At 39.0% G+C, this 284,927-nt stretch overlaps 25 protein-coding genes and 3 non-coding genes across 37 annotated transcripts in view; 16 read left to right on the top strand and 12 right to left on the bottom strand.

Annotated features, from left to right (window-relative positions):
• Window positions 1-830: 830 nt before the first annotated feature.
• On the bottom strand, window positions 831-4,987 carry nelfe (negative elongation factor complex member E). Of its 3 annotated transcripts, none has more exons than XM_038725109.1 (11): window positions 4,920-4,987; window positions 4,551-4,663; window positions 4,303-4,372; window positions 3,719-3,864; window positions 3,524-3,598; window positions 3,084-3,121; window positions 2,660-2,919; window positions 2,316-2,460; window positions 2,127-2,181; window positions 1,248-1,350; window positions 831-1,146 (listed from the first exon to the last, which is right to left on the bottom strand). In XM_038725109.1, exons 2-11 carry the CDS (start codon window positions 4,623-4,625, stop codon window positions 1,073-1,075), a joined length of 1,041 nt encoding a protein of 346 aa, XP_038581037.1. In that variant the 5' UTR covers window positions 4,626-4,663; window positions 4,920-4,987; the 3' UTR covers window positions 831-1,072. The 3 variants fall into 3 exon arrangements, with proteins under 3 accessions (XP_038581037.1, XP_038581038.1, XP_038581039.1); XM_038725110.1 differs by having other exon boundaries at window positions 4,551-4,636; window positions 4,920-4,959; XM_038725111.1 differs by lacking the exon at window positions 4,920-4,987 and adding an exon at window positions 4,731-4,873 and having other exon boundaries at window positions 4,551-4,636.
• A 109-nt stretch (window positions 4,988-5,096) lies between these two features.
• skiv2l (SKI2 homolog, superkiller viralicidic activity 2-like) lies at window positions 5,097-23,962 on the top strand. Its single transcript, XM_038725103.1, has 29 exons — window positions 5,097-5,252; window positions 5,633-5,751; window positions 6,489-6,610; window positions 7,044-7,161; window positions 7,516-7,630; window positions 7,739-7,813; window positions 7,915-7,968; window positions 8,060-8,223; window positions 8,982-9,137; window positions 9,711-9,856; window positions 12,087-12,233; window positions 12,331-12,415; window positions 12,519-12,625; window positions 12,749-12,895; window positions 13,011-13,104; window positions 13,192-13,404; window positions 14,832-14,942; window positions 15,100-15,211; window positions 15,360-15,478; window positions 16,562-16,693; window positions 17,036-17,173; window positions 17,258-17,362; window positions 18,618-18,753; window positions 18,953-19,079; window positions 19,749-19,959; window positions 20,877-20,987; window positions 21,883-22,101; window positions 22,704-22,844; window positions 23,469-23,962. Exons 1-29 carry the CDS (start codon window positions 5,240-5,242, stop codon window positions 23,667-23,669), a joined length of 3,738 nt encoding a protein of 1,245 aa, XP_038581031.1. The 5' UTR covers window positions 5,097-5,239; the 3' UTR covers window positions 23,670-23,962.
• A 123-nt stretch (window positions 23,963-24,085) lies between these two features.
• prrt1 (proline-rich transmembrane protein 1) lies at window positions 24,086-35,707 on the top strand. Its single transcript, XM_038725112.1, has 4 exons — window positions 24,086-24,561; window positions 28,893-29,230; window positions 30,782-30,973; window positions 32,778-35,707. The coding sequence occupies exons 1-4, from the start codon at window positions 24,543-24,545 to the stop codon at window positions 32,952-32,954; spliced, it is 726 nt and encodes a 241-aa protein (XP_038581040.1). The 5' UTR covers window positions 24,086-24,542; the 3' UTR covers window positions 32,955-35,707.
• Window positions 35,708-36,173: 466 nt separating this feature from the next.
• On the bottom strand, window positions 36,174-49,728 carry LOC119907371 (transmembrane protein 268). Of its 2 annotated transcripts, none has more exons than XM_038725106.1 (9): window positions 49,611-49,728; window positions 43,653-43,788; window positions 42,049-42,143; window positions 41,847-41,954; window positions 40,758-40,910; window positions 40,532-40,642; window positions 39,482-39,571; window positions 39,014-39,232; window positions 36,174-38,000 (listed from the first exon to the last, which is right to left on the bottom strand). In XM_038725106.1, the coding sequence occupies exons 1-9, from the start codon at window positions 49,650-49,652 to the stop codon at window positions 37,833-37,835; spliced, it is 1,122 nt and encodes a 373-aa protein (XP_038581034.1). In that variant the 5' UTR covers window positions 49,653-49,728; the 3' UTR covers window positions 36,174-37,832. The 2 variants fall into 2 exon arrangements, with proteins under 2 accessions (XP_038581034.1, XP_038581035.1); XM_038725107.1 differs by lacking the exon at window positions 49,611-49,728 and adding an exon at window positions 45,933-46,125.
• Window positions 49,729-52,378: 2,650 nt separating this feature from the next.
• Window positions 52,379-62,681, top strand: neu1 (neuraminidase 1). Its single transcript, XM_038724996.1, has 7 exons — window positions 52,379-52,643; window positions 54,432-54,621; window positions 55,866-56,128; window positions 58,707-58,889; window positions 59,819-60,038; window positions 61,095-61,331; window positions 61,436-62,681. The coding sequence occupies exons 1-6, from the start codon at window positions 52,557-52,559 to the stop codon at window positions 61,313-61,315; spliced, it is 1,164 nt and encodes a 387-aa protein (XP_038580924.1). The 5' UTR covers window positions 52,379-52,556; the 3' UTR covers window positions 61,316-61,331; window positions 61,436-62,681.
• Window positions 62,682-64,905: 2,224 nt separating this feature from the next.
• prrc2a (proline-rich coiled-coil 2A) lies at window positions 64,906-85,858 on the top strand. 4 transcript variants are annotated; one of them, XM_038724013.1, is made up of 18 exons: window positions 65,007-65,025; window positions 65,118-65,225; window positions 70,006-70,157; window positions 73,255-73,432; window positions 73,593-73,689; window positions 73,815-73,896; window positions 74,762-74,905; window positions 75,587-75,828; window positions 76,041-76,129; window positions 76,330-76,481; window positions 76,868-76,970; window positions 77,102-77,291; window positions 77,489-77,581; window positions 77,807-78,350; window positions 78,519-78,775; window positions 79,002-79,311; window positions 79,593-79,815; window positions 80,065-83,080. In XM_038724013.1, exons 3-18 carry the CDS (start codon window positions 70,043-70,045, stop codon window positions 83,078-83,080), a joined length of 5,835 nt encoding a protein of 1,944 aa, XP_038579941.1. In that variant the 5' UTR covers window positions 65,007-65,025; window positions 65,118-65,225; window positions 70,006-70,042. The 4 variants fall into 4 exon arrangements, with proteins under 4 accessions (XP_038579942.1, XP_038579941.1, XP_038579943.1 ...); XM_038724014.1 differs by lacking the exon at window positions 65,118-65,225 and having other exon boundaries at window positions 64,906-65,025; XM_038724015.1 differs by lacking the exon at window positions 65,007-65,025 and having other exon boundaries at window positions 65,038-65,225; window positions 80,065-85,858.
• A 1,363-nt stretch (window positions 85,859-87,221) lies between these two features.
• On the top strand, window positions 87,222-98,026 carry csnk2b (casein kinase 2, beta polypeptide). Of its 2 annotated transcripts, none has more exons than XM_038724537.1 (7): window positions 87,222-87,376; window positions 87,973-88,054; window positions 88,986-89,088; window positions 89,791-89,906; window positions 91,929-92,004; window positions 94,491-94,680; window positions 95,788-98,026. In XM_038724537.1, exons 2-7 carry the CDS (start codon window positions 87,983-87,985, stop codon window positions 95,876-95,878), a joined length of 648 nt encoding a protein of 215 aa, XP_038580465.1. In that variant the 5' UTR covers window positions 87,222-87,376; window positions 87,973-87,982; the 3' UTR covers window positions 95,879-98,026. The 2 variants fall into 2 exon arrangements, with proteins under 2 accessions (XP_038580465.1, XP_038580466.1); XM_038724538.1 differs by having other exon boundaries at window positions 87,252-87,316.
• A 6,808-nt stretch (window positions 98,027-104,834) lies between these two features.
• spaca4l (sperm acrosome associated 4 like) lies at window positions 104,835-115,476 on the top strand. The gene is made up of 3 exons (XM_038724540.1): window positions 104,835-104,979; window positions 113,497-113,607; window positions 113,874-115,476. The coding sequence occupies exons 1-3, from the start codon at window positions 104,928-104,930 to the stop codon at window positions 114,098-114,100; spliced, it is 390 nt and encodes a 129-aa protein (XP_038580468.1). The 5' UTR covers window positions 104,835-104,927; the 3' UTR covers window positions 114,101-115,476.
• Window positions 115,477-116,815: 1,339 nt separating this feature from the next.
• LOC119907439 (sperm acrosome membrane-associated protein 4-like) lies at window positions 116,816-119,080 on the top strand. The gene is made up of 3 exons (XM_038725204.1): window positions 116,816-116,951; window positions 117,683-117,790; window positions 118,421-119,080. Exons 1-3 carry the CDS (start codon window positions 116,900-116,902, stop codon window positions 118,654-118,656), a joined length of 396 nt encoding a protein of 131 aa, XP_038581132.1. The 5' UTR covers window positions 116,816-116,899; the 3' UTR covers window positions 118,657-119,080.
• Window positions 119,081-122,090: 3,010 nt separating this feature from the next.
• Window positions 122,091-127,131, top strand: LOC119907441 (sperm acrosome membrane-associated protein 4-like). Its single transcript, XM_038725205.1, has 3 exons — window positions 122,091-122,112; window positions 125,847-125,954; window positions 126,634-127,131. Exons 1-3 carry the CDS (start codon window positions 122,106-122,108, stop codon window positions 126,867-126,869), a joined length of 351 nt encoding a protein of 116 aa, XP_038581133.1. The 5' UTR covers window positions 122,091-122,105; the 3' UTR covers window positions 126,870-127,131.
• A 5,580-nt stretch (window positions 127,132-132,711) lies between these two features.
• On the top strand, window positions 132,712-143,191 carry LOC119908080 (sperm acrosome membrane-associated protein 4-like). The gene is made up of 3 exons (XM_038725819.1): window positions 132,712-132,864; window positions 140,573-140,680; window positions 142,505-143,191. Exons 1-3 carry the CDS (start codon window positions 132,813-132,815, stop codon window positions 142,738-142,740), a joined length of 396 nt encoding a protein of 131 aa, XP_038581747.1. The 5' UTR covers window positions 132,712-132,812; the 3' UTR covers window positions 142,741-143,191.
• Window positions 143,192-145,855: 2,664 nt separating this feature from the next.
• LOC119908081 (sperm acrosome membrane-associated protein 4-like) lies at window positions 145,856-148,964 on the top strand. Its single transcript, XM_038725820.1, has 3 exons — window positions 145,856-146,001; window positions 147,525-147,632; window positions 148,253-148,964. Exons 1-3 carry the CDS (start codon window positions 145,950-145,952, stop codon window positions 148,486-148,488), a joined length of 396 nt encoding a protein of 131 aa, XP_038581748.1. The 5' UTR covers window positions 145,856-145,949; the 3' UTR covers window positions 148,489-148,964.
• Window positions 148,965-153,954: 4,990 nt separating this feature from the next.
• Window positions 153,955-157,318, top strand: LOC119906681 (sperm acrosome membrane-associated protein 4-like). Its single transcript, XM_038723979.1, has 3 exons — window positions 153,955-154,062; window positions 155,534-155,644; window positions 156,684-157,318. Exons 1-3 carry the CDS (start codon window positions 154,011-154,013, stop codon window positions 156,917-156,919), a joined length of 399 nt encoding a protein of 132 aa, XP_038579907.1. The 5' UTR covers window positions 153,955-154,010; the 3' UTR covers window positions 156,920-157,318.
• Window positions 157,319-169,473: 12,155 nt separating this feature from the next.
• LOC119906807 (protein Bouncer-like) lies at window positions 169,474-172,652 on the top strand. The gene is made up of 3 exons (XM_038724166.1): window positions 169,474-169,616; window positions 170,617-170,727; window positions 171,655-172,652. Exons 1-3 carry the CDS (start codon window positions 169,565-169,567, stop codon window positions 171,867-171,869), a joined length of 378 nt encoding a protein of 125 aa, XP_038580094.1. The 5' UTR covers window positions 169,474-169,564; the 3' UTR covers window positions 171,870-172,652.
• A 2,671-nt stretch (window positions 172,653-175,323) lies between these two features.
• Window positions 175,324-178,998, top strand: lye (lymphocyte antigen-6, epidermis; the record flags this gene model as incomplete). Its single annotated transcript, XM_038725453.1, has 2 exons — window positions 175,324-175,456; window positions 178,595-178,998. Coding segments are annotated over 2 exons (336 nt in total), but the record flags the coding sequence as incomplete, so codon positions are not given.
• Window positions 178,999-189,833: 10,835 nt separating this feature from the next.
• clic1 (chloride intracellular channel 1) lies at window positions 189,834-198,088 on the top strand. Its single transcript, XM_038724758.1, has 7 exons — window positions 189,834-189,991; window positions 190,236-190,300; window positions 192,053-192,162; window positions 192,459-192,584; window positions 192,926-193,032; window positions 194,451-194,632; window positions 194,761-198,088. Exons 2-7 carry the CDS (start codon window positions 190,259-190,261, stop codon window positions 194,920-194,922), a joined length of 729 nt encoding a protein of 242 aa, XP_038580686.1. The 5' UTR covers window positions 189,834-189,991; window positions 190,236-190,258; the 3' UTR covers window positions 194,923-198,088.
• Window positions 198,089-198,105: 17 nt separating this feature from the next.
• Window positions 198,106-203,068, bottom strand: LOC119907138 (prostate stem cell antigen-like). The gene is made up of 3 exons (XM_038724759.1): window positions 202,750-203,068; window positions 201,344-201,463; window positions 198,106-199,304 (listed from the first exon to the last, which is right to left on the bottom strand). Exons 1-3 carry the CDS (start codon window positions 202,799-202,801, stop codon window positions 199,093-199,095), a joined length of 384 nt encoding a protein of 127 aa, XP_038580687.1. The 5' UTR covers window positions 202,802-203,068; the 3' UTR covers window positions 198,106-199,092.
• A 3,967-nt stretch (window positions 203,069-207,035) lies between these two features.
• Window positions 207,036-215,450, top strand: ddah2 (dimethylarginine dimethylaminohydrolase 2). Of its 2 annotated transcripts, none has more exons than XM_038725019.1 (6): window positions 207,036-207,172; window positions 208,113-208,703; window positions 209,676-209,864; window positions 212,169-212,288; window positions 212,732-212,875; window positions 214,476-215,450. In XM_038725019.1, the coding sequence occupies exons 2-6, from the start codon at window positions 208,404-208,406 to the stop codon at window positions 214,593-214,595; spliced, it is 873 nt and encodes a 290-aa protein (XP_038580947.1). In that variant the 5' UTR covers window positions 207,036-207,172; window positions 208,113-208,403; the 3' UTR covers window positions 214,596-215,450. The 2 variants fall into 2 exon arrangements, with proteins under 2 accessions (XP_038580947.1, XP_038580948.1); XM_038725020.1 differs by lacking the exon at window positions 207,036-207,172 and adding an exon at window positions 207,553-207,570.
• A 95-nt stretch (window positions 215,451-215,545) lies between these two features.
• rps5 (ribosomal protein S5) lies at window positions 215,546-219,001 on the bottom strand. Its single transcript, XM_038725021.1, has 6 exons — window positions 218,905-219,001; window positions 217,870-217,973; window positions 217,379-217,588; window positions 216,486-216,614; window positions 215,919-216,017; window positions 215,546-215,661 (listed from the first exon to the last, which is right to left on the bottom strand). Coding segments are annotated over exons 1-6 (612 nt in total). The 5' UTR covers window positions 218,906-219,001; the 3' UTR covers window positions 215,546-215,592.
• Window positions 216,102-216,234, bottom strand: LOC119908202. The gene has a single exon (XR_005445229.1). It is a non-coding gene; the product is annotated as a small nucleolar RNA SNORA3/SNORA45 family (small nucleolar RNA).
• LOC119908201 lies at window positions 217,673-217,806 on the bottom strand. Its single transcript, XR_005445228.1, has one exon. It is a non-coding gene; the product is annotated as a small nucleolar RNA SNORA3/SNORA45 family (small nucleolar RNA).
• Window positions 219,002-220,472: 1,471 nt separating the features above from the next.
• ppt2b (palmitoyl-protein thioesterase 2b) lies at window positions 220,473-228,326 on the bottom strand. Its single transcript, XM_038724286.1, has 8 exons — window positions 227,810-228,326; window positions 226,574-226,727; window positions 225,447-225,542; window positions 225,041-225,148; window positions 224,780-224,863; window positions 224,264-224,348; window positions 223,588-223,642; window positions 220,473-222,737 (listed from the first exon to the last, which is right to left on the bottom strand). Exons 1-8 carry the CDS (start codon window positions 227,993-227,995, stop codon window positions 222,594-222,596), a joined length of 912 nt encoding a protein of 303 aa, XP_038580214.1. The 5' UTR covers window positions 227,996-228,326; the 3' UTR covers window positions 220,473-222,593.
• A 761-nt stretch (window positions 228,327-229,087) lies between these two features.
• On the bottom strand, window positions 229,088-253,785 carry cratb (carnitine O-acetyltransferase b). 2 transcript variants are annotated; one of them, XM_038724285.1, is made up of 15 exons: window positions 253,425-253,785; window positions 252,799-253,023; window positions 251,305-251,423; window positions 248,851-248,904; window positions 245,875-245,980; window positions 243,980-244,001; window positions 241,675-241,765; window positions 240,023-240,110; window positions 239,822-239,922; window positions 238,290-238,409; window positions 236,956-237,078; window positions 231,856-231,991; window positions 231,682-231,744; window positions 231,453-231,590; window positions 229,088-229,919 (listed from the first exon to the last, which is right to left on the bottom strand). In XM_038724285.1, exons 1-15 carry the CDS (start codon window positions 253,473-253,475, stop codon window positions 229,716-229,718), a joined length of 1,641 nt encoding a protein of 546 aa, XP_038580213.1. In that variant the 5' UTR covers window positions 253,476-253,785; the 3' UTR covers window positions 229,088-229,715. The 2 variants fall into 2 exon arrangements, with proteins under 2 accessions (XP_038580213.1, XP_038580211.1); XM_038724283.1 differs by having other exon boundaries at window positions 243,980-244,154; window positions 245,815-245,980.
• A 1,575-nt stretch (window positions 253,786-255,360) lies between these two features.
• On the bottom strand, window positions 255,361-265,502 carry ppp1r18 (protein phosphatase 1, regulatory subunit 18). Its single transcript, XM_038725206.1, has 2 exons — window positions 261,491-265,502; window positions 255,361-258,101 (listed from the first exon to the last, which is right to left on the bottom strand). The coding sequence occupies exons 1-2, from the start codon at window positions 265,466-265,468 to the stop codon at window positions 257,853-257,855; spliced, it is 4,227 nt and encodes a 1,408-aa protein (XP_038581134.1). The 5' UTR covers window positions 265,469-265,502; the 3' UTR covers window positions 255,361-257,852.
• A 1,265-nt stretch (window positions 265,503-266,767) lies between these two features.
• On the bottom strand, window positions 266,768-270,999 carry nrm (nurim). Its single transcript, XM_038725591.1, has 4 exons — window positions 270,816-270,999; window positions 269,070-269,263; window positions 268,658-268,834; window positions 266,768-267,727 (listed from the first exon to the last, which is right to left on the bottom strand). Exons 1-4 carry the CDS (start codon window positions 270,964-270,966, stop codon window positions 267,410-267,412), a joined length of 840 nt encoding a protein of 279 aa, XP_038581519.1. The 5' UTR covers window positions 270,967-270,999; the 3' UTR covers window positions 266,768-267,409.
• trnak-cuu lies at window positions 270,410-270,482 on the bottom strand. Its single transcript has one exon. It is a non-coding gene; the product is annotated as a tRNA-Lys (tRNA).
• Window positions 271,000-272,327: 1,328 nt separating the features above from the next.
• Window positions 272,328-275,316, bottom strand: limd1b (LIM domains containing 1b). Its single transcript, XM_038725503.1, has 7 exons — window positions 275,230-275,316; window positions 274,976-275,077; window positions 273,834-273,901; window positions 273,649-273,711; window positions 272,881-273,011; window positions 272,658-272,709; window positions 272,328-272,553 (listed from the first exon to the last, which is right to left on the bottom strand). The coding sequence occupies exons 1-7, from the start codon at window positions 275,261-275,263 to the stop codon at window positions 272,470-272,472; spliced, it is 534 nt and encodes a 177-aa protein (XP_038581431.1). The 5' UTR covers window positions 275,264-275,316; the 3' UTR covers window positions 272,328-272,469.
• Window positions 275,317-278,296: 2,980 nt separating this feature from the next.
• Window positions 278,297-284,927, top strand: part of cdcp1b (CUB domain containing protein 1b) — a 16,562-nt gene continuing 9,931 nt past the window's right edge. Inside the window, exons 1-5 of the mRNA XM_038724820.1 lie at window positions 278,297-278,513; window positions 281,029-281,241; window positions 281,847-282,188; window positions 283,248-283,463; window positions 284,145-284,495. Coding sequence (XP_038580748.1) covers window positions 278,444-278,513; window positions 281,029-281,241; window positions 281,847-282,188; window positions 283,248-283,463; window positions 284,145-284,495 — 1,192 coding nt within the window. The 5' untranslated portion in view covers window positions 278,297-278,443. The remainder of the gene's footprint in view (window positions 278,514-281,028; window positions 281,242-281,846; window positions 282,189-283,247; window positions 283,464-284,144; window positions 284,496-284,927) is intronic.

A 284,927-nucleotide genomic window follows, 5' to 3' on the forward strand; every position in this document is an offset into this window, starting at 1 on the left:
TTTTACCTGAGTTGATGTGTAATCCCTATCTTAGTCATGCCCTGCCCCTTTTTGGGTGAAAGCAGCCAAAGGTCGCACTCATATGAGGTATTTTTGCTTTTAATATTACTGTAGTCACAGTTCAGATCCTAAAGTTTTAGACTAAAATCATATTTACACATGATTTGCACTTAAGTCTACTTATTTGTTTTTAAATATATGTAGACTTATTGACTCTCCTTAAATGTTTGTATTTTATCTTGTGTGTTTATTCAGTTATTCAGCCATGACCCATAACTATATTAATTATAATTTAAAATTAATACAGGCTCATTTGTCCGTTCCTTGTATTGCCTACTTTTAAATATTATTTTTTAAGTTAGGTTGTTCAAAGATGTTTGGCACATACTCTAAGAGGAATGCTTATTAGGTCTCTTGTGATGAAGTTGTTTTTGAGTTGTAAATTGAGGTCACTGATTGTGGATTGCCACCAGGCAGTGTGTATAAATAAAGGCTATAACTGACACTTCAATGTACCTTAAAAAAACAGAAGTTCACTGGAAGCTTAGAGTGCAGCTTGCAGGGAGAAATAGTTTTTTTGCATCTTTTGAGGTTACAAGCAATTGATATTACAAAAGGGATAGATGTGTATCTGATTTTTTGTTATGCATTAATAAAAGCACTTCATCTGTAGATAAAGTTTACAAGGAACACTTCCACTCAGTGTATAACTATGCTGCCTTTAATCTATCTGGATTATTGAGGTTTTCATACCTATGTACTTTTACGTTTGACACTGACCCAGTTTGACTGTCGTATTGATGCAAGGCTCATGAAACTCTGACTCAAGGTAACAATGTGTGAATACTATTTATTGACCTCCACAAAACCGTATCTCTAGTTTCATGAGCAAAACTGCCACACACAGCATCACATGTCAACCATGTGATTGTAAGCGATCTGATCCAAAAGACAACAGATAATTTTGTCTTTATCCCGCAGGACAGACACTTTAAGCAGCTGTCTAACAGGTCATTAATACAAAAACAGGAAAAGCTACATGCCAAAATAAAAACCATAATAATTGTTTTCGTCACAGGAAATCTTCACTGTACACGACTTGGTTCCTCTTGTCCCTGTAGGAGCCTTTGGTGCTGTTCTGCACAGCTGTGAAAGAAGAGAGACATTGTTGAAGGTTAATCCATGCTGTGCAGACACACGGAGAGTCTGCTCATTGTCTAAACAAACAATAAGAGTGCCGTCTTTACCCAGTGAAGCCCACACAGATTTGCCAGTGGCAGCATCCAGCATGGGCTGCTTCCTGGCGATGCTGACTTTGATGTGAATGTCTCCAACCGTGCTTCCATTCAACTGTGAGAAGAAAAAAAAAAACCCAGCAAGGTGAGTTTGGACGTTGTGGTGGTCCGCTTTATATACAGAGTCTACATGAGCAGGGCAACGCCTTCAGGGTGTCTTCTAGAAAGAATGACTAGATTTCATTAATTTCTTTTATTAAGACTACAAGTTAAAGATAAATGTACTCAAGCACAAATGGTTACTTCTTGACCATGGAAATATAATATTATAAATTTCTCAATTTACTTTAATTTAAGTAAATTATCTCACATGTCACAAACCTTATTTTACATTTTAAACTAACATTTAACTGTTTAACCACCTACAAGGGACACACGATTTTGTTTGTTTTGGAAAACTGGACAACACAATACCAGCTAGAGTTGCAACGATCACTCAGTTTTGTCAAACTAAAGATTTATTATTTGGCATTTGGAATATGATTGGCGGCATTTACAAATTTACTTAGATTGGGATGGACAAATAGAGGTGTAGCCTTCCCTGACAGAACACAACTACTATACTACTTCAGTACATTTTCTTACATTTATTACAATATACATAAAATTAATTTACTCTAAAACCCAAACTTACATTGTACTACACTGCATGCTGTACACACTTTTCATTCATTTCTACTTACTGTTTTCATGGTCAGCTGACTGGCTGCTCTACTCTAAATTACATGTACATTCTATTTGAAATTTGCTTACTGAATCCTGTTTTTTTGCAGTATTTTTTTAACAGAGGAAGAAGATCATTTATTTAAAATTACATAGGGTAATACCAACCTCAGCTACAGCCTGGTCTGCAGACTCCATCTTTTCAAACGTGATAAATGCGCAACTACAAAGAGAAACGCAAATCACCACCATGTTAGAATAAAACAGAAGCAGCAGAAGACAGTGTAGCGTGTCATAAGACAGCAACACATTCATAACAGTAGGCAGTGATGACCACTATGTGTACTTGTTCCATACTTGCGTGGGTTATCCATGGAGAGGTCGATGATGTTTCCATGTTGAGAAAAAGCAGTGCGCAGGCTGTCCTCTGCGAGCCCAGAGCCATAAACATACACCGTATTCCCCTTTCGCACCCCTCTCCGCTCTGGGTATGAATCTGACCCTGAGAATGAAAACATACGGAGATAGAGAAAAATCATGTGCGTGTCGCAGCATGCCATTTGACAACCACTCTGCACTGCATTGTTGTTAACTGATGGTACTATTCCTAGAGATATATGCATCTCTGCCTTCCTTGTGATGGACCTTTCTTTGTATAATTATATAATCTCCTTGTATAACCACAGAAATTGGTTACTCACGTCTGAACGGTCCATCTCTTTCTCTGTCACGTTCCCTGTCGCGCTCTCGATCCCTGTCTCTGCTTCGATCTCTTTCTCTGTCTCGTTCCCGGTCTCTGTCCCTGCCTCGGTCTCTATCCCTTTCCCGGTCCCGGTCTTTTTCTCTGTCCCGCTCTCTATCTGGCTCTCGGTCGCGGTCTCGCTCTCTGTCCATTTCACGGGTTGATGACATGCCGCCTCCGTCATCCTCATCCCGGTAACGGTTGCTTGAAGTGACGAAGCTGCAGGGACACACGGGAAAAATTATGTTACACCCACGTATACTCACTGTCAGTGTCTAAAACAGGTTGTTTTGCTATATATATATATATATATATATATATATATATATATATATATATATATATATATATATATATATATATATCATGATTTTTGACATTACCTCTCATAAAGAGATTTCCTGTGGGATCTCTTCCCAGACTAGAAAAACACAAATATGAGAACATCAGATAAAGCCATACGTTTGGTTTTCTGTCCAACACAGAGTACTACAGCTTTTTCCTCAACCTCTTTGGTCATTTTTGGATATTTAAATTTGTGAAACAGTGTCTTGATCTGAAAATCTGCATAATATGGCATATGGGTCTTTTTTTAACACTACCACTTTAACAGAAATTCTAAATAAGGTATTAAACTCTAAATGCAAAACACTTGCTTGATTGTGTCACAGCACAATTGCAATCAGCCGCAACATTTTTTTCCAGTAATTGAAAATCTGGGAAATTGATGCTACACAAGAAAAGAAAAAATCCTAGAAACATAACATTGGAGGTGCCAACTGCAACAAAGCAGTCATGTTTGCATGTTTAAAATCTACTATACCTCAGGTTGTTCTTCCTCTGTAGAGAAACTCCTTTGGAAAGGTAAGAAAGCAGGAACTGGGCCTTTCTCAGGGTCCTGCAGCAGATAAAAGAGCAACAATAAAAAATTAAATAAAATAATAAATAAACAAAAAAAGCAGCAACAACACAGTTTAACATCAGCCAAAACAACCCTATCTAACTAATGATAGCTCACCTTGAGTTTGATTTCCAGCATTCGAGAGCGTTTAAAGCCAGAGTTCTTGTTCTCCGATTTGATGGCACTGATGGCACCTGACTTGATCAGCATCTTTGCTTGCTCTGTTGCCGTTGCAGTGTCAACAACAGGCTGGTCCGACAAAGCTGTTGTGAAGGAAATTGTAACATGAGTAAAAGTATACCCAGTGTTTTACGTACATTAAGGTAGTTTGATGAGCAATTAACAAAATACATGCTGCTTTTGCAGAAATAAAATTAGGGCCTCTAGAAGCCCAAATAGGACACAAATACGCAGAAAAGTCACATTTGTTTTTTATTTTGTCCAGTTATTTGTGAGTATTTATTGTCAGAATATTTATGTTTCCCTTCATCACTGTGTTTACTCCTGTCACTGTGTTGTATTTGCTTTTTAAATTCATCTGAACATAGACACATAGTCTCAACTATGTGTTACTGTATGAATTAAAGTGAATTGATTAAATTATACATATTTGGGATGCTGCAAGTAAACACAAGATGTATTTTAGTTAGAGTAAAGACAAACGCTGAAGTAATAATTCAAATGGCGTTAAATGCACTTACTCCGTTTCAAACCACTCTGGTTTGTCTGGTTGGTTGAACTCTGCTTCTTCAAGGCAAGCAGCGCCTTTTTCTGAAAAGATAGTGAAAAAAACTTTCATTGTGTCACTCTGAGTTACACGCTCCATAACTTAGGGAATAAATTCATCACTTGCCATTAAAACAATGTGATATTGTTACACATTAACGTGTTTATAAGTCTTATATTTTATACACTGCCATGTTGTTAGAGGATGTGACAGCTTCCTTACCTTTTTCTTAAGTTTCGCATATTTCTTTTGCAGGGCCTCCTCTTCCTCCGTCAGGGAACTTGGAAACACCACCATGACGGCACCAGCTACAATGCAGACCACTGCATTAACAGCTGGAAACAAATACAAGTTTATAACACAAACAAACATATGCATTAACGGATTGGCGTGTTTCCTCACCGCTGCTGGGTAACTTAACAATAAAACCAGAAACCAAAACACGACTTCCTTCCGATATAATACAAATGTAGCTAATTTAGGCCACACAAAAAACAAACTAACAGCATGCCAGAACAATAAAACATGTGTGGCCTCTTAAAAGTACATTACAGTAATGTCTATTTGCGTTTATCGTTTTAATTAATTTACCAAATTCAAACGGTGGTGGACACAGCTCTCAAAAAAACACACCGACGCGTAAATATGACGTGTGGTGGCGTCACGTGGTGCTTTTTTTTTTTTCTTTTGCAACAAAAATGTAAACATTTAGCAAAGCGCACAAAACTTCATCCTTCTTGAATATAAGGATTAATTGTATGTTGCGGACCGTTTGCAGTTAAATTTTTATTTTTCTATTGTAGCTACTAGCTTAGTTAGTAGCTAACGTTACTTCCGCTTGTTAATTTTGGCAACTTCCGAGGCGACAGTTGGAACTAGTTGGTGGCAACTTTTCGCTTGCAAGTGGGGACATGGACAAAATAGGTATGTTGTGGCTTATCAAATGTATAGCCAGCGGAGATATATATCTATCTATAACGTTATGTATAATTAAAACGCGTTTCATCTTGCTAACGTGCCTCACTCGTATAGCTTGTGTGATGATGTAGCCAATAGCTTACTGTCAATCAGTGCTCCATTCAGCAGCTTCACGGCTTTATATATTTAATAATTAGCTAAATAGCCAATCACAGTAATATTGTCTTCAGTTTTTCTTGAACACACACAGACAGTTAAAGAGTTAAGTTAGCATTAGCGTTAACAGGGCATATCTTCCTCGTTGCACCCTCCACTGATGGGGACTAGTCTCATTGTGTTTCTTTAGTCCATTCATGCTCTGTGTTGTTCCTCCCTCCTCTCTGCAGATATGCCCCCTATGGGGCCCATGGACCTGCCGCTGTCCCTGCTGGAGATGGGATGCTCTGGCAGGTTTGAACTAATCACACACCCAATGCCTGGCCAGCCTTTGCCTCCACAGAGCACGGTCAGCATGTTGCAGGATGACTTTGTACATGTATTGAGATACTTTATGCACTTACTATACTCCACTACAGTTCAAGGGAAATATTGTACTTATTACTACATTTTACAGCTGTATTTAATAGTCCAAAGACATATAATTAGCTCATAAAATATGATGTATTATTATAGATTAATCTCTAACACTGTGCAAAGTAGCTAAAACTGCTGCATCATGCAACAACAATGAAAATGCTGCTTACACATAAATGTGTATATGTATTAAATATCCAGTAATATAATACAACATTCACAGAGGTATTTCTGCACATTAGGACTTTTACTTTTGATTCCTTAAATATACTTTGCTGATATACTTCTGTATGGTATTGCTGGACCTGTACTCTTTATGGTGTATTTTTACTTTTTTTTGTTGCTACTTTTACATCTGCAATTAGGGCATTTAGCAGACGCTTTTGTCCAAAGCGACTTACAATAAGTAAAGCATCTGAATGCTATTTCCACCACTGCTGAGATTTCATACTTCTAATTTGTGTCTATAAGTTACACCTATTCACAAATGTGTGTTTTATAAACAAATGTCTTAATTTCATTTGTATTGTATTATTTTTTTGGCATTATGCAGATAGGTAGATGGATATAGTACATTACTATTATAGTAGATATTTGACAGTGATTATCGGAAAAATGTCGGCAATTAATGTGTTGTAAAGGAATCTGATCTTATCTTTCCCTCCACAGCTCCCCCATGGGCTTCCTCCCACCAGCCTCAGCCTGGAGACAGAAGTAAAGAAACAGTTTTTATGGGACCCTGCCTGGCTTCCTATACACGACACAGACTTTGCCTTCCAGAAGTTTCTCAAGTATGTATTCCAGTAAACAGTTTTATTAGTACTTGTTAACACTTTGACTGTGTCAATAATTAATACGAGAATAATTAATATGAGAATATACACCAAAATGTGTTTTAAGAGTATATACAGGTTGCTGTTACTTGGTATTGTAGACAATGTAATGTGCATGCTGTAATTTAAAGTTTACAGTAACTGATTTTGATAAAACCATAAAAAAAATTGGTTTGCTCCTGTATTTGAAGATTTATTAAACAGTAAGTGGAAGTAATTAGATGCAAGACAAACTAAAGAAATAAGAAACAGAATCTGGTGTTAAAACAATAAATAACAGAATTATAACTAATCCTGAACAGATTAAGTGAAGTCTGTCATTACTGAGATTTTTTTAAATTACCACATGTATCTGAAGACGATGTAACTGTTGTGTCGTGGTCTTCACCAGGGTGACTAAGAGAGAGGTTAATGTCGACTCTCTACTCAACTGCACTTCGTCTCCACTTCACTCTGGTCTCTCTGTTGTCAGAGATCCAACCACAGGGATGCTGCTGGACTTCACAGAGGTAGATAATCAAGTTATCATTTTAGTCATTTTTTAATTTTTTATTTAACATCTTTAGGTTTAGGACTGTCTGTCATATCAAAAAAGGAATTTCAATATGTAAAGGTTCCCTTTGGAGAATTGTGATGGGCTATTTTCCTATTATATATTTTATAGACCATACAACTAATTGAATGAATCAAGAATAATCGATAATGACAATAATCGTTAGTTGCAGCCTTAATGTCTATGTTAAAGTTGTTAAGATGTCTCTATTGCATATTTAAGAATCCACCCATGTCAGTTTAATTACCGTATAAAGCATCCATTGGGTTACTTTAAGCAAAGTTTTTCAGCTACTTTTTTTCCCCTTTAGGTGTTACTGGAGAACACGGGCCTGTCAGCAAAGAACTCCCTTTCATTTCAACGCCAACCCGGGCCACCTTCAGAGAGCCTTCGAGGAAGTAACACCAACTACCCCTTCCTCCCCGGTGAAATAGATTCATTCAAAGCTTTTTCAATACAGTAATTAGTTGACATGTTTGCAAGTGAGGTATTTTCGCTTTGTCCTGATTATTTTCAAATATATTTGTACATAGGAGGAATGGAGGAGCTTAGTCTGGACCAAATCCAGAAGAAATCTCAGCTGGAGGAGGACATAGACTTTGAGAATGGTGATTTTTAAATTTCAACATGCATTGTTGTGAAACAATAGGGAGACTTCTGTTGTCATTTCGTATCTTTATGGTTGAATTTGTAATTTCCCCCCCTATAGATTTACTCAAAGTCCCACCTGGACTTAAAGCTGGGATGGACTTCACTGACAAAGGTTAGATAACATACACTCCTCTGCAAAAACTCCTACAGGGGTTAAAATATATTTATATTTTCATTCATTCATTTATTTTTGTCTTCTGAAGATGCCAAGATAGCAAAGGCAGAGGTCAACCTCATGTCCCTCCTGTCAACATTGGATGACATCGCTGATTTGCAACTTGAGGAAGAGGAGAAAGTAGAAGGCAAAGGAAGTGAAGAAGCTCTCAAACTACCCAGAACAAACAGCCTTGAAGACCTGGGCATCAAGGTACTGCAGTTTGATTGTTTACTACTAGAGGTAAAAATGCATTTTGTCCTCTAAAATGAGAACCAAGTCAGTTTTTTTTATTTATTCTTTCAGATATTAAATATATATCACTGTGTTCTTTTGTGTTAAATTGAGCAGTTTTGAAAATAGATCTGGATGCTGGGAGGATTGCTGGTGGTTGAGTTTTGGCTTTTGTGTTAATTAATTGCGTGTTGTCTCAAACTAACTGCATGATCACATTGCAAAGCTAACATTAGAAAAAGAAAGATGAAAATAGAGTCCACAAATACATTTAAGATGAAACACTGTATGTCTTCAACATGCAAATATAGAGTACCGCCTAGAAACTGTGTATATTAATCAAAATGTAAACATGTTTGCAATTTACACTTTGACATATTTGTAGCCCAGAGCTTAAGCGTATATAAGAGCACTGTCTTAAAATAGCATTTTGTTTTAAAATTAACAGTTTTTTCAGAATATGTACAATGTTTATTGCTGGGATAAGATAAGATTTACAAATGCAAAAAAAACAAAAAGTCATGCCAAATTAGGTGTGTGACGTGATTCATGAGAGTCAACCTTTTTTGCCAACTTTTATTATTCTACATGAAGTAAAATGATGCTGTATGGGTAGAATGTGTCTTTCCCAAACTACAACAATACTGTAATAGAAAAAACCTAAACATCCAGCTTTGCTGTTGCCTCTGGCTAAACCTCAACTGTACTGAAATCTGCTTCTCCTCCTCTGTCTTCAGGATGCTGTGTCATCTTCGGCTCCCCCAGCGAAAGGAAGAGATGAGAAATCAAAGCCAAATGAGAACCCAGAGGAAAATAAAAAATGGGCCATCCCTGTCAACATAACTGCACCCTGCGATGATTTCTATAAACGCATCCCCAACCCAGCTTTCAAGGTGGTTATTCTATTAATCATCACAAACATTAGCACTAATCAAACCTTAACTACAGTGGTGTAGGCTAATATCATAAAACGGTTTTATTTGTAAAACAGCTGAATCTCAAATAATAAACTATCTAAGCAGATCATCCAAATCAAATGTAACCTGTAAATATATTATACTAACATTATGCTATTGTTGTAATGTTAATACAATGTTTATAATATTTATTAATACACTAATTTATACCTGTACTCTTCCATGTTGTGAATATATTTTGTTTATCAAATGGTCAGAAATAACAAGAAAATGCATATATTTCGGTCATAAGGTAAGTCAGTACCTTTACTGAACGCGTACCGAACATGGTTACTGTCATGCAAAGTCACCCCCCAAAGGTCCATTCTGAGCCAGGAATAACCCTGTTTGTTTATATGCAGTCTCCAAAATGTTACACTTCCCTCCCTATTTATTTATTGTCTCTGTGTTTCTTTGTATATGTGATGAATGATCACATGAAAATCACTTTGCGTAGTGGCTGAGCATTCTGTGATAACTGATCTGTTTCTCTGCCTTCCTCTTCTCCAGTGGCCGTTTGAACTGGATGTTTTCCAGAAACAGGCTGTGTTGCGGCTGGAGGCTCACGACTCTGTATTTGTAGCCGCGCACACATCAGCTGGCAAAACAGTGGTGGCCGAATACGCCATCGCTCTGTCACAGAAACACATGACAAGGTGTGTATTTGCTGGTGCAAGTCTCATTTATTCAGGCATGCAGCTATGCAGTGAGTTCCCTTCTAGTCAAAGCTGAAGACTGTTTGTCTTTGACGTTGTTACTGGAATTGTGAAACTGAAAACTGTATTGCATAAAACACAATGTCGATGAGAATTGAACATAAGAACAAGACCAAATGTATTGTAAGAAATTAACTAGTAAAGTAACAAGAAAATGGGATTCACAGAAGTATAGATTAGAAGTCAAATTAACTACATTGTCCTTCATGCCAGGAAGGAAGTATGTACAATACAGTAGCCAGGACTCTCAAGCCTCACGCATTCTCCATGAGACACACATTTCAACCAGTTCACACGCTCACATGCCACACCTTGTATTTCTCACATTGAGAAGTAAGTGATAACTCCCACGAAAATGTCCTGCTAAATACAGTTAATGGATGATTGTCATCATCCAGCTGCATGCACGTTCGTTACTAGGCAACATGCATGTGCGCGCGCACACTGAGTGGAAGTTGGAAGAGCAAGCTTGATGAATGCATGTGTTTTTTTAGCATTTTGATTTTATGATTCCTGGAGGAAATCTCTTGCCTGTGATCAAATATAGTGAAAGCTACTGATGTTTGGGAGTACAGCCAAATTCGTGCTAAATTATTACTCATGCAGTCAAAAACTCTCCAACCTCTTTGCAACCAGAAGCTTTGGCTTAGCCAGTGTTGAACAAAGTAGGCCTATTCAGATCCTTTTTTCAAGTAAAAGTACTAATACCTCACTGTAAAAATACTACAAGTAAAAGTAGTGCACTGAAAATGTTAAGTAAAAGTATGTCAGTAGGCTATAAGCAGGAAAATGTAGAAGTAGCCTATTCAAAGCAGAAAGAAAAATGTCCCCCATGTCCCTTAGAATATTATTCCTCATGCATTACTGTAGTTGTTTAAGTGCTTTAAGTGGGAGCTTAAATGATTAGCTTAAATGATTTTAATGCCTTTATGACAGGGGGAGGGGCCCCCTGTCATAAAGGCATTAAAATGTGCAATAGACATTTGAAACACAAAATACCAATCATAAGCTGAAATGTGTAGCCAGTTATAATTTCTATTTGTGCTGGTCAATTATGAACAATAGGTCAAATATAACTGTTAGCAAAAACTTCAGAGAATTGAGTGGGGCCGGCAGGGCTCCTGCTGCAAATATTTGAATGGCTCCTCCTCTAACAGGTGTGATCTCGCTCCAAACTTTTGATAAAACTTGAGAGCCCTGTAGCTAATTAATCTAGTGAAAAGTGAACAGTTAGCCCAGTTGTAATTTAACAGTTACTTATTAGCAACTCGTTAGCCTTAGACAGCTAGTATAATGTTTAGCTTAGCACACTAAACTGAGGAAAACTAAACTAACAAATCACAAATCAGCATTTACAAAACGTTTATGCAAAAAAATAAAATAAAAAGAGTACCTACAGTAAACGCTACAACAAGGGCATAAGGAGAGATCAAAGATGTCGGTCAGTATTTGCTCGGTCACAGGTGTCAGTTAAATGTCAGCTAAACTGCTATGGAACTCTGCCAGCAGGGGTTGCTATGGCAACAGGATGTTCAACTCTTGGTTTCAGAATAAAATGAAGATTCAATTCTTAATCAAATTGAATAAAATTAAAGCCACTATGTGTAGACATTTGTGTGGTTATAGCATCACATAATCCCAGTTATAATTTGTGTAAGCGGTATATTGTTGTGGTTGAGTAGAAAGCTTGTTTCTCTAAAATGTCAGTCACAGTGATGACCATGCATTTTTCTAGCATAATCCAATATGTTTTGAAAGGGGCTTAGGAGATATAGAGCGTGGAGAATTTCCATAACTCACAGAGGAGCAGGTAATCATGATCATGTCCAAAAGCATGAAAACTGACTAGTTAAAGTTAATATGTGAGGTCAATTGTGGAGCGTATCCACTCAAACCTGCTGGGGAGATGTGCTCTGCTGCTCAAGACATTTTAAACTTTGGCAGCAGCATGTTCTGTCAAGCTCTGATTAAAATGCCAAGCTGCATATCTTCTGCTCACTCTGCACGTTGTTATACTTTTTTCCTGCATAAATATCTGAAGAAGTTTTCACCCATAAACACATGAAGTAGGACGCCCAAATATCTTAACCGTATGAACATTTCCCTCCTCTTCTGTATGTGCAGATCATATTCTAACTCTGTCTCTCTCACGAATCTGGTGTTTTAATAGGACCATCTACACCTCTCCTATCAAAGCCCTGTCCAATCAGAAGTTCAGAGACTTTAAGAACACCTTTGGAGACGTTGGACTCCTGACGGGTGATGTCCAGATCAGTCCTGAATCTTCATGTCTCATCATGACTACAGAGATCCTCAGGTTCTCAAGCCGTTAGTTATGAATATTAAATCCATGTTTTAAATAAAATTGTAAGAGCTTTTGAATTTATTTCTTTTTTGCTCTTGCTCTTTATCAGGTCTATGCTTTACAACGGCTCCGAGGTCATCAGAGACTTGGAGTGGGTAATCTTTGACGAGGTTCACTACATCAACGATGCTGAGGTTAGGAAATGCTTTCTGTGTATTTCATTGATCTAATTTATTGTTGAAAGTCAAGAGTAACAGTTCTCCTCTCCTCTTCTACTGTCCCTTTGTTTTTCCTCAGAGAGGGGTTGTGTGGGAGGAGGTTTTGATTATGCTTCCCGATCACGTCAGTATCATTCTCCTTAGCGCCACAGTGCCAAATGCTCTGGAGTTTAGCGAGTGGATCGGGTAGGTGCACCTCATCTGCTGCAACACAGAACATCGGAGAGCCTCTTCTGGTAGCATTTGACAGTTTGTCAAAATAAGCCTCTAAGATTAACTTATTTCCCTCCCTCTCCCATCATTTACTAGTCGTATAAAGAAGAGGCATATTTACGTGATCAGCACAATGAAGAGACCTGTGCCTTTGGAGCATTATCTCTACACTGGAAACAGCACCAAGACTCAGAAAGAGATGTTCCTGCTGGTGGATGCTGTGGGCAACTTCCTCACTAAAGGGTATAGCTTTTTTTTTTTCTTCTCCGCAGCTGTGTGGCATGGCCGTAGATGGTTTTGGTCACAGAGAAAAATGTTAAAGCTGTTTCTCAAAAAGGAAGTTGTGTTTGTTTTTCAGGTACTATGCAGCTGTCGATGCCAAGAAGGAGCGCACCAGCAAACATGCCCAATCATTTGGTTCGAAAAATACTTCTCACACCTCATCGAGTCAGGTAATTTCCTTCCATCAATGCTTTTACATTTTTCCTCGTGCTTCATGTTCTCATCCCGCCTACTGCATTTTTTTCCCCCCCATGCAGGACCGAGCGGTGTGGCTCACACTCTTGCACTTCCTGTCCCAGCGGCAGCAGACGCCTGTGGTTGCGTTCACCTTCTCTCGGACGCGGTGTGACGAGAACGCCCGCTCGCTGGACTCCATGGACCTGACCACCTCCGTAGAGAAGGCCGAGATCCACTCTTTCTTCCAGAAGAGTCTGAGTCGCCTCCGAGGAGGAGACCGACAGCTGCCTCAGGTAAAGATGGCTCGGCTTAGCCCTCCACAGGCTTTTATTATAGGCGGCATCCTGAAGTGACAGTTCATTTCTTTGTAATATTAATACTTAATTGTCATTTTGGAGCAGACAGCTCCCCTAGGTACAATTTATTGATCACAAGGGAAGAATAAGACGAAATATTCTCTATGTATGTACACCACACTGGGCAACTAATATGTTGTTGGATGTAAATAAAAACTTAAAAGTCTTTTTCCAAGTATTTTTTACACATACAGGGATTTGCTTCTGCGACTAGGTGCGTAACAACAGACCTAAACCTATATAAATTTAAAAATATGAAATTGACAAAATATGCTATATATAGATAGAATAATAATAAAGACTATGTGCAGTATGGCAGTTAATTACTTACATGTGCATAAAACATTATATGTGTATGTCAAAAATTTATATTTTATACCAAGAATGTTGCTCATCAGAGTGCAGCTGCGCTAATCAAAATTTTTACATTAACAATGGATTCAATTACTGTGTGTAATGGGAAAGTTGTTTGCTTGTAGTATGAAACAGAATTATCACCCGACTCTGCTCTACAGAGCATTTTAGTTTCATTCAGCTCATTGTTTTGGTTTTCTGGCCCACAAATTTACTGATTTGGTTCAGTCTCGCATTCATCAGTGCTGTTTTTTCAACTAAAGGGCTCTAAAAACCCCACTGTTCACCACCTGCTCAGCACCAAATGTCAGAACACAGGTGGAGCATGTAGCACGAAAACAGAGCATAAAGAATTTTAATATGACAGTTTTAGGTTTGTGTTTTGCAGTCACGTCCTGTACGCAAGGAAGCGTCTATATCTCCCACCAGATTTTAAATTGTCCAAATAAGTAACTGTAATAGTAAAGTTTTTCATTAAGTACAAACCAGCAATCATTTAAACAATGATCAATGTTAAAACATAGGAAGCAGATAACAGAAGTACCACTAAAACTTTATTGATACACATTAATGATTCATAAGACAAGCTTTTAAGAATACAATCCCTTTCGCTTGCCCATTTGAAGTCAGGTCATAATTAAATAGCACTCTCAACTAGGGCTGCAACTAACAATTATTTTCATTATCAAATAATCTGTCGATCATTTTCACAAATAATCAATTAGTTGTTTGGTCTATAAATTGGCAGAAAATAGTGAAAAATGTTCATATGTGTTTCCCAAGGTGACATCGTCAAATGTCTTGTTTTTCCACAACCCAAAGATATTCAGTTTACTTTCATAGAGGAAAGAAACCAGGAAATATTCACACTTGAGAAGGGGAGATCAATTATCAAAATAGTTTGCGATTAATTTAATAGTTGGCAAGTAATCAATAAATGTACTAATCGTTGCAGCTCTGCACCCAACCCCACAATAGGTGATGCTAACACTTACAAATGCCATGTTTAGATCTTGCTCATGAGGGGACTGTTGAAGAGGGGGATAGCAGTCCATCACAGCGGGATCCTGCCGATACTGAAGGAGGTCATTGAGATGCTCTTTTCACGCGGTCTCGTAAAGGTGAGTCAGATGAGAGAAGATATTAAATAACCTTTTTTTCCAAGTGTAGTTTCAGATAGTGTGGTAGCGTCAATTACAAATACAATATATGCCAAAGGATAGCAAACCTATTTATCTGCTACTGCTAATGGTTAAAAATCTTCCCTTCATCTCGCAGGTGCTGTTTGCCACCGAGACATTTGCAATGGGAGTGAACATGCCTGCCAGGACTGTGGTGTTCGACAGTATCAGGAAACACGACGGGACCGGCTTTAGAAATCTGCTGCCAGGTTTGGTGCTCTCCATCTCTTGTCTGTGTTTTCTCTCTTTCATCTGAACCATCATTTATTATGCTCTTTCATCTCTGATGATAAATTGGAGTTGAGGAAAGCGACAGTGTTTTGACATCTCCTTTATATTTTGAACTGTACTTTAAAGGTGAATATATTCAGATGGCGGGCAGAGCGGGCAGGAGAGGTCTGGACGCCACAGGCACCGTCATCATTCTGTGTAAAGCTGGAGTTCACGAGATGGCAGATCTGCATGTCATGATGCTGGTGAGGCCGTCCACGTTTCAACTCTCAGAACAATGTTTTTAGTTGAATATATCATTTGGTGTGGTATTAAATCTCTTTCTGCAGGTACCTGTCTTAAAGCAGAGCTCCGCCGCCTGTTTATTTGGGCCGTGTTTCAGCTCAGCTGCTCATTTATCGTTTAAATAAACAGTTGAGTGGGCTGTTTGAACTCACTTTCCCTCTGAGCCAGTTGGGAGAGGAGCGTTTTGATTGCCAAGTGCTCTTTATCTTCTTGACTAAATGTATAAATGTGTACGTTATCGTATCTGTTTGCTATAATAAACCTCCATAAAGCGCTCTTTCCTTTCCAATAATTTTTCAAGGAATGTTTAAATTGACAACCTTCATAGTGATTTAAAGCTCAGCTATTGCATAAAACCTATTAAAACATATTGTTGCTCTGCGCGACATGTCCTTCATTCCGCAGCTGAAAATAGTTCCTAAAAAATGCAGTATTTATTCCTGTTATTTAGCGTTTGATAATAACTACAGCGTACAGCTGTTTCAGAAAAATTTATATCCTTTTTTTGAAAATAAAACAAAATATTTGTGACTGTCTTTTTTTCTTTTTTTTTTTGTTAAGTTTTATGTTCTCTGTTGGAACAAATAGGTTTGAAAGCCAGACGGTTAGGGAAGACGGAAAGCATTGAGAAGACAGACTGACGCATTGTTTTGTTCTTGGGATTTGTTGACAATAAGAAAACCTACAGAATTATGCTAAGGCTGGCCTTTAACTCCTAGTTGCTTGACTGGAGCTGCTCAGCCATTAGAGCTGAAAAGGCAAAACATTTGAAGACATCACCCTGGACAATGGGAAGTTGTGATGGGCCTTTTTCACTATTCTTTAACATTTCAACTATAAAAATTGCATCAGATTAATTGATAATGAAAATTGTCTTAAGTGACAGAAATACAGAGAAAAGAAAGGTAAACGTGAGCAGTGTTGCCAGAAGACAAAATGGATTCAGATGAATGTTTTCAGGGAATAATGGCTACATATTGGAAAATCTCACTACTTAGTATACAGTGATTGTTCTTTTATTGTCGTCATTTTTAACATGACAGGGTAAACCTACCGTGCTCCAGTCCCAGTTCAGACTGACCTACACTATGATCCTCAACCTGCTGCGAGTCGAAGCCCTCCGTGTGACCGACATGATGAGGAGGAGCTTTTCGGAAAACCACCGGGACACTCAGGTAACGTACACTAAGGATTTTCTGTACATTATGCACATTATGCACATGTATTTTATCCAAAGCGAGGTCGCACGCTAGCAACTAGGGGTGAAGTGTCTTGCTCAGGGACACATTGGTGTCTCACAGTGGATTTGAACCCGGGTCTCTCACACCAAAGGCATGTGTCTTATCCGCTGCTCTATCACCACCCCCAAGCTTCATTTAGCTTTTAAGGAATTCTTCTCTAATCTCTCTTCCTCCTAGCTCTTCTCTCTTGCATCTTCCTTGAGTCGTGACAGCTGGCAAATGTGTTTATAAAAGCACTCTATTTCCTCTCCTCTTCCTCTCTTCCTCCTGCTGTAGGCTAATGAGAAGAGGATAAGCCAGCTGAAGCAGATGTTGTCCTCTCTACCTCCCCTGGACACAGAAGGCCAGCTGTCTGACCTGCTGCCTTACTACCACACAGTGACGGAGCTTCGAACCACCACTGAAGCCCTTCAGGTATAAAACAACACACATTTATACACAACAAATTCATACAGCTTTAATCATACTACGTTTCCTCCCTGCTGTTTCTTCTTTCAGCGTGCTGTCCTAGAGTCTGTCAACGGGCTGAAAGCTCTGTCTGTGGGACGAGTTGTGTTGGTTAACAACAAACAGCATCTCAATGCCCTGGGAGTTATCCTACAGGTGTGTGATGTTATGTTGTATGTTTATGTGTGTGTTTTTTTTATCCTATTATGTGCAGATCTGTCTAAACTGCTTTCTAAAATCCTGCAAAGTAAAAATATGTTGTGGGACAGCCCGCCGTAAACACTAGTACTGATGTTGAGAATTAAAAGTGTCTAGCCATTAGTAATTTATTTATTTTTAATTAATTAAATCTTTATTTAACCAGGTCAATCCCATTGAGTTTGGAGAGCCGGCTAAGACGGCTGCATAAAACGTTGCAGACAAAACAACACAAAAATCAGGAAATCAATAAAACAATTAGAAAATATAACAAGTTAAGTAAGTGAGGTGATGAGGGGAATATACTGTATGTAAATAATATATATTGATCTTCATCATGTCCTCCGACTACCATTTATGTCCATCTGTGTGCGCTGTTGGCTCACATGCCGAAAAGACAATGTATGACAGTAAATATGCTAAGTTATATACCAAATGTATTGTACCCCCTGGGGTATAAGTGCCCTGGTTGAGCCACAAAAAAATGAAAGAAATTAAAAAATCTGAATTTAATTTGGGTTGTTAATTTTATTTTTTTTGGCAAAATTCTAAGGTCATTGCTGTTGTTTCAGCCTAATTTCCCAGAGATCACTTAGCAATCAGACAGTACAGCTAGAAATGTAGATCCTTCATCAGTGTAAACGGGAGCTTACTTTATGGCACCTCTGCCACGCTTGATTAAAGTAGAGCAAATAGATTAGAAACAAATAGCCAATGGGATATGTGTTCAGGAAAGGAAATCATACAGAAGCACCAATATGAAACTTTATGCATGAAAATGTAAATGATGATTAAAAACAATTTAACTCTCTAAATATAAGAAAATTTACAATTCTGTAAAAAACTTTACTAAATTGCGACTGCATTTCGTTTCTTTGTACCAGTGACATGCGGAATGACAATAAAAGCTGAATCTAATCTAATCTAATCTAAACACCCAGTATGCACAGTCATGCAGGTCTGGAGCCTATCACAGCATTGAGTGGGGGAAAAAGGCGATATTCAAGGGACAGGTCACTGGTGTATCACAGGGCTGACATAACCAGACAAAGTCAGTCAGACCTGCAGGTGGTTTAGAGTTTCAATATCACCAGATGTCTTCAGACTCTGGGAAGAAACCGGAGCACCCAATGCCCCAAACATCATATATATGTAAACACTAAATGCCTGTTCCTGATTCCTGGTTCCTACCCCTGTCTTCTCTCCATGAAAGGTGTCCAATGACTCTGTGAATCGCACCTTCACAGCTCTCATCTTGTGTGAGAAGGGAAACGAGGAAGGGGAAGGAAAAGGCAACAACTGCAATGCTTTTGCTCACCTCTACAACACAGCCCTCTTCATACCTGAAGGTTGTTTGACAGACAAGTGGACAAGCAAACTGATACAGACACACATAACTCAGTTTTCTCTCTTTATATTTACCCCAGACCTTGTATACATTCACTAAAACTACCCACACACATTTACGTTTCATTAAGTTTGGTGAGGTTTTCCCAGAGCAGTTTCCCAGAACAACATTTTTCGCCTGCTCCTTTTATTTGTTGCCAGGCCCTTGCAGCCACACGGTGCAGAAGCTGAAGCTTCAGGACATCTCAGCCATCACAGTGAAAACCCTCAAAGTGATTCCAGAGAGGATCATCGACAACTACAACAAGAGGCAACAGCCACGATTCAGGTGTGTGATTGAGCTTATTTAGGAAAATTTGGGAGTCTAATTGTTGCCTCTGTATTACATTGACGTGAAATACATTATGTGGACACATGAAAGAGTAGCTACTGTTGTTACAGTAGATAATGGGGATCTAAATACACAATAAACAGTTAGTGGCGGTAAAGCGCCAAGAAACACAGTATGTGCCAACAAAGGCAGTGAAGAAGACGGCGGCTAGTTGCTGTAAACAATGCAGGATATGATTTTTTATTTTTAAATAGTGAAGAAATGCATGCAACATGTTTGTTAGACCTGTAGGATGCACACTGTTTTGATGAATAACACTGAATGTAAACATAACTCTACAATATAATATCTTATATAATATATCTGATATATCTATAAATATATATATAATATATTCTATCTATCTATCTAGTTTGTGTGGTTTTATTGTATAGCTACTTGGATTGACTGGCTGACAAAAACCTTCTCTGAACGACAAAGTATCTATAAATAATGCTACAAACATAGTAATTTCACACACTGGTACCTTGTGAGGACCATTTTCTAGATATAATTAAGTTTTACAGCAAACTTGTTTATCTGTGTCTCTGTATGAGACCACTTAGCACTGTCAGTTAAAAGAAAGGTTATCTTTCATGCTCTCCTCTTTGTCATTGTCTCGTTCAGGCTTGACCCTCCCGGCCAAGCCATCTCCACGGCGACCCAAGAGCTCCTGCGATTGGCCGAGGCCAGCCCCGGCGGCATTGCAAGCCTCGACCCCGTGAACGACCTCCAGTTGAAGAGTATGGCTGTGGTGGAGGACTCCATGAGGCTCCGTGTGCTGCAGGACAGCCTAAGAGAGTTCAACTGCATCCACTCGCCCACTTTTGCAGAGCAGGTGTGTGTTTGTTGTTTGTTGATGTGTTTCATCATTGAGCCTGTCCTTGAAGAAAGCGCTCTTTTTAAGTTCTTTATGTGAGTTACTTAGGCAAATGTTTTATTTCAATGTTTGGTAATAAAGACATCAAATTATTTTGTGCAGGAATTGCATATTTATGCAGCTAATTAACATCATACCGTTACATAACACACTTAGTTTTCAATTGGCCCCCTTTTGATGCCTCCTCTCATTTCTCTCTTTTCATTCTGGCATCAGCGTGCTTTCATCCTTTCATCATTTCTACTCTAGTTTCACAATAATAACATCAAACTCCGCCACAAGATTTCTGCTTTCATCATTTCTACTCCGGTTTCACAATAATAACATCAAACTCCGCCACAAGATTTCTGCTTTTGTGTTGTGTATCCTGTCTTCCTGGCAGCCTCGTAAGAGGAGATAAGATGCGAGAATCGGAGCCGGCTGTTTCTATAATTACCCATATAGGCCCATAGCTACGGCTCATCACTGTCTCACAGGCACAGCGTGTCATTTGAGGAATCTCACGCACACGCAAGCGCTCTCATTACTTTGCAAGATAACAAGCTCTTACTTGCAGTATCACTGCCTCCTCTCATCACGGTAGATTCACGCTTCCTTGTGTCTTTATGCAGCATTGTGGGTATAATAAAGCGATGGTTAATGCAGTATGCTGTTCAGTGCAAGATGTTAGCATACTGTAATTGGACTCAGTGGGTTTATAAAATATATGCACCAAGAGACACTCCTGTGCTGTCAAAGAGAGTACAGTAGGGAAGGTTTTTCTCTCGGTTACAATGCAGTGTTGCTTTTTTTTTTTTGTTGCACTGATATCAGGTCAAGTGTTGCAGTACTGCTGTTGTATACTCAAGTTAAGTAACTGTGTGTGTGTGTTTCAGTTTGCTCGGGTTAAGGAGAGGATGAGTGTGCAGGAGGAGCTGGACCGGCTGCTGTTCCTGGTGTCAGACCAGTCTCTGTCTCTGCTGCCTGAATACCACCAGAGGATCAAGGTTTGGATCAGACGTTTCACTCGCTGTCCTGACCTATTTCTGTCAGGGCCTTTTTTATTTTTCCAAATAAGGTCATTTTCCATTTTCAATTTTTTAATTTGCATTTAGGCCTGTAGCTTACACTTAATGCACATTACAATGGTAGAAGTCCTAAATCTTCTGTACCCTAGTATTGGTACTCCACAGGAGGTTGTAGCTAGGGTGTTTCATTAATACTGTAAAGTCCCCATCACAAAACTTTATGTGACTTAGTGGTTAAGATGCTGTTAGTAGCAATGTCGCCGGTTTGAATCCATCTGTTTCTACTGTATCTAATGAATCCTCCAAGAATATATATATATATGTAATAATATATAATATAATAATAATATATAATATAATAATAATCAATAAGACAAAAAACTGTCCCAGGATCTAATAGGATCTAATCATTTAAAACAGATGTTTAGATATTTCAACATGCTGATGTTTAGCAGTCATGCCTACCATATTGACTATCATTGAATAGCATGTTAGCATGCCAACATTTGCTTACTTAATAGTAACACAATATACACCAAAGTACCATTGAGGCTGATGGGAATGTCATTAGTTTTGCAGGAAATACAATTATAAACCAAAGTATTTGGCAAAACTGACTGATGATAGCGCTAGTTGAAAAGTTAAGTCACTAAAATGATTAGAATTCACTCTGAGACTAGTCACTTGACCATTTTCATGGGGTTTTTTCTGAGCGAATTTGAGCAAATAGATGTGGCAGAAGAAGACGAGCCTGACCTTAGCCTACAAACTTGTACTTTTTTTTTTCCACGAGGAGCTAGAGGAGTATTTTAATTGAGTGCAGCCCAATTCAGCTTGATTGATCCTGAACTCAGAGGTTTATATCCCCCCTCAGGTGCTGCAGTCGCTCCAGTATATCGACAGCAGCGGGGCAGTGCAGTTGAAAGGCCGTGTAGCCTGTCAGATCAGCAGCCACGAGCTGCTGCTGACCGAGCTGCTGTTCGAGAATGTCCTGAGCCCGCTGGCGCCGGAGGAGAGCGCCGCCCTGCTGTCCTGTCTGGTCTTCACACAGAACACACAGGTGGAGCCGCATATTACCAACACACTGCAGGAGGTAAGGAGGAAGTGTTATTTTTGTTTTAGCAGGTTCATTTTTGCTTGTATCTAATGAAAAGGACAGATATTGAAGTGACAGAGGCCGTGAAGTGTGTGTGCTGACACACTGCACAGACATTGCCTCCTCCAAGGGTGACTCACACTCTCTCACACACACACATAGTCGCTCTCACATTATATTATGTTATACTTGTGCAGATTTCATGCATAAAGCCCTCACCCTGCAGAGAGGACGACGAGGGCGCTTCACCTGACTCACCCTAGTCACTCACTCACTTATTAATTCACTCTCTGTCAAATATGATTTTGCCGTGTCCATGTGTGTTGTTAACTGCCCCTGATACATGAAAGTGCTTTATGAGGGCCTGAATTAGTGATGACCTAAGCTCTTTAGGCCTGCAATAGAAGAGCAGATGCCGCGGTGTGGTTTGTAAAACTGATTTCTTGGACATAAATGACAAGGTCACCCTGTTAACACCAAGAGGAGAGAGAGTGATGCATTTAAGGGCCACTTGTAGAACTAAAATGTCTGTTTACTTACTCTATCCCATCTGTTCCAACACCCCTGTCCCTCTAAATCTGTTTTTCTTTTTCTTTCAGGGTATTGATCGGGTGCTGTCAGTGGCCAAGCGCATCGGAGAGCTGCAGAGGGATTGTGGGATACCACAGACAGCTGAGGAGTTTGTTGGCCAGTTCAAGTTTGGCTTGACAGAGGTGGTGTACTGCTGGGCCAGAGGCATGGTGAGGTTTAACTCTTTGTTGTTGCTCTTGATTTTGACCCGGTTTACACCTGGTATTAACATGCTGTCTGTATCTGGATGAGAAAAAAATGCGTGTTATGGAGGCATCCAACTGATTTTCCATATCAAGGTTAGTTTACTCGTCATGGGGAGAACGACTCAGCTCTTTTTTAAATTCTCTTAAATCACTTGTACCTGCCACTGAAGAACGAATCTGTCCATGCGACTTGTTCTTGCATAAGGCCCATTGTTTTGTGTAGCAGTTTTTAGTGTTTTGTGTTCCCTTTCCTGTTAATCATCCGGAGACCCGTCAGGTTTATCTTGTGGTCCCTCAGAGGGCTCTGGCCAGGTTCCCCAGGTTGGGATCAACTGGATTAGTGTATCTTCCCCACCATACTTAGTGATAGAGTATTTAGTCCTCATTCATCCTAAGAGCTCTCAAAGCTAGAATTTTGGCTACTTTTGTCTGGTTTTGTTGTTTCAAATACCTTCTATACGCATTCACTCAATTTGTATGTCCCTCTGGATGTATGCTACTGAACTTAACATCCTTTATCCTGCTTGTGCTCCTCAACCTCACCACATCCTATCTCACCTTCTCTGGTCTCCTGCTTTCCTGTCATAGCCGTTTGCAGAGATCGCCCAGCTGACAGACGTCCAGGAGGGCACGGTGGTCCGCTGCATCCAGCGCCTTGACGAGGTGCTGAAGGAGGTGCGACAAGCCGCCCGCATCGTGGGAGACTCCGTCCTGGGGAGCAAGATGGAGAGGGCCTCCCTGGCTGTCCGCAGGGACATTGTCTTCACCGCCTCCCTCTACACCCACTGAGAGACGGGCGGGGGGGTGAATGATGCCAAGATGCCTGCAGCCAAGTGTTTCTTTGTGTGAAAGGTGTGAGAAAGAGGGAGATGTATGGGGGAGGTAAAGAGGTTGTGTGATAACCTGTTTCTGCTAACAAGTGCTGTATGTGCCTACACAACACCTTGATGTTTACATGAAAATTCCCAGCTATGAAAAAGGGAATGGTTTTAGCCAACAGACCAAAGTACAGACTGTGGGAATGAGCATGAAATATGGATTGTAATTTATTGTACAGTAATAAAGTCTGTATTCCAAAAACATGATTTTTGTATATCTGTCTACTCAGATATTTGTTGAAATTAAAATATATGGTTGCATGCCAATCATTACTAGTCTATTCTCCGGGCTTTCTGACAGAGAAATCATTTGAGGACATCATGTATGAGGGGGAAAACGGATGCGCTGAAATGTCACGCAAGGAGAGAAATGCGTGGTTTCTTTGTTGGACTAACGGGATGTTCCAGACCAGCACAGAGCTTGTGCATTTCCTCAGTCCGGGCTGTCGCTTTAAGACAACGATATCTTTGTGTCTGATTAATTCAATGTACGGCGACGCGTTAGTAGAGAAACCTTATTAGACGTCCAGCCGCACAGAGAGAAAGAGGAGAAATAGTAGATAGACCTGCGCGCTGGAGGACAACTGGGTTGGCTTCTAAGTTATTATTAACATCAAAGCGTGGGTGCTTTTTTTCTTTAAAGATGAAGACATCTTGAGGATGGGTTGCACACATTTGCAGTAAAAAGTCTGCATCATCGCGCACGAAAGAGATTTTTTTTTTCACCGTCGGCTGGAGTTAAAACACATCCGATCACAAGGAGGAGGACCGAAGATTGGAAGGCATGTCGTCGGAAAAACACGGTGAGATGTTTTAATTGTGTTAAATGTGGCGTATTTTGAAACCTAATTGGTAGTCTAATTGAGCCACTTCTTAACCCCCTCTGAGATGTTGGGGGAAAAGGCTGTTTTTATATGGACATTTGTTTGATCCGTGGATACATATCAAGCTGACGAGATCCTTTTTTCTGTCATCTGCATCTCCAGCGCTTTTTCTATAGGATGATGCACCGCCGAGTGGGTGCAGCCTGAGTGGGGGGGGGGGGACCCACCATAGGGCCTCATGTTATGTCCATGATGCTCAATAGAGAGTTATTAAAAATGACATTATCAGACTTTATATTATTACATTTGTAGCCCATCTTAAGTCAGGATGTTATTCATTTTTTGCTTTACAGTTTAAGGACTTGTATTGTTTGTAGAAGAGGCTACTTTACAATTTATTATGGGGTTATTTTCCCTGTGTGTCTCATTATTATCATCGTTAAGCGCAGACCTACGTACATCTCTCCTGACTATAGACATTGTGGGCGTCCTCTGCGCATGCACGTCTTCACTTGCGCGTGGTCAACAGCCTTAATTAATAATCCTCAACGTCTAGTACACACAAAAACACATTGGTCTCGTCTTTCCGGATTTTTCTTCCATTCTTTTAGGATGTTAACGCGCCAACTACTGACGGAGCTCAAACACCGGGAGAGCCTTTACAGTAAAAAGAAAAAAGGATAAAGGTCCTCGTGAAACGCACAAAGTTGCCACTGATACTGTAAAAGGCAGACTGTACAGTAGTCTGCCGTTTGGGCTGTAGGTACACGTGACATAATCCACGGATTCATTGATACTAATAAAAAAAAACAGTGTGCTATAATGCTATTTATGAGGATGCACACCATTGTTTACCAATTGAAATCATGCAGGGATGTGACGTTCAAATGCAAATATCACATGACTAACACTGGGTCAGGAATGATTTTGGTTCATGTAAACTCAGCAATGCTCAGTATTATGACTGAAATAATCACAATCAGCTTAATAAGGTTGATTATGTGCTTAATGTACTTACACACAGAACAATTTACAGGAATAGAGGCCTACTGTTAAAAACAAGGACAACAAAGTTGAACAAAGATAGGAAAAAACAACTATTTAACACAATATATATATACTAACAATATCTATATAGGCCAACAATGACTAACACCATTTGCCCTCTTTCCTACTTTGTTGGCCTTCTGCAACTGCTGCACAACAATTGCTCTGGATAAATAAACTTCTATCATACAATGTCACACACTGGCCAGTTTATTAGGTACACGTTTTCAACTGCTAATCACTTGGCAGCAACTCAGTGCTTTTCAACATGTAGACATGGTTGAGACGATCTGCTAAAGTTCAAACCGAGCATCAGAATGGGGAAGAAAGGGGATTTAATGACTTGATCACTGCATGGTTGTTGGTGCCAGACAGGCGGATTTGAGTATTTCAGAAGCTGCTGATCTACTGGGGATTTTCACACACGATCATCTCTGGGGTTTCCAGAGAAGGATGAGGAAAAAGAGAAAATATCTAGAGAGCGGCTATTCTCAAGGTGAAAAGGCCTTGGTATGCAGAATACCATCTCTGATGCAAAACACATTGAACCTTGAAGCAGATGGGCTACAGCAGCAGAAGACTATATCGGACAGTACAAGATTTGATTTCAGCTGCAACATTCAGATGATAAAGTCAGAATTTGGCGAAAACAACATGAAAGCATGGATCCATCCTACCTTGTATCAATGGTTCAGGCTGGTGGTGGTGTAATGGTGTGGGGGATATTTTCTTGGCACACACTGGCACACAATATTGTTGCTGACCATGTCCATCCCTTCTTATGGTATGATAACTTGTATGTTGTGCCCAATTTTTAAACTCTTAACTACTCATTCCTACTTTTAGAAACTCCATTCATATATCAAAATGTTCCACATCTTCCAAATATTCTGGCCATTATTCAACTTTTCAAATCCCATTTTGAAATATTCAATTATATATATTAGGAGTCAATGGAAAAAACCTTCAGCCTCACTCATGTTCAACCTCTTCCCACTCATTCATACATTCACATAGAAACTTCATTCAAACCTTAAATCTTCCACAGCCCTTTGGACTTTCTCTCATAATTATTATAATTTTTTTTATAGTTTTCATGCTTTTTACACAGTCACAGATAAAAATGTATGCAATTTTCAGACCTGAGATTTTACATAGACTACAGAGGAGCTGTAAAATCGTACTTATTATTTTATCATTATTAAAAATCTTCTCTTAAACCTACACGATTTCCACTCCACATACATTCATTTATACATAAAAACTTAGGAACATTTGTGCCGGTCACAGACATGGAACGATGGAATCAGCTGAAGTGACAGCAGTGACAGCCAGCTGTCACATAGACTTCCATTTTAACTGAGGCAGGAATTTTCAGTGGCAGAAATGGTGACATTTCTAACCTTCTCTCATTCACGTTTTTTAAACTAGGGCAATAAGCGTTAAAGTCTTTGAGCTTGAACCAGGAGTATGACAGGTGCGCCTCAGCTAAAATCTCTGTAAAACCATGTTAGAGTCACAAAGCAGTTACCATCACCATGGCAACCTTTTGACTGCGGTTGGGATCACAGCTGATTTAGATTAGCTAATTAGTGCAGTTTGAAACACACAGATATGCAGTACTGACTCCTGTATCATTCATACATTATGAGTTTTGTTCAAATCCAATTCATATTAATTAGACCATTTCCAACTTTTCCAAGTCTTCGCATTCATTCAGCTGCTTCTTTATATAATGTTGAGCCAGCAATGCAGTTTAGCTCCCAGATATTTGTCAAGTTCCTAGCTTACATAATGTTTTGCAGCCCATTCCCACTTTCCTAACGGTTCATAGTTCTTCCTTCACTTCACTTCTTTTTATACTCTTATCTACCCATTCATACTTTCAGCGAAAAACTCCATTCAAACTTGGATTCACATCTTTCCTACATGATTCTTATTATTATATAAATTATTATTAAGTTATTTATATTTTTACTTTTTCACTTCCCACAAATTATACACATAAAAATTCAACATTGGGATTATGACAACCACAACTTTGATTAGAAACTACTTATTTAACAATTAACATGTACTAACATTATGACTAGAACTTGATTAATAGTGACTATAAGTCCTCTTCTTACTTGATAGTGAGTAGTGAAAGGTTCATCTCAGTAAAATTAAATTATAAACTTGCTGCTCTTGTCTTAAAAACAAAGTGAAGGGGCAAAAAGCAAATGTTAAATTACCTCTAAAAACACACATTTTTGTCATTTAACTACCGATTAATAAGATCTAATATCTGTTAATAACATTGATCCATGGTCAGCTAAGGCACCACATAACTAGTTTTTTTGTATGTATTTTGCCTATTTCTTCCGTTTACTTGACAAATTTTAGATTCATCTTCCTTCAACTTCAAATAGAGAAACACCAATGTATATTTTTCTCTTCGTCACATCGTAACCTTTTAAAGGTTTCCCTTCCGCCGTGCTCGCTCCTTTCCCCTCTGTCTGTTTCTGGTCCAGTTCCTGCTTGTGACAGAGTTTGGGACTGTTACGTAAAAGCCGGTCCCCGAGCACAAGTCGTCATTCCTCATCACTCACGCTGCTCCTTTACCCCGACTGCCTCCTGCTCTCCTCCTTCTGTCCTATCAAACCCTCACTCCGCCATCCTCACCTCCATCTATCTCCATCCCTCTTCCTCCTCCCTCCTCATGTCCCTGTCAGAATGCATTACCGTACCCTCGGCCACATCCCCACTGTGAAAACACGACACCCCATCAGTCTTTTCCAATGTTAAGCAAACGCAAAGGGAGCAGAGGTGTGAGCGCAAAATGTTCAGATGACCAAAAGCAAATTGATGCTTCAGACAGGCCATGAGAGCACCAAGTTCTCTGTCTTCAAAATGTCACATTTCTAACTACTAATAAACATAATTTTTGAAGGGAGAAGGAGAGAAAAGGGCATTTCTTCTCTTGGAGGTGAAAATGTCAATCACTGTCATCATTAGCACACAGACTGCACGGGTTTCCTTCTGCACTTTGAAGCCGCTGAAGAGCTGTGGTCTGTGTAATTGTTTTCCCCCTCATCAACAGTGAGATAAGACATATCACATTGAACATGCGGACAAATGTGCTGTAACAATGCTTGTGTTAGATAACAAGCCCTCAGTCTTACATCTGTCTCTTTTATTGTTCTTCCTCTGCCTTTTCTATTTGTGATTCCTCTCCTACCTGTTTTTTTCCTCATCTTTTTCTTGCTCTCTTCTCCTCTCAGGTCTCGATGACTCTGGACGTCAGACCATGCAGCCTCCTCCGTACCTCCCTGGCCCGCAAGACCCTAACGTACCCCAACACCCTAACATGCAGCCTGCACCGGGCACCCAACCCAACTACCCTCCTCCGCCTCCTCCTCCGGGCTCAAACGGATACCTACAAGAAACCCAGTTCCACTGCGGTCCGATGGGATCCCAGGGGCCCCCGCAGGGCTACACAGTCCAGACCCAGGGCCCCGGAGGCACCATGGCTCACCCCCCTGTAGGATACCTCCACCCTGGCTACCCGCTTCAGCTACAGCCCTGCACAGCTTATGTACCCATCTACCCTATGGCATCGGTGAGTCAGAGACAAGTGCTGTTTAAAGATTTCACAGGTCTGACATCAGGCTGCTGCATTACACCAGACTGTTCAAAATTGAATAGACTGTACATTTCTTTCCACCTCATATTATGGATAATACATTTACAGATTAGATGGATAAATAAGTATACAGTAGAATATTCATTAAATAGATTAATTCTACACATTCTTGCATTTTAGCTAATTAGCATTACTTGTCCCTAGATTTGCTTTTCTAAAAATTTAATTTACATTGCATTAAATAATATTTTGTGTACGAGCACAAGGCTTTTTGATTAGTTCAAAGGGCACTTCATTGGGTGGTATAAAGGTAACAGGAAAGGCAACATGTATTTGAATGAGAGGTCATTCAAGGTGATTTATTTTATTTTTGCAGCTCTGAGGCTAAAAAACCCCCAAAAACCTTTAAGAGTGGCTGATGAAATGGCATCAATAACTTTTAGTAAAGTTAATGTCCTTGAGATCCAACATGTTTCCAAATGTGTGCTTTTTTACTTGTGAAATACTAGAGAGTTGAGCCTAATAAAATGAGAACATCTGGGGTGTCTTAGTGGCCTAAGGGTTAAGGTGCTGACATGGTTCGCATCCATTATAATTGCACATCTCTGGAGCAACTAGGAGTTTAGTGTCTTGCTCAGGGACACATTGGTGGATGTCATGGTTCCTGTCGCTCTCTCTTTGTACAATATAATTGATTTTTGAATTACACTACACATTAGTGGATAAAGCCACCGATATCCTAAAGTAAACTGAAAGTAGGCCCCAAAATGTGATTGTGAGTCATCCAACAAATGAAAGTGCTTTTGTGCTATCACTCTCTCACCACAAAGTGTACTAAATTAAAACTAGAGCTGAGTTTCAGGTGTAGCTGAGGAGCTACAGAGGAGTTCAGGGGGATTGGACCCAAAATGCAGACAGACACGAGGAATGAAGAACCAAACAGGGATTTATTGGCAGAACTTAACTCACGGGAATGGTTGGCAGTCCAGAAACTCAACTAAGTTCCACACATTGAAACTCCATGAAAGAAAACACTGGATGCAAAAATACACTTGCACATGCTAGTGACTGAACTCTAAACAATGAACCAACAATTAGAGGAGTGACAGGGCAACCTAAATCCACAGGGAAGTGTGAACATAACGAACTAACGAGTTAATCAAGGGAAACCAGAAAGTAGAATCAAGGAAACAAAAGGGGCAGAGCACTTCTAAATCAAACAGGAAAGAAAGCATAAATCAAGGAGTGTGGCAAAATATGCACTGTAGCGTGCTCATCTTGGAGACTGGCTGCAATCTCACAAATGAATCATAGCTTTTTAGACATTTCCTGACACACTGCTGTTAAAGCTCAGACATGCACGACTCTTTTAATACGTGCAACATAACACTGTCCTGCACTTTCACTGTGTCACCTTGTTCCTATTTCTTTTATATGGAAAGTGCTTTGTAAGCTGCTCAACAAAAGCCCTACTGTTTTAAAAAGCACCAGTACTTACTCTCTGTCTTCTTCTCTCCCTCTGGTCAGGGTCAAACCTACTTGCCAGCCACTAACGGCCATCCAGGGATCCCGCCGGGCCAGATTCATCCCATGCAAATGCCACCCAGCATTACCCTAATGGACCGTCGACCGCCACACGACTACCTGCCCATCGCCGTGCTCACCACCGTCTGCTGCTTCTGGCCAACAGGCATCATTGCCATCATCAAAGCAGTGCAGGTTAATGCCAGTGTATAATATCTTTTGATCTTTGAGTTTTATTAACATAATGTTGCCTTTGCCAGGTGCTTTGTAATGTAAATGACTCCTGAAGTCATTTTTGTACTTTTTAGAATTTTACTTCTAGTATGCAGAAAGGTTAGATACTATACACCTCACTTATCATTGTCGCATTAAGATAATTAAGAAACAACCTTGTAGTGGTCACAAATTGACGGAGTGGTTTTTAGCCAGACTAGCAATATTGCTGTAGGAATGGCAGCGTCATTTGGGCCACCACCTTGGTCTAGACTGAAACATCTTAACATCAATATTGTACAGACAATAATGGTTCCCAAGAGGATGAATTCTACTGACTTTGGTGATCCTCTGACTCTTCCTCTAGCATCATCACAAGCTTGAAATTTGTGTTTTTGAGTAAAATGTCTTAACAATTATACGATGAATTGCCATACAAATTGGTACACACACACACACACACACACACACACACACACACACACATTCATGTCCCTCTCAGGATAAATTGGAATAACTCAAAATTTCCTTGTGTCCAAATATCTGCAAGACAAAAAACTTCCCATCAGCCTCAGCTGTACAATGTTAGTAATACTTAGCAAATGATACCACACTAACATGCTAAACTGAGATGGAGAACATGGTAAACTTTAAACCTACTCAACACCGACAACTTTTTTGCATTGTCATTTAGAACATGTTAGCATGCTTACATTCACATGTAGCTGAAAGTACCACTGTGCCTAAGTTACGCCTCACAGAGCACCTAGCAGGCTGTAAACTCTTAAGCTGATGATACACGGGGCAACTTTTTGGGCAATGTTGCTGGGCAATGTTGCTGGTGGCAAGTTCGACTATGCTTTGAACAGATAGCGGTGGTGCGGGTAGGGTGGCGGAGTAATAGGGGAAGGGCATTACGGTAGTAATCTTCACTCATTACCATTGACAGCCCTGTACCATTGCTCTAAAAGTTGCTCCGTGTATCATGAGCTTTACAGAGGAACTGCATACTAAATTCATAAACATAATCATGTAGATACTTGTTGGCATATTATATTAATTCAGGTGAATTTTTCCAACAAAATTCATATTGTCTGGGGGGAAAAACACCTAATTAGCCTGAAAGTTTGGCTCAGGCGAATTTTCTGGCCCCTCCCTGACCTGAGGTCTATTACGTATGTTGAAATATGTTTTTAATACTTTTAAATGATGCAGCATGAGAAGAAAACTGCCACTGCAAATGTCAGGAGTTATATTACACATTAAAAAGTTAATTTATCTTCAGTGCACCGTCATTATGCCTAAAGTATAGTTTACTTTTTTAAAAGCCCTTTACTGATGCTATTTAACATACAAGTTTTAGAAACTTCAGAAATGTAAAGGCTCAGTATAGTTGCTTTCAAACCTCATGATGCCTGTTGTTTGCCTCTCCAATGGCAGACTGTGCTGACCAACACGCACACATCAGACCACATTATGTAAGGACACCATTGTCGGTGCAATGGGATAGAATGGATTTTTTCCTCTGGGCCTGCTCAGCTGGCTTTGAGTTGAGTTGAACTGACAAGGCATGGACCCACCGGTATGAGCTGTATATGTTGTTATAGGGTGTTAATGTTGTGGAGTGGCCTCTTTCTGCACATTCAGGCTGTGCTGCAGTAAAATCGATCAGTGTTGTTTTAGACTCTCTCTCCTGCTCCCACTCGTGCATCTTCTTGTTATATAACACACATTTTAATTTCTCCTCTCTCCCACACACCCATCCCCTCCCTCCTGCATCACTTAGGTGCGTACGGCGATAGCCAGAGGGGACATGGTGACGGCGGAAATAGCCTCCCGCGAGGCGCGCAACTTCTCCTTCATCAGCCTGGCTGTTGGCATTGCCTCCATTGTGCTGTGCACCATCCTCACCGTGGTAATCATCATTGCCTCGCAGCACCATGATGACGACTGGGAGCCGTAACTCCGTGCAGTGTCTGACAGATGGGAAATCATGGCATATATTAGCTAGCTAACTACTCTCAATCGTTTGGAGGAAATAGGAGCACTGAAAATGCACACAAACTGCTACTGCATTGCTGGCCCTCTGTGTACAGCTACACACACACAGCTCTGACCTAACCTGCTGCCATCAAACACACACCGATGACCAAAAAGAGCTAATCACAGATGATGTTCAAACGTTACGTACAAGCAGCTGTCAAATGAGGTCCAGTATTGCTGTTAGCACAGCTGGCGCTTAATATTTACCCTCAGATAAGAGCTGCAAGAGCGGCTCCTTGCATTAACAATTCATTTGATGCTGATTAATTCATACGGATGATGTAGTTAGATGAGAGGATAGGTCACTGTGTGTTTCAGTTTTACATATTCCAATGACAAAATCTACCAAATGGGCCCACACAAATTCATTTTTAGGACATTTAAATGCATATTTTTGTTTTACAAGTACAAGTATACCTGTGTGTTTTTCTTTAAAAACAAAAAAAACCACCATGTTGAAACAGTGTTGATTTACAGAATAGTATTATTGCTGATGCACTTGGATAAGAGACTGTAAAACTGATTTAAAGTGTTGGGGGTGTGATCAATACACATTTAACACACCAAATGGAGACTGGACTGACATAACAGAGAGTCTAATGTAACCAAACACAGAGTATTTATTTGAGATCGTATGTTTACGTGTTACATGGACATTTTAGCTGGATGAGATGGTACATAACTTGTGAATTATATGTTTGTCAGTGTATTTAAAATATGTTATTTATTAATTTATTCAATATCTACCCATGCATTGACTTTATCTGCTATAATTTACAGTATATCAGTAGTTTATTGCAGCTATCTGAAACTTTGAAATTGGCTTAAATTTGATATCTGATGATGATGATGTTGCACTTTGTAGTAATCAGATAAAATGACGCTGCTGCTTACATTCATAGTTCTTATAGTGCATGATGAATATAAATTTAAGCTAAAATAGCTTTTGTCCCAGCTGTTTGTGGGGATATTTCCTAAAATGTCTACAAGTGTGTGGTACAGTATTTTTCAAAATGTCGAACAAGCTACCGTCAAAACAAAAAAAGGAGGCAATTTAGATATTATATTAGATAAGTATTTGAATTTTAGGTTTACAAATATTGTTTTTGCAAGTATTTTAGAAGTGTATTAAGCCTAGTTTGTGTTGCACATCACTTCCCTCTTTAATCAATCAGACAATGTACATGAAACTTTAGTGCAACATCACACTTATGAGGCAACATAACCCTGCATGTCATCCTCAGTTTGTTTCCATTTGTCTTAAATATTGAGGTTAGATGTGCGCTGTGAGCTCCTATAACTTTGTTTCACTATTGTAAGAGTGAGTCAGGGTTCAGTGTGGTTTCCATAATGTAGCGTAGCTCTAAGCAGCAGGTGTACTGTTGTTTGTAAGAGCTGTAACATTACAGTATGAACTATTATGTGACGTTACAGGGGTTATGGGAGCGCTGAAAATGAATGTTTCCGATAGGAGAGAGAGAAAACATTATAATGACTATACTGTGTAGTAGCACTTTCCGCTCTATGAAATCTTTCCTCTCGTCCCCTCTCTTTTTGTCTTTCTCCTGTCCACATGAGTTATTGGACCTATAAATATTCCCCTTTCTTCTGTTGGTCCCTATGATGATGCTATTTTTAAAAACAATTATACAGAGATATTAAAAATTATGAAAATTATGTTTGGTGACAATGAACACGAATAGTCAATATAAATACAGTTTATTCTGTAGTTTATATATTCTTATTCTTATTATTTATTGCATTTTATCATCTCCAATGTATGATATTAAGTACATTAAACACATCTGGGCCCATATTTATCAAACTTGTAAAAAATAACAGTTAAAAATGCTCCGAAAATCACATGTATCTTCAGAGCAGAATTAACAAATCAGAGACAAGGATTTACCAAACAACTGCCTTATTGCACCTCATTGTCGTTTTTTACACTTTGGTCTTTGTATGTATTTAAAAAAGGAGAGAAATATTGTGTTAATTAGTAAGTTTTAGAGGTGCTAGTAGGTGGATTTTATTACCGTTGGACATACCCAGACTTTCCCTGCTGTTGCTAAGCTAACCAGCTTCTGGCTGTAGTAAGCGTGGTATCGATCTTCTCACTTAACTCTCACATAAATAAGCCATTTATTTAATTGAGTAAAAGTGAAGGATTTATACTTTTACACTTGATCCCTAAATTTCACTTTTGTGTTTGATAAATACAGGCCCTGTCCTTATATTGACACAATGATTTTAAGTGTTAGAAGAGTAAATGAAGCACAGTGCTGTTTAATATTATTATTGTACAGACGGCTCTGACAGTGAGTGTGTGTCTACTGAATAGAGTCACTAGCATATCTAGTTTACATGCTGCATCTCCCTGTGTGCTTTCTGATAGGACTCTTCTGTGCTCAGCAACATGAATCGTAGCTGTTCACTACACAGCTGGGAGATGTGTTCCTTATTTTGTTTTCTGTTCTTTTCTTTTTTTTTTTGAGCTTGTAAATGCCATGGGTTGCTTGTTCAAAGAGCCAAAAAATTACCTGTGTTCATGTGGTTCTCTTGGGGTTTATTATTCTAATTATGTTCATGGCTGTGTTGCACATGCATTGGTTGTTTCTGACTTCAGTTGTTTGAGTAATGAATAAAAGAATAATTTTGGGATGTGAACGATAAGTTGGTGTAGGCAGCGTCTCATTCTTCGGGTTTGTTTTTTCACCTCTCAGTCTCTCTGTGGTCTTTCCTCCTCTCCCCTCATCACTAAGGTGCTATTTATAGTTGCCCTGGTTTTCTCCCTCTCTGTCTCTCTTTTTCCTCTCTCTGTCACAACATGAACTACAGTATCTCTCACTATCACTATCTGTTGTGTTTGATCACATAAGGGTTTGTACTTTGCAGCTGCTCTTTTTTTATACGTTATGCTGCCAATTGTTTTCATGCCTCATCTGAACCAAATAAAAATAATCATGCATTCCTATCCGGTCAGCTTATATTGTACAAATCCAAATTTAAGCCTACTACAACATTTATGGTCCCCAGAGGATAAATCCTAATGACTTCTAGTGACTGCCTAACATTTATAGGTTTCAGTCAAATGTCTCAACAACTATTAGATGGATTACCATTAAGGATCACTATCAGGTCAAAACAAATTTGTCCAATACTTTATTTTATGACTTAACATCTGAAAACGAATGACATCACAGCAGCCTCAGTTGTATTTTGTTTTTAGTGCTAAGTAGCAATTATTAGCAAGCTAACATGCTGCCGATAAACTAAGACAGTGAACCTGACAAACACATGGCTGTATTTTAAGAACGTAACACACCCACAGGGTAATCATCACACCTGCTTAACATTAGCATGTTAGCATTGTGAGCTTGTTATAGCTTGCTGACGTTAGCATTTAGCTTAAAGCCCTGCCGTGCCGTGTGTGGAAACAACTTGTGAGTACAACATTGACATATCATCACCATTAAAGCAGATGTGTAAAATTAGCACACAGTTGCTTATTTTACACATCCAGCAGTCATGGAGCAACTGTATAATTTATCATGTCTCTGCCCACCTAATCAATGTAAGTCCAATATTCATGCTTTTTTTAGCTCTGTTTTGGGGCTCCACCACCTCCTGGGGCAATTAAAATGTTCATCACAACAAGCAACCACTTTCACACTGACACATTGTTGTTTGACACATTGTTGTTGTAAAATGAATCTGTTAAAATGTGAAGTATGGACCCAGACAATCAGGCCAATGGAAAAGAGGTTTGAGGGAGAAACTAAAGGTGGGAGCTGAGCCAGCCTGTATGCAGGATCACAGATGGCCATTTAACCTCCCTAGGAGAGCCAGCATCTCTGAGATCGTTTAACTTGGCCTCACGCTGCACGCCTGTCTCTTCTATCACACAATGCCAGCTTCACCTGGGTCAGCCACGCTGGCTGTCTTGCTGTGTGTTTGTGTCATTCTGTTACTCTCTCGCTGGGCTGTCATATCAGCCACAGCATCAGGACTGATGAGTAATCGCTGTTAATATGTGAGACATAAACCCAGCATACTGAAAGCACAAATGCATAGATACGTAAGTGATCGACCCACACGCATAAAACCAAAGGTGTGAGAACACCAAAACGAACCTTCAGTTCTGTGCTGAGGAAACTAAAGCCAATGGTTCATGTTAGCACCTTTTCAGCATCATTACACACCTGCATCAAGGAGAATCTCTTTTCCTTCATGCTTCCACTGTCTTTGTCTACACTGCAGTGGTTGAAGGATTCAGATCCTTTTCTTAAGTAAAAGTAACAATACAACAATGTAACAATATTCCATAAAAGTAAAAGTCCATGGTCTCAGTTACTTTTCACGGCTGCCTTCAGTTCAACCCCAAAGACAAATAGAATCTACAGCAAATCAAATCAAATAATTTAAACAGCAGTAACTAAGGCTGTGATTGTCATGTATACAAGAGTGCAAATATTTGTTTTACAGCAGCTGGAATAGACCTCAGCGTGACAGCATTTGGCAGGGTGCAGAAATTGTTTGGACCAAATGGACAAAAATGCAGGTAGTGCAAACAACAGAGCTGGCGTGAAAACAGCCGCAGAGGTACAGTAGCCTGCAGGCTGGAGAAACAGAAAAATCTAAAGTTTGAAGCTCCAAATACGTCCTTCATTTGACCAAATTTCCTTGAACATGTAACCTAATCCATTTTTGCTCCTACATGGAGCAAAGTCTTTTTTTAAAGGACTGCAGTCCACCAGTTCTATGTAACAGCTTCCTGGTTTGACACTGGTCGGCTCTGTTATAGATCGAGCTTCTTTTTGATGTACTGGCAGAGGCAGAGAGGGGCGGTGGTGCAGTGATTCCTCCTGGGACGTAGACGGTCATGTGACGGTCCTGATAGCCTCTGCGACACCAGCAGCTTCACATAGGCTGCACTGTAGGTTATCAGAAGCTGGTAGGCTTTAGCCTGCAAAAAGTACATTAACACTTAGAAGTTGTGGTAACCTGGTGGTATTAAATATAATTAAACGTGCAAAAAAACAAACTTCAGGTACTCATGCAAGGAGGAGCAGTAGTATGACAAGTGTTTATTTTTTTATTTTATTTTGAGGAAGTATTTTCTGAATGACACTCCCTTATTTCCCGCAATGTGTTCCAATTACCCAACCAGGAAATGTATGTATAAAAAGAAACCAGTCATGTAACTTTAATGTTAGTTTAGTCAAAACTCCACATACTGCTGCTCCTGTATGCATGAGGGCCTGACGTTTGCTCTTTTCCACATGTTTGAAGATTTCAATTCTTTGTCTTCAAGAACGCCAGAGTTTGTTTACATCCCAAGACCACTATACTTACTGGACTTCTTGGACACTCTTGAAAACTGGTTAAGATTTAATTTGCGTTACAAGTTGGAAATCTGTCCACCTCCAAGATGGAGGTTCCTCCTCGCTGACCACAGCTGCACAACCAATCTCTAATTTTCTTTCTTAAATTTTGTTTTTACATATTTTATTTTATAAACCAATTGGCAAATTATTTTAGTTTTATTTTATTTTAAATACCTAATATATATAGGTAGTATGATAGCTGGAGTTTCTTCTCTAATAAAAAAATATGGGTGGGTCACTGTAAAGGCTGCTAATCCATGCAAAACATTTAAATGCTGTTTTCATTTCAGTAGTGTTATTGTGGTCCAGCGATTGTTTTGAGGAAATAAAAGTCCTAATGAAAAAAACTTGACCATACATCCCTCAAATGTTCCTGATGTTCTATTTTAACAAACAAAAATATATTCTACTGAAATTAAGAAAATGAAGACCTAGAAATGATACATTACATTGCATTACATGCACTGCAATTTGTTTTGTGTATCATCCAGCATATCTGGTAATTCTGAGGTTTTTATAATAAAACAATATTGCTGATATTCCAGACGGGTTCTAATATCAATTGTCGTCTTGCAGCATCATGTCTTTTTACCTGAGCAGGTAATGATGCATCAGGGATGAGGCTATAGTTGGTGGTGACTTTGGCGTCCTCCCTCTGGCTAGATGAGGTACTGCAGCCAGTCTCATTCTCTCTCAGCAGAGGCCTCTGTTCGTCTGAACTCTCCTCCATATCTGACTCACCGACCTCAGGGTCAACAGCCGAGACCTCGGTCACCAGGGTGAGGTGGGACATTTTCCTCTTCAGTTTGTTCTGGTGAAAGTGTGACATCGATTGGATCATTTTTAACTTCCTCCACTCAACAAGAATGGGAAGCTATGAAATGTGACGCTATCCTTCAAAGACTAAATTTCAGTTTGGACCGAAGTCCAGAAATACATTTCCTTTCCCCTGGAATTATGTTTCTATTGATTTTGAGGGAGGACTAACATGGGAGCACAAGAAAAATCGATAAAGCAGCAGGAGAACAAACAAAGCGACAGAAGTACTCGACTCACTCACCTGGGTTTCACTCTCCACAAAGCTGTACTCCTCTAAAGTTTCAGTCAGTACCCTCAGACAGCGGGACATGTCCCAATACACAAAGTACAGCTGCAGAGAGACACAGAGAGATGAATACAGGAACATTAGTGATTGCCAAAGCAAAATTATTCAATTTGTTGTTCATTACTGATGTACTAGTCTGGTTCCAAACCACTAAATCACCACCCACATTTCAAAATGTGGCGAGTTTTATAGCAAGAACATTTGTATTGATCACATAAAGCTCTTAACTCCTATATGATTAGTGGAGATGCACTCCAGTACAAGCCATATATAGCATCATCATCCCACTAATACTTTTTATGTTGTATTGTATGTATATTTCTCTGAATTGCTGACAGATCTTAAAGATAAATTTTGTGCTGTTTCTTGTGGCCTACGTGAGCAAACCCATCCACATCTTGTTGCATTGTCCAAAGCCATCAAACTTTATTTTACATTATAGTGGAGATTCCAAAGTTTCAAAAGATACCAAACATGTTGTAATACATTTAGGGTGAATGTCTATCTGAATGCTTTTTGATGTATGGTGCAGCTATAAATGATGGCATATTGAATTTGAATATTTAGTTTCTACTGTTTTTTAGAATAATTTGAATGGTGTGTTTTTGCATTGTCATTGTTGTGTTGTTATGCCTGCTGTTATGTCATTGTTATCGTGTTGTGTCATTAACCACATGGTTTTGCTGTTTTGCTGTATCATTCCTCTGTCTAATTGTTTTCGGGGGCGGCTGTGGCTCAGGAGGTAGAGCGGGTTGCCCATTAATCAGAAGGTAGGACATTTGTTTTATTACTCTCTTGTCAGATAGTTCTTCTCATCTTGTTGTTTCATCTTTATGTGGTTCTCCCACAACACAAAGAAACGAGACAACTGCAGGAATACCATTACACTAACAGTGTGTATCAGTCTAAACGATATCCAACAACAGTAGATGTGGACTGTACAAAGAGGTTAGTACACTGAAAAAAAGAACCTCATATTCTCATGGTTTATTTCATAAGAACAACCTGCATGTTTCCAGTGCAGTTCTGCACCCAGTCGGCCACAGCCACCAGCAGCTTGTGTTTCACCATCCTCTCATTCACCTGTATTAACCGAACATCTAAGTTCATGTTGATCTGACAAAAAAACAGACAAAGAAAGATAATCAATTATTTCACTTTTAAGATTTGTAGGCTACTTATTACACACTCTGTAAGATTATTAAAATGAACATGAACAGATCCCCTTTACCCCCTTGTTACTGTGGTGGAGGACGAAGATGACAGCAGTGGTGAGGAAGATGGATATCATGCTGACAGAGAGACAGAGGACCCAGTAGTCAGTGACATTGATGTACAGGTGGAGGGTGGAGAACATGGCGCACCACACCACCACATACAGCACCTGGTAGAGGGAGAGAAGAGGTTGTAAATATTAACCAAAAGCATTTATTCAGCTGGCAACTGTATATATTAATATAATATTAAAGAAACAGTTCTATCAAACTCATGTCTTTCCATTAATTATGGATAAGGAGCCAGTTAGCTTAGATTAGCATAAAGACTGAAAACAGCAAGCCTGGCTCTTTCTAAATATCACAATTACGCTTACCAGCACCTCTTACACAACTTAACATGTTACTTCTCTTTTGTTTACCAAGGTTACCAAGCAAGCAGACTCCATGACGTCACTGCAACCTGCCGCTGTTCCAGACTAGCTGTGTTCATTTGTTCTTCAAGTGCTATTGCTAAGCCAAGCTAATTGCCTTCTTGCTCCAGCTATGTAGTTGACTCAAAGTTAGTGAAAATGGCAAAAGACAAACTGCTGTATTTTCTAGAGATTCACAGGAAAAAATAGCAGGACACGATAACTGTTGTTTGGCTTGTGATATAACATGAATATTTATGTCATCTTTGAATCCTGGAATTCGAGAAACTTCAGTGTATGCAGCAAAGATCATATGAGCAGACTTACAGGGGCACTTCCACGATTTTAAATAAATAAGTTTACTTATCGTGTAGAATACTACCAAGCCTAATAAAACTGTACAATATCTATTAAGGCCTGAGAAAATAACAGAGCCTGCGTTAAGAGCACAGGGAACGGAGTTTCAAAGATGTGGATGTTTATCAGACAGGAAGAGTCTAATGACAGAGACTACTAAGTTGAATTATAGAAATTGCAACGTTTTGGAAAAAAAAAATGCTGCATATCTCAAAAAATATCAAAGCATGCTAGAGAAATGAAAGAACAATAGTGAGATTTAAAACTGCTGAGGAATAGAGAGTGAGACATACGGTCAGAGTAAATAGGTGGTTAAGAAGAGCTGGATAATCATACCGGTGCCATAATGAAATGGAAGAGAGCCGAGTTGAAAACCATGTACCTCCTGACTGAGGGCATGTCCAGAGCTGTCTTCAGTGGAGCCTCCAGGTCTCTGACTGGAATCTAACAGGATACAAAATTAATCACATGAACAACATGAATTAAACACAGATTAAGATAAAGATATCTGAATGTTGCAGTGGCACAGTGTGCTGACCTGAAAACCATAATTCTCCAGATTGGATTGGCACAGAGACAGATCAAAGCTGGGGTTTAGCGTTGAACAGCTCGGCATTGCCAGAACACACTGACCTGTGAGAGAGCACGAGAGAGCAATACGTGACAGAATCATCATTACATAAATGCTGAAAATAGAAGTGTGAACCTGCACTCGTCTGGAACACTTCTTAAGAAGAAAATGGAGGTATAAAATGAGAATTAAAAGCAACACTGCAGCAGTAGTTGGCAGCAGTGAAGGAAAGACAATGAAAAAAAGAAAGTAAAAGCAACACAGAAACAAAATCAGGGCAGTCAATTATGAATAACCTCTCACATCTCACTGACCTAAGATGGGCCAGTCAGCACAAACTCAATCTGTGCAGATAAATACCTACAGAACTTTACTTTGAATCCCAAAGTTTTCATAGATAACAAGAATGTTAGGGAAATGTGTGCAAAATAATGTCTCAGACATTTGTTGGACTGGTGCTTCCATTCTTGTCTAGAATTTAAATGTTTCACTCACTGTAAACATTATAAGAGCTGCAGTAAAGCTGAGAATTTACATGTGATACTGCCAGGCAGTGTGGGAAAAAACGATTCCTCCAATCTTAAAGCTACTTAAGAATCAGAATCAGAATCATAAATGGATTTATTACCAAGTTGTTTTTACACATACAAGGAATTTGTTTTGGCGACTAGGTGCACAACAACAATAAACATAAACCTATTATAATAATAAAAAGGGGAAATAAGGAATTTAAATTAATTAAACAATCTCTCTTTCACATCTTTACATTGTTCTCTGGCATCTAAAGCATGTGGCCATGACGCTAGGCACCAACATGTGGATAATCCTTCTCTAATGCTGTAGAAGTACCAGTAGGGCTGGTCACGAGGAAATAAAGAACATAGGAGCACTGATCTGTTATACAAATAAATTGCAGACAATAAAGATGTCTGAAATGTTTATAAGGCAGCTGTAACACTGATAAGCTTTAGTGTGACTGGTGTGTAAATTTAACACTTCATTTTTGTTTCCAAAGCATCTACTGTAAATTTTGAACTGGTGCATGTTTTGCATTTGCACAAGGACAAAAAGAACAGATATATTTCCATGTAAAACATCAGATATCAGTACATCAGATATATGCAAACACCAGTAAAATCATCCTACATAGTGTTGCCATTATATGCATGCAAGTGTTTAAAGCAAGAGTGCTATGCTGTCCCTAAATATAAAATACAAAAACAGAATGCAGCTGCATCATTAAGACAGAAACAGAATCCCATACAGATATTGCCTATAAATACATTTAAATACAAAAGATATGTAGGGTATATGTATTAGTATTAGCAGCAACATTTACAAGAAATTCTGGACTCTGTGCATAGGCATTCTTGATGTTCCCGTCCCCGCATCTGTTGGCCTTCCTCACATGAGGGTCCTATATACTCAGTCCCCCTTTTCACATAGTCCTACGCCCCTGGGTATTAGCACTGGCCTTCACAGATTCATGTTAAAGCAAACTAGAACATGCAAGTTTTCCCAATCCTCTTGTAAATATGACACAGAGAAACAAATAAAGAAGCAGCTATTACCATTTGACCATTTGGGTTTGTTGTTGTTGGCCTGTGGCTGATCTTTGGTTTGTCTGATCTGAACATCCACCTCGCCCTCCTCCATCACATGACCGTGTCCATTCTTGTCCTCCATCATCTCATGGGTAACCACATCCTAAAGAAGAAACAGAGAATCAGCTAACAGCATATGGGAATAGTTTTAGCCTATAAAGCTGCTGACTTGTTAAGAACATGGAAATAAATGTGCTTAACAGGGACATTTTATGATTTCTTGTTAAGAATTTTAGGAAAACCAAAAATTCCCCAAAGCCTTAAGGTCCTAAAAGCTGTGAATTAAACACCCTTGAAACTATAATTTCAAGACAGAACAAAAGAGGATCCAGTCATTTCATGTCTTGCATGCATCAACATTAGAGTCAAAGGAAGGACTGCAACAGAAGTCATGATCTAAATCATGTAGGTGCAACTGATCTAAATACTGTAACATTGTGATATCAGTATTCATGTGACTGTGACTGATACGGGAAGCAGACACTAATTATTCAGGATGACCCAACTGTTTTCAACTATTACAGACCCATCCCAATTATTCCTGCATTTCAAAAGTACTTAAAAAGCTTGCCTATCAAAGATTATTCGAACATCCTAATGAGTACAATATTATATATACGCATCAGTATGGGTTTAGAAATTAACATATATACATATATATAACATATATGGCATGTACACATTTTTCATTGTCTAAAAGTACTCCATTTAGTCCTGCATTCATATAACAGATGTTACTTAATTATCATCAAAACATACTTAAAGTATCAAAAGTAAAAATATTATTATGCTTCCTTTCAGAGTGTCACTATAAATAATACATTTATAATGCATTGTGTGTTGTAATTTGTCAATGTGGTTTGTTACCTATTTAGTAATATCACAGCATTATATTTTATAAGCTTCTTTGGAACTTACCCTAAGATAATTGTAGTAAAATGTACAATATTTCCATTAGAAACTATTTGTAACTACAAGTATGAAGTAGCAGAAAATGAAAATTCTTAAGTAAAAAGTACCTAATAATTGTACTTAAGTGCAGTACCTGAATAAATGCATTTAAAGTAGTTACTTTCCACAACTGGCTTTCACGGATGATGGCCTTAACTGCAATGATGCGATGGCATTATCTGCTTGCAGAGGTGGAACATTAAGAGGCTATTACCCTCTTATTGGATAGATTCAGTTTAGACGAGTAGATATGAATGAATTTACATTTTTATAAGCCTTCAAGGTTGCCACTATTGGTGCTGCATTTGGAGTAAAATGGTTTATCATGGCAGTGTAGCGCAGTCTGTCGAAAGAGGATAAGAGGTATCTTTAGTTGTGGCACTGACTGCACCTCAGCAGAGACCCTCCACAGCACAATTGTGATCCTCTTAACTGCCTAACGTTTGCGAAAGACAAGGTACTTATAGACAAAACTATCTCTCTCTAGGTCTCCATCTCACACTCTCATCTGCCTGCCTGTGACAGCACATTTTTGCACTGAAATGTGAAAACTCGTCAGTTTATCCCCTCAGTCTGACATCTTTCTCTGCCTTCTCTCCACACGCACAGGCTCTCTGTCTTTATCTACTCTCTCATTTTCGCTTCCTTGCCTATACAGTCACACTCTGACTCTGGCCCAATTTATTATTTCCTGCTTATACTGCAACTGCTGAACGAAAGAAAAACTTAATATAATATTGTTCACACGTGTGCAAGCAGAAGGCTGCGTCGAAACACAGGCAGCATATTCAGCGTTTCACTTCAAGATAGAGGAAACGGAACAGTTGTCTTGAACTTATCAGTAAAACTTATCAGTAAAAACTCGACTCACAATCTGTTATCTTAAAAGTGCATCTCATCGTGCAACGTTTTCATGCCCATGTGTGTTGTGCTGCAAACTGCTAAAGCAAATTTGTTAAAATTACTTTGTGTTTATTTCTTCTCCAGGTTGTGTCTATTTCAGGAGCAATTTCTGCAGAAAAATCTATTAACATTTCACAAGATCTTTAAGTTAAACTGTTAATTAAATGTTGAGCAAGGACGCCATAGTTGTAAAAACTCGTCTCCCAAAAGGCTGAAATCTTTTTTGCTATAATAAAAAGTCTTACTGAATGTAAAGGTATAGAAAAGGGGAAGCAATGTCACATGCATTTGTGTGCAAAGGTCCATTTATGTTTTAGCCTGGGAAGCTTTGAAACCAAAACCAACATAACTCACATAGAAAGTCCACATTTCACATGATCAAACAAATCTTACCTGCATTTGAGATCAAAGTCCATCATGTCAACAAAGTCGTAATGATTGTATTCTCTTCCCCTTCCAACTGGATCCCTTGAAAGCAGCAATAAATGTCTTAACTGCGCATACAGACAGTGGCTTACGTTACTTTTACACTGCTGTGTCTCAGCAGAGTTTCTGTTCTAGTTCTGTCTCTTGCTTTCTCTCTCTCTCTTTCTCTTTTAGCGTGTGACTCATAACAGTTCTGCCTCATGACTACAGGAATGTGGTTTGTGGTTCACGACAGTAGAAAGAAATTCTTATTCACGCAGAAGCTAATTAAGAATTCAAACCTTATTTTGAGATGGGACCTTTGATGCCATTCTCATAGACAAAAGTATGTTGAATATTAAACTAACTTCACCCTGGTTGTTATGTGACTGCATTTTTAGAGAGGAACCAGTTTGTTTTCATTGGCACCGAGTTGCAGCTTTTTTAAAACTGTCACACATTACTGTAACCCAAAGCACATGAAACAAAAATAAAGTTAAATACAGTAAAAAGCGAAATAATACAAAAAACAAATGGAATAAAATAAAAGCTAAGAATAGGACCAGACCCTTTAATTCTAATACATACTGAATACACACTGTACTGTGATAGTGCCCATGCGTTATACTGTGCATACCACCACAGGACTGCCTTCTCCATAAAAATCTGGTGATAAAGCATTCTTTGATGATGTGATGCTTGTTTGCCATCATTTGTTGGCATTTTTACAGTAACTTGATAGTGACTGTAGACATTTAAAGACATGGAGTGGATGGGGGGCACGCTCAAGCACACTGCAACTGTTTTGGCATATATGGAAAAGAATAAGTACAACTATACAATTTGCACAATGACCACTTGACCACAACTTATGAGTTGCTTCTCAGTGATATATTGTAATACTCTTCACCACGTTTAAGCCATCACATGCAAAATTATACCTTCAATTTTGACTGTAAAATCGGTCGGACGGATGTGCATATCCCATAAATATCTATGATGAAATGTTTGTGATGTTCTCTAAATTGGCAAGTTACGTGCCAGGTGACAGTAATCACAGGAGGAGGAATCACAATCAACTAGCTATTGTTACAGGTTGTTCTTTGTCATTTTGTTTTAAATTTTCTGTTTATGACTTTATATGAAGGCTCAAAACTGAATGTTCTGTTGACATTATATGTAAATGTATCTAGGCCTACTACAGTATTGTACAGGATTGATTTATCCCGATTTTTCCCATACCGTGAGAAAAATTTCCTGGCTTGACTGCCATGGGGAAAACAGCATCTGAACATTTTGACCAGTACGGCTCACACAATGACAACTTTACATTTTGGTGGCATTTGCCAATTTACTGACACAGTAACTCGGTTTATAGCAGGAATGAAATGTTTTGGGTGAGCTACTACCTTTGGCAGGCATGCAATGGCGTTGTGACATGCCATGAAACTGTTGTGACAATTGCACTTACAGTTTAGAGAATGTTAAGACTGTTTAAAGAAATGAGCCAGAGCGAATGAGAGAAACTGTATGTGGTAACCAATAAAGCACCTGGATGTTCCCCTGTAAACTTTTTGATTTTTGTGTTTAGTTTTGCCTTTGATAGATAGATAGATAGACTTCACTTTTAGACTGAATCAAAACTGAAGACTTTATTTTTCTTTTTACTGCTTCCTTTTATTAAATCTAATCTAAAACTTTTAATTACATCTTCACTGCACACAACTTTCCTGTTTTATACGGTTTTTATTTTCTATTTAACTTTCCTTTAAATTGAAATGTCTGTTTTATTTTCCCTATGTTGCTTTTATGTTTTACATAAAGCCCTTTGAATAGCCTTGTTGACATCTGCTATACTAATTAACTTGCCTTGACTTGCTTTGTGTTGTTCTTGGAAACTTTTAACCCCATGTGGATAAAAGTAGTAAGTGTATTTAGCACAATGCTCTTATGGTCAATAAAGAACATGACTAGAAAATTTAATGCATAAATTAGCAAAACTTAATATTAGTATAGATTGCATTTGTCTGCTTACAGTATTAATCAATGCCTACAGTTAAGCAACGTGGAAATCATCTTCTTCCCCAGCTTCTCCAATGTTCACATTTACAATTTTTCTCAATCGATTTGGCACATTTACTGAAACAAAATTACAATTGTCAAGTAAAATCGTCACAGCACGTGGTACATTGAGCACACCACTCTATGTGACCTGCAAAAGGTGATTATTCAATAAAAAAAAAATAACTTGTGTTTCAAATGTAAATAAATCCATCAATGAATAAATCATTGTAATCAGAACAAAAGGTTCCTTTATCATTGCTTAGACCAATACATTCAAAATGCAGACATCTTGTCAATTGACAGTGTACTGAAAGTATTCCCCACAATGGTCCAATTGCATTTAGACAGCTAAATAGTATTCATTTAAGCCATGGCACACACTATACTGTCAACAAAACATTTATTTCTCATTGCAGGCCTATGTACACACCAGCCAACCACAAATAACATAAAGAAAGCTTGTACAGAAAAAAAGATATACAACACCATAATTATCACGAACTACTGTACAATGTGTTCAAGAAAAAAGAAAATATGCTGCAAATTTATCAACCTCATGGGTCATCCAATCTCTCCTCACTGTCTGGCCACAATATTTCATCGACGTCACACCTGATATCCTCCCGTGCAATGCAACGAGTGAAAAATCTTTTGGCATGACACAGCCACCCCCTACAACAATCTGCTGTGATGTCCTCACAACCAACATCCATTTCACCCAACAAGGACAACTGGTCGTGAGGACGGTGATCATATACTTTCCATCTCCATTCTGAAAAAAACTCCTCAATGGGATTTATGAATAGGGAGTATGATGGGAGAAACTACATCCAAAAACATGGGTGGGCAACAAACGATTCCCTAACTGTATGAAAGCTTATGGTGTCCCAAACTTTAACATAAGTTGACAAGACATTTGTTACCAACCCCCTCTCATTCTCAGGAATAAGATCCCTGTAAAGAGTTTCCAGGAAATTGAGGAGAAGTTGTGTGTTATAGGACCCAATGCTGAGAATGTGGCTGAGTACACCATGCTCACATATGGCAGCACACATTGTAATGTTCCCTCCAGGCTGACCTGGCACATCTACAGTTGCTCAGTGACCAATAATATTACAGCCACGTCTCCTGAATTTGGTCAAGTTGAATCCTGCCTCATCAACAATAAATTACAGCACTGTGTAGTGTACAATGATGGATTCTTAACTGTACATACTGGTACGGCTCCTTTACTCTCTCACCATTCCTCTCAAAAAGGTACCTTGTAGAGCTGCTTCATTGCAATGTGATTTCTCTACAGCACTCTATTAATTGTGGAGAGGCTAACAGTGTTGACATTTTGAAAAATCATCTTGTATCACTGCACTTTGGATATCTTTTAGTCTAATAGCATTGTTTGCTACGACCATGTTACAAATGGCAACCTCTTGTTGAGCAGTGAAAACTGATCTTCTGCCACCACCATGGGGCAGATGTTTAATCCTAGACAGAAAATACAGCACAGTAAAGTCAATGTATTCTACATACATTCTGAGACATGCATTGGCTAATACTGGAGCACCACTGTAAAGGCATATTGCAGTATGATATTTGATTTCATACCTGTTTTCCTGCCCAGATTAGGCTGTACTCTCCGACCAGCATCTGTCATACTTAGGCCATGGTTGATTACGTGGTTTATATTTGTTGCCTGTATCTCATTTGAGATTTCTCTGTGTCTTTGCCTTTCTCTGGCTCTTCCTTGTTCTTCCTGCTCCTTCCTCTTGGATGGGCAGGCTCATGCATGCTCAATATTCCACAGCTGTTACACTCAGTCTTACCTGTACAGTATAAATGTGTTTGAGAACTGATTGGTTATGAGTTTCACCTGTCAGCTAAACTGGACAGCAGTTGTGTTCGATTACTCTAAATTGTGAGGAAATTGAATTGTTTCCTATGTAGCCTAAGTCTATACATCTGACAATGTTTAGAACAGTATCACATAACAATTATGTGTAGAATATATGTGTGACAGGTTATTGTGATTGTTGGTCACTTTATTTAGCATGTAGGGATTTACACAATGAACACATGTATAATTGCATTTGAGAGAAGTATAATTCAATGGCAGCTACTATTTTGATCTGCAAGGCTTACTCAATGCATTTTTTGCAAACGCAATTATAAATGACTATAGTAATGTTAACAACTCACCATATATGTTCATATAAATAGCCATATAGTTTGACAAAGTTAGTTATTTGACGATTGTGCCAAAGCGATTGAGAAAAACTATAATAATGATGCATACATAAGATGCGAACATTTTACCATATGATATATTATTTAGTTTAAGTTATGTACATTAATTGTTTTTTTATTGAAATGTAACAACAACCATTTAAACATCATTCAACAGCTACATAGGGTACATTACAGTCATGTGCATACAAACATCATTCCAATCATGTAAAATAACCAATATAACAAATTCTAACGAATTTAAAAAGATGATTAGAAAATTAGAAAATAAATTACAAGCAGCTAAATAAATCACAATTGTTCAGGAGTCTCCTCAAACAACTCTTGTTTTGTCAAATCAAAATAAGTTTTCATTTGTCTTAAAAAACGTGTATAAAAATAGCCTAAGTGGTGATTGAAATCAAATCTTGAAATTAATATAAAATGAAATAATATAAAGGACAAGAAGTAGAAAAAAGTAAGCAAGGAAAAGTAAGGAGAAAAAGCAAAAAAAAAAAAAAATAATCAAATATATACATGAATACCGTAAAAATAGCAAGACAGACTTATTATTAAGCCTATCATTTGGTTGTGTCTATATTATTAAATAAATATTCAATATTGTGCAACCAAAAGGTTATGAAGATGGCGGTATGAATGTGATTGATTTTGATATTATGAATGGTGTTTTGAAATTGAAATGGTTAAACTCCTTCCTTGAAAATAGACAGTCGTTTTGGTTTACTGTCTCCAATGCCGTTTTTCAAAAGATGGGTGGAATAGATGTTTTTTCTCCGGTGTGATTATAATTGCAGGTCAATACCCGTTAAACTCTCTGCTTTCCATCAGCAAGTCCTTCTTTACTGGAAGTTAATATATAAACACAATTTTACACCCCACAACACACCAGTGTGGAATAACAGATGCATTTTGGTTAATAGAAAATCTCTGTACATTGAGGAATGGAGGTCTAAAGGGGTTTGGGCAGTTGCTGATTCTATGAATGACAATGGAAATGTGTTAGGGCATGAAGAGTTTTGCACAAAATTTCAACTTTAGTGTTCTGTCAAACACTACAATAGAGTGATCAAAGCCATACCAATCCCTTTCAGATTATTGATTAAAGAAAGTCTTCTGTACTCAAATGCTCCTCCTGAGCTGAGGAAGCTTTGTTTTGATGGAATTGACTTTTGTGTTGATAAATGTACCAACAGAGTTATTAGAAACCTTCTGCTTAAGGGATGTTATCCCAACCCAGTAAGAAGGACATATGTCTTCAGGGAATTCAGAGTTGAAGAGGTTAAAAAAATAAGAAAAAATTATATTTCATTTCCACTTCCTCCCAAGGTAAAAGAAGTGAACTTCAAAATTTTAAATGAGATATACCCAACTAACGAATTTTTGAGAGTGAGATTTAATTTTGATGTAAATAACGTGTTTTCTGTGAAAGGGAAGTAGAGAGCTTGGAACACCTGTTTTTTTATTGTGAATTTGTGCAGTCCTTCCGGTGTGATATGTGGAGCTGGCTACAGTCCAAAGAGATTTTGTCTTCACCATTGACTGATGGTGATTGATTGATTGATTGATGATTGATTTGGATCTCGTCCTTAACGTTGTGATGCTATTGGGGAAATCCTTTATACATAAATGTAGGTTCTTTAAACCCTGCTTGAACCGTTGGAAGAATGAGATAAAAGGTTTGAATAAACTTGTAAAAAAACAAGAAAGCACTAAAATTGGTTTCATTATTAAGCAGATTCAGGTTAATGTGAGATAGCCCTACCTTTATTTTATTTATTTATTATTATTATGTGTATGTGTATATGTGTGTATATATGCATATAATATTAATTAATTAATTAATTTATTTATTAGCTGTTATTTATTTACTGTATTATTTGCTTTATCATTTGATGTCCGCTTTGTTCTTTGCTTAACCTGTTGTAAACAGTGTAAGGACAGATGTGATAAGTAAATAAAGGGGAATATATATATATATATATATATATATATATATATATATATATATATATATATATATATATATATATATATATAGTGCAACCACCATAGACTGTGAATGAAATGGTAACGAACCACATCCATCCTCTTCCGTTTTGGCGTGTCACGGCAGTCATGTGACCGCCCATCTTGGTCATATGACCGACCAGCTGCACTGTAGTTTGCAGTGGGGACGAACTAGAGCAATTCCGGCTTTATCTCATTGTCGGTTTACGTTTTTGTTGACTTATTTCCAGGCTCATCTCTGCTTTTTAATGTTAACTCTCTGTTGGAATAAAGAAGACGGTTTCAGGACGTGGATCTAACATGGAAACAGGAAGTCGGCTCGCTGCACTGTCGTTACTTCTCTCCGCTGCGTTCTCTAACTGTGTTTGTCCCATCAGCCCTGAACAGGTAGCTCTGCTATAGGTATACGTGTTGTTGTGTTAGTTAAAAGTGTTTTCAGTTTCATTTCAGTGATCTTTTTAGGATGTTTCCATTATTTTGTCCAGCCCAGCCTATGCATGCTTTCCTGTGTTTTTAATAGTCAGCACTGGGTTGCACTAACTATGTGTAAGTTCAGACTTAGCCTAGTTTGAACGTAATTTCTAACTTAAGTCGGAGTTTACGTGCTACTAACGTTTTAAGGGTTGCACCAGCTGAAATACGTCATACGTAGACATAAGTTACAACTTAAATCTAACACCTATAGTCCTTAATAGGTGTAAAGTCCTCCATAAAATAGTCAAGTGGTTGTCATGGCGCATCGTTGAAAAATGCAGATCACAGACTGGTTAAATTATGAAGGTATGAATTGAAAATGTAGCGAAATTAAGAGTAGATTACTAGCCCAAAGAAAATATTGGATTAAAGAGTAAAAATAGAAATAATAAAAGAACGTGAAAAGGCAATGACTTATTTTTATTTATTTATTTTTGCAAATTTGCGTTAAGTTACTTGTAGCAAGTTACTCCCCATCCTGCTGTCTTCAGGTAGGCTGTAATAACAGCAGCACAGTAGAAAAGCCTGTAATATTGAGGCACTTAGCTGCCTTCAGCAAACTCATATTTTTTCTCCCTTAACTTTTCAGCATCTCCTTTGCGTTGTGTCGGGTGTTTTCTACAGGCCTATCTTACACGATTTTTGTCCGCGTTTCACCCGTTTAATTATGTCTGATGTGGAGTGATTGATTGACAGCCACTCATAGTAAACCTTCTCGCCTAGCCAACTCCGAAATCACCAGAGAAAAGTGTGTTGGGGGGAAACATAGATTTTTAAATATGGGATGCTTAATAGTATATATAAGTTATAATAATGTTACAATTTCATCTGCCCGTTATACTTTACCGTTCGTTACGGGCACCGTTAAATTACGTCTATGTTGTAGTTAACGGTTTTACCACTCGATGTCACTGTGAGACTAGCTGTAGATTAAGGTTTCATAGTTATCGCCTAATCATAATTATTTGTCCTTGTTTACGTACCTTTTTGTTGGTTTGTAGCTATTTTTAGCCGTTAGCCTCTTCAGTATTGCAAACGTTGAAAGAGAAAGAGACAAACAGATAATAAACTCTGTTAAGAATATTGCTGGTCATTTTCTGCGACACTGTTTTGATTAGTATGGACTTTACGCCAGAGTAGCTAAAATGAACCTTACGTCTCGGTGGTGCAACCAAACATCGACACAACTTTTGTGTCAAACTAACTAGTTTCAACGTATTGTTTAGTGTGGACTTTGCACCCTAACTTAAGGTAGAACTTACGTATTGCTGGTGCAGCAGGCTGCAGATGTGGAAGACGTATTCATGTCATTTACTTAACTAAAATTAGTGTGTAGTAGTGATACTACACTAGAAATATTCAAGTACAAGTACAAATGTATTATCAAAATATACTCAATAAAGTATCAATAAAAGTATTAAGTTGTCATTTTATGTACTTTTATATACACGGCATCATGTTTTATATATTGATCACATGTTTTGTTTGTAAAATCTTGATCTAAAAAGTAACTAGTAACAAAAACTGTCAAGTATAAAGTGGGATTAAATAAAAAAAAAGGTCCTCATAATTGTACTTAAACACAGTACTTGTGTAAATGTACTTAATGTAAATGGAATGTAACTTCCTCTCCGTCAGCCAGCTGGTCTGTCTCTTTCTCTACTCCCTTGTTTTTCTGTCTTGTCTTTCTTTGCTGTCCAGATTGAGCCTCTGCTGTATGAGGAGCAGCTGCTGTGGGTGAGTGGCACCCAGGGGCAGGTGAGCACCTACAGGATCCCGCTGCTCACCTTCACCCCCAGTGGAAGCCTGCTGGCTTTTGCAGAGGGCAGGAAATCGTCGAGCAGTGACTTTGGAGCGAAGTTTATTGCCATGAGGCGCTCCGAAGACAAAGGCAGGACAAACAACAGACAGTCAGAATCAGAAACAGTTACATATACAGTATATGTACACACACACAAACAGAGTTAGTCTTCAAAGTCTTCAAAGAAATATTACTACAGTCACAAATGTAGGATAAACTTCAACAGTTAACAATCTCTTAATCTTAGCATAGTTTCCTTCTGGTTTTTCTAGTTTTCTTATGTGACAGAAAGAGTCAAACAGGAAACAAGAAATCAGTCACAACTTTAGCCATCTTAATTTATTTTACAACTTAATTATTATACTGTATTTCCATTTTAGGATATTGTTATGTTAGTTGGTTATCATCAAATTAATCAGACAAAGTAAAGAAACGTAGAACAATTTCTCAAAAAGAAAATCTTATCACAAGATCCAGTTACTTGATCTTTCCTGTGCTTTTAGCGATGCCTTCATCAGTAAGCGGCTTGTGATAAGTATTTTTTTTGTGCTACTGTCCAACATACAAAAACCTACATGAGCTCAAATACAGGAAATGAAATGTCAAACTTCCTTAAAGACTACAGAGCAACTACCCAGACCACAACATTAGAATGAGGCCTGGTTATCATTTGATACCTGATTTCAATACTATTTCCAATATGATACCTTAGTTCAGAACAGATATCAAAACAATAAACCTTAATTTTGAGAAATATAAACAAAAATTTTTTTACAAAGTGTAACAGGAGAAGTTCATAAATATTAAATGTGTTAAATGCAGTGGTACAAGAACTTTTATTGAAATAAATTACAAATGTGAATTTGTGCACAAACGTGATGCCAGCCTTCAGTTGACATTTGATTCTCTGTCTTAAGGAAAAATTTCTGGCGGTACCAAACAAGTACTGAGCGAGCCCTAATTATTACAACTTAGATCTGATTACTGGAAATGGGGTTTAAGTTTATGTTACATAACATTAAAACAGAAATAATGTGTCTTTTGGACCAGAGTTTAAAACTCAATGAAACATAACCTCAGACAAAACACAAGCATCAAGACAAAAACGGTTAACATTTAGTCATTTAATGGACGCTTTGATTTTTAGAGGCATTACTGAATGGATTTTACATGTGTACACAATGCCTGCTTTTTGCAACACAAAAAGTAATACAGCTACTTGATGAGACAAACTCATGCATACACACATTAATTACTGCTTGAAACTCAATCTTATAGCAAACTGTAAAAAAGTAGTGTCTGAATCCTCTCCTGTTCCTCCTCTATCCCTCCAGGAGCCACCTGGTCACCGACCACTTTTATTGTCGATGATGGAACGCAGGCGGACGGCCTGAACCTGGGCTCGGTGGTGGTGGACGAGGAAGTGAGGTCTGTGATTCTGATCTACAGCATCTGCTTCCACCTCTACCAATGCTACCCTTCCAGCACCATGATGGTGGAGAGCAGGGATGACGGCAGAAGCTGGAGCCAGCCCAGAAACCTCTCGGTCCAGCTTGGAGTAAAAAACTTCGCCCCCGGGCCGGGCTTCGGCATCCAGGTAAGAGAGCAATACAACACCAAGGCGTGAGAAGCCGTGGCTGAGCTGTTTTCTAGTTGGAAAGTGGGAGAAAATTAAAGCTAAATGACCTTTTTATGTTGCATTCATGTCACATTGGTGATTATTGTTATGACCCTGGGGTCATATTTTGTTGTTTGTTTATCTCTGTCGTGGAAAATTGTGGTATTCATGGTGAGGGACTGAGCAAATAATTTAGTTACAACAAACAGCTGTCTTTTGAATGATTTATTAATAAAAGAGAATAAACCATAAACAGAGAAGTACTATAACAAAAATCAGCTGGACAAGAGGTTCTGTCTCCTAGAACAGTCACTAACGTCTGGCCCAGAGCAAAGGGATGCATAATCATTTACACAGTCTAGGTTTTTATGTTTTGGGAAACAAAGATCCTCTCCCAGCCTTAACTGGTCCCAGTGAAGGCAAGGATAGGAACAGCTAGTAAGGAAGACAGTAAATCAACTTCACATCTCTGACCTAAACCCTACACATGTTGACAGACTAGAATTATAAGTAAAATAATAAAAGGAAAACTTTAAAGATTTAAAAACAATATATAAGACATAATAATAATAATAAATAATAAAAAAATAGTACTATTATAAGTACTTGCCTAAAAGATTATAAGAAAGGAAAAGAAAGAAAAAAACTATTTTCTGCCATCACATAAGCTACTGACAGGTTAGTCATTCATGTCACATACTAGAGGTGATTACAGGTTTAAGAGATTTTAAAGGCAGAAATCTGACGTAACATGAAATCACAAAAACTCGACTCCTTGAAGAGATATGATCATCTTTTGCTACGGGGTTGTAAAAATCTTAGTTCACACACTTTTCTTACACCAGAGTATTATTACAGGAAGCGGTAGATATAATTTAGTGTTTGGTGATGATTAACAAATTTCATTTTTTTTTTCATGAAAAGGGGAAGAGAATGTTCTACATTAAATGTATTTCATTATTTAAGCTCACAACATGTTTGTTTTTTTGTTTGTTTTTTCCTTAAAAACTGGTCAGTGTAACAGCTTAAATGTAGTTGGCTTGACAAAATACTAAACGCCTCATGAACTGTAGAAAATAAATTTAATTGATTGAAATTGACTGAAGTCTGAAGTAACTTAATCACACTCAGGTACACTGCTGAAAAAACTAAGGTACAAGGTTGTTTATTAGTCATTATACAGCACAAGGCTGCATAAGGAAACGAAATTTGTAGTTCCTTCATGCTACACACACAACATATAATTAAGTGGAGGCCTATTATTAAAAATATTAAAATATGGTAACATATAAAATAAAAAAATATATACAGTTATTTATAAACCTATACAGACAAGTAGCCTACACACCCCGAACATTCCACAGTGCATTTTTAAGGTTTGGGTCATACTGCTTTTAATACCTTTTTTTTTTTTTTTTTTTAAGTTGCATTTTTCAGCTATAAAAAGATCAGTAAAGGCCAAGAGAATGAATAATCTGCACATACAATATACTGTAGGCATACTTTGTCGAAAAACTTGTGGCAAAATATATGTCAGACAAACTGTATTCCCAAAGAGGAACACAAGTCCCAAGTTGAAACTAACCAACAGGAACGTGATGGACACTAACACTATATACTACAGGACTGACAAGTGCTGCAGTAGTTGGCATGAAAGCTGATATGAAACAACTTTTTCCACAGTTATTTGTGTCTGTTTGTGTATTAATTAGAGTCAGGCTGATATTGTAGAGTGTGTATTATTAACTAATCGCATATTTACTGATGAGTGTGTAATGCAAAAACAATGTGCTTCAGATTACTAACAAACAGTTACATTATACATCAGTTCCCCTGGACCACTATAATTAGTTACTTTTTTTTATCTATAAAATAAAACCTGTAAAGTTCCAACAGATCTCTCTCTATAAGTAAGTACTAATATGGTGATGGCATGTTTATATAATGTAATGTAAAATCTGTAAAACCTGTTAAACCTGCAAAATGTGAACACCTGTAATTTGCGTTTGTCCAAATTGCGTCTCCTGACGTGTGCCTTGTTAAATTGTATCCCATTAATAGAATAAATTGGATGTAGAGTTTTATTTTTGCAACTTGACTGCATTAGAAAGTGACAATTTTGCATTTGACATGTTTGCAGCAACATAATCATTATATAAAGAGTTCTAATGGTTCATATTAGTTGCATATCCAGCATCTGTGTAGCTATTATGAGCTAATATGTTTGTGGACATACCTGCCAGTTTTTAGTACACTGACCCTTCTGTTGGGTTGCAGCAGATCAGCCTCTCTGGATAATTAATGTTTTTTTTTCATGAGATATTGATGTCTTTGTAGCTGGAACATTGCTTGTAACTACTTTTAAGAATTTTGTATTATATTTTTGTATGGGAAATGTCTGTGTTCAGTAAATCTGCTTTCTTTAGTTTTTATTTTGAGAATGTATAGACGCAATTTTCAGAAATAGAAGTCGTTTCTGTCAAGTTTGCCCTTTAGTTTTGCACCTTTTCTTTATTATGTGCTGAGTCTACATTGTTTTTGTGTCTTTGTCCTACAGAAGCGCTACAACCCCGCTAAGGGGAGGCTGGTGGTGTGTGGTCATGGTACACTGGAAGGAGACGGAGTTTTCTGCATCCTTAGCGACGACCATGGACATAACTGGTACAACGGTGCTGCGCTGAAAAGCATTCCGTACAATCAGAAGAAGAGACCACTGGACTTCAACCCTGACGAGTGCCAGGTTTGTTTGCTGCTGTTTACATCATGCAAATTTACAATATGATTCCGTGTAAGTGCCTTAATCAAGCCAGGTTGTGCAGTTTTGCAGACATTTTCTAATGCTCCAGCTCATCCAAAACTCTGCTGCCAGGATTATGACCCGGTCTCAGACACATTGTCACTTCACACCAATCCTGGCTTTCCTATACCGGCCCTAACTGTTGCCTTATTATTGATTACTTACAAACCCCTTAGAGGCCTAGGCCCAAGTTATTTAGTGGATCTTTTAGTGCCATATGTCCTTTCCCGCTCCTTGAGATCCTCGGATGTGTCATTCCAGTTGCAGTTAGAGCTCCGAGACTGTGGGATGACCTGCCTGAGGGGATCAGGCCTCCAAACTCTGTTTCATCTTTTTTGAATCACTTTTAAAAACCCACTTTTTAAAATTGATTTGATTTGTTTTACAACACTGTTAATTAATTTTACTGTGTTTTATTTTTTGTGACATGTTGGTTATAATAATAAATATATATATATATATATATATATATATATATATATATATATATATATATATATATATATATATATATATATATATATATATATATATATATATATATATATATATATATATATATATATATATATATATATATATATATATATATATATATATATATATATATATATGGGCTTGGGACTTTTTCACTTTGCAAACCTATTACATGCACAAAAAGATATATAACTTCATAAAAGAGAGGGGAAAAGCCAAAAAGCATTATACGACCTCTTTAACCATTGTGTAATGCCTTCACTGCAGTGATACCAATATGACTTTTTTTAATCAAATAACAGTCAATGAATGTTTAACATCGCTCCCTCTGACACCTGTGAAATCACAGAGCATCAGTCGCTGTCACGCTTTCCTCCCTCTCTGCCCCTCTGCAGCCGGTTGAGATGACGGACGGCAGCATCGTCATCAACGTGCGGAACCAGAACAACTACCACTGCCGGTGTCGTGTGGTGGTACGCAGCCGTGACGGTGGATTGTCCCTGCCCATAGATGATCTTTACTTTGACTACACGCTGGTGGATCCTGTAGTAGCAGCAGGAGCTCTACAGAAAGACGGCGTGCTCTACTTCACCAACCCCTCCAATGAGCAACACAGTAAGAACCGCTGAGACCAAGAGTCTTCTTACTTTCTAGCTTTTATCACTGATGCTCAGTGGTGGAAGTAAAAGTAGTACAATTATTTTATAAAAATATTCTGTTACTAATAAAAGTCCTGCATTAAAGTAAGAGTACAAAACTATGATCAGCAAGATATACTTGATGTAAACATATTTGTTGGATAGAATGACCCTTTTCAGAAAGGTTTCTTATCCTATATATTGCATTTTTGGAATATTATCATTGGTATATTAACACGTAAGCAGCTTTTTAATGTCACAGCTGGTTGAGGGGTTTTTATGTATACTGTTGGGTACTGTAATGGGCAGCTGTGGCTCAAGAGGGAGAGTGGTTTGTCCTCCTATCACAGCAGTCGGAGGTTCAATCCTCACCTACTACTATAGACATGTCGATGCCAAATTGCGCCAGATTGTCAGACCAGCACCTCACGTGGTAGCTCGCTGGCATTTGTTTGAATGAGTGGCAAATTATAAAGCTTTTTGTGGAAAAAAGCACTATATATATGCCACCATTTACCATTAAATCTGTAACGATGCATCATATTATGTAACTATCTCATCTTAAATCATTATATATAACGTAACTAGTAACTATAGCTATAAAATAAATGGAGTGAAGTCAAAAGTACAATATTTGCCTCTGAAATATGGTGGAGTAAAAGAACACAGTAGATCAGTACTCAAGTAAATTACCTCAAAACTTGTACAAGCTCTTGCTAAATGAGTTCACACAATGCTGATTAAGCCTCTCACCGCCCGGTAAATCTCTATGTATTCTATATGGCAAACTAGTAGTGAAGGGGAGCAACCGTAGCGACAACAGCGACTCAGTATGGTAGAGCCTATACAAGTGCGTTGACAGTATGTGTAATTACTTTCACAGCCAGAAGGGGGAGACAGAAGTTCTGCACTACAGGTTTAAGTGCTAGACTTGAGTAAATTAACTTAGTTACTTTCCACCACTGCTGATGATTCCCTTCACGTCAAAACAATCTATCAGTGAGCACACTTAACTTGCACTGTCCCCACACAGGAGTCAATCTTACCTTACGTTGGTCTGTGACCGACGGCGTATCTTGGGAGGATAAAGCTGTGCAGATATGGTCGGGGCCAAGTGGCTACTCCAGCATGACGTCACTGGACAGTGATCCTCCAGAGGACCGCAAGTACATCTTTGTCATCTATGAGAAGGGCCACAAGGACTATTACGAGACTGTCTCGTTTGCCAAGATCCACCTGTTTGGTGGTCGGTAGTGCACATGAAAGGGAGGTAAGCAGAAGAGCTTCAAGTCATTAACAGCAATAGTTTAACATGAGGAACAAATATCTGAGCATGACTCTTATTTTAATTTTTACCTTATGTTTGTTTCCCAGATTCAAATGTTGGAGGGAAAGGGAAGATTACTTCACGTCTTTCTCAGGAACAAATTAAGAGACTTTTTAAACTCACTTTATGATATGAAATATGGAAGATCAGCACTGTGAATGACCAACCATTTGTGTTCGAACCAATCTAAATGCAATTTTCTCCTTAATTTATGTTCCTCTTCTCTAAAATTCCTATGGTCGATTGAGTCGCAAGTCTTTCTGTGTTTGAACATGCCACCAAGTCTGTGTTTGTTTTTTTCTAAAAAAAAAAAATTTGCACAACCACACTAGTTCTTGGGCAAAAGAAAAGATGACCAAGCATGGGACAACTTCGGAGAAAATACATGGTCGAAGATAAGTTTTTCACACAGAGTACACTAGTTTCCAAGCAACTTCAACCATATTGTAATGTCAATATCATCTGTTTTGAAATGGACAGCAATACCTATTACAGTAAATGATGATGATGATACCATACTTAAGTATCACAGTCCCAGGCTAATGACCTTAAATGGTATTGTTGGGGGCTCATCAAATGAATATGGTGTTAATGCAATACAGATTTTAAGCACCTCTGGCATAAATAATCTGTTACTTATTCACTTCACAAACTGTCAGATTCAAATCTTATATGGGTCTGTGCATGTGATTATAATAAGGATTTTTTTTGTCTTTATTACGATACGAGTGTGCCATGAACACATGCTGACGGAAATTGGTTCTGCATTTGTAAAACCAAAGATTTTGCAAAATAATGTTAATAGCCTTTTTGTTATGAGACTGTACTTGAATGTTATTTCCAATTCGGGTTTGAGTGGTTTTAGAAAAACAAAAGTGACAATAAAAAATGTGTGTGAGTGAATGATTGAATATGAGAGCAAAGAGTTAAGTACGTAATGTATCTAAAGTATCCTCTTTTGGATATTTTATTTTAAAATCAAGTGTCCATTTATGCCCTGTATTACAAGCATTGTAAATAGGGTTTTCTTGTTTCCACGTAGGACATTAACTGATCTGTACTGATCTATAGAATGAATACATGATTTCTAACAGTCATATACCCTTTCATTTGTTGTGGGCACAGCTGAGCTGACTTGCAGTGTAATTTATGATTCAGGCAATGAAATCTTCCTGAGCAGCAAAAATAGCATGAATTCATGACAACTGTTTTATCACCATGATCACAACACAACAGTAGAAAATGGCTTGATTAAAACCACGGTTGAAGAGAGAGCGTCTCTCTGAAAAGTGACCATTCTGTACTGACTTTATATTAATCTCACTCTACTGGTGTCTTTTTTTCCCCTGCATGTCTGATATTTTTTATTTATGTAATGAAGGTTCTCCTATAAAAAAAAACAAACAAAAAAAGAGTTATAATAACCCACTGTTTTTACTTGAGAAATATTATTTTGGAATAAAATATTAAAATGTATGTGCTGATTATTCCAAGACAACGGTTGTAAGGAAATTGGTTATGTTCAAGGGCATAGGACAGGGAGGAGGAGGGCCCACAGAGATACTAGACTGAATAGCTGTGGATGTAGGGAGTGTAGGTACCAAATCTGTGCTGCCTTCCGGATCTCTATCTTCACATGTGCAAAAGTGGTCCTGTCTGTTAAAGGTTACCACAAATGTGTCATAATTACTCGTGTGTAGTTGTCTGTTATCATATCAGGGCGTGAAATACTGATGCTTTCAGAAAGGCTGACAAAGTTCAAGCGTCCGTATAATGACGTTTTTCCATTACCATTACCAGTACCAGTACCAGCTCAACTCGCCTCGACTCGGTTTGGTCGTGCTCCGTTTTCCATTGCAGAGATGGTACCTCTCAATGTAGCTGGTCATAACAGCAACGCCACACACAACTGCTGCGATGTAATTTTTAATGCGACACACACACCTGTGACCCACACAGCTGTCTCTTGATTTAAGTTAAAATGTTTCAACATTACTCAGAATGTAATGACAGATAAGCGGTATGAAAACCTTCCAGCTGTGTTTTCCTCTGCCGTTGTTGCTGCAGCGGTCTGTGTGATGGTGGGAGCAGAGGGCTCGCAAGCTCCTCCCACAGGTTGCCGCAGGTTTCCTTCGCCGCCACTTGCAGAGCTTCTCAACTCCGAAAACTTTCAAGCACAATTTTGTTCCGCCATCACTTCTCGTAAAACTGTCAATATTCAAAATCTACACAGTTGATTTCTCACCTCAAAACTTCTCAGAAGTGGATTTAGTGATGAAATAACGTATGAAAATTGTAAAATATAAAACTTTCTGCTGCTGGCCGCTGGCCGGCACGCTTAATTATGATGCAGTGAAAAGTGACGATTCTTTCTGACCAATCAGTAGTCTGCTGTGTTTTCACATCACATTTTAGTATCGCCTCAGCTCGCTTGGAACCTCAACGGAAGTGATACGAAAAAGTACCTGGAAGTAGGTACAGGTACAACTTTTCCAGAATAAAAAAAGGCGAGTATAGTCAAGGCAAGTCGAGCTGGTACCGTGCAGTGGAAAAGGGGGCTAGTAGCTAGCTAGCTAGCTAGCTATATTACTATAAAAGGCATTGACAGCTTTCATATGCACCTTAACTTTACCGTAACCATCACAGGGGTGTGTGCCTAAACCTAAGCCAGCGATTGTATGCACGTCAACCAGCTAACCCTACAGCTGTGACGCCTGATGTGCTAGCAGCTAGGGTTAGCCCCCTTTGTGTTGCTACTTTGTTAGATCGTTGTCATTATTAGAAATTAAATATTGTACTGTTGAATAAGGTTTTTCATATCTTAAGTATATTCCTATTGCATCATAGTGAACAGTTTAGTCTCCAGTGATTAAAAACATTTTTTATCTTGATTTGAAAGATTTAGTTGGATCATTTTGAATAGGCAGATTTGTGTTAACCTTGTAGACTGTATTGACTGACAGAACCACTTTTGCACATGTGCAAAATGGATTGGTAGGCAGAGAAGATTTGGCACCACAGGGAGGGGCCTATTGGAAATGCCTATACACAGGGTCCAGAATTTTGTGCTCCGCCCCTGGTTAAATGCGAAATCTGTATATCTGTAAGTATAAATCTGTACAGTTAACGTTATAGTTTTAAATAGTGGGTCTTGCATCCAAAGCAAATCGATTGTCTTGCACATCAGCATATACAAAACATGTGCCATATGCATGAACAGAGATACCCTCAGTGCTCTATTTTTATAATTCAGTTTGAATTTGCTTACAGAAATACAAAGTAGATGTTTGCATATAGTATTTTCATTCCTCATAATGGTAATCCCTAATTACCCCTGATTTGTCTATTCCAAAGACAGTGGATAAATTACATTTTTTGGTGAGAACAGTCTACACTTATTTAAATGCATATTCAAGCCATAAAGAAATGGAAGATATAAGAGTAACGTATATGCCAAGTGGTGTCTTTTTAAATTAAGAGTCGCATTTTTTCCTACTGTAGATGTTCCAAACGGCTTCCATCTCACGAAATTACCCAGTAGCCGTTGACGGCTCTTTAGGTGACGGACCGAGTCCAGTATTACAATTTTCTTTTCCCCTTTTCATTTACTTTTTTGGACAATAAAAAAAGAGTACAAGTAAGCCGAATACCTTATTTATCTATATAGTAGTTACTCATTTCCAAGTTAGTGCAATTTACTGCAAAGACCTTATGTGTGTGACTATGCAGGAGGATAACGTTGCTTAGCTAGCCGGGTCACTTCGCTAGAAAGCTACGTGATAGCATAGCTAACCTCATTCTGCGATACAACCTCGAGACAAGTCGGGACAAGACCAGGTCAGTGGCTGGAAAATGTTGCATGTTTTCTGCAAACCTCTACTTGTTCAATTATATTGAGCAGAAATTATCACCATTACTCCTGTGCACAGAATTGGCTTGCCGGTGAGGGTGTTTTGTGTAGGGGCAGTCTTATTTTTTTTTTTTGGAAAGGCACTGTCTTGGTTGTTGTTGGCTGCTAGCTAATGTTAGGTGGTTGCCTAGCTCTTTAGCCTAGCTTGGCTAGGTGGTCATCTAGCGTTTCTCATATCAAATGATTAAGTGTAATAGTTTTGTGTATAGCCATACATACACTCACTTTCTAGCGACTCTGGCTACTAACTTAGCTCGTTGTTGAACTATCTGCTAAAGTTTGGTTGCTGAGAACTGTACGTCACGTTAGCGGATGAACGCAGGTTGCTCCCCTGGACACTGAAGCTTGCCGTGTTAGCTTTAGCTATGTTAACACAGTGTCACTTTATGATACGCTTACGTTAAGTAAACGGTTATTTCATTTCGACGTATGCTTTTCTCAACTATATATTTTTTGCCTGTATTGCCTGTGTATTTAAATATTAGCTGCACGGCACATTGGCTTCTTTAGGGCTAACGTTATGCTACACAACCGGTCTATGTTAACGTTAATATGCACCGGGCCTGTCTCCACCGCCATTTTGTTTGGTTCTCCTAATAAAATATTTTTTTCCTGCGTTGTCCTGTGCCTCCTAGAAACATTAGATAAACACCATGGTTTAATAAAAATCTCCAGTCGCGATGTCAGTATGTGATTCAAAACGTAGTACCTCGCATAGTCGAAGAGCAATAAGCTAATGTTACAGTTAGGTGTTGGACGTGCATTATGAAACATCAACGCAGTCCCCCTCCCAACGCGAACACTGAGGCCCCACGTTAGCCAGCTAACCTTGGTTAGCAATACATTAAAGATACTCAGTTTGTGTCACTATTTGATTTGTCCTGTCGTAACGTTATGTTGGCTACCATCTGATTTAGGCCAAAGATCATACTTGTGTGTGTTTGTCGTTAGCTTTAGCTTTACGAGGCCCCTTCACGGTGTACGTTGCTGCAGTTTAGTTTTGTGTAGTGTAGCTGCTGGCCCCCGTTTGCTGCGTTAATCCCCATACAACATGTAGTTGACCAGCCATCCCACGACCTAATTTTCTAATCTCATCTAACTATGAGGCACCGTGCAGTACTGCTGCTCGGTAGTCATTCTGTGAAACTGTTTGTTGTTTCATGTATTTGTTTTCTTCAGTGGCCTGCATGTGCGTCTCACACCGTGCGTTTTGTCATAAGCATGATCAGTGCTTAGCAGAAGGCAGCTTGGCTTTACATTTGATTCTTTTTAGCACTGTTTTCATTCAGGTGTCATATTCATCCCTGTTTGGGCTAAACATAACCACACCACTGATGTTCAGCATATTGCTGGTATGAGCAATATTCAGGTTGACAGGTATACTGAAGACTGCTGGAGGTGTTATGACTTGCAATGAGCCTTTAACCTCTTACAGTTTTTGAAATATACATGGGTCATTATTATACTCAACATAATATCAAAGAGCTATTGCTTGAAGTCTTTGTTTAGCCCCAACATTATTGTTCATGGACCATTTGGATTAGCTCACATCATTTCACCACTTAATTCAAAGCAAGTGAATGAAATGACTAACATTGTTTGTAGCATAATGACCTTAGGAGAGTCGTCTGTTCTCGGTAATTGTTCCTAATGTGAGTTGGGTGGAGTGGAGCCAGCTGTGTAACCTGCCGGATGCAGCCAAATCATTGTGAATTGGATAGATGTCAGTGCAGTGTTTTTATTGATAAGAAGTAAATGAGTTCAAGCTACAGGCCTGGTAGTTACCATGGAGCCAGGCAAGGCAAGGTGTACTCAAATATCATTTATAATGTGTTGTCATAGAAACCTCGGTTCAGCTTTTTCCCTTTTTCTTTTGTACAGTGTTTCCTATGATGAGGTGTTTAGTCATGCACTGCCCCGGGTCTGCTGACATTAAACCGTGTTTGTGCTTTTTAAAAAGGATATCCAAGTTATCCCAGTACTAAACCACAGTAACCCTACATACCACACTAAGGTTTCATTGTGTGTCAGTAAGATTTATGCTATGATGATGGTACAGCAGTAGGTAAACAGTGCAAGCAATGAGGGTGGGACAAATAAATGTGTGTGTAACAACAGGTCAACCCCAAATACCCAACAGGCCTTTAGGTAGTTTACTAGGCTTTCAGGTTAACATGCTCCATCATTATTGTGGAACAGGCACTCGCATCTCTGTGTTGCAAATAATAAAAATGTGCACCTCCCGTCAGACAGTCCTGTAAATGTATTGTGATCTAAGGGAAGGCACATCAACACACCTGACTTGTCTAATGGTGCATTCCATTTACCTCGGAAGTCAGAGCTGGGAATGATGTCACACCCAGTACTAGCTGATAACAACGCATTACACAGTATTTTGCACATGTCTACCTATATAAGTTGGACAGGACTGTGTGTATGACTGATTTAATGAGACACAAATAAGACAAAAGTGTGATAAACGGTAAATTACTACAGCTTTCACTACTGTTCCGGTAGCAGCCATCTTGGATTGTGAGGTTGGGGTTCTTGACCTTTCCGAATTGTTCCAGTTGAATTTTCCGATCTGGAACACCGACTTCCCATGTTAAATGGAAAGCAACTATAATACATGGAACACAATTCCTTAAGTCATGTTAGATTGCTAATATTTTGTAAAGATTGGGCAGGTACCCTTAAGAGTCAGACCCAAGAGATGCTACAGCACAAAATATTTTTTGCTGGTTGTATGGATTGGCAGATTTACAAAATAACTTCTTGCAAAAATACATGATTAAAAAGTAAGCTTACCAGGATACTTTGGTTGGGTTTTTGTTGGTCAAGTGTGTATGTGTGATGTATTTTATTGTAATATTGTCTAATAGACCTTTCTCCGTTCTCCAGCCACATTATTTTGTTATTTTGGTATAGAATATGTATATTGTGTATGTTGTTGAACTTAAAACATCATTTGAAGCTGAGTTGTTGTGCTGGAAGGCTATTGGTCAGCCAAAATATCTTTACTAAACTGGCAAATATTGAATGCTGCAGTAACTCCTAACAGAACCTTTAAAAGAAAAGGTTTTAACTATGCTATGCTGGCTTTAAAGATGGTTCCCATTTATCTTGTAAATGTACATAATTAAAGTGTAGCAAAATGACTACTTTGTTTTGACTTCATGGCCACTAAGCAGCTTTCAAAAGGGATGAACAGGGCCCCACTGGAGCCAGTGCTCTATACATCCATGAAATGTACTAACAAACTATAGCTGGCTAGCTACCTTGCTAATACAGCAAACAGATAAGTGACATGACGGTTATCAGGGTTAGATTAGTTAGATTGAAAAGGGGAAATGATGGGGTCATTGTTTATTAACTTTCCAGCTAGTTAGCACCTTACCATGAAGACAACATTTCACTCTGTACCACCGTCTGCTCAACAAGTGCTGCAGACAGCACTAAGAATGTGACGGCCTACATTTCCCATCATGCACTGCGGAACTGAGTAGTTATATATTCCAAAATGCAAATGTTACTTTTTGTTATTGTTTATAATGTGTCTGTTTAGAACATAGTAGCTTATTTTATGTTAGGGATTGTCATTTTTGTGCTGGTTTATAGTTTTAACCATTAGTGAAATGTTTTTTAATTTCTACAGCTGTAGAATGCTTAAAGAGTTGAGATCACCTAAAGCTGCTATTTTAAATTGGCCAGAACAAATGCCAGTTCAGTTGGTTTGTGTAAAACGGTGCTTAATTGACCCTTCGCTAAGCCACGCCCCAAATACACAGTGGTCCAATCACAGCGCAGTATAGGACTCACTCTAACTGAGGTCCGACACTTTCATGCCTGCGCTCCATTGACTAATGCAAAAGGAGTTGTATTCAAGCTTGTTTCAGCTGTATTTTTCTAAGATATGGTCAAACGCTGTTCCTGGGGCACTTGTAAAAGTTACAGTTGCTACCCAGAGAGGTTGAAAGGAGAAGTACGATTTATTCTCTTTCCAAAACCTAAAATAAATCCAGAAAAATGTCGGCTGTGGATTGTTCCCAATGTAATGTTCGTTAGCTAACGCTAGCTAACTTCTACTGAATGTAATGTAATAATGCCCTACTGTTCTGCTTTTTAATGATTGTAATAATGAATAGAGGCCTACCCAGCTTTACAAGAACAGTGTTGATCGTTCATATCGTTGTCTTTTGTCTCAATCGTCGGGGGATGCGGTGGTTCACTTGTACTGTATGATCGGTAGGCTTTAGCTTCTATCTTTCTTTTTTTTCACGTCCGTTTCAAGCAGTTTGACAGCCTGAATACAACCTTCAAATGTATAATGCAACTGCAAAACTGTCTGCTGCTTTCTGAGATCGCTTTTTCCAAAAAATTTGACAATATTTCACCAGGGAGTGCAGTAATAGACTGTGGCAGTGCCAACAGTTTGTCGGACTTAGCAACAGTAATTAAGGGGGGGGGGGTCTTAGCGAAGGGTCAATTACCACACACATCCAGCAAGGTCACTTAACTACTGCCGTCAAATCCCTTATTTGTATCTGTCAGGCCACAGGATATTTTGATTTGTGAATTATGTTTTGCAAGCCGTTTTGAATGCATGCTTGTGGAATCAGCACTTTTCCTCTCACTTTCTGTGTATACCTGGTGTCAAATCTCACTCTCTCAATATCTCTCTTTCTCTCTCTTGCCCCCCCCCCCCAGTCTCAGGGCTCACCATACTCAATGAGCGGACAGCGCAATGTCAGAGCGCTCTGGGCAAACTGCAAAGGGGAAGGAAGGCAAAACCAAGTATGCGTCTCTCAACCTGTTTGATACATACAAAGGAAAGAGCCTTGAAGCACAAAAGCCTGTTGGTGAGTATTTTTGTTCTATCATGTCTAAGCTGTCATTCCCACAAGCATCCAGTGTAATGAATCGGCCTTTCTGTCTTTCTACCCACGTCATTAGTTTTCAAATTCTGACAGATAGTTTTGTTTTTCCACTAAGGACTTCTGTAATTGATCAGATGTAGCCTAAGGAAACAGAACTGCGATGTCATCTTTATTTATTTTTCCCTAACTATTTTTGTGTGAAGTCCCGCCCTACTGTGCTGTGATTGGCTAGCTCAGCTAGGTTTTCTGTCGAATAGTGACACTACTGACGTTGACAACAACATAATACAACAAATATCAGGATTTTAAATATATTTATATATACAGAGGGGTTGCAACTTAATTTAGCCCAGTGTTCAAATAACATGTGCTAATATAACCATAACTTTACTCAAAGAACATATAACACTCAATCTTAAATCATGTGTTGCCATCAAGAAAGTTTAAATTTTTGCTAGATTGTGTTTTTTTCCCCAAATTCCATGTTTTCTTTCTGTTTCACAATTTAAGCACATTTTGTCTTCATCAGTTTTTGTAATTTAATAGTGCCTGGCTGTGTGTGCTGTGTTGTCTCCCGTCACCAAGCACAGCAACTTTGATGCATTAGCCTATTGTCTGCCTAAAAGCTCTGGTGCTGATTTCCAATACAGGAAGTGGATGATATGCTGCATCTTTCAACTGGCTGCCACCCTGGTTTTGCTGACAGTGTTAATATTATTCAGGGATATTTACTGCCCTTATTTATAGGCCTTATCATCTGTCTCTAAGGTTACGTTCAGACTGCAGACCTTAATGCTCAATTCCGATTTTTTTTTCTTTCCAGAGTCATTTTTTTTGTTTGTTTGACAGTTCACATTGTTGTTTAAATGTGGCCCATGTCAGACTCCAGTGTGAACTGTCCACGGTCTGAAAGTGACCCGCATGCGCAGAAGAATAACACGTCGTCACACGCACCATGCTGTCTTATACTGCGTTCCAGGCAACTCGGAACTGGGAAATTTCCAACCTCCCAACCAGAAAAAGTATTATGGAACTTGAAGTCGGATTTCCTAATCGTGAACTCTGATAAAAAAATATATATATACTTCACGAGTAGCAAACGAATGACGTCATCTTCTGTACCCAAACTTTATTCAAGAAAATGTTAAAAATGCCCAGAAATGTGAAAACATTTGGAAATATAGCCTACAACTTTTGTTGACTTTTGAGGATTACCAACTGATATAGCTAGAAGGATACACAGTTAACGAGTAACATATTTTTATCACTTGTTTTTAATAAAATGTCCATCCTTTTAATTAACTGTGGAGGGTTTAACTGTGCATAAACTTGCCAGAAACATAAGTTTGTCACTGTCAGCCATGTTTATTGTTTACATTTAGCGTCATGCACCAACATACAACTGAAATGCTTTGAGGTCGAAAGTTGGATATTTCAACTTGGAAATTTCCCAGTTCCCACTGGTCTGGAACACGGCATTAGGCTACACAAAGCAAAAGAGATTAGCTCTGGTTAGCTCACAGGAGACTGCTTTTTTTATTGCCACACGGGTCACATTTCTCCCGAATTATGACAAGTGTTAACAACTTTCTGTTCTTTTCATTACGGTTTCTGGCGCTGGCAGGGGAACAGCTGCTTTAGAGTGACGTCAAAGTCACATCAATGACCACATATGAAAGTGGCCCAAATCTGAATTGGAAAAGATCAGATTCTGTGACTTGGGCTGTTCACACTGTTTTAAAAAAAGATCAGATCTGAGTCACATATGGGCAAAAAAAATCAGATTTGGGTCACTTGGCAAAGTGATTGCAAATGAGGTATTGAACGTAGCCTAATGCCGCATTCAGACCAAACGCGAATTTTCTCCTCACGACGCTTTCCTCGCGTGAGTACATTCGCTGCAAGTGTTCACACACAATGCGAGAAGGCGATTCTAACGTGAATAAACACAACTTGCCATTACTACAGCTGTATGAATCCAAAGTAAACATTTTGCTGTGATTAAATAGCAATAAACGGATCTAACTGCTGCCGAAATAACTACAATATGATGCAGTTTTGTTAAACATAAATTCATGCTTTGGTCAGGTCTGTCAGCAAGACAGCAGGACAACAACTTCTAAAATGTTTTCTGAATGGAGTTTGGATCGATCTCTACACAACGCTCTGAAGCTGTCGGTGACGTACGGACAATGTCAACATTGATAGGCTATCGCGACTCAGCGTCATGCGAATTTCTCGCTTGAGTTCAACTCACACGAATTCCTTTGCGTTGCCTTTGCGTCGCCGGCACCACTCCCTTCGCGCCGCCCGACAGGAAATTGCTGCTCTACGCGTCTTTGCATTGACTTTGTATGTAAACTCACCGCCCCGAACGCTCGCTTCGCTTTTGGTCTGAAAACAGCATAAGTGGGGGAAAAACTTTGTCTATTAGAATATGTCCCAACTGTAGCCATAGAAAGAATTTATGCATGGTCTCGAGGGTGGATGGATCTCCAGCATGTCAGCTGAGCCTCGAAGCCACTCAACCCGACCTGAGACAGAGGCTTACTTGTGGACGCCATTTGACTTCTGTGCCGAGTCCCCAGTCTATGTTTTATTCAGAAGCTCCCCACTAGATCTAAGCAGCTGTCCCCGTTTCAAATCTACAGACCTCCCCCTCCTACATAGTGAAGCCATGCACTGCTGTGGTTTCTCTGAGCCTCGAGGAAACAAATGAGGTATTGATATTCGGCACAGATTCATTTTTAAGAATCGGAAGACTTTTCCATGCTTCTGTGAGCATCCTTGTCCAAATACTTCTTTTATAAACTATAAGTGAAGTGGGTTTGTGGAAGGTTTTTAGTTTAATAACTTCTGGAAGCTTTTTTCTAATCCATATTCATCAGTATCATCAGACTGGAACTAGCAAGCCTCTAACCTTGTTGCTTGTTCAGCATCCTAATTGTGTATCCAGCAAAGTAAGCATCAAATGCCATCCCTGTCATCAGGCTCCCTCCTTGCACCCAGTAGATTTAATTGGTGTCAGGTTTCAGTGGTCCATCTGTGCTAATGACCTCCTTTCTCCTCCCCATATCAGTTCCCCCCCGCCATGGCCTGCAGTCTCTTGGTAAAGTTGCCTCCGCGCGGCGTATGCCACCCCCTGCCAACCTGCCCAGTCTGAAGGCAGAGAACAAAGGCAACGATCCCAACGTCTCCCTCGTTCCCAAAGACGGCACAGGATGGGCAAGCAAACAGGAACAAGCAGACCCAAAGAGGTAATAGGACCCATTAGCAACAATTTATGCCACCAGTTTCAGACATTACTTGTTTAAAGTTACTACAGTTGGTTAAAAAAAAAAAAAATCACTGACATTTTTCTTTTGCTGATTGCTATTTGTGACTTTATTTATTTATTTTTTTCTTTCTTTCTCTCAGTACCGATGCATTGTCAGCACCGCAGCCGGAATCGCAGCCGCCTGTGGCTTCACCGATACCTGCACCGACCCGCCCGAGAACCCCGCCAGTTTCAGAGGTCAGTCACAGAAACACAAATGCAAAGTCATATCCTTAGTTAATAATTTGCATGGAGATTTATTGCAGCCATAGTTAAAATGTATCATATGGTATTTGTCTCTTTGTGCACGCGCCCCCCTTTAGGCTCTGGCCCCAGCTTCAACCCAGGTCGTAGGGGCAAGGTCCTGGGCACAGGCCAGTGTCACACTTGGAACACAAGGGGATGGTAAGTCTTCATATTTGTGTTGGGGATGCACCAAATGTTCGGCCACCAAAATTAATTGGCCAAAAAAAGCACTTTAGGTGTTCGGCATAATAAATCAAAAGACCGAATAAATTTTACTGAACAATTAAGTTGACATGTCAGCAGCGTGGAAGCATTTTAAAGTGTCAGAGAAAGACGCAAAAATCGCTGTTGGCAGACACTGTTCTGCTGAATTGTCTTCTAGCACATCCACTCCATCTGTGGCTGACTACTTTTTAAAAGGCAAAAAAAACAGTCTGAACATCATTTTCTGTCAACAAAGACAAGTATTGCAGTATGAGACTCCTACCTAAAGAGAGGTTATGAAGTCTTCATGTTACGCGACACGAGAACCACATACATAACATTATTTATCAAATTGGGTCAGACTGGATGAATTTAGTGCGAGGATACACATGTGACATGTCCGGTTTTCAAAATAAGGTGTCTGTAAATAAGATTAATTGGATAATATTCACAAAAAGTATAAAACATAATACATGTCCATTAAAAAATAAATGGGGACACATAATTTACTTTACCGGACCCTACCGGCCTCTAACCCACCCATAACAGTCTCTCCAAATCCTGTGGGAAACGCTGAATAAAAAGTACATTTTGACTATTTAATTTATGCAGTTGAAATAAATAAATGGAAAAAATGTGAAAAGCCTTGTCCGGTATTCGGGAAAGTTTTTCATTATATTCGGTTCCAAGAATTTTCATTTTGGCGCATCCCTAGTTTGTGCATATCTCTCATATATTTACCTATTTATCTGAAAAATGCTTTTCATTACACGTGTGCCCCTCTGAAAAACTGTCCTCCCCTTGACTTCCCTTTCTACAGGTGGAAAGGGATCAAACCAACCGTCGCCATTCTCTCGCGAGGAATTTCCCACCCTGCAGGCGGCTGGCGACCAGGACAAAGCTGGCAGAGAACAGGGCACTGCAGATCAGTGGTATGGGCCCGGACCAAGCCTCCGCCCCCAGAGTGAGTGATGCCCATATGTCTCCAATAATTGATCAACCAGTCAATTAATTAAGTCAGTGGTGGTGAAAAAAAACACAATCACACAAGATTGTTTTTAGGAGGAGTGCTTTTGTACTTATTATGTTACAGATCTAAGATCTTGACTAGTGGTTCAGTTGATATAGTTAGAGCTTTTTCCCCCTTATTAATTATTAATTTTGCTTTATTGTTACAAATGCACATAAGAGTGAATACAATGTGTAGTTATTGTTTTCTTTATGCTTTTTGTTGGTGTTGCTTAGTGCTTGCCAATACCAAATTTAATTAGGAAATGCAGGACATTGCTTTGGTGTGGGAGACCTGGGTTCATTTCCCACTGCGACACATCCACCAATGTGTGAGCAAGATATTTAACCTCTAGTTGCTCCAGAGGCGTGTGACCTCTGAATAATATAGCAGTTGGAAGTCACTTTGAATAAAAGCGTCGGCTAAATGAGTTAATGTAAAAAAAAACAAAAAAAAAACATTATCAATATAATGTTATATGACAAATGTTTAATCCATTCATATTATTAAGTACTCCAGACATGGATATGGGTGTGTTATCTTTCTTAAGTAATGGCTTTGCGTCTGTGATCTATAACATTAAAGCCCATAAATCATACTGACCGGGCTGTCCTCTCTTTTGTTCACTGTCCTCAGACGTTACAAGTTGGCGGGACGGTGGGGGCCGAGCCCTGGCACCCACCCTGTCTGGGGAGGGGGCAGTGGAGGGTGGCACTGGTGGGGCTTTGATGATGGATGGGGCAGCTGGGGTCCCCCCTCCAAACTCTCAGTCCCACGGGCCACCTAGAAACCCTCCCGCAGGCAGCCCCGCCTTGCCCCTGCCCCAGCCCCCTGTGGGGCCTGGATTCCCCCAATACCGAGGGATCATGCCTCCCTTCGTAAGATTTCTTACTTCTCTCTGTATGATTTCAGGACAATATTGTATTATTTGTTTTCTATATGTTTTTTTTGCTTGGTAATGCATTTACACTTATTTTATTTTAATGTGCTTCCTGTATAAATTACAGGCTATGTACTACCTTAGCTATTCTTAGCTAATAGCTATCCTGATCACAAAGAATCTAAACCTGATCTGTGTTTTTCTTTTTAGATGTATCCTCCCTACCTGCCCTTCCCGGCCCCCTATGGCCCTCAGGGGCCGTATAGGTACCCGGCACCTGGGGAAGGGCCTGCTCCAAGGTATGTTACTTGCCAAAATCAGTTGTAAAGCTGCTATTGTGCTACAGTTTATTCACATGGTCTTTTTTTAAAAATATATTTAAAAAACTCACTCCTGATGGCTCACAATGTAGCTTGATGAGTCCCAGTTGTCTTGCCTTTTGGGGCCATTTTTTTGTAACTTCAACATATCACTTACAAACCACCTTCCTTTCTTTTAGGTTCTCTCGTGGGCAAGGTGGTCCTGACAGTAGGCCTCAGGGCAGCCAACGTGACGCAGGTGGAGAGATGGTGAAGCGACCCTCTATCCTAAAGCAGGATGACCTGAAGGAGCTAGACGAGCTGGACCATGATGGAGACGAAGGCTGGGCAGGTAAAAAACCAAAAAAGCTCATTCACTGAAATTTAACTAACATGTAAATAGTATTGGCAACCTGTTCTGATTTGTAACCAGATCTAAATATATAAAAGAGTGGTTCGTTTCATATTGCAGAAAAACTCAGAAGGGAAAATAACAAATGTCCCATGATAAAGGCCCTGAAAAATACATCTAGAGGCATGTAGAAAAATATAAAAATGAGTACCTCTTAACACTCAGATCTTAGTCTGTTTTTAACTTGGTTATGAACATGCAAGAAATCTTTCAGACACATTAAATTTGACATTACAAGAAGACTAATGTATTGCATGTTGATTTAATGCTGTTTGATATAAAAATGGTTCTGATGCTTGCTTGTTTTTTGTTTTTGGCTTTAACAGGGGCTCACGAGGAGATTGATTACTCCGCCAAGTTGAAGTTCAGTGATGATGAAGGAGAAGAAGAGGGGGAAGAGGAGAGAACCGAGAGCAACAATGACTTGCGGTATGTGACCGGTTACATTCAGCATGTGGAAAATTACGATAATACAGTTTTGGCTTACAATATGGCTATACTATACAAACTATACTATAATTTGGTTGAAAAAAAATTAGCGTGTTTTTCTCTTGTCCCAGTGAGCAGCAGAGGTCCCAGGATGCCCCCCCTGCAACCTCTCGCTCTCGAACCTCGGACAGCGGCGGAGAGACGCGCCACACCCCTCCCTCTAATGCTGACAATGGCCCCCAACCCCCCTCCAGTAAGCCAGGATGGGCCGAGGAGGGAGGCAGTGGCTGGGCTGGCCAGGGAGCACCATCCAACTACCAGGTAGAAAGCTGAACAAAAGCAACAAGGTGTTGCCCAGACAGTCCATACTCTAGCTGTGAAAAGCTATAAAATCCAAGTTTACAACACACGTATCTTTGCGCAAACTGTCTTTGTGGGCAGACGTGTTGGTGTGTGGGGTTTTTGTCAGTGTAGATTATTGTGGTGGAACATGGCTAACTGTGTCTACCTGTATACAGGGGCGCAGGCCTGGATTGGGTGGTCCCCGGGAGCAGCCCTCCCCCCCACCTGGGCCGCTCCTTGGACAAGGGCCTTATTCCTTTTGCCGACAGGTAGACATCCGGATAGGCCATCCATAGACAAATAATTTCTATCATTATCTCATCCATCGCCTACAGGTCTTAAGGATAAATCATCATTAGTTTTAAGTTTGCTTTTTCCCTCGAGTTTTATTACAGTTGATGTAATCATGCGGAACACTTTTCTCAACTGCAGTGGTATCATCTAGAGTGTTGAAAATGGCATAATACAGCATCATATATTTTCTAATTGTTCAGGATCGGCCCCACAACCAGGGTGCCCCCCTAGGCCCGGCGAAACCTGGCCCCACTCAGCATCAGCCACCAGCGGGAGGCCCTACTCCTCCGCCCCAGCCGGGCCTGCTAGTCCATGGGGCCCAGGGGGAGGATGAGGATGAGACTTGGCGTCAGCGCAGGAAGCAGTCCTCTACTGAGATTTCTGCTGCTGTGGAGCGAGCGCGACGCCGCCGTGAGGAGGAGGAGCGTAGAATGGAGGAAGAGAGACGCGCAGCATGCGCAGAGAAGCTAAAGAGGCTAGATGAAAAGCAGCAACAGCAGCAGGGAAGCGGCGTAGGAGGTGGTGGTGGCAGTAAAACCCCCAGCCTTGATGGAAACTCTACAGCTGCCACAGCAGGTAGCCCTAGTCCATCTATTTCAGCCTCCTCCCCCAACATCAGCCAGCCCCCATCCCCCTGTGTGGACCCTGAAGAGCCTCCAATGCTGGCTGCTCAGCCAGGGTCCAGCCCTGTAGTCAGTGACAGACAGCGAGCTAACAGCAACAGCAGCTATGACTCCAGTGCAGGTGAGTTTCTAAGGTGATCAGTGATGACTGGTCTAAATCATTTGAATCACTAAGATGTGATTTGGCTTTCTTGACACCTGATGTTTTTTAATATGGCAGTTAAAATAAAGCTCACACCTCTTGATTATGGCCCCTGATTCAACCCCACAACCTACTTTCTTGGTTCAGATGTCCAACAGTGTCCCCAGCCAGCTGTGCCACAGCCACAGCAGCCCACGCTGGACATACCTTTACCAGGAGAAAATAAGGATGAGACCATGAGCAGTCCCCACATTCGTGCAGGAAGTGGAGGTGAAAGAGGAATCGATCCAGTGAAGACTGAGAATATTGGAGGGGGAGCAGGTCGTCAAGCTGGTGGTCCTCCTGGCCAGGGTTACTCAAAGTACCAGAAGTCTCTTCCACCTAGATTTCAGAGACAGCAGCAGGTAAGGATTTGTACTTTTCTGTTGTCTTAAGTACAGGTATTGCTTAAATGGATGTATGGATGAATATGGCTCTTTGTATGTTTTATTCAGAGACAAAAATAACTGCCACATTTTCCAAAGGGAGCTGTGTATTTGTCTACCAATGCTGGCATGCATTTACAGATAAGTCTAATATTTCTAACATCCTGGGTTCTATGTTGTCTGCTTCACATTTATTTATCTTTAGGAGCAGCTCCTGAAGCAGCAGCAACAGTGGCAGCAGCAGCAGCAACAGCAGCAGCACAGCCAGGCATCACAAAGCCAGCTGTCTCCCCAGCCCCAGGCTCCACAGGGTCCTTCACCAGGTTCAACACCCCAACCAGGACCTGGACCCAAGCAAGGCGGACCCCTGTATCAACCCAGCAATATGGTTCGACCCCCGCCGCTGCCAATGAATTTCGACCCTCGCTGGATGATGATGCCCTACATGGATCCTCGCATGATGCAGGGCCGCCCTCCGCCTATGGACTACTATTCAGCTGGCATGCATCCATCAGGTGAGTGGATGTGGCACTATCACCAAGATCTGATGGAGTACTTTTGAAGATAAATAATTCGAAAACTCAGTGGTTAAGTAATTAAATAATACAATAATGCTATCTTACAGAACATAGTTAAGATGTTAATGTATGGTGGGTCAGTGCAGTGGCACACAAGCTGAAGTGATTACTGCGAATTCACAATGTTGACTCAAGTCAACTATGTCTTGTGTTGTTGACAGTATCTCATAGATAGATTATAAAGATGATTTTATTTTTTTAATTCTTCTCTAACACAGGGCTTATTGGGCGTGAGCGGTCTGATTCAGGGGGATCTGGTTCAGACCCCTTTGACAGGCAGCAACAGCATCCAGGGCACCCTCACCGGGGGACCCCCCCTATGGATCCTAAGATGGCCTGGGGGCCAGAGGTATTCCCTGGCGGAGGGGAGGGCCGTGGGCTAGCGTCGCCCCACAGGCAGAAGCAGGCATTGGAGGATGATGATGGGGCCAAAGGACCCAGGTATGGATACACAAGTCAATATGTTGAATAAGTTGAATGCAAAACTCAGCATAACAATGTTTTTCTCTTTATGTTCCTGCTTTGCTATAACATATATTCTTAAACTGAGTAACAATAGTCAGAATAGAAACAATAGTTTTTAGAATTTATCTGTTTTAAGGAGATTGTACGGGACACTGTGTTCAGCCACTGCATATGCTTCAAATAATCTTCTAAAGCTTTGTAATAATTTATCTTCTTTTATCCCAGGAGCGACACTCCTCCACAACGCATGCGAGAGAGCGGATTGGGACCCATACAGCAGCCCACTGTCAGCTCTGGGACATCCAATCAGACTCCACCTCCAATTGCCACTCAAGTTGGTGCGCAGGGAGGCACCCACCACCCTCATCACTACATGAGTGGGCGGAGCAACTACAGCAACTTCCCTGACCAGGGTGCAAGGATGCTTCCCCATCAACAGCAGCAGAGGGCGGGTGAGAGGGGAAACCAGCCACATAGCTTCACCCATCAAGATGAAGGGCCTCCTCGAGGACCTCAGCAAGGCCAGATATGGGGAGCCCCTCACCCTCACTATGATCGCAATGGTCGAGCCGATCACCCCCCTGTTGAGAGCAACTCTCATCTTCACCACCATCATACCCACCACCCTCAGCAGCCTCACTTCCCTCTCCACCCGCATAAGCCAGAGAACAGCCGTGACAGGGTTGTTGAGGCCCCTGCTAAGAAGACAGACTCTTCTCCCCCAATCCAACAACCTTCCCTCTCATCTTCTTGCTCTTCCTCCTCCTCTTCTTCTGCCAGGGAAGATGGGAATGTGAAAGTTGCCCTCCATCATCACCCATCGCAGAGAGAGAGTGAAGCTGGTATCGGGCACAATCACAGCGAAAGAGGCAACAGTGGCAGTAGTAGCCATGTGAAACTGGAGAAAACAGGCCCACCATTTGCTCCCCATTCCTCCATGACCTCTAGCCCACCTCCCTCTCAACATGGCAGTCATACTCAGCCGCAGCAGCAGCAGCAGCATCCCCATCCTAAATCAAACCAAAGAGGGGGACGGGAGCACAAGACAGAGACCCAGTGGGGCCCACGGCCTGGCAGCAGCAACACGGGTGGGGCGTCCTCTCATGGCAGGAGGGCCAACAACTCCCGTGGAGGGGAGGACTCCAACGCTCCATCGGAACACAAACCCTCCAATCAGGCAGGAGGCAGCAATGCCAACAAGAGGGCTGGCCCCATTAAGAAGCCAGTGCTGAAGGAGATGAAGAGAGACGGTGGGGAAGTTGATGGAGGAGAAAAAACAAGTGTAGGCTTTGGGAAAGATAAAGAGCAAGATGTTGGTCAACCCACCTCCATGAAGCAAGAAGCTTCCAACAACTCCCAGAATACATCAGCTCCGTCTAAAGATGAGCCACCCCAGACAGCCAAACCCAGGAATGGAGGAAAAGAGCGATCCACAGGAGGAGGTGGGGGAGGGTCAGGTAGGGGGCCCAAAGATGTAGACACCACTTCATCAGGATTTTCAGGGTCCTCCTCCAGGAGGGACAGGGACCGCTCCTTTGAGAGAGGAGGTGGTGCCTCCCACCACCATGGAGTCCCCTCCAAAGGCAGCAGAGCCAATCGTGGGCGAGGGGGAGAGTTCTACGGGCGTGGCCGTGGTTACCGCGGCACTTACACGGCTACTGCTGTTCCCAGCGGTGGCAGTCGGGGCAGAATGGGTGGCAGGAGCGGTAGAGACTATCGCTCATCTGTATCCAGTGGCCATCACCATGAGTCCAAGGGTGAGGGGCCCGGTGGCAGGCATGGTCAGGATCGGTCCCAGCATAACCCAGCCAGAGCCAGGAACCGAAGTGAAACCCGCAGTGAGGGTTCAGAGTATGAGGAAATTCCCAAGAGAAGGAGGGAGAGAGGTTCAGAGACTGGCAGTGAGAGTGGTGCAAGTGACCTTGGTCACTCAGACAAGGATGACAACCAGAAACCCAAGAATGGCTCTAATCATACCAACCCCGCTGGCAGCGGCACCATGTCATCTGCACCATCCAGAGGTTCCCAGGCTCGGGTCTTCACCCCCAGAGGTGTGCCCTCTAGAAGGGGCAGGGGTGGAGGTAGTGGAGGAGGAAACATCAACCGGGGTATTGGCAATTTTGGAGGAACACCTGGGGGACACCGGGTTGGACCCAGCTCAGCCTCTCATGGTGGGTCCTCCAAGTTGTCAGCCTCAGGCCGAAAGCAGCAAGGCCCACCACAAACGTCTGGGCCTAAAGACTCCGGCAGGGGAGGAAATGGAGGAGAGAAGAAAGACAAGATAGCTGAAAGTCACACTCAAAGTCAGGGGTCCAATCCCCCTCAAATGTCTTTGCCCACTGCAGCTCCTGTCCCTCTAGGTTCCACTGAAAATGGAGGAGTCGTAACCCAGCAGGCTTCAAACAACCCTACGCCAAACTCTGGAGGGCCAAATGCGCTCCCTCTTCCCACTAACCGTGGGTTCCCTCCAGGTGGGTTTGAGCGACCTCCTAGACGTCGACGTCACGGGCGTTCCCAGCACCAGCAGGACAAGCCACCCCGCTTCCGGAGACTGAAGGAGCGAGAGAATGCTGCACGTATCAACGGAGGAGTGGGAGTTATTGGGGGAGGAAGGCCCTCCTCTCCTTCCCTGAATTCAGTTCAGGACAGTAACGGAGCCCCCATCTCTGCTCCCATGACAGGCAGTGCTCAAAATGCTAACCACAATACCACAGTAACAACCAACAACAGTGGTGGTGGGCATCTTACCAATGCAAACAGCCACCACCATCACCACTACAACCAGGGCAACGCAGGGCCGACACACACCCAGCACCACCGCAGCCATGGAGCAAAGTCCCCTGACTTCACCAACCAGAACTCGGACCAGGCCAACGAGGAGTGGGAAACCGCCTCTGAGAGCAGCGACTTCACAGAGTTCAGAGACAGGGAGGGAGGAGGAGGGAAGTCATATTCTTCTCACCATCCCCACCACCTGGGAAGGGGAGGAGGTGGCAGCGGAGGTGTAGTTGAGCGCGACATGATGGGAAAAGAGCCCTCCGCTAACAAAAGAAGCTTCTCAAGCCAGCGTCCTGGCATGGAGCGACAGAACCGCAGGGTCAACCCTGGAGGAGCTGGAGGTGGAGGGGGAGGAAGAGGCCCACGAGGCCCGCCTGGTGGTGGCTCCAGCGGACCTGGTAATGGAGGTGGCAACCGCGGGGAGAAGCGTGGCAACTGGCCCTCGCCAAAAAATAGGAAGTGATGAAATATTTCAAAACATTTCAGATAAACCCCACCCACATTAAAACCACCCTCTTACATCTTAATACTTTTTTGATAATTATTTGCTGGCTTATCTGTTGACATCCCTAAACATAGTGTATTGTACAGCATATGGAGATGGTATTCACATTCACTTCAGCGCCCCACCCCGGTCACCTCTTCCCTTTGCATCAATCTACTATCTACCGTCCGTTATTGTAAATTTTTCCATTTTGTTCAGTCTTGCTTTCTGTTCAGTTGTACCCCCCCAAGAATCTCACCCAAGTTGGATTTGACAAGCATGTGGTTCTGCAATGGAGGTGCACGTGGTTTTGACAGAAGACATTCACACAGAGCTCCACACACACTCGCATATACAAGCACAAATATGACATCTTTACAAACACATGGAACACATGCAGTCATGTCGGTGCAAAATGTGGGATTAAATTGGCAAAAAATGTTTGGATTGGGCTAATTTTTATATTTATGTACCTGTGTATATTTCTACCACACTTTGGCCTTGGGTGGTATTCAGTAGTGCAGTTCTGCATTACTTCCCTCACAAAGGGAAAGAGTGCAGCTTCATCTTTTAAACAAGAACAATGTAACATATGATGATTTGATTATTTCTTTTTTTTTTTTTTTGGGCCTTGTGTCAGTTTTGTTTCAGCCTCTGGGAAATGTTAAGGGTGTGTGTTTTTTCTTCTAAAAAAGCAGGTCATTAAAAAAACCTTTTTACTAAATTCCCCAATTCCTCTTTCTGCTGACTTTTTGGTCTCCTGCAAAGTACGTATCTGATTACTGTGATAAGACCCATTGAAGTACTACTGCTCAGTGCTCATCTACACTTCATTGATTTATTTTTAATATCAGTGTTTCTGCTGCTTGTTCAGATAGACGGTGTGATTTATTTTCTTTCTTTCCCCAAGTTGTTGAACTGCTCTAACATTTCACCAGCTATTGTTTAGTGTTTTTTTTTTTTTTTTTTTTTTTTTTTTTAGAAAATAAAGGTTTTTTTCAGCCTCATCGTAGTATCCTCCTTAACTGCAGAAGCTCTGCACACTGCAGAAATCTAAGTTTTCAAAAGGGCAGTAGTTTTACACAGTAGTTTTGCTTATCCTATGGAGACTTTATTGATAGCTTGATGGCTTTATTTTAACAACCATTATTTCCTCAGTGACTTCATTTTTATGGCAACACTTTTTTCCTCCCTCAAGATACCTAAATTATATGGGGGGAAATTAGTTTAATGAAAATGTAGGTCATGATGGAATAAAGGAAAAAATGTTTGATTTCATAACATTGTTTTCTTCAGTAGATAATTGAATATGTTCTAATAAGCACTCCTTGTAGTATAACAAAAATCAATGGTTGCTGTTCCCCCGCCCCACTCGTTGTGTTTTTGGGCGAGTTACATGTGATGCAACAGGACAGGTACTCTGTCTGGGCCCAGAGTACAGAGCTAGGCTGAGTATTGTACTATTACACCCCCCCCCCCCCTCTGTGCTCTTGTGGAGACTCCTCACACAAAGAAAGGACTACTACCAAGAGCTCAATGTCTGAGGAAGTATTTTTTTCAAAGCGTGTTCTCGGGATGTCTGTTTCGGCACACGGTGGTAACCAGTAACCCACACTAATTGAATTCAGGACAATGCTGAAAGGGTGAAAGTGTCACCTTCTGCGGTTCACACGGTTTCCAAGATTTCACTCGCAACAGATTATGCCTACATGGAGTGTTGTGAAAATATTGGATTGATGTAGGATTACACTTATAAACACCGTTTGTATCATACGTAAAAGACATAAAATGGCACACAGCTTGAAAAATGACCGGAAACGACATCCAGTGTGAACTCAATTGATTTACACAGCTGCATCAGTTCTTTCACTGCTGTAAGTTGGGGTTTGTTTGTTTACTGACAGTTTGAAGATAGTCTCTGGGATGTTGTGAGTAGGGCATTTGATTCATGTATGTGCGTGCGTGCTTGTGTGTATGTGTGCGTTTTCTGGCGTCAAATAACTCGGGAAGGGGTGGGGGACCAGAAGGGTTATTAACATGAATGGCAAGCACTTTTCTGCCTTGTTTGCCCACACTTGATTTAACCATAATTAAGACAATTCTACCGTTTCTTAAATACATCCACATATATACATTCAGCTGTGTGTGTATATGCTCATCATTCAAATGAAGAACATGCAGTGGAGAACTTTGCCAGTCCATTTGGGGTAATTGAAGCATACATTCTTCAGCAGGCAAGTGAAGTTGGACATAATGTATTTTTCACTATGACTTGTTCAAAGCATGGACACACCCATAGGTGGAGCTTGCCTTGCCTGTTACTGGTTTATACATTGATAGCTGTACATTTAACACTGGCTCAAAGAGTCCTTCATCCCTCCTTAACTCTTAATGTTGATGTGCGCATTATTTTTATGTACCCATGTTAAAAGAAAACAAAAGTGGTGTATGCCAGAAAAAATTACTCAAGATTGTACTCTGTTTCCAGCATTACCAAGGTACCTGGAGTGGTTCAAACTGTTTTATAGCATTTATGGTTTTATTAATGGAACCGTAATATACACACATGTATGTATGTATGTATGTATGTATATTGGTATGTATCTTAAGTTTTGTCTACCCCAACTTACATTCCCACAAACAAATGTTGCCATTTTTAGTTCAAGGGAGCAATGTACAAGCAGAGAAGTGTCTTATTATAATAAAGTTATACAGAGAAGGCAAAGTTAAATAAACTACTTTTGATTTAATGGAAAATGTAATCGCATGTCTCATTCTTCTCAGGTAGATGAAGTGGAATATTTTGGAAAACAATTAAAGCAAGATAAAAGTGCTGTCTTCGTTGCACATGTTTTAACATGTCACAGCAGGAAAAGCAATGGTTTAACTAATAATGATGGTTGCATTCCATGTAGGTGAGTGACACCGGCATGGAATGTGGCCATAATTAATGTTATTAGTTAAACCTGTGTTTTCACAAAATATTTTCCACAAAAGGAATCTATTGAACTTTGTCCTGACATTTATTTCTTTAAGTCTAGCCAGTTACCACACACATCGGGAATATTACCTAACCAACGTTTAGTAAAAAGATAAAAATATGTTGCAATCTGCGGCCTAACTTACTATGTAATAAGAAGTGGAATAATGTTTCCATGTTCTAAAATATATAGCCCGTTTTTAGGTATGTTGACACCTTAAAGGATGGTATGATATTATTTTTATGAAGTGCCGAAAATATAGAGAAACCAAAACTGTTATAAATCGTAATATTTTGTATATTTGTATGGTTTACAATTAAACAAAGGCAGATGGAATGGTATATCTGAAGTCAAATAGTTAAAAGTTGAGTACCCTGGTGTAATTCTTATTTGCTTGTTTGTTGTCTATTTACAATTCTTCAAAGTAGGGTCAAGGGACTACTTTGGATCTCCAGCAAAAAGGGGAATCCTTTATTTTCACTATAATTCCATCTATAAGTAACACAATGACAGAATATATTACTGTTTTGGTCATGGGTTTCATACAAGTTCTGTAGTAAAATATCTTAAAAGTAGAAACTCTTTCAGATGGGCGACCCTGGGATAAAATCTTATCGAATGGGGATCTGTGGTTTTAATTTGTGTAAGTTTATGGTTCCTTTTTTGAGAACCACTGCTATTACCTACAACAATTTTCCAGAGTATACTACACACTTAAATTGGTAAATGTGCGTTTTCAGTCCAAGCCCTTGTGTTTCAGTTCAATTTATATGACTGAAAATTTTGTCATCTTTTTACTTTCAAACATAATGTTATTGCTCTGTAGTTATATCAGTCTGTGTAAGTGGGAGGTATAAATGAAATTGCCAAGCAGCAAGCATGTTAGGTTGTTAGAAATCAGACCAGTGAGACGACCTCCAAGCAAACCTGGACGCTGTTTAAAATGATCGAAGTTCCTGTTTGTCAACTGACTCTGACCACCATGATGTCGGAGGTTATTCGGAAGGAAGAATAACAACAAACCTGATACAGTTTCTTGGAAAAGAAGGGAAAAACGATGGAATTACAGGTGCTAGTGATTTGACGACTTTAAGTAATGTGTAATATTCAAAACGAACAGTGAGCGGCAGTACTGTGTCTTCGGCGCTGTACGCGGCCCACGAGTCTCGGGAGGAAGAGGAAAAGCGTAACCTAGAGGGTGAACTGGGAGGTGGTGTCCATCTTATTTACACCGGTGAGATTGCTAAATTTTTGATCTGTCGGATATTTCAGGAGTATAAAAGTTGAAAGCCGGGTAAGTTGGCAGGATTGCTCACGTTACCATATGTATACTTGTAATCGCAGAGGCAGAGGTAGCTCCAAAAAAGAGCTAATCTTTGTCATGAGGCCTATTTTCTAACGATGCGCCATATTGAATTTCATTTTGGGTCCTAACCACTAGCTGGGTTTAGCTTAGCGGGCTAACATTTGCCTACATTAACTGTTTGTCGTAGCGTATGACTACATCATATATTTCAGGTTGGATGTATCACTAATAACAAACGTTTTTGGCGCATTCAAGACTAAAAAAAGATGTAAGTTAGTCCATATGTATTTATAAAACTAACAATGTTGAGACACCCCTAGCTAACGTTAGTTAGCCTGTTAGCTTTCATCAGGATTGGCCAACAACAGTTATGTTGTTACGGCGTAACACTCCCACAATATCTAGAGACAAGATCTAACAAGATCTAACATTGAGAAAATACTGAGAAAGAATTTAACCATTTGAATGTGTGAATTTATTTAACACTGTAACGTAAGGTTATTATAGTTTCAGTATCAGGTTATAGAGAGTAAATTCAGGGTTGATATCTGGATCATAACTGAGTATTTTCACCTCTTTGATAGGTCTTCAGAGATGAGCAGTTCAGAGGAAGTGTCATGGATCTCCTGGTTCTGTGGCCTGAGGGGCAATGAATTTTTCTGTGAGGTGAGTTGCCTTATACAGTGCCTGATCTGTCTGTGGATATTAACTTTAATTGTTGCTATGCTGTCCATGTAGTGACATATCAAAATGAAGTTAAATTACTATACACAGTAGTGAGTCGAGTAGAGGTCCATATTGACATCTCTCTTACTCTTTATTTCACTACACACAGCCAGATCAAACATTGATCCCAGGACTGTAAATATTGTATCAGGTCCTGCATGAATATCTCCCAAGAGTTCAGACATTTCATCTCATTCACATAAAACCTGTTACAGGAGAACTATAAATGAAAAAAACTAACTTCTTCTCGGTGTGTCCAAGCTTGGAAAAAATTTGTGTGGAGCGTTTTTAAATGAACAAATACAAGAATTTACTCCAGATTTCTTCCATTAAAGTTAATACAACCAAGAAAGCGGTCATGCGCGTCCTTGAGTTTACACTACACTTTAATTAAAAATAAATCATGTTTTTTATTAAATTACACTTGCTTGACATAGTTTTTGCTATGAGTTGCTAGATAGATTTCTAACCATGCAATGAATTTATATTTTCAAAGTACTGTCAGTAACATGGTCCTGGATCAGGACTCAGCCATATCATGCTCTAACTGCGTGTTCACCACATTTCAAGCTTAAAACAATGCTCTCACTACTATATGTAAACTAAAAGAGATATTGATCACTGTAATCATTACTCCAGTTCCTACTGGCCCTGAAGAGATTACTCCTGTGTGAGACTCTAAGGCTTTTGAACTCTATGGAAGGGATCTCTTCACTTCCAGTGTGTTCAGGAGGAAGGATTACAGTGACTAATGACTTTCAGCGTACCTTATGGCATAGAAAATGTGAACATATCCTTTCCGGTAAATTCCACGCTTCTTCTAAATTCTTACCGAATACTCCGCTTTCTTATCCAATTTCTCCAACTAAAGGTGGATGAAGATTACATCCAGGACAAGTTCAACCTGACGGGGCTCAATGAGCAGGTTCCCCATTACCGCCAGGCCCTAGACATGATCCTGGACCTTGAACCAGGTCGGTATATCGTGTTCACACCTCCTCCACATTTAGTTTAGCACTGGTTACATTCCCTTATGTTGATACACATATCAACAGTGTACACAGTACATTAGATATAATTGGCTAGAGGGGAGAGACAACCATCCCAAACGCTGCTCCGATGTTGATCTTCATTTACAAGCTAACATGTGTAACAGACATAAAGAGGCAAGAGTAAAGGAGTTGCGGTTCTTTCATTCAGGAGACTATCATTAGTGAGCCTGACTGTAACGTGTGCTACTATTCTGTTTATTCCGTCATATTGAGCACTGTTGCACATGCCATCTAATAAATAAAAATTAACATTTCATCACAGCATTCTTTGGTTTTGAGGCTGTTTAGCCTGCTCAGTTTCTGTGCAGGTTATTTCTTATCTTTTCAGATGATTTGTCATACTGCAACTCCAGCAGTACAGGGTTCCCCCCCTTAAGTCATTGTACATTTTCACTGGATATGTGAAACTATGTGAGTTACTGCAACTGCTCTTCAGACTCCCTCAGAACTTGTTTTGTCCTTATTTTTTTAAATTTCTTTTACAGTATATCGAACAAGAGCACACTCTCGTTGTATTTTTTTCGTATTCCCTGTCCTGTTGAGACTCTTACACAGTTTTTCATCTCTGTAAACTTTGAAAAGAAACATGAACACCAACAATGTACTGTTCTCTTTTGTCTCCAGATGAGGAGCTGGAGGACAATCCCAACCAGAGTGACCTGATCGAGCAGGCAGCTGAGATGCTGTACGGCCTCATCCACGCACGCTACATCCTCACTAACCGAGGCATCGCACAGATGGTAGGCTCCAGCAAAGTCCACTAGGCCTGTCTGCATTAGGGAATCTGCTTTTCCAGAATTTTTTTGTTGACAGGGTGGGAAATTACTTACACCATATGAGATGGAAATTGTCAGTTTAAACACTGCACATCTTTATATATTCAGTGAAAGGGGTGATAATGTTGGCTTTTTAAGGAAGGAATAGGAAAGTTAATAAACTTGGGATGGACTTGGACCAGCAAGTGGCTGTCAGTCACAGTTCTGGCAGCTCAGTACCTGTAAACCTGGGCATATACTTGATGGTTAACAGTTAACAGCAGTCCTTCCATAGATTTATTACTGTGTAAGTTTGGATTTTTCGTTCAGCATCCGATTTCAACATTGAAACAGTAGATGGAGGTATTGTACGGTCGTGTTTTAAATATATTCCTAACAGTAACCGTAAACTGAATATCTTTTGGTTGTGTACAAAATGGGATGGGACAATATGAGGATGTCATCTAGGTCTTTGGGAAAAATTGATCGACCATTTCTCACCATTTTGTGATATTTTATAGACCATACAACTAATCAATTAATCAAGAAAGTAATCAACAGATTAATCGACAATGAAAATCATTTTTAGTTGCAGTTGGAAAAATATCGGCCCCTATTCTGTTTTCTAAAATATAAAATTCAGAATCTGAAGAAATGTATTGATCATACGAGTGTTTTTCATAGCATTTGGAGCAGGCAGCCATTGTAGCCAAAATGTTTACCTAGTGTTTAACTGTGAGAGAGAGTGCGTGCCAAAGCAAGGCAAGAAGTATTGCGTGCGACTGAAGGCACACTCCTACGCAGAGCTGCCTCTACACCTCCCTGCGCAGGACTTCATGGAGTGCCTTATGTTGCGTTCCAGTCAAAGTTGGAGGTCATAATTTCCGAATGAAAATGTTCCAGGGCTGTCACCACAGAGGCACATATTGACACCAAGGACACTGCAACTGTGTAAATACAATCAAGTTTGTCACAGTTAGCCTGTTTTTTCTTTATGTTTGGCGTTGTGCACCTGGAACACTTGGAGGATTCAAATGGGAAATTCCCAACCTTTAAATTTGACTGTAAAGCTGCATTATAACTGAACCACATCGGGACATCCGCAACCAAATTACATTGAAGGAAAATGCAGCAATGTATTTGAATTGCATATTAAACAGCAATAAAATGCATTAAGCGTGTCTGAATATTTATGAATGCATTGATGTATTCATTAGAAGGATCTTCTCTGAGTAAGGAAACCAAACCTTTATGGTTGTGTGCATCAATGTTTCCATGGACACTGTGAATAAACAGGGCTGCAGAATGTAACGTAGATGTTAACAGTTGGATTTTAAAAACATTTATTTACATGAATAAACATCTAGCTATTTATACTCAAATGTCAAATATGGTCTGAAAAAATCTACTGAGAAGTCTGGTGGCATGGATTTTAGAATGGAAAATTTGTTCTTATGATATTCAGCAAATTCTCACATTTAAGGAGCTGGAAGCTGCAAGTTCTTGGCATTTATGTTTGAAAATAAAGCAAATGATTAATACATGGATCCGACAGATACTGCAACTATATTAATAACTTATTAATCATTTTAGTTATTTTTCAAGCAAAAATGCCAAAATATTTGCTTGTTCCAGCTTCTCAAATGTCAGGATTTGATGCTTTTCTTTGTCATAAATAATAATATGATAGTCTAAAACCCAAAGCTGTTCAGTTTACTGTTAGTCAAATAAATAAGCTATCAAAAGTTTTCTGACATTTTATGGACAACACAATTAATCGATAAATTGACTGATTGAATAATCGGCAGATTAATCGAGGGTGGCATATCATTAAAACTGCAGCAACTATTCAATCGTCAAAACAGTTGCAGATACATTTTCTGCCCACCTCTTAACACACAGCTATTAATCCTGCTTTGAAAGAATATGTCAACATTTTGGGAAATATGCTAACTCTAACGCCTAATTATTTTTATTGACTGTTTTATATCCTGTGATCACTTACAGTTGGAGAAGTATCAACAGGGAGATTTTGGCTATTGCCCCCGAGTCTATTGTGAGAATCAGCCTATGCTTCCTATTGGTGAGTAGAAGGAGGAGGAAAAAATCTCTCTCTCTCTCTCTCCATACATACACCTACCCCCCATGCTTTAAAGAAGTATCACCCACTTTTTACACAAGACAGGGTAACACAGCACATGTTGGTTCATCGCTACTAAGTGATGTGGTTTATATGATAGTAATACATTCTGTCACCACAGGTGCATTAGTCTTTGTTCACCTTTGTAATGAACACAACATATAATTTTACATAAAGTTTTTCACACACAATGGATCAAAGAAAGTTATCTGGGAATTTAGCTACAGTCTGTCTATGGCTTTGCATCTGTAAAATATCTGCAGCAGGTCAGCGCTGGGACACTGCTCTCTGAAGGCTGATTTATTCGAATCAACGGCATAGCCTATACGTAGCCCGTAGCCTACGCCTTAGCCTACACGGTGGCCTGACGCGCACCTCTTCAAAATGTAACTGCACGTCGCGGTGGTCTTTTAGAGTGATGTTTTGGGAATGTCTGAATCTCTGTACTCACAACATATATGGTGCTTTTTCAGCAGCTTATTTACAAAGCTCTGTTTTCACCTGGTCAGGAATTATTTTTCTGGTTAATTTGAAATATTGTCTTCTAATTTGTCACTTTCATCAGTGGATTAAGGGCACAGTAGGTTTTCTTTCAGTAGCGACACCAAATCTGGCTATTCAAATCTAAATTTACATGGATGTGATGATCAGAATCAGAAATACTTTATTGATCCCCGAGGGGAACTTCTTTTGTCACAATTGCACTTGTCAAAGGTAGATAGATAAAGAGTATATAAATATAATAGTATAAATATAAAAAATAGACAAATATAAAGGTGTGTGGGTATGTACAATATTTACATTATTAAGAATTATTATGGTTAACCAAAAAGGACAAGTGAATAAATAGCAGCAGACAATATTGCACATTAATTATTAGACAGGTAATATTGGACAGAAAATAGATGAAGTCTAGTTTAATAACTAAGTGTCAGACACTTAAAGGGAGGAGTTATAAAGTTTGATGGCCACAGGCAGCAGTTTGAGCAGCAAGTCATGGAGTGGGTTGGAGACATTGTCCAAGATGACATGCAGTTTGGACAGCATCCTCCTCTCTGACACCACCGACAGAGTCCAGCTCCACCCCCACAACGTCACTGGCCTTGCGGATCAGTTTGTTGAGTCTGTTAGCGTCCGCTACCCTCAACCTGCTGCCCCAGCATGCAACAGCAAACAGGATAGCACTGGCCACCACAGACTCATAAAACATCCTCAGCATCGTCCTGCAGATGTTGAAGGACCTCAGCCTCCTCAGAAAATAGAGATGGCTTTGGCCCTTCCAGTAGAGGGCTTGAGTGTTCTTGGCCCAGTCCAGTGTTACAGGTGAGACAGCAGTTGAGTTAGTGGGGGGGATGGGCGCGAGCCATTGAGTCAAATCTGTTAAAGAACAGGTTAAGTTCGTTGGCCCTGTCCAAGCTGCCCTCAACTCCTCTGCTGCCAGTCGGTCTGAAGCCAGTGATGTTCCTCATGCCGCTCCAGACCTCCCTCGTGTTGTTCAGCAATGGCGGTGTGGATGACGTTACACGCCGATGTCGGGTTGGCAGAGGGCGGAATGTAAACCGCAACAATGATGGCATGTGAAATTTTCCGTGGCAGATAATATGGCCGGAGTCCCACAGCAAGCAGTTCGGTGTCCGGGCTACAGATATGCTGTTTCATTGTAATGTGACCGGGATTACACCATCTATTGTTAACTAGAACGGCAAGCCCCCCGCCTTTACGCTTACTGCTCTCGGGGAAATCTCTGTCGGCCCGAACAGTCTGAAAGCCGTCGATGGAGACATTGTGGTCAGGTATATATCCGACTGTAGCCAAGTCTCCGTGAAGCACATTAAACTACACTGCCGGAACTCCCTCTGACTCCGGGCTAACGCTGTTAGCTCGTCCATCTTATTAGCCAGTGACCTCACATTGCCCATGATGAGAGAGGGGAGACACGGCTTAAATCTCCTTCTCCTAATCTCTGTTGTCTGGACCCCTCTCTCTTTCCACGCCGTTTCGTTCCTCCTCTGCAACCTCTGTGTGTCCTCCTCCAGATCTCGGTGGGGATGTCTGTGGGCCCGGGCGCCCCGGTCGGCTTCAGCGCGATCAGCTGGTCCCGGGTGTAAACATAGCTGCTATGAAGTTGCTGCGGACGGTGCAGTGGTTTACCAAAACTCTCAGCTTGCATGATTAGAAAGAGTCTAGTTTAAATTACGTATAGAACCAAAAATCACACACGTGAAAGTTAAAGTTAGAAAAGAAGACGACAAACATTGATAAAATCAATGTTGAATGAAATTCAGGAAGGAATTTAGGAATAGTTTGTGCTTTAGGAAGCATTCCAATGTAAGTCTGCGCTGTTTCTATCGGAGATATTTTAGATTCACTTGAGTTCATATCTAAGCCAGTTTCTTCCTTCCTCTGTCGCTCTTCCTCTTCCTCCACAGGTCTGTCAGACATCCCAGGGGAGGCCATGGTGAAGCTGTACTGTCCTAAATGCATGGACGTCTACACGCCCAAGTCCTCCAGGCACCACCACACAGATGGAGCCTATTTTGGCACTGGCTTCCCCCACATGCTCTTCATGGTTCACCCTGAGTACAGGCCCAAGAGGCCCGCCAACCAGTTTGTCCCAAGGTTAGTGCAGCAGGTTGAACATGAAGGCGTGCTCTCATAGACTAGAGCTGTGTCGCTGTGTCTTAACTATTCTCACCATAGAAATAACTCTGTGTACACATCATCAGGGATGAGTCCACCAATCAGAGGATGTTAAATATTTGTCACAGCATCTAAACTAATAGCCGTATGCTGTAGGCTGGTGGTAGTTTTCAAATTATGTTAGTTATTTTAATTTGAAACCTGCAGGCTTCTGGAACACATACCCATGTGTTCACGTGCCATTCACTCAACAGTATTGCCTAATCAAATACCTTTACTGTGCGATGTAGTGCAGTTTCGGTGAACAAGTCACACTCTAGATATGACCGCTTTGTGTTTTGTAGCTGAACTGATTAAAATCTGAACATGTCCAAAATTAATATTTGTGCTTTCAGTAGCATACATGCGTGGGCAGTGTTAACACTGAAATTTTACACTTCATTTGTTTGTTTAGTTAAGTGTAGTTTAGTCACAGTTAGGCCATTTGATTAGTTTTAAGTAGAGAGCTTCAGGGTTGCAACTAAAACATTTCCACAATTGATCAAGATGTAAAGATAAGACAAAGAAAAGAGATTTAAAAGGTATTTTATCTTGAAAACTTACTTAAATGATTAATCTATTGTCAAAGTAGTTGCCAATTATTTTCATGTCGATCAGTTAATCGATAACAGCTCTGCAGTGTCTCAGTTTATTAGAAGCTTTTCTATAGTCCAACCTCAATATTTGATTTGGGCTGATGAGAAAAACATTAAAACCATTTTAACCTGTTTAAATTTCAGCAGATTTCTGATCACTTTATGGCAATCTCATCTGTTTATTTCACACACCTTCATCCTCTTCCTGCATCCTGTTTCATTAAGTTTTGACGTCTATTTACGTCTGTGAGCCATCAGTTAGGGTGGCATGGTAGGAAACAGTGAGAGCTTATAATTATACATCACTGCTCTCTCCCTAAAAGCAAATACATCACTGATCACATTGTCAACAGCTCATCAGACTCTGGTCTTTTCATCATGTTTGTTAACCAGCATAAACCGTGGTCAGAAGTAATGCTCACATTTGTTCGCTGCTTTCTTTTTTTTCCAGGCTGTACGGGTTCAAGATCCACCCCATGGCTTACCAGCTGCAGCTGCAAGCCGCCTCCAGCTTCAAGAGCCCCGTCAAGGCCATCCGCTAGAGGGTCCAGGACAAAGGAGGAGGAGGAAGATTCATAGAGAGAGAGAGAGAGGGAGATGACAGGAAAGAATTATCTCCAGAAGGGGAGCGGTCACCTGCATTTTACAAAGCTTTTCAGATGCCCCCTCCCCACCCTGAAGACTGTATTATTTTGGTTTAGATTAGGGCAAATGGAAAAAGTGTAAAGATTTTTGAGGTGTGAGCGAGACATAAAAAACCTGCATAGCCATGATCACAAACAAACACCTGCACGCATACATACAAACAAAATACATAAATGCATCCACACACTTGGGATTCCATGCACATACCTTACCAAACTCATCAGTGCCAAAAATAGGAGGGGAGGTAAGAGGAAGCTGAACAATACAGGGGCTCCACGCTGCTCCTGCTGTTCGCTCACATTACGAGCACACTGATGGGTGTTGGGTGGAAAGCTGAAAGTGCAATGACTGCGTCAGTTTTTACCTATGGCTCTGTGTTTGTTCTGTATTTGGCACAGTTTGGTAAAGAGTGGTGGTAAACCCCCCTATTTGGAGCCTCTTTCCCCCCAAATGCCCTCCTCCCAATGCATGTACACTCAGGCTGGCACTCACAGAGACAGTTCGGATATTTCAGTATCACTCATTTGTAAAAGGAAAAAAATAATTGGCTACTGGTTTGTCTAATGCTTTGTGTTGTTGCACAACACATTCTGTTGGATTTGCCTTAAGATTCAGAGAAAACACCCACATTGTTTTTTTATTTGTTGTTCGAGAGGCACAAGCAACATAATTTTTATTTTTTTCCTCTATCTGCCCTTAGAGGAGGTAAAGTAGAAATAGATCAAACTTACGTGCATTTACGAATCGTTCAGACAATTGTAAGCAGCCTGTGTCATTACTCCAGCTGTCTGTGGGTGTGTCAAACAGCGGTCTGTATTGGTAACGTTACCTTTTAAAATATAACCTGTGCTACAATCCCCCCTTTTCTATCGTAGCTTCATCTTCTTTAACTAAATAGTTTGACATTTTGGGAAATAATGCTTATTTGCTTTTTGGCAGAGAATAAATGACACTCTTACCACTCTACGGTAATGAAGCTATCGCGATAACAAGCATAGAAAGGTAGCTAGATCGGAAATGGGGGAAACTTCCTACCAGCACCTCTGATTAGCCACTAATTAACTAGTTATATCGAGTTTTCTAGTTTGTACAATGCTGGAAGTGTAAAAATGACTATTTGTCTTTTTATGGGGGCTTAACAGCTGCAACCGAAGTTTATGGTCCCAGTCAAGACCGAACCGGTACTAAACTGCATGTAGTTTTTAAGCTTCGGTTTTATACAGATTAAATAAACCATTAATATTTGTTTGTATATAATGTTTGTTGAGTTTCTATATCTGCTAACTGGCACGTAACCCCGTTGTCATTTGTTTAATCTGTACGAAACCGAAATGTAAAAACAATTATTTATGTGCCGCTTAGCTGTTGCCATAAAACCAGTGCTGACTCCAGGAAGTTATCGTACCTTTCCGAGTCAAGAAATAGTCCGGCACATGATCCCCAGTAAAAGAAAAGTACTAGACAATAAGTAATAAAGGCAACTTGTGAACGTTAAATGTGTTGATAGGCGAGTTTTGTCAGGTGGACAAAGCCAGGCTAGCCTTTTCCCTGTTTCACGTTCTTTGCTAAGCTAAAATCTAAACGTCTGCTGGTGGTAGAGAGAGGTATAATTTGTCTTGTGTAACACTGCATGAAAGCAAATATTTCCCTACATGTCAAACTGTTCCTGTAAAGACCAAGGAGGAGACTCAGAGAAAGAGGAATTTAGACAATCTGAATCCTTAAGCTCACTCCACCACTGCACTGACCTTACTGGTGTCTCTCCACAGCTTCATTATTTATGTTCAGGTTTAGAGACAGACAGACCACCAGCCGCTTGTGTTATTTTGTTCGTTTGTTTCTAAAACCGTGGGGCAGATCCCCCCCCTCCCTCTTCACTCTCCACTTTTGTGTGACTGGAACAGATTGTTTTTGGATTTCATGATACAAGAGAAACTGTATTTGTGTCCAGATTTTAACTAATGTTTGTCCATGTTGTCTTTCTGCTACTGTGGAAGGGTGAGCAGGATTCAGAATTCACAATAAACTTCTATTTTCTTTTCATACTGTTTTGTCCTTTGTGTTCTTTGATGCTGCAGTTATGCCCTCCTGCCACACAGTGTCAGTCTTAGTATTTTTAATAATCCTTCCTTTCACACATTTTAATAGATCTCAAGCACTACCTGTAGCAGTTGGATTCATATCTTAAAAATGAAAAGATAATGTAGCATGGAAGGACCATAAAACACACACTTGTACCTGCATTCTTAGTGTATAGGTGTTTGTAGGAAGATTTTCTGTGGTGTCAGAGGGAAGGATGGTTGTCTGGGTGTGGTTGCAGTGACATTTCACATGACTCTGAGTAACAGCATTGGCGGGGAAATATGCACACACACACACACACACTCAACAAACAAACACAAACACTAACTGCACTGACGCGATCATAAGATTTCAGTCAGGCTTATGTAATTATTTTTGAATTAGCTTTTGAATGTCATGTAGCCTTTTCATAAAGTCATAATGGAATTTCAAAATAAGCTAAATATATTTAATTTGAAAATATGCTGCCTCTACAGTTTATGCCATAGGAACACAGAAAACACCTGGAGAAAAACAGTAGGGAACACTGGTATGGCTTCTTTATATATGACTAATAAAAACTGTTTTCCCCCTCTGCACGGCAGCTGTTTTTCGTAAAGTGACTGGCAGCGGTGAGTTGTCTCCATGTGGCTTTACCCTGTCAGTTTTTCCATAGGGAAAAGAGGAGGTTCCCTTATGACTCAGGATAACCTCAAACCACAGCCTGGGACCTGCCCTTCTTCTCCTCCCCGGCCTTCCCTTCTTTCAGCAACTTCTTTTAACTTTGTGAAGGACGAAGGAATCCCCTGTTTTTATAGTTGGTAAGTTACTCGTAACGCCCAGAGACTATCTTGCCCTGATGGTCTGCTGAATAATGAAAGGTGTCTGAGTATTTGGCTGGAAACAAAGCCCCAAATGTGGCGAGAAAGCAGCTCAGATTGTTTTGCAGACTAATAATCATGTCAGTTCAGCTGCACATACTTTAGTCACGTGAAATGTTCATCTTTTCCTTTGCCACACCCAGAAGCCATATTGCACCATTTTCCTCTCAGAGATTTCTTCTTGGGATGCCTCTCTGCAACGGATACAACCATAAAGGAAATATGCCAGCCACAGAGACTGAGACCACACACAAAAATATATTTTGTTGATAGTAAATACACATTTTCTAGAGGCTGTACTCTCCACATGTGATGTGGTGAGGTTACCAAGAATGTTACAAACTCTAGTAGAGATTCAAGCTCTGACTTAACAAGACAAGTTGGGGAACATTTCCTCTTATGGTTCCTAGAAAAAACAGGAAGTTTGCATGCATTGTTGCAAGAGAGAGAGAAGAACAGAGAGATAGGAACAGAAAGAAAGAGGTAGGGGGATGGAAGGAGAGAGAGAGGAGAGGGAGGCACCCTACACAATATACACACAGAGGTACAGACAGTAAAGGTGATGTTGCGACTGAATGGATAATGGTACAGATATTTACAGTAGTGTTAATGATAATAATCGTAATGTTACTGATTATAATAACAATAATTGTAGCAAAGGGTGTCGAGCAGCACACGTGGGCAGCATGTGACTCGCAACCACAGATCCAGACTCCACAGCTCCAGAGCCAGAAACACCTGCAGGAAGTGATAGGAGGAGAGAGGAGAGGGACGAGAAAGCACAAGACTACGGGAAAGGGAAGAAGTCGAGTTAGTAACATGCATTAATGGGATGAGGTTGCATACAGAGGGAGAGAAAGAAAAGGAGAGAGGAGCTCAGTGCATCATGGGACTCACCTGAGCCAGCCCTAACTATAAGCTTTATCAAAGAGGAAAGTCTTAAGCCTACTTTTAAATGTATTGATGGCGTCGACCTCCTGAACCCAAACTGGAACCTGGTTCCACAGGAGAGGAGCTTGATAGCTGAACGCTCTGTGTCAGCAGGATTTTGATAGAAATGTCTCAGCAACTGGTGGGAGGTGGACTCACCGGAGGAGATATTGCCTGTATTTGCCTGGAATGTTCTTTATTCCCCATTCTTACCTGATGAAGGACCTAAACGTTGTATCTTGCGTGGGAGCTATTTCTGCTCTTGCAAATGGCTTGAATGAAATTTGGTGCAGACATTCATGTTCCCCTCAGGATAAATTATGACGATTTTGGCAATCCTCTGACTTTCCATCCAGTGCCATCACCATTCTTGCAAAACTAATGAGATTACCACAAGCCTCAGCTGTTGTGCTAATTAGCAAATGTTAGAATGACAACAAGCTAAGCTATGATAGTGAACATGGTAATCATTGTACCTGCTTAACATGAGCACATTAGCATTGTCATTGTCAACGTGGTAGCATGCTGACATTAGCATTTAATTCAAAATACCAATGTACCTAAGTGCCTAACAGCCTCACAGAGCTGCTTGTCCCCTTCATCCTCCAGAAAGATTTACAGCTGTGCCATATTCTTGATTTAACTGTGCTGTAACTTAGAAATGTTCTTGTATCTGCCCCATGAAATCGCATTTTTGTGGAGTTGCATGTAATGTTTCTTTGTCTTCAAGTTGAAGGTTTTGCCACGATACTGACTCACCAAAAGTTGGACCTTCCAGATACAGGTGTACTCATCCTACAATCAACTGAAATCCCTTGGCTACACACGGGTGACTTACGCTTAACTTATTATGTGACTTTTAAATGCAGTTAGAAGACAAAGGGCTGAATAGTTTTTTATTTAGGTCACTTTGTATAGATGTGGTTCCACTTTGACATTTAAAAGTCCCTTTTACAGACACAGGATTTTAATATTTAAACTTCCCAGTTCCTCTTCATCTTCATCTCACTTCCAATTTGACTTTAGCTGACATTGCTGTGACAGACGGATTATGTATTAGTTTGGGTAGTTTCTCCCACACTCCCTCTTTCCAAGTGACAAGTGTTGAGAAACTCACAGGATCTGTGGGCAAAACAATAGAGGCAATTCACTGAGCCCAAACAACCTCCCTCTTAGCAAAGCATTTCAAAATGATGACGCTCAAGATGCCATTTCACGACTGCTCCCCAACCCCCCCCCCCTCCGACAGGAAACCAAATCATGCCCCTTTTTGAAGTCACACTCAGAGATCATCATCAAATAGATCATAGACAACAAACATGCCTCAGTGACTGCATTTTCATGACTCCACTAAATGCTTTTGTTGCCTCTATCCAAAAACGTTTTCAAATAAACAGAAAAATACTCTTCTTTGGGTGAGACCAGACTTGCTTATGTGAATTAAAAAGTTATCCAAAGTCTCTCCTTGAAATTATTGTTGTTGCTGTTTCATCACTGTGACTCATTTGCCAAGCTCAGAATAGGATGAAGGATTGAATTTTGCGTGGCTTAAATATGCTAAAAAAAAACTTTGCACAAAATTCAAACTTAGTGGAGATTACGTGTCATATGGTTGTCGCACATGGGTGTGGCAAAATAGCTCGTAAGCTCCCCCAGGCCACTTTTCACCGAAATGTATGAAATTTGTGTGGCAGATATATTATGTCCATAAAAAGCCCTAAATCCAAGAGGAAGTCAGCCATTTTGAATTTAAAGGTCATTTTTGTTTTTCACAGGGTTTGATGAACACCTCCTACAGAATTAATCAGATTGATTCCAAATTTTTTGCTGTGCAAGCTAGACACATCGATGATGTAAAGTGGTGCTATCTGTGACTTTTCGTCTAAGGGCTGCTGTTGTACAACACATACAGTGGGTACGGGAAGTATTCAGACCCCTTTAAATTTTTCACTCTTTGCTTCATTGCAGCCATTTTCCAAAAATCAAAAAAGTTCATTTTATTTCTCAGTAATGTACACTCAGCACCCCATCTTGAAAGAAAAAAACAGAAATGTAGAAATTTTTGCAAATTTATTAAAAAAGAAAAACTGAAATATCACATGGTCATAAGTATTCAGACCCTTTGCCGTGACACTCATATTTAACTCAGGTGCTGTCTATTTCTTCTGATCATCCTTGAGATGGTTCTACACCTTCATTTGAGTCCAGCTGTGTTTGATTATACTGATTGGACTTGATTAGGAAAGCCACACACCTGTCTATATAAGACCTTACAGCTCACAGTGCATGTCAGAGCAAATGAGAATCATGAGGTCAAAGGAACTGCCTGAAGAGCTCAGAGACAGACTTGTGGCAAGGCACAGATCTGGCCAAGGTTACAAAAAAATTTCTGCTGCACTTAAGGTTCCTAAGAGCACAGTGGCCTCCATAATCCTCAAATGGAAGACGTTTGGGACGACCAGAACCCTTCCTAGAGCTGGCCGTCTGGCCAAACTGAGCTATCGGGGGAGAAGAGCCTTGGTGAGAGAGGTAAAGAAGAACCCAAAGGTCACTGTGGCTGAGCTCCAGAGATGCAGTCGGGAGATGGGAGAAAGTTGTAGTAAGTCAACCATCACTGCAGCAATCCACCAGTCGGGGCTTTATGGCAGAGTGGCCCGACGGAAGCCTCTCCTCAGTGCAAGACACATGAAAGCCCGCATGGAGTTTGCTAAAAAACACCTGAAGGACTCCAAGATGGTGATAAATAAGATCCTCTGGTCTGATGAGACCAAGATAGAACTTTTTGGCCTTAATTCTAAGCGGTATGTGTGGAGAAAACCAGGCACTGCTCATCACCTGTCCAATACAGTCAACAGTGAAGCATGGTGGTGGCAGCATCATGCTGTGGGGGTGTTTTTCAGCTGCAGGGACAGGACGACTGGTTGCAATCGAGGGAAAGATGAATGCGGCCAAGTACAGGGATATCCTGGACGAAAACCTTTTCCAGAGTGCTCTGGACCTCAGACTGGGCCGAAGGTTTACCTTCCAACAAGACAATGACCCTAAGCACACCGCTAAAATAACGAAGGAGTGGCTTCACAACAACTCCGTGGCTGTTCTTGAATGACCCAGCCAGAGCCCTGACTTAAACCCAATTGAGTATCTCTGGAGAGACCTGAAAATGGCTGTCCACCAACGTTTACCATCCAACCTGACAGAACTGGAGAGGATCTGCAAGGAGGAATGGCAGAGGATACCCAAATCCAGATGTGAAAAACTTGTTGCATCTTTCCCAAAACGACTCATGGCTGTATTAGATCAAAAGGGTGCTTCTACTAAATACTGAGCAAAGGGTCTGAATACTTATGACCATGTGATATTTCAGTTTTTCTTTTTTAATAAATTTGCAAAAATTTCTACATTTCTGTTTTTTTCTGTCAAGATGGGGTGCTGAGTGTACATTACTGAGAAATAAAATGAACTTTTTTGATTTTTGGAAAATGGCTGCAATGAAACAAAGAGTGAAAAATTTAAAGGGGTCTGAATACGTTCCGTACCCACTGTATATTGGGGGGGGTTGTTCTCTAGAAAACAAAGAATCCTGCGCACTGTCTATCACTTGTACTTCTAACTCAAATTAGAAGCTCTCACCCGGAACCCACCCAGGGACGTGCACAGGGGGGTTGCTCTGGTTGCCCGGGCAACTGCCCGTTTGCCTTTCCTGACTCAAGTTGCCCTTCCGACTCGCCCTTCCGAGAAAAAAAAATTAAATAAAAAAATAATCGCGATCGCAAAGCCTCATTCACTTCCATTCGGGCACCGAAAGTGAAAGTCAGTAGGGGAAGGGCAAACTCTGTTTAAGTGGCTGCACTGCTGCAGCGCTGCCTGCACGTCAGTCGATTCTGTTCCCTACCGGAATTCCTGTTTCCTTCCTTTATGCAATCATACTACAACAAATCATGCGTAGTTTTGCCCAGTTACCATACGTGATACGTACCAACAGAAGTGAATACGAGCTAGAAGCGCAACTGAATGTACGGGAAGCCAAAAGGTTAAAAAAGGATTGTATTTTTTTCCGAAATCTAAGCGTTTTTTTATTTAATATTTTATTAGAAGCGAGTTTTCCCCATCTGTCAATTCAATCTAGATTATTTATTTTCAAATAAAAAAAAAAAGGAAAAAAAATAAAAAATAATAATGATTAAAAAAAACAATAAACAATAATATAAGGAACTCTTTTTCTCATATGTATTTTGGTGACATTTATATTGTTAATACATTTTGGATACTGTGTTTAGTGCCTTTTTTCAGGTCAGAGCAACTGCCCTTCAAAATTCCTGTGCACGTCCCTGCCCCCACCAATTAGTGTCACGATCGTGGTGTGGAGGCAGGTTGGAGGACGCAAACGCAGGACACAGAGCGGAGCAGGTATAGTTCAACAAAGGGTTTTGCTTGATGTGAATCTGGACTTGTAAATTAGCTCATTATGTATTTATCTTATATGGGTGTTAAAGCACTAATACAACAAAGTAAGCATTTAAATACATACTTGGATGTATTATCAGCAAAATGTACTTGAAGTACAAAAAGTAAAAGCACAAATTAGACACTGCTTAATAGTACTAATCACTTGTTTTATCTTTAAGAATATGATGTATTTAATATGTTTATCATTTGTAGGTAAAAGTCATAAAGTCACTTCTGAGCACTACCAAAGCTATTGTAATGATCACATAGCCTACTTCATAAAAACAGACATGTGAGGGGTTAAATACAACATCACCAAAAAATCACTTTAAGCACCAATTAATTCCCTGTTTCACAACTTTCCTACACTTTAACTCCCTCATGAGATATAGGCTAATATCCCCCTACCTGTGAACCACACAGGTGGGAGAGCTCAAAGAAAACATACTGGGTGGGTTTCCCGGAAGAACTCCTCCGATTGGATAACGGTGACGTTTGCATGGGAGGTGGAAGATTATAAATACAGCATGGCGGATTAAAAAAATTGTTTAACGGAATTTGAGTCCTCACAAGCAGCCAACCTTTCCTTACAGTCGAGTTTCTGACCTTATTTCTGTATTTTTTCAAGATGAACAGAATTATTCTCCAGCTCCTTGCGGTCGGATTCTGCTTTGTAATCGGTAAGAAAATTGCCTACTTTAAATTATGCATTTTTTTGTTAAAAATGCATGTTTTTTTTCCATTAAAGCGTTTATCTTACTTTATATTTTAAAGATAATGAATGCAGACTGAGCAGCCTCATATTTCAAAGAGAACGTAAAATAGTTTTCTCGACAAAAAACTCGTGAGGTTTGGCGTCTGTTTTTTTATTTATTTATTTTTTAATGTTGCATTCCCTTAAAATATCATGTGTTTGCAGTATTGTTAAAAAGTGTTATTTCCATTTTTGTTAATTTTAGAAGAGTAGATTTCTAGATTTTGCCATTGCACGAGGCTTTTGTTTTCCATGACCTATTTTTTAATCATTAACGACAAAAGTCTTAATTTGTTTCCTGGCAACATTCAGATCCGGTCAAACACGTTTTGTTGGACTAAAAACTTTAATATTTGACTGTCTTTGGGATGTGTCTGCAATATAGCACTTCCAACGTTTACTGTGCTCAGTGTTGCTGAGTGCAGAGCTTGAGGCTTGTCTGGGTGTGTTCATATCATTTTAGGGTTGTGACAATTCTTGACAATTTACTCAGTGATGCATCACTAATTAAAATATACCTCCCAGGTCTTTAGCATAATCTTAAACAAATACCCCAAACTGCCTACACTTCAGATGACTGTAGTCATGTAGCATATCATCATAATCCATCTCTTCTTGTTTTTGTAGGGTGTGTTTTAGTTGAACTGATGAATATTTGACTGTTTCAGATGAACAGTGAAGCACATGCTCACTTAGCCATAACCTGTTAGGTTGTTACATTCAAACACTTTGTGTTTCTCTCAGTGTTAACTGAAAAAGCCACCAGTCATCCCAAATGGTTTAGGATAGTTGGAAAAAGTTTGAAAACTGTGATGAAATAGTTAGCTAAAGGCGGTGGATAAACAGTTGAAACAGCCAAAGGTGACGAATAACCGGTCGATGGATAAACAGAAACGTTGAGCTAAAAGTGATGGATAAACAGTGGAAACAGTTCAGTCCAGCAAAAAGGCCCATCGTTGTCTGATATCACCTTATCAAATGTGAGGATTTGCTGTATGTCTCCATCATATCTGACAGCAAACTGTAACTTTTGGACTGTTGATTTGGTAAAACATGATATTTTAAGGACACAGCCTTGGACATTTTACAGAAGATTTCCCATCATGAGATTTGACAGCACACCAAATAAGTTCGATTCCTACCAGGGGTGTGACGATACACTTAGAACACGAGACAAGACGATACATGGTACACGATATTGGGTTCACAAGAATGAGACGATATTTTAACCCTATATTATTAACAAATCTTCAAATACAGAATATATGACTGTCTTTTATTCGACTGAAAGTGGAATACAATGGAGCTGCATTTTTGTATGTTGCTTTCATGTTGTTAATGTCTTCTCTGTCACTGTTTGTTTCCACCGGGTACCCAAAATCCTCCCACACAAACGAGTGCGGGGGCATCTTCTATGCTAATTTCATCCTCACACTCCGTCATGCTGATATTGTGAGACAGCTTTTTACGTAGACGAGAAATAACATGTTAATATTGCAAGATCTCGTCACAACCCTAATTTGCTGCTGTGTTTACCCTCTGTGCACATCCCAGGCTTTCCTCTGATACTGTTATTACAGCTTAGGGTGAGGCTGCCTGTTTGTGGCAGCAGGATGTTCTCTTTTGTGTTTTTCCTCCCCCTTATAAGGTTGAGTCCTGCCACAACCTGCCAGCAATTGCATGAGAAATTCCTCACTCTGTAACAGTTGAGGCTCTGCCCAAGTCTCATAATTAATTTTACTGAAGCTCTGCAGACTTGGCAATTGTAACAGATTTTTGTCCTTGGGATCCTCTCACCTAGGTTGTTTCTGTCTCATGTCTCATATTTCAAATCACACCCATCATAGCAGAAACTATATTCCCATTCTGGCTGCTTTTTATACTTTCAGGTGAAACTTTGACCTCAACTAATGAATCCTTTACTTAAATACTTGTTTGTGACAGAGTGATTCACAAGTGCAGATATTTACACAACAGTACTGCGGTTTCACAGGGGCTAATATGTGTGTGTGTCCTCTGGAGAAAAGTAGATGATGTCAGACGGTGGTCTGGTTGATTTTTGAAGTCAACATGTTACAGGCTACTGAGAGGTTCCCCCCGAAATAGACAAAAATACTTTGTAATACTACTACTATACTACTCCTCTGTTGAACTGGCTACTACACTCAGATGTCAGTAAATTTCTGAAGTTGGGAGGAGTCTGGAGAGGCTGTTGATTGAACAAAATACTGAAATGGAGGTGATGTTGATTCATGGTAGCCGCATTTTGATCTTTGATCTATTGCTTTTTTTCAGGGTTTACCAGTGCAAAATACAAATGTACCCATTGTACACACAAATAATGTAGTCATTGTAATTTAACTTTTGGCTGTCCATGCATGCTTAAGAACTGAAACAAATGATAATAAAACACTGTGTGTACAAAGAAATTAGGAGAAAAGAAATTATAAAATAAAAACACAAAACAAGTAAAACTAGAACCAATGATAATCAGTTCAGAATTTACACTAACCAAATGGACGTTACGGTATAAAAACAAGATATAAATTTTCTTTTCTTTTTTTCTTTTAACAAACTTGTATTACTGCAGTCTTATGGAGAACATAATTATTTGAGTCATAACTATACTGTCAAGCATGCCAATCCAGTCATCAATTAAAAGTATTTATAGCTGTAGCTAATCTTTGTCATTTCTGCCTGCAGCATTTGAAACCCAAAATTGACATTACCATGGCCGCTATTGCTACTCCTGTCCTTCAAGGATGTTGGCATTGTGAGCTATAATCTATCAACATCTACATCTAATATTTACAAAACACACCAGACCCGCCCGGGTGTATCTTAATCTTTTTGTGAGGTTGTAGTGTGAGGATGATAATTGTCCTAGTACAGAGGAAGCTTTGATGGCACGTTTTGCATATTTACTCAGGTATTACTTCTCATAAACCTGTTTGCGTCTCATGACCATCTCGTCATAACTTTGCTCACTGGGTTTTGTGTTGTAGCACATGACTCACAGTGTGAGTTTAAATTCGTTAGCTCACTGAGGGGAACAAGTGGAAATAAAAACGATGAATAAGAACAAAACTTTCTAAAACGTAGCTTTTATGTGTGAATTGGACATAAAAATGTAATTTTCAGCTTGTGGGATGCTGGATTGGGCCACTCCTGACTGCTTTTCGACTGCTTCTGTTGGGTCACTCATTGAATATGCTCTTGCCTTACTTGTTGTAACTAGAAACAACTGCAATGCCCTCAGATGGAAATCTTGGGTACTGACACCTCACAAATCACAATATCAGTGATACCAGGGCTGTTTTTCTTGTAATCACTTCTATTATTTTCTTCCTTGTTATAAGATTTAACAGGGTTTTAATTTTATTATTTGTTCTCCTTCCCTCTGTGTTTTGAGTTTCCCAGCATGTTCTTAGTAGAACCATAGACTCTATAATGCGTGACGTCAGCCACAGGTTTGGAGCTGTTGGGAAGCTAAATGTGAATGGATCCAGCTGTCGCCATATTGGCAGTGCCTGACTCTGGTTAATCCAAAAATGGGCAAAGAAATGTAGCTGAGGTGGCCTGAATGAAGCCTAGTTGCTGAATCACCTACTGGCTAGCCACCCGAGAGGGCACCTACATGTAACTCAAAATTTAAAAGATATAATTAATATAAAAATTCACCCTTCACAGTTATCATGAAGGAGGATATTAGCTATACAGACCCAACCAGTTTTTTTTACAGACTGTAAACATCTTGCTGTAAAGCTGGGCAGTATAACATGGAGATTTACTTGCTTTTGGAGCCAGCCAAGTGGGCAGTTGATAAACTGCAGTTTTTTGCATTTCCTCAATGGCTCTGAGGTTGAGCATAACCTGAAGTGCTGATGCACTATGATCTGTAGTTTTAGTGACAGAGCAGTAGAGGGCAGTGTAAGACTGACACTGAACATTGAAGGTGACTATTATTGTGCCACACCCCAGAGTTCAAGCAGTCTATCAAACTGTATGGCAAAGGCAGAGACTCTATAAACACTTACAGCCGGGGCAGGGAATTTATTTGAATACGATACCCTAACTCAAATACTTTGGGGGGGGAGGTTCAGTTGGATACTTTCAAAATCTAGCTCTCTTAATAGTTTCTCAACTATTACCCTAGCTTTAATCCAGTTGAATTTCTATTTATTTTTGCTAAAGTTGAGGCAGAATAACCCACTGTAGTATTAACATATCATCCTCAATTTAACCATTAGCCTCATTATTTGAGGTTATTGGTGTGCAGCACCTCTTTATTTTATAAATTCTGGTAATTCTACGTATTTATGGTTGTAAATCCTTTAGAAGGGGTTTAAATTGTAGAACAGATTTCTTTAATCAAGTACTTTAGGACAATGTTGAGATACTTGAACTCTACTCATTCTCTACATTTATTTGTAGTTACTTATTAGATGCAGATGAAGAATTTATTTACAAACAATATGATAATCTTATACTTTATTATACATTATTATAGATTGACCAAACCTAAACAAAAGTATCCATAAAATATATATTTTAAATATATAGGTGGATTTATGGATATATCTATTTAGATATATAAATAAAAATACATAGCTAAAAAGCCCTTTTGGATTCTCACACCTTGCCGATGGCACTTCTTTAATGAAGTAAAAAGTATTTCTTAGCTGTTTTATTGCGTCTTTTACTTCCGTAAAGGTTCCGAGTACTTTCCCCACCTCTGCTGGTTTAAGACATTTTTGCAGGACTTTCTCTTTGAAGCGCTGCGGCTGCTTCTCATTAGTTTTGTCCTTTCTCATGCACCTGTCATGAAGGTTGTTGGCAACAGTGTGAGGGGAAGTGATATAAAAGTAATGACGGAAACATTTCCTCATACAAAATGCCATTTATATTTGAAGAAGCATAAAGAAGGGTGGCTTTTGAAATGGACCAATAATGATGCATGTCTAGGCTGATATATCCTCACCCATCTGCGTCATTACTAATTGATCTGCCTACTGTACCTGGTTGTCAAAATTGATTGACTGCACCTGTTTTTTTTTTTTTACATACTTTAACATCTTGATCCATAGCCTGAAATGTGCTGTTGCAATTAATGAAGGTAACAACACAACCAATTATATGTTGAGATACTTCTGCTGCAGTGAACAGTCTGCTGTAATTGAACATCATTAGCTTCACTTTTCCCATGTGACTTCACCTACAGACTGTCTCAGACTCTCCTAACCTTGACAAGGAATCGCTGATGCTCACAGAAGTCTTTGGCAACACATTTGTTTGTGTAACTGTGATTTATTACTTAATACCTCAGAGGATCAGGTCATACTTGATTTCAGATGTCTCCCGGAAAACAAGTCAGTCAGCATTGCAGAGTGCTGAAGTGTTGCCAGGTGTGGCACCACTGAGGTCACACGACACTTTACTTTTCTGTGATTTACCTTTAAAGAATTGTGTGCCATTTTACTAGCAGGGTAGGGTTTAAAAAAGTGAGCGAGTAAGATATTTGTTGTCAGATAAGCTGTTTAATAATATGGTAAATGATTTGTGTTTCCTTGATAAAGAAATCTCTTATTTTAACAACAAGGTACATTTTAATTTCTATATATGAGATTATTTATCAGTTTGGAGCAATAAGAGAGGACATGAGGATTGTCACTGTAACGAAAATAAGCTTAACTGGGGGCGTTGCTGTTTGTGTAAAAGGGTATGGGTGTGTTTGTATCTTTAAAAAGTTAAGAACTGGGATTATCTCACCAGACTGACAGAAATTGAACTGTCTGACACGATTATACTGGTTTTATTTTGTCTATAGATCTTTGGGCTTTGCTTTAAATGTTATCCAAATTATCTACCATTTACTAATATGTTAATAGTGAAAAGGTTCACCAAAGATATCGGTGCCTGTAATTTTTGAGTGTGACGCAATGGAAAGTATGTCCCTCAATGGCAAAAAATAAAGTATCATTTTGTCAAGCTGAATTCAGGTTTTTATTCTGTTGGTTTGTTGTTGTACCCAAGAAAAAGGCTAATCTTGTTTCCACTTCAAAATATTTTATGCTCTAGGCCCTGACTTGGCTCCGCAGGGTAAAAAAAAATTATTTCCCCAATTAAACTTTACACAAGTACAAACAATAAAATGTGTGTAGGAGAATTTGATTTCCCTTGGTATTCCTTGTTATGGCTTATTACACTACAGCTTAATATTGAATTTTTGAATAAAAGCCCAGACCCAACTAACAACTATATAATTACTACATTACAGTCTTTGTCATACAGTTATTCTGCTGTTCTGCTACAGGAGGCACTGGTTTGAATGCATAAAATTTAGCTGTACAGTGCATCAGAAGTAACATAAATTAATTTCATTGTAGGAATTGGGGATTCCCTTTTATCAAAGTATTGGCAAACACAGCCCAGTTAATAGTTTAAACTAAGCTGGTTGGATAATAAGTTCAGTGTGTTCTTTCCATAACAATTAGTCATGGCCATGACTTAACAAATAGAGCAACAGGTTTCTTACAATAGTTTCACAGAAGTTCACTGCAGTGTCTGAGTATCATTTCCACTCCCTGTTCTCTGAGTCATGTACAGGTTTCAGCCTCACAATGACCATGCGACCGTTGTTTTAGGCTTGGTGCACCACAACAGCAACAGACAGCATTGAGTAGCTTGTCTTGTTATAAATAGTTGTTTGTTCTACCTATGTACAGATGGTATCACTATTTCCAGGGATTTTAAGGGTTTTCTTCCAAAAAAAAATTACCTTAAGTGAAAATGTATACAAAACTTCTTCTACAGAAAACTGTCAGCTGACTTTTTGGAAAGTATCCAGGCAAATGTTCACTTTTGTACTTTTCCAAAAGCTACCTGCCAAACTTCTTACAAAGTTTACAGGTGCATATTAGGTGGGAAATTAATTTAGTAGAAACTCTTTTTGTCTGTCACCTTGACTTGAGGCAGATGTTCTGACCCTTCCGTCTGACTTCTTAAAGGTCTACTGAGCCTAATATAACATTATTGCTTACGTAGCATTTCCAGTATCAGTCAGTACCACTCATTTTACCCACTGGGTTGGTTTTATTTATAAAATTGGTTGTATAATATTTGTAACCTGATAATGATGTTACAAAGTTAAAATGTAATTTTTATTTGCTGCCAGTAACATTCAGCGACTTTTGAAGAGCAGATTTAGGAAAAGAAACAAAATAAAAGCAGCAATGGCAGAGAGATCTGACTTTTAGTCCCTAATGTGGGTCAAACGCTAAAAACTGGATCTTGCATTTCCCAAAACTAAACAGTATCTTTGTTAGACACCATCCCTGGTAAAAGCCTAGAGCTGTCCCAACTCCAGAGTAGTAATTTTAAGGTTTTGAGTCTTTAGTGTTGTCACATTTGATTTGATCATTTGTTGTTGTTGTTTTTTTTTTGCATGTGCTGTTGATGATATACTATATTCCGATGAAGTGTGGGCGGTGATGGGGGGGAATAGCTTACTCTTAACCATAACATAACATTACATAGCAGAAAAGCCTCATTTCAAAATGAGCAATAATTGTCTTATCACCTGTTTTAACACAAAACAAAGATCTGAAATCATACAAGTACATAAAGTTAGACAAATTAACCAACTTGTTGACACAGATGGAAAAGTACATTGATCTCTTGTAGGCTGTACTATGAATGACTATAGTACATACTATATACGTACAATTGGCAAGTAATAGGGAATTGGGACAAACATCATATTTATCCCTACACCCTGTTCTGAATTTGTCCATTTTTATAAACAGTGCAATGTGCATGTGAGCTCAATCCTGAGCTGATGACCATCCTGAACTGGGGACCACCTTTTTAGATCTGTACCTGGACTATAAACAAAGTCAGAGTTCCTAACTAATGGTTTGAATTTATAGGTTCTAGACAGGGTACTATTATATGTTATTTTTCTGCATCTGGAAACCTATCATAGCTGGTAAACTGGTAAAATGGCTCAGTTTTTTTCTATGTAGCTCAAAATCCCTAACTTGTCTCGTGCAAAAACGGCGAAAACGAAGACCTAAAACGGAGAAGTTTAAAAATGCTGCCAACCCTGTTCTGCGTTTCAAACCTCCGGAGGGTGTTTTAGTGAAGACGGGCAAAAACGGAGGACTTTAGAAACGATGACTCAGACTTTGTCTGTATTTTATTCTTTCACCAAATCTTCTGTAACTAGGAAGAGACCATCTGCCTCATGTTTGCACTGGCACGTGCATGCCCAGTGTACCTGAACGGCCAATAGATGTGTGTTTTCAGTCGTTTTAATGTACAGGGAGATCAACTCCAAAACACTGGTGTAGACGGAGATCTGAGCCTGAGACAGACTCCAGGTGCTGCCAAGAGCTGCAAACCTATTTCTGCTAATTTCACTATTCTATTCCCCCCCCCCCAGGTCAAGCTCTGCAGTGCTACAAATGCAGCATTGGCTTCGGAGAACTCTGCCTAACCACTACAACTACATGTGAAAGCGATGAACAATGCTTCAGTGGCCTCGGGACTGCAGGTAAGGATCTCAGAAGCTGAAAAATGTCACAGGACAACATTCTCCTGAAGAACAGTCACCCCACCATTTGCATTCTCGTAGCTTACTGTAACTACAATAAAGGAGGATAACTTGGCATTTCTCATCCAAAGCCGGATGCAGTTTCTCCTTCTGTGCCCAAACTATTAGAAACACATCAGTGATCCACACAAGTGCAATTTTCCTTTATGATAAACACACCCACTGTAGTTTATTTTAAATCGCATGTTTTTGCTGTCACTCCGCAGCCGGCTTCGTGGATATCAAGATGAAGGGCTGTCTAAAAGTGTCCGAGTGCAACAAGACAAGTTTCAAGGACATCCCCTCCATCTCCAACTCCACCATCTACTCCATGAACAAGACGTGCTGCGACTACGACCTGTGTAATGCTGCGCCCGGTCTGCCTGGGTCCTACGGCCTCAGCCTGACCCTTGCCACCATCACTGCTGTGTTTGTGGCAAATGTCCTGGTTTGACAGAAAATACAGCAGATGACACAAAGTGCACACGCGCACACACACACACACACACACACACACACACACACACACACACACACGGGTCTTGTGTTTATTATCCTTGAGGTGTATTATGCTTAAGTGTTTATCAATTGAAGTTTAATCAATAAGCTGTTCTTTTTTCACTGCAAGGGATAATAAAATATTAGTTGACAATTTAAAGTGTAAAACAAGTGTGTAACATCAAAGATGATTTAAGATGGAAAAACCTATGTTTTTTTTAAAGTGCCCTACAATTAATAAAGTATATCTTAACTTTCTCCACTTGAAAAAGTAGCATAACATTTAGTTAAGGGGACACATGAATCAAATGTCAGGCAATTCACACAAAATAGTGAATAAATGTAGGTTAATTAATGCCAATGCAGCTCAGCTTTTTTTGGTGCGTGTGCGTGTTTTTTGGCCGGGAATTGGATTAGAAGATTGATTGCTCTCTCATTTCTGTCCATTCAATCTGAAGCTTATCTTAGCATAAAGACTGGAAACGGCTAGTCTGGCTCTGTACAAAGGCAAAGAAAATGTGCCTACTAGCCCCTCTAAAGTTCACTAATTAACACTTCATATCTCATTCGTTTATTGTCCACACAAATGTCAAAAAAGTTGCGTTTTTACACACACAACTTAATTTGTGAGATTTAAAGTTGTAGTAAATGCATTCTTTTACCATTGGACAGAGCCAGGCCAGGTGTTTGCCCCTGTTTCCAGTCTTTATGCTAAACTAACCGTCCCCTCATGGTAGCTTCATGTTTACTGTGCACAGATGAATGCATTCTACTTATGTAACTCTATGAAAAAAGTGGAATAAGCATTTTTCTCGAAACTTTGATCTTGTGCTTTTAATAAATTGCCTTTGACCGGCTGTATTGTCATTTTAGAGTCATAATATTCAAATACCAGTATATGGATTTCAAAGCTTCTATGAACGTTTCAATTGCTACTCATTTCATTTATTGCCATTCTCTATGCGGTCACTTTATTAACGTGTTAATGTAAATTGTCTTGGCTTATGTCTGATAGTGTCTGTGAAAAGAATTATTTTTCTTGTTTGGGTTTTTTTTTTTTTTTTTTTTTTTTTTTTGGCACAAATAACTCCAATTCTGTGTTTACCTGGTTTTATTTTTAATATTCGTGTCGTAAACACACTGCACATTACTCAAACTGTGGGGTAAAAGCATTTGTTTATCTTGCTAGATTCTAGCAATTTAAAATGTGTCGGGCTGACCTTATTTAACACAAATCATTAAAGATGAATTACTGTCTGAATGTTTTTAGTGAAATGGGTTATGTAGACAATTTGAAGAATGCAATAAATATCCAAACTGGGGAAAAACTAACTTCCTCCCATGTTGTGTTTTCTAATTCAAAGGCTTTGTTCCAACTGCAGGCAAATATAGATTTGTTTCTCATATCACCACTGTTTTTGCAAGTGATCAGATCAGATTTGTGTGTCCAGACGTCACCAACCTTTCAGTATGGGTTGTTGTTGTAACAATGTATGCTGGTGAGGCGGAGATCCATCATCTTGCCCTCCAAGCAATTGCGTTGTTTTGACAGCACGCAGTGTGGATTCTGGAACTGCTCTGGTGCACTTCTGTCACACTGGTTTTCACGTCACGTTGCAAGTGTGCAAAAGACCTTGAAATCTGATCTGAGCGTCCAGACTGAGACGATTTGAATGTCATTTAAAACCACTTCCAAATATGGTTTGGATCAGATATGCAAAGATCGCATTTCATGTGGGTCTTTTGCTGTCCAGACTCTCGAATATCTGGATACAGCAAAAATAGAATTGGGCTGGCAATCTGAACAAGGCCTAAAGCTCTCTCGGCTCGTTGCCATCTTGCAGGACTAACTGGTTCGTCAGGTTTCAGTAAATTTAGTGCTGCTGCTGTTATGATGACACTGTCCTGATATCCAGTCTGGGCACAGAACTGACATTTTTGGTTTGAGAAAATTGCAGGTCTAATGTTCAAACCCACCAATAAAAGAAAATTCACTTGCAAACGAACACAAATCACAAGTAAATAATCCAAGTAGGATGTGTTATGAATGGCCTCTCAAGTCACGCATTTCCTGAGTCAAGGATAGTCTGTGCTTTGTGATCTGGAGGCTTTAGTGATGCAATTTCAGTGGTTTTCTCCATATGTTCTCTCTTCAGTAGAGAGATGAAACACAGTCACTGTTTGACTTAACACCTTACAACAACAATACGCTTTAGAGCTGATCTATTGATTGAGAAGTTGATTGTCAGAAACTAATGATTTCAGTTGTTTTTCAAGCTAAAATCCCAAATATTCTCTGGTTTCAACTACTTAAAGGGGAAGATTTGGTGATTGTCTGTGTCATGTAAAATAATATGAATATTCCACTTTTGCTTCTGGAAACTGATTCATATTATTTACTATTTTTTGGACAATTGATCAAGAACTTACAATAAAATACACTGTATTGTATAATTTTAAGCCTTATGAATCTATCTGTGATTAATGAGTCATTCTTTAGCCTGAATGGAAAGGCACATACTTTGTACAGCTTATGGTATTCACTTAAATCTTTCACCATGTGTCAATCATCCATAACATTCCTTCCCTCTGTGACTCTTCCCTCAACAAAGGCCTGACAAACCACCTTCTCGCCCCCTCTCATTACCTGTCTCCCTATATAAGTCTGTCCTTCAACAAACACAGCATCCGATCACCTAGGTAGAAGGTTTTTTTGTCTTTGAGCCGACGCCAAGAACCAAACACACACACAAAGATGGCAAAGATCCTATTTGGAGTTATTGCAGTTGTTGCATCTTTAATGCTGGGTAAGATTAAACACAATATTAAATAATGATCACAAATGTATTACCGAAAGAAAGATATGACAAACTTGACAGCTTTTTAGCTTTGAGGAGTTGTGACTAATTTTGTCATATTTTTTTTACTATTGTTTGTTAGTTAGTTAAAGAGGTTTTGGTGAATGTAGATTTGTAGTGAACATGTCAGGTTCTCTGAGAAAGACTTCTGAGTTAACCCAAATTATTTTAAAAATCTGTTTTCTTACTCACTTACTTATCTTAAGTCTGCTGCCATCCCAGCACAACTGAGGTGTTGATTTTTTTTGATTTCTTCTTGCACCACAGCCCATGGTGTGGTTCCTCAAAACAATGTGGACTGAACTTAATGTTCAGGGATGAGACTTACAACAATACATTACATCTGATTCCAAAAAGTGTTTGATTTCAAAACAACATTAACACCAACTCTTAAAAAACAATCACTGCAATATAAGTAAAGCATATTAGTGGTAAGTTTTGGAAAGTTCTACAAATATTTGTGTACAAAATATTCGTGTTGATATCAAGAATATGAATCTTATTTTATTATTCATTAGAGCTCTATATACAGTTTAAGGTTGTATTAGCTTGACTGAATCAACCTGTTATGAGCTACTTTTCTGTTCCCTTCAACCACACAAACATCTGATGACTTTGCACATGCTCAACATAAAGTGTTTTTTGATTTTAACTTCTGTGCTTTCACCTGTCTTTTTCAGCGGAGTCCCTAACCTGCAACCAATGCAACTATGGTCTGTTGGGCTTCTGCTTAAGCACTTCTACAGTGACCTGCAGCAACACCAGCGTCTGCTTTACTGGGAAAGCAAGTAAGTCACCTCCTCATTGACCAAAAGCTTACACCCTGTCTCTTCAAACATTATACAACATCACAGGCATGCCTCAGTTAAAATCACTCCCAAATACTGTGAAACCCTGTCACACATACAAACCAGTATCTGACCTGAGCAGATATAGTGTATAAAATCCTGCACATGGGCTCTCAACTAATAGTAGCTATTCCACAATGGAAAATTAGCCCTGCATGCTAGTTTAAAAGTAGCTATAAAAAGTAGTCAAGTGGCCAAAATAAAAGTACTCATTTTAAATTTCACTTTAAGTTTTTGGGGGGTTTAAGGTTTTCAGATCAATGAAGGAAAACAGGGAACAAAAGAAGTAATGATACGAAGGAAATAATGTATTAATAAGTTATTAGTGGTTTTATGAGCTTATCTCCTGTTGAATGTAACATATAAATCTGCAAAACAAGAAAAGTGTTTTTAAAAACTATAAAAACATAAATAACTATAGCAGCTTATGTTAGGGTATTGCAGTAAAAAGTGCAATATTTCCATATAGTGGAGTAAAAAGTAATGCAGTAATAAAACACAAACAGTCAAATTATTTGCTTAAATATACAAAGTTACTTTCCACTTTCTAACACAATAATTTCTCTTCAGCTTTCACAGGATTGACCTCTGTGGGCTTCAACACCCAGGGCTGCCTTCAATCCACCAGCTGCAACGTGACCAACAACGGCAGCCTGCTGGGTGTCTCCTACACGACCCAAACCACCTGCTGCTCAACAGACAAGTGCAACCCAGTTACAATCAGCGGAGCTCCATCCACCAAGATGACCCTGACCGCTGCCATTGGTGTAGCCGTCCTGGCCTCCATGTGGGGAAGCATACTGTAATCTGCTAATGCTAAATCATCATAAGCAGCTCGCTGCTTCCAGCTGCTCCTGAAACCCATTCATATGATTCATTATACCAATCAGGGCTTTACAAGACCAAAAGAACCATCAAAAATAAACAATTTGACCTTATGAGTTTATAAGTATGACTATTCATGCTCACATTCTGTGAAACTATTTGTCACACTAGACTAAGGTCATGTCAGGGTTAATTTCTAGAATGGCAAGTTATATAAAAGCCAAAACTAAGGTGTCCACAACATGGTAGTTGAGCAATGGGATGTTTCAGGAAAACATTGAGTTTGTAAATCTACCTTGTTTAGCTTTGTTTTTTTTAAAATCATATTGTATTTATCCTTTTAACTACTTTCTGTCTTACTAGACAAACATTGATGTGAAAATAAAGACAAACATTGAAAAATGTCTGTTGCCTCTGCTACTTGCTCTTCTTTTAACATCTTCCATTCAAACATCCATTAGCTTATATAGAGTGTCGCGGAGCGGCTGGAGCCAATCCCAGCTGACACTGGCAAGAGACAGGGTAGACACTGGAAACATCTATCGTTTATCCAACCATTTTTATATATATAACTGCCAGAGCTGGACCGTCCTTTACGCTCACTATGCACGATGCGTATGGCCCTGCAAATTAAAGCGGGGCCCCGCCTTACTCTCGTATCAAAGCTAGCTTTGGGCCACTTTTCGTATGTGGTCCACATCAGATACAGGTCAGATTTTGAAAATGCAACCTCAGTCAGATCAATATTCATGCAACATCCTAATTCGGCGTTACGTGCATCCTACTTGTCCGGGAGCGCAATTTTGCAAATCCTACAATGGTAAAGGCATGATCCGCCATTCTCTGCCTCGTATTGTCTTAGCCTGAACATGACATTTCTCACGTAGCCCTCGCTGAAACATCAGGTTCATGCGGGTCGGCTGTCTTCTGCAAAATGTTTCCCATACACAGATGAATGTGTTCTACTTATCTAACTCTATGGAAAAAGGGCAATAAGCCTTTTTCTCAAAAAGAACTTGTCCTTTTAATGAATTGCCTTTGACCGGCTGTATTGTTGGTATATAGTATATAGATTTCAAAGCTTCTATTAATATTTCTTTTCCTTTATTGCCATTTGCTATGTGGTCACCCTGCGATGGACTGGCGACCTGTCCAGGGTCTACCCCGCCTTTCACCCAGTGTAAGCTGGGATTGGCTCCAGCCCCCCCGCGACCCTGTACACAGGATAAGCGGTTGACGATGGATGGATGGATGGATGCTATGTGGTCACTTTATTTACGTGTTAATGTAAATTGTCTTGGCTAATGTCTGATAGTGTTTGTAAAAGAATTTTTTTTTGTTCAGGTTTTTAAATAACTCCATCAATTCTGTATTTACCCAGTTTAATTTTTCGATATTTGTGAAAAATACACTGCACAATACTCAAACTGTGGGGTAAAAGCGTTTGTTAGATTCTAGCAATTTAAAATGTGTCGGACCGACCTTTAGATGTAGTCAACACAAATGATTAAAGATAAGTTACTGTCTGAATGTTGTTAGTAAAATGGATTATGTACACATGGTGGCGTGGTTAGCACTGTTGCCTCACAGCAAGAACGTCGTGGGTTCTGTGAGTTTGCATGTTCTCCCCTTGTCTGTGTGGGTTCCCTCCGGGTGCTCCGGCTTCCTCCCACCGTCCAAAGACATGCGGACTAGGTTAATTAAATTGTCAGTGAGTGCATGGTTGTTTGTCTATGTGTGGCCCTGCGATGGACTGGCGACCTGTCCAGGGTCTACCCTGCCTTTCGCCCCGATGTCAGCTTGGATTGGCTCCAGCCCCCCGCGACCCTGTACACAGGATAAGTGGTTGACAATGGATGGATGGATGGATGGATGGGTTATGTACACAATTTGAAAAATGCAACAAATATCTAAACTAGGGAAAAATAACTTCCTCCTGTGTGGTGTTTATTGGTGTGATTTGGTTTTCCAATTCAAAGGCTTTGTTCCAACTGCAGGCAAATCAGATTTGATTCTCATATCAGCTCTTTTAGACACCACTGATTTTGCAAGTGATCAGATCAGATTTGTGTGTCCAGACGTCATCAACCTTTCAGCATGTTAACAATGTAGCCATCAGTAACAATGTACTCTGGTGAAGCAAAGATCTATCATCTAACCCTCCAAACAATCACGTTGTTTTGACAGCACGCAGCGTGGATTCTTCTCAGCTGCTCTAGTGCACCTCTGTCACACTGGTTTTGTGTGCAAAAGACCTTGAAATCTGATTTGTGCGCCCAGATTGAGATGCACATGTGGAAATCCCATTGGTATCGCATTTCAAACCACTTCCAAATATTGTTTGGATCAGATATGCAAAAATCACATTTCATGTGGGGCTTTTGCTGTCCAGACTTTCGAAAATCAGGAAAAATCTGAAAAACAGAATTGGGCTGGCAGTCTGAACAATGCATAAAGGTCTCTCAGCTCGCTGCCATCTTGCAGGTTTCAGTAACTTTAGTGCTGCTGCTGTTATGAGGACACTGTCCTGATATCAGGTCTGGGCACAGAACTGACATTTTTGGTTTGAGAAAATTGCAGGTTTAATGTTCAAATCCACCAAGAAAAGAAAAGTCACTTGCAAACAAACAAGTATATAATCCAAGTAGGATGTGTTATGAATGGCCTCTCAACTCATGCTTTTCCATTTTTGTGATCTGGAGGCTTTAGTGATGCAAACTTTTGGAGATGTGCTCTAAGTATGAATCAACATCTTCAGTTGTTTAAAACAAATTAATGATTTCCTGGCTCTAATTTGAGTGGTTTTCTCCACATGTTCTCTCTTCAGTAGAGAGATGAAACACAGTCACTGTTTGACTTTATGCCTTGCAACAACAATACGCTTTAGAGCTGATCTATTGATTGAGTAGTTTGATTGTCAGATTGTCAGAAGCTAATGATTTCAGTTGTTTTTCAAGCTAAAACCCCAAATATTCTCTGGTTTCAGCTACTTAAAGGGGAAGATTTAGTGATTTTCTGTGTCATGTAAAACAATCAATATGAATATTCCACCTTTGGTTCTGTAAATTATGATTCACATTATTTACTCTTTTCTGGACAATTGATCAAGAACTTAAATTAAACGAAAGGCACATACCCTTGTACAGCTCATGGTATTCACTTACATCTTCCACCATTTGTCAATCATCCATGACATTCCTTCCCTCAGTGACTCTTGAAGACAATAGACCTGACAAACCTCCTTCTTGCCCCCTCTCATTACCTGTCTCACTCTGTCCTTGACCAAACAGGCTCATCACTTTACTACGCACAGCATCCGATCACCTGGTTGGAATTTTTTTTTTTGTCTTTGAGCCGAAGCTAAGAACCAAACCGACACATAAAGATGGCAAAGATCTTATTTGGAGTTATTGCAGTTGTTGCATCTTTAATGCTGGGTAAAACTAAACACTAACCAGGGTTATCAATTAATGATCACACCTGTATTACTGGAAAGAAAGATATGACTAAACGTCGTGACTAATTTCATTATACTTTTACTCAATTGCTGCATTATAGTTAAAGAAGTTTTGGTGAATGTACATTTCATGTTTGAAAAAGACTTCTGAGTTCACCCAAATTATTTAAAAAAAAACATTTTCTTATTTATGTACTTGTCTCTAGCCAGATTTTGAGATATTCATCACTGAAAAGTCTGACACTTTTCCATCACAATGTAGGTGTTTGAATTTTGTTTGTACTTGCAAGGACCAAAAACAGAAAAAAAACTCGCCACCAATTTTCGTTGGAAGAAGGTAGTCCCATTAAAAACTGTAGGTTTCTGGATTACCCATAGAATCCGGGTTGTTTTTAGAAAGACACATTGCCGATAATTTAATCATTTATCAATGCTTTGAGCACAACATTTGAAATTATATTCACCTCCATTGAATTGGGATGACAGAAACATTTGAAGGCAGGTAAGTGAGACAATTTATTTACTTTGTGTGACTTTTTCAAACATTCAAATTACCTAAAAACCGACTTCAAGTTCCCATTCAGTAAAAGCACACCCTGATTAGCATCCTTTCACACCTTTTCCTTAAAATCGAAAGTTAGAGTTTCATTGTTTATTTAAAGAGGGTGGGGTTCTGCAAAACAAAGTGCTTGATATCAAAACAACATCAACACTGACTCTTAAAAAACAATCACTGCCATATAAGTAAAGCACAATACGGCTAAGTATTATAATTTGGGAGGTGGTGATACATAGCTTTGGTGTGAGAGACCAGACCTAGGTTCAACATCCACCAATGCATAACCCCTACCAATTAACCTAGTCCGCATGTCTTTGGACGATGGGAGGAAGCCGGAGCACCCGGAGAGAACCCATGCAGACACGGGGGAGAACATGCAAACTCCACACAGAAAGGCCAGGATGTCCAGGGTTCAAAACCACAACCTTCTTGATGTGAGGCAACAGTGCTAACCACCGCACCACCCAAAAATAAGGAGGTACATTTTTTTGGTTTATTAATATGTGATTTCATTGAAAAACTACATATAGCCCATGAAATTGTGCTTTTGTCTGACAAGTTACATGTGCCCATTAAAAGTAAATAAAACAAAACACTAACATGTTAGGGAAATGACTTAGGGAATGACCATCTCTGTTTTGACTGTTGGGAGCAAGGCTTGTTGAAGTGTGCATGTAGAGTCGACGCATGACTGGTCAACCAATTGGCGAGAAGTTGATCCCTTGAGACACAGCCAACCTCTTTTGCATAATGAGGCAGAAATGCATAGATAATTAGAAAAAGGCTAGACAGAAATAAATAGGGTAGAAAATGCAAAGGACGAATAATACAGATAAAAATATAAAAACAAAGGCATAAATTTATAATATTTATATAGATACATTTGAAAAAGAACAAATTAATAGATAATAAATAAAGAAAAATTAACAAATAAGGTAAATGATACAAAGGTGAATAAATAAAAAAGCAACTTAAAAGAGGTATATCAATTTATCAATCATTGTATAATTGAATTAATGCCTACATTTATTTTGAATGTATTTTTGGTGCATTTAATACAATGTTTATTTATTTATTGAGCATTTTTTGTATTCATTTTCAGGTATTCATTTAGTTTGTGTCAGACATTGCCTTCCATAATTTTTTGTCCTTCATACAAAAAGCTTCTGGCCCTTTTGGATCCACAACAGTTTGGGCAATACAGTGACCATTTTCCCAATGCTGCCTAATCAAATTTGTTGGATAGCTGTTGTTGTTGCACATATTTCAACCAGCCTGGCTATGCACCGAACAAAAAAAACTGAAAGAAAGCATGGTACAAGTGTATAGGCTACTCTCACATGCCTCATCCTGACAATCTCTGTGTCCACTGCCTCTGTGGAGAGGTCATTCTCTGCGCTGAAATGCACAAAACCTACCCAAGGAGCACAACCGGGGAGGCCCTGCCTTTCAGACTTCACCTTAATTTCAATCGAGAAGGAATTCTTGATGGAATTAAAAGCAAATGATCATCTGCATGACCCTGCCATCAACCAATTCATCCAAAAGGACAGAAGGATGAACTTCGTTTTCAAGTAATGCCATCATCAAAAGGTAGGCTAAGTTATTTTCAAATGTATTGCTGCCGTACAAATTTATTCAATTCAGGCCCAATGATTTTGTTCTGGCCGCTGTGCCACTGTTTTGCAATCTTGTCTAGCATATATGTTAAGGTTTTATATATATACTCTTTTGGCCAAATGTACCAAAAACCTAGCAGTCATTATGCACATTTACCATAAATGTGCATAATGACCAACACGTTTTCATGTAGGCCTGTGAGCGCACTGTATTATGCTTTTTTTCCACGACGAGTGGAGGGGGGTCAGAGGGCCATGGTTTAAGAGTCACAGTTCGCTACTGTGTGGTACAAATCAAAAAACTTTTTATTCACTGATTTTTGTTAAACTGGATCATATTTTATAGAGAAAATATTTTCTGCTTTTCCCTCTTATGTCCTCCGGTGGCTCTACCTCAACTCTCATTGGATTTACCTGATGGACATATAGCTTTACAGTTACAAAACTTTGCTAAAGTAACTGCTAACTAGCTGCTAGCTGCTAGCTTTCTCTGCCCAGACCACCCGGACCAGGGGAGTGTTTACACCTCTACTCACACAGAAGGGAGGAGGAACTTGTCAGACCTGGGGCGTGCTGGCCCAGGTAATCCTGAAATAGGCACCATGCATCAATCATCCCTGACATTCCCCTAAGGTAAAGATGAAGAAAAGGGGCCTAAAGACAAACCCTTCCTCATCCCCTCCCATCACCTGTCTCACTATATAAGTCTGTCCTCACTAAACAAGCTCATCAGTTTTTCCAACACACAGCATCCGATCACCCAGGTGGAAGTTTTCTTTTGTCTTTGAGCCGAAACCAGGAACCAAAGTGACACACCGAGATGGCAAAGATCCTATTTGGAGTCATAGCAGCTGTGGCATCTTTAATGCTGGGTAAGATTCAACAATAATCAGGTTAACAATCACACATGTATTAATGGAAAGAAAGATCTGAAGGTCAAAAAAATCTAGCAAACATTTTGGCAGCTTTTAAAGGGGTCATTTCAAAAAATTTAATTTTCTTATACTTGCCTACTTGATTCTAGCCATGCAGAAATTTAGATTTTTTTTGTACAGATATTGAGATACTGGCCACTGAAAAGTCTGCCTCAATTTTCAATTCTCAAAATTAGCTAAAATCCTACTTTAAGTCCTCATTTAGTAAAAGCACACAAGTGATTAGTGTCCTTTCACATATTTTCATTCACTATTGTTGAAAGTTAGAGTTTTATTTATTATTTAACTTGGGCAGTGTTTATCTACTTTTTCTTCCACCACAGCCTAGGGGTGTGGTGGACAAGCAATTCCCCAAAACTATTAATTAGAAATTCCCCTATTTATCTACAAAAATTTCATGTTGATATCAAGAATATGAGTGACCTTAATCAAATAAAGCAAGTAAGGTCTTATTTGATTATTCATTTCAGTTCATACAGTTTAAGGTTGTATTAGCTTGACTGAATCAACCTGTTACTTTTCTGTTCCCTTCAACCACACAAACATTTGATGACATTTTACATATTCAACATAAAGTGTTTTTTGATTTTAACTTTTTCAGCGGAGTCCCTAACCTGCAACCAATGCAATTATGGTCTGTTGGGCTTCTGCTTAAGCACTTCTACAGCGACCTGCAGCAACACCAGCGTCTGCTTTACTGGAAAAGCAAGTAAGTCACCTCCTCATTACCCAAAAGCTTACAACCTGTCTCTTCAAACATTACACCACAGCACAGGCATGCCTCAGTTAAAATCTCTCTGTGACACTCAGTCACACATACAAACCAGACTCCAATACTTATGTCCCGTCTTTACATGATTCATTGTAGTAATTCCTTAATGTTTTGAGTATATAATGTATAAAATCCTGTATATAATCTCTTAAACAATATTAACTATACCACAGTGGGACATATATCCTGCATGCTAGTTTAAAAGTAGTTATAAAAAGCAGTAAAGTAGCTAAAACAAATAAAAAATACTAATTTCACTGTCATTTCCAGTTTTGGGGTTTTAGGTTTTCAGATCAATGAAGGAAAACAGGGAAAAAAGAAGTAATGAAGTGAAGGAAATAATGTGTCATAGTTATTAGTGGTTTTATAGCTTATCTCATGTTGAATGTAACATATGAATCTGCAAAATATGAAAAGTGTATTTAAAAACTATAAAAACATAAGTAACTACAACAAGTAACTATAGCACCTTATGGTTAATGTGGTGCAGTAAAAAGTGCAATATTTCCATATAGTGGAGTAAAAAGTAATGCAATAATAAAATAGAAACAGTCAAATTATTTGCTTAAATATACGAAGTTACTTTCCACTTTCTAACACAATAATTTCTCTTCAGCTTTCACAGGATTGACCTCTGTGGGCTTCAACACCCAGGGCTGCCTTCAATCCACCAGCTGTAATGTGACCAACAACGGCATCCTGCTGGGTGTCTCCTACACGACCCAAACCACCTGCTGCTCAACAGACAAGTGCAACCCAGTTACGATCAGCGGAGCACCATCCACCAAGATGACCCTGACCGCTGCCATTGGTGTAGCCGTCCTGGCCTCCATGTGGGGAAGCATACTGTAATCTGCTAATGCTAAATCATCATAAGCAGCTCGCTGCTTCCAGCTGCTCCTCCATATGATTCATTATACCAATCAGGGTTTTACAAGACCAAACGCTCTATCAAAATTGTTAAAACTATTTGATCCTATGAGTTTATATATATGATTTTTATAATGCTCATGTTCTGTGACACTCTTTGTTTTTCATAACTAAGGTCTTGTCATGTCAGGGTTCATTTCTAGAATGACAAGTTATATTAAAGCCAAAACTAAGGTGTCCACAACATGGTAGTTGAGCAATGTGATGTTTCAGGGAAACATTGAGTTTGTAAATCTACCTTGCTTTGCTTTGTTTTATATTGTATTTATCCTTCTAACTACTTTCTGTCTTACTAAACAAACATTGATGTGAAAATAAAGAATCATGAACTACTCTTATGAGAAAAGAAAAAGCGTGAATTGGAGAACAGAACAGCAATCAGGCAATCTTGTGTTTTCTCCTCTAGCTTGCAGTGGATCTCTTGGTCTGTCTGTGGCATGGTTGCTTGCAACACTTTGTGCCTGACAAATGTTACGGTACATTCAGTCTGTAAACCCAAATCAGATTTTTGGACACTCCAGGAAAAAAGATGGCATCCTCTGGGACAGGAAAGAGTGGCCAGTCAAGAAATAAGGTTTCTTACGATAGATATATTAAGAAATTATATTTAATTAATTATTGAATAAAACATATGGTATTGCAAATATTTAATTGTTCATCTAGCAACAGCAACATCAAGAAATGAAGTGCTACATGATGTGGCATACTCCTGTAATACAACGAAGGCTGAGGTAAAGGGCAACTGGACTTGGTTGAAATAACACTAGAACATTTCGTCCCTCATCCAAGAGACTTCTTCAGTTCGGACTGGCTGGTAGGGAAACTCAGCTATTTAACCTCTGAGGGATTGTTAGCTAGGATTGTCGATACCACTGGTTCGTTGGTATCTTCAACTGAGGCCAAGTGGAATTACTTGTTCAGTGAAGGAAGTGATGAAAGGACAGCATTGTAAGTGGGGGATAAGTGGTGGCATAAACCCCCTCCTCTGTTCAGCGATGGTTTCTCAACCCGGGTGTAAATGGCTTCCTTGACACCTCTTTCAAACCATCCGTCTTCCCTGTCTAAACTGTGCACCTGGTGATTCTCAAACGGGTATCCTTTATCCTTCAGATGTAAGTAAACTGCTGAGTCTTGACCTGAGGAGTTAGCCCTTCTGTGTTGAGCCATGCGTTTGTACAGTGGTTGTTTAGTTTCCACAATATGCAGGTCTGTGCGTTCCTCACTGCATTGGATTGCATACACTAGATTGCTTTTCTTGTGTTTGGGTGTGTGGTCTTTGGGGTGTACCAGTATCTGTCTTAGCGTGTTCTTGGTTTTAAAAAACAAAGGGATGTGGTGTTTGCTCCATTTGTCCAAATTCCACTTCAATTCTTTTTTTTCAACTTTATTTACTGAATTTTCAAACATATAAACGACAGTTATAAGAAAGCAAGTATCAAGTTTCTCATTATTATTATTATTACAAAACACAAATAAAGACAAACAATGTACAAGACACTTGTATATAAATATATATAAACAAACAAACAACAATATGTCAAGAGAGGCTGACAGACAGCATGACCTTTTAATATCGGTCTCCATACAAGGGTACAGCTTAGGTTGCATTCATCCAAAAATATAAAGACACCGAACAACATTGATAAGTAATAGATAATGAATAATCATCTACTATGAAATGGGCAAAAAACTTTCCTCTTCCATGTACATTTAGTGATTTCGCTGTCACTTTTATCCCCCCCAAAAATTGAAAGAATGTTATCGTGTCCCCATAACCCCCAGACCTGCTACAATGACAGATGCAGTGAGTGGGAATCGTTCTCTGGTCTCCCACATGAAGGGTAACAGCATTAACCACTGAACTACATCCATACCCCCCTCATAAATATATACACTGTCACTTAGTGCATATATATGTAAACCAAATGCTACTTAATACACAAGTGCCAGAAGAAACTGGAACCAGAGGCTGCTATACCAGTATAGGAATGTAAGTAATTTATATTACATCACAACGAAGCAAAAAGAAAACACACAATTCAGGACTAGATTGCATTGCCAGGGAAACTGATGTAGAGCTGAGCACCAAAATACTTTATAACCAAACTGGTAGGTAAATGAAGAAATAAACCACACGCTCAAACCAAATTAAATCAAATACTATGAAATAACACTAAATGTAACTGCACACAGCACACTAACTACACAAAGCACCCATGCAAAATGGTTACTCTACCCTTCAGTTTCCCCCTTTAATACAGACAGAAACCCAAGATATGGCCCATTCAATGACCTAGTGTGAGCACAAGAAATCTAACAGGTGGGAAAAACAGTGGTTGGCTCTCCTAATAACGTCTATTTAAAACAAAAGACAAACAGAAACACAATAAGATACATAAAAACACTTTAAAAGAAACATTTCACAAAACATGAGCAATGCGACAATTATCATACCTTGCTTGACTTGGAAGCACATTCCCCTCCGTCACTTGAAGGCATGCAGGGGACTGGGATCTATATTTTTACATTCATATTAAAAAGGCTAAAATCTTGTTTAAAACCATCTTAAACATACCTGTGCTTTAGCAGGTGTGTTTAAACAATCACTCCAAGCTTTGGACCCTCACCACCATGAAGACTCTAATAAATAACAAGTTTTCAGAATCAGAATCAGCTTTTATTGCCAGGTATGTGTACACATACGAGGAATTTGACTCTGCTTACTCATACAAAAATACAAAATCACAATAATAAAAATAAAACTAGAACTGCAAGCTGTTGTAAGTGGGGTCCAAGCCTTCCGGCTCCAGCCACCCCCCTCGTCCTGCGGACGCTGTGCCAGTCGACCCAGGCCCACCATGATTTGTTCTTCACGGGCCCCGGCATGGCTCGGCAGGCCCATGGAGAATAAACGACCAGAGTTATAAATGAAACGGTCATGCAGTTACGGAGATGTAAAATTAATGTATGTCTATGGGAGTGTTATTTGATAAACGCTTAGTAGCCCGACCTAGAGGCCGATTGACACCAAATTTCGCGTCGGGAGGGCGTGGCAGATAACGTGCCCGAGTTTGGTGTAGATAGGAGGCAAAATACCCCTTGGTTCCAAATCCCATTGAAATGAATGGGATGTTCCGACGGTATTTAAGCTTTAGGCTGAACTGCACCAAATTTTCATCATCGATCAGACTTGTGGTTATGGAGATATAAAATGCATGTAAGTCAATGGGATTTTCACCCTCTACAAACTTTCCTCAGCTTGGTCTAGAGATTATCCGTGCAAAGTTTGGTGTGGATCAGAATTGCGGCTTCAGAGGAGTTAATTAAAATAGTTTTTCAGTTTTCGCGATTTTGCCAAAAAAACAAAACGGGCATGGCCTTTACCACGAGATTCAGCTCGATACCCCAAACTCGTGGATATAAGGTATATATATATACGCCTTCGTAGGCATGGAGTTTTATTTATGTTTTATGTGTACTTCAAGCACCAATTCATAGCAAGCCAAATTCCTTGTATGTGAAAATGTACCTGGCAATAAACCCGATTCTGATTCTGATTCTGAAGCATAGTGCAAAGGATGCTGGAATAAATGAGTATTTTATGCAGGAGTAATGACTTGAGGTAGATGGATTTGGTATACAGTATCTAGAATATGATAATGTAGTATGTAGTATGCAGTATGAACCGCACTGAAATAGAGAAAGGTGAATAAATAATAATTGTTAGCCAGTAAACAGGTTGTGTCCGGGGTGAGATGGATCTGCAGTGATGTTTCCTGCCCGTTTCCTGACTGTGGAAATGTATAAGTCCTGAATGGAGAGCAGGTTGGCACCGATGATCTTTTCTGCAGTCCTGACTGTCCGTTGTGGTCTGTCCTTGTCCTTTTTGGTGGCAGATCCATACCAGACAGTGATGGACGTGCAGAGGACAGACTGGACGATAGCTGTGTAAAAGTCAGCAGGTCCTTAGTCAGGTTGAGCTTCCTGAGCTGGCGCAGGAAATACATCCTCTGCTGGGCCTTCTTGATGATGGTGTCCTTGTTGGGCTCCCACTTGAGGTCCTGGGAAATAGTGGATCCCAGAAAGGATTCCACAGCAGACACAGGGCTGTTGAGTATGGTGATGGGGGGCAGAGTGGGCGGGCTCCTCCTGAAGTCCATGATCATCTCCACAGTTTTGAGCATGTTAAGCTCCTGGTTGTTCTGAACGTACCAGAGAGCCAGCAGATCAACCTCCCGTCTGTAGGCAGACTCCTCACCATCCCAGATGAGGCCGATGACCGTTTTTAACAATTATTTAACTTATCTTTAATAAAATGAACTAAAAATTATTCCAGGATCTAGTTCTAGACGCATTATTAACCTTGGGTTTTTAAACATTTTTAAAAAATTAAACCTATTTAAAAATAAAGCCTACCCAATCAAGCACCAAACAAAGGCTGGCCTCAGTTGCTCTCTCAGGTTGTCTGACTGCAAAAAGAAAGAACCAGGTGAGCTTCCCTCCCCCATTTATAGACTCTGCCCCTTTGCCTGGGTCCTAGTGCTAGACCCACATTGCCTTCCCTATCACATATACATACTCACCTTGCACATACAAACATACTTAAACTCGCAAATATATTCATATTAACCTTGTGCATACATAAATACTCACCTTGCGGATAGATACATAAATACTTACAAATGACATATGTACGTATGTATGTGCAAGTGAGTAAATATGTATGTGCATGAAAGTATGTATGTGCAAGTGAAGTATTCAATTTTGGCCTAGGCGGCTTCTCATAACATATCATACTGGTACTGTACACCATCTGTACACAAATGTGAGTAGTGAATGTGTATGTTAGTGGGTGGGTATGCGTGGCCTTAGTAATGTGGGCTTGTGTGGCAACAGAGCCAGGTCTTAATTTCCGTCCCAGTCTGTCCCTACTGGGGAGTTAAGTGCAATTTATACTTCTGCATCAAATCGCCAGCGTAGATGATGGCGTAGGCTATGGGGCTACGCAGAGGTTACGCAGAGGCTACGCCGTCGCCTGACGTACACCTCCTCAAGAATGTAACTACACGTCGAGTCGACGCAGACTGTAAGCTCTGTGATTGGCCGACCAGAAGTACCCTGCGCTTTGAAGTAACATTTACTAGCGGCTAAAACAGCGGCTGTAACACAGTGAATCAATATATTTGACCGCCGCAACCTGAGCGAAATGACTCGTTTTACTATCAGAATGTGATCCATTCAGTCGGTAACATTTGAAAAGGCTACACCAGCCGCACGTTTATAATTTTTCCCCCATTTACGTTACCGGAGCGCTAAACCGGAAGTTAGCCTGTTCAGCCGGCAAAAATCAACACAGTGGACGCTGTAGCGCTACTGCCGACTAGTGTTTGGGGCTGTAATTGTAGAATGACGGACACACCTACATACAAGTATAAATGCATGGCTACGTGCATAGCCTACGGCGTAGGTACGCACGTAGACCCTATGCAGGAGTGTAAATGGGCCTTTAGTGTTTACACCTCTACTCTAGCACAGGACTGCCAAGAAGAGGAAGTTTATGACATGCCTGAAAACTAATGTTGGCAGGAAGGAATGGGCACCATATCAGATTTGTACAGCTCATTGTATTCAGTTAGACCTTCCATCATGCATCAGTTATCTCTGACATTCCTTTACTAACTGATTCCTCCTCCAAGATAAAGATGAAGACAATAGGCCTGGGAAAAAAAACTTTTCATTTGTCTCACTATATAAGTCTGTCCTCACCAAACAGGCTCATCACATTTCACTACTCACAGCAACCATCATCTAGGTGGAAGTTTTTTTTCTTTAAGCAGAAACCACGAACCAAACAGACACACCAAGATGGCAAAGATTCTATTTGGATTCACTGCAGTTGTTGCATCTTTAATGCTGGGTAAGATTAAACAATAATCTGGGTTATCAATTAGCCCAATGATCATAGATGCATTGCTGGAAAGAAAGATATGACAGTAGGGACAAAAAATCTAGCAAAGTTTTTTTTTTGCTTTTTAGATTTGAAGAATTGTGACTTTTTTATTATACTTTTATTAATATTGTTTTATCACTCAGCTGCATTAAAGTTAAGGAGGTTTTGGTGAAAGTAGTGTTGAAGTAGTTTGGCAAAAGGGGTGAATCAGTTTCATTCACGTTCGTCTGTAGCAAGTATATTGTTAGACTATGTCACCTGATTTATTTTTTAAGACTTAATGAAATGATTAAGTTTCTAAAATATAGCTAAAGTTACACATTTTGGGTCCATAATAAGACTTTAAAGGGGTCAGTTCACCCAAATTATAAACAAATATATTTTCTTAATTTCCCACTTGTGTATAGCCAGATTTTGAGATACTGACCACTGAAAAGTCTGGCACCATCCCAACACAATGGAGGTGAATCAAATTTAGTTTGAACTTCAAATGAAAGAAAAAAAACAGTGGAAAAACTCACAATCGAAGGGTGACCAAGTGACAGATCTTGTTTTTTTGTTTGTTTGTTTTTTAACCTGTCCTACCAAGCAGCCTGGTATAGAGTATGATGACCTGGATACCATATTGTGTCAGACAGATTTTACTTTAACAAGAGATTATTAATATACTCCTTTGTCTGTTTTATTATTTAGTTAATTATGTATTGATTTGTCACCAGTCCGGACAGGGCGCAGACACGGGGATGGGGGGGCACAAACAGACAGCACAGAGAAAGGACAAGACCTCTTAAGAGAAGGGGGAAAGGGGGATGGGGACAACAGAGAAAAGCAGTGGGAAACACCAATTGCAGAAAGCAACGAAACCTGCAATAGAACAGAGAGGGGGGCTTGGGGAGGAGAAAAACAACAAACAAACAATAAAAATAATAATAATAGTAAAAGACCACCAGCCGAACAGCAGCAATAAACAGCTGACATAGTATGACAACTAAGAGAAAAATGAAAACAAGAAACAGTCCAGCACACTAAATAAGCATGGAATAATAACAATTAATTTAAATAACTAACTGAAAGAAAAGCATCAGGAATAATTCTACCAGGGACAACATAAATTTGTTTGTGTCTATGTGTGAGACTGTGTGTGTCTGTGTGCGTGTGGGTGAATGTGTCTGTATGTTTGTGTGTAGATGTGTGTGCATAAGCCTGTTAAAGAATGTAGTTGTTAGTGAGAGTGGGATGCAACAACTGTGCCACACTTACCCCAGCAACAGGCAGGCAAGAACCCCAGTAGCCAATAGGGGTGGGAGAAAGAAAAAAAAAAAACAATCAAAAAAACAAAGACACCGAAATGCACTGCGATGCAAACGCGGAAGACCCCTACCCAAATGCCCAAGTATATCCAGCTGCAGCCTGCAGACCGTGACGGAAGTTGAACTTCCAAATATGGTTTGTCCCAGAAGACACTGGGCACAAAACGTGATGATGGTCATCTCAGCTTACGTACATGATAGATCCTATTGCAAACCGTTTTATTCTTTAGAAGCCAACAACAGAACTTTAAATACACTTCTGAGAAGTTTTTAGGCAAGAAATCAACTGTGTAGATTTCGGAGATTGGCAGTTTTATGAAAATTGGCAGTGAATCAAAAATCTGTTCAAACATTTTCGGAGTTGAGAAGCTCCGCAAGTGCCGACCATAGTGCCGACAGGTGTTATATAGCTGCAGTAACGTTACCGGAGGCTGCACAGCAACACAATGGAGGTCAACCCTATCTGCTAGCACGTCGGCCGAAATTGCTAGTAGAGAGCCGATGTGCGCCGCTGTAGGGTTAAACGGTCGACATGCATATAATCAATAACTTTAGGCACATACCCTGGTTGGGATAAGAGGAAAATACTTCGGGGGGCTGTCAGGAATAGCTAGCTACTGTTAACATTTCGATTCAAAATACTCCTTTATGCATTCTTAACATCTATGGCCCAAATGTTGACGACCCCTCCTTTTTTCATGCTTTGTTCAACTCACTCTCTGCTCACTCAGACACAGCTCTTATATTAGGAGGGGACTTCAACATGGTATGTAATCCAGCAGTTGACAGGCTCAGTACGGCAGGTGGTCACCGTATTTGGAAATCAACAGACATTCTTAAACAATACATGAGCGATTTTGGTCTTTGCGATGTTTGGCATTCTCACCACCCCACTCTTAGAGAATATACCTTCTTTTCACCAGTCCACCACTCATATTCTTGCCTTGACTATTTTTTGGTTAGCAGCTCAATTATGACAGACATTTCCAACACTCAGATTCACTGTATCACTATCAGTGATCATGCACCGGTTTCTATCACTCTTACTAAAAAAAGGGTCACACGGCCAACTAGAAGTTGAAGATTTAATGCATCATTGCTTAAAGACCTAGATTTCCTAGACTTAGACTTCAAAAAGGAGTGGGCAATATATATGGAAACTAATGACCTGCCAGGAACCTCGCCATGTCTTCTTTGGGAGGCAGCAAAAGCAGTCATGAGAGGTAAAATAATCTCCTATTCATCATACAAAAAAAAAAAAAGAGAGATCTTATGAATTAGAGCTAGAACAAAAAATTTAAATAAAAAACATTAGAAACTACCCTTGCTACCTCCCCACAGGAACACATGCTGAATGATCTGAGAAAATCAAAACTTGAATTAAATGAAATTATTAATAAAAAGACCCAATTTCAGTTGCAAAGACTTGGAGAACTTTGAACATGGCAATAAATCCGGCAGATTCTTAGCCAGCCAATTGAAATTGAATAAAGAAAAAATAACTATTTCCTCCTTGAAGGACTCAGCTGGGAATCTGACTTATAACCCAGAAGAAATCAACAATGCATTCAGAGATTATTATAAAAACTTATATACATCACAAATTGATCCATCTAGCTCTAACATCGATGCATTTCTGAACAATATAGATTTGCCAAGGTTAGATGATGAACAGATCAGGGCTCTGGATTCACCTGTTTCAATGGCTGAACTCCAGGAAGCTCTCTTACAGTACATATGCCGAATAATAAAGCCCCTGGGCCAGATGGTTTTCCCGCTGAATTCTATAAGGAATTCTGGGAAATACTTGCGCCCACATTCTATAGGATGGTTATGCAAATTAGGGGTACTTGCATGTTGCCTCCAACAATGAACTCTGCTAATATCAGCCTGCTCCTTAAACCAGACAAAGATTCCACACTCCCGTCCAGTTATCGCCCAATCTCACTTATTGACGCAGATCTTAAAATCATCTGCAAAACCCTAGCAAGAAGGCTAGAGAAGGTCACTCCTGGTATAATACACTCTGACCAAACAGGATTTATTAAGGGCAGGCACTCCACCAACAATACACGAAGGCTACTATTCATAACCTGGAATCTACAGTTGTTTCTTTAGATGCAGAGAAAGCATTTCACAGAGTAAATTGGAAATTTCTATTCACTACTTTATATAAATTTGGATTTGGAAACTCTTTCATAGATTGGATTAAAATCTTATACAGTTCCCCAAGAGCTTCTGTCAAAACAAATGATTATACTTTTCCATGCTTTAGTCTCCAGAGGGGTACCAGGCAGGGTTGCCCACTCTCTCCCTCGCTATTTGCTATTTTTATAGAACTGCTAGCAGCTGCTAACAGACAAAATAATAATATTAAAGGAATTCCAACAGAAAATATACACCACAAGATAAGCCTTTATGCAGATGATGTATTACTTTTCATCCTAAACTCACAAACTTCTCTTTCTGAGACAGTCACACTTATAGATAAATTCTCATCCATCTCAGACTACTCCATTAACTAGAGTAAATCCATAGTTTTACCTGTAAAGTGTGATTTCCAGAGTATATCTACCACACCGCTAAAGTCTGGGAATATTAAATATCTGGGTGTCAATATTTCCTCCAGGCTGTCAGAACTGACATGGCTAAACTACACGCCTTTACTTAAATCAATAGAGGATAAATACATTTTTGTGGAAAAATAAACCCCCACGAATCAGTTTAAAAGCTATGCAAAAAGCAAAAGACTGTGGTGGTTTAGAACTGCCAAATTTTTATCATTACTTCCTGTCCAATAGACTACAATATATCTCAAAATGGACCACCCTGGACCACTCATGGATGGACATAGAACAAACATTCTGTAAGGAAATTAAAATTTCCGATATGCCATTCATCAGTTCCAGCATCAAATGTCATACCTGCTTTAAAAGCATTAACATAAGCACTTCCTTGGCAGCTTGGTGGGAACTTCTCAAAATATCTGGGTCTTCACCTATCCCATGCAGATTTACCCCAATCTGGAATAATCCTGACATCCACTGGTCTATGTTGTGTGCGCGACGCGGTCAGTCCGGGCACTGCTCTTCCATGGGTCACGCTTCTTGCGTTCCGTCGGCGTTATGTTGTCAACTGGCATTTGGGTCGCTGTCTTCCACATTTGCATCGCGGTGCATCTGGGAGTCTTTGTTTTTTTGATTGATTTTTTTTTTTCTTTCTCCCACCCCTATTGGCTACTGGGGTTCTTGCCTGCCTGTTGCTGGGGTAAGTGTGGCACAGTTGTGGCATCCCACTCTCACTAACAACTACATTCTTTAACAGGCTTATGCACACACACATGTACACACACACACATGCAGACACATTCACCCACACGCACACAGACACACACAGTCTCACACATAGACACAAACAAATTTATGTTGTCCCTGGTAGAATTATTCCAGATGCTTTTTTTTCAGTTAGTTATTTAAATTATTTGTTATTATTCCAGCTCTCGTGGCTGTGCTGTGTTGCTTATTTAGTGTGCTGGACTGTTTCTTGTTTTCATTTTTCTCTTAGTTGTCTTACTATGTCAGCTGTTTATTGCTGCTGTTCGGCTGGTGGTCTTTTACTATTATTATTATTTTTATTGTTTGTTTTTGTTTTTGTTTGTTTGTTGTTTTTCTCCTCCCCAAGCCCCCCTCTCTGTTCTATTGCAGGTTTCGTTGCTTTCTGCAATTGGTGTTTCCCACTGCTTTTCCCTGTTGTCCCCATCCCCCTTTCCCCCTTCTCTTAAGAGGTCTTGTCCTTTCTCTGTGCTGTCTGTTTGTGCCCCCCCATCCCCGTGTCTGCCCCCCTGTCCGGCCCGGAAACAAATCAATACATATTTAAATAAATAAGACAAAGGAGTATATTAATAATCTCTTGTTAAAGTAAAATCTGTCTGGCACAATATGGTATCTAGGTCATCATACTCTATACCAGGCTGCTGGGCAGGAATAGCTAGCAAGCTACAGTTAGCTCCCCCAGGCACAGTCACACAGACCACTGCAGCCAACACAGCAGACGTGTCCAGCAACAGCTGATAATATTCGTAACGCTGTTATTCTGTCAATAAATTCTCAGTAATGTTAAGTTTTAACCTAAATCGAGACACATATGGCTCGTGATGTAACATTACAGAACTTTCTTGGTTTGTGAAACTTAAGATCACACAATAAAAGATACAACAGTGGTATGAATTGAAACATTGCTTGTTTATCATTAGGCTATTAAAAAAAGTATTTGCAGGAATTATAGTATAAATATACTATATAATATATAAGTATAGTATAGTAAAAATTAACACATAACCTACACTGATTACGTTGACACTTGACACCTCTTTTTTTCACAAGCTCTTTTTTTTATTTAACAACTATGCGTGGGCTGAGCGGTCGAGATAAACGTCATCACGTTTTGTGCGCGGTGGCTTCTGGGACAACCCATATATGGAAGTTCAACTTCCGTCAACTTCCGTCACATTTGTCTGGTTTTTATATACAGTTTATGGTTTGTCTGTGGGCTGCAGCTGGACCCTTCTCCAAATGCCAGTTGACACGGTGGGAAGACGCACCTTTGGGGCCGGTGTAAAATAAATTATTCATTTATATAACTGTTTTTTAAAAACGGGCCAACTATCGGCCCATAAAGCATGGACAGCGGCCCATTGGGTAATTTTCTATACCAACACTGCCCACCGGCCCAGTCACATCTACTTGCTCCCACCCCCTCTGCTCTCTGTTTCTTGCCTTGCGGGCCAAAAACAAACCCCATTCAACAACCAATATATTTGCTGCCGGGGCTACAGTAGCTTCAACATCAGCTGCAGTAGCCTATCCTGCATAGAGCAGGCACAGGCACTTGAAGGAGTAAAAGAGCTGTGGTGGCTACTACCAGGCAGGCAGAGGAGGTGGCTTATGTTAACGAAACAGAGGGACTTTTTGTAACAGGGCTGAGGGAGAGAGAGAGCAGGAAGAGAGTGGAGGTGAAGCAGTAAGCATGGAGTAGTTCAGCCTGTAGGGAGGGAGCTATGAGGGAGGGTCATTTACTCTGGGGAGGTTGGGGACATGTAGCCACCACTTTTTGAAAGCATTTGTTAAAAATGTTCTGAAGAAAGGCTTGCACCATGAAATGTTAATTAACAAATAAAAATGCTATGAGAGAGGTTTATTTGCACAATAAGAAAATCTGCAATGCAATGTAAATATAGACGAAACCTCTGGTTGTCCAAAACAGTAACTTAAGCAAACAATAATAAGCTACCGATTACTGCAGTATTTTTTATTATGTTTTTATACTGTGAATTGTCATCTGCCACCTGAATTTTGTGCTTCCCGTCATAAAAATAAAGACTTTTCCACCATAAATTGGTGCAGAAAATGTCTCCAGAATGCAGGTGTTTAAGTGTTCAATATTTCATCTATAAATATTTTTTTCCGAAATGGTAGGTCTATTAAAATATATTCTTTTCTTGTAGTCATGGACACCAATCTTGTGCAAATGTTACGTCTCAGTGTTTCATCACACCCCTAATCTGACCCCCTAAATACATCAATGGTGTATTAATGAAAGGTGTCCGACCGATTTTGGTGGGCTGCCTTGGCCAAAAATGTCAGGGATGATTTTTTGTCCCAGTCCAGCCCTGGTTGCAACAGAAACTGTATTTAAGCCTCACTAAAAATTCAACTCTTTATGTACTTTCAAATTCACTTCTCTCATTTCAATTTCAATCCACAAGATTCAGTTTCAAGGTCAAAGACAGTTCAAGGTCCTTCAGGAAGCGCAATTGACCCTTCGCTAGCCACACCCCGAATACGCAGCTGGCCAATCACAGCACAGTATAGGACTCGCTCTAACTGAGGTCCGACACTTTCTTGACTCTAATGCAAAAGGAGTCGTTTTCTAGCTTTCTTTTGGCTGTATTTTTCTAAGATATGGTCAAACAAGAACAAATTACAAGAACAAGTCTTTTGGCAAAAGTGATCCACGTTCTTCTTTAACAAGTGTACCATTAGACTAAGCTTTAATGAACTGATCAAGCATTTCTAACTTGTGGGTTCATTTTCTTATTTGCCTACTTGTTGCTAGCTAGATTTTGAGATATTGATCATTGAGAAGTCCGTCGGCATCCTAATACGATGGAGGTGAATAAAAAGTTTTAAAAAATTTCAGTTTAAACTTCAAATAAATGGAAAAAAACTGTGAAAAAACTTATCTTGACTGAATCAATCTGTTATGAGCTACATTTCTGTTCCCTTTAATCACACAAGCATTTGATGACTTTTTACATATTCAACATTAAATGTTTTTTGATTTTAACTTTTGCGCTTTCATTTCAGTGGAGTCCCTGACCTGCAACCAGTGCAGATATGGTCTGGGGGGCTTCTGCTTGAGCACTTCTACAGTGACCTGCTTCACCAACACCACCTGCTTTACTGGAAAAGCAAGTAAGTCACCCCCTAATTGCACATAAGTTTGCACCCTTTCCCTTGAAACACGACAGCACAGGCATGCCTCAGACGTTTTGCCTGCTGGAGTTTGCTGACACATTTAGATTTTGTTGACTCAGTAATTAGTGCTTGCTTTTTGTGCTTCTACTATGATTAAGTAGGCTGCGTAGTTAAATTGTTTCTTTTTTGTATGATTTAACTGTATTTATTGTTGATATACGATTGGGAGTCTGTGCCGGGTATTTCATTTTGAAAATTGACCAGATTCTGTGTCTGACTTCCTGCCCGGTTCATCTGCTCTGTGCTGCTTCTGCTTCTGGGATGCACTGCAGAGCTTCTGGTGTGAGCACAATCATTTACTAGAATGACTGCGATAAGCTCCAGCAGCAGCAACACAGACAGACTCAGTGGACTTTTGGAGTGAGTCTAGGGTCATGTAAACTTGGTTTAAATGACTTGGTAGCAGGTGTGCCCCGTGATGAAGCTCCACCCCTACTGTGCTGAGAGTCTAGCTCCACCCCCGGAAGCACCACATCCACCACCATTACCCCCCAAGGCTGCGTCCTCAGCCCCTTTCTCTACACTCTGTACACCAGTCATCTTAGCCCATCTCCCATTTCCAAATACTTCAAACCAGACTTGCCCTTCTCTCTAACAAAATCAGTTACAGCATATCACCATTCCATTGCCCACTTCACTATTAACACAATAATAGGGGCGGCTGTGGCTCAGGAGCTAGAGCGGGTTGGCCGTTAATCGGAAGGTCGGTGGTTTAATCCCAGGCTTCTCCAGGCTGCATGTCGAAATGCCCTTGGAAAAGATACTGAACCCCCAAATTGCCTCTGGTGGCTGTTCCGCCAGTATATGAATGTTAATTTCTGTTTGAGCACTTAGGCTCAACAGAAACTCAGTGTGTGAATGGTAAATGTGAGGTAGTGTAAAAGCGCTTGGTCGAAAAGACTAGAAAGACGCTATACAAATACGGAGCATTTACATTTACTCCACCCAATGGTGTAAAGACAGTTACCTCCTCCTCAATGTCACCATAACAAAGGAACTCATCCTGGACACACGCCGTAAACTCTCCACCCTGCCCCATCTCCATAAACAGCCAGCTAATAGAAACTGTTGACAGAATAGGTCTTCCCTCTCCCAGCTCAGGTACCTTGACATCACTATGGGCAATTAACTGAGTTTTGATCACCACATCACAGACATTCACAGACGCTGTCAACAAGGACTCATTCAAACCACACTTACTGCTTCTCCTGTACCGTAGTATCATTGAACCTATCCTCTTGTAATGTGCTACTTCTCCATGCTCTCTCTCTCCAATAGCAATAAGTTTCTTAAAATCACCAACACTTCCTCCAAAAGAATAGGTCTTCCCTCTCCCAACCTGCCAGTCCTCATTCATACTGCCACTGCTTGTAGAGCCACTACGATATTACAAAATCCCAGACACCCTCTCAACTCATCCTTCACCCTTCTCCCATCTGGCCGTAGATAAAGACAGCTGTTCTACAAAAAGGCACGCTTTGGAAAAGGTTTTGTACCCTGTGCTATAAGAGCATTAAAGTCACAGACGTCACCCCTGTGTTATATTTGTAGATATGTGTACATTGTTTTGTATATGTGTACTATATGTAGTTTGTCTGTAGAATTCACTGTAAAAACAAATTTCCTCCACTCAGGATAATAAAAAATTAATCTGAATATGAATATAGTGGGGTAAAAGGTAACACAGTAATAAAATAGATACACTGAAATTATTTACTTAAATGTACTAATTTACTTTCTAACACAATAATTTCTCCTCAGCTTTCACAGGATTGTCCTCTGTGGGCTTCAACATCCAGGGATGCCTTCGAACTAGTGCCTGCAACTTGACCACAACCGAAAGCCTGCTGGGTGTCTCCTACACAGTCGTAACCCTCTGCTGCTCAACAGACCAATGTAACCCCGCTCAGATCAGCGGCGCTCCATCCACCAAGATAACCCTCACCGCTGCCATTGGTGTAGCTGTCCTGGCCTTCATGTGGGGAAGCATACTGTAATATGCTAATGTTGAATCACAATAAGCAGCTAGCTGCTTCCAGCTGCTCCTGTATCCCATTTATATGATTCATTATACCAAGCAGCATCTTTACAAGAAAGCAAAGCACTCTCAAAAATAAACTATTTTACCTTGTGAATTTATACGTATAATTATTTATATTTTCATATTCTGTGACACATTTGTTTTTCATAACTAAGTTCTTGTCATGTCAGGGTTAATTTCTATAATATTAAGTTATACTGTATAATAGCCAAAACTAAGGTGTGTACATTATGGTACATAACAACATATGGTAGTTGAGCAATGAGATTTTTAAGTAAAACACTGAGTTCATAAACCTTCCTGGTTTTGCCTTGTTTTTGTTAAATCATAATTTATTTATCCTTTAAACTACTTTGTGTGTTAATGGTCAAAAAAATGTATGTGAAAATAAAGAAAAACAACCCTGCTGTCATCTATCCATCCATCCATTAGCTAAATGTGCTCATATTTGCAGTGCAGCCAATCCCAGCTGACACATGCTAGGCACATCTGTGTTTTTTTTCAACCAATTTTATGACAGCTTCGTCATAGCTACGTCTCGGTAAATGCAACTTTCAGCGTGTGTACTGATGATAATAGAAATGCGCATTTTTTTAAATCACTGGCTTCTGTCACCTACTGTACAATGTTCATACATGCATGGTACAAATCAGGCAGGAATTCAATCATAACAGACTGTACCACTCTGGGGTGCGGCTTGAGGGGGCAAAGATTATGGAGGCGCAGCTTGAGGTGCTTTAGGCCTAAGCCAAACCTTATTGTGATTAATTTAGCATGCAATAATAATGCTATTTAGAAAAGCAGGAGAAGCATATGTATGTAAATAATCTGGGAAAAAAAAGACCTGTATACTTGTTTCTGCCAGGTGGGAGCATAAGTGGAGGCAGCATGGGTGCATGTGAGCAGCCTGCCAAGTACCCCAGCTAGATGGGGGGGCTCCCTACCTGGGCCGCGAAGTTCATGTCAGCTGATTGAAGACACGCCGGATGGAAAAAGCTACATACAGTTCACTTCCAACCAAAAAGAAGTTCAGCTGTGCTTATCAAATGAAACAGTCACTTCACTCAATGGTAAACCACCACAAGAATAACAATTACCAACAAAAAACACAATACTCTCAGTAGATACATTTAGAAAATATATAAATCATAAACAATAGGCAAACTTATTTGCCAGACTCACACAGGCAGCGCCTGTACCGCATTTTTGATTCATCTTCTGCCTGGTGTCAACTTCCACTGAGAGAGTCTCAGAAGCATTTCAGCAGGGAAGCAAGTAGCCTGCCCCATGTTGATGACTTGTTTTAATAATGTCCTTTTTGTGCTTGTACTACCTTATTCACAGTTAAGACCTGATTTTGTTCTATTGTGTTTTACCTGCCTGATTTTGCTGACTCTTTAGATTTTGTTGATTTGGTGATTAGTGCTTGCTTTTTGTGCTTCTACTACAGTGAAATTACATAGGCTACGTGGTTAAATTGTTGTTGCTCTTTTTCGGCCAAGCTGGCTGTCATCATCTTGGCAGTGCGTCACCGTACATCACTGCCGGATAACCAAAATGGGCAAAGAGGTGGGAGTGGAGCTGAGGTCACTGGTTGCTGAAACCACGCCACCTGGCTCGACGTGACCGAGTTAGTTCAGGCTAAGGAGCTAATGCTATATGCTACTCTGCGTCAGAGCTGGTAGTCCGCTTGGAGCCGTTAATAGAAAAAGCAGTTCAAAACAGAACATTCAGAACAGGAGGAAATCTGATGTTTTTGTTCTAGGCTGTTTCTTACTATTTGTATATGTTTGTTTTTAACTAAAAATAAAATATCAACCAAGTGCTTACATGATATGTGGTCTGCTGTGACTGGAGTAAATGTGGAGATTGGTCTGAACTAGGGATGGGTGACGCTTAAAACAGCCCAGCATCGAGTGGAATCGAAACATCTCCAGTCAAACCAGTAGGCCTACTTTTTGTAACTAGATCGTGGCAAAAAATTACCATTTCTATGGTTTTGCTTGCAGCCAAACACAAAAAAAATACAAAGAAAGAAAGAGTCCATGCCTGATTTTAACAGCTGTTCACCTTCGGTGCGGTCTCAGTCATGTTCGTCACAGTTGCAAGTTTATCACCACAAGCTTGGTTTTCCTTTGGTTTCATCTTCTGGTATCATTTAACACTTCTCTGTACATTTTTATTTGCTATTCACATCAGTTGTCACTGATTGATCACTGCGTTCCATCACGTCAATAAAATGCTTTTGTGGCACAGCAGCGATCAGCTGATTTTACACCGGCTGCAGCTGCGGCTGCTTCAGATGTAGTTGGTTTGATCGGCTGGACGTGCAGCCTCTCTTTTCCTCTGTTTGTGTCTTTAGTGTAGTTAAGTGACTTGTTTAAACAGACTCCTTTCTTGTTTAATGCTTGTGACTGTCATTTTTGGAGGAGGTTTGTGACTCACCAATAAAGGAAAAGGATCTTTCAATTCAGTTTACTGATCAAAAGTTAACTTGTTGTCTTTCAACACAGGTATCAAGAAATACCATAAATTCGTTTTCCACAACTTATTTGGTCACTGAAGTATTTCACTCCTCTCTCATTCACATATAAAAAAACAGCAAGCTGTAGTATTTCCCCTTATGGGCTACCAGTGAGGATGACCTAATTAGGATGAGGAAACGATCTGATAATTTCCCAATACATTTTATGTAACAATTATTTGAAACAAGAAAAAATAAGAAAACCTTGCTTATCCATAACAATAAAAATAATAATAGGCTACCAATCAACTACTATGCCGTCAACAGGTGGCATTTTATGCAAGGTATCAAATGAAGTACTCTATTGATATCGGTATCACTTTAAGGGTACTGGTTTTGGTACTGGTATCGTATAATTTTAAACGATACCCAACCCTAGCCTGGACTGACAAAAGATTCCCTGTCCGAATTATCATTCCAGTCCGCCCCGATCTCAATTAGCCATTATTGACATTCCTTCCCTGAGGTAAAGATGAAGACAGTAGGCCTAAAAAAAACCTTCTTGTCCCCTCCCATCACATGTCTCACTATATAAGTCCAAACAGACTCATCAGTTTTTACTACACACAGCATCCAGTCACCTGGGAGGAAGTCTATTTAGTCTTTGCGCTGAAAACCAAGAACCAAACCGACACACCGAGATGGCAAAGATCCTATTTGGAGTCATTGCAGTTGTTGCATCTTTAATGCTGGGTAAGATTAAACAATAATCGGGTTTATTAATTAATGGTCACAAATGTATTACAAGAAGAAAGTTATATATAGTATTGTAAAGAAACTTTATTTTGTGCACATTTTAGATTTCAGGAATTGTTATTCATTTGATTATACTATTATTACTTTTGTTTTATCACTCAACTGAATCATAGTTCATTAAAGAAGTATCACAGGTCATTTATTTTCAAACCAAGGCATATACAGTTTTCGTTTTGGTGAAAGTAGTGTTAAAGTATTTTGGCAAAAAGGAGTTCAATCAATTTTATCCATGCTCTTCTTTAACAAGTGTATCCTGAGACTATGTCACCTGATGTCTTTTTTAAGACATAATGAACTTATGAAGTGTTTCATGTAGCTAAAGACATTTCGGGTTCTATGAGAAAGACTTTTTATTAAAGGAGTCAGTTCACCGAAATTATAAACAAATACATTTTCTTACTTGACTACTTGACTCTACCTAGATTTTGAGATATTGACCACTGAGCCGCCATCCTAACACAACGGAGGTGAATCAAATTTTGTTTGAACTTAAAATGAATGAAAAAATACAGATACGTTATCAGTCATAACGTAAAAAAAATCACTGTCAAAAATATTCTAAGGGTCTATTTCTTAAGAAGAAAGTTGTTGAAAAATGGAGGTCTGGGGATCCAGTGTCCAGGTTGTTTCTAGAAAGACACAATGCTTATTTATCAATGCTTTCAACAACACACCTAAAATTCTATTCACCTCCATTCAATTGGGGTGAAAGCAAACCATCTTAAAGCAGGCAAATGAGAAAATATGTTTACTTTGTGTGAAAAAAAATCACATCCCTTTGACTATTTTTCAACCCTCACTCAAAAACTACTTTAAGTACCCATTTAGTTAAAGTGCACCACTGATTAGCATATTATCACACCTTGCACATATTTTCCTTTAAATCATACAGCATAGTTGAAAATTGGTGTTTCATTGTTTATTGAAGTTGGGCGGGGTTTAACAACAAATTCTTGTACCACAGCCCAAGGTGTGGTGGAGAAGCAATTCCCCAAACCAATGTCAGCTAAACTCAATAGTCAAGAAAAAAGACTAAACAGTTTTACAGTATGTTTTATCCCTTATGCAGCATTTCGTACACCTTTGTTTTTTAAAATGTGCTTTACAAATAAAATGGATTGGATTCAAAACAACATTAACACCAACTCTTAAAAAACAATCACTGACATAAAAGTAAAGAAAATTATCGGTAAGAATTAAGGTTTTAGAAAGGTCTTCAAGTATTTGTGTAATAAATGTTGAGATCAAGAATATGAATGACCTAAATCCATTAAAGCAAGTAAGGTCATATTCATTTCAGCTCCACATACAGTTTAAGGTTGCATTAGCTTGACTGACTCAACCTGTTATGAGCAACTTTTCTGTTCCCTTCAACCACACAAACATTTGATGACTTTTTATATATTCAACATATGGTGTTTTTAGATTTTAACTTTTGCATTTTTACCTGTCTTTTTCAGCGGAGTCCCTAACCTGCAACCAATGCAATTATGGTCTGTTGGGCTTCTGCTTAAGCACTTCTACAGTGACCTGCAACAACACCAACGTCTGCTTTACTGGAAAAGCAAGTAAGTCACCTCCTCATTGCCCAAATGCTTACACCCTGTCTCTTCAAATATTACACCACAGCACAGGCATTTAAAATCGCTGTCCTGTCTTTATATGATTCGTTGTAGTAATTCCTTAATGTTTTGTGTATATAATGTATAAAATCCTGTATATAAGCTCTTAAATAATACTAGCTGTGCCACACTGGGAAATTAGTCCTGCATGCTAGTTTAAAAGTAGCTATAAAAAGTAGTAGCAAAAAAAAAAACTAAAACATTTCACTGTCAGGTGTATTTCCAGTTTTGGGGTGTTTAATCTTTTCAGATCAATGAATAAAAATAGGGAACAAAAGAAGTAATGAAACGAAGGAAATAATGTGTTAATAAGTAATGAGTGATTTTATGAGCTTATCTCATGTTGAATGTAACATCTGAATCTGCATATTAAGGAAAGTGTATATAAAAACTATAACATATAAATAACTATAGTAGCTTTGGTTAATGTGGTGCAGTAAAAAGTGCTATATTTTCGTATAGTGGAGTAAAAAGTAATGCAGTAAAAAAAAGAAGGATACACTCAAATTATTTGCTTAAATATACAAAGTTACTTTCCACTTTCTAACACAATAATTTCTCCTCAGCTTTCACAGGATTGACCTCTGTGGGCTTCAACACCCAGGGCTGCATTGAATCCACCAGCTGTAATGTGACCAACAACGGCAGCCTGCTGGGTGTCTCCTACACGACCCAAACCACCTGCTGCTCAACAGACAAGTGCAACCCTGTTCAGACCAGTGGCGCCCCATCCACCAAGATGACCCTGACCGCTGCCATTGGTGTAGCCGTCCTGGCTTCCATGTGGGGAAGCATACTGTAACATGCTAATGCTAAATCACCATAAGCAGCTCGCTGCTTCCAGCTGCTCCTGAAGCCCATTCATATGATTCATTATACCAATCAGGGCTTTACAAGACCAAACACTCTATCAAAATTGTTAAAACTATTTGATCCTATGAGTTTATATATATATGATTTTTATAATGCTCATGTTCTGTGACACTCTTTGTTTTTCATAACTAAGGTCTTGTCATGTCAGGGTTCATTTCTATAATGACAATTTATATTAAAGCCAAAACTAAGGTGTCCACAACATGGTAGTTGAGCAATGTGATGTTTCAGGAAAACATTGAGTTCGTAAATCTACCTTGCTTTGCTTTGTTTTATATTGTATTTATCCTTCTAACTACTTTCTGTCTTACTAAACAAACATTGATGTGAAAATAAAGAAGCATCAACTACTCTTATGAGAAAAGAAAAAACTCAATGAGAGTGAATTGGAGAACAGAACAGCAATCAGGCAATCTTGTGTTTTCTCCTCTAGCTTGCAGTGGATCTCTTGGTCTGTCTGTGGCATGGTTGCTTGCAACACTTTGTGCCTGACAAATGTTACGGTACATTCAGTCTGTAAACCCAAATCAGATTTTTGGACACTCCAGGAAAAAAGATGTCATCCTCTGGGACAGGAAAGAGTGGCCAGTCAAGAAATAAGGTTTCTTACGATAGATATATTAAGAAATTATATTTAATTAATTATTGAATAAAACATATGGTATTGCAAATATTTAATTGTTCATCTAGCAACAGCAACATCAAGAAATAAAGTGCTACATGATGTGGCATACTCCTGCGGGGTGTCTCCTACACGACCCAAAACCACCTGCTGCTCAACAGACAAGTGCCATTGGTGGGAAGCATACTGTAAGATGCTAATGCTAAACTACCATAAGCAGCAAGCTGCTTCCAGCTGCTCCTGAAACCCATTCATATGATTCATTACACCAATCAGGGCTTTACAAAAATTAATTATTAAAAATAAACTATTTGGACCTTTGGAGTTTATAAGTATGATTATTTATATGCTCATGTTCTGTGATACTCTGTTTTTCATAACTAAGGTCTTGTCAAGGTTCATTTCTATAATATCAAGGTATAAAAGCCAGAACTAAGGTGTCTACACCATGGTGGTTGAGAAACGAGATTTTTTGGGCGACATTGGGCGAGAGACATCTGTTGTTTTTCCAACCAATTCTAAATTAAGCCACGGCCACTTCTGTATGATGAAAACCTCGATGGCTGCATTCCCATGAAAACCAATGTCACAGCTACAGTAACTTGGAAAGTTTCGTTTTGTGGTAGAGATAGTCATCTATTCCCATAAAAGGTACAACATGGGTGCATAGTTTAAGTGAACAGTTAAAACCCCCAACCAGTCTCTATAAAAACAATGGACTTTGGAAAGAATGGAAAACCTGTAGGATACTTCATGAGTGGTAAGATACGAGCAAAATTGAATAATGAATTCTAATGTAATGTATTGCGCACTTTTAATTTAAATGTTCTGCTGTATACACAAAAGTGCAATAACATGGGGTTTGCAAACACTTTAAACAAATAAGGTGCTTTTTACCAGCAGTATTCCCTTTACACAGAAGCAATAAAATATTTCTTGTAAATCTTAACTTAAACATTAATGTAAGCAAATATAAAACCAAAGCTATTTGCCACTGCCAGCTTCTAGCTTGTTAAAACAAGTTAAGAGTTCAGAGTCACGATCATAATAGGCAACAGGTTAACATATATAAATCTATTTTCTTGTTTTTTTTGGTTACTATTTGGATAGTATGGATAGCAGTAGCCAAACTGCTGTTTACTGGTGGAGAGCCGTATCCCTTTCTGTTCACTGGAGCAAAGAGCAACCCTGCGGAGCAAGCGACTACGTTGTGATTTTAAGGACATTCTTAAGACTGACATTTTCCCCAATACTAATCAGCATGCACTGTGTAGCTATCCACTTTGCTATGGCATTTATTCGCTTGTCTTGCTTTTGTTTATCTACTTCTCCCGCACGCTGCATACAGCATAGCCTGCCGAAGCTTCCCTCTAATGCTTGTTTGGGTGGGTGATTTGCAGGCTGATCAACATCCCACCCCTCCTGTGACCCATGGTTTGACTGTATGTGTTTTCAGAGCCAGTGAGCAACTGACATTCAAAATAATAATAAAAGTTGCCTTAACGTGAGATAAAATAATTGTCGTGTTAATTAGGGGTAAGCCCTAGTACTTACTTGTTCCTGTCTCAGTTTACATTAGAGTGGAGTAGTCAAATGGCTGAAACTCTGCTACAAATTTGTGCATCAAAACTATTACTTAAAAATCGATTGTGTTTTTGAGAACGGATGCAGTATCACATACATTGATGGATACAGTATAGAGGTTGGAACAGAGGCCTCATTTATATTGCTTAGGAAGTTCCTAACTGAGTGAAGCGAACTGGAAGTATCTCTGTGGAAGCCATGATAAGAGCAGGTTGAATTCTCTAAATGAAAAGGAAAGTGCTTCAATGCTTCCTTACAAATCTTTTCGCTTAGGGCACACCTGACCTTCCTTTACAAAAAGAAAGAATTGTCCCACAATTCCTTAGACGCAATACTTAAAACCCACCATTTACAAACTCAAACCCCCCTTACTCTGCTAAGCTGCAGAGATCTCCTGCCCTTGTCACAGAACTGCAGATTCCCCCCCATCCTTGCTGAACTGACAGTCTTCAGTCACCGTACTGCAACAACTTCTTGCTGATGGGTTGGTGGTTGAATTGGTTGCTGACTCTGCTGAGCTACAGGGAATCCCTGCCTTTTCTAAGCTGATGATTAGTTGCCGAGGTACAGCTACCCTCATGCTCCTGATCTGCTACAGCCCTCTGATCCTGCTAAGCTGCTGCAGCCATCACTTCCTTCAGCAGCTCCAACAGCTCACCTGTCTGGCTTCCAGAGGAAGTGTTGCCTTAGTGTCTGCATTCTGGATCCAACTCCCTGCTTCCTGTGTCTGAGCTTGACAACCTCATAACAATTCACATTCTCAACACTTCACTCAATTAACAAGGCTGCCAAGAAAAATGACTGAACGTTTTATGTGACTGTCACAATCGCTGGGTGTGCAAGGCAGGAGTGTGAGCCCAAATGCAAGACACCAGGAGGGGAGATAGGTTCCAGGGTTTTTAATCCAAGGCAAGACAAACAGGATTGAACAAAAACTCAAAAAAAAAGGTACAGGAAACTGGTACATCCAAAAACCAGAACAGGTAATGCAGCAACTTCCAGAACACACAACATCCAACAACACTAGACAGTGCGTATGGACGCTACAATGACCAGACAGGGAATGATCAGAAACACCAAACATATATACACAGGGACTAATGAGCAGGGCTGGAGCAACACAGGTGACTGGGATCAGGGCTAACAAGGCAGGCAGAAAGACAGCAGGGAAGAACAGAGAGGCAAGCAGAGTGATAACTGGGGGGGAACAGACCTAACCTAGGTTACTTGACACTTAACACAGACAAACTAAGACACAGAACTAAACCTAAGATACATGACAGATGGAAAGGTGAGCTAAACAGAACCAGCGAATGAACAATGAAATAAATAAAGCTAAACAGAGAACACAAGACAAGGAACAAAACTCCAACAGAAAACATGGACCAACTGTTACACAGACCGGGGTAGGGAAGAGAGACAAAACTAACCAGGAAACAAGACAACACAAGACAACGAACAGAACGGAAATAAGGAAAATACCAGACCACCATTATACACTAGCTGACAGATAACTAGATGAATAATAACCCAGACTAAATAACAGATCAATAAGTAAACTCACAGTGAACTAAACTCAACAGAACAGAACTAAAATGTAGATGCAAAACCCAAATCTTAGAATCAAGAACACAGATTGGATAAGGGAGACAAGATACAGGACAAGACAACAGAACAAAAACAGATTATTGGCCTATTATATAATTTACATGTAATGCTGTAAATAAAGATTTAAAAAGAAAAAAGCTTTTAATATTTTTAAAGTGCATCAATAAATCTAGAATTTTAACCATAACCCTTAAGGAAGGGGGGGTCAATGCGCATGTGTGTGTGTGTGTGTCAAGTATGCCAAGAACAGCCAAATCCAACAGGAAAACTGCCTTGATACAGTATTTCCTGTTGTCAAACTGGCCTCCATTTGACTGTTGTATTTGGTCTGGCCGCCATGTTCGCTCAGGGAGCTTCCATTCTGGTCCGAGCGCAAATTTGCAAATCCTGCTATGGCAAAGGCATGACCCGCCCTACTCTGCCACTGATTGGATCAGCCTGAAAATTAAATTACTCATGAAGCCCTTGCTGAAAGAAAAGGGAGTTTTTGCTGTTCTGCTGTCTTCGGCAAATAATTACATAACTGCACATTCAGCGCTATTTGCTACTGTCAACACAAATAGCACTCTGCCTTCCATTTCATGGGAATGTAACAGCTCCCTTTGGTTCTGAATTGACCAACCAGTGGTGAAAAATAAGTGGGCAACAACAACAACAAGCCGTGCAAAATATATGGAATGGAATTAGGCCATTTGCATCTGGGTGTGCTCAACTTCCGTTCCCTGCATGTGGGGGAAGCCAAACAACACGCCAAGGTATGGTCTGCTGCTGGTCACAGGCTGGTTGGTTGTGGCCTCCTCACTGCCTGGAGCCTCAAGTAACTCCACTAAGTGGCTGTTGCTTTGCACCATGCAACTCTCCAGACTTCGACCCAGCCGTGTACCACACTATCTTTGATCCCAGCAGCAGCCTCAGCACACCCGCACACTGTTTACAGGAGACAAGCAGAAACTCTATTTACACATTAGCAGTTTACAAAGCTACCCACCCCAATTCCACACGACAGACACTGCCACCAACCCACATAACATATGCCCAGGGAAAAAGACATTCAACATTACCACATGCAACAAATCTGTACCCGTACACAGGAGACAAACAGAAACTCACTGAGCATAGTGTGTGGCCAATTAAATGACTGCAGATTGGAGGTCTCATCCAAGCACACCTTCAGCCTATCCCCATGCAATCAACCCATGTGAAAACCACACCTACCAAACACACACACACACTGTAGGTGCTCACCCATCCCACTATCACTGCACTCAAAATCAGGCCGATACAGGTCTACCCTGTTACAGGAACCTTAAGCTTATGATTCAATCTGAGATTAATTAATCGTTCTTTAACTTGAATGAAAGGCACAAAGAGTTTTGACAGCTCATGACATTTAATTAAAACCTTCCACCATGCATTAGTCATCCTTGACATTTCTTCCTTCAGTGACTCCAAGTTTAAGATGAAGACAACGGGCATGACAAAATCCTTCTCTTCCCTCCCATCACCTGTCTAACTATATAAGTCTGTCCTCACTAAACAGGCTCATCACTTTACTAAACACAGCATCCGATCACCTGGATGGAAGGTTTTTTTTTTTGTCTTTGAGCCAAAGCTAAGAACCAAACCGACACACAGAGATGGCAAAGATCCTATTTGGAGTCATTGCAGTTCTTGCATCTTTAATGCTGGGTAAGATTCAATAATAATCGCGTTTATCAATGATTGATCACAAATGTATTACTGGAAAAAATATATATAAGAGACAAAGTAGGGACAAAGAATTCTGGCAAACATGTTGACCATGAAAAGTCTACCAGCATCCCAATACAACAGAGATGAATAATTAAAAAGAAAAAAATCAAATGAATGAATACAGAGGAAAACCTCATCAGTCATAAAACATAAATGTAAAAGTTCACGGTCAACAGCTTTTAGACAGACTATTTCTTCGGGAGAAAGTAGTTTGATAAAAAAATAGAGGTCTCTGGATTATCCACAGTGTCCAGGTTGTTGTAGAAAGACACATTACCGTTAATTTAATAATTTATCAATTCTTTGACCACCACAATTAAAACTCTATTCACCTCCACTGAATTGGGGTGACAATAAAATAAATGGCAGGGTAATGAGACAATGTTTACTTTGTGTGATTTTTAAATAAAATCACAGCCCTCACATATTTTCCTTCAAATCATACAGTATCATTGAACGTTAGAGCTTCACTGTTTATTTTAACTTGGGTGGGGTTTAACAACTTTTGTATCACAAATTCCCCAAACTATGTTCACTGAACTTAAAGTTCTGGAAAAAGACTTACTGATACATCGCTGCTACTGTCCAAGTGTTTGATTTCAACATATATATATATTTATTTCCAAAATATTCATGTTGATGTCAAAATATCAAGAAAATGAATGACCTAAATTAATTAAACAAGTAAGATGTTGTTTGATTGTTAATTTTAGCTGTAGACAGTTTCTTCCCGATTGAATCTGTTCCCTTCAACCACACGAACACTTGATGACTTCCTACATACTCAATATAAAATGTTTATTTTTTATTTTTGCTGTAACCACAGAGAAATCTGGACCCAAAAGCACAACTTACAAAGCTAATCACAGTTCAGAAATGGTTTATTACTACTAGGAAGGATGTTTGATGTGAGCAGTGGTGAGCAAAGTAATGGTAGACCAAGGTTAGCAGCAGCAGGCAGAGCAAGCAGCAGCAGGCAGAGCAAGCAGCAGCAGGCTGGAGATTAGGCTGACTGATGCAGAGTGAGACAGGCTGTAGTAGATCTCAGGTGAATGTGGAATATGAGCACAGAGAGACATTAGAAGTTAGGCACGAGATCACTTGTAAGAAACTCAAAGAAAGAAAGAGGGCCATAGCACTTGTACCACATTGGCAAATTGATGATCTGGCCAATACTGAAGTGAAGAGCCAGGATAGATACTGCTGGGTTAGCAGGAATCGATCAGCGGAAGGAGCTGGAGAGCATTGCCACGTCCAGACAGACACTCCCTCACAAACACAGGGAAACAGACAGAAGACTGACAGGAACATTAGGAGACAGAGAACAAAAAGCAGAAGACACAGGGAACAAGATGGAAGTACTGGTGGATGTTAACATTTTAACTTTTGTGCTTTATTTGTGTTTCAGTGGAGTCCCTGACCTGCAACAAATGCAGCAACGGTATTTTGGGCTACTGCCTTAGCGCTTCTCAGGTGACCTGCACAAGCAACACCAGCCTCTGCTTTACTGGAAAAGCAAGTAAGTCCTTAATTGCCCAAAAGCTTACACCGTTTACCTTGAAACATTACACAACAGCCCATGCATGCATCAATTGAAATCACTCCCAAAAACTGTGACACATACAAACCAGACAAGATAATCATGTCTTGTCTTTATATAATTCCTCAATGTTTTGTGGATAGTGTATAAAAACCTGTAAGTAACTAATCCTAATAGTGGAAAGTGGAGTTACACACAGTAGCTCCACTTTAATCTTGAGAAGCTGCAGAGCTGCAGTAACATACACTGTACATTTCCTGCTAAACTGAGGCTTATGGTTGACCCTTTTCTCTCTGCTCGCCTGCCATTCACCATTCTTGTACAGAGGCTACTATTAAAAAACAATATAATATTCATTCAGTGGTGATAAATGATCCGAATGTCACGCGAGGTGGCTGGGGCTGGGGCTGCATCTCTTCTTCCACTGCACACACACACACACACACACAGATGTGCGCACTCACCCCCTACCTTGAGGGTTAGGGTTTTTCTATTTACATATTTATTTACAGCATGATATGTTGAAATGTATATTATAGTAGGCTGTATATTAACTTATTGGAAAACTGGTAGTTCTATGTAAAATCAGATGTTGAGCACCCCCATATCACCAAACTAGCATGATCCTCGTTTTGCTGCAAAGCTTCAACTGAGATTGACAGTCAAATCAGGTTCCACCCATCGAAGAATTGAATCTTCGACTATTCAGGGACAGCCCTGATGTTTTCAGATCAATGGAGGAAAAGAGGGAATGAAAAGAAGTAATGAAGCGAAGGAAATAAGTTCATGAGCCAATCTTGTGTTGAATGTAACATCTCAATCTGTAAAATAAGAAAAGTGTTTTTAAAATACTATAAACATATTAGTAACTATAGCAGCTTCGGTTAATGTGGTGTAGTAAAAAGTGCAATATTTCCATATAGTGGAGTAAAATAGAAACAATCAAATTTATTAAAAAATTATTTGATCAAATTTACCAAGTTACTTTCCACTTTATAAAACAATAATTTCTCCTCAGCTTTCACAGGATTGACCTCTGTGGGCTTCAACACCCAGGGCTGCATTGAATCCATTGGCTGTAACACGAATACCACCAGCAGCCTGCTGGGTGTCTCCTACACGACACAAACCACCTGCTGCTCAACAGACCAGTGCAACCCTGTTCAGGCCAGTGGAGCACCATCCACCAAGATGACCCTGACCGCTGCCATTGGTGTAGCCGTCCTGGCCTCCATGTGGGGAAGCATACTGTAACATGCTAATGCTAAATCACCATAAGCAGCTCGCTGCTTCCAGCTGCTCCTGAAACCCGTTCATATGATTCATTATACCTATTGGGGCATTTTAGAAGACCAAACACACTATCAAAATTAATTATTTGATCTAATGATTTTATTAGTATCATTATTTATATGCTCATATTCTGTGACACTCTTTGTTTTTCATAACTAAGGTCTTGTCATATGAGGGTTCATTTCCATAATATCAAGTTATATAAAAGCCAAAACTAAGGTGTTCACATTATGGTAGTTGAGCAATGGGATGTTCAAGGGAAACATTCAGTTCATAAATCTTCATTGTTTTTTTGTATTTTTAAAAATCATATTGTATTTATCCTTTTAACTACTTTGTGTCTTAATGGACAAAAATGGTTGTGAAAATAAAGGAAAACATTGAAAAACACTTGTTTTCTCTGCTACTTGCTCTTCTTTTAACATCATGCATCCATACATCCATTAGCTAAACACATTGTGCTCTACATCAGCTACACATTTGCCAGGATCTGGCGCAACAATGACAAAATGTTATTTTGTAGGTACTGTTAGCTGTATTTTAGAGTTTATCATTTTCTGTAAAACAATAAAAATACTTTTGATGACAGACCATCCTGCACTTGGGGCATATATTATTGGCTAAGGGCTTGGCTGTGGCCTGTAGACCAGGGGGTGTGTTGTGAGGAGGTATGGCTTGAGCCTCCAGTTAAACCCCTAAACCCACAATGAGTCAATGGAAGACTGGGATGTTGCCATACAAAGTTCATTAGAAAAGAAGATGGCAGGACTTCCAGTCGAAGGGACTTTGCACCTCTCCTCAACTAACAAATAAAGCCCCTGAAACTTGACTTTAATCAGTTTAGTGTCAGACAAATTTATAGTATGGGTGCATAAAATGCCTAGGAGTCAGCATAAGAAATCCATCCATAGTAAAGAACCCCGGACAGTGTACCAAAAGTTTTGCTAAAACAGCTGTGTTGACCAAAAAACCATCAGTTCATAACTCTAGAAGCAGAGTTAAAAAGGATCAAAAAGGCAGCAAACAACAACATCGGACCCAAACCTGGCCAGAGAAATGTAGCGCATGATAACGCCAATAAACATTTCAAATCACGGAATATACTTAAAAATATGCTGTTCATGAAACAAAAATACTACAGGGTGGGGTGAAGTTGACAAAGCTATTAGATTATAGACAAAAAGAATGATCTATTTATAAGATAAGAGACCCCAAAGACAGTGAAATAAAGTATGACTTGGAGGACATCAGCAAGAGTTTTGAAACATATTACAAAAATATATCCCTTCAACCAGAATTAAATAACGATGACGAGGCAGAGCAGCAGCGCAACATAATTGTGACTGGCCCCGGTGCAAATATTTTTCTTGTGCCTGTCGCCAAACAAAGCACGTTTGTGTAGACATGGGTGTACAGACCATAGGTACAGATACACAACGACTCCATGCAACCGCAAATCTGCAGCCTTTGATCAGCAGCACAAGTGCCAAACACAAATCTTACAGCCTGCCCACGACTTAAACCTGCTGTCTCTCACTATCAAACAACCAAAATAGCTTTAACCAGCCTATAGTAACAAATCAATACATTGTAGCTGACACAGTATGTCAATAACCACAGAGCAAATAGCAAACAAGGAAAGCACAGTTAGTCATAATGCCAACACAGTATAAATGAATGGATGAGGGCATCTGATCACATTCCATGCGACAAGTGTCACTGTCCTTCGTGGGCCCTTGTAATCACTTGGGCCCCAGTGCATTGCACCGGTTGCACCATCGACACTTACACCCCTGAAGCAGAGTAGGCTACCTGCTTGCAGAATTGGACCTCCCAACACTGTCCAATACTCAGAATGATGCTTAGAAAGCAATAATTACAAGCAATAAATTGAACAGGGCTGTTTCGAGGCTTAAAACCAATAAAAGCCCTGGGCTGGATTGTTATATGACCATATATGGTATATATGGCTACTGCTGAGGACATTTAATTGGGTGCTTAAAAAAAGAGGAAATGCCCCCATCCTTGCGGGAAGTTGTTATAACAGTCATCCCTAAGTAGATTTGCTAGAGTGCTAAGAAAATAGACCTGTGAGCCTCTTGAACCTGGACTATAAATGTTTTGACTCAGTATTAGCTAGAAGGTTGGAACTAATTCTACCTTAAATTAAACATATCAAACAAGATTCATAAAACAGTGCCAAACTCAGGACAATGCTTGTGTGACCCATCACATAAACTAGGAACAAATTGAAGCAGTCATAAAAGGTTTGGATGCAGAAAAAGCTTTTGACTCAGTAAACTGGTCATTCAATTCTGCATATATTTAAATTTCATAACACTTTCATATAGACAATCAAAACTCACAATAATAAACCCTATTGTTTGCACTTTTCATTGAGCCTCTGAGTCACTTGTAAAAAACAAAAAATGGTAAAATACATGGAGTCTTATTGGACATGTTTGAGGATGACATCCTGGTGGGCTTTTTTTGTTCCAATAACTACCAGTGGATATCACAGATAAGAACTTTTTAGAATGGAACGGGTGCATTTAAAATTCCTATGGCAGGAAAAGAGTTAGATACAAACCTCCAGCTTCCTGGGGACGAAGGGGGTCTGGTGCTCCCCATCCTAAAAACATATTATCAAGCAGCCCAGATTAAACCCTTGGTAAATATCTGCATCTGCAACCCTGATTACTCAGCAATATGTAAGTCAATTGAATGCCAGGATTCAGTTAAGGTCCCACTTCAGGCTATTATTGATGACAGTGACCTGAAACACCACCTGGGGGACTAACCCAATCCATGGTTACATTTTTCACTCAAAATCTGGTTCTAAGTGGCTGAGTCCTTTGCGTCCAAAGAACCCTACCCAGTGATCAGCTGTGTGGTTTATGATCCAGGTTTTACCCCTAACAGGCAAGACGAGCAAACTTCAAAACATGACAGGAATGAGGCCTGATTTTTTATTTGGATTTCTTTGAGAAATCCTCACTTAGATGCTTCCAAGGTCTGATAGACCAATATGGCTTGGCCAGAAATGACTTCTTTAGATTTTTACAGTTGAGACACTATGTTGAGAAGATCTGGACAGATCAAGTTCTGGGTTTGCAGTACTGAAAGTTTTTATTTCAGCATACAGCGCAGACCAAGGTCTCAGAACCATTTCAAAACTACATAAAGGCCTGCAAGACTTAAGTGCTGTAGCTGGAATTAATATTATAATAGTGGTGAGCTATGTATGATACTATTATCTGAAATTAGAATGACTACACTAATATTGGCCCTAATCAAATCTTAACAAGACAGAAAATGGTTCTATTTGTGAATTTGTTGAATTGTTGAATATCAATAAGCTGTTGAAATGTTACAATTAGGCCTACTATAAACAATCTGTTGGCAGACATAAGTGTAACCTATGAATATTAAACATTATATTTTAACTTTTTATTTGTTGTCATAATATTGTACGTAAGCAAATTTATATTAGTTATTCCTCCAGGTGGATAGAACCTCTCTAGTGGACAGATGTGGATGCTTATCTTGTAAAGTTGAAGCTTTGCAGCAAAACGAGGATCATGCTAGTTTGGTGATATGGGGGTGCTCAACATCTGATTTTACATAGAACTACCAGTTTTCTTCCAATAAGTTAATATACAGCCTACTATAATATACATTTCAACATATCATGCTGTAAATAAATATGTAAATAGAAAAACCCTAACCCTCAAGGTAGGGGGTGAGTGCGCACATCTGTATGTGTGTGTGTGTGTGTGTGTGTGTGTGTGTGTGTGTGTGTGTGTGTGTGTGTGTGTGTGTGTATGTGTGCAGTGGAAGAAGAGGAACACTTGCTGAAGAGATGCAGCCCCAGCCCCAGCCACCTCGCGTGACGTTCGGATCATTTATCACCACTGATGAACCACACAATGAATATTATATTGTTTTTTAATAGTAGCCTCTGTACAAGAATGGTGAATGGCAGGCGAGCAGAGAGAAAAGGGTCAACCATAAGCCTCAGTTTAGCAGGAAATGTACAGTGTATGTTACTGCAGCTCTGCAGCTTCTCAAGATTATCTAGAAAGCTCAGTTAGCCTGGACTCTGCCTGGACTGCGAGATCGGGGCACCGATGGAATGGGTACCAGATCTTCCACCATGCGTCAATCATCTTTGACATTCTTTCCTTCGGCAACTCTTCCCCCAAGGTGAAGGAGAAGACAATAGGCCTGTAAACCACATTTCGTCCTCTCCCGTGACCTGTCTCACTACTAAGTCTGTCCTCACCAAACAGGCTCATCAGTTTTGACTACACACAGCATCCAGTCACCTGGGTGGAAGTATTTTTTTGTCTCTGAGCCGAAACCAAGAACAAAACCGACACATCAAGATGGCAAAGATCCTATTTGGACTCACTGCAGTTGCTGCATCTTTAATGTTGGGTAAGATTAAACAATAATCAGGGTTATCAATGAATGATCACAAATGTATTGCTGGAAAAAAAGATATGACAATGTAGGGACAAACAAATCTAGCGAACATTTTGGCAGTTTTATTGTATATAGTAAAGAGATTTTTTAGACAAATAAATAGCCATACATGGTCCTGTAAAGTCTCAAATTCAATAAGAAATCTGGCACTAAAAAGGCATAAAAAACTCTCTTTTAAACTATTCTATTTTGTTGTAAACTTTTCATATTTAAGGATTTGTGACTCGTTTTATTATAGTTTTTCTATTTACTATTACTATTGTTTTAATACTCAACTAAATCACAGTTAATTAAAGAAGGCAACTATAACAGGTTATTTGATTTGCCCAAACCAAGGTATGTATATCCAGTTTTTTTCTTCACAAATTTATCCTTAGACTATATCACCTGATATATTTTTTAAGACTTGAACTGATGAAGCCACACTGTCCAGGTTGTTTCTAGAAAGACACAATGCCGTTAATTTAATTATTTGTCAATGCTTTGAGCACCACAGTTGAAATCCTTTTCACCTCTGTTGAATTGGAGTGACAGAGTGACAATAATTGGAGGCAGGCAAGTGAGACAATATGTTTACTTGTGATTTCAACTTGGGCAGGGTTTAACAATTTTTTCTTGCACCACAGCCCAGGGTGTGGTGGACAACCAATTCCCCAAAACAATGTTAGCTGAACTTAATGGTCAAGAAAAAATTATAATGATACTTAACCATACATCACTGCTAATGTCAAAAAGTGTTGGAATCTGAAACATTAACACTGCCACATAAGTAAAGCATATTATGGGTAAGTATTACAGTTTTAGAAGGTCTACAAATATTTGTGTACAAAATATCCATGTTTATATCAAGAAAATAAATGACCTAAATTAATTAGACAAGTAAGGTGTTGTTTGATTATGCATTTAGCTCTAGACACAGTTTCTGTCTGGTTGAATCTGTTTCCTTCAACCACACAAACATTTGATGACTTTCCACATACTCAACGTAAAATGTTTTTTAATTTTATGCTGTAACCACAGAGAAATCTGGACCCAAAAGCACAACTTACAAAGCTAATCACAGTTCAGAAATGGTTTATTACTACTAGGAAGGATGTTTGATGTGAGCAGTGGTGAGCAAAGTAATGGTAGACCAAGGTTAGCAGCAGCAGGCAGAGCAAGCAGCAGCAGGCTGGAGATTAGGCTGACTGATGCAGAGTGAGACAGGCTGTAGTAGATCTCAGGTGAATGTGGAATATGAGCACAGAGAGACATGAAGTTAGACATCACTTGTAAGAAACTCAAAGAATACTAATACTTTGAAACAGTCCTGTTAGGATTTTGTGTTTATGTTATTCCTGTTTTAGTCTGTTTTCATGGGTTTGGTTTTGGGTTCTGTGTTTGTGTAAGTTTATACGTAATCAGATTACAGGTACAGTTTGTAAAATTGGGGATTATTCACAAGGATTACTTTAAGCAGAAAGTTTCCATGAAACAGAAAATGTCGTGCTATTTGCCTCCGTATATTTTATAATGTGTGTTTATTCCTATGGTTTATGCCCCCACCCTGTCATGCAGACTCTGTGTGAACTGGTTCCAGCTCTCAGTGAGTGAAAACGGCAGCTGGACCGGGACCAAATGACTACAGGCATGTTGCCCTGACATCTGTAGTCATGAAGTCCTTTGAAAGACTGGTGTTGGCCCACCCAAAGGACATTACAGGCCCCTTGCTGGACCCCTTGCAGTTTGCCTACAGGGCCAACAGGTCAGTGGATGATGCAGTCAACTTGGGACTGCATTACATCCTGCAACACCTTGATTCTCCAGGGACATATGCAAGGATCCTATTTGTGGACTTCAGCTCGGCGTTCAACACCATCATCCTGGACATCCTCAGCACCAAACTCACCCAGCTCACTATCACTACCTGTCAGTGGATCACAAACTTCCTGACTGACAGGAGTCAGCAGGTGTGGCTGGGGAACATCACATACAGCACCTGGACTATTAGCACTGGCGCCCCCCCAGGGGTGTGTGCTCTCCTCCCTGCTCTTCTCCCTCTACACCAACGATTGCACCTCAGGAGACCCATCTGTCAAACCCCTGAAATTCGCTGATGAAACAACGGCATCGGCCTCATCCGGGACGGTGAGGAGTCCGCCTACAGACGGGAGGTGATCAGCTGGCTCTCTGGTGCAGTCAGAACAACCTGGAGCCTAACACGCTCAAAACAGTGGAGATAATTGTGGACTTCAGAAGGAGCCCGCCCACTCTGTCCCCCATCACCAAACTCAACAGCCCTGTGTCTGCTGTGTCTGCTGTGTTCAGATGTTTCTGTGTTCCACTATATCGCAGGATCTAAAGTGTGAGCCCAACACTGACACCATCATCAAGAAGGCCCAGCAGAGGATGTACTTCCTGCGCCAGCTCAGGAAGCTCAACCTGCCTAAGGAACTGCTGATCCACTTCTACACAGCTATCATCCAGTCTGTTCTCTGCACGTCCATCACTGTGCGGTTTGGATCTGCCACCTAAAAGAACAGGAGCAGACTACAACGGACAGTCAGGACTGCAGAAAAGATCATGACCCTCCATTCAGGACTCCAGAGTCAGGGAACAAGCAGGAAACATCACTGCAGACACAACCTGTTCCAGCTTCTCCCCTCTGGTAGGCGCTACAGAGCACTGTACGTCAAAAACAACAGACACAGGAATAGTTTCTTCCCACAAGCCATTACTCTTAACACTTATTATTTATTCAACATTGTCTATTTCAGTGCTGTTCATACTGTTCATATTGTCATATTGTATATTGTATGTACTGTATACAAAATCCACCTACCTCAAGTTCATAAAACCTGCACATAATACTTTTTCATTCCAGCATCCTTTGCACTATGCTCCACATGTAACACATCCACCTCTGACATGTTCATAATAATAATTTTTTATGATAATAATAATTTACTCCTGCATCCTTTGCACTCTGCTCATTGTCTCAATCTGTTTATAGTGATTATGTTTCTGTTTATAGTGTGTAGATATTCTGTTCTCTCTACTGTATACTGTAGCCTTTCTGATTTTATTTTATTTTATCTTATTTTATAATTGTATTATTGTATGAGTAAGCACAGCGTGAGCAATGTACAATCCTGAGTCAAATTCCTCGTATGTGTACGATACTCTCTTGTCTTCATTTTCATCTGGCATTGAAGGAATCCAAAAGTAACTAAAATCAGTTTACATTACTTTTATTTTGTGGTTCTTTTTGTTACTGATTACATTTTTTAACAAGTAGTTTGTAATTGTACCGGATTACATTTTTAAAGTAATCCTCCCAGCACTGTTTCCTGGTTGGTCCTGTCTCTGTTCTCTGCCCAGGTTTTGTTCTGTTAAGCAGTCGGTCCATGTTTTCTGTTTTAGGGTTTTGTTCCTTGTCTTTTGTTCTGTCTCATATCTTAGTTTTAGTCCTGCATTTTAATTCTGTGTCTTAGTTCATGTCTTTGTATTTACTCCTGGTTATGTGTGTTTTCCCTGTTAGGTTGCAGTTTATTTGTGTTATCTGTGATCTGTGATCTGAAGTGCTCTGTCTCGTTGATGTATTTCCCCCTGCTTGTTCGCATGTGGATTTCTGTGGATTACCCATTTTGTTGGATCACCTTGTTTTGTTTGGACTCTGTTAATTCTGGAAAATTTTGTTCACACACCTAATATGAGCCCCTAAATGTCCCCACCACTTTACAACTCAAAGTGATGCCTTTGACCCCGACACAGAGGGAAACAGACAGAAGACTGACAGGAACATAAAGAGATGGAGGATAAATGGCAGAGGACACAGGGAACAAGACAGAAATAATGCTGGACCATAACATTTTAACTTTTGCACTTTCATTTGTGTTTCAGTGGAGTCCCTGACCTGCAACAAATGCTGCTATTGTCTGTTGAGCCTCTGTTAAGCACTTCTACAGCAACCTGCAGCAACACCAGTATCTGCCTTACTAGAACAGCAAGTAATTCATCTCTTAATTGCTTACACTCTTTCCTTTGAAACATTACAGGACAGCACAGGCATGCTTTAATTAAAATCACTCCCAAATACTGTGACACCCAGTCACACATACAAACCAAACCTGGTACTCATGATGTTGAATGTAACATTTGAATCTGCAATTATGTTAAGTGCACCAAGTTACTGAACACTATCTAACACAATGATTTGTCCCCAGGATTCTTGTCTGTGGGCTCCAACACCCAGAGCTGCCTTGTATCCACTGGCTGCAACGTGACCACCACCAGCAGCCTGCTGGGTGTCCCAGTGACCCAAACCAGCTGCTGTTCCACAAACCAATGCAACCCCACTCAGGTCAGTGGCGCTCCATCCACCAAGATGACCCTGACAGCTGCCACTGGTGTATCCGTCCTGGCCTCCATGTTGGGAAGCATACTGTGATATGCAAATTACAAAAAGCAGGTAGCTGGTCCAACTGCTCTTGAAATCCATTTATAGTTTTGACACGTGCTGACAACAAAAGTTGTCAGTTGTCAAAAGTACAAAAATTGATTGATTTGAAAATAAAGACAAACATTGAAAAATGTGTGTTGGCTCTGCTACTTTCTCTTCTTTTAACATCAGCCATCCATCAATCCATTAGCTAAAATCGCTCATCCTTTACAGTGTCGCTCCTGAGTGAATGCAAGCCCTCGCATCTGCCGTTTGCAACGTTAATAAAAATTCACACCACCCTACTAGACCTCACTCCACTGTCACACAGCTAGAAGAAGTTACATAATAGTATAGACAACACACCACCGTGCATATAATCTGAGTGAAAACAGTGGGATCTGCATTTGTATTTATTACTTACATTACCTAACATCCAACATCATAGAAGTACTATACATTATTGTACTGCACTGTACAATCTGAGCAAAGGAAAGATATGTACTTACTACTTACTTTTCTCAATTTACGTTGTTACGTTAGAGTAGAAGAATCAAATGTGGCACTTGGCCACAGTTTTAGAAGATTCCCATCGAGGGAGGATCCAGTTTTTCAAAAGTACAACCATATTTTACTGTCAAGATATAATAAAAATAGATTTGCATTTAAAATGTATGTTAGCTTCATTGTACTTGCTTGTTGTGCCCTCTTGGATCTGGGGATCATATATTCCCTAAAATTCAGCTTGATAAAACACAAAAATGTATTTCAGAGGTATTTTTCACGGTCATTGTGTAGCCTACTCATCCACGTTTATTACCAAACATCTCATGTAACCTATCATTCCTTTTAGAGACACAGGATGGGAAAATGTATTAATTCAGTGTTTCTATGGAATTATCTTTGAACTAGAGGGTCTTGTAGCTGAAGATGCAGTGTGAAGATTCATCTTGGAAACTCAGGAATTTGCTGCTATACCAGCTAAGACTGGTACTGCTACAGCCATTTTACTAACATCACAAAGATAAAATGACCACAGAAGAGAGGAGAGAAGGTGGTTTTAAAGGTTGGTATCAAACATGAAATCACTGAGTGTGATGGTGGATCTTGAACTTCAACTTTGAATCTGTCGAGGAATCAAAGAATGGAAATTAGGAGCAAGTCCAGTGTGTAACTCACTGTTATGGCACAATTGTTCTATGTCATTCTCCTCAGTTTAGCAATGTAAAGCCCTGGCTGTGCTCTAGCACGCTTGTCCAATGAAAGAACTCAATGGGAAGGATTGATTGATTATCTATTTAATCAATCACATCATTGCGTTCCCACCCACCTGTTTCTGTAACAGCAATGAGGCAAGTGTGCAACTAGCTGCTTTGGACACTGTTGAGACAAAGAGAAGCACTCATTCACATTATTTCCTAAGTCCACAGAAGTGCTGATTAACATTAAAACTACATCCATTAAAAACAGGAAGAGACCCAGGCTGTTGGCTCATTTTTACACACCTGCTTTGTGATCTGTGGCACCTATTGAAGAAAAACATACACGCATTATACCAATTATTTCTGGAACACAAGTACTAGTCTCAATGTAGCAACTAAGCCATGGTAATTTTTTCAGCAAATGGTACTAAACTAGCAACAGGGACATGGACACAGAAAAGTTTAAGTCACATCAACACTGAAAATACTCGCTTACCTTGAATACACAACGAAGTTGCACTGAAGAAACACAGACCAAGAGCACGAAGTGACGATTATTTCAAACGACTGTTGTAAGAAAATTCCAGAACAACTGCCAATAAAGCTAATTTGAATTTAAATTTGAGAGAGAGAAAGCTAACCCTATAACCCAGAGCGTGGGTTACTCTTCAAAAAATAACCCAGAAACCCAAACAACCCAGGAATTGGGTCAAAATATTAGCCCTATAACTCAGAAAATGGTTACTCTCTGAAAAAATAACCCATAATTTTAACAACCAACACAACTAACACAGACAATGGGTTGAAGAAATAACCCAGGAGTGTTTAGTGTGTATGAAGAAATGTCTCACCTGCTAGTACCTTTCCCATTGATAAGCTGATAATACGTATCAGGCTTAAAACAGCCTCTGTTCTTGACTCAAACTGATAACTCATACAGTTAAAACACAAAATAAAACACTAGCTAGCTTGTCTCATTTGAGGTCTGAATAGTAAAGTCATCAAATTCAGTGTCCCATATCACTATTTTCCAAGCTGCTCTAGCTATCATACTTCGTGGGACTATGAAAGCACAGTTTCCATGGGAAACAGAAGTGGGTGTGGTTTCATCTAAAGTTGGTTAGACAAACAATAGAGGCACAAAGGTACAGACAACCTTTCACAAACAAATTCACAGCTATTTTAACATCAACATAAATTGAGAAGAGTTAAATATTTGGTGTTTGTGAAATTTGAGTAACAGCAGAGTTAATTATGCTCTGGATAAAGTCAAATCCATTGTAATTAACTCTCGGTTGATAAGTAGTTGTATCAAAACAGACTATAAAAACAAAGTGTTACTTAATTAAAATCAAAGTGTAATTGTATCAGTATTAACTTCTTTTGTTTTTTTATTTTTTATTTTTGCTCTAAACTTCTTACTCTTAACTCTGATCCTTGCTTATTCTTGTGTGAAGTGTCCATGTCACCCCGCCATTATCTTCAAAGTTCAAATTGCAAAAAAACAAAGGGAGTTAGATGTCTCAAATGCATTTTGAATGATAAAAATCTGTTCAGCCACTGTGGAGATATCAATATCTAAAGTCAAGAAAACCTTGAAAACCACTGAAAAGCTAAACACATGACATAATAACCTTAAAGTGTGAGCTATTCCTCACCAGATCTGTGCTAAACTTCCCACCACCACCCTCCAGTATTTTGCTAATCCAGGGCACTGACAGATGCAAATAGCTAATTATGCACTCTGTGCTAGCCGGGAGGTTTTCCACCAATGATGATATTTGTAGTAAAGGCACAAAAACAACTTTTCATGTGGATCCTCATAAGTTTTCAGTCATTTTGTTTTCTACACCCCTCATGCATGCATATTTCATTGATGACATTGCTCAGAAACCCATCTATAAACAGATAAAGTTAGCTAAAGTGAGTAATGATTAAACAGTAGAAATAGTTATTAAAAGCAATGGATAAAACAGGTAGCCAAAAGTAAAAGATACAGCTGAAATAAGTCGAAAAGTAATGGAAACTGTAAGAAACCGTGAGCTAAAATGTATGGCTAAACAGCTACAGTAGTAAGTTAAAAGTAAGAAAAAGTTGAAATAGCTAATCTTGAAAGTAAGCAATAGATGAAATAGCTCTTGTTACACAGTACAAACTTCACCAATGAAAATAAACAATGATGACATGATGGATGATGCGGATGACTTTAGCTCATCTGATAGGGCTGTGGGGGTACGTTAGACAAACAGGGTTGGGAGCCACTTTCCTACTGTGAAGGACTGTACTGTAATACTTTCAATTCTTGTTGCAGGAATGTGTCACCCCTTACAAACTTCCTTATCACTACTGTTAGTGCGTATTGCTGATAAAACTCCACACTATATAAAGACGTTGACCAAGTCATTGTTCCTCAAACTTTAATTCCACAGCTTCTGTAACAGTAAGATAAAAAAAACAGAGGTATTTTCACCTGAAGGCATATCTAAGAACATCACGATGAACAAATTTCTGTGGAGCTGTGCAGCACTATTGACTCTGTTTGTTACAGGTAGGACATTTCTACTGTATTTTGTAGATGGATAGCAAAACCTTTAACTTTTTGAGCGCCCTTTGTCTCAAATAAGGATCATTAAGATTTTGATATGGGGAAATCATGGTAAGAAACGATTTCAGTGCCTCTGGTTTGATAAAATAGTTATTTAGGCGTACAGGCTTTACAATTATTTATTTTTAAATTATCATTTCTATTTCACAAACTCAAAATCTTCTTGACCCTTATTTGAGCCCATACACAGTGACAAGGTAATGAAAATGTTTCTGCGTGTATGTCAGAGTAGGACTGTGCTGTAGTTTAGTTAATTTAATTTAAAATTGTGTTATGTCATTTGATGTGTTGTTTGTAATCTAAAAAATAATGCAGTGCAGGACATATGAATTCAAAGCAGGATGTATGAAATGCCACACCTTTATTTGAGGCACATATACCATCTGCCGTGGTTATAAAGGGTCAGTTTGCCAATAAATTACAAAATATCAAAATATTTTGTTACATACTTCTAGTTGTATTTGGAAAATAGTTTTGGTTTTATTTTTACAGCCTTTGATAAAACACACTGCACACACACTTTTTATGGTGTATATGGAAAGACAAGTTTCTGTCAAATGTAATTTTTCAATGCTTGAGCACCACAAAACAAATTCCATGTGTTAGGATGGAGGCAAATAAAGCAAAGGAAACTATAGCTATCCGTATGTAGCTTAAAAATTGGTGTGCTGTCTCGTATAGCTTGGTACAAAGTCATATCCTGCATTGAATTATGCTTTATTTGCAGTCGGTGTTCACCTTGAGGTGTTATGAATCAAGCTCTTAGTGTGTACTTTGTGATTACAGCAGGCACTTGTTTGATAAAGGTGGAACTAAATGGATTGATATGTGTGGCCACTGTTTTCACTTTGTTTCCTTCAGTATGTGACAAGTGATTGACACTGATATCCAAACGTGTTATTCTTTACTATTTCCTATTTGCTTGTTGTCTCCTCTCCCACAGTTGAGTCCCTCACCTGTAACACCTGTAGTCTGAACATCCTCGGCTACTGCTTCGAAGATGCTCCTGTAAATTGCACCAAAAATCAGACCATGTGCTACAGTGGAGTTGCCAGTAAGATGAACAGCGGAATGACTGGACAGTCATTTTTGCATGATTACAAAAATACATTTAATTTTAAAATTTTTTACTCTCTGAATTGGACTGCTGGGTTTGGCACATTTGTATTTAAAGATAATATGTGTTATCTTTTACACTGCCACTGACCAGGGTTGCTGTACTCTAAACACAATAATAAAACATAAAATACCAGGCATTTGATCTGATTAAGATTATTTAAATATATATTTAACATCACCATCATGTATCAGTAACTTAAAGGGATAGTTTGGGATTTTTTAAGTGGAGCAGTACGATACTTGAAAAATCTAGTGCAAGCATGTAATTTATGTATAATTATTTATCAGGATTTTGAATACCTGACAGGGCCACAAACCTAAATTTACACCCCAAAGACTAGCTTTTTGACTAGCTAGGTTTTTTATTATTTCTACCCTCTTTTAATAATTAATTTAACTTTTCCATTATATTTTTGGGGAATTTCATCTCCATAAATGCTGACAGGTTAGCGATAAACTGATTGACGCAAGTATCTCAAATTAGGTTCAAGTTTCCATCGGGAATGGCCAAACATCCAGAATACTTTTGGCCACATGTGTTTTTTGAACATTTCACACTTGAAATATTATATAATTACATGTGGTTTTGCATAAATATATTACATTTAGCTAAATTTTTAATTTTATGTAATATATCGAAAAATAAACAATCAAACATAAACGTATTTAGTATAAAAATATCAAAATCAGCTGTCCAAACTCTTCTTCAAGTCATTAAAACACCTAAATTCCCAGACACAATACTGAGAACATAACTTCTGTGTCTACAGCTACAGCCCTGCTTTATGACTGTTATCGGCTCCAGTCATTTAAAAAAAAGAATCACATTAAAGTTTCTGTGTCTCATCTTTGCTCTCTGCAGAGTTTAGTGCCGACCTGCCGGACATCTATTCACGAGACTGCATAGAACCATCCGCCTGCCAAAACGACACAGGCTCCATCCTGAATGTTAAATACACCATCACCAGAAAGTGCTGCCACACTGACCTGTGCAACAGAGCTGCTGCCATCCAGCTGCCTCTGACTGCAGCTCTGGGTGCTGCTCTGGTGGCAGTTTGGAGCCAGTGGGGCCTTTAAGAAAGAAAGAGGAGTTGCTGCGCATAATTTAAAAATTCAATCACATTTGTGTCCTTTATTTCCTTGAAAATGCTTTAATGGTCAAGTTTGGAGTCTTTACAGCACCATGTGGGTTACAGTAGGACTCCATTTACTGTACATGTAGTGTGTACCTGTAAATACTACATCAGGACTGAATATCCATGATTTGCTATGTAATTCTTTTATATTTTACCCATTATTATTATATGTAATAATGTATTTCAAAACCTTCCCAGACATGCATGAGTCCACTATAGGCTAGATTTTGTTGGGAATTACATTGATTAAGTGCTAAAGGGCAGCTATATCCTAATACTGATTATTGCACCAATAAATCAATAAAATGTGTGTTTTATTTGAAACAACGACCTACTAAATAATTCACACTAAATGATATGCTAACATAATTTGTAGGAGGTTGAGGTATGACTAAAGGCTGAAGGCAAAAAACAAAACTTTAAATTTGTTGTTATTTTTGACTTGTGGACTTGACTTGTTAATTAGTGAGCTTTAGAGGGTGGATTGTGTTACATTTTCCAGATCCAGGCTAGCTGTTTTCCCCTGTTTCCAGTCTTTATGCTAAGCTAAGCTAATCGGCTTTATTACTGGACAGGCATGAGAGTGGTATCAACCTTCTCATCTAACTCTCAGAATAGTCACATTTCCAAACTGTTCTCTTAAAAACCATGATTTGTAGCTGGTCTGTTAGATGCAAATAATGTTTTGAGGGCTTTTTCATTAAACTTACAGCTTAAATTTAAATCTGAAATCTCATTTCTATTGTCTGTTTCAATTTCTGTTCTATAAGTGGGCCATTGAATTCCAATTACTTGATCTTACATTTCTGAAGGTATATATGCCATTATATGCCATTCTTTTTTAGCTCCAGACCATAAACATAAAGAGTGTCTCATCATTGCTTTAACAAAGAATCCAAATATTTGTTGAGGAATTGCTCACACTGAATTGTGTATTATAGACGTTTTGTTCTCCAAAGCTTTTAAAAATGGTTGACAATAAGCCATGGGTTCACAATGGTTTAAATGCAAGCGCAAATAAATATGTACACACGCACACACACAAAGTCATCTATCATCTCTTTTTCTCTGTTTCTTTTAATAGACTTCACTCTTGTCAAATAAACCTCTGTTTTTGTTTTTTCAAAATGCAGTCCACATTTTATATAATAGTGGCTGACAAATGAAAATCAATGTCAACATTATTCTATTTTTGTATTCAGCGACCAATCCAATCCCCGATGGCAGACATAAAAACAGATGCAGAGAGCTGATGAAATCCACTTCAGACACTCACCTGTTGAGTCTTTTTGACTGCCTCTGTTGCATTGAGATCTTCTTATTTGTGCTGATAATTTCTCGATAAAATACACATCTGTGGATAAGCAAGATGAAAACATTCATCTGGATGTGTGCAGCATTGATGGCAATCTTTGTTACAGGTAAGATCACCAAACAGGAGGCACTCTATATAAATTATCTATTGTGTTGACAAATAGGAACATTATCTCTAAATGTGATCACTAAAGCAGCCTTTCAAAAATATACACTTTGAATGCTTTATGTTAAAAAGACATTTAATGTTACTGAAATGATCAGAATGGAGGTATAAATAGTACAAAATGCTGACAAAATTACTTACCAGTTTAAGGACTTCATCCCAAAATGTTTAATTTAATTTAGATCTTAATGATGCGGTTTAAATGTGATGATTCTTTCCTTACTGAGAACAAGTTACCTCATTTTACATGAAACTATTGTATTCTACATGTTTTATCTACATTATATGGACAAAAGTATGTGGCCACCACTATCATAATTTTGGTTGGGGCTGTATTTTCATGGTTGGGTCTTTGTTAAGGGAAATCTTAATGCTACAACAGTCTGTTTTTGGCCTTTACTGTTGCAATAAGATAATTCCCCCGTGCACAAAGCCAGCTCCATACAGAAAAGGTTTCCCCAGTTTGATATGGAAAAACTTGACTGGCCTGCACAGAGCCCTGACCTCAACTCTATCAAACACTTTTTGGATGAACAAGAACGGAGATTGCGAGCTGACCTCATAAATGCTCTTCTGGATGAGTGGGCAAAAATTCCCACAGACACACACAGCCTTCCCAGAAGAGTGAAAGCTGTTATAGCTGCAAAGGCAGGACCAACTCTATGAATGCCTATGGATTTAGATGTCAAATGATGTCAAAAATGCTCCTGTAGATATAATGTGTAGGTGTCCCAGTACTTTTGGTGGTGCATTTTCTTACACGTCTGAGTGTATCCACTGCCAATCATAAATCCAGTTTCTGATAAATATTAGTTTTACTAACAAAGATAAGGCTATTTGGGGGTTTAATTGCATGAAGAGCAGTTCACAATCTACAGTTAACAGTTTTTCTGATATTTTTATACACTAAAGTATTAAACGTTAAAGTATGTCTGTTTGTAGGCAAACTAAAGAAATTAAAATAAAAAGGATTTAGTATTTTGTGTAGTAAAAGGATTTGAAACAGAGACTGCCCTCACAAGAAGAATGGCAACAGCAGTTTCTGCACCAAAATCATAATGTTACAAAATGTGTTTCCCTTTAACTGATAAAGACCTCCAGTGGCTTTTGTTTTTATGACGTGAGCAAACAATGAAGTCAGAAGATGTTTTTTTAAATACTCAGAATATTTCACAGAGTTCGGCTGGTGTCTGTTTAAAACATCCCCCACGGGGCAAGTGGGGGATTTTCTGCTGACACATTACCTGCATAACAGGAGACATGTGACAACACAACACTTTTTTCTTTGAGGTAGTGCTTAAAGTTTATGTTTTTTATTGTAATGCACAGTATATATCCTTATTGTCATCTTTGAGCCTACTTTTTGTAATTGTCATAAAGTTGGTATTATCATCCATTTACAGCAATTGCAAGCATTCCCTATGATGATTATATTTTACCCTCTAAAAGTGAAGGTTATTTTAAGGAAGTACTGAACTGTATCAAGCTTGCGAAAATTAGACTACTACTACAGCCTCTATTAAAACGTTTTAGATAATATGGAAACCCAACACTTCTGCTTAATGGATGTTTTTGTTGATGTTTTGTAAAATTGTAAGAGCAAATCTGTCAACAGAAATAATGCATATAGCAATAATGCTAAAAAAAAACATTGACATTGTTATTGAACGTATGTTTATATTTAACACGTATGTTTATATTATATTTCTGATTATGATGACGACTTTGATGATGATTATAAGCAAGAAAGAAGATGACCAGGACAGTGGTCATTTGTTGTGTAATGATGGTTTCATGACACAGTTTGGTGTTTCATCCCTAATGCATCTGAATTATTTTTCTTAGAAGAAAGTCCTTCTCCCTCACTTTAACTCTTTCTACAGCCTTTTCTCTCTTCTCCATGCTATCCTAAATCTCTGCTTCCCTCTGGAGTACAGGTGAATCCCTAACCTGTAACACGTGCAGAGTGGCGATCGCAGGGAAATGTCTGTTCAGCTCCACTGAGACCTGCAATGCCTCTCAGCCTAACTGCTACTGGGGAAAACTGGGTGAGTAACACTTCAGTGATCATCTGCGACCCTCTTCAGTCCTAGTGTTGGGTCGTTCACTAGTACTCATTCAAAATAACTAATCTTTTGGGTTAACTTAACTGAGTCACTTCCTGAAATGATCTGTTCAATTTTCAGTCAGTTGTGAGCGAGCACTCACTGAGTGACCAAGTCATTTGTTTTCAGGAGGAATGAGGTGTATTCAAGACCGCAAATATGCTACTGATTCAGATTTCTAACATTTAACTGCAATGATTTAACAACATTGGTCCTGGACTTCAATCCTATATGTCATTAACAAGATTGATATTATATGAATAGGCTAACATGTAATGCTGCTGTGAGCAGTGGTGCATGCACACACACACACTTATAATGTTACAGTTTTGAAAAGAGGACAGCCATAATGATTTTATAATATGAATGAAGTACTTTGGTTTTGGTTTATAGAGTTTGTGGCGTGGTTGCATTGTTGTGTTGTTTGCCTGAGACCAAGTTAGGACACAATATGAGAGATGGGATTGTATCATAGAGTACATAAACACAATTGCTGTACTCACTAGATTTCAAATACATTTAAAAAAAATTTAATCTTATCACCTTTTGTAGTTTACAATGCGTGGTGAAACATGTAATATGAAAAAACGCGTGGCTGACCCTGAGACAGTCTCAGATCCTCTTACTACGAGGGAATGATGCGTGTTCAGTGATTTGTTCACTGAAGTAAAACAACCAAACCTTAAACTGAAAATGTATTTGCCTGATTTTCAAAATATTTACATCTGCCCAGCTCAATATCTGGCACAAGTGCACCAGTAAAAGATCTCCTGCGTAACACCACTTAGGTAACAGCTCATTGCGGTTAATATAGCAAAATACACAGTAGATAACAGACTAGCTGTCCATCCATCCATCCACTATCTAATGTATAACCACAAAGTTACAAGTAGATTACTGGCCCCCTAAAATACTCATGTAAAGAGTTAACGAACAGTTATTAAAGCAATGTGAAAATTTACCATTCCCAAAAGAAACAAATCTTTTACTCATCTGTGTTACTTGTAACGAGTTACTACCCACCACTGGCTGCATGGGCCCAGTTAAGGGGATATTAAGAAGGTGAAATCAATGATAATAATAACAGTGTCCACGCTGGTGCTTTTGCTGCATGAGATGAGAAGCTCCTGACAGTGGTGGGGGCTTGTCTCTGCAGAAGACACAGACGTGGACTGAATCTGACCTTTTCTTTTTTGCCACACTCAAAACACACAAGCCAACTTTATTCGAAATGTTCATCTAAACAACAAAGATGCATGCCGCTACACCCTCTGCCCCCCCTCCCCCACTTGCTCTGCAACAACACAAACTATATGATGCTGCTGAAGAGGAAAAACCTGTTCTGACAGTACAGATCGAGGTGTGGCCAAATGTCCAACACACCTACAGGCTCACCTCTGAGCGCTTCAACAATGATTATATAAATATATAGAGACCAACGCAGGACTTGTAAAAAGAACCATACCAGTGTTTTTTTGCATGTTTTAGGCCGTTTTCTACATATAACATATACAATTTTCCAGAGTAAAAGCTTTAATTTATATACTATACACCGTCCCTTAAAATATTTTTGTCACACAATAATCAACTGATTTTCTGACTACATGACTCATGAATACAGTATTGTTGAGAAACCAACAGGCTATTTGTTTGGATTATGTAGCCCCCTCAACAATGCACCAACCAGGATGACTTTTAAAAACAGACAGTGCTTCTGTATTACCACATAAGTAAAAAATATCTTTGACACATTCAGTTGGAGAAAAAAAATATGTATGTCACAATCATATTAGTAGAAATGACTATATGTTCCATGTGACTGATATCTTAAGCAAGTTTCTAATTTAGTGTGTAATGTGTCACCACATTAGTGTGTCACACAAGCTCACCTACCATGTTCAGAGATCAAAAATGTAAATTAATCTTGCTGAGATTTAGATGAGAAGACTCCCACTTCCCACTCTCCTGTCTGTAATGCTAAACGTGAAGCTACCAAGCTGTCAATTAGTTTAGCTTAGCATAAAGACAGAGAAAGAGAAAGGGGGAACCAGCTTGCCTGGCTCTATCAATGATAAGCTCACTAATTATTATTATGTTGTGTCTCATTTGTTTAGTCTAAACACAAACAGACTGTTAGACAAGAAACAGTTATTGAACGAAACTCCCCATAAAAGATTTTTTTTTATTATATTTCTGATTATGGGATTTTTTTCATTTGTTTGTGTACAGATTAACCAAACATGATATAAGATGTGTGTTACTGAGCTTAAGAGAGCTGGTACAGAGTAATGGGTAGCTGTTTCCCCCTGCTCTGTTCCTCATGCTAAGCTAACCATCTCCTGGCTTTGGCTTCATATTTAGCGTATAGACATGAGAGTAGTATCAGTCTTCTTATCTAACTTTCAGCAAGAAAGTGAATACGCATATCTTCCAAAAAATACTATAAAAATGGAAATCACTATATGTCATACATTTGTATTATAAAACTAAGCATCAGTACGTTCTTAGAAATACTGGACCATAACTTACCAGTTGGTACAGTTGGTAAATGTTATAGTATTACTTCTTTAACCTTGAAGTAACCAGGTTCAGTAAAGACAGTGAGTTAGACTGCTGCTCCTTAACACTCTTTCAGCTTTCAGCCATTGTTCTTGTTGCTATTTGTCTGTGTTGTGAAAGGTATACAACTCAACAAACCTGCCATGCAAAAAGGAAACAGTAGTATAAACCCTCTAATATCACACGCACACAGACAAAAAGTACATTTTTGTCATATATTGGACATAGTAAACATAAATATTCACATGGTAGTATAGTGTAGTAGTAGTGGAAAGTAAATGCATTTACTCTTTTTTACTCTTTAAGGACTATGTTTACTTTAGTGGGTTTTTTTGTACTATATTTTACTTGTACACTCCACTCCACTACATTTCAGTGGAACATATGGTGCTTTTTTACTTCACTGTGGTTTATGTGGTAGATTAAGATTTTACTTAGAATAAATAGAATGTCAAATTAACTCCACATCAATCAGAATCTGATTTATTCTTCGAAAAAATGAGTCTTCTTGTCCTCCTTCAGCCTTCAACATTAGTAGTCTGATGAGCCTGGAGACCCGAGGCTGCCTGGTCTCATCACTCTGCAACAAAACTGAAACGGGAGCCCTCCTGACTGCAGGTTACACCATCACCAAGACTTGCTGCAGCACTCACCGCTGTAATGGAGCCACATCAATACAGCACCCTCTCGTGGCTGCTTTGGGCACCGCCCTAATGGCAATGTAGAGCATCTGAGGCCTTTAAAACTAACAAAAAAGATCCTCTTCATGACTGGGTGAGGTCTTTGTATGCAAGCATGAAATACAAGCTATCTTTGCCACACATGATTAACCTTGAACACACACTGTCATATTGTAACAATCCTGTTATTATAGCATCTATGCCTGAAGATAATATAGACACAGTATAAAATCTCAATGTAATAACTTATTGTTCAGCCCATGCATCTTAAATAAAATAAAATGTATAAGTGCATGAAACCTGGAACAGAATGTTTATAAATTAGGTGAATAAATAATAAAAAATGTTTGTGCTAAAACTTAATGACTTGGTTTTTCTCCAGGCTGTGAAAGTCTTATCTGATGGAGTTTTCCAGTAAATGCCAGAGACTTAAGCAGCTAGAACACAAAACCTGATGAACCTCATACTTGCATGTTGCTTCTTCAGTGAATCTTTCTTGAAACCAATTCCTTCTCAGAAGCTAACTTGACTGAGACTGGTTTTTAGATCTTTAAGTTTGTTTTTAAAAAATGTGTTCACTTTGTAACCCCAAGGTGAATCGCTATATGGAAAGCTGTGACTGTTCCTGACTGCTTTCATTGCAGCAGATACGCTGAAAAAATGAGAATGAATTTATGAAATACACTGTAAAATAAACAGAATTTTCTCGTAGCAGTTTGATTTACGAAAGAGCAGTAGAACAAATGTCATTAAAGATATCTGAATAACAGCTTCAAAAATTTAAATCAAAACAAGGTTCTTAGAACAATACAAACTGGCATTATTGAACATGAAACCTCCAAACTTTGTTGCTGATTAGGTTACAGTTAATCTGACTATCACACACTATTTTCTTATTTCTTTTCATCGAACAGCACAGTGACTGAACTTGTCAAAGTCAGTGCCCTCTTGAAATATGTGAGACGTGTCTCTTAGGAAGTGATGTCACATGTAATAATGCAATATACTGTAAATACACTACAAAGATGGACATTTACTTACAACATATAAAAAAGTATAATAAAACAAAACATAATGAAATAGCATTACCAAATTAAATAATAATCAAAAGCATGACTAATACTAAGTTGGGACTTCCTAAATACTTCAGGAACTTTATATCCTCATTAAAACCTACTTACAACAAGCAATACGTCTAAATAATGTAAAATTATTTGTTTAATTACACTGACTACATTCTTGACCTTGGAAACAGCAGTGGTCAAAACAGTCTCACATCAAAGTCCATTATGTACGTAGCTGTTTTGGAGCTTTTGACTTTATGATAAAACTTCATCAGTACCTATTTATCGAGCATCAGTGGTATAATTGAGATGAGGTGCCTGCGCAGAGCCCCAAGGATACTAAAAGACAGAACCCACCCAGCCACAGCCTCTTCACCTGCTGCAGATCAGGTTTTTCTCTGAGTGGCATAAAGGGAACTACAAACTTTCATTATACAACCATGATAAAATGTCCTATTAACCTATTTATTGTTTTTCTAACTTATGTCATATTCATAAAATACAGACTCAGGGCAACAAAGACATTGAGACCAAGTCCTCAATATTTGTATGGCTCCTTGCCAGCGATAGCCATGGCCATATATCTGTCCCATTCTCATGAACGTGATAACTCAGTTATGCCTTGAGGGAATTTCTTTAAATTTGGCACACTTGGATTCAAGGATGACCTGATTAGAATGGTCAAAAGTCAAGGTCACTGTGCCCTCACAAGATAATTGGTACTATTATGGGGGGGGGGGGTTACCTGTGGGTCACCCAGGTGCCTTGACACCAACACTCACACTGGTGCACAGCCACCTAGATACAGCAAGATGTTTAACTTTAAATAACATGTCTATGGGCAAACACATAACCGTGGTCATACAATGGACTTGGTTTTTACCCTGGGTGTCAGCATTTCCTCTGTGGAATTAGTGGACTTGACCATGTCTGACCACAAATGTATAGTTTTTAACTGTGAATCACTAGTTACTCAATCTGCCTCACCAAGCACTTCCTGTTCTTGCATCCTTAATGAACAAAGCATTTCAAAGTTTTGCACATTGTTTCAGAGCCAAAGCCAACACCTGACTGATTCCAACACCATTGACTTGACTGATCACTTCAATCAAATTTGCTTGTCATCCCTAAATACTATTGCTCCTCTAAAGGTTAGACCTAAACCTACAGCTCGTAAGCAACCCTGGATAAACAACAGCATTCGCAGCCAAAAAAGGGAATGCAGGAAAGCAGAGCGCAGATGGAAAAAACAGTCTCCATGTCCATTACCTCATTCTGAATTATGTATTATCTAACTACAATAACATGGTTAAGGATGTGAGAACACGCTATTTTTCTGAACTAATTTCTACACATCAACATAATCCTAGGTTTTTATTTAAGACTGTGGATTTGCTGGCAAACCCAACCCCTCCTTGTGCTTCAGCTGGAAGTAATTATGATTGTGAATTGTTTTTATCTTATTTTAATGATAAGGTGGTGTCAATCAGAGCCTCTATTACCCCCTCTTCCTCTTACCCTGAGGTCCCTCACAGGCAACAAGAGAGTTTTAACCAGTTTTATCCCATTGACTTGTCTGAGCTTTTAAAAACAGTATCACAAATGAGAGTGTCCTCCAGCCCACTTGATGTAATACCTGCAAAGTTTTTACTGAAAGTAATGGATTCTGTTGGGCCCCATTTGATCTCTGTCTTTAACAGCTCCCTATCTACTGGTTGTGTCCCTGATTATTTTAAACCTGCCTGTGTGAACCCACTTTTTACAAAACCTGGTTTAGATCCCTCCCTCCATCAAAATTTTAGACCCATTTCAAAACTACATTTTATAGCAAAAATTTTAGAAAGAATTGTGCCCAAACAACAGCTCACTGAACTGGACAATGACAAAATATTTGAAAAGTTTCAATCTGGTTTCAGGAAGTACCACAGCACTGATACTGCCATGATTAAAATCACAAATGACCTTTTAATGTCTGGTGATGAAGGTATGTGCTCAGTCCTGTTACTCCTGGACCTTGTGCTGCTTTTGACACCATTGATCACAACATCATGTTAGACAGACTGAGGCACTGGGTGGGGATCTCTGGTACTGCCCTAGAATGGTTTTCATTCTACCTGTCAAATAGGAAGTTCTGTGTGTCTGTAAACAACTATGTCTCTTCGTTCTGTCCAGTTAAATATGGTGTGCCTCAGGGGTCGGACTTAGGACCCATTTTGTTTTCCTTGTATCTTCTTCCCCTTGGACACATTATTCAGAGACATGGTGTTTTTTTTTTCATATTTACGCTTATGACACACAGATGTATTTGCCGGTCAGATCCACAGACCCAGACATGCTGAGTTCACTTACCGACTGCCTCTGTGAAGTCAAAAATTGGATGTCAAATAATTTCCTCCAGCTGAACTCAGACAAAACTGAGATCCTTGTAATTGGGTCCCAGCAGATGGAAAATACTGCCATCTGCTAGTTCCCCAGTAAATCACATTAAGCCTGTGGCAAAGAACCTTGGTGTCTGGCTTGATGGAATTTAAATTTTGGGCAGCACACCACAAAGCTTGTTCAATCATGTTTTTACCAGCTTAGAAATATAGCAAAAATACGATCTGTGTTAACTTTTAAGGACACCGAGACCATTTTACACGCCTTCATCTCATCAAGCCTGGATTATTGCAACAGCCTTTTCACTTGGTTAACCCAAAATCTACTGATCGACTCCAGACTGTCCAGAACTCAGCTGCCAGGCTTTTAACCAGAACTAAGAAATATGACCACAATACTCCTATTTTAGCTTCATTACACTGGCTCCCAGTATGTTTTAGAATTGACTTTAAAATTTTGTTGATCACTTTAAAAGCTCTTCATGGCCTCTCACCTTGTTATATTTCTGACCTTTTAGTCCCATACACACCACCACGTACCTTAAGATCCTCGGGCAGAGGTCTGCTGTCTGTTCCAGAGTGACTAAAGGGGACAGAGCGTTTGCTGTCAGGGCCCCGAGGCTCTGGAACCTGCCTGAGGAAGTCATTGAAGTCCCTTCTTAAAACATACTTTTATAGGAGAGCCTTTCCCGATTTTATTTGATTCTATTTTTATTTTATTTTATTTATTTATTTTTAAATATATTTTATATTTATTTTAAACGTGTATTTTAGTGTTATAAGTGTTTTCTTGTTTTTAGCATGTAATTGTTTTTATGTGTTTTATTGTTTTTCACTTGTGAAAGCACTTTGTAACTGGTTTTTGAAAAGTGCTCTATAAATAAAGATTATTATTATTATTATTATTATTATTATTATTACTGTATACAACACTGTGCTACTCATTACAACAGTAATGTTTTGCCGAATAAATATTTTCTGTTTCAACATTTTATTGGTGTTTACAGTGTACTTTTCATCACCTCTTAGAAGATTACTTTCACTCTAGTGCAGCGTATGTAAACATTCATATAAGCCTATGAAAGACAAAAGAGCTTTAGATTTAGAACAACAGTGGTATATACAATAATTTACTGTTATGAAAAAAGTGTTTGCCATGTGATGCAAGTGCTTCATTTTGGGATGTGTTTATGGCATTTTGAATGCAGTGTTTCATTTTGAAGGACATATGAGGCATTTTGTGTGAGCCGTTTGGGTCATTGTGTGTGGAGTTTTGAAAAAAGGAGACATAGTTTTCAATATGTGTGTCAGCAATTGTAAAAAAAAACTGTAAGAGAAGCTATACTATGTGTGTTACAGTAGTCAGTGTGAGATGAGATAAAGATGCATATAAGCATAAAACTTCAGCAGTTGAAACTGTAGATCTCAGTTTACTAATATTTCTTAAGTGAGTAAGATCTGGTCAGCTGGATTGATCAAATGCTCCCCCTCTAGATTACACAGGTTGGAGTGGGCAGCAAAGGGGCCCAATGCTTTGCTTGAAACAGTGTCCTCATATAAGGGTGAACTATTTCTTTAAAAAAGAAGACAGAAGAAAGACAGGTTTGTTTGCACTTAACATGCAGGACTTGTTTTGTGAGAAAGTTCTGTAAAGTGACATGTTGTTAATACTTGTCAACTAAAGTCTACAATGACCTGTTGTTTTCTTCAGACAACCTGATTATCATATTACAGTTTTTCTCAATTGCTTAAACACTATAACCAGGCTATTGAACTAAAATGTCAAAACCACAACTATATTTTTCAAAAAGCGCGCCCATTTCTCTAAACTCTACACACAAATCCCTTCATTTCTCATTGCCTACACCATGTGGTCATTGAGAAAGCACTAACATTCAATGTTGTTCACTCAATCAGCACAGGTTGAGCTCAATTAGCACACAGCTACCCAGGTGGAAACACAAACCTTCATAATTGATGACACACCAATCAGAACCTTCAATAGATAGATAAAAGGGCCAGAGTCAGTTCATTCAGTTTTGTAACAATGGATCCAGAGAAATCTGAAGGAAGAGGTAGAGAATGGAGGAGGAGGAGGAGGAGGAGGAGGAGGAGGAGGAGGAGGAGGATGATGATGATGATGATGAGGAGGATGATGATGATGATGATGATGGAGAGGACTAAGAGGTGAAGGAAGAAGAACAGTATAGTTGGAGGAGGAGATCGGATAGGAGGAAGATGAGGCGTAGGAGGAGGTGCAGCAGGAGTAGGGCAGAGGAGGAGTAGGATCTTTGGGAATCGGGTGAGAATTGTGGATTTGTGTTTAAAGTTTCAAGAAAAAGAGGCATAATTTCAATAAATGTGTCTAAATAATCGAGAAAAACTGTAACCCTGCATCACTGCCCAACCTGCAAGTTATTTCAAAACAAAGGACGCCCTCTGGTGTATCACAAGCTGGAATACGGCACAATACATCATAACCTGATAATCAGTCTGCATATTCGATGTTTTGAAATAAAAACATCTTTCTGAAATTGGAGTGTCACTTCCTATTCATAGTTTTCACGTGACGTCACATTCCCAGGAAAACTCCTTGATGGGCAAAAAGGACGTTATTTTCCGCTGCCCGCCAACCAGGAAGCAAGTGATACACTGTAACTTTGAGTTTGTTACTTTTGCGTTGCCAAAATGCTGGATGGTTGTGCTTTCAGATGCACTAAGACAAGCCTGGGCTGTGTTAGGTGAGGGATTCCGTAAGTAAGTAACCGCAGTCGAGCGGTGGCAGGGACCTGCGGTTTTTAACGGTAGAAATGCGGAAGCGGATGCTGTAACGTTATGTGGATCGGATATGCCCAACACTTGCAGTTTGTGTTCATATCTTTCTTTTTCTTAAGTTTAAAGGTGATCCAAATAAAATTTGATTGCTTTTGCGGCGTCTCTAAGGGGAAGTCATGGTGTGAACCGCTATGTTGGTCTGTTGTTTTGCCCTCCAGGTCACCGCACATGTCACGTGACTGAAAACTATGACTACTGCTCAGCTGATCTCTTAAATTCCCTCACTAATGGTGCTTTCAGGACCAAAAGCACCATTATATGTTGAATATTTTCAAATCACGCGAGAATTTCGCATGACGCTGAGTCGCGATTACCTATCAACGTTGAGATTGTCCGTACGTCACCGACAGCTTCAGAGCGTTGTGTGGAGAGGGCCAGGCAGAGCGGGCGATTGAAAATCTGCTGACCGGCTGAGAGCTGCTAAACTTGGGCTAGAGGAGCAGGGAGCAGCGCTCCAGCTTTCGGACTAATAAACATCTGTGGTCGGACTGGACTTTGCTCGCAACTACGCCGTTTGCTCGAGGGAGGAGCTCGGAGTAAACTGCCTTTACTAAATTAGCTTTTTACTTTAGTTTTTAGGATTACAATGTTGATTTATCTATACTCGAGCTTCTCAGCAGCTAGATTCCGTGCACATCCGGTTCCACTGTTGTTAGCGTCGTTTGGCACTACTTCATATTTATATAAAAATTGCTGGGAGAAAAGAAAGCGAGGAGGTTGAACTACATGGTGAGTTAAGAAAACATGTGTATGTAACTTTAGTCCAGCTATCGTTGTACTTTACTGTGACCAAGTTAGCAACATAGCCCTCATCGATCCGAACTCCATACAGAAAACAAACATTTTAGAAGTTGTTGTCCTGCTGTCTTGCTGACAGACCTGACAAAGCATGAATTCATATGTTTAACAAAACTGCATCATATTGTAGTTATTTCGGCATCTGTTTGATCCGTTTATTGCTATATAATCAGCAAAATGTTTACTTTGGGTTCATACAGCTATAGTAATGGCAAGTTGTGTTTATTCACATTATCGCGTTAAAATCGCCTTCTCGCGTTGTGTGTGAACACAGCAGTGAATGTACTCACGCGAGGAAAGCGTCGCGAGGCGAAAATTCGCGTTTGGTCTGAATGCGGCATAAGTGGCTTGCTTAGATTTTTTTGCTATTATTAATATTGTTCACAAAACCCCAAAATTACACGGGAAAAAATGTCACTTGATATTTAGATTATGGATCAAAAACAGGAAGGCAAGACTAACGTGTTCTACATTGTATAGATCGCTGTTTTCCCCTAATCTTGACGATGTAAACAGTAGTTTGACCAAAAATGAATAAATAAAATAAAATCAATCATATAATCTTATGTGACATATGCATCTGACAGACTTCCTGTCTGATAGGAAGCAGCAGGTGAAGATGGGAAAACATGTCTCTGACTCCAGCACCATCAGCACCAGTTCCCCTCAAGCCTGTGTTCTTTCTCCTCTGCTCTTCTCCCTTTATACCAACAGCTACACCTCCAGTCATCAGTCCATCAAGCTCCTGAATTTTGTGGCCCATCTCTGGTGGAGTTGAGTCTGCCTGCAGGTGGTGAACTGGTGCAGCCAGAACAGTCTAGAGCTCAACATTCTAGACTGCCTCTGGCAGAAGTCTGCGGTCCATCAGGACCAAAACCTCTCGACACAAAAACAGCTTCTTCCCTTCTGCAGCTAGCCTCATAAACAAGGCCTGGGTCCCTAATTGACACGCCCCCCTTTCAAATACTGTAAATGTCTTTGTATGTAAATATTATAATATCATTGCACAAACCATTATTGCACATATTGTTGTTAAATGTTAATCGTTATTCGTCTATATTTTTATATATTGTCAATTTATATATTTAAATAAATACAATATGCTCTCCTGCTGCAATACGTCTGCACAACACAACCCAGAGCAATGAACATGTAAATATCTGCTATGTTGTCTTTCCCTGCACAGTTGTATTAGTTGTATTACTCTCAATTCTTTTATTCTTTTAGAACGTGCCTTTGTTTACTTCATATTTATTATACTTCAACTGTATGTTTGTCTATATGTAGCACCGTATCTCCAAAGCAAATTCCTCGTATGTGTAAAAAAACTACTTGGCAATAAAACTCTTTCTGATTCTGATTGAGGTAAAAAAAGGTTACTGTTAGTGCACTACATGTTAGGTCATATTTTTTGTTGTTGTTGTCTCAACAAAGAAAGATTGATGTTTCTGTCTCAGTGATGGATAAAAACAGAGAAATTTAACTTACTAAAGCATTACAATTACATTACACTCTTACTCTCTCGTGGGTTAAAGACATAAAACTTTCCTCCACTTGTCCCCAAGAAGTCCCTCAAGGACACCTGGAGGTCCCTGGATCCCATTTTGGGAATCCAAGATGGGGACAGCGGTGGTTGAAGTATTCAGATCCTTTTATTTAAGTAAAAATTGTAATACCACACTGTAAAAATACTCTGTCAGTTTGCATTGAAAATGTTAATTAAGTAAAAGTATTTAAGTATAATAAGGAAAATGTACTAAAAGTAAAAGTTTTCAACGCAGAAAAATGTCCTTGTGACTGTTATATTATTACATGAGATTAATATTCCTCATGCATTCATGTAAAAGCAGGATTTTACTGCTGTAGTTGTTGAGGTAAAGCTCATTTTGAACTATTTTTTTACTGGACCGCAACTAATTATTGTCATTATGAATTCTTTTGCTGATTATTTCTCCATTAATCGATTGATTGATCTAGAAATCGTGAGAAATGCCGTCAGTTACCTATAGCCCAAAGTGAAACCTTTATAATGCTTGTTGTCAGTCAAAAATCTCAACATTATTAACAATACATTCAAATAATTAAAAGGAAACACAGCAAATCTTCATATTTGTAAAACTAGAACCAAGAAATGTTTTTGCATGAAAAATAACTAATGATCAAAATAGTTGCTAATTAATTTACTGTCTACGACTAATCGTTTCAGCTGTACTTATATAAACTGTTGGGTATTTGGGTAATTGTTAACAAAACATCATATTTTATAAACTCTTCATATGTTTTGTGTGTAAAAAGCTTACTTTGTAAAGTAGAGTTGTCAGATCAATGTAATGGAGTAAAAAGTACAGTATTTTCCTTTGAGGTGTAGTGGAGTAGAAGTAGAAAGTGGCATGAAAATAAAATACTCAAGGAAAGTACAGGTACCTCAAATGTGTACTTAAGTACAGTACTTGAGTAAATGTACTGTCCACCACTGGATAGGGAACACACTGTAATTAAGGCTTTGAAATGTTAAATTGGACTGACCCAGCAGGAAACTCGTAACACTTTTCCAGATTTTTGAACCAGACTGCAGAACCAGACTTCTCATGCCTTATTTATCCTCTGAGAGCAGTTGTCAAGTCAAGCTTAATATTTCCCTCTACTGGCTCTTTACTATACCGCAGTACATATGATAAAATATCCATATGTTGTTTAGATAATGGTTTCTATTTCCAGGAGTCTAATCCCTAATCACGCATGTGCTACAGTCCCTTATTCATTTTTGATCACTTATGGCTGCTTCATCTGACACATAAACATAAAAATATAAATCTCTTCCTGATATTAAGGAGCCCCTGTTGCACAACCCACATCTTAATTATGTCTCGTTTTAAAGTTCCTTCCAAACTGACAGCAACATTTTCATCAAAAATATCATCAATAATTGTGTATCTACCTAAAACTTTCCCCTAATATTTTGTAGTCCTCTATATCAGTACATTTCGGCAAAAGTAGTTCCAAATGAGTTTAAGCTACATAAACAATGTGAGCTGTTTTGCCATTACAGTAAAAAAAAGACACAGTCTCTGATTGCTGGCAAGTTGTGAACATAGAGCCCTTGAAGTCCGAAAATTACTTATTATTATGTTGTGTGCATAATATAAAAATTATTACAATCAACATGAACTTAAAGTATCATTAGTAATAGTAGGCTACTTAATTCTGAATTTATATTATATTTTACATTATACTGATAAATCAATAGTGGTCAGTGGAGATAGTTTTAACTTTCTTATACTGTGAATTTCTGTAGGTTTTGGAGTTTAATCCAGTGAATCCCAACCAGAGGTCCCAAAATAATTCTGAAGGGCTGTGAGATGCTTAACAAATCTCTATTTATATTTTGGACTTTTCTGCAATCTTTGATTTTTTTATATAGCACATATATAAATGAAACCATCTTAAAAGTTTAGAGGGAAAAGACCCATCAACAATTCATAGACATCTGAGACAATCTTTAACAAATTGTATTTTTTTCTTTATTTAAAGTCTTACTTTGAAAAGTTACTAGTAATTACATTTGTAAAAAAAAATGTAGTAGAGTAAAAGTACAAGATATCCTTCTGAGATGTACTGCAGAAAATTTTAATACTTAAGTAAATAAGTGAAGTAGACAGTCTGCTACAGGTGTTCCTATTATTGTGTCCATGTTCTGTACGTACTGAATTACATAAACGCTTGCTTACTGACAACATGGCCTTCCTCAATAACCTGCTTTTATCTAGCAGGTTTTAGGACGACATTCAGCTCCATATAACCACAGTGTTTTTCTTCTGTCTCAATGTGGCACAAACGTTAAGTTTCTCTTGTGAAAATAAATAGGCCTATCTTCTTAGCATAGACCATCATTCTTCCTCACCACCCTGCATCATTCCCCAGCCATTTACTTCATCTTATTCTCCTCAGTCCCGCTTTTTTTCTTCTCTCTCGTCTTGAACGCTACTTTTGTTTGCTGAAAGCTGAACCCGTCATTCGCCACCAGGAAATGGAGGAGCTGTGGTGATGTCGTTTGTAGCTGCAGCGGAGAGGCAGCAGCACTGGGAGGGGAAACGACCAGAAGGCAGCTGCTACAGGCGTCAGCGACAACTCTCAGCACTGAGGCAGGCTCTGCAGACTCAAAAAGTAGCTACATTTTGATATGTTAAGTTTTTAAGAAGCGAAAGCTCACTTTGTTTAATGTTTGCGCTGGTTGTGCCGCTATTACAATGTTTATTTGTCATTTTCTTACCGCGGTTTTGTAGCGGAAGATGGGCTTGACCTGCCGAGTTTCGAACTCGTCTCGTTTCGAAATGTATCTTTGTGCTTTATTCAGCTTTATTTTAACCCCTTGTTTCTGTCTGTTTCCTCCTTAAAAACAATCAAAAAGGTTTCGTGTATCAGCAGGTGAAGATGAGCGAAGCAAATCTGCCCAAAGTTGAACTTTTTGTGAAGGTAAGCGATTCATTGAATGGTGACCTTATAAACTCCATCACACCCAGAAAGTGACGCGGGGGACCTGCGACATTATGTGACAATAATTTATTTAACAGGGAGTTTAAATATTTGCTATCTTATCACGTATCATGAATTGTTTTCAATTTATTGATATTACAAGCAGAAAACGTATCTCACACCGCCTGTATTTGGCGACATAATTGTACGTTTTGAATGACAGTATCTGTGCCATGTACCATGCCAGTTCGACCACCTCTGCTGACTCACTGGGCTTATAAATGACAGTAAGACTAATCTAATTAAATGCACGTTAAGATAAGGGGCAGCCGACTTTAATCTATATTTAGTATGTTGGCCAAGCAGGCTAATCCCATGTTCTTTAAACCAAAAACAGACTGTGATATAACAAATATGTCTTTCTCTGCCTCCCCTCACGCTCTTACACACGTTTCCATGATTACTCTGTATGAACATGTGCGCCACCCTCTACTTTTTTACTTCACTTCAGGGGTGAAAGATGCTGTTGTAACTTCTCTAAATCCTGGTCTCTTGTCAACCTCTTCAAAGACACTTGATACCCTAAAATGAACAGACTGTATAAGTGTAGTTTCACATTGGCCTTGGAAAGTAAGCCACTGTCTGATTTGTTGTAACTGCCTGCAACTTTATACAGTATTTAGACCACAGATATATAATGACTGAACTGCAATGTGGCTTTCTGCAGCCATGCAAGGAACAATTCAAAGCTGTATGATCATTTCCTGAGCAGCCTACAGGCTCTGCTTGAATGCAGAAGTGAATGAGTGTAGCTTCTATTGCTGCAGTTAATTATTATTTGCATTATGGATTATTCTGCTGACTATTTTCCCCATTAATCAATTCATCTTTTGGTCCATGACGTGGTCACAAAATGTTGCACCATCACCATTTTCCAGAGCCCATTGTGACACAGTTTACAATGTTATTAAACAAAGAAAAGCAGCAAATCTGCACATTTGAGAAGCTGGAACAAAGTCATTAATAAATTATTAAACTTGTTCCCAACCAATTTTCTATCGATTGACTAATTGTGTCAGCTCTGAACATTCAGTCTACTAAATGTCAGAAAATGCAGAAAAAATTACCATTTCACAGAGCCCAATGTGATTTCTTCAGTCCAAAATCTAAAAATATTAAATTTTTCCATCATATAGAGTGGAAATGATTAGTCCATTAATCGAGTGGCCGATCAACGGCAACTATTTTGACAGTCAATTAATTGTTTAAGTCATGTTTCAACTAAAAAGCTTTTTTTTTTTTTTTTTATCACATGGGATGGTAAACTGAATTTTGTTGCATTTGAGACTGTGGTCAGACAAAACAATACATATGAAGATTTTGAAAAACTGTTTCCACTATTTTTTAAACATTTTATAGACCAAATAAAGGATCAATTAATCAAGAAATTATTTGGCAGATTAATTGAATAATTAGTAATAATTATAAGTTGAAGCCCTAAAGGGTTGTGCCACATCATGTTGTTTACGATATATCAGTAAAATTTTTAATATAACATTTTTTGAAGAAGAAGAAGCTGGAACCAGAAAGTTTAGGATTTTATTTAGTTTTTCAAAAAAGAAAAGAGAGCTGAGAAGTAGCAGCAATATTCATGACTTATTTCCCCTCGTCCCCTTATGTGTTTCTACCCAATGGTGTAAACCTGTAAGCAACTATATGAAATGGTGCACATTTTCTGTTTTTGTGTCCCAGGCAGGCAACGATGGCCAGAGCATCGGCAACTGTCCCTTCTCCCAGCGTCTCTTCATGGTGCTGTGGCTGAAAGGAGTGACCTTCGATGTTACCACAGTGGATATGAAGAGGTAAAAACACTGGCCTGCGGGTTTCTATTGGCACAACAGAGAGGAATGTCCGCCTACTGTTTAAATGCTCCCAAATGTACTGTGCAGTAAAGCAACAGGGGGCATTTCATTCAGATAGTGAAAGATATAAAGCTGCTCTGGCATTGATTAGCATGAGTTATTTTCTGTAGTTACATATTTTTTGTTTCTCAGTTTCCTTACCTTCTTCCCCATTTGCTCCCTCACGGTCTTCTGCTGGATGTATGTCTCTCTATTTCCGTCTCAATCTGACTTTTTTTATTTCCGTCCACCTTCAGGAAGCCAGACATCTTGAAGGACCTGGCTCCAGGTGCCCAGCCTCCCTTCCTGCTGTACGGCAGCGAGGTGAAAACTGACACCAACAAGATCGAGGAGTTCCTGGAGGAAAACCTCTGCCCTCCCAAGTAATCTCCCTCCATCCATCTGTGTTACAAATCCATTTTATTTTAGGGGTTGCTTTTAGAGCTGCAACACCTACAGTAGCTTCAGCTTCACAGGTGTGAGAGATTGCTGCTTTTCGTATGTGATCATAAATTGAATATCTTTGGACTTTGTAAGAAAAAACAAAGTCATCTTGGGCTTTAGCATAATTTAAGAGCCATTTTTCACTATTTTGACTTCTTGACATTTTTCTGTCATTCTATATGAATCTTCTTGGTCTAAGGTCTTTATTGTTAACTTTTCATTCATGTGAATTTGTGTTTGTGATGATCATATGTAAATCATCATCGATGTGTTTGTTTAGGTATCCCCGTCTGGCTGCTCGTAACCCAGAGTCCAACACAGCAGGCATGGATGTTTTCTCAAAATTCTCCGCTTACGTCAAGAACTCAAACCCTCAGGCCAATGAAAGTAAGTGTATCTAACTTTTCAAAATGAGAAGAATCATTGGGGTCTGTACAGTAGAATAAATATCCCTTTCTTTACCCAGAAGTTGGTTTTTTACACTTCTAATTAGGGATGAACGATTAATTGCTTGTACGATATTATCGTGATGTGATAAAACGAGATTTTCTAATCGCAAAGGCTGCGATTACACTCTGGTCACATGACACCCAAGAGTAAAGCAGTCTGCAGATGAAGCATCAACTTTGCACCTTACGCTGTACCTTGACTTGTTGTACAATGGCTTTACGCTTGACAGAAGCTGACACGACAGAAACTTTAGTGTCACACAGGGAATGAAAGTAGCACCCGCCACCCGCGGGTAACTTGGTGGTGGTGGGTGAAATCGCCAGGCCATGCGCCGCTTTGATAGACAGGAAAAATGCACAACAGAAAGACACGTGTAGTAAGGTAAGCACATTGTGGCGAACAGCGCCAGCGTCACACACACAGCCACCAGTCATCTCAGGAAATATCTGTGAAACAGCATTTCAGACCAAACTCACAAGTCCGAAAGAGGCCCAGTCTGTCCCGAGTGACAGCCAGTGCGCCGCTTACCAGCATCGCAGGCTGCGGGTGTGGGGAACTCCGGTGTTGTCAGAGAATTATTAAGCTTGAGATAAGGACTCATTAATTAGTGATTGAACTGTGGGTTTTGTATTGAGCGGTTACTGTATAATACACTGTGGTAAACTTAGTTGTTCTTGTGATCTGTAGGTAGGCCTACCTGATGATATTATATCATAAATTTAATGCCATGACTTGACTCTCAAATTATCTTTCTCAAATTATTAAAATTTGATATTTTTTCTCCACCATAGCTCATAATAATAATTCATGCATCACCTAATTTCATCATAACACAGGCCTGACCCACAAGAAAGAACAGTGTATGTTTAATCTAGCTAATATTGTGTTGGTCATACTTTACACTGATTTACTGCTTGTCCATTTTGAATATTACAGAAGGTAAAGAGCTTAAATATTAATTGTATATTAAATCACAATCAAAATCGCAATTAGATTATTTTCCAAAATTGTTCAGCCCTACTTCTAATAGACTCCAGTTTTATTTCTGGTAGTATTTTCTTAACAAATACTGTAGAGCTCCTTCCGTCTTCCTCTGATGCACAGAAAACCAGCAGGGAGCATCCCTGTTAATAACATTATGGTCGGAGCTTTTCTTTCCTCTGTGCAAACAGGTCACCTGCTGCTCTCTGGGTTGGGTGATCTCATTGGAAATGTCACTGTTGTTGGGTGAAAACTTGTGTGTTTAATCTGTTTCTTTTATTTCCTTAAAAGGAAATTCCCTTAACCATTTCAGCCATGTAAACTATTTAGCTTTGATTACACCCTAAATATTTTCTGTCTGCATGTGTGCTCAGATCTAGAGAAAGGCCTGCTGAAGGCTCTGAAGAAGCTGGATGACTACCTCGGCTCCCCACTTCCTGATGAGATTGACGAGAATAGCGCTGATGAGGTCACTTCCTCATCCCGCCCCTTCCTGGACGGCCAAGATCTTACTCTGTCTGACTGCAACTTGCTGCCTAAGCTCCACATTGTGAAGGTAATCTTTTCTTTTAAGCTGTGCTGCATGGGGGGGCTGGGATGAAAAGAATTTTGGTCTGAAACCGAACTGCCCTGCACATTTTGTTGATTCCGTCCCTCAAACTGTTTCTCTTTTTCTTTCTCCAGGTGGTGTGTTTAAAATACCGAAACTTCAGCATCCCTCAGTCTCTGACAAACCTCTGGAGGTACCTGAACGCTGCGTACGCCAGGGAAGAGTTTGCCTCCACCTGCCCGATCGATGAAGAGATCCACATCGCCTACTCCTCTGTAGCTAAAACTCTAAAGTAGGAGGACAACAGGATGCGCAAGTCATGATTACACCAGCAGAACAACACACAAAAGCACAAAAACAACACACACAGACATCACCTGCACACACAGAGCGTTCGTTCTGCAAGCAACTTGGTCTATCTGTTTCTGAAGAGGCTTTTTGTGTAGCTTTAAAAGTGGATATCAACTTTCATAATGTTAGATAATTGTGATGAGCCAATATAGCTGGTTTGCTATCATCAAACTTTGCTCTTAGGGTTGCTTTAGATATGTTTATTCATGTAGTTTTCCTCCTAAAAGGGATTTTGTTCCACGTGGATCTGTTTACTTCAGTGGGGAAAGGAGGAGGCACAGCAATCAGTTAAGCTCATTTAAAAACTAACTCAGCTGTGCCCAAATTGATTTGGCTGACAAGCTTGTTTGACTGCACATATATCAACTGAGTTTTCCTGGACATTAAGCTCTCTAGAAAATTAATTAACTTCTGGTTACTTGTTGATCACGTTGCTTGCAGGCTCTTTCTCACACACACACACACACACACACACACACACACACACACACTCACTGTATGTGCACACACTTACATGAACATTTTCACACACTTAAAACTACAGCCTTGCTTGTGTTCAGTTTAATCATGAATAGATGCACACTGTAAAGTTATCATTGTTCCCTTGTTGATGACATTTGCTACAGCATATACTTGATGTCTTTTTTGGGGGGATGGCAAAATTCAACAGACACAAAGCAGTCTAGCAGAGCACACTTTCATTAGTACCTTGCAAGTGTCAAACAAAGCTGTTCAACACTGATTTTCAGTATTGGTATTAAGGAAATTATTCTAAAGTGGCAAACATGCATATCAGATGTCATTTGTGGCTTTGTCTGCAATTACATTGACATTACTTTTTCGTTACAGAGGGAAAATAAGGCCTTTGACAGTGAAAGATAAAGCCAAATTCTATTTTAAATGTAACAGTTTCTTACTCTTCATAATGCATCTCCCGGGGGGGGCTGAAGGGAGGCAGAGCTGCAAAAAGACAGGAAATTATTTCAATAGACGTGGGCTTCCTCTTTCTGCTCTCCCACAGCAGGCGTGACGGATTATTCAAGATTACAAAGCTTGTTTGTGATCCGCTGTCAGGGCCTCTTGCCAATTATTTTCTGCTGCCTGTCATGTATGAAGGATCCACTTTGGTGTCATATAAAGGAAAGAGATCTGGTTGCGAGTGTATTGAAGTGCTATGGATGAAGAAGTAATTGCTGTTGTTAACTGCTAAAGTGCTACACTGAAAGCACTTGTTATCCGGTAGCTCTGGGCTCAAGGCTGTCGCATGTTTCTCATGTGGGAGGAAAAAAACTGCAGGAAGTTAAATATAAACATGTCAAATGTTTATATTATAGCACTCTGGGCTTTAGGTAGGCCTAACAACCTTTTTTGTAGGACATTATTAAAGGATAAGTCTGGCAATGTTCTATTTCTTACTGTCAGCAAAGACCAAAACCAACAACACATTACTTTGTCACTCAGTACTTGATGAATTGTCCTACCCTGTTTGTGGCCTCAAGCCCATTCAACCCTACAGAAATATGTGGTTTCATTTATTTTTTTAAAGGCAAAGCAGTTTCCTAACACTGCAGAGCTCTGTGGTGTTTAGCAGATGTCATTCAAACAGGAGTAAATAGTTTATTTGATGCTCTAAGGGGTATTTACAGCGGAAGGTAAAGTTACATTTTTATTATTGGATGTATAGCCATGAAATTTTGCTCAGGCATGCATGTCCCCCTCAGGAGAAATTACAATAACATTGGTGATCTCTTAACTTTTCATCTGGCGCCATCATCAAGTGAAACACTTTGGTTTAAAACCTGCAAAACTCGTGAAATTTAGCCTCAGCTGTATTTTGTTTTTAGTGGCAATTAGTAAATGTTAGCATGCTAACCCTCTACTTTAAAATGGTGAACATTATACCTGCATCAGCACGTTAGCATTGTCACTGTGAGTATGTTAGCATGCTGACGTTAGCATTTAGCTTAGATTACCACTCACTTTGTCTAAGTACAGACTTGCAGAGCTGCATAGCTTTAGACTCTTGTTAACGGTTTTGGGACAACAGTGGAACTTAATGACAGAGGAATAAGCTGCTGTATATCAGGATCTAGGAACACAGGCAATACTTGTAAAGCATTGTTGGTTTTGGTCTTTTCTTGGGATTTGTTGACAAATAGAAACATTAAATATCACTAGGCTTATTCTTAAATTGAAAAGATTGTATATTTGTTGATTGTTGGCTGTCTTGCAAACCTGAAAAATTGGGAAGAACTATAACAAATAATAACGCTTTGTCCGACTGTAGTAGCAGCTTGTGTAGAGGATTTACTTCATGGCACTATGCAAATTTACATTTATAGAGGCAGTTGAGACATTTATACAGCAGGTAGTGGTGTACACATCTTTGCTCAAAATAGCCTCTTATATTTCATGTCTCTCCAATCAAGGTGAAGCTCTACAAAAAAAATTAAACCTAAGTGCAATTTAAACCAATTGAAAAGACAATCTTGTACAGAGACTTTGGTTACGTTAGACGTACAGTGTGAGCACAGTTGGGTTTTTCTATATGAACATTAATGACTCAAGTTAAATCCTTCCTTGATGAACTAATGCAAAGAGTGTATATTTTACTTGACTGAATTGTTGTGGCTTTCACCTATTTTCTAAAATGGACCAACATTTAAAGGGATAGTGTCTGAATAATTTCAGTGCTGATTTATTTTAGTATTTCTGGCATAGCTTTTCACTTTTTACTGTAGGACAATTTAACTTGATCTATTCATTAAAATGTTACATTTATTAGTTTGTTTTTCACTTCACTGTCTTTAACATTTTTTTATCATCTTGTACATGAATTTTCTTTGTTATGAGACCAATATTGTACTTTTCACTTTGTTTCCTGCATGCATTTCCCTAAAAATAGTTTAGCCTTTTTATGCTGTCTGCCATGTTTTCTAAAGCGGTTGCACTTAAAAGTCCACAGAATCAAAACAGCAGTGTGGACACTAAAGCAGTAGATTTCCAATGAAGACAATCAAACTAATAGCACAGCTGAAATGCATTTTGTACTTTAAAGCTCTTATAAAGACGCATGTATTAATATTCCAATAAAAAAATCTTGATAATAAATTGACCAGTGAGAGGTGTTTGTATTTACTGTTTTAATAATTTTCCAGGGTAACAACATGGAGATGGTCAAGGAAAAATGTGTACAAAAAGGTGCAAATGACAACATTTCTAGTCTATACAAGCGAGACGCTCAGAGCTCAGACAGCAATGACTATACACATTTTTTTCAATACACAAAGTAGAACACAAATAAGCATAATACTGAGAAGGCATTTCTTCAGTATAGTTTATTAATGTTAAAGTTTTATTAGCACCGTTATTGGTTCATAAACATGGCCAAACAGTATATTTTGTAAGATTCAAATCATTTGAGAAAACGCCTTAAGATCCATTTAGTAGCTCTTCTGAAAATGTAGCTGTTTGTGTGTTTTAAGGACTTCTGGTTGGTGTAAAAGTTCATTCTTGAAATTGGAAACTGCAGTTCACAACACAGTCTCTCGCTTCAAGGTCCATTTAGTAGATTTTCTGGAGCTTCAGACCACATGATTTTCATCTACAAAGATAACATGGGCAAGAAGTCTTAACCGTCTTCTAATTTGGTGCTTATCAGGTGATGTGATCAAAAGCTGCAGAACAGCCACAAAATAGAACTTGGGGTAAAATGTATTATGTATACTGACTATACTTGGTCACTTGTGGTATATGCATTATTGTAACTGTTTACACTGTCACTTAACACAACTGTCAAACATTTTGGATTTTACATTATTAGGTGTACTGGTATATTTCTTGGCCTATTTAAGAAGTGGAAACTATGAGTAGGAAAATATTAGATAAGACAGGCATCTAAAAATACCACATCAGTAATATGATTTTCTTGTTGGCCACTAGGACACTTTCCCTGTTCATTCTTTCTTAAAACAGGAGTTTTCAGTCCCTGGTGGCTTACAAGTGCATGCTCATGTGCCTGGGAGTGTACACCTTTTCCAAGTCACTTACATCTTTGATATTTGGTGTTAAGTGTGAGCACGTCTAGACCTCCAGCCCATCATCACTACTGATGCTCAGGCCAGCAGGAGAGTGAGTGCAGGCAGCAGGCAGAGAGCGACTCCTCCCCAGCTGAGGGCAGCAACGGACACCGCCCCGTTACACAGGTCTGTATCACAGCAGACGTTGGTGTAGTTGAAGTAGAGGCCTGTGGTGTATTTCTGTCCGCTCACACCGCACTGGGTGGGAATGGCACAGCTCTTCTCGTACATTGTCACTTGTAGTGAGCCTATAAGAGCACAGACACTGGTCAGACAAATCTATGGAGGCAACTAAACGCCATAATAATTAGAATTTTTTAAAAGTAAATGTATTGGCCTGACAATAATTTTTTAAAGTGGGGGTAGTATTATGTTTTAGGACTAGATATTTATCTGTTTCTAACAGCGGATATTCTTTTTAAATCAAGCGTGTTGCATTATGGGTTGTTAGGAGCCTATATGTTGCTTGGCAAGTGGGTTCAAGTGTGTTTATAGTGTGTGTTTTGCAGTTAGTCATCCCTAAAAGTATTTATTTAACCTTTTAAAACCTAGGAGTCGGTCAATCGACGAGTGGAAGTTGCTCCCAGCATTTTTACTGCAGAAACGGATTGAGGATCAAATTATTTGTAAAGAAGAATCACCAGTGTCACATGAAGAAGCTGAAAAAAAGTCTTATATTCGGGCCAATACTTCAATTGTGAAAATGAACCACTACTGAATAATCTTTAAATTCTATTACCTCCTCCTGCATTTATTTGCTCAGAGTGCTTTTATTTTCAAGAAGGGAATTTAAAGATTTGGAATTTTAAAAACTTTAAAAAAATATATGTTTGGGGTTAAGAAATATTATAGAAAGTTTGTTTCTATCTGAACTTCATGTGACTGAATATGACAATATGACTTGATAATTAGTGTTTGAATATTACCAATCCAAAGTAAGCATTTCTTTTCAATTGATCATTTAATTAATGAATCGCTGCTCTGAAATGTATTTATTTAAATATTGGAAACCTGAATAAATATAAATATATTGCACAACTTTAAATTACCTTCAATTTCAAAAGGGAGAATTCAAGCAACATAAAATCAGATAGATGGTTTCAAAGTAAAGTATTTACTTTTTATTTAAGTTTAGGAAGGTATTAATGAGTCTGCTTAATTCCTTTCACCCAATTGTATGACAGAGAATATCTGAAATCATATTCAACATATTGTCCAGTGTAGTGATAAAATTATGTTCTTGAAGTGAAGACCCAGTCCCAATTTCATAATCACAAGAACAATATTAGTGCGTTTTGGATGCTTTTTATCTGTCATTTACCAAATTGTGCACCCTAAAGGTAACACAGAATGATATCTGCGTCAGGTGTTGGAGGAATGACTACTTTACATCACTTCCCACGTTGAAAACCGCCTGAGCATTCACTGGTTAAGGTTCATGTGATCATTTTGCCCCACCCAGCCCTGAGAGCTATTTTTGGAGATAATTTGATGGCATCACGGGCATTAGCGATCTGACAACCAGCCTGATGAGAAACTGTGCTGAGACCTGATCGTCTGTTTTTTTTCTTTTGTCTTGTTTTCTTTTTACACTTTCTTGGGGTTTTTTTACACTTGGGGTCGATGTAGGATCACGCCTGAGAGAAGGCCCTTAAAACCAGTCGGTTTTTTATTTTTAAAATCCATAGAAGCAACACATAGAGATTAGACAGTGCAGTCTGTAAATATTGGGACTATGATATTGTTTTGGCTCTGAAAGAAGATGGTTTTCTATGTTATCTGAATAACTTTGCTGACTTAAACCAGTTGTTTTTAAATTTGCAGATTTGAAGGTTTTCTTGTTTTTTCCCCCCAGCAAAGGTATCAAGATAACTAAATAAACCTGCCTTTCAGAACTACTCTGGTACACTGGATTTAAAATAAAACTGCGACTAAGAGATTTAAATGCAGCTTTAAGAGTATTTGGTCTGTATTAGGTGAGCAGTGGAGGAATTGTAACTACATAAAGGACTACAGTTTCTACACTGTTCATATGTGGATGTAAAAAGCCTTACACTAAAGGTGAATGCCAGCAGAATTCAGTGGGCTGGAGTGCAGAGCCTAAACAAAACTGGCCTTATGCACATGTATACAGACTGCACTGTACTGTACATTTCTCAAATCTGTTTCCAGACAATGTTCTGTACAATGCGGCTTTGTCTGTCAATGTTTGACCATCATGCCCTAGATTCTCAGAAAATAATCTCATCTACAGACACAGAAATAAACACACACACACAGATCTCACCCCGTTTTCCAATCGCAGTACTAGACAGGCAGCGCTGCCCGGCTGGGCACTCCTGAGGAAACTTAAAGCAGTCCAGAGGAGAGATGGCGGGGAATACACAGGTGAAACAGCGCAAACATCCTGAGGGAAACAACGGAAAAATATTAAGAAACTTGCTGTGGCCTGATCAAATCTGCATTTTTCAGACATATCTGAGAGTTAAAGAATCTGATAATGGTATATTGAATTCAGTTTTGTACATGAACAGATAAACATTTTTTGATTACATTTGGTCATAAAACAATTGTGATTTACTGAGCTGGACATTTTACAATACTCTGTGCTGCTGCTGCTCTCTGAGGACAAACAACGTAATAGAGACACAGTTTCTAAATATGTCTACATAGGTGTCATTTACACTGGGGACTCTTTGATATGGCTGATTTTGTCCCCATCACTTTTTGAAAGAATTGGTTAAAAATGTTCTTTAAAAAACTTGCAACTAGAAATGTTAAATACCAAAAGAAAATACTTTGAGAAAGGCTTATTTCCACAATAAGAAAACTTAGAAAGTAAATATAGAAGAAACAAATGTGCATTGTCCAAAAAAAGTAACTTACCGCATTATATTCCATTATATTTTTATATTTTGAAATGTCACCTGCCATTTTGTGTTTTTCTTTATATGAATAAAGACAATTAGTGCAGAAAATTTCTCCTGAATGCAGGAAATTAAGTGTTTAATCCTCAAAATTGTCCGGTGAAGGACTAGACCCCCATTCATATATTTCAACATTGAATATGACTTCAAAATACAGTTAAAATATCTTCCCATCTTGTTCTTGTGAACCCAATATTGTGCATCGCCGCGTCTCGTGAGCTAAATGTATCGTCACACATATTATCGGAGCCCTTATGTCCCCACCAATTTTCAACACAAAGTGACGCCCTTGTATGCCTACATCAAATTATCATTGATAAGCTAATATTGTCCAGTATATCGGCTGGCCGGTTTATCAGTGGGGCTCTAACTGTGAGGTTGTGAGAAAAAATGCTATGACTAATCCTTAACTCGTTCTAGTTTGAGCAACACTTCAACTGGAATAAATCATTATGAATGATTGAAGAAATAAAGAATAACATCCAGTATCCAAGCAGTGTTATTACACTAACGCCAAACAAGCTGTGAACACACCAACTTACAGCATCGAGGAAAACGTTTTTTCAAAAGTTTTTGGATCATACAAAATAACTTAATATCTTGTGCACAAGTTTTTTTTTTTAAATCTTAGCTGTTTTGCCTTTCATAAAGAAGAAACATCCTTTCAGCAGCATGTCAGGGAAAACACATTTTATAATAAATAAAACGGTGTTTAAATGTCCTTTTGAAATAATTTCACTGAAAAATTTTTGTGCGACCTACATACCTGCCAACGGTAGACTGCACAGGAGCACAAACAGAAGTTGTGAACGAGACATGATGCTTCCAGCGAGAAGTCCTCAAACTGGTTTCAGTTATCTACTCAAGGATGTCCAAAAATCTCCTCTCACAGCGTTACGGCTGTCTTATCAAACTACCTGCAGCTGATACGAAACATCCCCTAACTCATTCCTTAATTAAATTTCTCTTCGTCTTTTGAAGCCCACACCCTCAGTCTCTTCTTTACTTCTTCTGTTTTACTTCCACTATGTTTTCTTTTAAGATGATTAAGAGGTACCTCCTTAAATGTAGTTTGTACCCTCTGAATTTTGGCTCTCTTCTTCTTGTCTTCTATCTTTTGTCGTAGGCCTGATTTGAATACCCATGTTACTCGGAGCAGTCAGTGTCTCCTCTCTAAAACTTCTAATTTAATTTGGTGAGGTAATTATGATCAGCTGACATGGTTTAGGACAGCCTAAAGAATGAGGTGTATGTTTTGTATGTTCATTTTGAAATCACCTTAAGTCACCCGTCACAACAACAGCATCTTTACTAGGTGGTGAAGTAATTAAAAGGACAGAGAGCGAGGACACATTTTAGAGGAAGTCCAAGACAAGCTAAAGAGAAAAGGAAGTGTTTATGTTAAATAGATCTGAATGAGAGGACCACTGACCTCATTGTAGAGGAGGTCAAAGAAAAAGGTTTCTAGCTGTAGCTCTCGGGGGGTTTAATAATATTGAGAGTTTATATATTCTGTGATTACACACATAAAGCTGAAAATTAAACATATAAATATGCTGAGTATGTTTTATTTACAGGAACATAACTTTGTTTAAAAAATAACTTGGATGTGCTAATGTGGGGCTTTCACACATCTCATTTATGTCTGTAGATCATTAAAATGTATAGTTTCAGATTTTTGGGAACACAACCTTTCAATGAAAAATTAAGTTTGTATAAAGTCACTTTATATGTAAATAGACTGTATTATAGTTTTATTTCTTACCCCTTTCTGGTGTGTCTGTTTAAATAGTGAAACTTTTTTACAACCTTGAACTGTTCAAGGTTGTAAAATATCACTTTTAAAAATGTGCTTTTATAGTTGCTGTGTAATGTAATTGTATTTTTGATTTCTGGAAAATTTATATTATATTGACAAAATGATGAGTCAGATGTATAGCTGAGTTTGTGGTGGAAAAAAGGTATACCATGCATGTGGGATAAGGACAGTTTAAAAAGTGCTAAACAAAGTTTAACATTAACCAAAGTGAACCTGGACTCTGGAAACTTTTATTTGTTAAATAAAATTTTTTTATGTAGTTTGGTTGGTGCTACAGCCTTGTTCTCAGTGGCGATGCATGTATGAAATACTATATTTTAGTCAAAAGAATATTTTATGTGTTTAGGTTGAGTGTATATGTATGAGACAGCAGTTAGAAAGGTGCTAAGGATACAGAAAAGACAGACAGCAATAAAGTCAGCACAGTGGAGAAAAAGTCAGCATCTTAGACGGAGAAAGAAACACAGAGAGAGAAACTCAGCATGTCAGAGACTGAGAGTCAGTGAGCTGAATAGCAAGCCAGTTTAACTGAATTATCGTTTAGGGCGTAATAGGAGACATGAGGGCAGCATGCAGGATGGTCTGCTGACAGCAGTCTTGTGATTGAGTGAACCAAGCAAGCTCAGACTATATAAGCTGTTTACCAGTTGATTAATTATGCAACACACAGCCAAAAGCCTGAAAAACTCTCTTAAAATGTTGACTCCTGCTAAGCTCAGACAAACAGTTTTTACAAAGCATTTTCTTTAATTTGACTTGTGTTATTTGATGTATAAGTTTATTATAAGTTTTTTTAATTGGGATGATGTGTTATCTGCTGGAATCAGTGTGCTATGTGACAAGTCTTAAATGTTGTTAAGCATTTATGACTAATCATGCTCTTTGAGGTATGTGTGTGTTTGTTGATAAAGCAGTAGATTTTTGAATGGAATTTGGTTTGCACATTTGTCCTTTTATTCTCAGATGTGCTGTTGACTCACAGATGTTTTGGATCCACTTTCTTAAGGAATTTGCAAATATCCTGCTAAATGAAACCTTAAACCCATTCACTACTGTTAAATAAAAATACTTTATCTCCATAGTACTGCTTTGCATGAGCTAGGAAATACTGCCTGTTTGTAGGCATATAAATGCATTATTTTAACATTTTGTATTGGAAATGTTAGATGAAAACAAGTTTAGTAAAATAAAGAATTTAAAACTTTGAACACAATGAGTAAAAACATACAAAAGATGTAAAATTAACACTCAGATTAGGTGTCAGTCCCTGCCTCCATTCCTCACGGAGGCTGTTTTTTGAGGAAAGTGTAATAGAATAGTTGATAGTTTTACAGAATTTTAATTATAGGGGAGTGGAGGAGACTGTTTAAACGCGCTTGTGTGGTAAACTTGCTGACGCTATATTTGATGGGGATGTTTTTGTGTGCTGGCTGAAGGATCTCACTGGACAGATGGTGTTCTTTAATCCTGTCTGTGCGGTCTGCCTCCCCTCAATCCCTCCATATTTCCCTCTACTATTATATCAACCATTAGTCTCTTTTTCTTCCTGTGTACATGAATACACAGAGACATGTCATCTTTCTTTTCTTCTTTGTCACTGAGTTGCCTCTGTATCTTTGACTAGCTTGCTTGTTGATGAATGAACAACCTTAGCTGCAGTAACTCAGTCTAGACAGTAGAAGGGAATATTGTGCTGCTTTATGAGTAAAAAGGTAATCACACATCCACCAGCCATCTGTTACCTAGGATGTGTTTATGCGTGTTTACATCTTCGCTGTACAAAGCTCCAAATATCAGTTGCCAAATTTCAGTCAAATACTAATGGACTTATTATAAACTCAATTCACAATCATGCTGTTTAAAAGGATACAGAGCTTGTCCTTTCGTGCCTGTTGAGGAAACCTTATCCAACAATCTCACCAGTGTCCAACATCATTTGACCCACATTTTAGGAAAAGCCAGATTATTTTGTCATGTCACAAAGACAAAAACAGACAACAACGATGGCTCAGTAATACAGCATATAGGCCTTAGTCTATGATGTATTTGAACAGAAGGAGAGGAGAAAAACAAGCTGGTGACAAGCTTGAAATTGTTTAACATGCTGGTGAAATGAATCTACTGTGAACCTGATATGGTTAATGCAGCCATTTGTTTAGACCACTGTGGGAGAGGTGAGAAGAATAGCGATTGACAATTAGATTACAGCAGACGGCCCAGAGCAGGGCTGCTGATACAGTATCTGACCTTTCACAAACAATTCGTGAGGATTAAGGGAGGTTTAGGAAATAGTTCTTAATCCTAGAAAACCTCTCAGATATACTCCAATCTGTCATTAATTCAGCGTCTCAATACAGTGAACGAGTTTCAGTGTAGGCTTATATCTGGCAAAAGTAGGGCTTTCATCAGTGGGGCTCAAATGGTTAACTTAATGCAAGAATTGTTCCTATAATGCAGCCAACCAGTTAAAGCTAAATTAAACTGCTCTTTATTACTCTAAGTGACCTGCAAGTTTCCCAGTCATGAAGATATCAAAACCATTAATTAGGTAGTTTTTCTATGAAAAGCCCCCTAACTGTACTATCACCTTAAAAATAGGCTAAAAGCTAGCTATAAAAAGCTATAATTTTATAATTATATGTAGTATTTTATCTAATTCTAAAGTCTAATCCTGGACAATGTTTAGTGTTATGCACTGTCAACTCAATCAGAAAATGTTTTACTAACCAAACCTGAGTGATTTTGTACTTGCAGTTACTTATAGCTACATTCAGCAGTATTGGAAATCAATACAACAGTGGCTGTGGTGATTCAAATGATCGTTGATTGAATCCGGACAGGACGTGTGGGGGATGGGAGGGGGGGGGGGGGGGTGCAGGGATGAAAGGGTGGGAGATTTCCGTCAAATACACCTCAAGTACAGCGGAAGTTGAGCTATTTGGCTTTTAAAAAAATAAAAGCAGGGCGGCGCCCAAAATTCAAACTTTTAAAGTACTAACTACAAATACATGCAAATACTAACTGTTTTGGCTTGACCACTTCATTATATCTGAGTTTTATTACATTAACTATTCAATTTGATATGTTGAGGTGGTGTGTGGTGTAGTTTCCCCAATCCTAAAGAAGACAAGCAGATACAACTGCTCCAATTATTGGTCCCTACGGGTTCCTACCTACTAGAAGGTTTTATTTTGGAATTCTTAACCGGAAATTGTTGCATTCACAGTCACCATCTTTAGATGTGGTTGATCGGCAGAGAACGGCAGAGGGAAAAGGGGAGCGAGGGAATAACGGGAACTGGGTCGGTTTGGAAATAAGCTTAAACAGAGGGAAACGTGGAGGAGCGTGGAAGCTGAGATACTTAAAAGAGGTAAGCAGATATAAGTCCACACCTTTGTTTGTTATTTGCGTGACTTCTGGGAGTGTTGGTGGTAGTTCCCCCGTTAGAAAGATGTGGAACATCCTCAGAAGTATTTGGGAAGGAGCAGTGAACTGCTGGGCGGTGCACTCCTGCAGCCAAACACTCAAGATGTTTTGTTCTGTGTGGCTGAGATTGATATTCATTTTTGCAGCTGGATAACTCAGGACTGCGCAGCTTGTTTTTTGTTACATTTTCAGACTCAATGAAAAGACAAAAAAGTCAACTAAATTTTGAGCATATTGTTCAAAATGTAGTGCACTTTTTTAAAAATATTGTTGTTCCAAGAGGTGGCATTGTTCTCTAAATTTAAGCACCACTGAGTCAGATTTGAGAGCTTACACTTCCAAGTAAGTATTCTTAATTTGCTGTATGTGCTGCCTTGAATAAACAAAATGAATATCAAAGCCCAGCACTTGTTGCATAAGTTCTGAAGCCGATTTAGGAAACATCCTGTGTGGAAGGGAACCAAATCCCTTTCTGCAGCCTCACAGTGAGCGACTGCTGTGAGTTAAAGGGAAGATGATAAAAGGGCAATTGTCCCAAATGTAACCCACTGTAATTATTTGCAGCATATTACAGGGCTATTGAATAATGTTTCTTTATAATCTAACCTTGAACAATACTCCTTTGTCTCCTTTCAACTGTGCTATCTCTGTATGTTATTTCAGCTGCCGTTGCATATTTTACTGGTGATGAATTGTAGTTGTTTGCTCTTACAAACTAACAATCAAGTAATTCACATAAGTGCAACTCTTTAGTGCCATGCTTGATTTTAATCTCCAGTATACCACAGAAAATGTGCACACTGGAGCTCAAAAAAATGTATCCTTTGTTTTGTTTGCTCCATTGTATCTGGCCTTGTTAATGTGTCCATCTCCCTCTGTCTTAGGCTGGGATCATCTGTTTCCGCTCCTTGGCATCTGCAGATGGAGGAGTAGCCAGTGGAGGACTGGAATGAAAGAAGAGTCAGAGAGAGAGGGATGAAGATGCTCTCCACTTTCCACCTGGATCTCCTAGTTCATCCCATTAGCTTTGTTTAGAGTTACAAGACTAGATCTGCTGCTTATTTGTTTTATTAACTCTTGCTTGTCTCTTGGCAGACCAAACTTATTGGCATTTTGGCAAGATTTTAGTATTTCCTACCACTTGAGACGCACAAACACTCAACGACGCACAAATTATGGCAAACATGTGCCCATATGGCAGCTTCACCCACGCCGTGGTACGGGGCATCCCAGAGACTTTTGGGAAAGCGGCGGAAGACGGTCGTGAGAACGGGGAGATCTCAGTGGACATGGCTAAAGCTCAGCGTCAGTTTGGTTGCCTGACAGGAGCCCTGAGGCAGAAAGTGGGCCTGCAGCTGATCGAGATCCCCCCTGACCCTGAGCTGCCAGAGAGCTGGAGAATAGAGGATGTAGCGGTCATCCAGGGAGACACAGCGCTCATCACCAGGCCCTTCAAACAGCAGAGACGCAGTGAGGTAACACAGGGGAGAAGACAATGGCTTTAGTTAAGCCATTTCTCCACCCTAATCCTCTGTTAATGCACTTAATCTACAGGGTCATTTGGAAATCACTTCTTTAAGATAGCATTTAGTAATTTTAAGTTACATTTTTCACATGGTCAAGTTATTGGTCCATTTTGGAAACTCCAATATCTGAGACTTGAGAGTAGACTGCGGTAAACAACCTAATAAATGAGACAACCAAACTCAAACCAACCTTAAAATGATGGCCATTTATTCTTTTATTGTTTGCCCTTTAGGTTTGATTTTGCAAAGCAATGTAATACTTTTTGGCAGCTAGAGGCGTTAGAGGTTCCTTGAATGCATCATCACGGAACTTTTTCAAAACAGCTTCATCATAGGATCCTTACAGAAATCCCAACAAATAAAATTATTCCAGCTAAAATCTGTGAGGGAAATTCTTGTGAGCTAGTCAACTCTTTTTGATGAAGAAGGTTTCAGGAGACTCAGGATGTCTTAAGCAGCAAAATTTATTGAAACTCGGACGAAGAGACAGGCAATAGCAGTACAAAGTGAGAATACAGTGTAGTGCCAAACCAAATGTGAAGATTCCCTCCTGGTCCACAATATTTATTGCTTTGTTGTCTACGATGTGTCCCATACAAGTTAATTTTCTACTGGACTAAATATGTGTGTAAACAAACTTATTGGATGTTATGTAAATTTAATGTCTACCTAGGTAATCACGCTGTCAAATCAAGTCAAATGCAACATTTTCTAAAAGAGAGCAAGTCAGTTTGTATGAAACAAAATAAAGATAATCTTGATCTTGGGTTTCCTAGGATATCACAATTATTTCTGTTAACAATATAGATAGATAGTACAAACAGTAATAACGGTACTATTTTCATCCAGAGAAACCCTGGCCCTGTAAGTCAAACTTTCATACTGAATGTGTTTTGTTGTTTTCACTTATCATATCTCCAGGCGGAGGCAGTGAGGAGGGTGATGTCAGAGCTGAACCTGACTGTGGTGGAGATGGGGGCTGAAGAGGGGGACTCTGGAGGGGCCACACTGGAGGGCAGCGATGTCCTCTTCACGGGGAGGGAGTTCTTTGTTGGCATCTCCTCCCACACCAACCGGAGAGGGGCGGAAGTGCTGGCAGACACTTTCAGGGTAAGATGCATGGAGAGAACGACTTGATCTCTGTGTGAATCGATGAAGTCCTCTTTCAAACAGTTGTGTGCTTGGGGCCTTTTGTCATGAATGCAAGCCTTTGTATGTAATAGAGCAGAGGTTTTCAAAGTGGCAGGTGAGCCTCCCCAGGGGGGATCCAAATAGTTTCAGGGAAGGCAAAAAATATTACATTAGTTATCAAAAAGAGATCACAAAGAGTAGCCTAATGTGTATGATTTGGTTAAAGACAGAGTTCAGAGATTCAGTAGCAGAGTCAAAAACTAATAAATGCCTTATGCATTTGGTGTAGTCTAATGTTATGGGGAGGCCTTTGAAAACCATGAAATAAGCAATAGTTCCATCTTTTTAGCCAGTGCAACAAAGACGGTCTCAGTGCCAAGGTGCTTATCAGAAAACTGACCCAGCTGCCAAAGTGAGCAGGTGGCCATTTGCTGTATTGCATTTGGGAAATTATAGCCTGTAAACAGTGATAAATGAGGTCGTTCCATTGGCCAAATAATGGAGACCACACAGCAGGGGGGCCCTCTGGCTCGCACGACCCACCAATTAGTATTGATTCCTTCACTTCTCTTAAGTGCATTTTACACACTTCTGCTTTTCTTAACACACACACACACACACTTTGCATCTGCTTGTGTTGAATGTGTATGTATGTATCTCTGGTTTGAATTAGTGTGGGTGGGAGGGTTCTTGTGGTCAGAATGGGGGATGTAAGAGGAAGACCAGCAGACCATTACCTCAGACATCCTCTGCTTTTTGTTTCAGAATTGTTACACCAGCATTTTCAAGCTTTTCAGTTCATTCAATACAAAATTGTACATATTTATAGCCAGATATTTGTCATTGTAACACGGAGGCCAAGTTGCTTGTGCTTCCTATATATTTTGCAGCTAAGAGAGATTATTTTAGTTATAGTGCATGTTTATGTATTTCAGAAATATCTCAACAGGTATTTGATGTATTGCCATGATGTTTGATACAGACACCCATGGCACCCAGAGGATGAATGCTGCTGACTTTTCCTCTAGTGCCACCATGAGGTTCACATTTGTTTGTTTTGATTGAAATGTTTAAACAACTATTGGATAGATTGCTATGAAATTTAGAACATGCATTTTAAATTTCAAAATTTTAATGTGTCCAATACCTTCAAAATCGAATGACATTCCCCTCAGCCTTAGCTGCATTCTGTGTTTAGTGCTAATTAATGTTGGTGTGGTAAACATTATACCTGCTGCTGAATGTTAGCATGCTGACATTAGCATTTAGCTCAAAGCGCAACTGTAGTACAGCTTCACAGAGCATGGCTGTAGACTTTACTAGTTGTAAATTATTTATCTGACAATACTGATATTTGTCTGTTTCAAGTAAAAACAATAAAGGCAACACAATATTTTTTAAAAACACACAGAAGCGTAATTTCCAGTGACTGCAAAACATTATTTTGTCCTGATTAGGATTTCACGTCTATGTTTGTAAGCTGTCTGGTACACAATCATCCTATACTGTGGTAGCCACACATTATATTACACTATAATAGTGTGCATAATATAATATATAATAGTGTTATTTTGTATGTTTTAACAGCAGATCTGTATGTAACTACGACAGATTTCCTTTGGGACAAAAATATCTTATAATAACCTGTTAAAAAGAATATATCATATTGAAAACATCCCCACTGTTTAAATGGGTTGTGTGTCTATCCAATGCGATTTTTGACCAAATGTAAAATCCTCAGCTACAAAGCAATTACTTTGAGACCATGGGACAAAAACTCTTACATTTTAAACACTAATAATACCTATTAACCTACTTTCAGATGGGTCTAGTTACATAATTGCAGGTTTTACAGACTAACATCACAAAGGAATAACTTACTTGGTCTTATTGGTCAAAGAGGAACTTATGATGGCAAAAATGTGATCAAAACACCTTGTATAACCAATGTATCTTATGTCTTTCTTTAAACCTATGTAGTAAATGTCAATTCATGAATTACTGCAACTGCATTAATCCCTACTGAATACAGACCAAGAGGTGGCAACTGCATGACTGCCTCTGGTCATTCACAAGAAACGCCAGAATCACACAGCAGGCTGCTTTGTGTCGAGGTACATGTGGTGAAGGTTTTACACTTGAATAGAACAGAGCCGTTGTTAATGTTATTGTCAACACACAGAAGAAAGCCTGTCAGGTGACTAATGCAAAACTAGATGAAGGAACACGACTCGTTTGAAGGGACAGTGTGTTCATTAAACCTTTCCACCTCTGTCTTTTCAGGACTTTGCTGTGTCCACTGTCCCTGTTTGTGGCGGAGCCCGACTGAAAAACATCTGCTCCATGGGGGGTCCAGACACGATCGTCATCAGCAACAGCAACGGGGCCAAGAAGACACTCCGGGTAAGTTTCTGTATTTGTAGTAAATGTTTGGGTATGTGTATGTGGTTTTAATGCATATAAAATAATATATATTTTCTTTAAAGGAATACTTTGTGATAGCGCTCATGATTAAGGTGATTTCCCAAAATGCCAAACTTTTCCTTTTAACTTTAAACTAATGTAGTCCGTCTCAATGCAGATGTTTCCATTTTTGCTTTATTCACCAACACTAGACGCTAGATGTTCCTTAATCGAGTATTAGAAACCACATTTTCCCTCTGTGGGAATGTGTCAGTGATTCCCTTTCTATCTGTCTTAATGTGAACTGCTCATATATTCCTAACTGCTGAGGTCATATTAATAATGGCACTAATTTTGCATTTGAGTCTGTGTGTAATGCTGGGAGTGGTCATTTGTGCAGTCAGGGTGGTGCACAGTAATATTAAGCATGTGTTTGTCTCCAGATGATGGAACAGCTTACTGATCACCACTATGAAGTGCTCACTGTTCCAGAGGAATCAGCAGCAAACTGTGTCTACATCAAAGGCCCGTCTAATCGGGACTTCCTGCTCCACCGGCCTGCAGAGGAATGTCCTGACAGCGTCTCTGTGAGTCCAGCAGAGGTTCATGTTGGGTTTTTTTTGGGGGATGCAGGCTTCAGTTTCTACAAAAAGAGCCTTATCTTTATTAAAGTAAAGGATTAGGCAGCATCATTTTGTTTTATTTTGTCTTAGCTTAAGCTTAAGAAACACTTTTTATTAGACCCCATACTGTTTGATCTACTGTGCCTCAGCTGCTGGAAGTTGTAGCCTTGTTGCATTCAGAAACACAGAAGGTCCTTTTCCTTATAAAAATTTATTTTGGACATTTATCAACTTTATCACTCATCAGTACAAACAGAGAGACACTGATAACAATGTAAAAGAAAATTTGTAGATTTTGTTTCCTATGCTGTAGGTCTCCCTCAGCTGAGATCGTAACAGAAACGTTGTATTACGTGTGACAGTACAAAATTTGTGGTATTAAATATGCTGACTTAGTTGCTTTTGTGGTTCCAAAAGCTTGAACATCTTTTGAAGCCATTCTCTCACTCACAGCAACGAGAATAATAGAGAGCTGAATGTGACTTTTGACAAGATGCAGAAAGCCGAACGTCAGAGCCTGTCAGAGTGACTGTTAGTTATTATAGCATTATATTATTATTGGTCATTCATTAATGTAAAAGCAGTATTTTACTGTTGTAGTTGGTTTAAGTGGAAATCAATTGTAACTATTTATTTTGCAACTAATTATTTTCTTGTGGATTATTCTCTTAAGTAATTAGTTTGATTGATTGTTTGGTAAAAAAAAATTGAGCAAACAGTGACACTTTCACAACATTCGTTTGTTAAACCAACAGTCCAAACCTGACAAATAATTATAAAATTAGTCAGTCCTCACATTCGGGGAGCTGGAATAATTATCAAAATATTGCATTTGTTTTCAATCAATCAATTAACCAATCGTTTCAGCTATACTTACAGTATACTTACATATATATTAGATACAGTAGTTAAATGTATAACAAAGCATCATATTCTATAAACTCTTTAGACATTTTTAGGAAAAGCTTGATCTGTAAAGTAACTTGTCACTAAAGCTGTGAAATAATTGTAGTGCAGTAAAAAGTTCAATATTTATCTAAATCTAAATTATAGCGTAGAACTTGGAAGTAGCATGAGAAGGAAATGCTCAGGAAAGGTAGTTAAGTCCCTCAAAATTGTACTTACGTACAGAACTTGAGTAAATATACAAAGATCCAGTTCACTGCTGCAAGCACAATATAGGTTGTTATGTAATTAAGTGCGTAGATGTTAATCTCTGATTATTTTAAGCAATGGGAAGGTGATGGCCCAAAACTGGAGATGAGATGATTCTTGTGATGCTTTTAAAAAATCTAGAAGTGTTAGTTACATGTTAGTTTCTGACTAATATTTTACATTTTAGATGCCAGAGAAAATCGAGAATATTTCGTCTAAATGAACTCAAGTCATGAAGTGATTTTACAAAAGCCACTGGAAAGATTTAAGTCATTCTGCTGTATGTCATTCTCGAAGCCGTTTTTCCTCCCGTTTCTCCTTTTATTAGGCAGTAATGTCTCCCTTTTGGGTGTATCCAGTACAGTCTGTGCCCGTGATGAGTAAGATGTTTCCTCTGTCCTCTCTGTAGGCCTTCCAGAAGCTCCAGGACTACACCCTCCTGCCGACAGCCTGCAGCGAGGCCTCCAAGCTGGGAGCGTCTCTGTCTTCTCTTTGCCTCCTCATCAACAGAAAGCACACGTATTTCTGAAAAAACACTTCCAAACACCAGCACGTCACACAGCGTTTACCTGGACATGTTCATGGTGGCCACATCACAGATTTCCAGTTTAAAGTTCTTGTCTATTTATTGCTGGGGGGGAAACACTGACACAGCATCCATATGAGACTATGATCCAAATGCAACTTCTGCAAACAGGCATACTGTAGAATACAAGCTGATTCTTGGCACCGCTGCCCCCCCCGCTAATCCGAAAGTGCAGCATGCTGTCCTTCTCACAAAACTCTAATGTAACTAACCACTAAATTCAGCTGTAACTGTTTTGATTTGTTACAATAACTTAACCGTTTCTACAGACAACCGCTGAGCTGACAAATGTCAAAAGAAAAGGGTACAGGGAACAGACAATGGTACAAGTGTTTCTGTACGTTTAAATCCTTTTTAAATATCACAGAATGAATACAATCAGATTAGCTAATGTATGAGAGAAAACCACTAAGGCATATGGCCTAGAATTAGTTTTTCCATTACTTCCCGCAGTCCTAACAGATTTGTGACCTGAATTGATCATACATCATGAAATTAATAAAACCAGTTTAGTGATTCATAAAATTGACACCGTTTATAGCAGGCAAGACTTAAGACTTTTTGTTTTTGTTTTTAAATAAAGAAACTGAATTCAGTGCTTTGACACTGTGTGGTACCCAAATTCAAGTCTGCGGATTTGTGAGTGTTAGAGCCTTTATTTCCATTAGATATGTGGTACCTCTTCAAACATTAACTTTTACTGACCGGTAGAGATGCAGAATTTTTTAATTGTTTTAGCTTTCTTGTGTATAAGTTTGTAGTAAGTACAAAGCCAATAAAGTTCAACTGACAACTTAAGAGTAGTTGTCCTGCTTGTGTGTAATTTATGTGCCCGTTCACTGCCCAAGAATCTAAATCAGTGTGTTAGACATAGAATAAAAGAACTTGCAACATCAGAAATTTCTTCAAATTTATTTGTTTTGTTAGAAAGCAAACATGTTTAACGGTTGGACTTGGCAACTCTCTCCAACTCGTCCTTCTTCTTGATGGCGTAAGAGTTAGATGAACCCTGAAAAGGAGGATAAATGCAGTTTAACATACCTTAATACATTTTACTGCAAATTAAAAGTATAAGGAACAGAGTTAATTACAGTTATGTCTTAGCTCTGACCACTAACAAGGTCAGTAAATGCGCATCAGAAAGGTGCAATATGAAGGGTATTTACAGTTATTTGTGCAGTAGGTAGCACATAACTTAAAAGGGTAAGGCATAGGCTACACTGCACTTTGAATCACAATAGTAATGCTATAAGTGGATAAACTTACCTTGGCTGCATTAATCAGCTCATCAGCCAGGCACTCAGCGATGGTCTTTATGTTCCTGAAAGCAGCTTCTCTTGCTCCTGTGCACAGCAGCCAGATGGCCTAGAAGACGAGAGAGAGCAGAACATGAGCGTGAGAGTCAGGCTGATAAATTAACTTTGGTGGAACAAACACCGGCCGGTGGTTTAGTGTGTCTGAGTTGGTGATTGGCTGGGTCACGACAGACTACAGCCAATGAATAAGCAAAGACATTTTCCTCTGCGAGCACTCTAGCACACCAGGACAATGGGTAGTATCAGGGCGTGACTCTAGCCTCACTTAATGCATCAAATAATATCAAGACAAAGAATGGCTGTACATACAAATATTCAGCCTTTGATAGGTTAAAAAAAAAATCATCTGGCTAAAGGAGGAGTTTTTCCTCTCATTCACAATGGCCACAATTTAGAACTGATATGAAGTTACGTGAAAGCACAACACCATCTTTTTTTGTCTGGTCTGGGATAAGAAGATTTTGTCCTAAGCAAAGATTACCCCAGCCACAAAGACAACGGTTTTTAATGTGGTTACCTGGTTGACTCTGCGGAGGGGTGACACGTCCACAGCCTGCCTCCTGACGGTACCAGCGCGACCGATACGGGTGGAGTCCTCACGGGGTCCACTGTTGATGATGGCGTTGACCAAGACCTGCAGGGGATTCTGGGAACAAAAAAATCAAAATGGTAGTAAGAAACTTCTATGAATGCACAAAATGTGGTAACGTGGCAAGAAGAAAAAAAGAAAAAAGAAGTATCCATGACACCAGAGACTTACTGACACCTGACTCAGAAGTGCTGGTATCTGCTCAGTGTTGTGCCAACAGTCATGCTATGGGCTCTACTGGGCCCCGTTCCAAACAGTGGTCACAGTTCACATTATAGATGTAAATGCAAACTGTCTGATTTTCTTTTTACTTAGAGATGTGGGAATTTAACCTTTTAGCCAAAAATTCAAGTGAAATGGATAATTCAATAATATTCACTTCTTTAGTTACTTTGATGTGCCTCTGGCATAATTAACAGCTCATTTGAATTTCTCTTCAAATTCAATTTGTGGAAGCATAATTCTCTCAACCAGAAGTGCACCACATTCACTGTAATCTGCTGTGACGAGTCTTTAGAGCAGGAAAACTACTAATACTGGATTAAATGAATACAGATCTCCTTTTATAAATTCTGGGGTGGGGGGCTAAGTATAAATAGGCAAAACACAAATACAACCCAAAAGCTCATGTCTTACAATGAAAACCTTTCCGATAGTATCAGTTGAAGACCGTTAATCCAGTATCACAGTTCACCCTTGGATGTAGTTTATAGTTTGACTGCTGCCTTCCAAATTTAAGCCTTGATCAGATGGCGGCGTCCTAATCGCTCTACACGTGCAAACAAGACTAACAATTGTTGCGGAAGTTGAGAGCTACATACCTCTCCAGTCAGCAGGTGGATGATCTCGAAGGCGTGCTTGACGATGCGCACGGTCATTAGCTTCTTGCCGTTGTTGCGGCCGTGCATCATCATTGAGTTGGTCAGACGCTCCACGATGGGGCACTGGGCCTTACGGAAACGCTTGGCGGCATAACGTCCTCCAGAGTGTGGCAGGTACTTGGCGTACTTCTCTTTCACAGCAATGTAATCCTGTAGTGTACAGGAGGCGATTTAGCGCACACAGTTTACACAGATTTGAACACAGCATTGTTATGGACATTATGTATGAGGTGGTAGTGTGTCTGAGTTGGTGATTGACTGGGCCACAGCAGACTACAGCCAATGAATAAGCAAAGACATTTTCCTCTGCGAGCACTCTAGCACACTAGGACAACAGGTCAGTGTCCAAGCGTGACTCTAGCCTCGCTTTACATTGATAAAGATAACTATAAAACGGTTGACACAAACAGCAACAGCCTCTTGCCACTTACCTGCAGGGAGATGTCATTGATCTGGACATCATCAGTGCTCCACTTGCCAAAGAGCTTGATCTCAGGGGTCTCAGCCACAGCTGGGGCAGTCTCCCACTCAGTCACTGAGAATTAAAGAGACAGGCGGTCAAATCAAGCCAAAGAAACGCAAAGTTAAGAAGTTTCCTCCAAACATTACACTTTTCTAAGATAGGGTTGGAAATTATGAAAATCTCTTTCACGTCACATCAGGTAGTCTAATAATATGAGGCACTGATTGGTAAGTTGTCTGGTTGATAGTGATCACACAAAGCAAACTGGATCGTCATTATCACATGTTCTGGGTACGCTTAAATGTAAACATACAGTTGATCTTCCAATATCAAGCAATATGATATATCGCATCAGTCCCCTATAAAAAAAAAACTTATATTGCTGGAGATCAATATCTTGGCTACACAGCCCAGAGCTATCCGTTTGCAGGCTAACCCAACGTTACATACAAAACGTGGTACAGAGAAAGAGCTACATAGTTTATTCTTGGCCCAAATCACTGTAATATAACTGAAAGTGGGGTAGGCTGAAAGGTTAAAAACACCGCCATACTTTGAAACAGGGCCCAAGATGAAGCCTGCTTTTCCGCAGTTAACGTAACGGTAGCTAAGTAAAGCGATGTCAGATGACAAGCTAGCGATCGTCTTCAAATTGCGATTTTTTACATTAATAAAGACTACTGGTATTTCAAACTGTAGTAAAACGTGGCATGAGCAAGTATACGATTGTAACATTTAAGGAAATAGAGTAGGGAGTGTGAGATCTATCGCGGTAGCTGATCAACACGCCGCATCCACATGTGCTAGCACGCTAGCCACATGCTAATGCTCAGCACCGTTGTGCTCGCAGGTTAACACTTTGTGGAAATAAAACAACATTACCCATAATTGAAATGTTTGGCTCTTATTTATGGGACAACTGGAATCATTATCGCTTCTATTTATCAGAGAATAATCTTTTTCAAGCGGTAAGAAGCGAGTAAAATGTGAATTTTTCACTCACTTGTGTCTGCCGTTCTGTACCACACTTCTCTGAGACGGAAAAGGGCCTTTTCGGGGCGCCGCGTCCTGATATCCGGTGAGCTCCTTGGGTCCTTCCGGTGCGCAAGGCATGTAGGGAATAGTAGTTTTTTAAAACTGGCTCTGACGCTCTGGGCACTGGCCATCATTTTTTAAAATAAAAGTTTCCAAGTGTACTTAGACTCTAGAAGCGGATCAGAAGTTTATATTATATTTACTATGCTTCAAAGAAATAAATCATTTATTGATATATATATATTTGCAAAAATCACAGATGATATTTTGAAATCCAAGGAAGGTTAAAATCAAGCGCAACTGGTCTTGGTTGAAGATACTTGAAGACGTATCACCTCTGAAAAAGCCTCTTGTATTGTTTAAAATTTTACGATACTAGAATCAAAAGATACCGATACCAACAGAGTACCTCATTTGATACCTTGCTATTTTTTATTGTTGGTATGGACAAGCAAGGAGATCTATTTCTTTTTTCAAAAGCCTGTTATATAAAAATATTGGGAAATTGTATCAGATCGTGCCTCAACCTCATTAGGTCATCCTCAGAGGAAGGACGACAGCTTGGGAGTTTTTTTGTAGCCTATTTGAATGAGAGAGGAGGAGTGAAAAGGTTTAGTGACCACATCAGTTGTGGAAATAGCAATTAAAAATGTACAGAGAAGTGTTAAATGATACCAGAAGATGTCTATGAAGATTCTCAGTCATCCAGGTCATAGTTATCCAACGAAGGTTAAAATCAAGGGCAACTGGACTTCAACTGAAGAAGTCCTTTGGATGAGGGACGAAACGTCTTCCAGTATCTTCAACCAAGTCCAGTTGCCCTTGATTTTAACCTTCATTGGATACCAGAAGATGAAACCAACGGAAAGCCAAGCTTGTGGTGATAGACTTGCAACAGTGACGAACATGCCTGAGACCGCAGCCGAAAGTGAAGGGGCTGTTAAAATCTCGCATGGACAAGCGGGTGCAGGCACAAAAGGGAAAAAAGAGCAGCGCACTTCTCCTTCTTTCAGTGTGTTGCTTGCGTGTTTGGCTTCAAGCAAAACCATACAAATAATACTTTTTACTGTTTACAAAGTATCGAATGAAGTACTGGTTTGACTGGAGACAATACTACTCAATACTAGGCTTAAAGGTATCGACCCATCACTATTCTTGACTGACTGGTAGGGTTTCAAGGACAACAAAACTTAGAATTGATGTACTTATATTTACTGTACTGTAATGTACTTATATTTAGAGAGACCAATGCTAAACAGAGAAGAAGAGCTAAGACACCATTTACAATGCTGTCGTTTCTTCCCCTACCACAAGTGAACAAATTAGTAGTTTTATATGAGGCATATTTTAACAAGGAATGTAATTTAACTATTCAGAACTATAACAAACTGCCTCTTTGATAAATCTTGTTATTTATAGCCATATGCTCACTCATATTGGTGATAAATGAGTAGCCATTAATTTTTTGAGGTGTCATGTGTTTCCTGAACTGAATGGACAAAAAAAATGTTGTTGTAATAAATTATGACAAAAAGAGACATTCATAACTACCTTTTATTGAAGAACAATTGACAACACTTTACACATTTTTATTTGCAGACCAAATACTGTAGAAATTGTAGGACAGGTTCAAAATAGTAGCTTCTGTTTGAGTTTTTAAAAAAAGTGTCCAAATCTACAATTTCTGTTTGTAAAGCCACGAAAACTGAACAGAGAGGACATCCCTTAAACCCATATTGTATGCAATGACTTTCTACAAGCATACATAAAACAAAAGAATGCAACATAAGTATACTGCAAATGTAACAACTTTACAAGTTAAGTTAAAATATTCCCAGATTCATCATTTCCCTTCTTTTTATCTGGCAAAATATTGTGCAATGCATACTTTAAAAATAGTCATTTACTTCTTGTTTTTATCGCACAATAGATATTTCCATTCTTCATCTTTTAAGGAACACCTAAAAGTACAACAGGCAGCCTTAAACATCCAACAAAATGCAAATTATTAAAGAAGAGAATCCCCTTTCTGCTAGAGACAAACGAGAAGGTTGCTAAAACGCCTGAGATATCTAAACACGATGGGAGGTAAAGACTGCCACGTACAATAGCCTGGTGGACAAGTAAATACTAATATAGCACTGCCACTCTCTGGCCAGTCTCCACCCCTCTCTATCGTTTGTTTTAGCACCATCACTAAAGGCAGTGTGTCTTAGCACTTTGGTATGAAACATGAAACGCTGAGGCATGTGGGCAATATTTAAGGCGCAATCTACTAAAGTTCGAAAGCACTGCATGATGACGACGATAAGCATGATTCATGATCACACTACAAAAAACAAGATCCCACCAGGTTTAAAAATGGAAGGATAACAAGACATAAATTCATATATCATAAGATGAGCAGGGCAGTGAGTCTGTACATGTAGACAAGATGACAGAACATCGCTCAGGCACTATTGTGTTGTGTGGGTTTTTGAGGTATGTGTGACCAAACACACACAGATGCACACATTAATATACACTCTATGTAAGTAAAAGTAATAAACTAAAGCTTTCATACAAATTAACAAGGGGCACTCCACCATTTTTTACACCGTAAGAGCAGACATGAGGGAAATGGAGATGCAATTCTAAATAGCTGGAATGCCCCTTTAATGTGTGACTAGCTTCACCGTTGCAAAAGTTATTTATATTTGTTGCTACTGACCATTTGTGCCTTATATTTTAGGGTATAGAAAATACCTTCAGCACACACACAGGGATGTGCTGAATTTGTCTGACAACAGCAGCACGGTTTAAAATAAATATTTAAAGGAATAATTTAACATTTTGACATGTACTCTTTTTCCCTTTCTTTCCGAGAGTTGGAAAAGAAAATCAATACCACTTTTGTGTCCATATGATAAATAGGAACAGTCACCAGCCAGTTAGCTTAGCATAGAATAAAGAAAACAGGAGAAACAGCTAGCCTGACTCTGTCCAAAGTTTAAAAAAAATCAAGCACCTTTAAAGCCCACTGATTTACACATCAGGCTATACCCTATAAAACTGGAGTGTAAAGATAACACTTTGCGGTTTTACAGTGTTTTATTTGTCAGGGAGCAGTAGCTTCCGGGAGTTTCCACTGTTTGCCCTGTAACTTCAAAGTAACAACAAGACTCCAAGAAGCAACTGCACCAGTCCAAGAAATAGTCTGGCACATAATGTCTCATAAAATCAAATAAATGTTTTTTAAAAGATTTTTGTGCAGTTTAAATAAACATATCATGTGTTATTTATAGCATTTAAGAGGTGCTGGTAGGTGGATTTTGTTAGCTTTGGTCAGAGCTACTGTTTCCATCAGTCTTTATGCTAAGTTAACCAGCTGCTGGATATAGCTTCTGTCATATAGAAATCAAATAAGTGCATTTCCCTAAATGTCAAACTATTCTTTTTAAAGTAATTAAGTAGTTAATAGGATGAGCATAAAAAACTAAATGTATCTACAGAAAAACAAACCTTACCAACAAAATGTCCAAGGAAAAACAAACACTGGCAATTCAATCCCAAAGCTGAGATTTTATCCTTCCGAGTACACTCACAAATGTTTGTGAGGATGCTTTACAGTGGTTTGTAAAAGCAGAGTTTCATACATGGCCGTACAAGAGTTTTTCTCTACACGAGCCACTTCTCCATGCACGTGTGAAACACGGTCTCATTTGAGTGCCAAAAGACGTGTTCGACACCGGGAACCGAACAGATGATCAGATCTCCACGAGCTGCCAGCGTCTTCAGGCCGAAAACATCTCTTAAATAAAACTGAAACAGGAAAAGAAGAATATGATTTAGGGAGTGTTCTTCTAAATTCATTTTACATTTTAAAACTGGTATATCATCCTAAGGCAGCACATAACTGAAGAATATGAACTGAAGAAACATCAGATATATGTAAGTGTTCCAGCTCCAGCAAAGATCTTAAACTGATAATCTTTATTTTGTATGCTTCATTTATTTGAAAAAATTCAAAACAGGCTACAATGATGCTCAGCGCAAATTATTCCTCATGTATAGGGAAAGATAATCTGTTGATGTTTGGTACAAACCTAAATATATTGTAGAACTTTATGTAATGCAGAACTTAACCAAAAAGCCAAATATCACAGTTACATTCAGTTACGTTACCGTTACAAATATAAACGTGCAGGTATAAAGCTCTCGCGGAAGAGAAAAGACATATATTGTTACATGATTTAGGTGAGATTAAAGATAAAGTCAATTTCATGTTTTATTGTTCTTTAAATGATGATTGATAAAGATGCCACTTCTCAGTAAATCTGTTCATTTCTCATTACTTCTTCTGGTTGGACAATTATAAAAAACCTGAGTTGTGTTTGAGGAAGTTATTTTTAAAAGAAGTGGGACGGAAAATGAAGTTCTTTGTATTCAACATAAAATTGACGTCTAAGAAGTTCTGTGGTTGTCTGATAAATCCACTGCAATGGTATCTTTGGTATCTTAGAAGTCCAAGTGTGCATGACACAATAAATAACTACCTATAGATGAAAATAATCCAAAATAATATCAAAGTATTTGTAATGATCACAAAGGGCGTTGAAATAAATCAAAACCAGTGTTGTATATGTGTGTCTGTTGTATGATTTTCACTCACATCTTGGTGCTGCATCTCAACGACGGTCTCATTGTTGTCATAAAATCCAAACTGACTAAAAATCATGAGAGAGACACCGGGATTTGATGTGTGAGAATCACATGTAAGTCATCTGATCATGCTAAAAAAGCAGATGTTGCAAAGCCAAGTAATGCGTGAACAAAGCATAGAAATTATTACATGACATTGGTAAAAAAACGGACTTTGAAGAAGCCACATTAAAGCCGTAAAAAATGGAAAACTGGTGCTACCTTGTAGTTTAATCAGTGTATGAATCAAAGTAAATTGGTAAAAGGAATCCCTTAGCTGTAGCAGAGAAATTACTTGCAATCTCAAGTATTTTGGCTTTCTTCAGGGGTACATGCATAATATTCAATGAAATGAATCAACTCCGGTCTTTTAGAGGTATTTTAGCAGTCAGTTCTATGCAATTGTGGGTCCAGTGTACATGACAGACAAATAGGAATGCATTTGACGACACCCCGACTTTGACTATCAAAGTGCAAAAATGTCCCAATTTTAACCCTGTGCTGACTAAACACATGCAATGTGTCAGTTTACCATATAATCGTTTTGTCTATAGCAAAGATTATTACATTAAATCATATGTCAAATTAAAAGAGCATGAGCACGAAAATATTTTTTTTTAATTTAAAAAAACCGAGGATGAACTCACCTTGACTGCCAGGGAGTGATGACTCCATCGTCTGGTCCTCCGATTAAGACCAGTTTTTTGATTCTGAGGAAGTTCTTCCTCCACTCTGAGATTGAGACATAAAACACACAGTGGCCACTTTATATGGTACATCTGTTCAACCTCTTGCAATCCAGTAAAACAACTCACTACCTTTACCTGATATATTGTGTCACTGAGGAAGACGACATCTTGTTCACTGCAAATAGCTTCTTTGTATTTGTGCAATGTGCATCTTTATTTATACCATACTAGATTAAATAAAAACAAAATGCATATTCTAGAAAATAACTTTTCCTATTATTCAGCACTCTCCAAGGGACCAGCTGAAGGACCTTGTTATGATGAGTTATTGAGTTATTAGGCACAAAAACCTTCTTCTACTAAATGATATTTCTTTTTACGAGTCACAAAGTCAAAATCTGTCACTGCTGAATCATAAAGACAAACACCCACCTACTGATAGTTACATATAAAAACTTGAAGGAATGTGCTTACCTGTTGAATTTGGATTGTGTCTCTCACTGTTGAGCAGAGCCAAATAATCACTACTGTTCACATAGATGTCTCTGTGGTGGGGGTCTGGAGAGGGAGGAAGAGGACAGCACACACTTTCTTATAGTATATCTCTTTGAATCTGACAACAACACAATCAGTATCTAATTCTGAGGTTTGAAAAGCTCAGGAATTACTAAATTGTATGCCTTCACACACCTTCTGTGTGTCAACTATATGAGAAAGTTATTCCTGGCGTCTCACCGTTCCAGTAGTTGCAGATGGATATCCTCTGACCCATTGCAGTGTAGCAGAGGTGGTAGAGGTTGGACTTCACAAACTGTGGGAAGAGGAACTTCAAGTAGTCTGTGTCTGAGAGAAAACAAAAGAAAAAGAGCAGGATGTAAATGAAGCATTGTGCTGCTACAGAGATGCCCTGGCCTTTGATCATATTCTCAAGATGTCAGGGATCACAGTTGTTTGGTACAGACCCCATCAAAAATCTCATCATCATCATTTAGATTTTTTTTCCTATAACCACTAAAACATTTACTTATATCACAATATCTGTCAAAATAATCGTAATATGATTTTTTCTTTTTGCATGTCGTTCACACTGTTTTCACAGTTTTGTTAGAAAAAACATTGTTTACAAGTGATTTAAACCCACCTCCATATTGTCCGGCTTGAGGCGAGGACAGAGAGATGAAAGACTGGACGTTGTGGTCAGACAGAGTGGAGAGGATTCCTCTGCAAATAAGTCCACCTGTAAAGTCAACAAAACAAATTTTTCATCAGTCTTTTTACCTGCTTAACTTCATCTTGGATAGAATGGTGATCACTCGCTTTGTCTATGCTGCTGTTGAAGGTTTAGAAAATATTGGCTTGTTTACCAGGAAAAATGCAACTTAATGATGTTTTATTCAGAATTTAAAGAGAATTTGTTTCTTAACCCACACATTCAGTTATTATCTTCAGGGCTTCAATCTGCTTATTTTCTTGATTAAACTTAAATGTTTGGTTGATACGATGTCAGGGAGTAGTGAAAACCATCCGTTATAGTCTCTGCAAGTCAAATGTGACATTTTTAAATTTCTTGTTTTGTTCGACCAACATTCAAAAAACCTGATGATATTTATCTTTCACGTAAGACAAATAAAAGCAAACATCCTCGCCATTTAGAAGCTGGAATCAGGAAACATTTGCCATTTTTGCTTGAAAAACACTGTAAATCATTGCTTATCAAACTAGTTGCCAATTAATTTTCTTTTGATCAGCTAATCAACTAGTTGTTTCAGCTCTAATTAGATTAATCACATTGATGTTCCTAAAAATACATTTCAGTTTGATTTTCAGAATAGTGTCACATTTAATCTAAAGGAATAATAAAAACTAATAAACAATAATATAAACATGTGAAAATAATTGGAAATTAATTTGATTTATTGATTAAGTTCCCCACAGAAATACTAATGTTTTGTGGTAACAGGTTGAGTGAATAATTTAGCGGTTTGAATTACAAGCTGCTGGCTAGGAATTTCCAAATGCTGACGGAAGCACCAAGAGTCATAAAAAATATATCCACAGAATAAAACAACAAGCAGATAGGCCTGTAAAGCCCTATCTTTTGAATTTAGGAGTGAAAAATGTACAATTTAAAGAATACAGTGTCATTTTGAGGTCATCTTTTGCAAGAATGGCATTGTAACTAAAGACACATTCCAAGACTCTTTCATAATCTTAAGCAAATACCACATTTATGTCACTATTTCATATTGCACCAATGCACTCACAGACCTTGAGAGTAGCAGATAAAGTTGACCCCGTCTGCTGCATTTTGCATTATTGGGTAAATAGCTTCCTTGAATCCCTCTACTTGCTTCCACATGGGCTGCAGGCTGGCACTTCTGTCGAACAAGTCGATAACCGTCACATTTGTTCCAGGATGGGACTGCAGGAATTAGAAGAAGATGGTTTCACTTAATAAACATGGTGTACTGAGCTTACAGGGTGGGACTGTGTACAAGTAATTCCTCTAATTGTTGCATGAAGTGTTAAACAGCTACAAGAAACAACACATTATCATCAGCATTAAAAGTAACAGCAGAGTTAGACAGCAAGGCAAACCAAACCTCCTGTGTTACCAAAGGTCTATGGGGATGTTTGGCTACTAATTGTTCAGGATATGCTTTAAATATTGATGATTTATTTAGATGTTTGGTAAGAAGGCAGGAGCACAGACTAACTGAAGCAGAGAGAGTGCGGCCTGAATTTCCGCTTTCGATTTACTTTCGTCCTCCAGAAATATAGCCTGCTTTCAGTCTTCAGCTTTCTAATACAGCAGAGGTAAAAGAAAGAGGAACCTGATCTTGGTCTAACCTCATCAGCTGTTGCTGGAGTACCCACAAAAAAAAAACTTCCCTTTACCAACATCTCCACACTGTCAACTTGACCAGGTTTAATCTCATATTGTGTGTCTGTTTCAAAGGGCGTGTAAGGGCTTTGGATAGCTCAAAAAGAAAAACAGGACAGGAGATTTTCAACTCTTCATTGTGATCTTCAGGTACTGACAACTCCTGTGCACAGGTCACAGTTCTCACAGATTTAATGTAACAAAAAGTCCAGATTGGCTTGAGATAGTTTGGCATGTTGGATATACAAATGGTCAAGAACATTAATAGATTCAGTGCAAACTACAGGTTATAATAAACAAAAGTAACACATTTACAACTCTATAACACATCTGTATGTGTATGAACCTACTTTATTTAGTACTAATCACTCACTCTCATGTGGTGTTGCTGCTGCAAACCAATTGTATTTGCATTACAAGACAATCTTCAAACTAACTATACATACAGAGTACATGTTGCATAGGGCAGGTCCACGTTTAGCAGAGAACATGAAGTTATACAAGCTGTAAGGCCTGCAGTATACTGTATAGGTCAACTCCTGAATAATGCAATGTTTATATACCATACAAATCAATAAAACAACAACACTGAACAGTTCTTCTTTATCCCGACCACTCACCTCGTTAATGAACCCAAGTAGGTTTTTAAAATCCGCTGAGCTGTCGAACAAACCGTGCACTATGATCACCGGCTTGTACCCGACTACCGCAGCCCAGAGGCACGCACCTAGCAGCGGATACAGCAGCCCGGCCGCCCCGCTGCTCCACCTCCTCCTCCTCGGTCTTGACACCGCACAGCCCTTCATTATAACTTTTTTTTTAAAAAAACACACAATATAAAACCTTAACTTACAGGTTTGTTAAATAAAAGAGCTACTTGTAAAATAAAATTTAAAAATTTTTATCCTGATGTTTTGGCTAATGTGCTATTCGTGTCCATTTCTTTTTCCAAGCCGCGGAACAAAAGGGCTGAAGTCCGCTCGCCAGTGTCCCTTAAATGATCCTGTTTTGCGCAAAAACTGTGTGTTTATTGTTTTATAACACTTCCACGAGAACACAGCTGAGCTTTCCTTTGGTTTATTTTGTTTGTTCCGGTTTTAAATTACAAGCAATGCGGCCGCTGCTGATGTCATTTCCGTTTTCAGATTCTCGTCTAATCAGCACGGACACATGATTACCGCGCTCATCACTAATAATAACGTAACAACGGATAAGTATTATTGTATTATTATTTCTTTCTTTACCCAGTCACTTATTAGTTAATAGCTATTAACAGTATTTTAAAAATATTTTTATTTAACCAGGAAAGTGTATCGCTGCGATTAAAAATTAAAAAAGAGCATAGCTGGGTAACAAAAACCTATAAAACAGAATTATAATAAGAGTCAATGCTTGACAGTATTATAAGGAATATAGAACGGATGCCTAACAGATCTATTAAATTCATCTTAAAACATTAATATTAATATAAATAATAAATCATGCTGCTAGTTTTTTCCCCACACACCTAAACTGATCATGCTACATTTCCTATGATGGATCCTTGATCAATCATATACAATTACTGTTAAAATGTACAAGTTATGAGTCATCATGAAAAAAAATTGCTATTGACTGTGTGAAGTAATAACACAATAATCTCTACTCAAGGTCCACTTATGTAATTGTTCTTGAGCTTTCAGCCATATCAATATTTACTGAGTAGTCATGTTCCATTATTCTGAGCCCCTTTAGGACCAGCTAATTTCTGCAGGGGTGCCATCACACTGACGCACCAGTTAATGCAAAACAAACCGCTGAGGTGTTTCTACCCCACCTTTCCTAATGACTACATCTCCCTCTCTCACACACACACACACACACACACACAGACACACACACTGCATTTAAACAAAGGATCACGTGATAACAGGCTTTATTAACCAGTCCTGCAAGTTGAGAGCAGAACTACACGCCAAAGCCTCTTCACATTCATCTCAAAATAAAGTAAATACATACATGCACTGTCACCATTAATAACCACCTTTCTGCCTTTTGGTCCATTTTCAAAACACCTACAAAATCATTGGTTTCCATAAACATTTGTAACACATGAGTCATGTTTATTCGAGGCTGCTGATCATATGTCTTGTGAGGAGTACCTTCACTTTACACACATATGTTTCTGGCTTGTTCTGATTTATGATGGAGTGTCAGGCTTATTTTAACATTGTTTTGCTTTCACCCAGATATTCTGCAGCTTTAGATGCCTCCAAGAAGAGCATCCATTGTATCATGCATAACGCGGCTTGCTTGCACAGCTCTTGCTAGAAATGGAAAGTGACTTATTGCTTCATTTAAAGCTTTAAAAAAAAGCATCAAAAGGCCCTTAGAGACATCATGTCTTTAGTACTGTCTCAGATTTAACAGCTCTAGTAAAGCGTGCCCAAAAACATATCCACAGGTCAAAAAAAAGCCTCATCAAGACTACAAAATGTTGGTGTTTGGTGTAGAAGAGTGGCTATATCCTATTGGAGAGGAGCAGCTCTACACAGTAGGCTGCAGTAGTTCCTGCAGCTGACACAAGGTGTCCTTCAGCGTGACCGCTATTGTCTCTGCATGCGTCTCCTCGCAGCAGTTGAAAGCGGTGATGGAGAAGTGGACGTGGTCGGCCTGGGGGTTGTAACAAATGGCATAACCGTCGGGAACGAGGGGCCCGAAACACATCACGCTGTCCGTGTTGGCAGGCACCTAAAGAAGCAAGAGAGATGAAAAAAAACAAGATACTGTAACAAAAGAGAAAAAGTTAGACCTGCACAAACTGCCTGTCCCCTATCAATATACATTACATCACAATTTGACATCACATTTTTGTTGAAAACAATAAACTGCGTACTTTAAATGCGTAAAACAAAACTTGGAATCATTCAGACACCAACATTTTGTAAAACATAACACAGCTGAAACAATCCGTCAATGTTTGAGTAGATGGACAGAGAATTAATCAGCAACCATTTTGATAATTGCTGAACCAAGTTATTTTTTAAGGAAAATACCAAATATCCGCTGTTTCTGACCCTCCAGTGTGAAGATTTCCTGCTTTTCCTTGTCTTATATAATAGAAGTTAAATATTGTTGTGTAAAGAACTGTTGTTTGAACAAAACAAGCTTTTCAAGATGTCCTTTTTTGACCAAACAAATAACTGATTAATTGACTGTCACATTAATCTGTAAAGAAAGTGACTGGATATGATCACATCTTTCAGCATCGGCCAGCACTTGTAGCCAAAATCATAATTCTGTGGATCCTAAAAGTAGGTGAAAAACTGAGGGAAATAAGTGGATCTCACTATTTCAGTACTTAGTTAGCTAAATTAAAAATGTATGTGTGTTGCAATTATATTGTTTACATAACTTGTTTACTTTTTCTAATGCCAATGTCATTATTGAGAATGTATTTAAGTTGCATTTGTTATTTCTACATTATTTAAATTTACTCCAAGTAAGTACAATTGCTTTGAAGTCTCAAGAAAGCCACTTTTGTCTGCCTGCCTGTGTTTAGAGGGAATTAAAACTTTCCCACCATTAAACGTCACATAACATTCAAATCTATGAGGACAAAAACCATCTCAAATGGGGTGCAGTGAGCTAAAAGGTTAAATCCTTTGAATCTTTACCACAACAGACGTGTTGACATCTGGTGTCACTGAACTGTATGTAAATTACACGTCTGGACTGAATAGTGTGAGAAGGTGAATTAAAGGAAAAGTGTCGACTTTGATCAAGCAGGATGAATCCAGATTTAATCACCAGAGTAAGGAAACTCACACTGCATCCATTAGCTAGCTACTTACGGGGCAATAACAGAAAGTGTGATTTATAAAACTCAATAAATTAAAACAGGCCATATAAACCACACACGCTTCTGCTGTCGAGAACATAATTCAAGCCCACACCAGTCCAGCCGGTAGGTTTACAGGAGGATCTGTAGGAGCACATAACCTGAAAGTCTCAGTGTCATCATATAAAAAAATCTGTAGATAAGAAGATTGATTGCTGGAAACTCCCAAACTGCATCTTGTTAGCAGTAAATACACCACATTAAAATAACATCACATGCTCCAGAACAAATGGAAAACTGCTGATAGAAAATTCCCAATATATTCACAGTATCATAAAAAATCCCAACTTCCTGTTCCTGCATGTGCTACAGGACTGTCAATACCTTCTGTAAAACAAATCTCTAGCCAAAAAAGACACACGTTACGACACACAGAAACGCACCTGCCCTGTTCGGAGTTTCCAGTGCGTTGCCAGGCCGTAAGCTGTATCCATGAAGATTTTGGGAATGCTGAGTCCTTCCTCGATGGCCTGTAGCTTGAGTCCCAGAAGGTGGCGGTCAATGCCGTGTCCTTTAAGCGTCTGAAAAGAGAAGGGGGGAAAAACACCAAGATAAGTGTTTATCAGTTAACAACAAATGGCAAAAGCTGTTGAAAGTCTACTTGTTATTTACCTGATCAGTCAGAGCTGCATAAGTATCAACAGCTTCTCTGAACAGTTGTAGCTTTGCCTCCCGCTGTAACGCAAAAACGTAAACCACATTATAAGCTAATCCACATTTCTTCTCGCTGTTAAATCACCTGGGTCGAAACAAGCAAAAAATTAAGCCTGTGTTTGCGTTTCTCACCGATACAGATGGATCAGCAAAAGCAAGAATGAACTTGAGCGTCTGATTTGTGGGCGAGCGGATATATTCTGTCCTCCCACCTCGGAACATCCGCTGAGAGATAATATCACAGGAAGCACAGACTTCATTGTGAACTCTACAAAAAAATAAAAAGTGAAATCAAAAACACAAACAATGTTAATTTCAATCTTCAGTCTGTTCTTCACCAATGTATGCGCAAAATTGAATAATGAATTCTAAAGTAGTGTATTGCACACTTCTAATTTAAATGTACTGCTTATACACAAAAGTGCAATAACATGTGGTTTGCAAACACTTTAAACAAATAAGGTGCTTTTTACCAGCAGTATTCCCTTTACACTGTAGCAATAAAATATTTATTGTAAATCTTAACTTAAACATTAATGTAATCAAATCAAATATAAAACCAAAGCTATTTACCACTGCCAGGGCATTACCTTTTATCTAGCTTGTTAAAACAAGTTAAGAGTCCAGAGCCATGATCATTACATAACAGGCACCTTCTGAGCAACAGGTTAACATATCTAAATCTGTTTTCTTGGGTTTTTTTTTTTGGTTTTTTTTTACAGGTATCAGCAGAAACATTTTTCTTTTATCATCAGGGAGCAGCATAAACAGTCTGTGTTCAGTAGCAAGTGTCCCTGTTAGAGTGAGGTGAAGTGGTCGAGCAGAAGGCGTATAGCAACAAGCGGATGCGGTTGTGCTTGCCTCACACAACGTCCACCGCCGAAGTTGAATTGTCCTGAACTTTTTGTGCACACCGCGCAGCACAAATCATTGGAAGACAGACTAATCCTCGCTGTTTGTGAGTTTCCAGAAACTATTACTGTTTACTAAATAGTTATCAGGACATCAACAGGAGGGAAATCACATGGCAGAGCATCCCTGCTAAACTAGATGTAGGCCTATCAGGTAAAGTATATATATTAGCCTATAATATTAACCAAAGTTAAATAGGCTACAGCTGTGTAGCACACAGAAGCCATTGCCATGGTACTGTCCATAGAGTGCCTGCCATTTACTTGCGGAGTGCTGTCTTACTTCTCCCATCCAGCGTAGCCTAGTCTGCCGAAGCCTCCCTCCACTGCTTGTTTGGGTGGGTGATTTGCAGACTGATCAACATCCCACCCCTCCTGTGACCCATGGTTTGACTGTATGTGTATTCAGAGCCAGTGAGCAATGGACAAAATAATAATAATAATAATAATAAAACTGCGTTAGCGTGAGATAAAATATTTGTCAGCATTAATTAATTAATGCATTAACGTGATAATAACGCGTTAACATGCCCAGCCCTAGTTTAAATGTAAATGAATAAATTAATACCATTTTGTACATTATTTCTACTGTCATTTCTAATTCAGGGTATATACACAGGAATCCTGAAGTAAAATTCAATACCTTTAAGACCTTTTCAACATATTTCAAGACTGACACTTTGAGATTAAATCAGCCATACACCTTTAAAGGGGATATTTTTGAGTTTTTAAAAGGAATTTAAATATATTTATAACAAATTTATTGCCTATATGTCGTCAGGTTGTAACGCCACCTAAAAATTGATGCATTCACCAACTTTCTCAGTTGCCTATAACAGCCTGTATAGGCCTATTGTTTTCTATGTGAAGGGCTGGTCAGATTTCCTGCCAAAAGCAACTGTCTTACATAGGTTATGATGTTTATGTACGCAACATTACAGCAAATCATGTGAAACACAGTGTAATTTTGTGTTTTACTTGGTTTAAACTAGATAATGTGAGCTTGCCTGCAATGATACGTGTGATAACTCGACCACTTGATCAATACAACAAAATTCAAATAGGCCAGGAGGGAACAAAGATGAAGAGAAAAAACTGAGTGATGAATAATGTAAGTAGTGTAACTTAGGCGGTGTAGCACAGGCACAACCTGGAGGAGGAACTAGTCTAAATGACTGTAATAGTATAATATTATAACATTAAGTTAAAAGTAAATTGTTAACTTAATAGTAAACTATAAGTTTGATATTAATATATTCATTATGTTCAATATAATAGTATATACCTTACCACTAGTGTAATATTAATTCAAATTACAGCTGTTTAAGTTTGGGGTTGTTTTTTTTTCATTAACTTTGTGCAAGAAAAATGCTCTAGGCTATATGATACTCCAACCTTGATTTTGGGCAGGCTACTAACTCCGCAATAATCATAACCGTTTATGCAGAACATTGAGTTCAACATTTATAAAGTTTGTTGCAGCACATCAATTTTTTTTTTTTAAATCCTGCTCCATCCAGGCTGTGATTGATCTGTGCACAAAAAGAGCATCGGCTTTATGGGAAGTTCAGCGTGTTTCAATAAAAGGCAGAGATTCAGCTAAATAGCCAAACGTAAGCCAAACCCACACGCTCCTTGAATTTTCCTTGTTGTCTTCTGTCTTACCGATTCAGCTTCTTGCAGCATATCTCGCTCTTGTTTTTCAGGAACGGAGCTGTTCAAGTGGCCACAGAGCAACCGGCCAACCGGGTTAATCCCGTTACTCCTGATCGCCACTCCGACTATGTTTTGGACGATTAACATTGCGGGTCCGGCAGGGTGGGAGATTACGGTCGTAAATCATTTTCCGGTTCGCACGGATCTATTTTTTGGAGTGTTTAAGAGTGAAACAGGCGCTCGGTAGATCCCTGCGCCTGACGTTACAGAGACGAATCACACAGTCAATACTCACTGCCTGTCTAGTATTTTTGGCTACGCATTATAAATAAATACGTTCACCTACACTTTTAGCAAATAAACCTTTGGACAAACAGGATTTTCACATTGAAAAAATTAACTTCAAAATTGAATACCTTGTTAAATGGTTGATTAACAGTTTAATACTTTTTAATGGCCTTAATTTTCGCAAAATTGATTTATTACCTTTTAAGACTTTTTAAGACCCCGCGGACACCCGTACATAGCAAGACTACATTGAATAAATATTGATTTTCCATCTGAATCGTCAGAATGGTTGAGATTGAAATCCCAACCCTAATTAAATGTTGAATCAATATTGCAGTACTGATGAAAAACGACCATGTATGAGCGTGACATTGGAATAATATTGATTTATAGTTGCCCCGATTATACTTGATTGAGCATTGATTTGTAGTTGACTGGGTAACAACAACAATGTTGAAAAATCATCTATTTATAGTTGACCAGAAATGACATGATATTGAAAAGCCATGGATTTATAGTTGCCCGGGAAATATGATTGAAAAGTCATCTATTTATAGTTGACCGGGAAATGACGTGATATTGAAAAGCCATGGATTTATAGTTGACCGGGAAAACTGTATGATTGAAAAGTCAATGCAGCATTATTGACCGGGAGACCATCGCTTGGTGGATCAACGTTCCTGAACCCCACACAAGTCCACATCAGGTAAGCACATATTTATTTATCTAATGTTTAATTGTACCAAATTTGTAGACATTTATCGTTTATTGACATTGTCTAACATTATATGCAGTCATAGACTATATACAAGTGTTTCAATACCATTTTATACTGTCAAATAGCACAATATCCAAGCTCCATCGTATTAGGATAAGTTACTTCGCTAGTATAAATGCTAACTTTATCACCAGAGGATAATATCCTGTACAGGACTGTAAATTATGTTAAAAACTGTACTTTATCTTTGCTCAGATTTCAACTGCTTTGCGAAATATATGCACACCTTTCTCATGCTCGTAACTGATCTTAGCTAATGCCCCTGTCATTTAACTTTAAATAAGCCAGCTAACTTGATATATCTGTCAGTCTTCTACAACTTTCAGCCTCCAGATTCAATCTATGACTGCATTAAATGTTTGACAATTTAAATAATGTTAAACTATAAACGTCAATGGATTCCACCACAGCCAAGCAGTCTACATCTTCAATAAACTGGCAAATTGGGAACATTAGTGAATTCAAGTAAGTTAACTGTTATATATATATAATATTGCGCCAATTCAGCCCGACTGACATTGTTCATCTTCACATCCTTTTCACTACTGAAAGTTGTTTTGTTTGTATGGTTTCTGTTGTAGATGCCCTGACTGAACCAATGGGGACAGAAGTCTTTGACTTTGCCCAGGCAGCACAAAAATGGCTTCCTATGCTCCAGATCTGATGGGTGGACAGAGCAGAACAGGAGTAGTGAATTAATTTTTTTTATTCCATAAATAAACTTGTATTTTTTAACTGATTCAATTGTCCGTTGTCATTTATACATTTTTTATATATTATAGTCTCTTTTATGTGGTTTAATATTGGTTGAAATAACATTTAAGTCATGTTGTGTGATATTTAGGTGGTGATGGCACATAGATAAGATGCTTGCCTTTGGTGTGGGAGACCCGGGTTCAATTCCCCACTGTAACCCATCCACCATTGTGTCCCTGAGCAATAACCCCTAGTTGCTCCAGAGGCATGCGACCTCTGACATATACAGCAGTTGTCAAGTCGCTTTGATAAAAGCGTCAGCTAAATGTAAAAGATTTTTAATTAGCTATGACGTTGTTTCAGTATTAAAAAAGGGTGCAAAATGATGATGAATCAACATCACAGTCTGATGTTGATTCAATTAAATTAGCATTGAGAGCAGAATGCCGTTTCAACGTCATTTCAATAGTAATATTGGTTGAAATATCATTGAAGTCAAGTTGATTGTTAGTTAGGCTATCATTTCAACGTTGTTTCAGTAGTAAGATTGGTTGAAATACCATTGAAGTCACATTGATTGTTAGTTAGCTATGATTTTAACATTGTTTCAATATTAAAAAATGGTGCAAAATGATGATAAATCAACATCAGAGTCTGATGGTGATTCAATTAAATTAGCGTTGAGAGCAGAATGCTGATTCAACATAGTTTCAATAATGTTTGCTATCTGCCTGTAATTGTCTTATAAGTGAGTCAAATTACCTGCCCTGGAGGGACAATGAAGATTATTTTGTTCTGTTCAGGCAGGCTGAGGGACAGGTTTCTGAATGTAGATTTCTCTTCTAATGTTAACAATTATTGTGTTTTGATTTTGCTTTGGTTAGTGACGCTGCCTTCACTGACCTGTAGTAGGCGAGCTGCAGAGCGACCTGGATGAAGGCGTTCGGACTCATGTTGTGCTGCTTGGGAAGGTCCTTGCCAAACCTCTTGAAGTTGAACACATTCACATCGAGGTCGTTGATCAGTCTGCGGGAAATTTAAAACATTTTGTAGTTGTGATTAAATCATTCTGCACTCAAGGTTCACTCACTTAGTTTTACAGCAGAGAAACTTGCTAAAATGTCACCGTGCGATTTAGGTATGGAAATTCGGTCAGGTGTTAACAAGTCCAAGCCTCATTCAGAAGGTAGTGAGATATAACCAAAAGCTCTGGAAAAAGCTAGCAATTTAGGTTGGTTTTACACTACATACAGAAATGTGTTCCCAAGGTCAAGAATAAACCTGCATCCATATAATTTGTATTGTCTGTTGTTTTATATAATAATTATTATAATAATTCTAAAATGTTTCGCTTTTCATTTTGTAATACAAGTGATTATCAGAGATCTTACAAAGTAGAGCATTATATGGTAAAACTTTACTTTAACCCCAATTTAGCATTTATAAGCAGAATACAAACATGTAATAAATGGTTTATAACCACATTAACGTGGTTGTAAGCAGCTATAAGGACATTTTAAGTGTGACATTAATGTGCAGTGTTAACAACTATATCTTCTCCTATGAGAACATATTTTATATTATTGCAACTATATTATCTGTTTATACACCAGCCTCCACTTATGGTAGCCCACGGGAGGAGTTATAGTCATTGCCAAATACATTAACAAAACACTGTTAGCAACACAAGTTGCTAACAACTACATTATCGTGTGTTATAAACCATTTATTAATTGTTTATATACTGATTATGAACACTCAAAAGGAGGATTGAAAGTAAAGTATGTCATTTTTATTTCAAGGTATTCTGGGCAAGATCTGCCCAGCTCAATTCCACGCTGCATGTCTGAAAAAAGCTTTAGTCCTCATTTAGGTCTTGGCATCTGAGTGATTTAAGAGTGCTCTGAAATTATAAAGACGCGTATAAAGGCTTGTGGGGAAAAGCCCGGATCACAATAACGACTTCTAATGTTTTTAAAAAGTCAGTCAAGCCCAATGACAGCTTTTTGTTTAGTTGCGGTTAAATTTACAGAGAAGATAAATGTGTTTACACTCCTGTGGCTTTTGCTTTAAGCCAAGTTTATTTCAGCTTTGCTAGATTTAGAAAAGCAAACATGTAGTTTACACTGTGCAGCCAGGCCATTCTTCCATTCTTCTCTTATCGTGTCAAGTATCCCATAGACACGTTCTCACTAAAACCACTCCACCCTGTTCAGAAAAATGAGTGAGAAGCTTACATATCGAGGTTCTGCTTGGCGTGCTCGATGTCCCTCTTAATGTCTCGGTCTATGTGAAAGTAAAGCTTCTTGGGCATCGGTAGAGGGATCAGCGGCGCTCTCTTTGGGTCTGGTTTCTCACTGCAGTCAGGAAAACACAATTACAAGCACATGAGCATGAAAGATGTAAAGGAGAAACACAGCCAGTTCTCACTTCATATTCTATCATAATGATCCATTTTGACTAAATCTGTGTATGTTTCTTTACTACAAAGATAATCGCTATGCCTTTTGGGTTGGCTGTGTTTAGAATTATTCTGTAATGAGACATTAAGCTAAAGCTTTAGCATGTCCTTGGTAACGCTTTGCCAGCGGCCTATGGCCTAGTATGTCTTTTCATGAGAAAAATGTAAGTTCAAATCATTTTGGACAAAAGTGTCAGGTAGTTGATAAACTGAAAAGTAAATAAAAGCTATCACTGAACACAGAGCATTTGTTTTTAAAAAAAGAATACATTTTCTAGTGGATAGGGGAGTTTCAACAGGCCCAGGTAAGCAAGATAGATATAAAGATTTGTGTAACAATCAAGGTTAAAAGTAAAGAGTCTCGCTTTAACAAGACGCGTTTGAAGCCGACAAGTGAAGAGTACTTTCATGTCAGCAATATTTACATTTAGCTTGGTTCAGCTTGGTTCCCCTGCTACTGGCTGCTTAAATAATCTACCAGCAATCATTTTGACACACAAAGATAATTAATAAACAAGACTGAGAGTATAAAGTCATGCTAGCAGCTCTGTGAGGCTGTATGTGTATAATGTTTACCATGGTCACCATCTTAGTTTAGCTTGTTAGCATGCTAACATTTGCTAATTAGCACAAAACACAAAGTGTGACTGAGGTTGATGGGAATGTCATCAGTTTAGCAGGTACTTGGTCAGAAAAAAAATTCTGACCTGATGGTGTTGCTAGATGAAAAGTAAGGGATCGCCCAAGCTATAAATTCATGAATACAGTACTAAAGAGCCACACACCAAGACAAGCTAAATGTATTTACACATGTCTATTTTCTGGTAACAATACAGGTTCAGGCAAAAAGCAGCCAGAGTTTGGCTTCAGTGGTACATTTTTAAAGCTTTAACAACACTTTCATGCATAAAGTAAGAGTCTAGTTCAAATGTCAAACTGATAACTCTGTAACAAACAAAACATTTTTATTAACCTTTACCAGTAAAAGTACATTTCAAAGAATTCTCTCAATTTCAATACTATGGGATGTATTGAACCAGCAAGTTCAATACATCCCATAGCAGAAGCAGTTATATTTTCTTTTTAACTCAAATAAACAACACTGTATCCAGCTAAAGTGTCTGAGGCCTTGTTTGATTGGCTCACAGTCCGACTGTATGGCAGCCAGCAAGGACAAAATTATGTTTGCTGGATTGTAAACACAGACACAATTTAGGAAATTATTAAGACAAGAAAAAAAAAAAAAATACATAAAACACCACAAATACACCAAGATAGGTGTCTCTCCTCATTAACCCTTTATCTCACCAGTACTCCAGGATGTGATCCAGCAGCGTTGCTATTGGTGGACCCTCAGCTATGGCTTGTTCATACAGAAGACCCCACGAGCCGTCCTCACCCACCACAAACTATTTTCACACACACACACACACGTTACAGTAGGCTGTATCAGCTACTTTTATATAAATGAACAATTCCGTGTCATATGTGAATATTCCTGCCGCTCACCTGCAGCGTTTTATCAAACCAGCGGTTGCCACTGTTGGAGAACGTCCCGCCTCCATGCAGAACCTGTGCTGCCTTGCGGCTGGCGTACCTGTCAATCAAAGACAGAACAAACAAAATTAACATAACTACTTGAGAGTTTCCATTTCATCCTACTTTATACTTCTACTACATTTATTTGCCGCTGGCGGCCTTAAAGTATGTTAATTATTGTGTTCCTATGAGTGATTCTGACTGTCATGCAAACCCAGCTGTGTGATTCCCTGTCGAGGATTGGTTCCTCTGGAGCTGAGACCACCTACTTCCTGTTTGCTGTGCGCTGGCGTCTGTGATTGGTGTGGCTGTGATCCGACCGAACCTACCAATCAGGACTCTTCAATCAACGCCAGCTGGACTATAAATAGCTTGTGTCCACAGTTCGGCGACTGTGAGCCAGTGATCAGTTCGCCTTGCTGTTGGTTGCATACACTGTTAGTTTAGTGAGTATTTAGAGTGTTTATATTTCTTGATATTGTCTGTCTGTTGCCTGTCTGAGTGGCTTCAGGCAATAGTTTTGAATCATTGTAAATCACATAGCGTGATATGGTGCACCAAGCGTTGGGCACTCTCTTGTTTGGGTATTCTACGTTGCAGAATAACTGCTCGTTTGTTTACTTTGTACTTTTGTCAGCATATAGGTGCTGACCTCATTTTGTTCTTTAGTGTGTGTTTTTTGAGCTGAGTAACGGTCTCTGAACAAGACCCTCTTTTGTTTGTGTATTTGTCAGTACCTATATAGACTCTCTTTGTTGCATCTTGTGCGAGCTCATTAATTAAACCTTTGACTTTAACCGGAACATTTCAGTTGTCCTATTCAATCTCATTTCTATCCCAATCACTTGTTGCTGCCCTACCTTAACGAGCTAGGTCGTAACATTAGTTACTTTTTTCTTTAAAAAAACATGATGCAGTACTATACTATTAATCTACCCAGTTATCTATTATCTACCTAGTTGTATACAAAGTATCTAAAATTAGCTCCACACTGAACTACAACATTAAAATATTCTTATCATACATGTGATAAAACCATATAAGATTTTATAATAATATAACACTTCGAAAGGAGCCATTACACCTAATGAGTACTTTTACATTGATGCTTTAAGTAGTTTTTGATGATAATACTTTGGTACTTTCGCTTAGCTAACATTTTGAAATCAGGACTTTCACTTATAATGGAGTATTTTTAGAGTATGGTATTTCTACTTTTATTTAGGTTAAGGATCTGAGTACTTCACAGAACAGAGGAATACTTTGGATATCTATTTCATGAGGCAGATGTGTACGAGAGGAACGAGCGACTCAAAAGTTGTATATAAACTGCAGGTATCTACCACTTTTGTATGTGCGGAAGTTTATTTGCAATTAGTCAAGATAGACATTCAAATCTAAGTGTTTATAATTCTTTAGATACAAATCTGCCAAGTAGTAAAAACTGGGAAGACTGAGGAAGTGATCATTGAACATTGTTGCCAAATGTTTACAGACAACACAATGATATCTGAATACACATAGACGATTACCCAACATGTGTAGGAAACACAGAAATACCTGAGTGTGGACTCAGGAGTGTGTGTCTGAGTGTGTGTTTGTGTGTATGAGCATATGCATACTTCTCATCTGATATCCTCATGACTGGAGAATCCAGACACAAGGAGAAAAGTCCCGTCTCTATCAGCCGCACTGATTCCTTGTTCAGTTTATCTGAGTTACACATACACACACACACACACACACACAGAGCGAGAGAAAGAAAGATCATGAAAATAAACAAGTAAAATGTCAAGCTGCAAATAAGTACCACGTGTCTTATTTATCAAAACATACCAGCTTTGACCTGCTAAGCCAATTTCTGGTACTAGCAAGTCTGTTTTTGGCCTGAAACATGTCTAAAAATCGTAACATTTACATATTTCCCTACAAATCACATACACTTTTCTGACCAAAGCATGTCACACGTTTCAGATTGATTTCGAGGTTTCAGTTATAACAAAAACCTTTTTACACACTTAAATCTGCTTGAGAGATCCTTCAAAGTAATCAATAAGTCAGCTCCCTTTATGCATTCCTTGCAGAGAATCTGGTAACGCAGAGAAGTCTTTCCCTGATGGTGCATTTAAAGAAATTCTGACATCCAAGTCGGGATCAAACTCTGAAGATGTACAGTGAGAAGTGGTATAAAGAAACTAAGTTTATATACCTCACTTAACTACAATTACGAGGTACTTGGACATTATTTGAGTGTTTTCTTTTCATGCTACTTTATGCTTCCACTCCACTGCCTCTCAGAGGAAAATATTTTTACTTTACTACATTTATTTTACAGCTTTAGTTACTAATTACTTTACAAATTAATACTTTTACATACGAAACTTATAGAACATTTATAAAATATCATGCTTTGGTAAAAATGTAACTACAGTGCCTAACAATATATACACAAGTAGTGCTGAAACGATTGGTTCATTAATTGATTGACAGGAGATAAATATTTTGATAATGGTGTTAGTAAAATTTCATTGTATCAGCTTCTTAAATGTGAGGATTTACTCCCTTCCCTTGTAATTATTTAAATAATTAATCATTTTTACATGTGGACTGTTGTGGTTGGACAAAACAAACATCTTAGAACCATCAACCCCTCCCTTCAGTGCTCCCTCAGAAGCTCCGCCAAAGTAAACATTTTGCTGTGATTAAATAGCAATAAACGGATCAAACAGATGCTGAAATAACTACAATATGATGCAGTTTTGTTAAACATATGAATTCATGCTTTGTCAGGTCTGTCAGCAAGACAGCAGGACAACAACATATTCTAAAATGTTTGTTTTCTGAATGGTATTCGGAGCGATCAGGGCTACGCTATGCTAACGTGGTCACAGTAAAGTACAACGATAGCTGGACTAAAGTTACATACACATGTTTTCTTAACTCACTAGGTAGTTCAACCTCCTCGCTTTCTTTTCTCCCAGCAATGTCCAGTTTTGTCCGGATTTTATGTAAATATGAAGTAGTGCCAAACGACGCTAACAACAGTGGAACCGGATGTGCACGGAATCTAGCTGCTGAGAAGCTCGAGTATAGATAAATCAACATTGTAATCCTAAAAACTAAAGTAAAAACCTAATTTAATAAAAAGCAGTTTACACTGAGCTCCTCCCTCGAGCAAACGGCGAAGTTGCGAGCAAAGTCCAGTCCGACCACGGGTGTTTATTTGTCCGAAAGCTGGAGCGCTGCTCCCTGCTCCTCTAGCCCAAGTTTAGCAGCTCTCAGCCGGTCAGCAGATTTTCAATCGCCCACTCTGCCTGGCCCTCTCCACAAGGTCCACCCCATGTTCTTTGTGTTCCATTTACAGAGTAAGGACTGTGTAGGAAAACTGGATTTCTGTCTGTATTGAGCACTTTTACTTTTAATACTTTAACTACATTACCCAGATTATATATTATATTAAATACTGTACTTTTAATTAAGTAACATTTTCGATGCAAGATTTTTACTAGTAATGGAGTATTTTTTACAGTGTATTAGTACTTTTACTTACAGTGAGCTCACGTGGACGTGGTGAAAATGACTTCATGTGAAACTAGTAGTTTCTTACGTTAAACATGTTTCTGTTTGGCAGGAAAATATCAAAAACGGCCTCTGCTTGCAACTATCACAACTCAGACTTATAAAGCAGCAAAGAATAAGGAAGACCTTTCCTTTCTCAAGCATGTTTTTTTGCAGTTTGATTATAACCGAGCAATGAAATTAAATGGGAACCAACAGCAGCCCAGAACGCTTGCTTGTAATTACCGGCTTAAAACATGCAAAATCCTCTACTGTATTTTAACAGTATAAACATAGTAGAGTTTTTGGGTATACAGTAAATGCTACATAGACCCGCTTGACGGGAGTGTATGTCGTCCTGTGGTCTACCTCTCAGCAGGCGGTTGTAGGCCTCTCCCCACGTGTGACGGTGCTCACTGGTCAGGATGCCCATCGGCTCTTTGTCCGTCTTCCAGGACTGAGACCTGATCCTCAGCAGCTGGCTGTGGATCTGACTTTCCGTCATCCGAGAGCCGTCACTGTTGTAAACCTCCAGCTGGAAGAACTAGTGAGGAAAACCAGAGAAAACGAAGGCCATCTCTGTTACGTCCGTTCTCTATAGATGATTTGATGAGAGATGCTAGAAGGGTGAGGCTTTCTGTGTTGTTTTTGGGAACAGCAGCCCCCCACCCCACCCACTAAATGTTGTGTTTAATTTGCTTCAGACACACACACTTCTTGGGAAGTGCTGTGCTCACAGTACGCATATTTGTGATTCATTTAACCTCTGGAGCTTTTTCTTTCTATATCAACACCAACACAGGCAGTGCTGCTGCTGTCAACACAAACTGACTACTGGACAAATAAGATCTGATGACACTTAGAGCTTCAACAATCAGTTTATTAAATTATTAGTCCACCAATCTGCAGCTGTTTTAATAATCAATACATTTTTAAAATCAGATTTTAAGCAAAAGTAATTAAAAAAAACTGACTTATCTAAACATTTTCAGTTCTTATTCCACTATGATAGAAAACTGAACTAAGACGAAATATTAAGACATCATTTTGGGTTTTGAGAAATTGTGTTTGTGGCATTTTGCACTATTTTCTGATACAGAATGATTAATCAATTATTTGGAAAAACAATAGTCAGATAAGTGGATTAAAACAAACGTTGCAGCCCTACTTGTTTTTAAAGCTGCAACCATTAGTCGAATAATCAATAAGTTAATCAGCAGTAAATCAATCTGCAACTATTTTGATAATCAATTGATTGTTTCAGTTATTTATCTGGAACAAAAGCCAAACATTCAGTGATTTCAGCTTTTCAAAAGCAAATATTTGCTGCTTTTATCTACTTTATATCAGACTGAATATTACTGGATTTTGGACTGTTGGTCAGACAAAACAAGAAATATGAAACTCACTTCGGGAGAAATTGTGATTTCTTTCACTATTTTGGACATTACACACACCAAATGACTGATCAAGAAAATAATCAACTATGAAATCAGCCCTTTCTTACAGTTCTACTTGGGTTTACCCTTTACTGCCAATTGGACAATAAATAGGATGCATGGGCCCATAATTCCGCCATTTGAAGATTACCATGTTTCCAGAACAGCAAAAACATGCTCCATAAAAATCCATAAATTTTAAATCGTCCAGTGTTTCATCACAACTTAGTTGTCCGATACTCCTGTTTAACGCAGAAATTTTAAAGCTGCAAGAGCTGATTCAGACAGCCACATGTATATTTGTTTAGTTTATCTGGACTCAGACAAAGGTACCAAATAGAAGCAACAACATCAACTTAATGTACTTCTTGGCCTTTTTCCAAGTCAAATTCACCTTTACTGATCGTCTTAGCTGGAGGGGCGCTTAAATTGAGCCAGTGTTTTCATCTGACATGAGAAAAGAGAAGATAACTGAAGACTGTGTACACACACACACACACACACACACTAAGTATACATATAGACAATATATAAGTCTATGAGGCTTATCTTGTTTTGATTCCTCTCTCTGTAAGACCTGCTGCCAAAAGGTATAAAAGATCCTCAATACCTGTTTACAAGGCTCGGTGCATTCGTAATTTGTAACTTAAAAAACCTAATGGGTGTGACAGCACGACGACGCAACATGGCTGTAATGTCAAACAACTTGCAATCCCACAAGGGTGATAAATGTTATTTGATTCATCTATTGTCGGCTCATCCCACCTGGTAGTTCCTGACAACTGTGATGTGTGTCGGCGAGCGTCGGGAGAGGCCGTGGTAGGCGATGTGGTCGTGTTTGGGACCGGGGATCCTGCAGGAGGAGAAGAGAAGCGGGTAGAGCTCCATGCAGAGAGGGTTCCCTCGCACGTACTCGACCGGCAGCTGGCCGCTGATAAGAGACAGACAGAAGCACAAAAGTGTGTGTTAATGTTCATATTTAGTCTCTTTAGTAAAAAAACATTTTTCTGGATACATGGTTTTATTTTTATCTGCTCATACTTGTATACATATTGATTTGGATGCAGCAAACCTCCTTTTGTTCCTACCAATACAGATTCAGACACCTGAACTCAGGATATCTAAGCATACAGATAAACACCCAGATACCTGTGATCACTTTTCTGTAAAACCTTTTCAGGAATATTTCAATCAACTTGTGTCGAGAATTTTCTAGACACAGGTTGATTTAAATGAAAAACACTGCAAAATTAGGCTTTTAGTGCTTAATAATAGACAGAAATACGATAATAATATAGAGTTTTTTAGCAGCCCACCAGTTGTAGATGTAGATAAAATCAGCTCAACCTCACTATATGAAACTCACTTGAGTCAGAGCCCTGCTGTGTAATGTAAATGAAACTGTGGTTCATTTATATTCAGTATATTCGTGCATCCTGTTTAAAACTATTTTTGTCTGCTGGGGTATTATCGTATTCATAGATTCCCAATGTCAGACGTTTTTCAATTCATGCAGATATCTTTTATGCATCCCTAAAGAACTCTGTGTAATCGCAGCATAAAGCCCCCTTTGTTATTTTTTTTTTAATCATGATTCATTCAATCTATCTGTTAAACTGCCCTCTGTTCTGCTTACTTCAATAATAAACTATAAAGGCTAAACTAAAGTGCAATTTACTAAAGTGCAATTTTGAGGTAGTATTTCCATTTTCTGGAGGATTTATTGATCCGCTGGAGTAAATTCACACACTAGCATAAAAAGTAATTAAAATTAGCCCAGCTGCAACATTAAAGTGATAAACATTATCACTGATTAATGCATCAATAATTATAATATAATATTTATAATTCAGAAATGGCCCGCGACCCTGTACGCACTATAAGCGGTTGACGATGGATGGATGGATTCAGAAATGGGCCATGCTGCATAATACTATACTATATAATATATATAATAATATATATATAATATATAATATATATAATACTATAGTACTTTAAGTATACTTTGATGCTAATACTTTTCTACTTTATCTTAAGCAAGATTTTGAATTCAGGGCTTTTACTTGTCAGAGTATTTCTACACTGTCATAGTGCTACTTTTACTTAAGTAGAATCTAAATACTTCTTACATATATGACACAGTTTTCATAGTAACTACTGTGAGATTTATCTTTGCTGTACATCATATTACTGGATTATTATTATTACTGACACGTAAACATCTAAGTATTTAATATTGTGGTTGGTCAAGGTGGAGCTAATAAATTTTTATACTGTTGGGAAGTTTAATCTACAACAGTGCATCTTCTTTTATAAACGTTTCTTTGTTTGTAAAATATCAATCTGCAAAGTAATTGTAGTTTTGAAATAGATAGAGCAAAAAGCAACAGAATTCCCTCTTAAAGTTTGTGGAGAATTAAAGTAGTTGAGTAAATGTAATCAGTTACATTGAGCCGCTGATTCATGTGTGCTTGAAGAGTCAGAGACAGTTCGGAGGTCAACAAATATTTCAGTTTATCCTGCTTAGTATGAGTCCACTTAGTAGCCAATGATGATTCAGATGACAAAACATCATAAATACCCTAATGTGGCAAACTGTTGCTCTAAACCGACCGATTACTGCTCACAATTTATATTTCTCTCTGGGAAAAGGGTGCACACGACAGAGAGCTTTCAATAGTGTGCTGTTGGTTTTGCACAGATAATGTTACAGGCAAATACATATGGACCCAGATTAACTTCATACGGCCGAGAAACACAGACTGGTGCCAGCCGGGTTCAAGGTTACAGCACTAAAATAGCAGTCAGTCAGAGTGATATTACTGTAGCATTTGAACAAAGGTCAACAACAAGTTCAATAGCTAATAAACACTAATGTTTGCAGCAGAATATTATTAGCAGCTGGTTTAATTTGCTTGTCATGGGATTTCTGTATATTGTGAACACTCATTGTGTTCATCTACAGAGCAGTAACACTGAACGTGAACACAGATGTGATCTGAACATAAATGAAATTTAAATATGTTTTATTGGGGTCAGCATTAAAACTAAATGCTTCTTATCCTATGGTTAAATGTAGCCAAGTACACTGAGTCATACTCAAGGCCTGTGTTTAGGTACTTGTACTTCACTTAAGTATTACATTTCAGAGTGAAATATTGTGTTTTTACTTTATTTCTGACATTTATTTTTCATACAAAACACAAGATGAGCTTAAAAAATAAAAAGACAAGCATTGTTCAATAATAACAAATCTCCTTCTTATCAAATGATTTTAGTCTGAACTTGAGTCGTTCAAGTTTTATTAAAGTGTATTAGGAAAATTTCAAACTGTTATAAACACAAATCAATTACTGATAAAAATGTTTCTAAAAACAAGTGCATTTACTTAAGAAACATGTTGAAATATTCTTACTGCTCTGCAAAATAAGACTCTTAGGACTCAACTATAGACAGAAATGTCTGTATAGGATTGTTTTTTCCAACACTTAATGCAATGCTCCTCACACATGAATACACATGTTATATCCTATTATAAATATATATAATATAAAATAACACTATAAAAAGGTGCCACTTAGCGTAACAAATACTGTTATTACTTTAAGTACATTTTGCTGATCATTCTTCTGCACTTTCACTTAAGTAGATGTATGAATGCAGGATGTTTACTGTTGCTAATACTTTTACTAAAGTAAATAATCTGCTTTATTAATGTGCAGGACAAGGTTGTCTTCAGTTTGCCAGCAATCATTTTTATCAATCATGTCTATTTGGCTCCAGCTGAGGGCAACTTACCTGTTGATTTTGGCCTTGAAGTCCAGAACTGCCGCTATGAGTTTGGAAGCAAACCTAAGAGGAGACAGTTGTTTTATTATGTCACACAGTTGATTTTAAAAGGGGGAAATTCGTCACAGTACAAAAAAAAAAGTTCACATTCACTAGAATCTGTTAAAGGTGTCAAAGGAGGTTACTGATGCAAAACACAGAGCGGGACTGAGCAGAATTTTTTTTGGTGTCAGGTGAAAACAATGCACCATCACAACTTGCAAGAATATCAGAAAAACAACCACATGGTGAGCTTGACCACAAATAATTTTCTCAACGAATGCAATTATTTTGTCTAAAGCTAAAGGTTGGTAAGTATCTTCAGCTCATAGAGGGGCAGGTAATCAGGTTACAAGTTCTTAATGACAAGAGGTATTAACTAATCAATTTATTGATAATAAAATTTAAAGACAGATGCAGTCAGCAGTGGTGGAAAGTAACTATTTAATCAAGTTTATCATGTACATAAGTACAGTACTTATTAGTATAGTATTTCCATTTTCAGCTACAGTTCAGAGGGAAATATTGTTCTTTTTACTGCACTACATTTATTTGACACCTTAAATTAATTCAGATTACACAAGCTACCTGGCAATATATATTATATAGTTTAAAAAATAAAAAAAACTTTACCAGCTGCAACATTAAGATAACATACACAACAATAAATCAATAATTATAATTCCATAATATACATGATTCTGAAATGGGCCATTCTGGGTAAGTGCTTTTACTTTTTGTACTTTACTTATTTTGTAATTTATGTATTTTATGATGCAAATACTTACATGTACTTTCACTCAGGTAAGAACACAGTAGAACTGCTACCTTTACTTACTTACTTCTCAAGTAACAGATCTGAGGCAGTCAGGCAGGCAGCTCTATTACAATCCATTGCTTATCAGAGAATAGAAGTATATTTAATAGAGAGAAGTATATTTTAAAATATTTATTGTGATGCCAGAGTTTTGATAAACTTTCAAAATGTCTTCCCACCTTTAACCAAGGATATGATCATTTAATTTAGAAGGAAATCATCCAAACCACCGTCTAAGACCTTCATTAAAGGAACTGGTATTGAATTCTGTAGAAAAGTATAAATATCTACGAACAATCATTGATAGTGATCTGAAATTTGATACTAATTCTGATACAATCTGTAAGAAGGGTCAGCAATGTTTGTATTTTAGAGTAGTAGATTTAGAGTTCCACGATTCAAGAGCAATAAGAGCAAAAACTCCTTTGTTCCCTGTGCAATAACCCTGCTAAATCATCTCAGGTAACATCATATTTAGAGATTGTTTTATGATTTAATGTAGATCTATTTATTAGGGATGCACCGAAATTTAAATTCTTGGCCGAAGCCGAAACTGAATTTGCCGAATACCAAAACAAGTACATTCACATTTTTGCACCATTTCATAAATTAAATAGTCAAAATGTGCTTTTTACTCAGTGTTTCCCACAGGATTTGGAGAGACTATGGGGGGTGGGTCCGAGGCTCAAGAGGGTCCGGAAAAGTAAATTACATGTGTCCATTTACTTTTAATTTACACATGTAATATTTTTTATACTTTCTGTGAATATAATCCAATTAATCTTATTTCCATACTGTATAGACACCTTTTTTTGAAGACCGGACGTCGTCACATGTGTATCCTCGCGCTAAATTCATCAAGTCCGACCCAATATGATAAATGTTGTATGTGGTTCTTGTATCGCATAACATGAAGACTTTACAGCCTCTGTTCAGGTAGGACTCTCATACTGCAACACTCTTTGTAAAGAGAGAAAATGAAAGGATAAAGTCGCTAACCTGCCTGTCAACTCGCACTGGTCCGTTTCAGTGGATTTACCATAAAGGCTTGAATACCTGTGCACTCCAAATGTAGGTGCGGCCAGCTAAATCGTTTTCTCACAAACAAGTGACAGAAACAATCAAAGCGATTCAGACAGTTTGTTGCCTTTTCTAAGAAGTCAGCCACAGATGGAGTGGACGTGCTAGGAGACAATTCAGCAGAACAGTGTCTGCACGACAATTTTTGCGTCTTTCACAGACGATTAATTTAGGTGGCCGAACATTCGGTGCATCCCTATTATTTATAGTGTATTGTATGTACTGGTTACATTTTATTTTACTTTTGTGTGTTTGTGGTGTTTATTCGGATGCTTGTATGTTTTATCTTGTGCCCTGACTGCAAGTAAAGTTTCCCCACTTGGGATAATAATAAATGAACGGAACTGAACTAAAATAATCAACAAAAACTGCGCTGATCTGATGAATTAGTTGACTAATCAACAAATGGGGTCTGAATCGTGGCCTTGTTGCACTCTGAAAGTACATAGTTTTTCCAAGGTGCAGGGGATGATTAAAAGAGCAGCTGAATGCTGTGTCAGTGTTGGTGTGTATGTGCGCTGACTCACACTAGCTGGCTCCTCCAGCCATTATAATCCCTCCTCGGCAGAGAAATGGCCGGGCTTGAGTGCACAGGCAGCGGCTGTCTGCTCTCCAAGTATGCCCACTGCACCCACCAGGGTGTGATCTACAGGGTAGAGACCACACACACATTCAAGCAAGAGAAACTTTGTGGTTAAGACCAAACCGCCGTGATGATATATGTGCTGATGTTTTAAAAATGTATTGTATAGTAAATATTTGTTTTGGCTGCAATCTTCCTTCGGACACAAACTGTTTCAGACTCTCCCTTCTGGCAGGAGGCTGCGGTCCATCAGGACCAAAAACTCCCACTCCAGAAACAGCTTCTTCCCGTCTGCAGCTAGCCTCATTAACAAGGCCCAGGTCCCCCACTGACACTCCCCCCTTGCAACTGATACAAATGTCTCTGCACATGTAAATACTGTTTCATCTCGTGTTGGGCACAGACCTGGCACGTCGCACATATTTGTTGTTGATTGTTGATCTTTGTTGTTGTATAATTTTATGTTGTCAGTTTATATATTTATATGTACACAATATTCTCTTCCGTTACGTTGCTTCTGCACGGCACAGACCCAGAATAATGCACATGTGTATATCTGCAACGTTGTTCTTCCATTCCATATTTATATATTTCTACATTTATTTATGTTGACTGTATGTTTGTCTACATGTAGCACCTTATCACCACAGAAAATTCCTCGTATGTGTAAAACACTACTTGGCAATAAAGCTCCTTCTGATTCTATTTGTTTGTTTATTAGTTTGCAAAATATCGCAGAAATGTGATTAAGAAAACAGGGTGAACACTGTTTTTTTTAATGCATCTTTTCTCATAAATTTCCCCCTTTACATGAATGAAAGAATGCACTACTTGTGACTGTATGTCGGGGAATTTTAACACACATCAGGTTCCAGGGGCTGATAATGTTTTAGTATTAAAAAAACGTGTTATAACTCATTTCCTGTATGTTTTTTACATTTTATTTTGTTGCTCTTGTGCTAAAATCCTGCATGTTTGATCTCTTGGGCCGAATGCTTTTATTTTGAAGCAATTTCTACCTTTTGTCTTGAAAAGGGCTTTATGAATAAATCTTTACTTACACTGAATTTTGTAATACACAGCCTGGGTCCTTTATTTAGCACAGTTGCAACAGACTGCTCTTATTAAAACGACAAATTCTGGATTGTGCAGCCTTTCTGTGCGCATGTAGTATTTGTTTATCTTTTGAAGCATCTTAGCTTCGTTTAATACTTAATCAACACAGAGGTTATAATTCTAGAAGAGGTGAAGAGCAGGTAATGTTTTCTCTTTTGGAGGGTTTCAGGCACCACTGCTTTGGCCTGATATAGTGATAAATAACAGCAGTGTTAAACCCACTCATTATGTGCTTCAAACACACTTTAAAGTGCTTTAAAACACAAACATATCCATCTCTAACATCCGTCACATTTCCTACTCTGACAGAGCAGACACAGACCCAGTTCTTGGTGTGTTTGGCTCTCCTCTCCAGCCCCTTCTGCAGGTGTGCACCGAGGCCGCCCGGCCTGCCGAACTCCTGCACCATCTTCTGGGTGTGGCTGAGCTCTTCTGGGGGCAGCAGGGGCTCCAGGGCCCTCAGGTAGCCCTGCAGGGTCTGGGCCAAAGGGGGCACAGGCTGGGAGGGCACGGAGGAGGAGAAACACAGCTCCTGCCTTAAGGAAACCTGGAAGGAGAGGGACAGTAGCTTAAGGATTTCTGCAGAACTGAGTGAAATATATTTGCTTATTGCACTGCAAACTCCCTTGATGGCACGACAAATCCAACCAAGACGTTTTAAGTCTACTTAAAGTGCAGATACAGTAACTCTGCATGTCAGCACAGTGAAATGACTTCCATGAAAGTTTGACCAAATGCCAATAAGAGCTGGGCACGGCGTATCAAAAAAGGAAGTGTGAAAGATATGATTGTGGAAACATGATCAGCTGCTTCTTAATCGTTTAACAACCCCGGTTGCTATAATAGCTATACAGTATGTGACTTAACGTTAAGTAACGTTATTATAAATTGCCAACAGTATGAGACTTTAGTTAGACAGCTAACTCTAAAAATAGATAAACGACTCACCCGAGACAGCCATGCTCTGCAGGATCCTGGTTGTATTTTCCTCAAAATCATGTTTCATTAAATCAGAAATCCACTCTGTGTTGCATCTGTGACACAAAAAGCAGTTTTGCCTTTATGTTCTGGTAACTTTTGAACAAAGCCCACGGCGTCAGACCGTCAAATAAGTGACGCCCAGCCCTCCTGCTTTTCCGTGGTGGATGTAGATTAGAGTCCTCATCGCTCGACAGATCCTAGTTTGAAAACTCTTCTGCATGTGATAAAAAAGCAAAGGCAAACCCCCCTCTCTGTGTTTTCTTCCCACAAAATGCGAGCATGCCAAGTTTCACGTACTGAACTGAGCTGGACTGACGCTACAAGCCTGCGCACGTGTTGACGTAAAAGTGTTTAAGGCCTGTTCCGTAAACAGCTACGTGACACGAATACCGCGTCTCCCCGCAGGATGTCGCTGTTACACCTCGTGATGGGGCTGTGTGATAAGCTTTAACGGAACAAGGAGCCTGGACAACAAGTAACAACATAACGTGTGTATACAACTTTGCATTATATATTACCTAATTAAGAGTATAATCAGGAAATGCACTTTCAATTAAAAATTATTTCAGGTTTCCATTCAAACACAAATGCAGGGCTTCCAACTTTTGAATTTAGGTTGGAGTGACACTTGGTATTGCTGAGGTCAATGTATTTTATGGGCAGGGCCCTGGGCAGGGTTTCTGTGACAATTCCACTGCACTGATTGTAACATTTCTGACATTTCTGTCTGCATCTCTACACACTTTTAAGCCAGTGCATTTAAAATGTGACAAAATATTAGAATATTCTGAATTATGAGAGTTCACATTATTTTTAGGTCCACCTGCCCTCTAAATCTGCTGTGCATTTGCCTGTGTGCAATATTCTCTGTCTCAATACTCAACTAGTGTGCAACACTCTGGTTAACTCTGTCCCAATACTGCAATTTTTAATGATTTTTAATCCATTCCACCTTAACACTATCAGTAGGCTACTCATTAATATTACTATTTATTCATTACATATCTGTCATATACTGTAAAATGCTGTACAAATGTCCACACTCCTATTAAACAAATACATTTGTATTTTCTACTTACCTATTTTCTCTTATTATTTCTATTTCTATAATGACTTGAAGTGTGCAACTGTAACACAAGAATTTCCCCTTGGAGATCAATAAAGTATTTCTGATTCTGATTATTGCTCTGCTGATATGGTAGGATCTCCTTCAGACCTCTGACAGACACAGAACTGTTTGGGAGTGACACCACAAATCTACACAAATGTTAACTTTAGCACCTCTGATAAAGCTCTGTCACAAACCAGCTGCGACTCACAGAGCGGGTTCACTTGATTACATTATCAGTTATACATTTGTTCTTCATTGCATGAGAAAGTTGATGTGTGGTGTGACAGCTGTTGAAAAGTGTCAGTAGGCTCATGCTCAGTGCATGAGAGTTGGCAGCTATGCAAATGTTCTTTTACATCGTTTTTATATGGTGTTGAAAATCCAGCCATCTCTGGTCAGTACAGTTTGTGTTTTTACCTACAAATTGAGCTTATTTAAACGGACACTTTATTTACTGATGTAAAGTTCAACTTCGCAGGAAAGATATGTTACAAAAGGTATATAACTTATAATGTATATATTTTTATTTCTCAGGTGTAATCTGCTATTTTTAAACTATGTATTTCAATATATTTAACAATATATGTGTTTAGAAAAAATATGGTAAGATTAAATTGTCAAAGGTCAAGAATAGAAAGTAAATGTACATATACTGTAATTAGAATATTTTCACCATAATTATATTATTTATGTATTTACAAGAACAACTGTGTTCCCTGGTCCCTGGTGCTAGAAAATACATGAAAAGGGACACTTTCTGTGCTTGTACTATTAACAAAGAAGAGACAAAACTGTTGTCAGAGATATTTATTAGATTTTTTCTCTTGAAGCCAGCTTCTTCATAGAAAAAAAAATAGTTTGCCTCTTGTTTCACCAATTAAAATACAAATTCACAAACAATAAAAACTCTGTATATATTGTATTATAAATGTAATAAAGCCAAATGTCAAATATCAGCTGTAATATGATGAAGCTAATCTGTTAATTTAATCGTTTGTGCTCTCAACTCTGCTTCCTCTCAGGGAGTTTCACTCACACAGCTCTCTCCACTTATACATGACAAAAAAAATCCTTTATTTACATCCATACACATTAACTGAACTGTTACCAGAGTTGTCATTGTGAACAGTAAGGCTCAATTAAACCCCACAAAAGACATAAACTTCTGAAAATTGTCCTGCACACATTGCGCCACCCATATTCCTGCAACGTTCAACACAACACCCACTGAGAGGAGGTTTTTCCAAAAGGCTTCATACAAGAAAAATATAAATATCTTATATAAATATACAAGTATCTATATAAATTGATCTTCATATCATCTGTATGGGCAAATCCAGCAGGCACATGAAACCAGATGATATAAACATTGCTCTTCTGTGCTGACTTAAATTTAGAAAGTAATTAACATAAAAGAAACTATCAAATATATTAACTAAAAAATAAAATGTTATTTGTTTTTATTATATTGCATAGACAAGTGATCCTTCATCACCCAGCCGTGCACACCTGAGGGTATTTTATAATATGTACCATACTTACATTCACATTTGTCCCTAAACTTCCCTGAAAATAACACCAGGAGATATTTTACCCAGTTAACAAAAATTCTGTTTCTTATTGTTTAACTGCATGAATCAAACTGTGCTGTACATTTCTTCCTCAACATTCATTCATTCTGACGCTAAATGAAACAAAACACCACACCGATTACAAACACTCACTTCAACACTCATTTCAACAATTTAAACTAAACAAAACATAATCAAAATCATGTGATATTGTTCAACAAAATGTTGGTCAGCTTATCACATGGGCAATTTTGGCGAGATGACTGGCTTCTAACAGAGAGACGGAGATGGAAGGTAAATAAGATGAAGCTAGGATTTTCTATTCCATTTTGTTTTTGGAGCTGACTTCGTTGAGTTCACCAACAGTGATATTTACGGCTTTGTGAGGACCATAAATGCAACTATACCATTCCAGTTGCTCTCTCATAACATCAATTCTATGTTTTAAATTGCTGCATTTAAAACCAGAGTTGTGTTAGATTTTTAATCTTTAGGCCTATATTTCTTCATTATGCTGAGCTTGCCCGTGCGGCTAACCTGCTACCAATTGCAAAACTCTGGAAATTGGTTGGTTTATTGAAAGGACGAGTCTGGCGTTATTCTAGGGGTTTTTTTATTGTAAAGAAATCCCACAAAAAGACCAAAACCAACAATAGTTTAAAATGACAATATTTCTCAGTAAAATGTATTTACCATAACCACCACATTTGACACTGGATTTTGCTCTCCTGACTTTGAGTGAATGCAGAGTCTAAAATGGAGGACGCTACAGTAACTAATTAGCCATGTTACACCATTAATTTTTATTTAACCTCCTCTGTCGGAGTGTAAACTCCCCCGCAAAAGAGCTATGAGAAAGGAGTCGATGCGACAAACACATAAACTGTATGAACTTATTGTTAAATTAGTGACCAAGCTAATGAACTTGCTAAGCAACATTTAGCTTGCAAACATTTAGCATTCTGTTAGTTAGCAAGCTTGCAAGCTCAGAGAGGTTCATTATTTTTATAACTCTACTGAATTAAATAATTTCTTAAAACAGTGGGGATGAACAGTGCAGAGAAAATAAAACCGTTTGGAGAGGTTTTGTGAGTGACTACCGCTTTAGTAAGTCTCACTGTTAGTTCTTCCCTACCCTGTCTATGATACTCAGCCCAAAGCCTAATCACTGTTTCTAAACATTTAAATCTTTAATAATGGTTGACAAATAGATTGTTTTACTTTTTTTAAAAAGGCTCTGTAAAACTGCTGGGCACTGTAGTTTTTAGCTAATGTTACTCGAATAGGAGTAAATTACATAGGAGCAAGAACATTTGCTGGGGCCTATTTTTTGCATCAAATTAATAGATATTTATTGTGGAAGTGAGTGTTTACAACATGTGGGAATTGACTCAAAATAATGCTCTAGCACAGTGAAATAAGCTGTACCAGACATTTACTTCACAGGACATACTACAGAAAAGATAAATGGATTGTTGATTTTGGTCTTGGATTTTGTTGATATTATGAAAAATAAGCCATAGAATAATGCCAGACAGATAATTTAAGGAAAGTGCAGGCACTCTGGCCTTCTTCTGTGGTGACAACACAGTGAAAATAAACAGACAAGAAACTAAAATTTGCCATCTAAAGTCCAAACCTGTGGAGTGTTTCACAGGAGACCACAGAAGTCACCATGAATGGCAAAACAATCTAAATCCATGATCTCACTCCTTACACACTATGTTTCTTGAGAAGGGGGTGACACTGACCCACTCTTAGACCCCGACCCGTTGTAATCCCCACGTTCTTTATGCTTTTGGATATGACCGATCCTCCCTCTACTTCATCCTCATCCTCCTGCACGTCCTCTCCCTGCAGTCTCCACGGATCATGAGGGTAAGGGGTATAAGCCAGCATGGAGGTCTCTGATGGGTACTCACAGACCTGCTCCAGCTGGTCCTCGTCGAAACACACCTTTCCCTGTAAACATGAGTAAAGAGAGGATTACTTTGCTCCGGACAAATACATTACATTGCATTAAATACATTGCTCTAAAGAAATGATTGGCTCAGCTGAAGATACTGAACAAGGACTGATATCTGACATCCACTTCCAAGACATGTAAATACTTCTATAAACACCTTCACATGTACCGTTTGGAAATAAAGTTCTTCATCAGAAATGGGGGGCTGTGTTTTGCATGTTTTGTGTTTCTATTCTGCTCTGTAGTGAGTAGAGGCAGCTTTGTGCATCTCCATTGTCATCTATTGACTGAAGGCAAAATGGTATAAACATTTTTTAAAGACTGGGGGCAACTTGAACTCAAGCATGAAAGACTGGCACAAAAGTCGGACAAAGAAACGGACACTACATTAATCAAAAAGTTGACTCATTGTCGATGCCACTTACACACTAGATTTGAATACTTCTGCTAAAGTTACCTTTAATTCAATTGAAGAGATTATCAGGAATTAGAAAATAATTCATCCTCTAGTGAAATGACGGGAGAATCTTCCACAAAATAATTAAAAGTTTAAAGAAGAGCATGTCTGTTTCAAACACGCTGTGCTTTCATTATATAACAAATTATTTCAAAAATCAAAACAAAACATTGCACGCAAATAGCAAAGACAATCTGTAGGCCAAAGCGCAGTATACTTCCTATACCAACTGTTATTTCCTCTAACGTGCTCATTTGGTCAAATGTGAACACAACTTTGAGGTACTGGAGGGAGAGATGTTTGTAATCTGTCAGTATAATGGAAACTGACAGCATGAGGCTTAACACAGCAGAAATACTCCCTCTGCAGAGCACCAACTGATTGAACACTTCATGCACTAACTTATTGATTATTCAGGGAAAGACTTTTATCACACAGATCAACTATTATGCAGCAGCTGAGTTGGTTTGAATGAGTCCTGTTAGTGTTTGGCATGTCTATGCCTGGACTGACGGATATTTGCATGGAGTTTGTTTACTTAAAGGTTCCCAACAGGAAAACAGTCTGAAAGGTCAGCGCAGCACATCCACAGTTATGATAACAGCAGCTGCAGGCCTGGATGTGTACAGTAGTAGACATGATCTGGATGAAGCCTGAAACATACAGACAGGACACTGCACACATTATACGAGTTACCGCTGCTTCACCCTGGCTGTCTGCAGAGGAGTGCAGATAATAGCTCTGCATTAGAGAGGCTGGGCGAATCATGCTCAGGCACAGGAGGCTAATCCTCCCTCCCTGAACCCGATTAACCCAGGCTAACACAGCAGGACAGCAGAGGCACCGGGTGAGACAGAAACCGAAAGAGTTGGAGAACAATAAGATAGCAAAAGAGGGAAGTTTTCATTAGCAGGAATTCAGTATTTATAGTAATATCTGACCACACTTCTCAACAGGTTCAATAGTGCTTGGTTAGTAAGTTTCTGTTTGTGTTCAGAGAGATTTTTAAATTTGGGCTGCAAAGTTTTCATATTCCAGACTGACCCACAATATGTGTTTTATAGTTCAAGACAACAATTCAGTCTTTTCTAAAGCATGTTTGGGATTGCTTAGAATGGCATGGGTCATAAGGGGGAGGGAAGGAGGCCTGACGTCAAACCATCTGAAGGACATCAACGAGACAGCGACAGGTGGTCAGAGAATCACCGCCGTAAAGTGGTCACTCACTGCAGCTAAGGTGGACTGCGCTTATAGATGAATGTGTATTTCATTAGAAGTCACAGTAATGGGCCGATTGAGAGCTGGAGAACTTCATCCACAGAGCACAGCATCAAACCCTAGTTTCTTGTTCACTCTTGTGTCGATTACTATAGTCGAGTCTTTTGAAACAGTTGGCCCTGTAATAAAACAGTCTGAGTCGCATTTTGCGATTTAAACATGGATACTTCCTTGTGTCTCTTGTTCGGAGGAAGTGAAGAAGTTTGAAAGAGGAAGTGAGCAAAAACATGCAGCGTGACAGTTTCTGTTGGGCTGAATAACAAGCATTTAATGCCTTTAATCCTCTCAGTATGACTGTCAAACTGTCATTTGTTTTTGCCCTCCCTCAATTCTACTCTTTGTTGGCACATTAAACCACCGTCGACTTTTTCTCACATTTTTCTGTAACACTTCTGACTTCTTTCTCTTTCCATTTCACCCACGCCAAACTAAGAATTGGCGGCCTGCTGTCAGTAACGCTCAGCATAGCCAGCGGAGGGCCAGAAACTCAAAAACTGCTTGCCAAGACTCCAGTCTAACAAACTAAACCCCTGCTAGGAAACAGCCAAGAAGATACAAAGAGAGATTTGTCTGAGAAGAGGGGAAGGCTGACTCAACACAAATGGCAGAATTGGTGAGAGGGAACAAGGAAGCAGTCTGCAACACACACAGTTTCAGACTGAGGGGAAATTACCAGCAATTTAACAACCCTTACATAGAAAAATATCGTATAAAAAAACCATATGATTCTTCGAATAGGCAGTCAGGTGCCGTGAAACACAAAAAAATAGATTCATCACCAAAGGATGGTGTAATAAAGGACAGACATTTATTGCAGCTCTGCTGAGATAGTTTGTCTTCATCTCCTATATTACATAAAAGCTGCACGTAATGTTAGTTAAGCACTCAAAATGCAAAAAAAATAATAATAATAACAGGAGGATGGAGTTGGCTGCTTGTCATTGTGGTTTCCTACTCAACTTGTCAGTCTCCAGTGAAGCCTGCAACATTAACTGTTTTTTACCGCAGAAGCTTTAACAGACTAAGGGGTACTATATCAAACACTTTTATTTTATGTTGCACTTATAGTTGTCCTCATTTTAGATGCAGAGTTAGATTAGCAAACAAAAACATAAAAATATGCCTCTGTCCACATGTGCTTGGATAAAATATGTATGGTGAGACTGTTATCGTAAGGTAAAAGTCAGAAGTCTGCAAAGAATTAGACTGCAGAAGCAAATGGCAAAGCAGATCACTCCAGGATTTTATGGCTAAGAATCAAGATGTCGTGCTTGTTAAGGCTTTAACCGGCTTAGGTCGGTCTCTGTGATTGCACTTCTCAATCAACAGGGATGTTCTCCCAGTGAAAGGGGATTCTGCTTGACGACGAGGGACCATCAGGCAGGTGACACAAGGTGATGCCCTTCTGGCCCATCTCTGATGAATTTTAGAAAGTAGTAGAGCGACAATCCCTCTGATATCTGGCTTAGTCTCATCGCCATTCTGACAGCATTTTGAAATCAAAAATCTTCCAATTTGCCATTTTTGCAACATGACTTGCCAAATTGCTGTGAGATAAAGACAATTTCTCCTCCGCTTTTTATTACTTTGCTTACATGTATTTGAGTGAACACCACACACTATAAACAAACAACTACAATGTTCACTCACCCTTTTCAGGGTCCCTCTGTTCTTGACCAGACAGGACTTCTCCAGATTCTGATACCCGCCAATCACCTCAATCTCCTCCACTGTGGGGTACTTCTTCTTCACTGGCTCGGCCACAGCTGAGACAGTCTGGGCCTGCTGCGATGAGGCCTTTGTGGCTGTCACCCCTGCTACCTTGGGCTTCGTTGTGGACCCCGTCACTCCTCCTCCTTCCCCAGGAGGTTTTTTTGGAGAGATTGTGATGGTGGCACCTCTCTTCACCTGGCCTCCAGAGGCACTCTTGATTAAGAAGCGCACAGGTGATGGGGTGGGAGATGGAGAAACACTAGGAGACTGGGCAGGAGATGGAGAGCATGGGGAGGAGGCTGGGGTCGGGGCGCAATCTGAGGGTTTCAGAGTATTTTCCGGGGATTGGCTCCTGAGAAGTGAGGGGGTAATGGTGATAGTTTGGTTGGTTTGTTTGAGCACAGATGTTGGAGAACAAGTACGCTGAGGAGACACTGTGGGGTTTGATTCTGACGTTTCTTGATCTTTCTCCTGGGTCTTGGCATCGTCCTTTACCTGCTGCTTTAACACTCCTCTGGGGCTTTGCTGCCCCTTTGTCTCTCTGTCTTTGAGAGGAGTGTTTGGCGATGTACAAGATGTCAGCGATTCCTGCTCTTTCAGCTGAAACTGCTCTATCTGTTGCTGTATTGTCTGAACCCCAGAAATGTCATCACCTGAGAATGCTGTGTTGTCCCTCTGCTGTGCGTTTGACATGAGGGGCTTCACTTTAACAAGGTGCACTGATGGGCTGTCTACCGTCCTCTCCCTCAGACACAAGCCCGACCTCGAGCCAACAGTTCCCAAGTTGTAGATCCGACTCATGGCTGTGAGGGAGTTGGGGTGAGCTGGCAAAGGGGAGAGAGATTGTACAGGATCAAGAGGCGATGTGTATTCCTCTACCTCCTCCTCTGAGAGCTCCTTCTCCTCCACCTCCCTTTCTTCACCTCTGTTCTCGTGTAGGCTCCTGTGGCGCCTCAGCTGTTCTTCCACATGTTTCAGGAGGTCGTCTTCATCCTCAGATATCTGGAAGCTGTCAGAGATAACTTCGGCGGCAGCAGTGTAAAACTCGCTTGATGCTTCCTCTACTCTGACGGCTTGTGAATGTTGGACAGAAACAGGAAGTTGAGGGCAGCTTTTTAGCACGCTGACTTCCTGTGTGACGTCAAATGCAGTCACGGATGTCTGCGCTGCTGCGTCTTCCTGTGCCCTCTCTGCGTTGACCAGCCTCTTCCGCATGTCAGCTGCAGCTTCTCCCTCTTTGTCTATTTCAGTTCCCCTCTCATCACGCCTGTCCTCAGCTATCTGAATATCACTTGTCTCTGAACCTTCACTTCCACCTCCATCTTGTGCCTCTCTTTGTCTCTGCCTCTCCAGCTCTCTTTGTCTGATTTTCTCTCGCAGGGACTCGATGCGGCTCAAGGGTTTTCCGATCCTCCAGCTGTCCCTCCTCTCAACACCTTTACCTGCTTCCCAGTCTTGCCCCTCGTTGTTTTGACCTGTGGCCTTTTTACTCTCCACCATTTCTTCCGCAACGTAAAACACAGTTCTGGGGATTTGAATCTCGAGGGGACCTGGATTGATCCCCATTGGTGCAATCCTTTTCGGAGATCTGGGGGTTACATCATGAATGAGGTTCTCTGACCCAACATCACTGTATGTTTGCGCCTCCTGCTTGCTCTCTTTGTTCACTTCATAAGCAGCTTTGTAAGCCCTTCCTCCTTTCTCATTGCTATAAACAGTTGTGTCTCCTATTTTTTCTATTTTACTTATAAGATCCTCTGTCTGTTGGGACAAAACATTGGGTGGTAGGTAAAGTCCTTGTGGCCCTGTATCACTCCACTCGGACCCTCTATGGGGGTCACTGGCCCTATCTGTGACAGCACAGAGTAGATCGGAGCACTCTGTGAAAGCTGATTCATGTCTGTACTGACTCTCAGCAGCCTGACATGGACTGGCCAGCTCTGCTGTTGTAACTTCAGGTGGGATTGTGCTTTCGAATCCCTCGTCTCTCCGAAACTCAGACACCTTTTTGTCACAAACTTGCGCCTCAGTCCGTCCCCCCGCCTCTGAATCTTTTTCTACTCTCTGCTCCCTTTCTGAACCTTTCTCACCTGCCAGTCGCTTCACCTCTCTCTCTGCTCTCGCTTTCCCATCCTGCCTGATCGGTACTCTTCTGGCAAATGAGATTCCCTCTGTGTTTTTGACAGACGCCACTGTGAACCCCTCGTCTCCATGTGCATCAGCTGCCTTTTCTGCAGCCCTGGTGTCAACAGCCTCAACTTTCTTTACTTCACCTCTGTTTAGGATGGAGATTTCTGGCTCACTGCTACTCTGCATGGGCCCCCCCTTTCCATCCTCGTTTTTTAACTGTCTGTCTCTAAGCTTTCCAAACCTGTCTTTATCTAAAAGTCTTGAGCACCCCAGTTTGATCTTTGCTGTGGTTTCCTTCCCTGCTACGTCAACCCACGGCGCTATGCCCTTGTCTGAATGTATTCTAATTTTCATCTCATAATACCCATTGTCATCTAAACCATTCTCCTTTCCACAGATGACGCGGTCAGAGAAACTTAATGAGCGTTTTGGCACACCTTTTAACAGCATATTTCTCTCCTCATACTGCTGGTCATCTTCATCGCCTGAGTATTTTCTCCTACCAGGCCGGAGGAAATTATCAGAGCTTTTGGATCGAGATGGAGGCTTGGGGTGCTCTCCAAATTTACTCAGCAGCTGGCTAACCCTCCCTCCTCTTTCCACAAACACATTATCATCTAAGCTGTCCTTCCTGTCATCTTTAATAACTGTTGCCTGCCCCCATGGTCTCTCTTTCTCTTTTTCTCTTAGCCAGGATATGTCTGTTCTCAGCTCCCTGCCCATACTCTCCCTCCTTCCATCCATGCTGCACTTCATTTCTCCATCCTGTCTACTTGAACCTTTCCCTCCTCCTTCTCCTCCTACTGGATTCCTCTCTTCAGGGCTTGCTGGGGGCTTTATGATCAGAACCTCAGAGGCTCGAATCTCTGTGACGCTCCCTCCCCCGGCCAGGATCTCCCTCAGGTCCATCTTCATCCCTCTCTTCCCCTTGTGGTCCTCCTCAGGCCTCTCCCTCTCCGCTTCCCTCCATCTACCTCTTCTCTCATCGCTGCTTCTCCTGTCCTGTTCGATGATGATGATATTGTCGGCTCGGATGGTCCGAAGACAAGGGACGTTGGGGGAAAACGTATTAGATGGTGGATCTGTTTCTTTATCTTCCTCGTCTTTTCTTACTTTGAGGAATTCCCGCTCCCTGCCTGCATCTTTAACTGACTCTTTCCATTGGCTTTTATCTTTTTCCCATCCCTCCCTGCTATTTTCTCTTCCTTGACTCCTGTCTTTGCCCCTCTCTTTTTCCCGTCCCTCACTTAAATCTCTGAATCTTTCTATTTTCAGCTCTATATCTCTTTCTCTTCCTGACTCTCCATCTTGACCCCTGGGGCTCAATTTTTCTTTCTCCTTAACTTCTGGCTCATTCCCTACATCTGCATCTCTGCCCTTCCTCCACGAACTCTGCGTGCGAATAAATGGGTTTTCATGGACTGGAACTATAGTTTCAACAGACACCTGACTCACTTGTTTGAGGTCTGCATCCAGCCATTGCCCCAAATCTGGACTAAGTGACAGTTCGCTTCCCGGATTGACCGTTACAAAGCTGTCAGTGTCACTCAGACCATCAGAAGGAGATCTGACATCCACCTGCAGCAGACAGGCATCTCTCTCCTTTTCTCTGTCACCAAAACTGTCCTGTTTTGCCTTCCTCCGCTGGATGATCCCACGCTTCCAGGCGGGCATGCTGGCAAATTTCTCCTCCTCCTCCTTTTCTCTCCTCTCTCGCTCCTCCTCCTCTCTCCTCTTTTTCTCCAGCAGGAGTTGCTTCCATTCCGGCAGAGAGGAGACAGACATAACAGGAAAAGTGCCGGGTTTTGGAAAAGATGGTTGCCGTTCTCCTGTAGAGCCTCTGGGAGGGGTATGCAAATGAGCAAATAATTAAGTTTAATCAGTTCAAAATTGAACTTTTGGGACACAATACAGTAAAAGGTATTTTCAATGTTTAATAGCATTATATAAACAAATTGATCAAAAAATAAATTGATTAAAAAATCAATGTAGACTCACAAGGTGGGACAACATTTGTCAACACTAGCCTGCAGTTCAAGTTTATCTGTTGTCAACGGAGTCAAATTAACTTACACCACATTATGCACATTTTACAGTCTTCTTACCGTCTGCTTTAGTCTTATAATTAGGATGAAAATGTTAACTGAAACTCACCAAAAAAACAGTCTTTGCAAAGATATTACTGTATCTGCTTCGACTTTGCAGTTGTCATCTCCACTTTTGCGTCTTGGCTGTGCGTAATGCGCTCCACTCCTTGACGGTCAACCTGCGTTGCCAATAACTGATAACAGATTAATCCATGCAGTCAAATCCGATGGTTTAAAAACGTTGTGCGACCCAGTCACACCACCCCTCGACCTGACTGTGAGTCAGAGCATAAAAACTCCTCCGTGGTCGGTATAGTAGTAAATATTTCCAGCTTCAGAGCGGCAGCCCTGTAATCCGATAATTACATTAAATTCCTTCAGGAGTGTTTAGTGGCACACACCATATTGTCGGGCCTAAGAAAAGGCGTTTAAAGCGCACAGCCGTCTGCCCGGGCACCAACCCTTCATCCCCTTGTTCGTTTCATCCCTTCGTCCCGCAGGGCTAATTGGAAAAGAGGTGGAGGAGGGGGGTGGAACGGACGGGCTGTGGTGTCAGACGAGCAGAGCACAGAGCTGCAGGAGTTTACCGACCAGGCACGATCAACCTCACACACACGGCATACTTTAGTATTTTCCGTACTGATTTTTTTTTTAATGCCAGGTCATACATAACATGCAACTGTTCTTCCTAAAGACTAATGCTTGCTCCACTCAACAGAGGAATGGCTGTGAACAAGTGAATAAAACAGCAAACTAATCCTCTAATCCCCCTGAAAAGGCTCAAATCAATGCCAAAATACACAAAGTGATCATCTTAATACATAAATTAGTCTTGAAAATAGGCATCTTAGTGGAAACAAATACATATTTACCTGCAGGTTTGCTTTTATGCCTTAAATTATCTGACTTTATTCTGCCCTATACATGTTAAATCATAGATTCCAATACTTTAAAGTTTGAGTATGAGTGATATTTAAGAAAATACAGGTTGCTCTGCTAAATAGCTGTTACCAACTTTATTCTGTTTCTTCAGATTCCAGTGGAATACAATTGGTCACATCACTGTTGATGTGGCCCCGAAAAAATACAAAGGAACTGACGAAATACATTCAAAGTCTCAGAAAACAGACTTGTTTTTCTTTACAGCTGCAAATTAAAAACAAAACCCAAAACTGCATTTTTGTTGCTGTGTGAAATCTTAGTGTGATATTCGTCTCTCAAGGACAATGACAAGTTTGAAATTAGAGTATAGAGAAATACAGTGCATCTGTAGTTGGCACATTAATGTAACAGCCTATAAAAATATACTATATGAAACAAAACAAAAAAACATTCAGTGTAGTAAAAAGTAAAAAAGGAGCATTTTATTTTACATATGTCATAAATTTTGGATAAATCTTTCTTGTGATATAGAGATATAAATATAACAGTTACATTTTGTTTACTCAGAATTCAACAGTGTGTTGAATTTGTTAAGTTGTTAAGTGTGGCCATTCGTCATTAGCAATAAATGGCCAGAGCATGTTTGTTTGTTCTTATTCAACACAGCAGATAACCCAGCTCATTGAGAAGGCACTTTTGGAAAAATATTTATTTTTAAGACAGCAGTCAGCTTCACATCACAGCAGTAAGAAGACCTTCACTTCTCCTTGTGATTGCTATCGTCCAGGTCGCTGGTGTCGGCGCTGCCCCGGCGTGGCTCGGCGAAGAGCTGCATTTTGCTTTTCAGCTGGACACAGAGGTAGGCTAAATCCTGTTTGTCCAGAGAGTGTGCCAGGGCCAGGTAAGTCGACAGAGTCCCCGCCAGCAGGAGCCTATCCAGGGACAAGGCCGGCAGGAGCCACAGCACGACGGCCAGCTCCAGGCACACCGGGTGGCGGAGGTGAGACAGGAGGCGCTGGGCAAGCGGTGACTTGTGAGACAGGGGGTCCCCTAAACCAAAACACTCGTAATACACCTGAGAGAGACAAATTAGGTTTAAGAAGCAGCGCCAACAACAACGAGTAAATCTGTTTATGTAACAGGTTTTCATAATCACTGCCGCAGATTGCACTGCCCCTGTTATACACAGTTTAATTTTGTGACATCAAATCAAATTGAGGATAATAATCCTGAAGTGGGAGGATGTTTAATGCTGATTTGCTGTTGAATTAATTGGGTACTGAATTAACTGAAATGTCGATCCTCTTGATGTTTTCATCTGAGCCTTATGAGGTTTGTCTGGTGTAAATTATCTGAGGTTAGAAGTGTAATTCTGACAGTCACATGAAGTAAACAATCTTGTTTCATTACATTTCAGAATTACATGTTACATACTGAAACTTATTGTGACACATACTGTATGCACCTCAGTTATGGCAAGTAATCTCTTAGAAAAGTACACGTATCATACAGTCCTGCCTTAGAGTAATAAGCTGAACTATAAATAAAGCAGTGATGATTAAGATGAAAACCATCACACAATGATCAAAGAAAGTTTAACAAAATATAACTTAGGCTCATTGTTCTTAATTTTCACTAAACGTAATCTGTCAGATATTTTAAAAGGAATATATTTTAACTCATTTTCACCTAGATTTTGTGTCCCCTTGTATCCCAAATTTGTTCTGAGAGGACAAAAAGCTGCTGATTATACTGCAGATCAGCAAGAGTGCCTTGAAGAAACTAAGAAAATAATTAAAAGTCAAACTTCTGAATACAGTGTTGGGTCTTTATTTTATGTTGTTCACTTCTTTCTTTACTTCCTGTGAATTTTCAACTGTTTAATGTCACATAAAAGGCAAAAATATCCCAAAATTATTACAATTTTATTTATTAAAATGTAGTAATAAAACGTTCTGTGATTATTATTGAGTTAAGAACAGCCCACTAATGAAGCACAGGTTACCTGCTTGATGCCCAGTAGTTCTGGGTAATCAAAGATCACGAGGATGCTGCAGATGATTGCCCAGCAAAGGAAGTGCAGAGAGAAGCAGAGCAGAGGGAACCAGATACTCCAGGGTGCATGACGAACTGACCACAGACAGGGGGCGCCGGTCACAGGCTGCCAGTAGTGCATCAAGATCTAACAGGGGAGGACACAGAATAATGATACAGAGTGGTGCGAGGACACACACCACTCTGCACACACATAACATGTGTTATAAAGCCCAAAACATGTTCAACTTTAACTCCTGAAGACGCAATCCAATACAATAATATGACCAAGTAATTAATTACATTATAATTGTAACTTATTACTTTTCACTATAGCAATAAAAGCAGCATTATACACACTTTCAGAGTCTGAGTTTCTGTACCTGGAGTGCCAGTGCAGTGGTGAAGCAGTATGCTGTCCTGTTCAAGGGCCCCAGCACTGACTGGAGGGCCTGTTTGACAGGTGACCAGGCGAGCAGACTGTGCTGCGTGATGAAGAGAGCCAGCAGCCCCAGATCCACAGCCAGAGAGTTGAGGACAAAGCTGTCCTGCAGAGCCACTGACCATGGTATGAAGTCTTAGGTGTGGGCAAATGATGTGAACAAGAGGAAAAAGCTAACTTTAATAATGACAAAATGATTTGTCATTATATAAACAATTGTACAACTACAACCTCACAAAGCAGCTACCATTGATTGATTCTTTATTTCAATCTTTAAGTTCAATTAAATAAAAACTAAGATGTAGAGTGAAGCTGTAGCCAATTCAGCCAACCAAAAATATGAATACATATGAACAAGCTGCACAATCCAATCAATAGTTTAAAGTTATTTATAGTATAATACTATCCACCAATATACATACATATTTGAGTACATACATACAATAGGCTGCATACTCCTACCTAGTATCAATACATTACACAGAGAGATTAAACAATCACTGGTTTGTTTCTATTCTGCAATAAAAAATATAACTGCAAGTGTGATGTGGAACAGGCACAAGAGTTTACTGTCTACAACTACAACACACTACAACTGACCAGCCACGGCTAAATAATACACTGTTATCTATGAAGGCATTAAGAACACACAAGCACTGTTTGCAAGCACTCAAGCATTAAACATGCAACAGCAATATGATAGGCCTGCATAACCCAGGACCCTCTGCCTAGAGTTCCACTACACCATGGGCCTCTTTACAAGCTTAGGTCGTCCTTCTCATCCCCGTTGTGTTGAATTTAAGGAAACAAAGTGAAAGTTAAGTTATACTGTTTCTATTTTTATTCTGGTATCTAGTAAAATATACGTTGGGCTCGAACCCACCAACGAAAAGGCTGCTGCTCTAACGGAGACTCACTGTATTAGTTAACGGGCCACCTACTGAGAAGCGTCGGTAGCGAAGTTGTCATAGATTGTTAAAACAAAAAACTTACAAAGATACAAAGAAATCTTATTTTAATTACATTACAATAATAACGAAATTAAAATAGTTAAACCATTTTGAAAACAGTTTACAACAAATGTGTACAGCACTGACTTCACGCTAATACTCATCTGCTGTATAAAAAGACGCATATTGAAATAAACACAAGACAATAACCGTTATATATACGGTTACTGATTTGACGCCAGTCCCGGTACTTAATCTGTGCCATAAAGATACATCAGACCTGACAGGCGAAATACAGCAAATAAAATCCGGCAAATCAGAAAAAGATTACCGCCCAACGTGGGGCTCGAACCCACGACCCTGAGATTAAGAGTCTCATGCTCTACCGACTGAGCTAGCCGGGCACTGACCTCTGCAGGCCTACAGTCGATTTTAATACTTTTTCATTAGATAACCTCTGGTTACTTGTGAATGACAGAGACTGATGCGTAGCTGATACACAGGAGCTAACTTGCCACACCTATTTCAGTTATGGGGATTTTAGCAAACTATAGCAAAAATTTCATTAATTTATAAAACACTTTATGCGATGCAGGTGTTGTTTCAGCGCACAACAGCTACGAGTCAAGCCCTGAAAGCCATCTCATGTTTGCAAGGTTTCGCCAATAACTTCTCTACTAAAAGTTAGCTTAACGTTACTTCTCCTGGTCGCCTGCCAGCAGCAGTGGGACGCTTACCTTGACAGAGGGTCGTCTCTCCGGTGATGTTATAGTAAATGGCCCGAAATGATATAAACCGAATGAAATCTGCACCGGATATGAAAACAAACACAGAGTTTAGAAGAGACACGGTGCAGAGAACCCAGCCACGTACCGTGACTGACGCCATTTCAATCAGCGTTTATGTTCATTAGGCAACTTGCTCTGTGGTTCCTTCCGGGAGGGGAGCTTGTGGCAGTACCGAGGATTAACACACGGTGGCGCTGCTGCGGGGAAAGTCTGTATAGCACCTTCCAAACACTGCAGCCATTCAAAGTGCTTTGCAAACCCGAAGATACAATTACAGATACAAAGAAGCGAATAAAAATATAAAATTAATTCAGAAAAATTTAAGTTAAAATTTTAAATTTAAGTTCAATTGAAATACTTTAAAGACATTTGATATGAAAAAGATATAAAAGCTTGGTCAAATAAATAGTAGCAATGAATAAGGTTGTATATTTTATTATTATAGGCTAATTCATCCTCTTCAAGTCAAGTCAGGCAATGTGATAATGCATATTCATTATATTTGATCATATACTTCACTCCATACAGGATTCCAGAATAGATTAGAATACATACAACTTTATTTTCCAGCAGAGTGGAAAAGTGTGTCTAGCGCACAAAAACATAAAAGCAACAGAGGAAAATGAAAATATAAAACAAATATAGCAACAAAACATAACTGAAGTGTAAAAGTGTAAAAAAGTGTAAAACACTGCAAATATACAAATAAAATACAAAGTACTGAAACATAAAATAAAATCCAGTGGTGCGAGATTTGTGAGATCTGTTTGCAGTTGGAATAAAAGACTACTTTCCAAAGCTCAGAGTCTCAGTCTGAGAAAATAAAGGCTGAGAACTGTCATGGCTTCATCTCTTGACCTGACAGTAATCATATCACTCAGATTCCTCTGGGGTTTCCTAATACATTTTCTGGCCATGTAAACTATTCTAGACTATTCTTAACTATTCTGTCTGCAGTTCAGGTTAATGTTAAAACACCGTCAGTATGTTTTGTAAAATATTTCCAAGACTGACTGGTTCGCTTGAAAGCTGTTCAGTCTTTGAAAGAGAAGACATTGTGGGCATTTCTAGAAAATATGGCTGGTATCTTCAGAAACGCTAAAAATATTTGAAACAGTTTCAATAAGTTGGCCATCAAGTGCAACGTGCCCTGTTATGATACATTAATATTCAATTCCGTTTTACAGCAAGCCTGAAGAGCTTGTGTTTAGGAAAAATACACAGTTTTACTTAAGGAATCTGTAGAAATAATGTTTTTTTTAATCCACATTAGTAGGTCAACATTAACACCAATATCAATGAGCCTTTGTAACAAGATGTCTCTTTTCAGGGATGGTAAGAGCTGAAGAAAAGTTCACAGATAAAACCTGAAACATAGAAAGACAACAAAAAGGAGGCCTTCATCACAGTAAACCATGTAGTAAAGGTTGTATGAAATTTGAAACATATTAAATGACACCATTTACGTTTGAAGTGACTTTATTTTAGACATGAAATTGTGCAAAACGCCACAGATTCATCAACTTCTCTTTAATGTTTTACATTCACAAAACAAAGACCTGCAGAAAAACACATAGAGATGTATATCAGCCTGCTCCTGTCCTCAAATGAGGTTCACCTCACCACTATAGCACTCTACATGGTAATTTCTGTTAAATGATACCACTCGAATAGACTCTGTAGACCCCTGAAACAATAAACAAATGGAGATAAATTATTAAAGTAATTACTCAGAAAATGAAATATCAATTACTGCTATTTGTCATTAATTAAACAATGAATTCAGCTCACCTCAGTTGGCAGTATCGGCACTCTGCAGGCAGCACAGCGGGGCGCTTGGACCCTGAAAACATGAATGAGACTCAGCAAAAGGTCACAGAAACTGAACAGTGAAATCACTCCGGGCGTGACATGTGTGGCCTCCCTGGCAGGATATGGTTTCACCTTTTGTCTGGAGTGTGAGTTAAAGGGCTTGGCCCATTGTTGTTGTACAGTTTGTGTATAAGAAACTCACTTGTGGTAGTCTCTGACACAGTAAACCCTGTTATCTGTGTCTACAGAGAAGGGCTGACCCTCCAGGCTCTGTCTGCAGACAACACAGCAAAAGCAGGACGGGTGGTAGGACTTCCCCCGAGCCTGCAAGACCTGATGATGCAAAATGAGCTCTTCTTTACACAATGTGACAGCCAGTGGTGGTATGTATTTAAGTACATTTACTCAAGTTTGATTTAATTTGAATAAAGATTTTACATTAAAAAGTACAAAAAAGTTTTTAAATAAAATACAAATAAATATTTGTTGAAGATTAAACCAGTGGTATATATATATAAAGTAAAAAAATATGAATAGAGATTTGTGTGGTAGAACTGTTCTTCTTTCCTCTCCCATTAGTCATCTCATGGCCCCTTAGATCTATTTTGGGACTCTCGAGTGGCCCAACCCCTAGGTTAAGAACTACTGGGCAAAACTATCCAACTTTACTGTGTAAAAAAGTTTAAACTATCCCCACTGATCTGCTACTTTATTAATAATTAATAATATAATAATCTAAAATATAATAATATCTCAGAATTAAGTACTTTTATTTTTAAAACTTTAAGTACATGTTGATTATAATTTATAATTTATGATTTACCAAAGTAAGATTTTAAATGAATGACTTATATAATATTATTTAATGGAGTCCTTGGAGTACTCATCATGGTATTGGTACTTTTACTTAAGTAAAAGATCTGAGTACTTCTTCGACCACTGTACATACAGTAAATGAATGCTTACTCACCAAGTCCATGATTAAATGTCCGCAGCTGTTGCACACTTCTGAAGATGGATGAACTCCTGAATACTACATTAAATACCACAACAATGCACCCATTAAACGTCTGGCAGTAAAAACTGGATACAAATCATATGTTGGTGCAGCATTTAACTCTTCTGTATCACCACGCTAAAACAAGATGTTCTTACCAAAAAATCTTCCTCACAATAGATTCTTCCTGACACTGTATAAAATGGCTTGCTGCTGAGCTTTTTACCTACACACAAAACAGAGGAAAAGGAACAAGGTGAAAATGGGGATTTTCTGATTTTCACATTTGACATTTAACACACTTTTAGTTTGTTTTGTAAAAGACTAAAGTTCTAACTTTTATTGTGATTTCAGGCAGAAGAAATAGTGCTGAGAAATATTTTTCTTTGGACCAGGGCATAATAAAAAATCTAACAAATAAACAAAAATACAGAAAAAACATTTAGATAATGTACATAGAAAGATCAAAAGCAGGTTCATCAAAAAACCAGACTGCAATAAAAGATAATGATTAACAGGTACTAAAGAGATCCTGAAGGTGCAGTAAACTATACACAAACTAAAAAGCATGTTATTAAAGGGGTAAACATAATAAATAAGAGCAAATAAAAACAGTTTTGGTTATTTCACATAATTATTTTTGGATTTCTGTTCATGTTTTTCTCACTGGTTTAAGTGGGCGGGCCTCAGTTAGAAAATGCTTGGTTTCCATCAGCCGAATGTTATCAAACCACAGGCCTATTTAAAGTTGTAAAGTAAGTAAATTCAGTTAATAAAGGAGGTTTGAATAAGTCTGACCTGAGTTACCTTGGAAATGTAACTCTCCAGACTTGACTGGTAAGATAAGCTAAGATCAGCCTTTATTTGTCTCACAGGTGAGAAATTTCAACATTACAGCAGCAAGTGGATAGCATGGAATAAAGTAAATTGATAAGTGACATTAAACATAATACTAACAATATCAAAAATAAAATTATACAATACTACAATTACAATTATTTTTACAATTATAAAAACTATGTTTTTACACCTATAAAAACTTGGTCAGGTTAGTTCAGAGTTGGAATGTAAAATACATTTACTCAAGCCAAGCACCAGGCCAAGCAGATTAACTGAGTTTTTGAGTTATAACTACTTAATAAATAATACCCAATACTCAAGATCAATGTTTAATTTGATTGTTGCTTATGAATAGACTATTTAATGAAGAAATACATATGTCAGGTTTTGAGGGGCTTTAAGGTATGTTGGACCCTTAACGTTCTACCAAAACATCCACTCTCACATCAAGAGGACTCACTGCAAACGCTGCAGGTAAAACAAGCGTCGTGAAATAAATGTCCCATCGCCCGGCAGGCACTCCCTTCCCCCTGCACTGCTTTACTGCAACCTGCACAGCTCCCTGAATACAGACCACAAACACACAATACACAAAGATGAAATGCAACACTCACACACCTGCTGAATAATCATCTGTTTTAAGCCTGTAGAGTGCTGGAATAGATTAAAATACCATATTAAAGAGGTAGTATAGTCAGTGTATTCCTTCCTTACCAAAGTAAAGATTAGAATTATAATTTGGGTCCATCTCCTACAGTATTTTTCCCATTTGTCTCCGCCTGCTGGAGCCTACAGTACGACTGTCTGGGGGTCTAATTTTATGTGCGGTGCAGACAGCTGTAAGGGGAGCTGCTCTCTGGGTTTATGGGTGTTGCATTTGCTGCTTTTGGTTTGTCTGTGGTAACAAGCCTTCAGACCCCCTGACTCCTCCAGGGTGGCTGGCAACTAGTGGATGGCAACTGGTATATTTTAGCAGAAGTTAGGAGACCACAAGGGCAGTATTTTGATACTAATGGTGCTGGATCTGCATTTAAATTATCAATTTACCATTCAAATAAATGTTATTGTCATTGTGGGTGGGTGTGAAAAATGTCCCTAAATTCTATGAAACTGAAGTCACTTCTTAGCTGCAGAGAATACCTCATTTCAATCAATTTTCTTGGTTTCACTAACAGCGATTCTGCAGTGGAAAAAGTATTCAGATAGTTTAAGTAGAATGACCAGTCCAACAATGTAAAAGTACTGCGTTCCAAATCTTACGTAAGTAAAAGTACAGAAGTATTATCAGCAAAATGTACTTTAGTATTAAGAGTAAAATAACATTGTTATTATTTTAAAAGCAGCTTTCTACTGCTTTAGCTGGTTGAGGTGGAACTCATTTTAATTACTTTCTTAACAGGTTGTTTAGTCCATTAGTTTCAATAGGGGTTAGGGTCAGTCCAAAGGGTCAGAGAGGTCAGGAGATGGTTAATGCGGCAGGAAAGGCGAAGCAATTTTATTTGTGTAGCACCTTTCAACAATGAGACACTTCAAAGTGCTTTACACACACACACACACACACGTATATATATATATATATATATATATATATATATAGAGAGAGAGAGAGAGAGAGAGAGAGAGAGAGAGAGAGAAGGAACACAAGGCAATATAAAAAGACACATAAATATGATTTCAAAGGATTTAAGCTACATAAAATAGAAACAGAGTTTAAGAAACGTAGGCTACAAGTACTACAAAATGTTAAGTACAATACTGAAGTCAATTTATTTTCCATCACTGCAATTCTGTAAGGATGGATGAAACAAAGTTCATACATGACAAAAGCCATGGTCCATTCAAAACTCTAACCTACTTTCAGATGGTAGTGGAGGGTTTCTCACGTTTTTGCATGTGTACCAGTAAGAGGAGACAGCTCCAAACAGCTCCCCATTATTAAATATTTTAAATCAACTGAAATCTTCTTCTTTGTGCATGGATAACCAATCAATTAAATCTCCAGTCTTGTATAATAATGAGTAATATTTTGCCAAATGAGTGTTAACATAAGCTGCTGTAACTATGTTAGCCCTCACTTACTAATAGGGGAAAATAAATTAAATAAATAAAAAAATATATTAAAAACATGTTAATAACAAACAGGCCTGCTTTTTTTAACCAACAGTGTCCAAAATCTTTCAAAAAAATTAAAGAAATGCAATGATTGGTGCTATTGTCTGCTTTACTGCAGCCTTACACCTGTGTTTACCTCAGCTTTTCTCATTCTTCACACCTTTTCAAATGTCTGCGCATGTATAAATACTGAACCTTAAAAAACTTACAAACTGCTCCTATGTTTTGTGTTACTGCCCTCGTGTGGATTGTTCAGGCCCTTCATTCTGTGACTATATATTTTACGTACTCTTCTTCTATTTTCATGGATCTTTCTCTGATTTATGTTTCATATTTTCTATTTAAAACACAATCTGTTCTGTAAAATAATAAGTAAGAAGATGCCAAACATGTAGACAAAACTACTTTTGATGACCAACTAAGCATTTCACAATCTTATTAGTCTATGATAAACAACAAACCAGTATTGATAACACCACTGGACATGTTACACAACCTATATTGTCTCCAAACTGGCATGCTACTGGCACCGGAAACTTTAATGAAACTCTCCACAGCACATGTTCTACAGTAACATGGGAGGGGAGTGGGGAGTCTGACAGCTGCTGATTCTTCACTGAGGTCCCTTGTTGAGACTCACTGAGGCTGTCTAAACTCAACACACCACCCACTCTGCAAGCTGTCAGACTGGTTCAACAAAAATACTCAGTGTCACTTGTGTTTCATTGCAAAGGTGCATGTGTGTGTTTTATGGATCAAAGTGCTCTCATAAGGACCTATAAGGACAAATGAGAGTATTGTACCATTTTCACTCGTTCATCTGTATTGTTTAGTTTTGTGGTTTGTGCGTGTGGTTTAGACAGGAAAATATGTTGAAATTAGGCTACAGGAGTCAAAACTGAGGCTAGCTTAGGCTGGTGTTGGATTTACGGATCATTTTAGGCATTCTGCAATTAAATTATAGGTAAATTATTAAGGTGACAAGCAGCTAAAGCGTTCAAAAATGTAACACAAACGTATGTTTGTGAGTGATCTTGCCCTCAGGTATGTTACTGTGTAGGAATGTCTGCGTCATGGGGGCATGTGGAGGCAGGAGCCTCTGCAACATGGGAGTGTTGTACACAGTTTAAACCTACTATTAGATATCACACACAGTTAATCACATTTTCATCATCATTTCACTGTGGAAAACAATGCACCTGACCAGGCACAACCTGGTTTTAGAATGTAAACATATTGCTTATTTTAACTGTCACCAGAAAGATCCCTCTAGGGACTAAATTTAACCATCTTAATTCCTGATGTGTATAATATTATTCTCTTTAAATTATATTATTAATCAGAGGCATGTAACACTATTCATTTTGGGTATTGAAACATAAAGTAACCTCTACTTTGTGCTCTGTTTCCCGCACCCTTCTCCTGCCTCATTTTGGGGATACACAGCACGATGCCAACAATCCTTGGCATGTTTGGCTGTTTATAAATAGGGCACCCATTGTGCCACACAGTGAAGTCAAATAAGGACCTCGTGTCTTATCAACAGTCTATATCTTACGTATCAGCTCAGCAGTGTTTCGGCTCAAGGGAACAACGGCAGGGCCCGCTCCTGCTCCTCCAACGGTCAAGTTTGGGCAGGTAACCTACCTGTGGTCCACGCCCTCCGCCGTAATGCTGAGCAGGAAGTGGCTGTCAACGCCTTCGCTGTCGCTGGAAAGTGAATGAAAATGCTACTGCGTGTTTGAGAGACAAACAGCACCTTTAAAAAAAAATTTTACTAACTACATTTTTAATAACAGGAAATTCCTCGTTTTTAATGAACATGCGGCTCAGTGCGACCTGCGCGCTCCTGGGACTTTGGTTTTTGACGGTCTTCGAATCATCAGGTGGGATAACAATGTCTCTTAGCTAGAAACATAGGCACATTTTCATTTATTGTTTGGTGACGCTGTGTTTACCTGGTTCCCCTTTAACTTTATTGCGTTCCGGACAACATCATGAAAGGCCCTGATATTTATTCAAGTTTCCATTTTGTCAAACATCGCCTACTAACCGAGATGAGGTCATGATGTCTGTTGTGATAAAGCGTGCTCAGGCAAACCTAATGCAAATGGACTGTAGCCTATGCACTCACGATGAAATGAGTTATGTTTTAAGCTGTCTGTCAATAAATTAAGAGGTAATAGAGGACGTTAAGTCAGCGTTATGTATGATTGATTGACTTGACCATGGAGATGAAAGGCTGAAGCACATTCACTCTCAGTCCTGACTTCTAGTCCTCCATTTTCTGAAAGTTTATGAGACATTTATGGAGCTTCCTGGAGGCATGAATTCTTCATAGCTTCATTAATGATTGACTAGCAATCTGCTGCTGAGTTATGAATCTGGCGGGCTGTTTATTATATTGTTTGCTATATTTAAGCTCAGTGATTTCTTCCCCTCTGCCTTGATTCATGTTATGGGCAAAAGTCAGCAGCAGCATGGTGAATTTATTCTCTTTTAGAGTGTTTGTGGAAGTTATGATATTTATATTTTGCCTCTAAATATGACAGAAACCTGTGACATCTTTGACACACCCATATTGTTAACTGTCACATGAAGCCCTCTAGCCAACTGTTTGTGCTATATTGCTCTGCCTTGTTTTCAAGTCCTTGCAAGTTCAGGTTGTGAATTCCTGGTGTATTGCTATGTGTGAACTAACCACACACCTTCATTTAATTCAAATCTATTACTGCAGCAACAAAACTGCCACCAGGGTTAACATATATTGCAATGACTTATTTATATACTTTGGGCGTGCCTTTTAGTTCAGATTTATTAGAGGATGGTTTCATAAATGTATTTGGGATTTTTCAAGTTATATTTTTGATTTAAATCCTAGACTGCAAACACTAGGAGGGACTGCAGAGCTTCAGATAAGATCCAAACAAGCATAATTGTGATGTTTTGTTAAGTCGCTGGGAGACCATTTTCGGAGGAGAGGAATTTGTGGAAAGCAGAGCAGTTAATATTTGTGTATGCAGCTGGTGTATGTATAGCTATATTTGTATTTGTGTGTGTGTGTGTGTGTGTGTGTGTGCATATATAAACTATAAATGCTCTCATGGGTATGTATTTTCTTTCTTTCTCTTTTGTGCATTATTATTCTCTATGATTTTCTTATTTAAGAAGTTTTAGCAAAATCAATAGAATATAAAATTATAGTATAGTATAGAGTATTCCATTTAGCTAAAATACACGTGTATCTCTATTTTGAGGCCAATAACAATATCAATATTTGGGAGTTAAAAAAATCTGATAATGATATATCTGACATTTACACGGACACTGATATATCTACATGAAGTTATTCTCGGCTGTTGTATAGAAAGTATTCTAATGGAAAAGGACATGATTTAAGCCACTTAAGCTGCACTGGAACCACAGGGGAGACCAAAACAGGGACAAATGTGAAACCAAACCTGTAATGTAGCTTTTCAGCTGCTGATGTATAAAATTACAGTAACAGTATCACCTAAAAAGGCTGCGTATGCACAATTTCAGTAAAAGAAGAAGCTTGCATTTACAATATACGAGTCAAATATCACAGAAACAGCAGTTACTCGTGCTTTTAAAAACTGGTTCACCTTGAGTTCTTCTCTTTTCTCACAGCTAGATGACTCGGGGGTAATGAATTTGCTTTGGTCTGTCACTACACAACATGGGGATAGGTGTGCCTGGGTGCCTGATACCACTGTTTACTCTGTTAGCGTCAACATAAAACTGTTTGTGTGGGCGTTTGTGCCTTGATACCTTAAATTGTTATACAGGAGAGCTGGACAGTGTGAACTAACTAATGTCCACTCATCTTATTCCTTCAGCCCCCTCCAATGTTAAAATACGGCTTCTACAACTAACTGTTTTTCATTTTTAATTAATCTGCTGATCGTTTGTTCATTATATCGTTTTGTCTGTGAACTGTGAAAACCAGAAAGTATCCAGTTTAAAATCATTATACACAATGAAAAGCAGAAAATCCTCATTTTCAGAAGGCACAGCAGTGTTTAAAGCTAAATGCTAATGCTTACAAAGACAATGCCAACATTGTGATGCTAAGCAGGTATAATGGTTAAGTTATAATTTAGTATGTTAACATGCTAACATTTTCTGTTGATCAATTAATCAGTGAATCGTTTCCGCTGTATTGTTGAAGATCAAAGAACTGTTGTGAAAATATTTTTATGAGGAAGAATGTTGTCGCTTGTGTATCCAAAGACCCAAGTCCAAATATGGGAATATTGATCTCAAGGAGCTGAAATGCAGTTGCAAACGGACAATACTGGCAAAAAAAAATTTTTAGATCACAGTTTATAACATCTTTAAGGCTATTTGCAGCTAACTCCCTCTGATCTGTTCCCTCAGAATGCCTACAGATGGTGCGACCAGACAAAGGCTCGACAGTGACGGTGTCCACCGAGTTGGATGAATGTACTGTGTGTACAGTCAGCGGGGGGAATGACACACAGACATGCCAATCTTTTCTGTCTCTGGTACCTGAGGAAGAGGTCCAACTGTTGTTCAAGTGCAACCAGCCCATTGAACAGGCATATAGTGTGATGATTAATCGGACCATTGGTGAGTTTACAGATGATCTTATGATGCATACAGTAAACTAGTCTTAGCTTTACAGGTCTGTATTTTCAAATATACTCAGCAAAAAAGGTCAATGAATTAAAATTTCTTCGCATATTGTAGGTTTAAACATTATCATATGTACAAACAACTTTTATAAAAATGTCAGCATATTTTATCTTCTATGTAATCAAATAATTTGAATATTTGGGTTTTTACTTTCAAATTAGTGGTCAGTCAGCAATTTTTTTATATTGTTTGGTTTCATTCAAGTGGAATAGTGAATAGGCCTGAGTTTACAATGTGTAGTTGTTTCTGTTAGCTAGTGGGATCGTCGCTCTTTAATAAGATCAACCATATCAGATGCTGCATATTAGCTAAAAACCCCAGCCCCCCCATCATTTTTGCCTGACCTCATTCCACTGTGCCTTAGATATTCTGTAGGTTGCTGTGGTGCTACAATTCATTTAATTCCCATGACTTTTAATGTTTCTGTTTAATTAACATACATTTCTGTTAATAAATAAGAGACTTGCAATGTGCACCTTGCATGAGAGCTGAATTCTCATACCAATCTGTGCATTTTGTTGCGCTTCATTTGAATCCAGAGTGCACTAAGGACGCCTGCAGCCCTACAACAGTAGAAACTCAACCCTCCATCCTAACAGAGTTCACCAGAACCTTCACATGGGAGCTGAAGGCACCTGAGAAGACAACTGTGAGTCTGGACATCCTCGGAGAGGGACTGATGGCGACGTCACAGCAGTGCCCTAATGGATTTCAGTATTCGGTGGCCACATCTAAAACAAATAGCAAGGGCCACACTCAGTATTGTCAAGGTGGTTCTGTGACTCGTCTAGACCTGCCCAATGAAGCTGTTGTGTCTCTGCAAGTCAGTCCAAAGATTCAGGTCCAATCTGTGTTGTTCCAGGCCTCCGCTGGACCGTTAAGTAAGAAAAATGTATACAAACTATTTTAAGAAAGCCTGTAGTAGCATTGTTGATTTTATTTTATTTTTTCTTAAATTCAAAATTAACTTGGATGATTTTAAAGTACATTTCACAAAAATAACTTCAAACTACAAAACATTATGCAAATAAATGGCTGTATTAAGCCTACCTTTAATGATAGCTTCATATAGATATTTTTCAGTAGTCCTACTGCATGAATTTTACAGACACATATTTCTCCTTGTATTCATTTGTAAATTAAGCAAAGTCATAGCTACATTTACAAACGATTGGTTAATAATATCGTCTTGTCCCCTGAAACTGACATCTTTGGGAAATTCACTTATTTGCTTTCTTGCAGTGAGTTAGATGAGAAGATTGATACATGGTTATACGCTAAATGTGAAGCTGCTAACAACAACTAATTAGATGAGGTCATGCTGTCTGTTGTACTAAATTAAACTAAATTAGCTTATCACAAAGCCTCAAAACGTGGAAATCGTTAGCCTGGCTCTGTCTAGAGGTAACGTTCATAAAATATGTTAAAATGCTCTTGTTTGTTTGAGCCACACAAAGACCAAATGTGTAAATTACAAACCACTTCTGTGCCAGACTATTTCGTGGTCAGGACCAGTTGCCAGGCAGCCAGCAGACTCCACAAAGTTATTGGTTCCAACCAAGAGTAGGATTAAACAGACATGGTACGTATTAATGCATGAGTTTAGAGCGCTTTAGAGGCGTTGGTAGGCTGATTTACCAGACCAGTGGAGCCTTGGCTAGCTGTTTAGCTAATTTAGCCAGCTGCTGACGGACGTTTTCATATATAGCATATAGAGGGTGGTATCAATCTCATCTAACTCTTTGCAAGAATGCTTATTTTTTTTATTTTTAAGTTTAAATTTAATTTCACATGATTTCACTAGTCTGAGATTAGCTAATAGCCACCAAGACCTTAAGAAGGACTTTATGTACAGACCTAATGATGGATTTTTATTTACAAATAGCTATTGCAACCTAATCCTGGGGTCTGTCTCACTCTCTCCTTTTTACCCCCTGTAGAGGGCCGAACAGTGGTTTTAAGTGTTGATTCCAGCACAACTGTGATTGTTAGCCGGGATCCTCAGGAACCAGAATGTGAAGTGTGCTCTGGCGATGGCTCCACTTCCAAATGTAGCCCTACAGAAAAGACACTGACGAACGTTGAAAAACTGTTGCTAGAGTTCAGCTGCCCAAAACCTCAGGATGTTTACAGTGTGAAGATGAAGAAGAGAATAGGTGAGAACTGTGGAGTCTACATTTCAAAATTTACTTCAGTTACCATCAGAATTTGAGATTGGTTAATTTGGGATTAACTATACATTAAATTCTCGTGGATATAAGACAACAAATTACTTATTCATCAATAAAAATAAATAAAATACTTAAACAATTGCTGGAATAAATACAGAAATATTTTTTTATTAATTAATAAAATAAAAAATTAATATATAGAAACTGTAATGAATACATAGTTAAATGTTAAATTAACTAAATAAATGTTGGAAATAATTTTGTATATGAATGAATCTTTCTGTCTGTAATTATTTATTTCTGTATTTCTAAATTTCTGCTTTTATATCTTTATTTACTTCTATGAAATGAGTAAAAAGATTAATTAAGTTTGAAATACATAAATAAATAAAATTGGTAAAGAAACATAGAAATAAACAAATAAAGATTTATAGAAATGTAGAGATGAATGAAATATATTTATTTCTGTCCCAATTATGACCATTTATTTATTTATTCAGTAATCAAAATATTTATTAATAATTTCTTTAATTATTTCAGAGGTTATTTATGTATGTACTTTTTAAAATTTATTTATAGATGATTGAGTGATGTTTTGTCCTCCAAAGGCATGATACTGGAAGTCTGTATAAAATTCATATGTCAGTCAAACATTTTTTTATCCAGAATGCACCAAGAGCTCCTGCACTCCTGCTGCAGGAGAGGTTGATCCCAACCTCTTCAAGGACTTTAGAAGATCCTTAACATGGGACATTACTGTACCAGAGGCCACTGTATTAACTTTGGACTTTGCTGGTGATGGATTAAAGGAGATATCTGGAGCAGAAAATTGCCAAAATGGCTACCAGTACTCAGTGAGTACAACTAAAAGTGACGGAAAGATCAAAACTAACAGCTACTGCGAGGGTGGGATATTGTCTCATCTTGAACTGGTTGGAGTGACGACTGTGACTGTAGAACTGCCCAAAGAAGGAGAACTGAACTCACCAGCATTCACTGTCAACGCAGCACCTAGAGGCAAGTGTTTGATTAATAGCTATTTATTTTACAAAGACATATTCTTAAAAACTGATGCTATGTCCTTCAAAATGAAAGATGCTTCATTAAAATATATTAATTTTACATAATAGTGCAAAGCTCTTTCCATGGGTATAGTTTGGTGACTAAAGCTTAAATGTTAGCTTGAACATGCTCATAATCACATGCATGCTAATGTTAGATAGGTATGATGTTTACCACGCACACCATCTTAGTTTAACACATAGACTGCATATAGTTTAATGTGTTAGCATACATTTGCTGATTGGCACTAAACACAAAGTACAGCAGAGGCTGATGGTTATGTCAGTAATTTTGCAGGTATTTGGTAATAAACAACAATAACAACTTTTTACCTGATGCTGGCACTAGATTGAAAGTTAATGGATAATCAAAGTTATTAGATTTTGT

This window comes from Micropterus salmoides, unplaced genomic scaffold, assembly GCF_014851395.1.
Source record: "Micropterus salmoides isolate LMB-PRFRI ecotype aquatic unplaced genomic scaffold, ASM1485139v1 Ms_hic_scaffold_17, whole genome shotgun sequence".
NCBI classification, from domain to species: Eukaryota; Metazoa; Chordata; class Actinopteri; order Centrarchiformes; family Centrarchidae; genus Micropterus; species Micropterus salmoides.

Bases quoted from the DNA above. Each gene is read 5' to 3' on its own strand.
- nelfe (XM_038725109.1), bottom strand. From the start codon at position 4,625: ATGGTGGTGTTTCCAAGTTCCCTGACGGAGGAAGAGGAGGCCCTGCAA. The intron at 2,461-2,659 runs GTGAGTAACCAA...TTTCATTCTCAG, and splicing joins AAGAGATGGACCGTTCAGAC to GGTCAGATTCATACCCAGAG. The intron at 1,351-2,126 runs GTTGGTATTACC...TTCTTCTCACAG, and splicing joins CAGACCAGGCTGTAGCTGAG to TTGAATGGAAGCACGGTTGG.
- skiv2l (XM_038725103.1), top strand. The intron at 6,611-7,043 runs GTATGTATTCCA...GGTCTTCACCAG, and splicing joins GCCTTCCAGAAGTTTCTCAA to GGTGACTAAGAGAGAGGTTA. The intron at 13,405-14,831 runs GTAAAGATGGCT...TGCCATGTTTAG, and splicing joins GAGACCGACAGCTGCCTCAG to ATCTTGCTCATGAGGGGACT.
- prrt1 (XM_038725112.1), top strand. The intron at 29,231-30,781 runs GTGAGTCAGAGA...CCCTCTGGTCAG, and splicing joins CCATCTACCCTATGGCATCG to GGTCAAACCTACTTGCCAGC. The intron at 30,974-32,777 runs GTTAATGCCAGT...TGCATCACTTAG, and splicing joins CCATCATCAAAGCAGTGCAG to GTGCGTACGGCGATAGCCAG.
- LOC119907371 (XM_038725106.1), bottom strand. From the start codon at position 49,652: ATGCTGGTCGGAGAGTACAGCCTAATCTGGGCAGGAAAACAG. The intron at 43,789-49,610 runs GTATGAAATCAA...TTTCTTCTTTAG, and splicing joins TAATCTGGGCAGGAAAACAG to GATGTGGTTACCCATGAGAT. The intron at 40,911-41,846 runs GTATGATTATCC...TCCCTCTACCAG, and splicing joins TCCATTTCATTATGGCACCG to GTGCTGTATGTGGTGGTGTG.
- neu1 (XM_038724996.1), top strand. From the start codon at position 52,557: ATGGAAACAGGAAGTCGGCTCGCTGCACTGTCGTTACTTCTCTCCGCT. The intron at 52,644-54,431 runs GTAGCTCTGCTA...TTTGCTGTCCAG, and splicing joins GTCCCATCAGCCCTGAACAG to ATTGAGCCTCTGCTGTATGA. The intron at 58,890-59,818 runs GTTTGTTTGCTG...GCCCCTCTGCAG, and splicing joins TCAACCCTGACGAGTGCCAG to CCGGTTGAGATGACGGACGG.
- prrc2a (XM_038724014.1), top strand. From the start codon at position 70,043: ATGTCAGAGCGCTCTGGGCAAACTGCAAAGGGGAAGGAAGGCAAAACC. The intron at 75,829-76,040 runs GTAAGATTTCTT...TTTTCTTTTTAG, and splicing joins GAGGGATCATGCCTCCCTTC to ATGTATCCTCCCTACCTGCC. The intron at 76,971-77,101 runs GTATGTGACCGG...CTCTTGTCCCAG, and splicing joins GAGAGCAACAATGACTTGCG to TGAGCAGCAGAGGTCCCAGG.
- csnk2b (XM_038724537.1), top strand. From the start codon at position 87,983: ATGAGCAGTTCAGAGGAAGTGTCATGGATCTCCTGGTTCTGTGGCCTG. The intron at 88,055-88,985 runs GTGAGTTGCCTT...CTCCAACTAAAG, and splicing joins GCAATGAATTTTTCTGTGAG to GTGGATGAAGATTACATCCA. The intron at 89,907-91,928 runs GTAGGCTCCAGC...GATCACTTACAG, and splicing joins ACCGAGGCATCGCACAGATG to TTGGAGAAGTATCAACAGGG.
- spaca4l (XM_038724540.1), top strand. From the start codon at position 104,928: ATGAACAGAATTATTCTCCAGCTCCTTGCGGTCGGATTCTGCTTTGTA. The intron at 104,980-113,496 runs GTAAGAAAATTG...CCCCCCCCCCAG, and splicing joins CGGATTCTGCTTTGTAATCG to GTCAAGCTCTGCAGTGCTAC. The intron at 113,608-113,873 runs GTAAGGATCTCA...GTCACTCCGCAG, and splicing joins CAGTGGCCTCGGGACTGCAG to CCGGCTTCGTGGATATCAAG.
- LOC119907439 (XM_038725204.1), top strand. From the start codon at position 116,900: ATGGCAAAGATCCTATTTGGAGTTATTGCAGTTGTTGCATCTTTAATG. The intron at 116,952-117,682 runs GTAAGATTAAAC...TGTCTTTTTCAG, and splicing joins TGTTGCATCTTTAATGCTGG to CGGAGTCCCTAACCTGCAAC. The intron at 117,791-118,420 runs GTAAGTCACCTC...ATTTCTCTTCAG, and splicing joins CTGCTTTACTGGGAAAGCAA to CTTTCACAGGATTGACCTCT.
- LOC119907441 (XM_038725205.1), top strand. The intron at 125,955-126,633 runs GTAAGTCACCTC...ATTTCTCTTCAG, and splicing joins CTGCTTTACTGGAAAAGCAA to CTTTCACAGGATTGACCTCT.
- LOC119908080 (XM_038725819.1), top strand. From the start codon at position 132,813: ATGGCAAAGATTCTATTTGGATTCACTGCAGTTGTTGCATCTTTAATG. The intron at 132,865-140,572 runs GTAAGATTAAAC...CTTTCATTTCAG, and splicing joins TGTTGCATCTTTAATGCTGG to TGGAGTCCCTGACCTGCAAC. The intron at 140,681-142,504 runs GTAAGTCACCCC...ATTTCTCCTCAG, and splicing joins CTGCTTTACTGGAAAAGCAA to CTTTCACAGGATTGTCCTCT.
- LOC119908081 (XM_038725820.1), top strand. From the start codon at position 145,950: ATGGCAAAGATCCTATTTGGAGTCATTGCAGTTGTTGCATCTTTAATG. The intron at 146,002-147,524 runs GTAAGATTAAAC...TGTCTTTTTCAG, and splicing joins TGTTGCATCTTTAATGCTGG to CGGAGTCCCTAACCTGCAAC. The intron at 147,633-148,252 runs GTAAGTCACCTC...ATTTCTCCTCAG, and splicing joins CTGCTTTACTGGAAAAGCAA to CTTTCACAGGATTGACCTCT.
- LOC119906681 (XM_038723979.1), top strand. From the start codon at position 154,011: ATGGCAAAGATCCTATTTGGAGTCATTGCAGTTCTTGCATCTTTAATG. The intron at 154,063-155,533 runs GTAAGATTCAAT...TTTGTGTTTCAG, and splicing joins TCTTGCATCTTTAATGCTGG to TGGAGTCCCTGACCTGCAAC. The intron at 155,645-156,683 runs GTAAGTCCTTAA...ATTTCTCCTCAG, and splicing joins CTGCTTTACTGGAAAAGCAA to CTTTCACAGGATTGACCTCT.
- LOC119906807 (XM_038724166.1), top strand. From the start codon at position 169,565: ATGAACAAATTTCTGTGGAGCTGTGCAGCACTATTGACTCTGTTTGTT. The intron at 169,617-170,616 runs GTAGGACATTTC...CCTCTCCCACAG, and splicing joins ATTGACTCTGTTTGTTACAG to TTGAGTCCCTCACCTGTAAC. The intron at 170,728-171,654 runs GTAAGATGAACA...TGCTCTCTGCAG, and splicing joins GTGCTACAGTGGAGTTGCCA to AGTTTAGTGCCGACCTGCCG.
- clic1 (XM_038724758.1), top strand. From the start codon at position 190,259: ATGAGCGAAGCAAATCTGCCCAAAGTTGAACTTTTTGTGAAG. The intron at 190,301-192,052 runs GTAAGCGATTCA...TTTGTGTCCCAG, and splicing joins AAGTTGAACTTTTTGTGAAG to GCAGGCAACGATGGCCAGAG. The intron at 193,033-194,450 runs GTAAGTGTATCT...ATGTGTGCTCAG, and splicing joins AAACCCTCAGGCCAATGAAA to ATCTAGAGAAAGGCCTGCTG.
- LOC119907138 (XM_038724759.1), bottom strand. From the start codon at position 202,801: ATGTCTCGTTCACAACTTCTGTTTGTGCTCCTGTGCAGTCTACCGTTG. The intron at 201,464-202,749 runs GTATGTAGGTCG...TGTTTCCCTCAG, and splicing joins GTGCAGTCTACCGTTGGCAG to GATGTTTGCGCTGTTTCACC. The intron at 199,305-201,343 runs GTGAGATCTGTG...GTGCTCTTATAG, and splicing joins TACTGCGATTGGAAAACGGG to GCTCACTACAAGTGACAATG.
- ddah2 (XM_038725019.1), top strand. From the start codon at position 208,404: ATGGCAAACATGTGCCCATATGGCAGCTTCACCCACGCCGTGGTACGG. The intron at 209,865-212,168 runs GTAAGATGCATG...CTGTCTTTTCAG, and splicing joins TGCTGGCAGACACTTTCAGG to GACTTTGCTGTGTCCACTGT. The intron at 212,876-214,475 runs GTGAGTCCAGCA...TCCTCTCTGTAG, and splicing joins AATGTCCTGACAGCGTCTCT to GCCTTCCAGAAGCTCCAGGA.
- rps5 (XM_038725021.1), bottom strand. The intron at 217,589-217,869 runs GTAAGTGGCAAG...TGTACACTACAG, and splicing joins TCAATGACATCTCCCTGCAG to GATTACATTGCTGTGAAAGA. The intron at 215,662-215,918 runs GTAAGTTTATCC...CCTCCTTTTCAG, and splicing joins AGCTGATTAATGCAGCCAAG to GGTTCATCTAACTCTTACGC.
- ppt2b (XM_038724286.1), bottom strand. From the start codon at position 227,995: ATGAAGGGCTGTGCGGTGTCAAGACCGAGGAGGAGGAGGTGGAGCAGC. The intron at 223,643-224,263 runs GTGAGTTCATCC...CATGATTTTTAG, and splicing joins ATCACTCCCTGGCAGTCAAG to TCAGTTTGGATTTTATGACA. The intron at 222,738-223,587 runs GTGAGTGAAAAT...TTCCTGTTTCAG, and splicing joins TTGAGATGCAGCACCAAGAT to TTTTATTTAAGAGATGTTTT.
- cratb (XM_038724283.1), bottom strand. From the start codon at position 253,475: ATGATTTTGAGGAAAATACAACCAGGATCCTGCAGAGCATGGCTGTCT. The intron at 240,111-241,674 runs GTATGCATATGC...TTTGATTGACAG, and splicing joins ATGAGGATATCAGATGAGAA to GTACGCCAGCCGCAAGGCAG. The intron at 231,745-231,855 runs GTGAGAAACGCA...TTTGCGTTACAG, and splicing joins TTGCTGATCCATCTGTATCG to CGGGAGGCAAAGCTACAACT.
- ppp1r18 (XM_038725206.1), bottom strand. From the start codon at position 265,468: ATGTCTGTCTCCTCTCTGCCGGAATGGAAGCAACTCCTGCTGGAGAAA. The intron at 258,102-261,490 runs GTGAGTGAACAT...TCATGTTTACAG, and splicing joins ACAGAGGGACCCTGAAAAGG to GGAAAGGTGTGTTTCGACGA.
- nrm (XM_038725591.1), bottom strand. From the start codon at position 270,966: ATGGCGTCAGTCACGGTACGTGGCTGGGTTCTCTGCACCGTGTCTCTT. The intron at 269,264-270,815 runs GTAAGCGTCCCA...CCCACACCTAAG, and splicing joins AGAGACGACCCTCTGTCAAG to ACTTCATACCATGGTCAGTG. The intron at 267,728-268,657 runs GTAACCTGTGCT...TGTCTCTCTCAG, and splicing joins AACTACTGGGCATCAAGCAG to GTGTATTACGAGTGTTTTGG.
- limd1b (XM_038725503.1), bottom strand. From the start codon at position 275,263: ATGGACCCAAATTATAATTCTAATCTTTACTTTG. The intron at 273,012-273,648 runs GTGAGTAAGCAT...TTGCATCATCAG, and splicing joins GACATTTAATCATGGACTTG to GTCTTGCAGGCTCGGGGGAA. The intron at 272,710-272,880 runs GTGAGTTTCTTA...TCATGTTTTCAG, and splicing joins TGTGTCAGAGACTACCACAA to GGTCCAAGCGCCCCGCTGTG.